Source organism: Squalius cephalus, assembly GCF_949319135.1.
Source record: "Squalius cephalus genome assembly, chromosome: 16".
Lineage (NCBI taxonomy): Eukaryota > Metazoa > Chordata > Actinopteri > Cypriniformes > Leuciscidae > Squalius > Squalius cephalus.
The window spans coordinates 22,691,336-22,979,693 of NC_137137.1; the positions used below are offsets into that span (position 1 = coordinate 22,691,336).

At 36.9% G+C, this 288,358-nt stretch overlaps 5 protein-coding genes, 6 long non-coding RNA genes and 1 pseudogene across 15 annotated transcripts; 3 read left to right on the plus strand and 9 right to left on the minus strand.

Moving 5' to 3' along the window:
- Positions 1–14,765: 14,765 nt before the first annotated feature.
- LOC307173587 (H-2 class II histocompatibility antigen, E-S beta chain-like) lies at positions 14,766–151,346 on the minus strand. Of its 3 annotated transcripts, none has more exons than XM_079896810.1 (6): positions 17,243–17,420; positions 16,700–16,975; positions 16,129–16,410; positions 15,853–15,966; positions 15,723–15,750; positions 14,766–15,641 (listed from the first exon to the last, which is right to left on the minus strand). In XM_079896810.1, exons 1-5 carry the CDS (start codon positions 17,310–17,312, stop codon positions 15,725–15,727), a joined length of 768 nt encoding a protein of 255 aa, XP_079752936.1. In that variant the 5' UTR covers positions 17,313–17,420; the 3' UTR covers positions 14,766–15,641; positions 15,723–15,724. The 3 variants fall into 3 exon arrangements, with proteins under 3 accessions (XP_079752936.1, XP_079752937.1, XP_079752938.1); XM_079896811.1 differs by lacking the exons at positions 15,853–15,966; positions 16,129–16,410; positions 16,700–16,975; positions 17,243–17,420 and adding exons at positions 149,558–149,671; positions 149,842–150,123; positions 150,585–150,860; positions 151,212–151,314 and having other exon boundaries at positions 14,772–15,641; XM_079896812.1 differs by lacking the exons at positions 14,766–15,641; positions 15,723–15,750; positions 15,853–15,966; ... (1 more) ...; positions 16,700–16,975; positions 17,243–17,420 and adding exons at positions 148,568–149,266; positions 149,558–149,671; positions 149,842–150,123; positions 150,585–150,860; positions 151,212–151,346.
- LOC307173591 (HLA class II histocompatibility antigen, DP alpha 1 chain-like) lies at positions 28,340–47,493 on the minus strand. The gene is made up of 4 exons (XM_079896816.1): positions 47,380–47,493; positions 30,116–30,361; positions 29,206–29,490; positions 28,340–29,070 (listed from the first exon to the last, which is right to left on the minus strand). Exons 1-4 carry the CDS (start codon positions 47,435–47,437, stop codon positions 28,949–28,951), a joined length of 711 nt encoding a protein of 236 aa, XP_079752942.1. The 5' UTR covers positions 47,438–47,493; the 3' UTR covers positions 28,340–28,948.
- LOC307173599 lies at positions 30,883–31,829 on the minus strand. The gene is made up of 2 exons (XR_013823885.1): positions 31,420–31,829; positions 30,883–31,184 (listed from the first exon to the last, which is right to left on the minus strand). It is a non-coding gene; the product is annotated as an uncharacterized lncRNA (long non-coding RNA).
- On the plus strand, positions 41,648–45,747 carry LOC307173596. The gene is made up of 4 exons (XR_013823882.1): positions 41,648–41,896; positions 42,200–42,258; positions 42,505–42,614; positions 44,156–45,747. It is a non-coding gene; the product is annotated as an uncharacterized lncRNA (long non-coding RNA).
- Positions 86,867–87,706, minus strand: LOC307173597. Its single transcript, XR_013823883.1, has 3 exons — positions 87,660–87,706; positions 87,299–87,403; positions 86,867–86,948 (listed from the first exon to the last, which is right to left on the minus strand). It is a non-coding gene; the product is annotated as an uncharacterized lncRNA (long non-coding RNA).
- On the minus strand, positions 105,866–108,957 carry LOC307173595. Its single transcript, XR_013823881.1, has 3 exons — positions 108,844–108,957; positions 107,672–107,832; positions 105,866–105,942 (listed from the first exon to the last, which is right to left on the minus strand). It is a non-coding gene; the product is annotated as an uncharacterized lncRNA (long non-coding RNA).
- LOC307173585 (uncharacterized protein) lies at positions 111,691–132,895 on the minus strand. 2 transcript variants are annotated; one of them, XM_079896805.1, is made up of 6 exons: positions 132,757–132,895; positions 131,850–131,957; positions 118,004–118,085; positions 117,786–117,860; positions 115,662–116,536; positions 112,314–112,506 (listed from the first exon to the last, which is right to left on the minus strand). In XM_079896805.1, exons 2-5 carry the CDS (start codon positions 131,853–131,855, stop codon positions 115,665–115,667), a joined length of 1,035 nt encoding a protein of 344 aa, XP_079752931.1. In that variant the 5' UTR covers positions 131,856–131,957; positions 132,757–132,895; the 3' UTR covers positions 112,314–112,506; positions 115,662–115,664. The 2 variants fall into 2 exon arrangements, with proteins under 2 accessions (XP_079752930.1, XP_079752931.1); XM_079896804.1 differs by having other exon boundaries at positions 111,691–116,536.
- Positions 151,347–153,782: 2,436 nt separating the features above from the next.
- On the minus strand, positions 153,783–156,891 carry LOC307173593 (rano class II histocompatibility antigen, B alpha chain). The gene is made up of 4 exons (XM_079896818.1): positions 156,607–156,891; positions 155,531–155,776; positions 155,030–155,311; positions 153,783–154,706 (listed from the first exon to the last, which is right to left on the minus strand). The coding sequence occupies exons 1-4, from the start codon at positions 156,662–156,664 to the stop codon at positions 154,585–154,587; spliced, it is 708 nt and encodes a 235-aa protein (XP_079752944.1). The 5' UTR covers positions 156,665–156,891; the 3' UTR covers positions 153,783–154,584.
- A 19,064-nt stretch (positions 156,892–175,955) lies between these two features.
- LOC307174338 (cationic amino acid transporter 4-like) lies at positions 175,956–186,273 on the plus strand (annotated as a pseudogene). The gene is made up of 6 exons: positions 175,956–176,776; positions 177,157–177,188; positions 177,996–178,735; positions 184,182–184,598; positions 184,707–184,763; positions 186,193–186,273. The product of its transcript is annotated as a cationic amino acid transporter 4-like (transcript).
- A 28,953-nt stretch (positions 186,274–215,226) lies between these two features.
- LOC307173598 lies at positions 215,227–218,290 on the plus strand. The gene is made up of 4 exons (XR_013823884.1): positions 215,227–215,303; positions 215,453–215,616; positions 217,182–217,295; positions 218,115–218,290. It is a non-coding gene; the product is annotated as an uncharacterized lncRNA (long non-coding RNA).
- Positions 218,291–235,153: 16,863 nt separating this feature from the next.
- On the minus strand, positions 235,154–239,633 carry LOC307174207. The gene is made up of 4 exons (XR_013823961.1): positions 236,958–239,633; positions 236,714–236,851; positions 236,140–236,279; positions 235,154–235,306 (listed from the first exon to the last, which is right to left on the minus strand). It is a non-coding gene; the product is annotated as an uncharacterized lncRNA (long non-coding RNA).
- Positions 239,634–256,063: 16,430 nt separating this feature from the next.
- Positions 256,064–275,339, minus strand: LOC307173589 (H-2 class II histocompatibility antigen, E-S beta chain-like). The gene is made up of 5 exons (XM_079896814.1): positions 275,249–275,339; positions 266,786–267,061; positions 259,421–259,702; positions 259,123–259,236; positions 256,064–258,670 (listed from the first exon to the last, which is right to left on the minus strand). Exons 1-5 carry the CDS (start codon positions 275,310–275,312, stop codon positions 258,648–258,650), a joined length of 759 nt encoding a protein of 252 aa, XP_079752940.1. The 5' UTR covers positions 275,313–275,339; the 3' UTR covers positions 256,064–258,647.
- Positions 275,340–288,358: the final 13,019 nt, after the last annotated feature.

The following is a 288,358-nucleotide window of genomic DNA, read 5'->3' on the forward strand; positions in this document are numbered from 1 at the left end:
GTCATTTTTGACCGAAGAGCACAAGTGTGACTATTTTTTTTATGACCACTTAGCACTTTTTGCCAACATACCAAATGCCATAAAAGTCACCAAGTTTCGGAACATTCCGATGAAGCTGTGATTTTTAACAATTCAAAACAGAAAATTTTCCGGTCAGAAATGACCGAAGAGCACCTGAATATATAGTCAAGTTACTCACAACAAATGTAAAGTTCATTCACAAATAAGAAAATGTATTATGTTCAAAATAAAATAACTTTAATTTACCTAATAAGATGATATATATAATGTTCTATTGAACCCTATGGACTTGATTTTGAACCTTAAAGATATGAAAATGTTTGTGCATAACCAATACCAGTTACAAAAAGGGTACTGTTTATGTAGAGCTATTAAAAGTATGTTATGGTGAATAATAAAATAATAAATACAATGGCTTTGAGGGCAAACTAACCAACTTTCATTTACAGGTTGCTTCTTTAGTTTCACTTTCATTGGTAGCATTGTTCATGTGAAACTTCAACCACAAACCAGTTTGGAGAAGTTTCCTCATTCACTGATCTACCAATTATAGAAAAGATATATATAATGCCACCTGTTTCTAGGTAGATTCAAGTTGTTGAAGGCTAGAAACATTTTTATAAAGTTTCCTTCAAAGAGCCTTTACAGTTTTTCTCGATTGCTTAAACACATTTCTTGAAACTATGCCTCATATTCTCAAAACAGTAAACACAAATCCATAACGTCTCACCCAATTCCCCAAACATCCTATTTTCAGGTCAAAATGAAACTCTAGACTCAAAACCATTCACTCTTGCTGAAAAACCAACCTTTGCCCTCACACTGGACACACAAGCCCTCAAAATCACACACACTACAACATAGTCTAACACACTGGTGCAATAAATTCAAAACAACATTTCCAAAACTGGTAAGTTATGTTACTTGTGGTTCCCCGCCTCACAAACCTTTTCACATGATGAACACAAAAGACACAACCAATGGATACACTGGCACATTTTTATTCATTCATGTACTACACAGTACAACACACACACACACAAAAAATTATATATTTTTTTTACTCTCTCCTCTCATTTTTTTTTACAGTATTTACTTACTTACAGTAAGATGTGTGTGACCATCATATGACAGTAAAAGAGCACACACAAAACCTTATCCTAATATGGAATTGTATTGGAATGGTAAAGAGTGTTAGTAGGTGACAGGAGGGCCTCCACTCAAGGAGACAATATGATGAACATGTCTAAGAATGTTTCACATATGGTTGAAATACCATCATTTGCCTAGAAAGATAACATTCTGGAGTCAAGACTATAAAGGATGAAGGATGGCCAACCTTCACTGTTACACTCTGTGCCACTCTGTGACCCTGTACGACTGCTGGCCTTTTCTTGCAAGAAAATAAACCTCATCAAAGACTATTGGAAATGTTTGTCTCTTATTCAGTGATAGAATTTTTTTTGCCACCACTCCTCCCTGGAGGCTCTCGAGGCGACGGTGAAGCGACTCAAATTTGGCCTTACTCGTAGCCGAGCCTCCCTCACAGTCATACCATTGACAAAGACGTGCAACTAGAGTGGCTTGAATTTCATCTGAGACTGCTTGTCTTCTTGCCCTTCGTCCTCCTCCTCCTTATCCCTCCTCGATCTCTTCCTTCATGTCTTTCTGGATCCATTGTTCCAAAACTCAATAAACTGATTTGGGCCCTTTTATCTATCTACTGAAGGATCTGATTGATGTGTGTTAAATTTTGACTCTTAGTGTTTCCACCTGGGTAATTGTGTGCTAACTGAGCTGAAGCTGTGCTGACTTGAGTGAACAATATTGAATGCTAGTGCTTTCTAAATGACAACATGGTCTAGGCAATGAGAAATGAAGGGATTTGTGTGTAGAGTTTTGCAGTGACAGTTCAACAATTCTGACTCATGTGTCAAAACAGGGAATAGTGTTTATAGTTTAGGGAAATGGGTGTGCTTTTTGATAAATGGCATTATGGTTTTGAAATTTTAGTTCAAAAGCCTGGTTATAGTGTTTAAGCAATCGAGAAAAACTGTAATAGAAAATGGCAATAAAATACCTTTGTGTCGAATAATGTAGATGAAATAGAAAATATCAGTGATATCTACAGTGCTTAGCATAAGTGAATACACTTATGCTAAAGTTGACTAAAAAAAAAGAATAAAAAATCATCTTTTGGAAATTGATCTTAATGGCTTAATTAAAAAAATGAGGAAAACTCCAACCTTTAAGGACACCAATTTTCTTTGTGAATGAATAATGTATTGTAAATAGATAAATGTTCTTCCGGGTGCATAGGTCAAGACACCCCTATGTTAAATTCCCATAGAGGCAGGCAGATTTTTACTTTTAAAGGCCAGTTACTTCATGGATCCAGGATACTATGCATCCTGATTAAGTTCCCTTGGCCTTTGGAATTAAAATAGCCCCACGTTATCACATACCCTTCACCATACCTAGAGGTATGGATGCATAGTCAGGATGCATAGTATCCTGGATCCATGAAATAACTGGCCTTTAAAAGTAAAAATCTGGCTGCCTCTATGAGAATTTAACATAGGGGTGTCCAGACTTATGCACCCTGTATTTTAAGAAGAACATTTATTTATTTACGATACATTATTCATTCACAAAGAAAATTGGTGTCCTGAAAGGTTGGAGTTTTCCTAATTTTTTTTTAATTAAGACATTAGATTTCCAAAAGATAATTTTTTTATTCCTCTTTTTAGTCAACTTTAACATGGGTGTGTTAACTTATGCTAAGAACTGTATAGTACAGATTTATGTAATTTAAAATCAGTTACACAATAACTTTACCTTTATTTACTTCTGTACACATGTAGTTGGTTGTGGATGTAATTGTGTTGATTGATGTGATTGATGTTGTTGATTGTTTCTCAACAAAAAGAAAAAGAAAAAAAAAGAACATGGAAAGAATGTTTCTTAAACTCTAGAAATGCATTCATCATACCAACCATAATAACCGTAACCATACACATTTATGTGCATTAGAACAGTGGCTCTCAAACCTATGGAATTAAAATAATGACAAATGTATTTGAAATAAAAAAGCTTGTTGAATTGCACTAATTGAAAAAATATATGTATTGCCTTACCTGTGCTTGCATTTTAATGAATTGCATTTTTAGGGCTTGCATTTTTATGGGCTGAAATTCAAAATGGTTAAATATTTAAGCTGTGAATATTTCAATTCAAAACATTTCAGACAGATTTGCATCATTAAAAATTCAATAATCCATATTCACCTTTCAGATTTTACTTCCAAAATGTTAATTCTGTTTATAAATACAACCTATAATATTCGACAGGCAACTGTCAGTCCATTTTATTTCACTTTACAATTCGCTTCAACAATTTCAGTGGCTCAAATTAGACACCAAATTCAACATAGCACATCCAGGAACTACAGGACTATCAATAGATTACCGATTCATAATCTCCATCTGCTGTTAGTCTATCTCGCCAGCAGGGGGTGCAAGCGGCTGTTGACAAAGACTAGAGCAACGGGTGAGAGAGTCATTCATTCATAAAAACTGATTTACAGAAATGGAGCAAGCATTAAGTGATGATAATATGGAAGTATGATATGGTTATATATGGAAAAGCTGATAAAGACTCAAAAGCTGTGTGTACATTTAAGTCTTCGCGGTAACTTTTGTACATAAGCAGCTTTCACCGTGAACGAGATTATAGTGTTATTCCCCGATGCTGATGTTCAGATAAAACATTAAATCTGAGGTAGTAGACATTTCTCTCGGGTTCCCTCGGGATTCCCTCTGCAGTTGGGATGGATTAGTTCAGTGATATAAGAGACCAAACTCGCACCTTATTGGGAATGTAGGCTATACTAAGAACAGTGGCGTAGCAAGTCAGTCCCGGGCGCGATATTTTTTTTCACAGGATGGTAGGGGAAGACTCATGAATATTCATTAGGGAAGTCATCCCTGATTGGTCTTAACCCCAGTGACGGGTAGGTTTAGGGCGGGGTTAGGGGTAGGTCAGCAGACCCCCAGTGGCGGGTAGGTTTAGGGGTGGGGTTAGGGGTAGGTCATCAGACCAATCAGGGATGACTTCCCTAATGAATATTCATGAGTCTTCCCCTACCATCCTGTGAAAAAAAATATCGCGTCCCGGGCCCATATGCAAAATAAATTGTACGGGCCCCCCCTAACCCCGCCCCCCCCCCAACCCCGCAGTACATCGAAGAGACATTTATAGACGTTCACTGTGGTGTATCCAGAAAATACCATAACAAACAATACCATAAAAACGCACTCTACCCAACAATTTTTTTCACAACCAGAACGGAACAAAAACAAGTCTAAAACAAACAAGGCTCAGCCAATGTCAATAATAAACTACTGATCTTGGCACGGCGGCCCAAAATGTAAAAACATAAAACTACTCACTCATTTTAGTTGCATTCTCCGGGCCTTTCTTTCGGCAAATTCATCCACAATGTCATTGGTGTTTACAGTTTTTTTCAGTCGCTAACAAGCGTTTGTCCAATCAGTGTTCACATTTTCAAAACTCTAAACACAATTAGCACAGCATCGGTCTTTTGTGGCCATACCATTCACACATTTCTTGTCGTTTTCACACAATATGCAGTCAGTGAACACATTTCCACAATGCTTACATTGTCTTAACAGACAAGCTATACCTCCCAACAAAATGATGGATTGTTTTTGTAGTATTTACAAATGTTAACACACAACATCCCACAATAGCAAAAACAATATTCCAAACCTTAGATACAGTATGGACTGCATTTATTTATTTACCATTTACATGAAACTTTTACCATTTTTGTAAATTTCATGATTTTAGCAAAATGTGATTTTGATTGCTAGCAAAATGTGTTGCTTTTGAACAATGTCATGAAGAAACAAGCTTTTCTTTCTGGAGTAATGATGCTGAAAATTCAGCTTTTCATCACAGGAATAAATAACATTTTACACAATTTATTACATGACATACATATTTTTAAACAGAAATCAGTTATTTCAAATTGTACTACAGTAATATTTCACAATATGAAAGTTTATAAAATCCTCTGCTTCTGCAATGATATCAGTTCAAAAACAATATATCAGTGAGAGTCAAGGAGCTACAACGACAATATGTCCAGGTATAGTGTAGTATATTCAATTCAATGTCCAGTTCTATAAGCTTTGCACTTTGCAAGTAGGTAACCTACACAGCAATAGGTTACAGTACAGTATAGTATACAGTAAATGACATGATTTACATAGACTTTGTTTTGAGAATTATGGAATTGGAGGCCAACAGGCCCCTCATGAATTCATATACATAGATGAGGCAGGATTCAATCTGGCCAAAAGGCGTCGACCTGGACAAAATGTAATGTGGAGGTGGAAGGTTTATGACCATCAGCCACATGAGCAGATGTCCCTCCTTGAAGTCATGGATGCTGGCTCCAAGGGTGGATCCGACATACCAAGCAGTTTTATCCCAGGTGCATCGCCTTGGATGATATCAGATGTGATCTTGATGAAAACATGTGGCCTAACCCTGAAGATCGCAGAGATTAGATACAGTAATTTTATGTTTTTTTTTTGCTGTTGTTTTTTTGTTCAGAATGCTCTTGTGTGTTTCATGGATATTTTGTTCACTCTAAGCAATACTGTAAAACTTTTTCTGTTCTATCAAACCGTGTTTCTACTGTACCTCCTGTAGTAAACAGTAAAGGAATAAAAACTGATTTGCTTTTTACTGGAATGCTTATGAATGTGAAAGTACTGTACATGTGGACAGTTCCCAACCAAGAATTTAGTGTAAAACGGTGGATTGCACGTTTTGCATGCAAATACCTGTAAAACTGAAACATAAAAGTCTATGCAGTTTTAGTAATGTCAACAATAGCCAGGATTTTGAAACCTGGTGTACTTTGATTGAGTGCTTGTACCTTGTGAAGTGAAAACAAGTGTTATTCTTTGACAGAAAAATTTAATTTTGAGTCAGATTTCCAGTGTTTTGGTAAAGTTAGTGTGTGCGCAGAGAAACATGTTTTCTGTTTTGAAATGAAGAGTTAGTATATATTTAACAAAATGTGTTTTTGAGAAGACAATTAACCATTTGGCCAATTGTGTTTTGTAGGTGTGAGTCTGTGTTAAGAGTTTAGAAAAAGTATCTTAAGTATGGGTAAGCGCTTGTTAGCGATTGAAAAAAACTGTAATTCACGGCTTCGTGTGTTCTCGATGGAAAGAATTGCCAGTCCCGAAAGTCTGTTTTGCGACATGGTGCTCCGCAAATAATTTTTTATTAGCTTCAGTTTTGAAAATGAGCGCTCCGCTGAAGCAACAGTAACAGGGATGGTAAGAAAGAGAACTAAAACGGTGGAGATGTCGCTGAAGCTAGATGTGATAGAGTTGTTCTCAACAATCAAAAAACTGGCCAGATCTTGAACTGTTGTCATCTCAGAGATTTGTCTTTTAAAGGCTGCACGGAATGCGATCAATTGTTGTGGAAGAGCTGGAGACAAGTCGTTGTTGTATTTCTCCACTAACCTCAGTGCCCCTTGGTATATCGCGTTCTTCTCCTCAGTTGCAAGTATGTGTGGCTGGACCACTCTGAACAAATCGGCAACTGATCGCAAAGCTGAAAATCGCCGACTCAGCTGGGAAATTATTATGTCTAGGCAAGCGTTAAAAACATTTACCTTAAAGTAACTTTCAGCATCAGCCAAACGCTCATCCTGACAGAATTCATCAAAATGGCGCTTTGCCCTTCTAATTCTTTCCTTTTCAAAGGTTTGTTTCACTCCCCACTTCTCAGCCATGGATTGTGCGGTTGTTTTTGCCTCCTCAAAACTTTCCCTGAACCTTGTCAACTCAGTGATGGCAGTGTCAAGTAATTCTGTAGCTTTAAGAAGATCAGCATTCTTCGCCTGTAGCATTTTTGAAATGACACTGATCTGTTCCAAGACTTCACTTTGAAGAACTATAATAAAAACAAAGTCAAATCTTTCCATCAGCTTCATCAAAGCCATGGACTCGTTGCGCTCATCTGTCTTTTTACTCGTAAGTGAAATTTTGGTCAGGGCCTTCAACACGTCAACATATCTGTATCTGATTGCAGACACGGCATCATTGCGCGATGCCCACCTAGTAGCGGACAGTTTTTTCAGCGTGACACCCGGATTGGGCTTTTCAGTAATCTCAACTAATACATTCCACCTCTTTATACTGTGCGCAAAAAACACGTACAATTTTTCCATGGTGTTGTAAAACTTTGTTAGCTCTGTTATTAACTTAACTGAATCATTGAGGACCAGATTTAAGTTATGGGCAGCACAGTGTACATATGTAGCATTTGGTTGTCTCTCCTGTATTCTTGCCTGAACTCCCGTGTATATGCCACTCATGTTCGCAGCCCCATCAAATCCTTGGCCACGGCATTGTGAAATATTGAGACCTTTTTCCTCAACCGAACGTATAATTTCATTGGCTATTGTGCCAGCGGATGAGTCAGGCATTTCCTGGAATCCCAGAAAAGACTCGTTGATTTTCACAGCCCTTGCAGCACCCTGGCTATCTCTCTCTATGGTCACATACCGAAAGATTTGACTCATCTGATCCACTTTAGATATATCGTTGAGTCGTATCCATGATCACTGAGAAAAACGGTGCGGCTTTAATTTCACTGATAATTTCTTTCTGGACAGACTCAGAGAGTATACCAATCAGTTCATATTGGATTTCTGGGCTGAGATACTTAACGGATCCAGCAGGGCGACTGAGCAGCTCCTTTAAATATGGATCATACTTGGCCAGAAGGTCGATGATGGAGAGAAAATTACCTTTGTTGACACTTTCAGTGTCTTCGAAGTGTCCCCGAAATGCAAGGTTGTTTGATGCCAGAGTTAAAGTGACATTAATGATCCGGTCTAGAACCTGCCTCCAAAAATTAACTTGTTGACGGATTTGCTGTTCTGATGCCTCGTCGATAGTGCCATGCAGACGCCACTGATCATAAACACTGCAAGCTGCTACATGGTACTCTGCGACCTCATGCTTGGAAATTTTATTTGACAGGGTCTGCCATGTTCTTATCCCTTGTGTCCATGCCATGTTGTAGCTTTTGTGACTGCGGTCAGCAAATAACCAGCATGGTTCACAATATGCAGCGTCAAGCTTAGGCGAGTAACACAGCCAAGATCTTGGTAGCTGAATACCAGCTTTTGTTGTGGTGGAGTAAAAACTCGCTGAAAAGCACCTATCTCCTTGCAATGGATCTCGAGGAAAGGGACCGGGGGGTTTGCATGAACCTTGCGACACAATAAAATGCTTTACTTGCCCATCCGTTAGTAGTGTGTCTGGATAGTTTCCTTTATCTGTTGGGTAACCCGCTGACATATTTCCCGCCGAATATCCAGCTTTTGGCTCGTCTGCGACTGCTTCTTCGCTCCCTGACACTTGGCACTGTATGCTGTCAGCAACTGCATTGTTGTTCTCATCCGAAGATGTGCAACTGCTAATATTCGCTAACAAAACTTCTCTCTCATCTTCGACATTGTTGTCATTCGCACTAACGTTAGGTCGGCACAAAAAACTGTCTATTTTGGGTAGTTTTTGCGTCGCGAACTTCTCCACCCTCACTTTTCTCTTTAAGGCCCCACTTTTAGGTTTGTATTTGTCCATAATTTAATCAGCTAGCTGTAACCTCTCACACTGTGTTTTCTTTTTTTAATTTGTCGCGGCGATGTAGCGTCATATAAAAAATGACACCGTAGTTCTACGGCAGCCGCGGGGTGCAAAAAATAATAAACGGCAAACGCACACAAGAAATTACGGAAAAATTACTTTATAACCAAGTAAAAAATTACTACACATGACATGCATACAAAAATATTTTTATTGTGGCCACAAATTTATTATGAATTTTCTCCTTTTAATTATAAGTTCTTCATGGGCGGCCGCGCGGGCCCCCTATTGGCCCAGGCCCATTTGCACATGCATACCCTGCATGCCCAGACGCTACGCCACTGACTAAGAACAGACAAGCGGACTGAGAATATGAACGTACCTGTAACGCGCAATGTTTCATGCTAAGCATTTCCCAGTGAAATACTGGCATAAAGTTGGCTTGACATTGAACGTTTGATATTTACAAGTTTAGGGACCGTCTAAAGTTACACACGACATTGGTATTTACAGTTTTTTACGATTGCTATGACAGATTTTTCAATACTTTTAACAACTTTCCAAAACTCTTAACACAGTTAGCACTACATCCGCCTGTGTAAGCTATACTATTAACACAGTTCTTGTTGCTTTAACACAAAATGCATACAATTAACGCAAATTTAAAATGCTTGAACTTATTTTACACACAAGCTCAAACAAGACCAAAACAATGAATTTTTACTGCCAAATTTACCAATGCTTTAACACTGTATGTCAGAACAGATAACACCATGTTCTAAACCTAACCTTACAGGCTAAAGTCAAGGTAAACAGCTGCTTATATTGTGAATTGAAACACAAATATATCCCCTGTATTTTATTCTATTCTTACTGAGAAACAGCTGATTGAATTATGCAAATAATTAGAAGATCTTTTTATTTTTTTTTTATTTTTTTATTCTTCTGGTGCTTTTTCTGTTCGTATTATTTTGTATTTTCACATTATTCCATTGCTAGTGAGAAACAGCTGATTAAAGTTATGCAAATATGGGACAATGTGGCATTCCACCATTCCCGTCTATAGTCACAGCCTGGTTTGACGGCCATCAGAGGATGATGTCCATTTTCCTTGCCCCTTACTTCCATTTCCTCAAACCCATTGAGGAGTTTTCTCAGCCTGGAGATGAAAGGTTTTTGACCATAGTCCACAGGACCAAATGTCCCTCCTGTATTCAAAAGATGCTGCATACCAAGACATCACAGCTGAACACTGCCAGGGGTGGATAAGGCATGTTACTGTAAAAGATTCTTCCCAAGATGCCTTGCCAGGGAAGATATCGTGTGTGATGTGGATGAGAACATGTGGACAAATGCAGAAGACCGGGCAGATTAGAAGATGGCCTTTTCTGTTTGTATATTTTGTATTTTCACATACAGTAATACTGTAAATGGCAGCTATATTGCATATTTTTGTTATCTTGCAGAAATGTCCTGTTGCAAATAAAGCCGTTACAGCAGTAATTCTGTCTCTGTCTTCTTTTTTTCATAAACCATACATTCCATAAAGCTACTCTAAGAAGGGTCATTTATTTTGTTGTATTGAATTTCTGCTGCAAAAAAACAACAACAAAATGCATTTACATTACAAACAAAACCAAAATGTAGAGAGACTTCAAAAGAAACTGCAGTGCAAAACACAATCTATGATCAATACAATATCTATAGATATAATAGATATAGTATAATATATCTATAGAATAATATGTCTGTTGTATAAGGGCAGACCTGACACATATAAAATAATGCAGTTTCTGTAATTCCATCGGATGTTAGTGTTTTTTATGACATTGTGCTATGATTGACTAAATGTTCCTGGTGTAAGAGAACATGTGTTAATGTTTTGGTAGACATGGTGTATTGTGTTAGTGTATTATTGTATTTTGAAAATTAGTTTTGCAGTTTAGTTTATAATGTGTGATTTTGAGCATGAAATTAACCGTTTTGCCAATTGTGTGTTTTAGGTGTGTTGGTGCGTTAAGAGTTTAGGAAACTTGTTAAATGTATTGAAAAATCTGTCATAGCGATTGTAAAAAACTGTAAAGGTTTTTATCTTCAATAGCATTTTGAAGAGAATGTCTTACACTCATAAAACCACCTGTAAAGTGTCCATGTAGGTGTCATTTATGATGCACACCTTAGATTGTTGCTATTCAAATCATGTGTAATTGATATTTTTACCGCATGAGCTCATATTTAATTTAATATCAATTAGTGCAATTCAACAAGCTTTTTTTGTTTAAAAAACATTTTACTTCCATACAAACGTGTCCTCACCACTGCACTCTTTTGTACGTGGATTGTTTTATGATCCTATATCACAACATAATGCAGACTTTCCAGAGGCAGAGGCTGTTGTTAAAAATTATATTAGACACAACAGAAAACTTGCAGCCAAACTATAAACACCAGATTTATTAAAGACAGCAGGAAAAAATCTGAGTGGAAAAAAAGTTAATTTTACTTTATTTTAATTGTAAGTGGCTGACAACAAATTTGTATTAGCTTCATACAAAATATATTTTAAAAAACTGCATTTAATATGGCAAGAAACCCCACCCCATTAAACCACCAGCCTCAGACAGTTAGATAAATATTACAGAAATACAAACCAGTTTCAAGAAAGTGGAGAATCACTTCAACCAGCCACTGAGTAAGAAAAATGTGTCATCAGTTTCTAGGTAAATTGAAGTTGGTAATTTAGAAAAGAGAGGGGAAATAAACACTTGATTATTTGAAAGATAAGCATGTGTGAAATCAAGTCTAACTAAACAGTTGAAACCATTTGGAAAAGTCCTTAGTTTTCCAGTTTAAAAAAAGTCATACAAAAATCTACAAAAATCATTATATAATTATAACATAACAATTATGAAATTATTTATAATTATAAAACATAATAATTATAAAATGACTCTTGTGTTGATAATGACCTTTACTACTGTATTTTCCAAAAATGTAATAAAAAAATGATAAAAAAAATATGCAGAGTAGCTAACCAATTGATGTTTGTTACATAAAATATATTATACCATTGATATTTACTGGCTATAGATGTTTAAACAATGTACAAATGTTACATTAAATATGAGAATGCACATGGAGATACTTTACAAATCAATTTGGCACATCAGAACCCCTAATAATGCTTGCTCATAGGTCACTGGTGTTAATAAGGCAGACTAGTCAGGAATATTTAAACAATGTCTTGTTGTGTGCCCAAACCCTGGGTGGAAGGTAAAGTACCCACATCTCAATGCATCATACACATTCAAACCTGCGTACCATATTTAGATATGTGATATTTCCTATTTCCTCAAATGACAGTGAACATGCCAACCAAATTTCCTTAATCATGTGGAAGAAATTCTCATTTTGGTTTGGCATGCCTTCATAATATATTCTAAAAATTGTTACAGCAACAAACAACGCAGTAAATAAATATAAATTTAGTATTAACTTCATAGATAAATCTTCACTTCAATATCTAAGAACTAACTTAATCATATGAGCCAATTTAGAAAACTATCCAGCTTTTCCCACAAAGCATTGTCATAGTGTTGTCCATTTACAGTTTTTTTTCAATCGCTAACAAGCGCTTACCCATACTTCAGATACTTTTTCTAAACTCTTAACACAGACTCACACCTACAAAACACAATTGGCCAAATGGTTAATTGTCTTCTCAAAAACACATTTTGTTAAATATATACTAACTCTTCATTTCAAAACAGACCACATGTTTCTCTGCACACACTAACTTTACCAAAACACTGGAAATCTGACTCAAAATGAAATTTTTCTGTCAAAGAATAACACTTGTTTTCACTTCACAAGGTACAAGTACTCAATCAAAGTACACCAGGTTTCAAAATACTGGCTATTGTTGACATTACTAAAACTGCATAGACTTTTATGTTTCAGTTTTACAGGTATTTGCATGCAAAACGTGCAATCCACCGTTTTACACTAAATTCTTGGTTGGGAACTGTATGTCCACATGTACAGTACTGTTCACATTCATAAGCATTCCAGTAAAAAGCAAATCAGTTTTTATTCCTTTACTGTTTTATACAGGAGGTAAAGTAGAAACACGGTTTGATAGAACAGAAAAAGTTTTACAGTATTGCTTACAGTGAACAAAATATCCATTAAACACACAAGAGCATTCTGAACAAAAAAACAACAGCAAAAAAAAAACATAAAATTACTGTATCTAATCTCTGCGATCTTCAGGGTTAGGCCACATGTTTTCATCAAGATCACATCTGATATCATCCAAGGCGATGCACCTGGGATAAAACTGCTTGGTATGTCGGATCCACCCTTGGAGCCAGCATCCATGGCTTCAAGGAGGGACATCTGCTCATGTGGCTGATGGTCATAAACCTTCCACCTCCACATTACATTTTGTCCAGGTCGACGCCTTTTGGCCAGATTGAATCCTGCCTCATCTATGTATATGAATTCATGAGGGGCCTGTTGGCCTCCAATTCCATAATTCTCAAAACAAAGTTTATGTAAATCATGTCATTTACTGTATACTATACTGTACTGTAACCTATTGCTGTGTAGGTTACCTACTTGCAAAGTGCAAAGCTTATAGAACTGGACATTGAATTGAATATACAGTACACTATACCTGGACATATTGTCGTTGTAGCTCCTTGACTCTCACTGATATATTGTTTTTGAACTGATATCATTGCAGAAGCAGAGGTTTTTATAAACTTTCATATTGTGAAATATTAGTACAATTTGAAATAACTGATTTCTGTTTAAAAATATGTATGTCATGTAATAAATTGTGTAAAATGTAATTTATTCCTGTGATGAAAAGCTGAATTTTCAGCATCATTACTCCAGGAAGATGCATATGGACTCGGAAAGCTTGTTTCTTCATGACATTGTTCAAAAGCAACACATTTTGCTAGCAATCAAAATCACATTTTGCTAAAATCATGAAATTTACAAAAATGGTAAAAGTTAATGTAAATGGTAAATAAATAAATGCAGTCCATACTGTAGCCTATCTAAGGTTTGGAATATTGTTTTTGCTATTGTGGGATGTTGTGTGTTAACATTTGTAAATACTACAAAAACAATCCATCATTTTGTTGGGAGGTATAGCTTGTCTGTTAAGAAAATGTAAGCATTGTGGAAATGTGTTCACTGACTGCATATTGTGTGAAAACGACAAGAAATGTGTGAATGGTATGGCCACAAAAGACCGATGCTGTGCTAATTGTGTTTAGAGTTTTGAAAATGTGAACACTGATTGGACAAACGCTTGTTAGCGACTGAAAAAAACTGTAATGAACATTGGCCATACTTTAGATTTTTCTCAGGCTGGATTTTGTTTTGAACAGACATGTTAGCTTGTACCTTGACATCAAATTAGCATGCTCTTTATACAACATACATGTTTCTATAGAAAGTGCTAAAAAAGGAGAGGGAGGAAAGGCACGTTGAACTGGAAATTTTTTATTAAAAAAAATATCTAAATGACTAAATTAATAATTAATTAATAAAAAATTTTTTTTACATTTAAATAAATATTTGTTTCATCATGCTGTGAAATTGAGTTCCTCAACATTTGGAGCCTGTTTTAATGTCTGTGAGTGCTTGAATTTTGAGAAATGTAGCCTATTAGCTGACAAAAATTGTAAATGGGTTTTTCATTTTGAAGAAATATTTCCAGCATGTTTACCTTAAAATGACTTAGTGAATAACTTTTTCAGTGTCAGGACCTACATGACATTTGTTTATAAAAAAGATTACTCTTCTAACCTTTTTAAACCACTGCATGTTGAGAAAAAAAAAGAGATAATGAGTGACTTTAATCTTAGTTATATGGAAGAAATTTTGAAGTAAAGATGGAAGAAAAGATAGCATTTGCCGCCTAAAATGATTTCTCATTTAAAAAAATCTATTAAAAAAATGTTTGTTTATAATGAGAAATTATTACATAACTCTTTACTGTTTTTTTCTTTTTCTTTTATGTATTATCAGATGTTTATTTATATATATTTTTTTGCAATATCAGAACTAATAGTTCTGTCAGGTAGTAACGATCAGGACTAATGTTAAACCTGCTTCTTAATAACAAACCAATTATGGAAAATAACACTATGAACCAACAAAATCATAAATAGACCTCTACTGGAATTAATGATGGTTTAATGAACTTAATGATGCACTCAGAAACATTTCTAAATAATAATCTCACCTTTTAAATTCTACCCATTAATCATAGCACTTTTTTTTTTCTTTTTTTTTTCTATTTTTGAAGAAACATTTATTTATGGCAGAAATGTTAATGAAAATCAAGACAATGTTCTTCTCAACATTTTGAGAAATAAAAGCAGAAATGAAGAGCCACATATAGTTTTCTCAATATGCCATTCCTTTAAAGATCAATTGCATGTACGTTTATACATTTACTTCTAATCAATTAGATACAGAAAGAGGAGTAAAATGCTCATCAGATGGTTTATCTGTTTGTACAGATATAATTTATTCAGTAACAAGAAAGACTTAGACCTTATGAGTTTCCATTTCAACATTATCAAATATTTGCTTCTATGTACATTACTGTGAACATGAGATAAACTTAAAAAATTATCTTTATTATCTCTATATTTCACACATCATTTTCAATCACCGCCAACATTGCATGGTGTAAGATGCTCAAAAATTTACTTCATGTAAAGCTCACTGAAAAATAAGTATCAGATTTGATGCTGTATTTATGTCATTGTTATTTTAAACGTTTAGAAATGAAACATTGAGGATTTTTAAAATCAGGATTGTGTATGATAGTTACATAAAGGGTGAATGCTCCATTATTAGTCCACTTGAAGTCAGTATGAGGATCTGAAATTTGAATAATTATTAATCATGTGACTGAGTTTGATAACTGAGTCTGAGTTATCAAATACACAATGAGAAACCTACCATCATTCATTAGGTACAAGGATCCTCCCTGTCAAAGCAAAAAGAAATACATCTTAAAAAATAAATATGCATGTACAGGAATGATGTGCACACACTAATATCAATCTGAATGATTTAAATCTAAACTGACCTGATAATTTCTTCTTGTAGTAAATGAGTCCAGCAGCTGCTAATACGATTCCCAGCACCAGACCAGAGGATCCAATAGCGATTTTATTCCTCTCAGACTCAGGAAGAGAGGGTTCTGTACACACATCACTTTACATTATTACAATATTTACAAATATAAGTGTTTTAACGTAATAAGAGGACTACTGTATTTCATATTTTCTATTTGATCCTACATTGGCATGTCCAAATATACCATTCACAAATGTAATACTAATATGAGAGTATCTCCTCTTACCCCAGTCATAAATCATGGGTTTATTGAAGCTGGCGTGCTCCACCACACAGGAGATCTTCTCTCCAGATTTAGGAGTGTATTCCAGCTCAGAGTGAATCTGGTAGTACCAGTCTCCATCAGCCATCTCCATTGTTGAGGTCACATCTGAGGTCACCTCTTTTCCATCTCTCAGCCAGGACACTTTGATGTGTTGAGGATAAAATTCATATGCGCTGCACATCAGTACAGCTGGATGTCTGCCTCCAGCCCGCGTCACTGAACTGAGCTTAACATTTGGTTTCACTGAATCAAGAAGAGTAACATCCTAAACACAGTTTCCAATGCATGTATCACATATGTGTGTGGGGGAGGAGGGGGAGGGAGATTTAACAAAAGAAGCACTTACTAAAGAAGATTTTTACTTAAAATGCATCTTTCAGATTAAAATTAAATTTCAAAATGACATGCTGATATTAAAACATTTTTCATATTTAATATTAGCATATATGCTTCTGTAAAAATAACAGCAATGTTAAAAGCAAGAGTTATACGTGTGAGAGTAAAGATCAGAGAAGAGTCTTGTGCCACTTACCTGCTTTCTCACGGACAGCCGAGTCCCAGATTTGAGCATTATGTTTGCAGTATGTATCAAGAGCAGCAATGTATTCTTGGAGAAAGTTGGTGTCATTGTTCCAGAACTCTGCATTTCTCATTCCATACTCATTAAACCCCACAAACTTCTTAAGAGTGCTGTTGAACTGTGCAAATAGATATTTATTAAAATACTGACTATCAATATACACCATGTCACTGAGATCAGAGGAGCTGTAGATGCATCTTGACCAACGTGTTCTGTAATATTCATTAGCTGAAAAAGAATGCAGAAGCAGAACATTTGGTTTTGTCAAATAATGATGTAATCAATATAGAAACTGAAGAACTTTGATACAGTACATCAGCCTTTTCAAAAAGTACTTTTCAAGTAATATCTACTTTAGATAGAGTCCAACGAGTCACCCTTTTTAAGGATATGTTGCAATATAATGTAAATAATTTGACTTTTACTACTTCTAAAATTAATGAAATTATTGTTGATATTTAATTCTATCATTTCAATACCTTTTATTTTACTTACCACTTTCTGCTAGAGTGAACACAGACAGTGTGAATATGAGATGACAACTGAAGAGCTTTAGCAGAGACATTTTCACTCACACTGAACTCCAGCTGAATGCTGCCAGTGCTTTGTGTTCATGTTCATGCGGTGGATGTCTAAGATGACTGGCCAATCAGTCACTGCATGTGTAAGTGTCAAGTGTTGCTAGGTAGTATCCTACTTTCATTTTAAAACACAAACACTGTTTAGTTATCGGTCTGAACAATTGTTACATTATTTAATGGCATTATTTAAGGACTAAATTAAACAAAAGATGTAGTGTGCAAAAACTCATATATTCCTTACTAGACAAGCCTATATATTTTTCATCAGTAATAGCACACTAAGATTATACACCGTGACAATACAACTGCTACCTTTAAACAAATCTTTTTCCAAAACAAGTCATGTTTTCTATTTTATTTATGAGCTGTTTCGTCAGAGCCTGTTCCCTATAGGGGAAGCCTCCACTGTTCGCAGAACAAAATGTAATGCGGTGGTAAACTGGTAAGAAGACAAGATCCCTTTTTGAATGGATGTCAATGGAAATGTTTCAGTATAACTGAAGAAAACAGATCAATAGATCATAAATTGACTGCTAATCCTCAGTATGTTTGCATGCCATATTCATTTTGGACTTTTGGACTTTTACATGGGGTCAGCATCAAATAGATCACTGCCTTATAAGAGAAGTTACCGACAATTTAGCGAACAGTTATTTTTCATTTTGCAACATGATCATTTCAGTGGTATCCACAAACTGTGATTGACTATTGTAAAACTCTGTAAGTGATTCAGTGACATCAAAGCTATAATGTGATTGATTTATGATTTATTTTTCATACACCAACATGATCCAAGTTGGCCATATACTTTCTGCAGTTATAGAGTCATGAAGAAATGTATGTTCTCATAAATAAGATGATCTCTGGCACTCCTACACACTTATAAAGAACAACTTTGCTTTGACCATTCTGGGAAATACCTGTTGCAGTGTAAAAAGTAGTACATTTAAGTACTGAGTTTGAGTAATAAAAATAAACTGTACTTACTATAGGGTTAGGATTAGGGTTTTGGTTATGGTTAGTCGCATGCAATTATGCATAATTTATAGCTATGTAAAATGTGTAACAAGGACACTGTAAAAAGTGTTACCCAAATAAGTAATGCTACATTAACACTGAGATCACCAACTAATAAAGAAGATGTGCTTACTAATAGTATTTGATTATTGTGGTAAGTAACAGTTAGCTAATCAATAACTACATTTCGTTGGGCCTCCTGAAGAACTACAAACTGTTAATTAATACAGGTTCAGGAAAAATAACAATGAATAAACTACACATTACAGTTTTTTTCAATCGCTAACAAGCGCTTACCCATACTTCAGATACTTTTTCTAAACTCTTAACACAGACTCACACCTACAAAACACAATTGGCCAAATGGTTAATTGTCTTCTCAAAAACACATTTTGTTAAATATATACTAACTCTTCATTTCAAAACAGACCACATGTTTCTCTGCACACACTAACTTTACCAAAACACTGGAAATCTGACTCAAAATGAAATTTTTCTGTCAAAGAATAACACTTGTTTTCACTTCACAAGGTACATGCACTCAATCAAAGTACACCAGGTTTCAAAATACTGGCTATTGTTGACATTACTAAAACTGCATAGACTTTTATGTTTCAGTTTTACAGGTATTTGCATGCAAAACGTGCAATCCACCATTTTACACTAAATTTCTTGGTTGGGAACTGTATGTCCACATGTACAGTACTGTTCACATTCATAAGCATTCCAGTAAAAAGCAAATCAGTTTTTATTCCTTTACTGTTTTATACAGGAGGTAAAGTAGAAACACGGTTTGATAGAACAGAAAAAGTTTTACAGTATTGCTTACAGTGAACAAAATATCCATTAAACACACAAGAGCATTCTGAACAAAAAAACAACAGCAAAAAAAAAACATAAAATTACTGTATCTAATCTCTGCGATCTTTAGGGTTAGGCCACATGTTTTCATCAAGATCACATCTGATATCATCCAAGGCGATGCACCTGGGATAAAACTGCTTGGTATGTCGGATCCACCCTTGGAGCCAGCATCCATGGCTTCAAGGAGGGACATCTGGTCATGTGGCTGATGGTCATAAACCTTCCACCTCCACATTACATTTTGTCCAGGTCGACGCCTTTTGGCCAGATTGAATCCTGCCTCATCTATGTATATGAATTCATGAGGGGCATGGCTGGCCTCCAATTCCATAACTCTCAAAACAAAGTTTATGTAAATCATGTCATTACTGTATACTATACTGTAACCTATTACTGTGTAGGTTACCTACTTGCAAAGTGCAAAGCTTATAGAACTGGACATTGAATTGAATATACAGTACACTATACCTGGACATATTGTCGTTGTAGCTCCTTGACTCTCTCACTGATATATTGTTTTTGAACTGATATCATTGCAGAAGCAGAGGTTTTTATAAACTTTCATATTGTGAAATATTAGTACAATTTGAAATAACTGATTTCTGTTTAAAAATATGTATGTCATGTAATAAATTGTGTAAAATGTAATTAATTCCTGTGATGAAAAGCTGAATTTTCAGCATCATTACTCCAGGAAGATGCATATGGACTCGGAAAGCTTGTTTCTTCATGACATTGTTCAAAAGCAACACATTTTGCTAGCAATCAAAATCACATTTTGCTAAAATCATGAAATTTACAAAAATGGTAAAAGTTAATGTAAATGGTAAATAAATAAATGCAGTCCATACTGTAGCCTATCTAAGGTTTGGAATATTGTTTTTGCTATTGTGGGATGTTGTGTGTTAACATTTGTAAATACTACAAAAACAATCCATCATTTTGTTGGGAGGTATAGCTTGTCTGTTAAGAAAATGTAAGCATTGTGGAAATGTGTTCACTGACTGCATATTGTGTGAAAACGACAAGAAATGTGTGAATGGTATGGCCACAAAAGACCGATGCTGTGCTAATTGTGTTTAGAGTTTTGAAAATGTGAACACTGATTGGACAAACGCTTGTTAGCGACTGAAAAAAAATGAAAGCTTAGCGTAAAGTTCTGTCAGGAAGACTCAATTGTTGCGTCACTTACTACCTTCTCATCTATCCAATCACGTTCTAATACTAGAAGTATAAAAGACCCGTACTTACACTTGTCTGAGTTCGCAGATGCTGACGCTTTCACTCGGTTTGCAGAAACCGATGCCGGCGTTCACTCACCCGCGTCTTGATTTCAGTTAGCAGCTACAACTCAAAATCATATCGTTGATTTTACCAACTCTGACGGCGCGCGAGTGCGAGACCCGCGTAGGAACCAGGCAGCGCGTGGCGGCTTTAAAATACTAATCTCATGAGAGATGATTGATGATTTCAAGTTCAAGTTCAAATTTCACTTTCAAGGCTTTCAAGTCGGCTTTCACGTTTGGTAGGCTTCCAGCAGCCACGTTAACATCCTCTCTCATGATCAAACATTCAAACTTCAGTCAGGTAACGTAAGTAGGCTATTTTCATTTGGCTACTCTGCTGCTCCCTTCACCAGCAATTCATTCGCGACTGTGGTGACGCGGTAGTTTTCTTAACTGCTGATACAGATTGCAATCTGCAAGGCAGCATACTGTAAAGCTATACAGTAGGGCCGGATTGCTCGTTTGAATGGTTGTAGCATATGTTAGCAATATTCACGTAACCGATATCCCACAGGCAGCGCAGTGTTAGTGTATTTTCAGCGTCGTCGATCCCACACACACATGAGCAGTTTGCAAATACTCCACGAACAACTGCGTTACTGATTCGAAATAAACCAGCATGAGTAACAAAAATATTAACCGGCTTTCACTTATGCTATATTCACAGATCGCGCTCTCATACCGTCTGCCCACTCACCAGAGAGTGCGTTCCACTTAAAGGAGCAATACCTAATTCAACTCGTTATTTGCTTTCTCTTAATTCATCATCGCATTTACACAGATGTCCGGCTATTTTTACATGTTAATACATGACTACCATATATAAAGGAAAAAGCTGAGCTTAAGAGAACAGTTGGTTATTATGTTATGCAAATGCAGTAGTAAATGTGGCTATGTTGGGTATGTGTATACATAGTAGGAGTATATTATACAAAGACAGTAAATTATACATTTACAAGTGCTGGAAATTCTCTAACAACCGTTTTACACTATTTTGTAATTCATAACTTGTAATAATTAAGTCCTACAATAACAGAAACATGGTACAATCTTTGTAACACTAATTTTCTTGGCGACTACTTTAATCCACTGATGTGTGTCATAAAAATATTTATGTTTTAGGTATCAATATCAATTACAGAGAAAGCAGTCTAAGGATGCTCAGGTCAAGGTCAACGTGCTTAACACAGTAGAACTAACAGTTATATGTTAGATTATATCATTCAAACAAATCACAGTCAAGAGACTCATCTGTATGATCTGTATCAATTTAAGGCCAGACAAGTAGTTTAAGGCTTGGTTTGTTGGGAGTTACAAACCTGCGTACATATATTCACATGCGCATAACATAGAATTAATTCTTAATTAATGCGCACGTGAGCGCCATCAGCATTCTCACAGGTCGCGTTTAAAGGCTGTGTAGAGAGATCGATGTTGTCTTATTTAAAGGTGCATTGCGCAACTTTTCATGTTAAAAATACCCGTTTTCTAACCCATACATGCTTAAACAATTGCCTGATGGGCTGAATGAGCCCTTCTCTGATCACTGCGATTGCCTCTATAATCCTGTACAGTAAAATAAATGAGAGGGATTCGGGTCGGAATCTGAGACTGGGCGTGACGTCATGCGCGTTCACGGCACGCTCATATGTCTGGCAGGTTTGTGTATGCGCCGACGCCGCCATTCTCCGTAGAAAATGGATTCTAAGAGACCGGCTTGTAGTTCATTTCAAACACCAACGCAAACTCCACGTCAGATAAAAAAAAGAGAACTTTTGTCTAGTGCAACCAAAAGGTCCAAATTGGAGTCAGACAGGCGTCGGGGTAAGACGAGAGTAAACATAGGGAAGGCTTTCAACAAATGGAGAGATCTCCGGTCTGCTCTAGGGCTCAAACGGGATCCTCAGTTGGCTTTTTTCTTGATAAAAAAGGTAAGATATATCCCATTCTCTAATGTCTGATACGGCCAATAATGACAATAAATGACGATCCATAAAATGTGTAATGCTTTAGCGTAAGCTAGATAAATGTACAATCGGAATAGGTTTTACTAACTTACCATTGTCAGTGATCAGGTTCAGAATGATTGTGATATAAAATGCTGATATATAAGTTAGATACTTAGACACAAATTTTGAGCAAATTACTGCTTAATTACGATGTATTGCTATTGGAATATGCTACTTAGCTGATCAATAAAACAGGCTAAACCCCCGCAAATCTTCGGCGGATTAAGTTAGCCTATTTGGCTTTTATGGTAACGTCATAGTGCCACTTGATTGTTTATTACCTTGAGACATTTGGGTGTACTTTGTTGACCGACTGTGTATGGTATGGTATCATGATTACTATTTTGAGCTTTTACAAAGTAATAACTTATATTGTTCATGAACGTGTTTCCATAATAATAGTCATAAGTGGATACAGTAAACACATAACACAGTTCAACATGGAGATAGATGGGAATAAAAAACGAAGTTTTCTACTACCCCCATTTTTTCCCTCACACATAAGTGTGTTATTTACTCAATTGCCTTTCCTTTCACATATTTTAAATTACTTGCAGATTTAAAACTTTATTACCTCTGAAGACATTATGATTGTAAACAAAAAATTTGTGCGGCTGATGCTCCTTGGGTTATGACCAGCTCGTGCTCGTGCAAGCGTGCGTGTGCGTGTGGTCCGTGAGCGTGCACACCTCTGGTTGCAGTTTCGCTTGCCGCCAGAGGGGGCGTAGTTCTGCGAAAACTCAGACTTTTGCGCAATGCACCTTTAATAACTAATAATCCGTGCAACGGAAGTGAATCAATTAAAACTAACTTCAGCTGGAAAATATCTTCATTCAAGAGCAGCTATAAAGCCAAAACAATCTGTTACCTTAAATTATCCGTTCATTACTGTAAAGACTCTTTAAACAGTTTACGTTACATCGTTAAAAGCGCTATATAAATGAAGATGACTTGACTTGACTATGATTAAATGTTCATGTATTTTTCTATCCAAGGGACTCACTTGGTTGTCATGGACAGCGATCTCCCGGTCACGTATAAGACTTAATCCCTACAAGAGCAACTCGAGAGTAATGTCAGGTACATGCTGCACAGCTGAGAAATTGCTTCCACGCTTAAGTCAACAATAGAATATCAAGTGTATCGAGGTAGTATCTTATCGGTATACCGTCACCTTACTTCAGGTAAGTATCGTACTAAGATTAAGATTTAGTGGATAAAAATAAATATAAAAATAAAAAGTATTTGTATTTAAGTAGTATATGATTCTCTGCTCGGTCATCAAAATTCACTATGAGTATCTCTCTTCAAAGCAGGGCAATTATCTTGTCTGTTAACGCTGGCCCACTCAGTGGCTAATTAAGCGACCCGATCCAGCTAGTTAGGTGAAGGGTGCATGTCAAATCCCAGATTTGGACATCCGGCACAGCAAAGGTCAGACGTATTACCAAGCCTGCTCAGGCTTTGTCATCCACACTTCACTGAATTATCCTATAGCGGCTGCTACGTCCTTTTGGGTCAAAGTGGTGGCAAAACTTGTGTTGTATGTGCTAACGAAGCTCGGTTGCATCACTAAGGCAGATCTTCTCGTCAGACGGTCATGCTATTTCCAAACGTTATCTGGTAATCCGTAGTCTCTAATTTCATGATTAAGGTTGCGCACATTCCTAACCTTTCCTATTTTCTATGCGGGTTTGGCTCGGAAAGCCCCACAGATATTTCCGTATAGTATGCCGGAATTGTCATTTGAGGGTGAGTAAAGCGCATAGTTCTTGTCTATCCCTTGGATGCAGTCGGCTACTGCTCCCGGCACAGGGGGTGGAGATTCAACAGCTCATATTACAGCTTCGCTTGCCTCTCACAGACAAATTCCAAAACTTTCGCTCGAGTCAGTTAAAGTTGGAGAGACCCAAGATCACGTAGACCTCATTTCCGGACGGTTAGTTGATGTTTATGCAGCTAATGCGTAGTTCTCTTCGTCATTGATTAGCTCATTCTGTCTTGATATCCTTTAATCTTATTCCAGGGGCTGGATTTATGTAATTTTACGGTTGTGATGCCTCTAACCTGGGAGGAATGCCGCGCAGTCCCTCTTAGCGTTTGGCGTAGTCCTTAAAGCAATCTCTTTGAATGAAAATCTTCCATGATTGAACTTTGAGTGTTGTAACTTTGCAGAATGTACTCTAGAATGACTCAAGTTCTGGTATCACATAAACAATTTCTTAAATTTGCAATAAATTCTGTTCCTTCTCATCTATGATTAAATTCCTAAAAATCTGCCCTAGATTCTCAGATCACTCCCCCCTATTTATCCTACCTAACGAAGCACCTCTCTCTAAAGCCTGGATCAGGAGACTCTAGTTTCTGTCCTCAAGCTGCAGTTATCTCCCTCCCAGTATACTGGTCATTCCTTCAGGATCGGGGCAGCCACTACAGCAGCCACACGGCATTTCTACTTCAGCCATCAAGATCCTGGGCAGATGGTCTTCCTCTGCATCCGAGTCTTATATACTGTAAGACCTGATTCAAAAACAATCCTTGAAGCTCAGCAAGCTCTCCAGCAATGTCAGGTAAATTATTATGCAACTACTGGTGGTGGTGTCATGCTCTATCTATCTGTAGATAGTCTTGGGCGTTACTCGTCTGTGTGGCCAACATGTCACCTTTACGTGGCTTAGTTGCCATCGTCTATGTGTGGCTCAGCGTGGCCTCGTCTATGTGTGGCTCAGCGCGGCCTCGTCTATGTGTGGCTCAGCGTGGCCTCGTCTATGCGTGGCTCAGCGTGGCCTCGTCTATGCGTGGCTCAGCGTGGCCTCGTCTATGCGTGGCTCAGCGTGGCCTCGTCTATGCGTGGCTCAGCGTGGCCTCGTCTATGCGTGGCTCAGCGTGGCCTAGTCTATGTGTGGCTCAGCGTAGCCTCGTCTATGTGTGGCTCAGCGTGGCCTCGTCTATGTGTGGCTCAGCGTGGCCTCGTCTATGCGTGGCTCAGCGTGGCCTCGTCTATGCGTGGCTCAGCGTGGCCTCGTCTATGCGTGGCTCAACGTGGCCTCGTCTATGCGTGGCTCAGCGTGGCCTCGTCTATGCGTGGCTCAGCGTGGCCTCGTCTATGCGTGGCTCAGCGCGGCCTCGTCTATGCGTGGCTCAGCGCGGCCTCGTCTATGCGTGGCTCAGCGCGGCCTCGTCTATGCGTGGCTCAGCGCGGCCTCGTCTATGCGTGGCTCAGCGTGGCCTCGTCTATGCGTGGCTCAGCGTGGCCTCGTCTATGCGTGGCTCAGCGTGGCCTCGTCTATGCGTGGCTCAGCGTGGCCTCGTCTATGCGTGGCTCAGCGTGGCCTCGTCTATGCGTGGCTCAGCGTGGCCTAGTCTATGTGTGGCTCAGCGTAGCCTCGTCTATGTGTGGCTCAGCGTGGCCTCGTCTATGTGTGGCTCAGCGTGGCCTCGTCTATGCGTGGCTCAGCGTGGCCTCGTCTATGCGTGGCTCAGCGTGGCCTCGTCTATGCGTGGCTCAGCGTGGCCTCGTCTATGCGTGGCTCAACGTGGCCTCGTCTATGCGTGGCTCAGCGTGGCCTCGTCTATGCGTGGCTCAGCGTGGCCTCGTCTATGCGTGGCTCAGCGCGGCCTCGTCTATGCGTGGCTCAGCGCGGCCTCGTCTATGCGTGGCTCAGCGCGGCCTCGTCTATGCGTGGCTCAGCGCGGCCTCGTCTATGCGTGGCTCAGCGCGGCCTCGTCTATGCGTGGCTCAGCGCGGCCTCGTCTATGTGTGGCTCAGCGCGGCCTCGACTCACATTTTACATTATTACTGTCCCCTCGATGATAAATGGAACTCTATATTAAGCTACCGGCCTATGAGAATTGTTGCATTCCATGTCTATCTTGCTTGCTCGCTAAGTTTATTTTTCTTTCTATACTTTAGGAACTTCACGATATATGGCTGGTGGGTATACTTTTCTTCCGTTCTTTGGGGGTGGGCCCCGTCCCAGTGGAATTACTCTTCCACCTATTTTTGGGGGTCGGCTGCGCCCCTGCCTTATTCTTCAGGCAGGAAATGCTGAATCCGTACCCTCGGATTGCGAGTTACGGACGGGGCCTACGCCAAAGAACTTAATTGCATACATTGCTTGCTGGGCTGTCAATAAATGCATAACTGTTACAAGTATTTATTCTCCCGAGTCTTTCTGGCAGAAATGAAAGCTTAGCGTAAAGTTCTGTCAGGAAGACTCAATTGTTGCGTCACTTACTACCTTCTCATCTATCCAATCACGTTCTAATACTAGAAGTATAAAAGACCCGTACTTACACTTGTCTGAGTTCGCAGATGCTGACGCTTTCACTCGCCACCATCCACCCCACCACCACCAAGATGGTTCTGCCCTCCACCAAGACGGGTTCTTCCCTCTAATCTCCTCATCACCTATGATGGTCCCTTCCCCATCAACCTCCCCACCACCACCAGGATGGTCCCTTCCAATACCTCACAGGGGGTCGGCTGCGCCCCTGCCTTATTCTTCAGGCAGGAAATGCTGAATCCGTACCCTCGGATTGCGAGTTACGGACGGGGCCTACGCCAAAGAACTTAATTGCATACATTGCTTGCTGGGCTGTCAATAAATGCATAACTGTTACAAGTATTTATTCTCCCGAGTCTTTCTGGCAGAACTGTAATAATCCTACACAAAAAGATACTGAGCAAGACTTTGTCATTTCTTCCTCATCTGCTTCTTCTGATAATGATGATGATGATCATGATCATGATGCAACTTGCAATTGGTGGATTTACTACAGTCCAAAGATGTAGCCTTTTTCTCCAAAAGGGATCATCATCATTAGCCAACATTGTTACTTTATTTTAGCCATTACAATTGGTTAGTGGTTTCAGTCATTCTGTGTTGGAGTTTTGATCTTAAAACACTTCCAAAATATAATTCTTCCAGATTTGTGTATTAATGGTATTAATTACTAATGGGTTACCATTTTTTTTCACTTTAGAATACTGTATCAGATTGTTATACTTATTTCTTCAGATTTGTGTAAATGCTTTATTAATTGTTTTCACTAAGAATGCTGTTCCACATTATAATTCCTCCAGATTCCTCCAGACAGCCAGCAGCCAGATCACCCTGTAGCTGAAGGTTGCCCACTGAAGCTAAGCAGGGTTGAGTCTGGTCAGTACCTGGATGGGAGACTAAAAAAATCTCATGGAACTTCTCATAAAGAGTAGGGGTGTAACCCTGGTGTCCTGGCCACATTCCCTCAAATGGCCCTTAATCATAGCCTCTTAATAATCCCCATCCACTAAATTGTCTCTATTGTCTCTCTCTCTCCTCTCCACCTGTAGCGGGTGTGTGGTGAGCGCACTGGCGCTGTTGTACTGTGGCTACTGTCGTATCATCCAAGTGGATGCTGCACACTGGTGGTGGTTGAGGAGAGATCCCCTGATATGACTGTAAAGCACTTTGTGTACAGCAGTACATATGAAAGCACTATATAAATGCCTCATTCATTCGTTCAGATTTGTGTTAAAACAACCTTATTAATTATGGCTTACCAATATTTTCACTTTATAATACTGTTCCAGATTATGAATAACTTCTCTAGAATTGTATTGTAATAATACATGAACTTTTCTGCTAAAACTCAGGCACATCACACTATCCAATAAAGGCACTAACACCCAAAAAATACATTTTAGATGAAAAAAAAAATTTAGATGGTCTTTACATGGGTTAAAGTTAGGTTTAGGGGTAGGTTTAGGGTTAGTAATTACCCAGGTATTATTATTACTATAATAAGTACATAGTATGTACAGGACTGTAAAATAAAGTGCTACCACGTTTTATAAAAATTAGGGACCCAATTACACAGACGTATCATAGTCCTTAATGTAAAGTGTTTAATGAGGTTTTGCATACCATGAAATAAGCCTGATTTTACAGACACATATAAAATAATATAAGATATCTATTAGATTATTTTTATCAACAGAACACAGGAAAATACAAACAGCTCTAATTCTACTTTATTTGATGCCATAAAAGGTCAATATTTACTTATAGTAATGAGTACAAAAGTTACATAATAAAGTCTACCTCATTTTCAAATGTATGTTTAATTTATATATGTTTTAATTTTACATGAAAGACTTAAATTCACCCAGAAAGAAACTACATCTAGTAGGAAATAAAACATTGAGAAAGTGTTTTTAAAATACTTATTATACAAATTGCAAAGTGATCTGTAAATGTAATATCCACTAACTTTTTTTTTTCTTTTTATTTCAATTAAAGTCTTTTAAACCTTCCAAATTTTTGCATTTATCAATCTTTAACATTACCAATAGTTTTCTGCCATGAGTGACACACAAGTGCACAATTGCATTGTTTTTAAATTGCTTCGCTGCAAATCAATTAAGAGACCTTTGCATAGTTTTCTTCCATGACTCCATAGTCAGTTGCAGTTGTTTCCTTTAACGAGGAAGAAGGTTCCCGCTGCGACTCCCAGCAGCCCCAGAGTCAGACCTACTCCACAGAACACAGCTGGACCAACACCTGGGAGGGCCACATCAACATCTAGAAAATGCATGAAGAGGATATTTGAAGATGCATCAACATGATAACAGCTGAACAGATTATTTTAACAGAATGAAGATCTGAAAGAGTACTGAAATGCAGTGTTCATGCATTCAATCTGAAACTCACACTCACCCCATGTTTTGGTCTGAGGTTGACCCTGGAGGGCTCTGTGGTTCACAGTGCAGCTGTAAATGTCTCCTTCTGCAGGTGTAAACTTAAGAGTGGAAAAGATGTTAAAAGTACCACCATTCCTCGGACGGTACTGACTTAAACTAATGTCCTCTGTCACATTAACATTATTCTTAGTCCATAAGATGCTGACAGATGGAGGATAGAAGCCGGTCACATGACAGATAAGAGTGTTTTTAAAACCCAGCTGTACATCATCCTTTGGATAGATAGAAGTCTCGGGTGCATCTAGAATCACAGATAACTATTAATTAATTCATTAGTTCATTCAAATAAATGTAGATATTGTAACTTTATTTCAATTATATAAACTTTATCTTGATTTTATCTAAACTATAAAACTTGATGACACTAGATTCATGTTATATCCAGCAGCTAATTTCATTTATTTTTCCAGACAGATTAAGTGTTCACATCATCATAAAACTTTACATTTATGTTCCTTTTGGGTTCATTAATCACTAAAGAAAAGTGAGTTTATGCAATACAGTAAAGAATATAAACACAACACCTATCAATCTTAATAATTATAAGATTCTATTTTTGCTGGATCATGGCATAAATCAGTTGGTTTTGATTAAAATAACCATGAATAAGCATCTTTATTAAGCTTTTATAACAAATTTAAAATGGCTCACAGATATTGTGTAAAAGTTGACTTTTGTATTTATGTTATTAGATCAGCCTATCAATGATTTATGCATTTGTGAATATATTTTAGTCATTAATAAAGCACTTAATAAATCTTCATCAAAGTGAACATAAATGTAAGGTTTTACTCATATCATTTGTTTATGTAGTGTTGATATTCATTCAAAAATGTAAAATTTCATAGCACATTCTCATGTCTTACCCATTTCTGGCGGTGGACTCTTGAAACCTTTAATTCCCTTGGCTAAATTACTTCTGCACAATGTCGTTTCTCCAACACTGAATTCATAAAATCCGGGAAATGATAAAGGATCTCCAAAATCAGGTAATGTTTCTACTCCTTTCTTCTGATTAAAGTCAGCATGCCACAACTCCTCATTATCAAATCCATACATTTTTTCAGCTTCCGTATCAGAGCATATTCCAATTGAGAAATCTTCATGAACAACTGAAAAAGATTGAGTATCATAAAACTTAATTCTCTGGGATGACAATTTTGTTACATTGAATAGATGAGAAAAAAATGCATATTTGATTATATTGTTCATAAACTGGAAGGGCACGTTATGTAGGCCTATACTGCAGATATACACCCAGAGGAGTGCTACATTGGGATCCCGCGGTTTTACCTTTGCACACGATTTGCCACACTGTAAAAAGTTTAACTATTATTTACTCAATTTTATTGGTGAAACATTTTTACACTCAAAAAAATTGAGTAAATTTTAAAGCTGTGAAATCAATGAAATATACTGTATGAATTGAGTAAATGCAAGTACAAAAATTAAGTAAATCTGAGTAACTGCATCTGGTACATTAACAAATAAAATCGAGTAGAAATAATTTAACATTTAAACATTTAAAAAACAATATTTATGAGTAATATTAACTGTTTTTATTAATGAGTAATATTAATTTTTTTATTTTCTCTAAACCTTTGTAAAATAGTACTCCAGACAACCAGCAGTATACATGACATTGGCCTTTATTTTCAATGAGTACAGCAATACAGCACATTTTAGACTGTTTTTAATATGTATACAATATTGCCTGCATTTAAACTTATTTAACAAGTAAAAATGAAATATTTAAACATTCAGGTAGCCTAATTCAAGTGTAATCAACCAGTCTGTTATCCAATATCCACCGAATCTGCGCTGGTCCTCGCGCCGGAGACGGACTCGCCTCTGCGGGTGAACTTCGAACTTCATACCGCCGTCCTGCGTTTCACTCAGTCACAGCCGAAAGATACTGCGAGCGACTGACACAACCTGCCAATAAACAAACAGTGACAGTTCTGAGGACATTTTATCATCAAAATGATAATAATTATATTCATCATCATTAGGAATGAAGTCGTGTGTTTATGCAAAGCGTTTCAATCACGCAAAAAGACAGGCGCGACTCTCCTTTAGGTGTCAAATTACGCCTCTGTATGTTGTTTTGCATTAAATATGATTTAAAGCACAGTAAAGATTTTATAGATAAAATAAAACATACACCAACCTGAATTTCACAGAGGAAATGCACCAAATCTGCGACGCTGAGAAGAGAGCTGTTGTCTGGAGACTGGAGAGTTCAAACCATAGATATCATATATAAAGGCTAGATGTCTCGTCCGCGCTGCTGGCCAATGGAGGTCGACGTCCGCACACGGCGGCCATCTTACGACAGGGTGCTCGCTCACTCGTAACATGGTGCATGTACTTTTAAATAACCATAACTTGCTCAATTTTCTACCGATTTTCAAACGGTTTGGTTTGTTATAAACGTCAGAGATGTAGCTATGAAACTGCATACATATGAAAAATTATACAAATTGACTTCCATATGAAAGAATTATAGCCACGGTAATGACGTTTGTAAGAAACCAAACCGTTTGTAAATCCGTCAAGATTTCAGCGAGATAAGAGGATTTGTGTGCGTGCTGATCATTCACCTTAATGCACAGAGCACTGTCACAAGATGGCCGAACGATGATGCCGGAAGTGACTGCGCCATAAGACATCTAGCGTTTATATATGATATCTATGGTTCTATGGAGGTAGATTTGTGTCTTTATTATTCAATCAAAAAAAAGGTTGCTTCAATCAAAAAATATATTTTCAATCAAAAAAACCCGTTTCAATCAAAGAAAAAAAGTGTTTGAATGCAAAAATATATTTGAGACTCAAAAAAATGCATTTGAACACTATTTTTTTTTGCTTGAACATGTTTTTTTTGATAGAAGTGAAGGTTTTTTTGTTTGAAGCAACTTTTTTGATTGAAGTATTGTTGTTTTGTGTTTGGGCCATATTATGGGTAGGACATTTGTGTCTTTATAATTCAATCAAAAAAGAAGTTGCTTCAAACAAACAAAACATATTTTCAATAAAAAAATCACTTCAATCAAAAAATAAACCTTTTCAATCATAGAAAAAATGTTTTTGAATGCAAAAAAATATTTGAGATTCAAAAAATTGCACTTGAACACTTTTTTTTTGATTGAAAATGTTTTCTTTGATTGAAGTAATCTTTTTTGTGTTTGGACCATGTTATGGGTAGGACATTTGTGTCTTAATTATTCAATCCCAAAAAAGTTGCTTCAATCAAAAAAAAAACATTTTCAATCAAAAAAAAATAATTTCAATCAAAGAAAAAACTGTTTAAATGCAAAAAAAAAAAAAATCATTTGAAGTGTTTTTTTTTTATTGAACTTTCTTTTTTTTTGAATGAAGTGAAAAAAGTTTTGAAGTCGTTTTTTTTTTAAATCATTTTGACACAAACGTACCGCAGTGGGGGCGGGTGCTTCTCCATTGGTCAGACATGCTTGAGTGACAAGTGTCTACACCAACGACGTCTTTCTGACAAGCAAGTCATGGTCGCCACTCGCCAGCGAGCCAGGAAGCAGTGGTGGAGTTGTTGGTAAGTAGATAAAACCGTATTAAAATGATTGGTGTCACGTTATTAGCCTACTCTGTTTGATATTTCGATTAAACATACAGCTTGCTAACTTAAATAAGGATCATTATTGGCACAATACTTTAAGCTAGTAACTACTTGTACACTATGTCAGACAATAAGCATCACTTCATTGAACTGCCAGTTTTCCATGTGGAGTTGTGCAGGACATTAGGCTACTTATAAATAATGCCTGACACAGCTAGTTTGCGCACCGAGCAACGGAATATATATTCATGTTACCGGTGGTATGCAACATTATTTTCCGTACGGGACGGCATATGTAAGCCCCGCTCTCAAAATAACAGCATCTGCCTCTGTGTCTGCGAGCATTTGACTGTGATGGTGGGGAGACCACTACCCGTGAGCGAGAGAGAGAGCGGGACGGTCAAATAGCTGTAATCCTGTGGGCTGTGTGAGAAGATAGACTCAGGCTCTGCATGACCTGTTGCTGCTAAACAGGCAGCGCTGTGGGCAACAGTTGGCCTGTGGACTGTTGTTTGACCACTAATGACGTTACGTATTATAACACAATATAGCACAAGCACATAGCAAGCCTCTGTAACGTTACTTAAGTGAAATAAACAATTCAATTAGCCGTTAGCGCACCCTGCTAGCCTGCCTGACAATATGAGGCGTCAGATATCTAACACCATCACACAAATTAGTCAACGTGAGCTAAGTTAGCAAGCTGTATGTTTAATCGAAATATCAAACAGAGTAGGCTAATAACGTGACACCAATCATTTTAATACGGTTTTATCTACTTACCAACAACTCCACCACTGCTTCCTGGCTCGCTGGCGAGTGGCGACCATGACTTGCTTGTCAGAAAGACGTCGTTGGTGTAGACACTTGTCACTCAAGCATGTCTGACCAATGGGGAAGCACCCGCCCCCACTGCGGTACGTTTGTGTCAAAATGATTTAAAAAAAAAACGACTTCAAAACTTTTTTCACTTCATTCAAAAAAAAAGAAAGTTCAATAAAAAAAAAACACTTCAAATGATTTTTTTTTTTTTTGCATTTAAACAGTTTTTTCTTTGATTGAAATTATTTTTTTTTGATTGAAAATGTTTTTTTTTTGATTGAAGCAACTTTTTTGGGATTGAATAATTAAGACACAAATGTCCTACCCATAACATGGTCCAAACACAAAAAAGATTACTTCAATCAAAGAAAACATTTTCAATCAAAAAAAAAGTGTTCAAGTGCAATTTTTTGAATCTCAAATATTTTTTTGCATTCAAAAACATTTTTTCTATGATTGAAAAGGTTTATTTTTTGATTGAAGTGATTTTTTTATTGAAAATATGTTTTGTTTGTTTGAAGCAACTTCTTTTTTGATTGAATTATAAAGACACAAATGTCCTACCCATAATATGGCCCAAACACAAAACAACAATACTTCAATCAAAAAAGTTGCTTCAAACAAAAAAACCTTCACTTCTATCAAAAAAAACATTTTCAAGCAAAAAAAAATAGTGTTCAAATGCATTTTTTTGAGTCTCAAATATATTTTTGCATTCAAACACTTTTTTTCTTTGATTGAAACGGGTTTTTTTGATTGAAAATATATTTTTTGATTGAAGCAACCTTTTTTTTGATTGAATAATAAAGACACAAATCTACCTCCATACGGTTCAAACAGCCCGCGCTCACTCAACCAACCGCTGAGCTGTCGTCACGTCAGAGGGTGGGGGAGGGGTGCGTTGTTTTAATTGAGTAAACTTACTCAATTTTAAGAGTGTGTTAAATATATTAATAATATTGATTTGAATTAAGTAATTTTTTTGTTTCTTGAAACAGATCAGTTTAATTCAACATTCTCGAATATTTTGATAGAAATTTCACAAATATATTAAGTATATTATAAAGAAATAATTGGTTAGTCAAATACTAAATCATTTTATTGAAAAAAACTTAAATATATCTGTAAATTTGAGATAAAATTAACTGTTGGATTTTTACTCAATTATTTTGGTATGTTTAACTCAAACAATCAAATAAACGATATTCAGAGATTTTATTAAGTTAATAAAGTTAAAAATTTCTTTAATATTTACTAAGCCACAGAATTATTTTTTACAGTGCATATAACAAGAAAGGAGTCAACAAATTAAGTTCACCGCAGTCGATCAGTAACATTCTCTTCCTCCATAGCAAGCTAGGCCAAGTGATTCATTACTTTAATTAATTCGTTAAGTATATTTAATGGTTTTTAGTATTGTGTACTTTCTTTTTGCTATATGTTAATTACAGCCCAGGGTGATTACAGAAAAACCTATCTGTGACCACATTTTTGCAAAAAGCAAAATACATTTCGCGACAGTTTCAATGTGAAATGTCCAGTGAGTGACGCTAAAGGTGTGTTTAGTTTTTTTCTGGAATAGATGTACATGAATATGGCAACGTTTTATTATGTTGGTTTTTGTACTTATCACCGTAGTTCTGAATTGAAATGTCTGGTGAGTGGCACTAAAATAACACAACGCCTACAATAAACCCTTAACCTACCCAACAGTGTTAAGTGATACAAACTCCAAAATGTATTTGTTTACAAATCATTCACTATGGTAAAAAGTGTTTTGAGGTCATAATATAATATTGTGCAAGGAGCTGCGTGAAAACAAGTCTTTAATCAATAATCTGCCTTGGTCATATTTTGAGTTTCTTTCTCATTCTTGTTCTGTTCAAGTATATGTTTCTTTGTTAAACTTCTAGTGTGTTAATTAGTTCCATTCTTCTTCATTCTCTCCGTTTTTACAGACTGATTTGATTCCTCAGTTCAGGTGTGTTTGTTAAGCATCTCGTCAGCTCCTTTGTTTGCCCTTCTACTTAAGCCTTCACTTTCTGTTAGTCCCTCCCTGGTCTTGCATTGTTTTGAATTTGTCAATTAACGATTATTTCATTAGCTACATCATCTTGTGCTTTCATCTCAGCCACTTACCAGTGACTGCCTTGTAATTATAATCTTGCTATTTTACTGCCTCCAGTGTTAATTTCTCTTGGAAACTGCAGTGATATGTATGTATTGCTACGTATTTTGCGATGTGCAAAAATATTGCCACAGGTACATTTTTCCATTGAGTCTGTGTTTATAAATTACTGTATCATAACATCGGTGAGGTTTTTATTTCCTATTTATTTTTATATTGTTTTGTATTTAATGTGAGAGAGAGAGAGAGAGAGAGAGAGAGAGAGAGAGAGAGAGAGAGAGAGAGAGAGAGAGAGAGAGATAGAGAGAGAGAGAGAGAGATATAGAGAGAGAGAGATATATAGAGAGAGAGATATATATAGAGAGAGATATATATAGAGAGAGATTTATAAGGCTAATAAAAAGCTGGCCGATTATGTTTTACATTTGTGGTGCTAGCATAACTTATGGTCAGTTTAATTAAACACAATGTTTAGCATAGCCCTAATGTTGGTGTATTTTATTTTATTTTTCACAATTTCAACCAAGCAACCAATTGCAATCACTGAAAATGACCCCGCTTCGTTAACACATTCATAATGCAGACCAGTTGTTTGTTAGTGAGAAGCACAGTGTCACGAGATGTGGCTGTATTAAAGTGCATGATGAAGGAGATATCTTCAGGAGACTTATAATAGAACAATAGAAACATACCACATACCCATGAAGTTAACTAAAGCTTGACCAAGAACAGACAGAAGAGGGCTCATATACATGGAAAACAAGGGGAGTTAACAAGACAGATTAACAAAACACACCTGAACTAATAAACTGATTAGAAGATATCAAACTCAGACATAAACAGAACAGGGAAACATATCAAAAACCAAACTAAACAAACATAACCCTGACACACAGAGCTGAATTTGGGATGTTGTTTTTTTTTTTGTCTTTTTATAGTGGAGTATGGGTATTGTATGTTTGATGATGTAACATTTGTGTTACATGATACACATTTGTGTGAATGATAATTAACATTTGTTATATGGTAATCATAAATTGTATTATTATTATTATTATTTTTATTTATTTTTATGGATGATGCATGATTGCCGATTACTGTTATTGAGAATGTTAGTGGCCTAGTGGGAATTCCTAAGAGACAACTTCAATGTTAAATTGTGTTTGGTGTACTGAAGTGTTGGGTGATTGAATTGATTGTGATATTGTTTTCTTTGGTCTCTTTTTCTTTCTTTTTTTTTCCAGCCAAAATGACAACAGGGTTCCATTCATCTTATGTGTGGTTTAATATCGTAAGGTTGGGGCATAACTGATGGTTTAATTTAGTCTCACTTTGCTTTAGGATTTGAAGTAAGAGTTAGTTTCTTTGTGTGATTGAGGGTGTGCACCTCTTAGCAGAGCCATTGCCAGTATGCAGGATAAGGGAACCTTAAGGTCTGTTATGTTGCTTGTTTCCTTTTCATCTTCAACCACTTCAGTAATGTTATTGTATTTTAATATTGCCAATAAACCTTGTTACATTTGCAAAAAAAGACTGTTGATGTCATCATTGTTGTCAGTGAGTCTGACCAATAGTGAAACAGCTGTGTAGTCATCACACCTCATGCGACTGCTCTGGAGAAACTGTACCGACTGAACCAGCCTTCTGCTCTCAAATCGCTCTCGAATCACTCTTGCAGTACTTTGATGCCATACTATTTAGCCAGATTTTGTTCAAAATTGTCACACAAGTAAGTTATTTGATTTCACTTGAAGTTAATTGCGACCTTTACGGCAGTGCTCACTAATGTGCTTCACCAATTAAATTAATAAATTCAATATCAACAATTCAGTAACTTTCTTCTTGTGAATATATTTGAGTGATGTGACCTTATTTTAAAGTGGACGGAATTAGCATGGACACAAAAAACACCCTCCTCTCAACACCATACTACCATAAAACCATACTACAGCCTTGTAGACTTTGGGTGTGTGATGTGTTTTCTTTGAAAGTGAATCAATTGTTGTTTGTCGATTTCATTAATTCGCTTGTAAATACGTTGTATGTAAATATGCCAAATTTTGTAATTCTGATAGTCTCCTGTTTATGTTTTGATAAGGAGTTGAGGAAGTTTTAGGTTTCTTATTTTCAGACTTGTAACTCTAAGGTCGCCATGAACAGCACTCTCTTCCACTCTCCTTCTCCACAACTGAGGTGCCATTGAGTAAGGCACCAAACCCCCAGGAAAAACGGCTGCCCACTGCTTCAGGGGTGTGTTCACGGTGTGGGTGTGTGTGTGTGTGTGTGTGTGTGTTTGTGTGGCTGCAACGTGATCTCATGAGAATACGTGTGTATTTTTACGTAAAGTGTAATTCTACCATACGTACATTTACTTACATTTTATACACACAGAAACGTATAATACTGACGTATTTGGGTGGTTGACATATTTGGCTAAAAAAAAGTTTAAAAAAAAAACTCAAATGTAAGTCATGGAACTCATTGGGTTATATTCTACCAACACTTATATTTCCAAATATATATGTGGTCTTGTAGATTTTGTCCTGAAATGTACATTTATTCACTAGTTTACTGTCTTAGTGACTAAAAATGTCATATGGTGTGACATGAATGTTATTGTGTATTAAATTAAAAAGGGGTATAATGTGGTTAATGTAAGTCAATTTATCCAGATTCTTTATGATTACTATATAAAAGTATAGCATTTCTTATGTGCAAATATGTTACATTTTGCATTATTTTACTTTATCATCACTCATAGACAGACGTTTACTTGTAATCTTTCAATATACTTCAAATTAATTTGGGAATACCTTGTTATAAAAGTACCAAAATGCTTGTTACCTTTGCTGGCACTATTCCCCATCTGTCACATTGATGATTTTATGATTAATAACCAAAAAGCCTTAATATCTTTCAAAATTCTGAATGTCACACCAAATGACATGGTGTCACGCCATATGATGTCACACCACACAACAATCCGTATGCAAAAATCTGTATTAGCTGCATTTAACAAACAACCCAACTTAGTTTGACAAGTGAATCATTGTTTCAGTTACAGCAAAAATCACAAAATTGTTTAAAACAGTGAGTTCTACTCAAAGTAGCAAAGAATCATATGTTTATGACACATTCATTAATCCACTTACTGTATTCATTTGATGTTGCACTTTTTATTTTAATCTGCTGAATATTAACTACATGAATTCTAATAATCTTTATAGTAAATCATTGAACATTTTTTTTTAATTTAATGCATAAATTAATTTCAAAATGATGATGAGTAAAACAATGACCGAACAGCAAGCTAATGTATCATTTCCTTGTTCTTTCTGTATTCACCATATCTCGCCATCTACTGAAATCTACCTCAAACTGAAAAAATAAATAAATAAATAAATAAAGGGAAACATTTGAGTGACAAAATGCTGTAGTTTAATATGGATTCAGCTTGAAAATGGGATAGTAGGGATTCACCAAATTGAGTTGGTGTATAGATATTAAATGTGTTCATAATATAGTATCAAAATGTGTTAAAAGGACAAAATATTCAATAAACTTAACTATTAGTTACAAAATATGTATCTAAGAGCATTATTTACGTATTTAAATGCAATTCATATCATATAGTGTGACAAAATAATCATATGGTGTGACAAGAAAACCCCGTCACACCTTATGATTTTGTGTCACACTATATGAGGTTTCATGTACTTAGCATGACATTAAGCAATGTGCTTTTATGCTAACATGCTAGAACCATGCTAACTACAATATGACAATATAGTTTTAAAGGTAATTTTGACTGAAAAGTAATTTCATTTGGGCATTTTTGTGTAAAATGAGTCACACCAAAAGACAGCGCAAAAGGGAACTGAAGCAGGAGTGCCGGATATACTTGATTTTTTTTAAAACATGAAGAGAGAAAACTCACATTGTAACTTTCAGTGTCCTTCTGAGGTGCTGTTCTTCCTCCTGAAAGAAGGAGGACCCCCACACCCCAAAGGTCTCCAAACAATTGCCCGTTTAAAAAAAGGAATATGGCGTCACACCTTATGATATCCATTTTCGGGACAACATGTTTTAGTTAAGGGCTGCTTCAAAATATTATGCCTGAACTTTTAGTCAAGCAGACTCACAAGTAGACATCTGGGATATCAATATATGATTGAATAAACAGAAAATGAATTCATTTTCTTGTTTTTATTCAAAATCTAAATTTGTGAAATGTGCTTGGGACAGTCACGCCATATGAGCTTATTCTGGTTTGGCTGAAAATTGTGAAAAAATGGAAGATTAAACCCATGAATGCTCTGTATGTCCATATAAAACAGCACTTTCTGAACAATATCACCACAGTTTTTGATATATTTTTCTATAATTTACTTAACATTGACACATTGGACCACTAGCGGCGCCAGGATTTTGATTGTAGGTGGGCCTCCAGAAAACTGGATGGGCCAGTTAAAATAAGCCAAAAAAAAAAAAAAAAAGGTTCCCCTTCATCTCCGTTTCAGCGCTTTTCTGCGGCACTGAGGACCGCTACTCACTAGCCTACCTGAATTTAATGCGTAATTAGCATAGGTTTAAAAAAAAAAAAACGGAATTTTTTTGCTGCTTTTTTAAAAACAATTACAATTTAATTTAATTTAAATTACGTTTCGTTATGTTAGGATGAGATGCGCTCCTGTTCACGAGCAATGCAAGTGAGCGCGCGGGCGCCTCCATGATTTTATTGTCTGCTATCGTTTCTTCTTATTTATTAAATCCAATTGGAAATTGGTTGATAAAAAAAATTATTAAAATTAAGATACAATTTATACAAAACGAAAAGTGGTCAAAATCATGTCTGACCCACATCTCTCGATATATTGCGCATCCTATCTTACTCGTGCCGTGCGTTCACTTTTCATAATCAACATAGATGAAAAAATAACATTATAATATTTTAACAAATATTAAACTAAATGAGCTTATTTAATGGCTACAACACATATTGTAGGCCTACAGACTCTCTATTTGTACAAATTGCTGCACATTCATTTTATTCTGAATTTTGCACGCATAAGTTGAAAGGCATTTGTTTGCATGCATAGTAAAACATATCTGCAACATTTATCAAGTTCACTGATAATTATGCGTTATTAATTATTATCTTAATGAATAATGTAACAAGGACGAAGCATGTAAACTGCGTTGTTTGTTTAGAATGGAATGGATCGCAAATAGATCCGAATGAAGAAACGTACAAAACCATAGTACACAGCAAAATCTCCAGTGTTGAAATCCTGGTGTTAAGCACTTTTAGAGTAAAGAGTTAATTTTCTGGTGTTGAATTTCAAGGGATTAACACTGCTAGTGTAAACCGCACACTCTGGCTGGTGAAAATATGTAGAGTTAAATTTGGTTACATCTAAAGAACACTGAGAGAGTGTAATTAGTTACATCCGGGACATTTACGCGCTGGGCGCAACGAAACGACCTGGAACTTTTTTCACAGACGCCATTTTCTTTGACTCGCGATGCAAGGCATACGAGGAGGGAAAACGCAGATATTACGTGTTTTATCGCATTTATATATGCATTTTTATAACATTTTATTACATTATATTGTTTTATTACAATATTTATGTGCTGTGTGAACGGCTAAACCGTTCTCAGAAAGGCATTTTCATTGACGCGCGATGCAGACCAGACCAGACCAGACCAGACCAGGATGAGGTTGCTTTTAAACAGAGAAACTACCAAAGTAAGTGTTTTATCTAATTTACAATATGTATTTTATAACATATTGATTTATAGCAATATTTAAATGCTCTGCGCGCTTAAACGAGCCGAAACCTTTCTCAAAGGTGACATCTTGGACTCAATACGCAGCTGACGACGAGAAGGTTTGCTTGTAACGTTAACAGGAAAAACACCGAAAGTAAGTGTTTTTAACCTAATTTACAACATGGCATTATATTGTTTTATAACGATATTTATGTGATGTGCGCGCCTAAACCTTTCTCACAGACTAACGTTATGCCCTGCATCTTCGACTCGAGTTGTGACGCAGTGCAGACACGGAGTTTGCACGGAGTTTAACGGTGAAAACACTAAGTAAGTGTTTTAACTCATTTACAATACGTATTTTATAATGTTATTTTGTTTTATGACAATATTTGTGATGTGCAAATATCATAATGTATTTATCCTCAAACTATCTTTTACTCTCGTTTGCCAGCACACCTAACATATCTTAACTGAAACCTAACGTTAACTGAAAAACTATTTTTCTTAGAATGTGTAAGTAATTCTTTAAGATTAATGTTAATGAAATTTATTTTTCAGATTCAATTTTGGTTGATGTTTGGATATGCTTTCATGTTTAAATGTATTGTTTTTGCTATTTGTGTTTTCTAGGAGCATTTCCATGCTGCACCAAGTGGCTGGTCTTTAAAGACTGTACAGACTAGAACCTGGTGAGGGTCAGATTTTACAGATAACATTATGAGATAATCATGTGTATAAACATAAAAAAATAATCATAGCTTTGTTGCTATTTGGTAACTAGATTTTTTGTGTTTCATAACACTCATTTTGAATTTGTCCTGTCAAATTACTTTACAAAAGTAATTTTCCCCCCCTTTTCCTTAAATAAAATTAGTTTTCAAACCAATTGTTTTCATGATTTGACAGGTAGATGTTTTCTTGCTTTTTAATTTTAGACTCAACTGACTGGGAAATCTCTGCCCATCACCTGCCTCCAACATCACAAAGCCACAAGAAGGGAACAAAGATTCTTCCATCAGCTGACTATTTAGTGAGATTTCTTAAGGTGCGTGTCTAAATTTATTCCTAAAGGGTTAGTTTACCTACAAATGGAAATTATGTCATTACTTACCCTCATCTCGTTCCAAACATGTAAGACCTTATTTCATCTTCACAACACAAATGAGGATATTTTTAATGAAATCTGAGAGCTTCCTGTCCCTCCATTGACAGTCCACGCAAATACCACGTTCAAGCCCCAGAAAGGTGTAAAGGTACATCATTAAAGTACTCCATGCGACTCCAGTGGTTTAACATACATTTTATTAAACTACACAAGTGCTGTGTTTGCAGCAACAAAACATTTACTACTTAATTTATAAAATATTAATTTCCAACATGCGTTGTTAAGTGAGCGTGCATCGAAGATTAATAATTTGTAAATAAAGTTGAGTTTTTTTGTTGTTGTTTTTTCGTGCAAACAAAGCACTCTTGTTGCTTCATAAAAATTTTTGAAGTTAAACCACTTGAGTCACATGGATTACTTATGATTTCCTTTATACCTTTCCGTGGCTTTGGAAGTGATAGTTGAATAGGCTGTCGATGAAGGGACAGAAATCTCTTAGATTTTATAAAAAATATCTTAAAGGGATAGTTCGGCAAAAATTATATTTAACCCATGATTTACTCGCCCTCAAGCCGTTTGAGATTCACATGTCAATCTTTTATCAGACGAACACATTTTCAGTTATTTTAGAAAATGTCTTAGATCTTTCAGTGGTTATAATGTGAAGTAATGGGGTCCACCTCCTTCAAGTCCCAAAATGTGCATGCATCCTTCACAAAAGTAATCCATCCGGCTCCAGGGGGATAAACGAAGGCCTTCTGAGGGTAATCCGTGCGGTTTTGTCATAAAAATATACATATTTACTGGCTGCGCTGTCACGTTCGTTCTACGTCACGACGCTTTCTACGCTACGTCCTACGTCATACGCCAGCATCCATCTCCGTGAACGCGCGTCGACCGCTACCGGAAGCAAGTTATTTTCGTTTATAAAGTTTTAAATATGTATATTTTTACGACAAAACCGCACAGATTACCCTCAGAAGGCCTTCGTTTATCCCCCTGGAGCCGGATGGATTACTTTTGTGAAGGATGCATGCACATTTTGGGACTTGAAGGAGGTGGACCCCATTACTTCACATTATAACCACTGAAAGATCTAAGACATTTTCTAAAATAGCTGAAAATGTGTTCGTCTGAAAAAAGATTGACATGCATCTCAAACGGCTTGAGGGCGAGTAAATCATGGGTTTAATATCATTTTTAGCCGAATTATCCCTTTAAGTGTTTCGAAGATGAGCAAAACTCTTACTGGTTTGGAACAACATAAGGGTGAATAATGACAGAATTGACATTTTTGGATGAATTAAGTCTTTAATTTACTTGGAAATAAGTCAATTCAATCTAACCTTAATCTAACCAAAATTGTTTATTGTTTGAGTCACGAAAGTCCAAGATGATTGAACTTTTTCCACCATAAATTTGATGTATTTATAAAACACAAATAGTATTAATTGTAAATGGTCTGGTTTTGTGTTGTCTAGGGAACCAGCACTCCAGGATTTTGAGAAAGTTGGATCTGCACAGCCTTTCCTGCTCTGTGAAACAACTATGCACTGAACTTTACTTTTAGCAACTGGACACAACTGATCCACTCATATCCTGCAACTGTTTTTCATCTGTTGAATGTTGTTGTGGTACTAAAGTCGAAGGTATTGACTCAACTTCACTGACACAGGACTTACATTCACTGACATGTACAGGACTTTAAGTATTAGATCATTTGATGAGCAGCTTTCACATAATTCTGATGACAGAAATGGCTATATTTTGCCTTCATTTATTTTAAAAGTTAACCTATGATGTAAAGGGACTTGTTCGTTAATAAAAACTAGTTTGTTAAAACAACTGTTTGCATTTTGCCTTTATTTTTAATTTTACAATGAACAGAATTCTACTATGATCCCAGACTGAGGTTACAATTTAACTTTCTGGATTGTTTTGATGTGCATTCAATGTTATCAATAGGTTAAATGCTTTGCTTTTATTTCTGAAAAGATTCCTTTTGTCAAAAAGCACATCTCATAAATACAAACTCAATTTGAGTCAAATTTAACACTCCTGAAATGTATAAATTGATTCCTAATAGTATTACAAATCAATACAGGTCAATTCTACAAGAGTTGCATTTTATGTTAAACTTTACATCTTATGTAGTGTTAATATGGCAACAACTCGGTAGTGTTGAAAGAAAAACACACATTTGGTGTTAAATTTTGACACTACGCACTGGTGTTGGGTAAATTCAACACTAACCAGTGTTGACTAGTGTTAAATGTTAACTATTTAGAGAGTTGCTGCAACTCTTAAATATTTAACACTTTGAAAAGTGTAGTTTTAACTCGATCTAGTGTGGACCAATATAGACACTTTTAAAGTGTTGAATTTAACTCTATAGGTGTTGAATTAGCACTGCTGATTTTGCTGTGTAGAAAATGGATGGGCCCGGACCTAAAATGGGTGGGCCCAGGCCCACCCGGGCCCAATGGTAGCGCCGCGGCTGCATTGGACCAAAAAAAGGCCACGTCATGTCAACCACCCATTTACAGCTCTAAAACGTAAAATATTTACGTATTAACAGCACAAAAACGTAAATTATTTACGTATGAACAACTCTACCGACGTACATATTTGTACGTATTCTTATTTATGCATATTAAAATCGTGGCATTAATGTTTTGACTCTATTGCATTCAAATGTCTTATCAATTACGTTTTCAGTCGCATTTATTATTATTAAATGCAGTTTACTCAAGAAATAGGCTAATAACCATTCGCTCTGTTCGTGCCTTCTGCTGCAAACTCGTTTCGAAGGATTAGCCTACATGCAGTTACACAAGAATACACTTTAAAACCTTAAAAATACCTTATTTAATCGTTTAACCATTTTGTAATATTTAGTTTATTTACAGTGAGACACAAAATGCGTTTTCTCCAATAGAACAATAATACACCAAAACCCAACATAAATTCACAAAAGACATCAATTTTATTAGCTTGATAATCCAAATCTTTAGAATCCATACGTTTGCAAGAAAGAGATCCAAATTCAGCCCTTTATCCAGTGAGTGATCTTCATCTCCATTTCACAGGCTTTCAGCAGCGCAGTCTGTAACCGTCAAATTCCGCGCTCGTGATGGATTCAAATTCAAAAATTGCGCCCTCAAGAAGCGTTACAACATGTTTTACGGCAGTGATATCAAACGCTCATTGGCTCTCGCCACAGATTGCGACATGCCGTATTTCAGTCGGTAAACTACATTTGAAATGGAGAAGCGCGCGCGCCTTCACACAGAGCGAAGCCGGATTAACATTTTCTTGGATTAATAACTTAAATTCTGCTCTGTACCTCATTCAAAACTATTATACTGAAAGAGAGGACTGTGACTGCAACACATCGTCATGTGAACGACTTTTGATACCGGTTTTGACATGTTCGCAATAAATAAATTATTGTGATTACACGTATGTTGTAATTTTTCTTCATAATTGTAGCCTATGTAGTTTTAAGAAATTGTTATGGGTAGGTTTAGGGGTAGGAGTAGGATTAGCTGCTAAAAAAATCTTTTAATGTTATATTGTTAATAAAATTGCCATTTCCCACACATCTCTGTACGTTTTGTCCTTTTTATATTCTGTATAAAATGGGTAGCTGCTAACTTTATGTTTAGGTTTGGGAGTGGGGTTAAGGGATCTTCCATTTATCTATAAAACGTACGTTTTCTATCTTTGAAAATTACGTATTAACAATGAGACCAGGCTGTCATGCATTTATGGATATACGTTGAATCTATACGTATTTTAAGTTGTAATACGTAAATATAGATACGTATCGAACCTGAAATAACGTCCATATGATACGTAAAAGTCACTATAATACGTAAATATATATATACGAATTGGATCGTTTTTATTTACGTCTAAATATGTAGGCTACGTTTCGTGTGTGAGATCAGGCTGGTGTGTGTGTGTGTGTGTGTGTGTGTGTGTGTGTGTGTGTGTGTGTGTGTGTGTTCAATACTCACTGCTGTGTGTGTGCACTTGGATGGGTGAAATGCAGAGCACAAATTCCTTTCACTTTTAGTTATTTAAATATTTCCTGCATTACTATTTACATTTTTGTTTGTTGTTTTGGCTGTGCTTTTCCCCTGAAGTTATTGATCTCTTTTATTTCCTCTTTGTTCAGTTAAATGTGCATTTGTTTTGCATTTATCCGGTTGTGCTGTTGATTTTTGGGGCAAAATATCGGTATATCCTGTTCCTCTCCATTGATTGTTAATTTTCCATTAATAATTTTTATTTTGTTACTTGCTCCCAATCCTAGACGGGGAGTAATGCAACATGCATCTTGCATTTTATTGCATTACTATTTAATTAATTAAATTGTTAATTCATTGTTGAAATTACTATTTACAATTTATGGAAGATTATTCACGTCATGGCATTTAAAGTTTTGTACAGAGAGTTTCGGAATTGTTTTAACTTATTTGTGGAAAATAGTACCAAAGTGAGTAAAACATTAATAAACCAAATATTCCGATCATATGACAATTATCTGATGTCGGTAGTGTGAAAGGAAACATTTACAACCCTAATAAATGCACAAGCAGGTTTTGAATGAACAGTTAGCATTATTACAAGTGATCAGTTTCAAGTTGATCACTAATCAAAACAGTACCAAAATGACAACAAAAGAAAATTAACTTACATTCAGCATCAGTTGAGAAAACAACGGTAAGGGCAAGAATGATTATGTACAGCTCCATCTTGATAGAGAGTCAAACAAACATCAGACAGATATTTAACTTGAGGTGAAAGAAAGAAAGTCTTACTCCCTCCTTCAGGGCTTTTGCATCATCCACTCAAAGTTTGACTCACACTGTGACATTGCTGTATCTAGGTAGAATGAAAGTTTCAGTCCAGTCACTCTATCCTTATCTAATGTTACTCTGTAAAAGACATGCTGGGTTTATTATTTCACCGTAACTTTTATTGTAAAATGCAAATGCAATGTTGTTGTTTTTGTTATAATAGGAGCTGCTGGTTTTAAATGTTTGTTGAAGAGTTTACAGCAAGGTCATGTGAAAACATGACTTATGCAATGGCCAAACCTGAAAAAAAAAAAAAAAAAAAACTTGCTGGGGCAGTGTGCTGTGAACAAGTCAGTTCTTTATCCTGTCTTAAAAACCTAAAGCATGAGTTCAAAGTTTACTAACCAAGGTTTAATTTGTATTGTGTAATGCACATTTATAGATTCAGTTTTAATTTAAATGTATTTGTAACAAATTTTTTTTTACTGCAAATTTTTTTTTTTTATATATATATATAGTTTGTAAGTAATAATTCAGCCAGCAGCATCCAAAGAGTCAACGTTTTGCTGGTTAGCATGATCCAGGTAGCACCTCCTGGTAGATGCTGTAACTACACCATTATAGATGCAAAGAGCATTTTTCTCTTTTGACATCCATTTAGAATTGGCCATGAATTTTGGCTAAATATTTTCTTGCAAGCAACACATAAATTATATTTAATATTATAGTAAATGTTTTGCAGTGACCAACTGTTTTAATTGTTGTTGTTGAGCTCTTTAGTGCCATGAAACAGCCACTTTTGGCAATAAATGTACAGCTGTGGTAAAAAGATTACATACACCTTGCAGAATATCAAAATGTTATGTTACCAATTTTAACAAAGAATTTTATCAAAGATTTTATCAAAGAAGTTTCACAAAAATTGTGTTTTATTTACTGGCCTGTTTATTTATTTTATTTATTTGAGCATCTGAGTTCCACGAGGTTCTACATAAGAGCAGAGTTCAGCACAGTAAGCAAAGCTAAATAAAGATACATTTGTACATTTGAGCAGTTGATACATTCATTTACTATAATCAAGAAGACATATGACACATAGTTATTATGTATGACACATAGATATTTTGTCCTATTCCAGTGACTATACAATCAGCAATATTAACCTCACAACCATTCTGCTGATCCCAGGACAAGGAAAGAAAACTCTTTAACCTTATCTTCAATAATTACAAATACCCATCACTGCCAATAATAATAACTTAAACTATGAAGCTGGTTTAAACCTAAACCAACTATGAAGCTGGTTTAGGTGGCTAGCCAGGTTTGTTTCAGTTTAGTTAGCGGCTTACGCCAACCCTGGTTTTTAGGCACCATGAAAGTGGCTCTGCTTTTAGCGGTGTTCATCAACATAACTTACGCTCCACACCTGCTCTGGGGCAGGTTATGTCAAAATATAATTATATTTCTATTGCTGTGATTGATATCTCATAGGAGGGTCATTTTAACATTCATGCACAAGAAAGCTCAATATTTCTGGAAATTTACTTTATTTGCTGAGATGTTAGCTCTCATTTACTTCAAATTATATTACTAACATATTTTTATCATACTTAACAAAAAATTTAAACAGCAGTATATATATACGCTATATATATATATATATATATATATATATATATATATATATATATATATATATATATATATATATAACATTTATTACAAATATTTTCTCCTAATATTATTTTAACTTAAATAAATAAATTATAAAAACTTTGCACTGAACTGACAACCTTGCAGTGATGCAATCCCTGAATACATTTGCACACTATTCTATTTCTTGCCAGACACCTGCAAGCGCTTCTGCTCACATAACTGAGGCACGTTTACCCTGGTGGAGGTCACAGCTGAAACCCTGAGTACAGCTTCAAGATGGGCATCACCAAGCATGAACATGTAATTGCATTAATTGAAGTTCATAGTTAAGAAAAGTTAGCTGTGCTTCCATTACCTGATTAAACACTTGGAAAATTTCTGGGAAGCATGGAGGTAATTCTATCAGAAACACATTCCCACACCCAACTTGTCACACATTGATTCTTGGTCAGGACCCATCAGTGTCACTTTTTAACACACAGCATATTTTTTGCTCAGCACACCCCTTTAGCATATTTTTTCGACGAGCAGGGTACCCCATTTTTTTCCAGTTGTTTGCCTTATATGTCAGATCAAGACTGCTGTAGTATTGCGAGAACCACTGATAGTTCACACAACATGGTGGAGTGGGAATCATAATTCTCACAAGAAATTACATATTATTTTCAGTGCCAATTATATTTTTCCAGGGAAGGGAAACGTAACAATAGTTAATGCTCTGACTGTGACATAACATGAACAAGTCAAAAACAGGTGTATTGTTATTAACAAATACAGTAACAAATGTGTTCCTCATGGTCAGTTCATGTTAGTTACATGAATAATAAACAAATGAACCTTATTGTAAAGTGTTACTATGAAATCAAAGATATAAATTCCTTACAATTTAGAGTAACGTTAGATGGACTTAAGATTTCATTTCAATATTTCCCCAAGCCAACAACACTTTTGCCTCAGATAAAAACGATGACATTGTCAGACTCAGAATGCGGCTGAAATCGAGTTATACATTTATTATAGTTAAGCATAACTCATATGCTGCCGCAACTTTTACAGTAGCATGGTAGGATTTCCATATTTGCTTAACGTTACCTGATGCTCGTGTAGTTTGAAGACACATAGCGCTGCAAAGAAAACCCCGCCTACCACTTCACCTCCGCCAAATGCTTCTGCCAAAAAAGTTTTTTTTGTATATTTTTTGCATTATTATTGTTAGTGGCAATAGTGTATAAGTGTATTGTTATCTATTATAATATTTATAATAATAATCATTATTATTTACAATTATCAGAGAGGGGCACAATACATTTTGAGACAAAAGGGGCCCCCCTCCTGTGCACGCCACTGCCTGAAAGAACCATTTACCATATCATCAAGAGCTTAAAGGAGAAAGATTCGGCTGCAGTGAAGAAAGCTTTAGGACGTCCCAGAGTGTCCTGAGGAATCAGCTAGACAATGATGTCACCACCAGTGTAGAACTGCAAAATATTGGCAGACATGGCCAGATTATCCACAGATGGGATTGGGGCACCAGCCAATGGGGCTCCAAGTGAATAACATAATGACCAGAAAATATTTTTCATGTTTTGTATATATATTATTTTGCTGGAAGAGATGTCGAATTTCAAAGAATGTGGACAGTTTTTGCTCAAGAGGCAGAGGGATGCTGAGGGAAAATATTGAAAGGAGGTCTTGAGGCGCATTGTGGCTGTAATTAAATTCTTGAGAGGTTTAGCATTCTGAGGCAATGATGAACTTTTGTGCTCATCAAGTAATGGCAATTACCTCGGATTGCTGGAAATCATTGCTCAGTTTGATACATTTTTAAGAGAACACAGAAAAGTATGGTCAAAAGGGACAATGGACAACATCTTCCCTTTCATTTACTCTGTGTGAGGAGTTCATTTGCTTAATGCGTGAGAAAGTAAAGAAAACAATTGCAGATAATATACAGCATGCTAAGTATTTCTCAGTCATCGTAGATTCAACCCCTGATATGTCTCACGTTGACCAGTTACATTTACATTTATGCATTTGGCTGACGCTTTTATCCAAAGCAACTTATATTGCATTGCAAAGTACACATTTTTACATCAGTTCTTGCTTTCCTGGGAATCAAACCCATGACCTTGGCGTTGCAAGCACCAACGCTCTACTGTTTGAGCTACAGGAGAGCAGCTGATATTTGCTTTTAGACTTGTCAGTGAGGAAGGGATAGTGGTGGAGAGATTAATTGATTTCGAGCCTATTCACAGCCACACTGGAGCAAGTCTTGCTGAATGCGTAATAAAATTGGTTCATGATCTGGTCTTAGACTTGTCAAATTGCCGGGGACAAAGTAACAACAACGCCAGTGACATAGCTGGTATATATAATGGTCTTCAGGTACATCTGAAAAAAGTAAACCCTCTGATTCATAATGTGCATTGTGCTGGACATTCATTTAATCTTGTTGGTGTAAACAGCATTGACAACAGATGGAGTCGGATATTTAATAACAAGGATGTGAAGATCAGCTGTACTCTTAAACCACTGTCAAATACTAGATGGAGTTGTAGAGCTGACTCCACCAAAGCTTTGAGAGAAAACTACAGTACAATAAGAGAGGCCTTAGGACGGTTTGCCACAGATGCAGAGGAGAAGAATGACGCAAAGCGCAGACTGCAATAATGGCGAATCTATGGGATACTGTGCTGAGTAGGTTCAAAGCCGCGAGTGACACGTTGCAGAAGCGTGACATAAACTTAGATACTGCACAGCGATTGCTTGAATCTCTGCGTTTGTTTGTGGCAACACTCAGAGATCAATTTTCTCAGTTTGAAAAGACATTTCGGGACATGAAGTGTCTCATTTTGATCAACACGAGACACACACAGCGGGTGAGAAAAAGAAAAATATTTGCAGATGAGTCCACGGAGAATGACGAGACCCTAAATGAAAGTCAGCGATTTAAGGTAGAAATATATAATGTGATAACTGGCAGGTTGCTGTCTTGTCTTGCTAAACGCATTGATGCATACAGGGACTTGAATGGACTATTTGGTTGTTGTTGTTTTATACCCATACAGACTGTGATGGTGTACATAAACGTGCTGCTGCGCTCTCATCCAAATATCCAGATGACCTGGACAAAGACTTTGGAGATGAACTCCTTCAGTTCAAGAATTTCATGCGAGAAGAGAAAAATCGTTCACTAGAGGATATGCTGCAAAATCTACAAAAATGGGCTAGAGACTTTCTTCCCAAGTGTATTCGTTGCACTCAGACTGTTCTTTAACCTGCCCGTTACCAACTGCGAGGGCGAGAGATCCTTCTCTCAACTTGAAAGAGTGAAGAATGAACTCAGGACAACCATGAGACAGAAGCGGCTGTCTGCACTCTCGCTGCTCGCTATTAAACCCGAACTAGTAAAGGGAATGGACTTTGAGAATTTAATTAACAATTTTGCATGCACAAAGTCTAGAAAAAAAAGATGTTCTGCTAAAGATAAGGCTTATTTACCATTATTTCTGGGCAAGTATGTGACACTGTTCTAAATTTGAAATTTATGGAATGTTCATTTAGAGATTCTTGTAAAGTTCAGTGTGTGTTTTGCTGCTGTCCGTCTCAGTGGTGCTGAATTCAGCTTGGTATATGTTTGCAATGTTTTTTTATAACATATGGTTTTGCATGTAGTCCTCATACATGCCATTTATGATGGAAATAAAGATATTTAGTAGGCTATGTCATGTTCATGCCGCACTCCTGAGATCATCCATGGGAGTGTCAAATTGACCCCAAATTTCATTTATAACAGAAATTGTATAATATAATATATTTATATATATATATATAAATATATATATTTCAATTTAATGTCAATTAGTGAGATTTTATGGTGCAATAGGTATTCTGTATTATTCTGGGGAGGGGTTGGGGGGTTTGGGGTTTTTATTTAAACGGCTATTTAAGCAGTTAACAAAGAAACATTCTATAGGGGTTTAAACTGCTGGGGTCAAATTGACTCCAGTGGGGAGTAAATTTTTTTGTAAATTTGAGGGTAACAGGAGTATTAATTGATGTTGCATTCGAAGTCTTCTAAAGCCATAATATAATCTTTATGTGAAGAACAGAGTGGATCCTTATGTTTAAATCGCTGAAATGATCATGCCGCTCCGTGAATGCACGCAGTCACGTCTCATTAAAAAGATACACACACGACTCTTTAGCAAACAATCACGAGACACAGGAGAGCCAATGCCATTTCACAATCAGAGCTGATGTAATGACGCAAATGGTCATGAGACATACGAGAGCCAATGCAATTTCACTATTAAAACTGACGGAATGTGTATTTGGGCGGCAATTTTTTAATGTGTGCATGGCATTGCATGATCTACGGCAGATGGAGACGGTGATCACTTTTGGGTCTTTTCTTCACACAAATCAGTCGTTCGGCCTCAGTCAGAACACTTGCAATTTTTGTACTTTTTGAAATTGTGCCTGTAGTCATATCTGCCTGTTATATCCTGTGCTTTAAATTATATAATATTCAAATGGGTAGGTTTAGGGGTTGCACGTTCAAACGTGTCTAAATAGCGTAAACATTTTTTATTTATTTTTTGTAAATAAAACATTCACACTCCAACATGTCATAATGGCAAAATTATAACCCAATATATAATTTCATTATGACGAACATTCCCATATCTAACGCGTGTGTGCAGGTTTCTTAATCAATTTGTTGAAATATTAGTGTTAATTTCTCTGAGTGTGTTCCGTCTAGGTGAGAGGGGAAAAGATGTTTAAAAGGATAGGCCATCCCTGACAGGAGGGGTCCCTCCATCCCTGACAATGTTGCTGGTGCAAGAGCAGACAGTCTTTTGACCGTGCACAGGGAGGCAGGTTGGCATGGTGCAACAAACCTGCAAGCGGCCTAAAAGTTGTTTGGTTTATTTTATGCATCTTTATTTTTGATTTAATAAACTTCAGTTATTTGTTTGGAACATCAACAGGCCTCTCTGGATCTATTTATGGCGCTTTGCACGCATCAGGATCATAGCATCAACATCTCCAACAGTGGACAAGAAACAAGGATTAAAAATCACAAACTTGTTTTAACCGCTACATCATCACCTTGGAATTATAAGGTTCTATTTGACATTTTTGTCAAAGATTAGTAATTCACATTCTCATTCTGTGACAACTTATTTACATTATGTGATGTTTTTTTTTAAGATGTGTACATTTTAGGACTTTTCATTTAGAAAATGAAAAGGTTCAATCTACAAAGTTGAACTTGATACAATAAGGTTATGTTTGCGAGCCAATCAGCACTTCAAATGCACACAGAAGCCCATTAAGCTTTCTTTCTTTCAAAGTTCAGGAGGGTTGTGGAGTTGAGGCGGTCTTGGGAGAGGGATGGAGAACGGGGAACGGGACCAGGACATGACATTAACTCAAAACATAAACAAAAGCATGGCTGTGACACTTACCAAAGAGTGGTTACACAAACAATACTTGACAAGGAACAAGGCAAACATGAGGGTTTAAAAACACGAGGACTAATGACAAGACAAGGGACACCAGTGAACAATGAAACAATGAACCAATGACAACATGACAACACACAGAACACATGGCTGGATCTCATGACTAGAACAGGGGATCACATGACAGACATGAAACAGGAACATGAAACAAAACCAAATCGTGACAAATTTACATAAACTCCACATTTTTTGCTTTAATCATAATTGATAAAATACCTACTATATGAGATCAGGCCTAGATATAACAATTGGACTGTCCCACTACCAGTATCAAAAAATTTACCTTTTTAATTTAATTATTACCGAGTATTTGCCTGGAATTGATTTTAACAGGCATTTCAGGGTATTATGAACATTATTATTTTCTAACCATTCAAAAATATTGCATGACATCCAATTATGTCAAATAATTCAAACTCATATTAAGGAAGATTAATATACCCCCTTTCCCTCTTGGCTGAATATGGAGAAATCTAAGATAAAAGAAGAATGTCCTGCCAATATTTTATATACAAACTGATCAAAACAAGAACTAATAATCCCATGATTATTCAATCAGTTCAGACTTGGTTTAAACTGTAGTCTCTGTTGGGACAGGGTCATTTTCTTTCCCCTAAAACACCTTTATGGGGGAACAGATTGCTACCACTGTGTCATCAAAACAATTTTTTTAAGATATGGGCAGATAAAGGAATTCGAATATTGGAGTATTAATATGAATTATATTATTCATATATGAGTATAATTATTCATATATATGAATATTAATTCACTGTTGGAGCATTGTATTATTTTAATATTATTTTAATGTTTTATTATTTTATTGTCATTTGAACAGTTAAAAAATAGATACAATTTGAGTAATAAAGAATTCTTTAGTTATCTGCAATTACGAGATTGTTTCAGAGTCAAAGCAAAAACTTATCCTAAGATATGATTTGATATTTATTGAGCAACTCTGTTATTCTGATAAACCACTATATAAAACAATCTCTAGAATATATGAAGCTCTGATCTCAAATCAGCCTTTAGATGACCCAGATAAATCCAGAAGGAGATGGGAGCAGGATTTGGGGGCAAGAATAGATGGGGACCTGTGGGGTCAATTTGCCTGTAAAGATGGGGTCACCTCAAACTTGAATTCTAGGTATAGATTTATTCAGTATATTTTTTTACACCAGCTTTACTACACACCATTTAGATTACATAAATTTAACAACAGTATTTCACCCCTTTGCTTCAGATGTGGTACAGAAGAAGGAACATTTTTGCATTCCACCTGGTTGTGTTCTAAAGTTAAGGTGTTTTGTTTGCAAGTATGTGATTGTATATCACATATTCATGGAAGTGATTTTCCAATGGATCCAGAGGTGTGTTTATTAGGCAATTTTACCTACTCCGACCTCCAAAACAAGCTATTAAGCTTACTGAAATGTTGTTAATAATAGCTAAAAAAAAATTGCTCTGAAATGGAAAGCAGACACTGATGTGCCAATTGGATTGTGGTTGTTGGATATTTGCTGCTGTGTACCCTTAGAGAAGATCACATATTCAATGAGAGGCAGGGGTGAATTATTTTAGAAAATCTGGAAACCCTTTCTGAATTATATAATATTATATAAATATAGGACTTGATTTGATAAAGGTGATTTTCTAACTGTTTTATTGTATCTCCCTTTTCATTTTTTTTTTTTTTGTGTGTGTGTCTTATCTGATGTTTGTTATTGTTATAGTATTTGAAAAAAGCTAAATTAAATTAAAAAGGAAAATTAATATAATGTAAAATATTAAAGGTCAGACTGCAGATTAAAAACTAAGGAATTTACTTTGCTTAATACTTTTTTTTATTTATTTCAGGAGTACCCTAGCTTCATAGTGTACAACAGACAAATTAAATTAAGCAGAACTTTTTATAAATTCGGTTGACTGTATTTTATTTTGATAATGAACAGGCTACAATGTCAAATTAGCAGTGCTAGAAGTGACATATTGTGCGCACGCAAGGAGCCGGCCCAATTACTTGGATTTTTTCCTCAGCAGTGGAAGCAAATTAATACTCTTATTTATGGTCATACAGATAATAGTACATCATTCAAAACGGTAAAGTGTCTATTTTCTATTTGTGTATACATGACTACAAAATGTCATGCCTTTGAAAAATAAAGAAAACAGAATGTGGGTTCTGCCGTCTCTGTCTCCATGTGCCCCCAAATCAACCAAAACACAGCGAATACTTGAGGCACAGACATAAGAAATATTGATAGATTATCTATCTATAGAAACCTTTAAGTGCCTATTTTTTTGATTATTTGAAGTTAAATGTATTATATAAGTCACTTTTGAATAAATAGCAGATTTCAGATGATAAAGAAAACACAACTTATAGTCCGGGAAAACCGGTAGACTGTTATAAATTATTTTGAGGACCCCCTGGCTATAGTTCAAGGACCTGTGCTGCAGGAAACGTAAAACATCTTGCCTGGTCGATATGTATGCGTCACCATTTTAGAGCATAAAGACGCCTGGTAGAAGGCGCACAAGAAGGCAGGGCGCCTAGCTTCTCTAAGATCCCTGAAGCAGCCACACATGAAGACTCCACTGCTCTGGGCTAGGGTTCCATATAGCACTGTTTGCTAGCCTAGTCGCTCTCTGCGCAGAGCAGGGCATGGACAAGGAGCATGAGCTTGAAGGTGGCTGGAATGCACGCTGGGGCATTAGATGACTCATCGTCTTTGCGTGCTTTTGAGCTTCAGAGCTGCAGTCGACAACTGACTCCACGGCATCACCAAAGAGGCCAGTAGGGGTAATTGGCGCTTAGAAGAGCGTCTCGGTGTCCTTCAGGTCAGCTAGAGTTAGCCATAGGTGCCTGTAATGGACCACCATAAAGCCCATGAATCTGCTAATGGCTTGGGCCAAGTGCTTAGTAGCCATCAGCGTGAAGTCTATCACCGCGCCGCCGCGCGCATGTCTTTCATCGTGTCCGCGGTGACGCTGCTGGCTGTCCATGCAGGAGCTTAACCCTGGAATACCTGCAGCACCGCCATCGTGTGCAGCGTGGATCCCGCTTCGAAAAGGATTTTCACCTTCGTCCAGAGGGAATGGAGGGCCCACTGGTAGCTCGCCTGCTGCAGTGGGCCTCGTCCCGGTAACGCCACAAGAAATATTCCCTTGAGTCCTCAGGACACAAACCGACAGGTCCGTGCAGTGGACACAGTCAGACTTGGAAAAGGCAGCCTCAGCGTGAGCCAGCTTTTGAGCCAGTGCTTGCGGGGGTCCAGTGGGTCGATAGGGCCCACGCAGATTCTGCAGAATTTCTTCAGCAAATGCCATCGGATGCTATGAAGAGTAGAAGTTTCTTCTGTTGCATCTTCGACGATGGAAGCAGAGTGAAAGAGAAGATTCTGACGCAATTGTCGCTGCACCGCATTGTATACTGCCAGTGAGCCTGTCAGTATTTATATGAGATTCACATAATTTGTGACAATTGGCCAGTTATTTTAACTGGTGTTAGCCTGTATAATTTCAGAAATTCTTTTTTTTTTTTTTTAAACCACAAACACCTCGATTAAAAGGCAAAGGAAATAAATAAACCAAATTGCAAAATTACCTTTTTGACCCTTTTTCATAGTTTGAACTGGCTCATTTGTCAAGTAGCCAATACACACACACACACACACACATATATATATATATATATATATATATATATATATATGTGACCCTGGATCACAAAACCAGTCTTATGTTGCACGGGTATATTTGTGGCAATAGCCAACAAAACATTGTATGGGTCAAAATTATAGATTTTTCTTTTATGCCAAAAATTATTAGGATATTAAGTAAAGATCATGTTCCATGAAGATATTTTGTAAATTTCCCACCTTAAATATATAAAACATTTATTTTTGTGAATGGATGCAGCACTATCACCAATAGAAATGGACAACTTTAAAGGCGATTTTCTCAATGTTTCGATTTTTCTGTACCCTCAGATTCCAAATTTTCAATAGTTGTATCTCGGCCAAATATTGTCCTATCCTAACAAACCATACATCAATGGAAAGATTATGTATTCAGCTTTCAGATGATGTATAAATCTCAATTTTAAAAAATTACACATAAGACTGGTTTTGTGGTCCAGGGTCACATATATACATTTAAAAAATAATAATTATTAACTTAATATATAAGCTATATATTTGATACTCTGTCTGTGGTGTTGTGTATCTGGTTTGGCACTCATCAGAAAGTAAACACACGCTAACATTTCCCACAGAATGCTGACAAAAACTCCCTATGGTTTCGCTTCAGAAGCGTGGCGTTTGACAAACAAAACCACAACCATGAACTGGTTATAGCATGTTCTTCCTAAACCATTTTCCAAAACCATTCAATTACAAGAGAGACATTTCATTACATATTTAGTATCTAGGCAGATTGAAATTTAAATATTATTCAATTATATCTAAACAATATGTCATATTAAAAACAGAAGCACCCTTTCAAAGATTGTAAATACTCAAGTTGCTCACCACAAATGTAAAGTCCCTTCACAAATAAGAAAATATTGTATGTTTAAAATAAGGCCTTTACTTTACTTTGATCTAGGGCCTACTCAAATCAAGTCAAGTCATCTTCATTTATATAGCGCTTTTAACAATGTAGATTGTTCCAAAGCGGCTTTACAGAGATACAAGGATAGTTTAAAGTAACAGAGATTGTTTTTAGTTTTATAGCAGTTCTTGAATAAAGTTATTTTCCAGCTAAAGTTAATTTGATTGATTCACTTCGGTCGCAACGATCATTAGTTATTAACTTAGGGGCCGCTAACACAACACCGTTTTAACAGGAAACTCTACACAGAATTTAAACGCGAAACTTGTGAGAATGCTGATGGCGTACACATGCGTATTACGAGTTCAGTCTATTGGTATGCACGTTTGAATATATGTGCGCAGGTTTGTAATTCCCGACAAACCAAGCCTTAAAAAACTACTTGTCTGGCCTTAACATTTTGATACAGAATTGTATCACTTCGGGGTAGATACGCGAACCGAATTTTCCCGACTACGCTTTATCTGTAGAGTGGTAAAGGGATCCTCCAATAAGGAGAGACTAGTTGGCACTTCAGCACCCCGCTATGACATCAGGTCCAGGCAAAGGTCCTTCATCAGATCTGGATATGGCCTGGATCCGGCAGGCTGTGGGAAAACCTTGGGGTAAACAAAAACACAAAAATTAGCGTAGATACCATTCTTCTTATGGTGTAACGAGTACATCAGGATTTATGGGAAGTGTTCCCGGTTCCGGCTGACCTAATCTATGCAGCCTAACATTGAATTATAGAAGTCTATAATGTGTTATGTGTATGCTAGGTCAAAGAGATGTGTTTTTAGTCTAGCTTTGAACTGACAGAGTGTGTTTGCTTCCCAGACAATGGTAGGAAGACTGTTCCAAAGTGTTGGTGCTAAATAGGAGAAGGATCTACCGCCAGCAGTCGATTTTGATATTCTAGGTATTATTAACTGTCCGGAATTTTGAGATTGCAATAGACGTGAAGGACTATAATGCATTAAGAGCTCGCTCAAGTACTGCGGAGCTAAACCATTTAGTGCTTTGTAAGTAATCTAATGAAATATATAATGAACTTCAACCTTATCAACAACAATATAACTATCCACTTTTTACTGAACAACTTATGTGGCGCTTTTAAAAGTACTCTCAAACTGGGATTCCATTCAATGAAAAATAAAATAATAAAATAAAATAAAATAAAATAAAAAAAGCTTTAAGGGGAAACTAACAAACTGTTCTACAGCTTTCTGTTTGATTGGTAGCATTGTTCATGTGAAACATCAGCCACAAACCAGTTTGAAGAAGTTTCCTCTGCCAATGATCTACCAATGAGAGGATGGAATTTAGATGTCATCATCAGTATCTAGGTAGATTTAAGTTGGTGAAGACTGGAAGCCTTTTTTAAAGACAAGACTCTTTGAAAGGGCCTTCATGGAAAATGATAGTCGAATAGTGTCTAATAGTGTAGGTTACACAAAAAATCAATGATATCTATAAATAGATCCATTACACAATCTATGAAACAAGTTATGCCAGATTTGTCTGAAATTAAAGCATGTATAACAAACATCAATGAAGTCAAATGGATGAAATATGCTACATCAAAAATATATCAGAGGCTGTTTATGGAAATTAAATCTTCTGTGTAAACAGACCACTGACCTAATATAAACTAAATATATACAACAATCACAAATTTAGGAAAGAGCGGAAAGATGGACTGTTTTATGATCTTTTCACAATATAATTGAGACTTCGCAAAGATGCTGTTATTGAAGAGTGGACTCACAATTATATTGGACATGGCAGAAAATGTACAGTCTGTAAACACCAGATCACATTTACATTATTCAAAATATTAAACCAAAACTGGAAGGTTGTAAGATATTTCCCCAATGCATTAAACCACCCAGTAACACACACACACACATATATTTTATATATATATATATACAAAAACGCAAACTGGTAATAGCTCTTGAAGCGCACCCAGTCTACAGCTGTCTCTTTAATGCCTCACGGCTAAACACTTAGTTGTCAGCTGTCTATCCTTACCTTCTTGAAGTTACTGTAAACAAAAGCAGCTACGACTGTGCACAATCTGGAAAAAGAGCTATCTGTAGATCTGTATGGGAGTAAAAAATGACACCAATTAATTAATCTAAAATTTTGCCACAGATTATTCTGGACACCCAAGAAGCGGGGAAGGGGAAGGGAACAAGCAGTCTTGGATGAAATTCGTGTCACTAGTTGACCATGTCCTTGTCCATGGTATGACAATGAGGGAGGTTGGGCAACGAGTACAGCCTAACTTGAGTCGCTTCACCGTCGCCTCAATCATACGAACCTTTAGGGAGGAAAACAGGTAGGTGTACTTTATACAGCTCTCTGTAACTGTTGAATGCTGAACTGTGTTCTGTTACAACACATACATTTACTGTAGCTGTTGTACTGTTTTCTCGATTGCTAACACCCAACTGGTTCAGTTGGCCCAATTTCCCAAACCATTCATTCAGTTCTAGAAACAAAGACACATTTCTTAAAACATTTAACACATTCCACCTGTTTTCACACACGTTCCAATTTTCTCCATGTTTTCTGCAAAACACTACACAAAAATGCACTCATTTTGCAAAACACATAATATAATTAACTCAAGTGTCACACTGTGAACTCAAATATCACACATTTATCCATGTGTAAACATTTAGTAGGAAAACGCCTCGGTTACGACTGTAACCTCGGTTCCCTGAAGAGGGAACGAGCATTGCGTCGAGATTGACACAACGGGAACGCTTTGCGTGATGACGTCTTGAAGCACATGTGAAATCAGTCCAATGGTGTGGCGGAACGTCAGAGGCGGGTGACGTCATAAACCAGGAAACTATAAAGCCTGCTCGAAAACAGCAGCATAATAGATCGGCCACATTAGTGGGGACCTTTGGAACATAACCTGGTCTAGGATGAAGCAACGCTTTAACCATGCCAGGTTAAAATTTCAAGGACGAGGGAGCAACCGACAGTGCTTGCAAATCTCCTATCCTTTTACAGTTTTTCTCGATTGCTTAAACACATTTCTTGAAACTATGCCTCGTATTCTCAAAACTATAAACACAAATCCATAACGTCTCACCCAATTCCCCAAACATCCTATTTTCAGGTCAAAATGAAGCTCTACACTCAAAACCATTCACTCTTGCTGGTCCAATAAATGATGGTCCAATAAATTCAAAACAACATTTCCAAAACTGGTAAGTTATGTTGCTTGTGGTTCCCCGCCTCACAAACCTTTTCACATGATGAACACAAAAGACACAACCAATGGATACATTGGCACATTTTTATTCATTCATGTGCTACACAGTACAACACACAGACACAATTCTTTTTTTTTTCTGTTTTACTCTTTTTTTTTCTTTTTTTTTTCTTTACTCTCTCCTCTAAATTTGTTTTTATATTTACTTACAGTAAGATGTGTGTGACCATCATATGACAGTAAAAGAGCACACACAAACCATATTCTAATATGGAATTGTATTGGAATGGTAAAGAGTGTTGTTACGTGACAGGAGGGCCTCCACTCAAGGAGACAATATGATGAACATGTCTAAGAATGTTCCACATATGGTTGAAATACTATCATTGGCCTAGAAAGATAACATTCTGGGAGTCAAGACTATAAAGGATGAAGGATGCCCTCCTTCACTGTCACACTCTGCAACCACTCTGTGTGACTGTATGACTGCTGACCTTTTCTTGCAAGAAAATACACCTCATCAAAGACTATTGGAAATGTTTGTCTCTTATTCAGTGATAGAATTTTGTTTGCCACCACACCTTCCTGAAGGTTCTCGAGGTACTCAAATTTGGCCTTACTCGTAGCTTCCCTCATAGTCATACCATTGACAAAGACACGGGCAACTAGAATGACTTGAATTTCATCTGAGACTGCTTGTCTTCTTGCCCTTGCCCTTGCCCTTCCTCCTCCTCATTCTTATCCCTCTTCCTTCATGTCTTTCTGGATCCATTGTTCCAAAACTCAGTAAACTGATTTGGGCCCTTTTATATATCTATTGAAGGTTCTGATTGATGTGTGTTAAATTTTGACTCTTAGTGTTTCCACCTGGGTAATTGTGTGCTAACTGAGCTGAAGCTGTGCTGACTTGAGTGAACAATATTGAATGCTAGTGCTTTATACATGACAACATGGTCTAGGCAATGAGAAATGAAGGGATTTGTGTGTAGAGTTTTGCAGTGACAGTTCAACAAATCTGACTCATGTGTCAAAACAGGGAATAGTGTTTATAGTTTAGGGAAATGGGTGTGCTTTTTGATAAATGGCATTATGGTTTTGTAATTTTAGTTCAAAAGCCTGGTTATAGTGTTTAAGCAATCGAGAAAAACTGTAAGAGGAGAGGGGGAAAAGGGGGCGGGGTCAACGGACATTTGTTCCTGATGAAATACAAAGCACTATAGTTGACCATGTTCTTGTGCAGGTATGGCCATGAGGGAAGTTGGCCAACAGGATCATCTACAGTGTTTTTATACTGCATACACATACAGTATAATTACACTACACAGTAGCAGTACTTTAGATGAGAAAACTTTTACTATTCTACACTGTAATAAATTTTTTACACCCTCAAACTCATAAATGTCCTTTATGTCATACTTATACATGTCTCCTGGGGGGGAGAGAAGGTCTTTTGTCAGAAGACTAAGAAACTGTTATAGTAAGGCATATATGGTCATTACCAGTACAGTACTGCAGTTTGGCCGAAGATGCTGTATTAATTAAATTATTTTTACTGTACTGTAATTGACAGTATACTGTATTGTATTGCAATTCCAAGTTTATGGTCAATTCTTTGGTAGCCTATCTGGTAGCCAAGAAAATGAGGCATAGTTTCACATTAAACCTTTCACACATACGATCACACCAGTGTGATCAGTCTAGGCTGGTCCCTGGAGCGTACGAACGGTCAGTGCATCATGTGATCAACTGCTAAATTCAAATGTGCTTTTGTGGTTGGCTGGCTCTGAGCCAGAGATGGAGGCGCTCACGCTGTCATATATCACTTTTCAACTTTTCAGTGTTTTCAGACATAAATTACGAAACGAGTATTGCGTAGCCTGTCGTACTATTGCAATCTTTCAGAGTTTGTCGCTTCAGTCGATTTAAACCTGATATTATGGCGAAATAAATTATGGCTTTCTATAGGCATAAGCCATGCCCATTCTGATGTGGGGTCGCCTGGTTTGATCGCGCTTCAGAGGCGCCTCACCATAGGATGTGCAGTTGTCGCAGCACAGCTAATGAGCGAGCTAGACGCTCTGCTGTGTTCGCTGTGTAGCTGCACTGCGTTTTAAATACAGGCTTCAATATTTCTCGAGGAAAGGAGTTTCCCCACTGCGTATTAGCTACGCAATACTCATTCCCTACTCTCAGGGAAACGAGGTTACGTTAGTAACCGAGTACGTTTTTCAGCAAGATTTAATGGTTGAGTATATAGGCTATAGCTTCATTTTGACCTGAAAATAGGAAGATTGGGTAAGAAGTTATGGATTTGTGTTTAGAGTTTTGAGAAAAGAAGCCATCATTTCAAGAAATGCGTTTAAGCAATCAAGAAAAGTTCTAATGATGATTTAAATTTAGGTTTTACAGACAGGTTAATTTTATGTAATTTTTCTGGCTTCTTATTTTATTAATTTATAAATGTATTTATTTTTCTTTCTAAGATTTTATAGATGTGATAAAATAAGTAATTTGCTTTGATTGCAAATGTTTTAAGGATCAGTGGTGTGGACTAGGGGGGCCACTGAGGTGATGGAGGGTCTCCATGTGAAGAATCTGTGGGCAATCTGTAAGTGACATGCATCATATAAAACCAATAGAGAACAGTAATCACAAATAAATAAATAAACAGTTTGAAGAAGATGGAGAGCGTCTAGCCAATGAGAGTAGATTTTTTTTGTAATGTCATTGGTTTCTAGGTAAATTGGAGTTGGTCATTCCATGCAGACAAATAGCAGATCTGAATTGACCAATTGTTGTAATCTATTCAAGCAAAATTACAAGTTTAAAGCTGTAAGTCAATTCAAATGCTGTTATGGAGTCTACATTTGAATTTAGTTTTCATTGGTCATTCCTAACTTTAGAACCAATGTTGGATTATGAACTGAAATTACCAGGACAATTCACTGGATTGAAAGACACAAACAGTGTTTGAATGTGTGCCATAATTACTGCCACAGTGTGAAATCAACAAAAAATAAATGCCATCGGATCTTGGCCCATCATCATGACTGATAGTTTGATGTGTGATAATAGGTACATTGTTTCCAATGTTTTGTGATAACATTGTTTCCTATGCAAAGCTATGGTGTGTTTAGCCAATTTATTCAGAATGGTAGGTCTAATTTATTTATTGTATATGTGACTGTATATGTGTAGTTTATTTCTTGTATAAGTGATAGGGATGTATAAATACAAACACAACATTCTTTTGAGGATAAGCATGTGGTGAAGCAGGTCTAGCTAGGTAACAGTGAGGTTAAACCAGTTTGGAAAAGTCCCCAGAGTCACAAACAGATTAATCAAAGTCAGCAAGCGTTAGATCGCCTTCATATTTAAAAAGTAACAAACATCATTAGGTCTTTTGTAAAAGTTAGAAAATAACTCTTAAGTTACTGATAACATGCGTTTATTATATTTAACTATTCAACATAAAACATAAAAACTTATCAAGAATTATAACATCATGATACAGTGGTAAACAATCAGTTACTGTCTTGGTGTGAACTGGTGAGACCAAGCCTGTGGAAGTTAAACGAGTGTGTAAAATCCCCAAATCTCCATGGCAGTAATACACACAGACAAGCTGCATTACATATTTAGATATGTGATATTTCATATTTCCTCAAACAATAGTGAACATGCCGATGTTGAAACCAATGTTCCCTAATCGTGTGAAAGTAACTCTCATTTTGGTTTGACTTGTCTGCAAGTTTAGGGTCCAATTCTCACTATTAACTAGTTGCTTATTAGCATGCACATATTGGCTGTTTATTAGTACTTATATATTATATATTAATGCCGTATTCTGCATGACCTTATTCTACATCCCTTAATCCTGCCCAATACCTAAACTTAACAACTACCTTACTAACTATTAATAAGTAGTAATTAGTTTATTGAGGCAAAATTCATAATTAATAGTTATTTAATAGTGAGAATTAGACCCTAATCTAAAGTGTGACCAGAAAGCCTAATGTCTTTATTTATTTATTTATTTATTTTCTCTGTTATCTATAATATCAAGTAGTCATCAAAATCCTAATCGAAAAGAAAAACAATCAGGTGATATACAAGAGAATTAACATATGCCCTTATATAACATTGGGAGTTACAGTTTTTCACGATCGCAATGACAGTTTTTTCAATACTTTTAACAATTTTCCTAAACTTGTAACGCACCAACACACCTACAACACACAATTGGCAAAATGGTTAATTTCATGCTCAAAATCACACATTGCAAACTAAACTGCAACATTTCAAAATACAATAATACACTAACACAATACACTATGTCTACCAAAACACTAACACATGTGCTCTTCCAACAGGAACATTTAGTCAATCATAGCACAATGAAAAAAAAAAAAAAAAAAAAAAAAAGAAATACAGAACCTGCATTATTTTATATCAGGTCTGCCCTTATACAAAAGGCAGTATATTGTATTGATCATAGATTGTGTTTTGTACTGCAGTTTCTTTTGAAGCCTCTCTATAGTTTTGTTTTGTTTAGGTTTAGCAAATGTGTGCATTTTGTTTATTTTGCTGTAGAAACCCTTCTCAGAGTAGCTGTATAGAATGTGCGGTATATGAAAAAAAGAAGACAGACAGAATTGGTGCAGTAAAGGCTTTATTTGCAACAGGACATTTCTGCAAGATAACAAAAATCAATAGCTGCCATTTACAGTATTACTGTATGTGAAAATACAAAATATACAAACAGAAAAGGCCATATTCTAATCTGCCCTGTCTTCTCCATTTGGTCACATGTTCTCATCCACATCACACCTGATATCTTCCCTGGCAAGGCTTATTGGGAAGAATAATTTTGCGTTCCTTATCCACACCTGGCAGTGTTCAGCTGTGATGTCTTGGCATGCAGATCCATTGCATCCAGAAGGGACATTTGGTCCTGTGGACAATGGTCAAAAACCTTCCATCTCCAGGCTGAGAAATGGAAAGCGGAGTAATGGGCAAGGAAAAGGGACATCATCCTCTGATGGGATCAATCCAGGCTGTGACTGCACTGGAATTGTGAAATGCCACATTGTCCAATATTTGTAAACTTCAATCATCAGATGTCTCTCAGTAGCAATGGAATAAAATGCAGGGGATATATTTGTGTTTCAGTCAATATGAACAGCTGTTCAGTTTGACTTTAGCCTGTAAGGTTAGGTTTAGAACGTGATGTTATCTGATCTGACTTACAGTGTGAAAGCATTTGTATTTGGCAGTAAACATCCATTGTTTTGATCTTGGTTGAGCTTGTGTGTCAAAAGAAGTACAAGCATTTAAAATTTATTTTTTAATTGTATGCATTTTGTGTAAAAGCAACAAGAAATGTGACCCTGGATCACAAAACCAGTCACAAGTAGCAATATTTGTGGCAATAGCCAACATTCTATGGTTCAAAATTATAGATTTTTCTTTTATGCCAAAAATCATTAGGATATTATGTGAAGATCATGTTCCATGAAGATATTTTGTAAATTTCCTACCGTAAATATATAAAACTTTTATTTTTGTGAGTGAATGCAGCAAAATCACGAACATAAATGGAAAACTTTAAAGGCGATTTTCTCAATGTTTCGATTTTTTTGGCCCCTCAGATTCCAGATTTTCATATAGTTGTATCTCTGCCAAATATTGTTTTAAAAGATTGACCCATGTGACTGGTTTTGTGGTCCGGGGTCACAAATGTGTTACAGTTTTTCTCAATCGATTTGGTACATTTCTCCAAACTCAGGTAACAGCTCTCAAAACAGTTAACAGCAAACTAACACACTCTTATGTTGGCGAAACAGTTAAGTATTCACTGCACAATGAAACACAGCATTTTATTCTAGTAATGCATTCATTAAAATTCAATATTACCATCAAAACTAAACGTGTGTTCTCTGTTAATTTGATAACAAATTCAGCAGAAGATACACAAAGAAATAAATTAAAATACATGTTTTTCATTAAGTTCCTTAATGAGGAGTTCAGGTGTATAACAATGAGTTGTCACCCCACAAAAAAACAAACAAAAAAAAAAAAATATATATATATATATATATTATTCAAATAAGTACATGGGTAAATAAAAAATTGAATTAAAAAAATGTACTGCATTCATTGAATCAATTAATTTATTGATCATGCCTCTCAATTACATCTGACCAGAGAATTTCATCAACATCACAGCAAATATTTTCACGAGTCATGCATCATGGGAAAAAACGCCTTAGATGCTGTATCCATCCTTGACATGCTTGTGCCCCAATATCTCCACAGGCCTCTTCCATCGCTTGAAGAAGACTTACTTGGTTGTAAGGGCTGCGATCATGTACTTTCCATCTCCAAGAGGAGAAGAATTCCTCAATTTGATTCAGGAAAGGAGAATATGGGTGGAAGGAACACTATCCTGAAATGTGGGTGATTCTCAAACCACTCTCACACTAGTGCTGAATGGTGGAATTGGACATTGTCCCAAACAATTACAAAATTCCGCACCATTTGCTCTTGATCACCCTGCGGAAAGAGGATTTTATTGAGGTGGTTTAAAAAATGTAGGAGCCTTGCTGTGTTGTATGGTCCCAAGAAAGCATTGTGTGCCACAACACCAGTTGTAGAAATTGTGGCACAGAGAGTGATGTTGCCTCCTCGTTGTCCAGGGACATTGACTGTAGCACGATGGCCGATCACATTTCTCCCTCTTCTCCTTTTTTGTGAAGATTGAAGCCTGCTTCATCAATATACAGGTACTCATAATGAGTTGCACTGCTATCCACTCCAAGATTCTCTAGAGTAAAAAGAACACAAGGTACAATACAGTACATAAGTTAGTGTTTTACAGTAATGGCATTGATTGCAGTCAATACTACTGTGAAACTGTTGCTGAAGTTTGAGTTCCCACTTTGAAGCAGCAGTATACATGAATATGCCTAAATATTTTCACTTACAGTAGCATGGAATATTTTATGAACACTTATGGATACTTAATTCAGGAAAAATATATCTTTGTGTTGACAGCAAAAGTGCAGTAATTGGGTTGCACATACTTGAACAAACTGGAAACGCAACTCCTTCACTCTTACAGAGTTCCTCTCAAAGGGCACTTTGAATACTTGCTTCAGCCGGATTGCATTTCTTCTTAGAACATGATCAATTGTGGAGAGACTGCATTTGTGGATATTGAGGAACAGTTGATTGTCTTGTGTTATTCTTTGCTGAATTTCTTTGAGGCGGAGGGTGTTGTTCTGGTCCACTATCTATCCATCTCTTCTCCCTCTACTCCTCTATACCGGTATTCTCCTCTTCCTACATCCTCAGTTCTTCTTTCTCTTTCTCCTACATCCTCAGCGCTTCTTTCTCTTTCTCCTACATCCTCAGCTCTTCTTGCTCCTTCTACATCTTCAGCTCTTCTTGCTCCTTCTCCTACATCTTCAGCTCTTCTCCATCTCCATTTCCTCTTCCTCTTCCTCTTCCCCTTCCCCTTCCCCTTCCCCCTTAAAATTGTTAAAAGTATTGAAAAAATTGTAAAAAAAAAAAAAAAAAGAATAAAGAAGCTATATAAGAAATATATATTGTATAAAGAAATTTCTCTAGATTCGTAAATGGATTGTTGAGGAAAAAAAGACCATACATGTTTTCTTATATTATTAAGTTAGAAAATAAATTCTGAAAGTAAAATTTTTGTAAAATAGCCCCTGTGCAAAGTTATCCAGTTTTTGATTTTGCATCACAGTTTTTTAATTGCTGACATCCTTTTGTCCAATCTGTAGTCACATTTTCAAAACTCTGAACACAATCAGCACAACATCCATCTGTTGTGACCATACTATTAACACAATTCATGTTGTTTTCACACAATATACAATCAATTATCACGTTTCTAAAATATTTAAACTTTTCACACAAGCTTAACCAATACTAAAATCATGGATATCTCTGGTCTTGTTTACAAATGCTTAAATACAGCATGACAGAAATTAAGACCTAATGTCCCAAACCTTAAATATTGTATAAATTAAAAATAAAAATATTGAAACAACTGATAAGCATTTGTGGGTAATTATGACTGAAATATTTAGAAATACACTGTAAGAAAAATCGGTAGAAATTACAGTATTACTGGCAGCTACTTGCCAGTAACTTACTGTAGATTTAAATTTATGTTATTTACTGGCAACAATTTGTTCAAAATTAAATGAACATTAAACATTAACAAGTCTTTATCTTTACAGAATAAAACTAAAATAACAGCCTCATGCAAAGCATTCTGGGAACCAAAATCTGAAGGAAAAAAAACAGAAAAAGGTTGATGAAGATTTCTGGTTCCCAGAATGCTTTGCATTAGATTTTTATTTTATAGTTTTATTCTGTAAAGACAAAGACTTGTTAATGTTTAATGTCCATTTAACTTTGAACAAACTGTTGCCAGTAAATAACATCAATTTAAATCTACAGTATCAAATCACATAGGCATAGTAAGGTGTTGAAGTTATTTCCATTATGTGGACATTCGCAGTAAAAAAAGGGACTCTTTGAATTGATTTTGTTCAATGTGGATGCAGAACAACTCAGAGAAGCAGAGAGAGAAAAAATCATATCTGGGTGAAGGAGAGGAATAGTTTTAGGAGGGAGAGGATTAGTTGATGGAGAGAAGAGTAGTTGATGGAAGGAGAGGAGTAGTTGATGGAGGGAGAGGAGTTGATGGAGGGAGAGGAGAAGTTGGATCAGGACAAGGGAGAAGAAGAGTTTGGGGAGAAGCGGAACAATGTGTGCTGGACTATGTTATGTCCCCCCTTTATGTCTTTATGTTTTTCTACTACATTCTAGCCAAAGTAAAGACTCATTCACTTTTAGACAGCATGTTTCCAAGAATGCACACATTCAACACTCAACGAAAAATTTAGAATGGCTTACAGTAAAAGGAAAATTAATTATATAAAAACAATGGATTTCATAATGTCTGCAGGTAGAACTGAAACTTGACAAGTAATGCAGTTTTCATAATGTCACCAACTGTTAGTATTTTGGCAGTCATTGCATTATGATTGGCTATATGTTCATGTTGGATAGAAAATTCTAGTGATAATGTTTTGACAGAATTATTCAATTTTGATTCAGGTTTGCTGTGTTTTGATAAGAGTTAGTATGTAGAAAAAGGTCTTTAGCATTTTGAAATGTAGACTTTTTATTTATTTACAGTTTTTGCCCGTTGCTTGAACACATTTTGCAAAACTTCGCTCATTGTGCCAAAACTCTACACACAAGTAAACATGACACAACACTGGGAAATATACCATTCACATCTGTGTCAAATTGAAACTCTACTATCAAAACCTAACATTCCTTTGTCAAAATGTAACTCTGATGACAAAATGACACATACTTGCATCATATGCATACACTTTCAGATCAGGGGGAACACACTAGTCTACTTTATATAAAACACTGCAGTCTTTGATTTTCACTGTTTATTTTCAGGAGGCACATTTTCAAACAACCAAAAAAGCAAATAGGCCTACTAAATATACATTGCAGTAACATGAATTCAGATAAAGCAAAAAAAAAAAAATAATAATAATATAAAAAACACTATACTGTAAACACAGAAAATCATGGCAATTGTGCATACGTGGGCTCATGGATCCCGCCGTCTGTTGGGGTCTGGCCACAGGACCTCATCGACATCGCAAGCAATGTCTTCTCCCGCTAGGCACCAGGGAAAATATCCCCTTGCATGTCGAAACCATCCATGGATTGCTGTCACCTGAATGTCGCCGCAGGCCTGTTCCATTGCCTGCAGAAGAGGCATGCGGGCATGCGGGCATCTCCAAGCCGAAAAGAATTCCTCTATAGGGTTTAAAAATGGTGAGTAAGGGGGCAAGTATACCACTTCAAATTGATTGTGGTTGGTGAACCAGGCCTGGACCAGAGCAGCCTGATGGAAACTGACATTATCCCATACCACCACAAACCTGGGCTGATCTGGTCTGTTCTGTACAACTATATTATGGAGAGCATCTAGAAATGTGAGTATATGTTGGCTATTGTATGGACCTAGTTTTGCATGATGATGCAGAAGCCCTCGAAGGCTTATGGCGGCACACAATGTGATATTTCCCCCGTGCTGCCCCGGGACGTGCAAAATGGCTCTTTGGCCAATTACATTACGACCCCGTCGTCTTGTTTTGCTCAGGTCGAATCCAGCTTCATCAATGAAAATGAATTCATGAGGCTGTGCAGCTCCATCCATGGCCAAGATTCTCTAAAAAAAAAAAAAAAAACACATATTACTGTACTACAGTGCTACACATACACTTACTCGTACATATTCAGCTCGAAGTCCTTTGACCCTGACACTGTTCCTCTCAAATGGGACCCTGTAGAGCTGCTTCATGGTGATGTTGTGTTTTCCCAAGATGCGTCTGGTGGTGGTGATGCTCACATGGTTTATGTTGTTGAACACTTGCCTGTCTGCAAGTATTTTCTGTCGTAGCTGGTGGAGACGGATGGCATTGTCTGCCCTCACTAGGTCCACAACGGCAAGTTCCTGCTGTTGTGTGAACAGGCATTGGCGTCCACCCCCAGAAGGTCTTCTAGTCATTCTAGAGAAATACAACCACAAATTGTCAACGGTTTGCTTCTTTTTCTTACAGTACTTTACTATACTGTATCATCCACTGTACTGAAACATCTCAATATAAGTAATCATGGTATGTTTCACAAAAATTACCACTTTGGCTGCAAAAGGAGCATTAGCACCCTGCAATACCCTGTACACGTGATGTGGTAATGTGATATACTGTAGTACAGTGCTGTAAATACCATCTGAGTAGAGTAGAAGGTAGAGAGGTGAAGACATACCTGTTTTCTAGTCTGTTTTCTAGTTTTCTGTTCTTACAGTTTTTCACGATTGCTATGACAGATTTTTCAATACATTTAACAATTTTCCAAAACTCTTAACACAGTTAGCACTACATCCGTCTGTGAAAGCTATACTATTAACACATTTCTTGTTGCTTTAACACAAAATGCATACAATTAACACAAATTGAAAATGCTTGAACTTCTTTTACACACAAGCTCAAACAAGACCAAAACAATGGATTTTTACAGCCAAATTTACCAATGCTTTAACACTGTATGTCAGAACAGATAACACCATGTTCTAAACCTAACCTTACAGGCTAAAGTCAAGGTAAACAGCTGCTTATATTGTGAATTGAAACACAAATATATCCCCTTATATTCTTACTGAGAAACAGCTGATTGAATTATGCAAATAATTAGAAGATGACTCTTTTTTTCATTCTTCTGGTGCTTTTTCTGTTCATATATTTTGTATTTTCACATTATTCCATTGCTAGTGAGAAACAGCTGACTGAAGTTATGCAAATATGGGACAATGTGGCATTCCACCATTCCCGTCTAGCCACAGCCTGGTTTGACGGCCATCAGAGGATGATGTCCATTTTCCTTGCCCCTTACTTCCCTTTCCTCAACCCCATTGAGGAGTTTTCTCAGCCTGGAGATGAAAGGTTTTTGACCATAGTCCACAGGACCAAATGTCCCTCCTGTATGCAAAAGATGCTGCATACCAAGACATCACAGCTGAACACTACCAGGATAAGGCATGCCAAAAGATTCTTCCCAAGATGCCTTGCCAGGGAAGATATCAGGTGTGATGTGGATGAGAACGTGGACAAATGCAGAAGACCTGGCAGATTAGAAGATGGCCTTTTCTGTTTGTATATTTTGTATTTTCACATACAGTAATACTGTAAATGGCAGCTATATTGCATATTTTTGTTATATTGCAGAAATGTCCTGTTGCAAATAAAGCCGTTACTGCAGTAATTCTGTCTCTGTCTTCTTTTTTCATAAACCATACATTCTATAAAGCTACTCTAAGAAGGGTCATTTATTTTGTTGTATTGAATTTCTGCTGCAAAAAAAAATAAAAAAATAAAAATAAAAATGCATGCATTTACATTACAAACAAAACAAAAATGTAGAGAGACTTAAAAAGAAACTGCAGTGCAAAACACAATCTATGATCAATACAATATACTGTCTGTTGTATAAGGGCAGACCTGACACATATAAAATAATGCAGTTTCTGTAATTTCAGCTGATGATAGTGTTTTTTTGTCATTGTGTTATGATTGACTAAATGTTCCTGTTGGAAGACAACATGTGTTAGTGTTTTGAATAATTATTTGATTTTGAAACATGTTTGCAGTGTTTTGGTAGACATAGTGTATTGTGTTGTATTATTGTATTTTGAAAATTAGTTTTGGAGTTTAGTTTATAATGTGTGATTTTGAGCATGAAATTAACCATTTTGCCAATTGTGTGTTTTAGCTGTGTTGGTGCGTTAAGAGTTTAGGAAACTTGTTAAATGTATTGAAAAATCTGTCATAGCGATTGTAAAAAACTGTATTACAGATGCCACTGTGAAGCGGCTTAGATGTGGGTGGACTCTCTGCCCAGCTTCCCTCATAGTCAGGCCATGGTTGATGACATGGTCCATCAAAGTGGACAAAGTTGGACATGGTGGTCCTCCTCCTCCTCTTCCTCCTCCTCCTCCCAACAGTAAATAACAACAATAAACATCCCAACAGTAAATATCACAATTAAATCTTGGGTATCTGAAATATTAACAGCCACAAGATGGCAGTCTAAACTCTGTGATGTACTGACATCCATTCAGGAGATTTCCCTGACTTTAACCCAGTGGTTCTTAATCCTGGTCCTGGGGACCCACAGTTCTGCACAGTTTGTGTGTCTCCCTCATTTAACACACCTGATTCAGATCATCAGCTCGTTAGGAAAGAGCTCTAATGAACTGAACTGGGTGTGTCTGATAAAGGAGACATATAAAATGTGCCAATGTGATCTCATGAAAATACGTATCTATTTGTATGTTTTATTTGCACATTGCAAACATATGCAAATGACGTTTGAATAGACGACTAACAGAAATCAGAAATGAGAACAGGTATGCAACTATCTAATGACTATTTTAGCATTATAGTAATGTACTGTAAAATACGTATGACTGCATAGTATTGCATAAACATTTGTAACTCTTAGGCCGTGTGTCCACCAAAGCGTTTTTAGCCAGCTGAAAACGCTAGGCGCTCTGCTAAAAACGCTCAGCTGTGGGCGCTTGAGAGCGTTTTGGCAGCGCAGCGTTTTTTCAGTTGAGACGGTTGAGACCGAGACACTTTGCTTGTTATGATACGGAATATCCGCGAAAGTCTTACTAGTAGGCTATCTCATTTCACACATATTTTGTTTCTGTGTTGATTCTATATTAAAATGTCAATACAATGTAATGTATTTTATCTGGTTATTGATTTTGTTCCGTTATTATGCTTGTTGTTGTCATCTGTTGACGTTGTACAAGCAGAATCATGTGGCGGGCGGACGCGGTTGGTCGGTATGGTATTAGTCCCGCCCCTCCTCCACTGTGATTGGACGGTTGGGTAAAAAGTGACAGTGATGAGCGCTGCGTTTTACCAAAAGTTGAACATTCTTCAACTCTCGGCGACCAGTAAAAAACGCCGAACGCTCAGCGCTTCAGCGTGAAAAAGACGCTCAGCGCCTCGTTACGCTCATGGCGTTTTAAAAACGCGGCGCTCCCATTGAAAACAATTGAAAAAACACGCCAGCCGCGAGTAAAAACGCTTTGGTGGACACACGGCCTAAGCCATCCATTTACTGCACTGCATTGAATGAATGAGGTTGGTTATCATGCTGTACTACATTTTTTTTTTTTTTGAAAATGGTTTACAGTAGGGATGGGGAAATGAAGCCTCATGAATCACTGAGGCTTTCCCCTGACTGTTCCGGGAAAAGATTCAAAGCTTCGAGAGTGTCGAGAACAGCGCCGAGAACAGCGCCATCTGGTGCTTATTTAAAATAAAGCAGCCAGAAGCCTGTGTTAGAAGCTCTGGCAGATGAAGCAACCACAACACACTCCATAGTTTCAATGTTATGTGTACAAATAAAAGCCTTACATGTTTGTGTTTGATTTGTTCATTAAAAAAAATTACTTTTCCCATTAAAGTGTGACAATAAAATATAATAGCTTATACTTCAACTTCAACTTTTATTTATTTATATAGCACATTTAATAGCAACGTTGTTGCCCAAAGTGCTTCACAGTTAACTAAAACAGTAAGACATTCATATATAAAAACAAATATGAAAATAAGACCACACACTCTTGAACATATCCTCAAAAAAAAAAAAAATATATATATATATAAGCTTATATGATTCAATAAAATTTAATGTAGGCCTCTCTCTCTCTCTCTCTCTCTCTCTCTCTCTCTCTCTCTCTCTCTCTCTCTCTCTCTCTCTCTCTCTCTCTCTCTCTCTCTCTCTCTCTCTCTCTCTCTCTCTCTCTCTCTCTCTCTCTCTCTCTCTCTCTCTACACACACACACACACACACACACACACACACAATGAATAAGGACATTGTCTGATAGGATCATCTGTTATTAAATGTCAATATCAATAATTGAAAATATCAACCAGACTGAGGCAACAATGACTCGTTAAATACGATCTGAAGTTCGAGCCTTCTGACACCCGAAGCGAAACACGCACGTGACTGGACAGAAAGTGAGGCTTCGTTTGTCATCGATCACGTGACTCTAGTAAACCAATACACGCCTCGATACGGGGCTTCACTAGAAATTGTGTCGCTTATGTGATACGCGCATCGAAGCTTCAGTGTCATATGTAACATCACTAGTTTACAGTTCCTATGCTTAACACATACTGTGTTTGAATTCTGTACAGAGTGGAAAGGCAAAGACATCATCGAGGACGAGGACGCTTGTTTACAGATGTACAAGAGACTGCAATTATAAATATGGTTTTGGCCAACAATGCAATTAGGATTCGAGAGATAAGAGAGCATATCTTGAATAATGACACCATATTCAACAACATCAATGATGTAAGCCTGTCGACCATACAACGCATCCTCCAACGGCACCAAGTGACGATGAAACAACTTTACAAGGTGCCATTTGAGAGAAACTCTGACAGAGTCAAGAATCTGCGACATGACTTTGTAGAGGTATGAATGCAACACTATTTCCAGTACTTCAGACATACCATATTTACTCATCTGTATATAATTTTGTCTGTTACAGAGAGTATTGGAGATGGATGCCCATGTAATTCGCCACAAATTTATTTATGTGGATGAGGTTGGCTTCAACCTCACCAAAACCAGGCGTTGTGGACGAAATGTAATAGAACAGAGGGCAATTACCAATGTCCCTGGACAGCGTGGGGGTAATATTACCATGTGTGCTGCCATCACTCAAAACGGTGTCCTCCATCTCAATGCCACACTGGGTCCATCCAGATCAGGCGCCTGCTAGATTTGTGGTTATATGGGACAATGTTAGTTTTCACCGGGCTGTTCTGGTCCAAAACTGGTTTGCCACCCATCCACAATTTGTAGTTTTGTACCTACCCCCATATTCACCTTTTCTAAATCCCATAGAGGAATTCTTCTCAGCCTGGCGCTGGAAAGTGCATGATCGCCAACCCTTTGCCCGCATGCCGCTTCTCCAGGCAATGGAGGACGCATGTGGGGACATAGAGATTGCCTCTGTCCAAGGTTGGATACGCCATGCTAGGAGATACTTCCCTCGACGTTTGGCAAGAGAAAACGTATCTTGTGATGTGGACGAAGTATTGTGGCCAGACCCAGCTCGGAGAAGAGATGAAGCTTAGCACTGGGGACTGAACCCCCCCTCCCCCCCACACACACAATTTACTGTATTCTACTGTAAAGAATATACTTTTGGTTTACATGTTTATAGTTTTGTTGTATGCTAATGTATACAACAGTAATGTTTGGCCTAATAAATATTTTCTGTTTCTACATTGCATTGGCGTTTCCGGTGTACTTGTTACCCCTCTCAGCAGATTACTTTCACTGTAGAACATTGTATTGAAATGTAGATATAAGCCTATGAAAGACCAAAGAGCTTTAGATTTAGAACAGCAGTGTTTACATGGTATATCCAAAAATGTATTATTATGAAAGAAGTGTTTGCCATTTGATGCAAATGCTTCATTCTGACATGTGTTTATGGCATTTTGAATGCAGTGTTGCATTTTGAAGGAGATGTGAGGCATTTTGCATTTTGTGTGTGCAGTTTTGAGAATTGTGTGTAGCGTTTTGAAAAAAGGAGACTTAGTTTTGAAAACGTGTGTAAGCAATTGGTAAAAAACTGTAATATATTGATTCGTGACACGGGCACGTTTATTTCGTTATTTTCGTGATATCAGCACGTTTTTTAAAGTAATGTATTTCAATGGGAAACATCTTTCGTGATCACAGCTCTTTCTGCCTGTCGGGCTGCAGCAGAGAAGCTGTTTAATCAACATTTATTCACGAGATCTTATCATGGTTTATGTATTTTTTGTAATGTTATTATTTCGGTCTTATTGCAAGGGAAGCTGGATTGCTTTGCTGTTTATTGAAATTTAAAAATTATATTTTATCAGTAGGAAATCGCGCTGAAGAAGTCTCGTTCCGAACATCTGGGGCACGTTCAAGTTCAAAACGGTGCGCAACGTTTTGCTACGGTTTCCGGGTTGAACGTCATGTTTCCTGGAAACGGCGTGCACCGGTGTGCAACGGGGTTTGAGATACGTTTTCTCTTGTTTGGTGGGTGTGTCAGAACTGCAGTCCAATCAGCAGCAACATGTATATAAAGCACGCTGTATTAAAGTGAACTCGCACAATGGGTTCAAGGAAGGTAATTTACAAATGTGTTCGATGCAGCTCGGTATACGCAAAAACTGAGGATATTAGAAGACATGTTTGTCGTAAGTTTTATTGTAAAAATATAGGATATCAACATAATGATGTACTTGTTTATATTTTTAGCTTCATTGCAAGTGTATGACATTTGGTATAGAAATAAACAATGGTAATTAAGTGCTTTTCCTAAAAATGAGAAAGAAAATACAGGGTATTAAAACAGTATGAACTACAAATAAAGTCAGTAAGGCTAAATAGATGTGTTTTAGTCTGAATTTGGTAAGATGTGTGCTTCCATTTCAGTTTCCACAAATCCCTTCACACAATTGGGATGTTCTCTTTTGTTCTGGGCGGCAAGTGCAGTAACTGTAACATCGGGCTTATTTTGTAGTATTAAACACATATTTATACCGACTTTATCAGGCTAGGAAAATTCTTCACAAAGAACACAAAGAATGGCCTTCTCAGCTGCCATAGTTGCAACTCTTGCGTGTTCAATGCATCACCATTTCTGTTTAAAAAACGTTGTGCAACGTTTTGTCGGGGCTGAACGCAGCCCTGTTCCCCGATATCTGGCAGCATCAGTTCACGTGTGCCTGATGTCAGTAAGTAGTAAATACCCTGTCCTAATAATGTGTGATAATGTCTTTTCTGTTTGTCGAAATTAATCAGGTTAGCTCATGTTCAGTCACTGAATTATATCTGTCATCTCCACGGAGGCTTTGCGTTTCATTGCTTTGTAATTCAAAACAGGGTGATTAAACACTGTCTATAGGCCTAGACCACACTGTTAACGATTTTCTTGTATTTTTACAGTACAGTACTGGCAGCAAGGTTGCCAGCAAGTTACTGTATTTTGATTTACAGCAACTTTACTGTAATTTACTTTACAGTACACAAGATCAGTACTGTAAATTACAAAACAGTACTTTACTGTATTTTTACTGTATTTTTGTAATGTTTCTGTTTCTGCTGTAATTAATTATACAGTATTGTACTGTAATATCTATATTGATACATTATTGCTAAATTTTATAATTTTCAAATTATACTTTGAATACTAATAATGATAATATTATATTTATATAATATTGAGTTATTATAGTATATACATTTACAGGTAATAATATTATACTGCAACTTCAGAATAACTGCAAATCAATCAATCCAAACAATGTTATTGTCAAAAATATTTTTTATTAATCAATTACACTATTGTGTATTTGTGAAAAAAACATTTCATTTAGGAACACTACATGTCCATTACACCAACACTTTACAGGTAAACAGCTTTTAAAGGGATAGTTAAAGGAACAATCCGACTTTTTGGGACTTCAGGTTATTCACTGTATCCCCCAGAGTTAGATGAGTCCACACACACCCTTCTCATCTCTGTGCGTGCTGTAACTCTGTTTGACGCACCCACCGCTAGCCTACCTTAGCACAAAGACTGGTAAACTACGGTGGCCGAGAAGGGTCACAACACATACAAACGCCACAACAACTTCATATTCAGAAAACACCTCCAAATTCAGAAAACACATACACAAACGCCACAACAACTACATATTCAGAAAACAACTTTGTCGATTTTACATCACCTACGCTGCAAATATTCACAGCACGAGCAAATAGGGAAACGAACTGCAAACTGCAAAGACACAACGGAAATGTTTCCAGGGGGGCCATAATCAGTGACGGACCCGCATCCATCCGGTTGTCTTCTCGCTATCTGAATGTGCGCTTTTGTTGTCTATACAAGAGCAAGAGGTAAGTGTTCTATTTTATTATGACAGACTTGTAGACAACAAAAGCGCACATTCAGATAGCGAGAAGACAACCGGATGGATGCGGGTCCGTCACTGATTAAGGCCCCCCTGGAAACATTTCCGTTGTCTTTGCAGTTTGCAGTTCGTTTCCCTATTTGCTCGTGCTGTGAATATTTGCAGCGTACGTGATGTGAAATCGACGAAGTTGTTTTCTGAATAAGTAGTTGTTGTGGCGTTTGTATGTGTTTTCTGAATTTGGAGGTGTTTTCTGAATATGTAGTTGTTGTGGCGTTTGTATGTGTTGTGACCCTTCTCGGCCACGGAAGTAAACGGCTCCAGCTAGCATACTGCTCGCAATAAGTGACAAAATAACGCCAACATTTTCCTATTTACATATTGTGATTTGTAAAGTCACAGCGTGTACAAATAACAAGGACACATGAGACACAACCATCTTCTAACTGTACACATACTGGGAACTATATTCTCAGAAGGCAAAGCACTGCTACTTCTGCGGAGTGATTTACTCGCAGCACCTGTGGTGAGGAGCAGAGAGTTCGCTCAGAGTGTTGCGCTAATCACTCCGCCCAAGTAGTAGTCATTCGCCCATGAGAATATAGTTCCCAGTATGTGTACGGTTAGAAGATGGTTGTGTCTCATGTGACCTTGTTATTTGTACACGCTGTGACGACTATACAAATCACAACATGTAAATAGGAAAATGTTGGTGTTATTTTGTCACTTATTGGGAGCAGTACGCTAGCTGGAGCCGTTTACCTCCAGTCTTTGTGCTAAGCTAGGCTAGTGGTGGGTGCGTCAGACAGAGTTACAGCACGCACGGAGATGAAAAGGGTATGTATGGACTTCACTTATCTAACTCTGGGGGATACGGTGAACGAGCTGAAGTTCCAAAAAGTCGGCGTGAGAGGTTGAGAAACTGCATGACTTGCAGCTGTAGCTGGACATTCTTTAAAATTTGGTTGGGACTTTGAGGTGGGACTGGAACCTGGCAGTGACCAAAACTGAAAAAGACATGACACACAAAAACACGTATGACAAATCCTGTTATCCACAGCACCAATAAAAATGAGCAGACAGTGTAAGAGATCAATTGTAAAAGAAAATTTTGTAGAAATAACAAAAATAAAAAAAAACAGCCAATTAAGAAAAATAATAATAAAAATGTAACCTTTAGATTTTGAAACTTTAAGTTTAAAACATTGTATTAACATGGCTAATACTTACAGAAAACTCCTTCACAGGCTGCAAATAAAATTGTCCCACACTGTAGAGCTGTAAGAAATCAAAATACATATTATTCAGTTAACTGTTATGTTTCTTGTTGAGGACATAGCCTATATTTCATACATCTGCTTACAATACATCTAGGTTAACAAAAATAAGCTTCACTTTAAGCTTCACTTGACCTCTCTTAATATTCTAACTGGCTTTTTTGGCATGCATTTTACTTGTCTTTGTTGCCTAATAGATCATTATTAACTCTGATAGGTTTTTTTTTAACAATTTACACCTTTATTTATATTTTTAATTATTATAGTAATCATTATTTGTCATTACAAATCACAATGCTACAGAACTGGGTCTCCCGCCTAAATAGAAATGAAATAAATGGCTAAACTGGTACCAATAGCCAATCTCTCTTAGACCAAATCACCCATTTTGCGTTGCAAAGGAAAGTGCAGTATTTTTAACCCGTGTTTTTGTGTCTAAACGACTTAATAAATTTGGTCCAGTATTTATCAAAAAAGTTCGTAAAATCATAAAACCATCAAGTTCGCCATCCGAGAAACGGACTGCAAATATAGCATTTTGAGCAAAATAACATACGTTATGTCTATAATAAGTGCTTGTTTTTACCACTGACGGGCTCGGATGTTATGGAAAGGATCCTTACAGATAACAGTTAGACATTTTTGTTATCATAAGATCCTTCAAACGTAACGTTAACATGTCAAATGCAGTAATTTTATCTCGCAGACGATTGTATAACACATTTAAGGTTAATTAACCACCTCGATTTGTCCTTCCACCGTTCCAACAATCACCAAGTCTGTTTTGGTCGAAATAAACCGAAAGGTATTGTTTATTCAATGTTCAAATCTCGAGTTAGATTTGAAAATGTCGAGACAAGCAGCGGGGTGAAAGAGCAGATCTAACTAACGGTGTTTTTGCAACCGTCGCTGGCTAAACTTCCACTGTCATTTGTACACTATAGTGTAAAATCCTAAAACCTTATTATAAAATTCAGAATTAACTTACCAAATTTCCAGATATCCGCAGAGTGAGATCCATACATCCAGTGAGTGATCTGCACCTGCCTGCAGTTGTGCTCTGACGTCAGTCGGGCGGCGCGCGCGCTCTCTGTTTACAGCAACCCTGTATTATTGCTAGGCATATTACAGCCAGGTTACAGCAACACTAAAATTTGCTGTAAAATGTTCCCGCTCAAACAAAATTACCCACAATACAATGCAAATTACGGTACTTTACTGTAATATAGAAATGCAGTATTGTACTGTAGGTTATTACAGTACTGTGCTGCTAAATCTACAGCAACATTTAACAGTGCAGGGGCACGTTCAAATTCAAAACGGTGCGCAACGTTTTACGGTTTCCGGGTTGAACGTCATGTTTCCTGGAAACGGCGTGCACCGGTGTGCAACGGGGTTTGAGATACGTTTTCTCTTGTTTGGTGGGTGTGTCAGAACTGCAGTCCAATCAGCAGCAACATGTATATAAAACACGGGGTATTAAAGTGAACTCGCACAATGGGTTCAAGGAAAGTAATTTACAAATGTGTTTGATGCAGCTCGGTATAGGCCTACGCAACAACTGAGGCTATTAGAAGACATGTTTGTTGTATAAGTTTTATTGTAAAAATATAGGATATCAACATAATGATGTAGTTGTTTATATTTTTAGCTTCATTGCAAGTGTATGACATTTGGTATAGAAATAAACAATGGTAATTAAGTGCTTTTCCTAAAAATGAGAAAGAAAATACAGGGTATTAAAACAGTATGAACTACAAATAAAGTCAGTATGTGAGGCTAAATAGATGTGTTTTACTAGTCTGAATTAGGTAAGCTGTGTGCTTCCATTTCAGTTTCAGCAAACCCTTCACTCGATTGGGATGTTCTCTTTTGTTCTGGGTGGCAAGTGCAGTAACTGTAACATCGGGCATATTTTGTAGTATTAAACACATATTTATACCGACTTCACAAGGCTCCGAAAATTCTAAACAAAGAACACAAAGAATGGCCTTCTCAGCTGCCATAGTTGCAACTCTTGCGTCATCAGAACAGTGTGTTCAACGCATCACCGTTTCTGTTTAAAAAACGTTGTGCAACGTTTTGTCGGGGCTGAACGCAGCCCAGGGGTGTCCAAACTCGGTCCTGGAGGACCACTGTCGCTGCAGAGTTTAGCTCCAACCCCAATTAAACACACCTGAACCAGGGCTGCGTTCAAAAACACATCTATTTAGCCTCACATACTGACTTTATTTGTAGGTCATACTGTTTTAATACCCTGTATTTTCTTTCTCATTTTTAGGAAAAGCACTTACCATTGTTTATTTCTATACCAATACACTTGCAATGAAGCTAAAAATATAAACAACTACATCATTATGTTGATATCCTATACGACAAACATGTCTTCTAATATCAGCAACGCTGCTATTGGCTGTTCAGCGTGGCCAAAGAGCGGGCTCAGTTTTTCTCCTCAGCAGAGCAAGAACTATAAACTAATAGTCGAAGTTTATTCGGAATTTTAATGTTTAATCAAAACGCCAGGAACACCTCAAAGTCTGCAAAAGCCAGGAGAGAGGGCTCGCAAAAAGTAGCAGACAATTTAAATCCGTTAGAAGTGGCCATGTTAGATGTTTTTATCACTTATTAACCTATATTTTTGTATTTTAATAATTGCATAATTACTTTGTTCATTGTTCAGAGTCACCACACTAGAACATGGGAACAAATAAAAGTGAAGTACAAAAATATTCTACATAATGGTATTTTTTAGTTATATTATAGTCTCTTTTATAAAAAACACTGTTAAATAAATGGTTGTCTGTTTATAAAAGCAACCAAGAAAAAGGCTGAGAAAAAAAAAGAGAAAAGATCTTAGTAGACTACACTGTTAAAAAAAGTTCCGTTAAAAAACGGAAAAAGTGCTGGTAATTAATTACCAGCACTTTTTCCGTTATTGTACGGGCACTTCCGTAAACCTTAAAACGGATATTTCCGTAGATTTACCTGAGTTTTTCTGTACCATTGACGGACACTTCCGTCAAACCTAAAATGGAAAATTCTATATATTAACAGTACATTTTCCGTACTATTCACGGATAGTATACAGAAATTTCTATTTTTATAGAATTTTATGGCATATCTTTTGGTAGCAAATAATTCAAGAACAATATATACAAATTGAACGTGGTTTATTTTTTGTAAACATTTTCATGTAAACATTATTAAATGCATTCAATGGGTAAAGATATATATATATATATATATATATATATATATATATAGATTTTTTTTTTTTACATCAATTAAACAATGTGCAAAGCACCATTAAAAAGTACTTGTGTTGTGGAATACATTTTTAGACAAACAAACAAAGGAAAAAACATCAGCAGGTACGTGCACAATATTGGTGTTGCACCAAATAGCTCACAAAATTCTTTTAAAAAAAAATCAAACTGTGAAAGATTCAAAACATTTTCAAAAGCAAAACAATACAAATGCAGAAACAAACAAAACCAAATGGAATACAAAGACAGGGCTGCTGCTTTTTACATTAAAAATAGCTTTAGACTTATAGTTAATAGTAGAGGGAAATGTTACAGTGTTGATGCCATTTTTCTGTAAGAGAACACAATATTCCTTAAAGGGTTAGTTCACCCAAAAATGTAAATTCTGTCAGTAATTACTCACCCTCATGTTGTTCCAACCCCGTAAGACTTTAGTTCATCTTCGTAACACAAATTAAGATATTTTTTATTAAATCTGAGAACTGTCTCACTCCTCCATAGGCTTCTAAGATATTGAAACTTGCCGGCATACAAAGTTAGTAAAGACAATGTTTAAAATAGTCCAAGTGACAGTGGCTAAATCATAAGTTTATCAAGCGACGAGAATACTTTTTGTGCACAAAAAAATAAAATAACGACTTTATTCAACTATTCATGTTCTTCATGTGGGCCTCTGAGAGTTCACGTAGTGTAACAGCGCAGCGCTTCTGGATTGTACATCAGCACGTAGACTCACTATTGGCCAGCATCACACGCATGACCAACGTCGGCCAATAGTGAGTCTACGTTCTGACGTACAACCCAGAAGCGCTGCGCTGTTTACACTACGTGAACTCTCAGAGGCCCACATGAAGAACATGAATAGTTGAATAAAGTCGTTATTTTAGGGGGTTTTTTGTGCAGAAAAAGTATTCTCATGTTACTTTAATGATGTCTTTACTACCTTTCTGGAGCTTGAAAGTGGTAGTTGCTTAAGCTGTCAACAGAAGAAGAGAAAGCTCTCAGATTTCATTAAAAAGATCTTCATTTTTGTTCTGAAGATGAACAGAAGTCTTGCAGGAGTAATTAATGACATTATTTTAATTTTGGGGTTAACAACTTGCGTGAAAAACTTTCCTCCTTCGGTACGTTCAGTTAAAGGTCCATTTTGAGATTTGACAAAAGCTTAAACTTTACATGGATTTTCAAAGTTGTTCATACAGGAACTTCAGAAGTCTTTGAGGAATGTGTGGACGTTTGGTTTCCTTCATCTCAGCGTTTTCGACCTTCGTTCAGGATTTCTGCACAGGAAATGGATATATGAAGAAAAAAATGGATATGTTTTTAGCTAAACAAGAAATTAAACGAAGTAAACTGAACTACAAAGTATAATGCAGACCAGGTTGAGGTTGAAAAACAATTGTACAGTGTTTTACGTTCGTTAAATTATCAACTGCCATCCCTAATTCTTTCAAATTCAAACACTGTATAAAACGCTAAGACTTCTGTTTCCAGTGGACTCCAATTGCATGTTATGTTAGCTTGTCTGCTCAACTATACCTTATAATATGTTTCATTATTTTCAACTACATAAACAGTAACACAACAGCATGCTAGAGATAAATAATTAAATTAAAAATATGTTGCTTACCTTTATATGAACTCCAGGATAAGTGCCATGTAGCTCACTGCCTCAGTGGGGTAGGAGATGTGGTCAATAACTTCTTGAATGACAGCAATCTTGAATGCCCATCATCTTAAACAAATAAGTTATTACAAAATGAAAAACATCACACAATCACTTCAGAAAACCGCTCCAAAAATATTCCCTATACAATTTTTTTTTCTACTGACCATATAAGCATACAAATCTTTGAAGGGGGTGTTCAGCAACCAACTTTTTCTATAAACATTTAAATTTAGACTTTAAATTTAAATGTGTTTTGCCAATATTGAACACTCATAATGATTAATAAAAAAATTAAAAAATGCTAATAAAACAAAATACAAACCCATAAGGATGGTGGTGGTGCTTGGGATGCACAGTACAGCAGTAAAGTAGAGTTCTCAACGGGCCTGAAAATTACAACCCGACCCGACCCGGCCCGTGGCTTTTAAAGCCCGGACCCGATGTAACCCGACACAAAAACATGAATTATCTGCCCGAACCCGGCCCGCGGCCCGACGCCGCGTCGGATTTTTTTTTCTCTCATACACGTATTATCATGACCAGCAGATGGGAATTCAAATCAACCTTTAATGTTCATGCCTTTTAACAATACAAACAACTGAAACAATAAACTTTAAATATATAAATAGGCTGTAGTAGCGACGGTGAATTCACCTGCGGCAAGTTTACTTCTCACCAACTCCATCTTCTCCAGACTAAAGGCGTGCACGCAGCGGCGTCAGGTCTGCCGCCGCCCCTCTCCATGATGCACGTTACACGCAGCAGCAAGACTTTCTTTACGGTGAACAGCAGCGATGATTAATAAATGGGTTTTTTTTGTTGTTGTTGTTTTTTTTTACTGAGCGGAAAAGATTAAGCCCGAGGTCCGACCCGACCCGAGTCATTTGATTATATTTTCGACCCGAACCCGGCCCGAACCCGCGGGTCCCGTCGGGTTTGTCGGGCCGACCCGACCCGTTGAGAACTCTACAGTAAAGTCCTGTCAATAGATGAGAAAAAAACAGAAACACTATGAAACAAAGTAACAAACTAATGAGGAGGGAGCTGGTAAAGATATAAATAATAGCAGTCATGTTAAATGTAAATTAATATTTCAAGGTTATTATTTGGTCTTTAAAGTCAAGCATGTCGTCTAAAACAAAATCAAGACAATAAAAAGTCTAACATAAACATAACTTTAAGTTACCTCATTTGGCAGAAAAGGTGGAGGTGCTTTCCTTGATCCAGCTGAACTGCATCTTCACATACAGTCTCTCTTCACGTTGTACTGTATCATCATGCAACAACAGAAACACAAACAAACTAATGACTAACGTTACAGGCAGAAGTAGGTAATAATAGCAGTTATATACACATAGTATATGACTTTAAACCCAAAATAATGACATTGAAAGATTAATTTACACTTAACACGACTGCTATTAGGTGATAATAGCAGTCGTGTTAAGTGTAAATTAATCTTTCAATGTCATTATTTGGGGTTTAAAGTCATATAATATGTGTCCGTGTGTCGTCTAAAACAAGACAACAAAAAGTCTAACGTAGCCTAAACATAACATTAACGTTAACTTACCTCATCTGGCAGAAAAGGTGGTTTGTTTTCCTTGATCCAGCTGTAACGTTAACGTTACTGCATCTTCACGTATCATGATGTATCTTCAAGTTCATGCCTTTTAAATCAACTAACGTTAAGTCTTGAATGGCTTTTCCTTTTCTTGACGTTTCCTCTGGTAACGTTAGCTTTTGTATGAAGGCATTCAACTGCTTCAAAAACATAAGTTAACTTACTGCACGTCTTTATCATAACTGGTTAACGGATGCGCGCCGCACGGAAAAAAAACGCAGCACCGACAAATAAAAGTCAATAAACCAGTTACAACGAGGACACTATAACATACAATAAGGGAACTTCCACGAGTGTTAACTAAATCTTTCAATGTGTGACGACGATATGCATAAAATGATAAACGCGACGGCTCCGACATTCATTTGCCTAACAAGCCAGATTTCAACTAAATAACATTACGTAAACAGCTTATTTGACATATAGTTAAATATAATTTTCGGTTTTTACCACAGAAGTGTCAGAATGGCTTCCACACATCCGAAATCCGACTTTATAAAGAAACTTTGGCAGCTATCATCTGCGTGTGTAATGGCGCTTTGCATCTCAAACTTTTCGCGCCGATCAGGTTATGGTTCCCACAATGCAACTCGTAATTCAAAATACGGGTAAAAGACCTGTAAAAGACAAATACGGAAAATTCCTTCAAAATAATATGGTACATTGTACCGTATTTTTACGGATTTTTTTTACAGTGTACACTGTAAAATAATTTTTGCTGCATTAAATTAAGGCCGTATAGTCATTTCAGCTATTAAATCTTGAGTAATGATGAATTGCTTTGACTTGTGAAAGTGAAAACTGATAAAATTATGTTAATGTAAAAATATTTTGCCATGAGTTATTGATCACATTTTTCCCCAGTGTAGTTCATTGTAATGACATTGTGTTTTCCTCTTTTGTGCACTTTTACATAATACACCAACACTTGTATCTGTTCCCAAGAAAGTGGTGGCTGAAATATGTGCAGTAAGTGGACATTTTATAACTTTCCAAAGGAAAGAAAGGATAAGACTTTGTAATGTCCATTTGTTTCCATTGCACTGGACAGTGAATAAACCCTCTCAGATAACTGTCAAATGGAGGAACTAGCCTACCTGCAAGTGCATAAATAACTTCACTTAATTTATACTTGTATGCTTTATGGCTGCAATATAAGTTGCAGGATTCCACATCTACAGAAAGGCCTACAGAAGAGTCTGCACAGACAGAGGAGACAGGCCTACAGGTGGGCAGTGTATAGCCAACTTTTCCTTTTTATTTGTTACTTGAGGCATGTCTCTAATATCTCTTGTTGCAGGCACTTGACCACTGGCTTTTCTTTACAAAGAACAATTGAAATAAAACTCAAGGAACTAAGCATATTTGTCTTTTATTAAACATTTAATGAAAAGTTTTTTTTTTTTTTTTTTTTTTTTTTTTTTTTTTTTTGCAATGTTGTGTAATATGGCACATGCAACAATGTCACAGGCCCTGTCAGGTGTGCAACCCCTTAGACTTTTCAGACACTGAAATCTTCCCTTTAGCCAAAGTTCATTTCATTGTGTGCCCTTGTCCTGGCTAGAGCTGCATTGTAACTGGTTTGGGTCAGGAAATGGGGTCATAAAACACCTGTCTGCAGGCAGGAACATGTCATAATCACCTATGAAAAAATGCAGTTCTGTTAGGATCAGCATAAGTGTATGTAATACAGTGAGCTTGATATTTAATTGTGGAACTTTCCTTACCACTTTCAAATAATGTGCATAAATGTGAATCTCTGAAAATTCTTAAGTGGCCATTTTGCTTTCACATTTGTGATATGGAAGATTTTAGTCAAATGCCTTTTTTTATTTGATATAATCTGGAATATTAAGAATCACAATAGTAACTGGGCTGCACATTTACATTGTGAACCCCCTTTCTGTTCACATAATCCCCTTCATTGAGGCCTTGATGGCAGCCTATAGTCTATGGTACCAATCACGTTAGTTAAAGGGATACTCCACTTTAAAATGAAAATTCTGTCATCATATACTCACCCTCATGTTGTTTCAATCCTTTATGAATTTCTTTCTTCTGCTGAACAGAAAGGAAGATATTTAGAAGAATGTCAGTAACCAGACAGTTTCTGGTCTCATTGCCTTCCATAGTATATTTTTTTCCTACTATGGAAGTCAATGAGACCAGAAACTGTCTGGTTACTGACATTCTTCTAAATATCTTCCTTCCTGTTCAGCAGAAGAAAGAAATTCATACATGTTTGAAACAACATGAGGGTGAGTATATGATGACAGAATTTTCATTTTAAAGTGGAGTATCCCTTTAAGCCTGAGTGACATATAGGCTACTGTAATCGGCATGGTCATGATTGCATGATCCTCATAAAAAATTATGATAGCCTAAAAAAAAACTGCTTTAAAAAAACTGTTTTACAACATTGGGTCTTAAGTGGCTTGGAAATGCCACAAAAAAAATTAAAACTGTTTTTTAAACCTAAAAGCGCCAGGTAAACTCCGAATGACACGACAGACAGCACTTTCCATCAAGTTCTCCGCATCTCCAATAGTGTAAAGGAAAGAGCCACTCGCAAATAATCTTAGGGCAATGCAAACAGTTTGTGCTGTAGCTAAAGCCCGACTCCGACAAGTCGAAAATAAATGTGCGTTTCCAACAAATTAATAATGTAAACGACATTCTCACGAGTCACGAGAAAAAATATATATCTCAGAAAGTGCACTATCGCGCTGCACTGGACTTCCGTATCAGCTCCGCTTATGAGCCGCAGTCTAATCCTGTTTACATGAAATAAACCTGCTCCCGAGCAGGTTTAAGCTTACGGACCTGTTGCTATGACAGCAAGTCCAGGATGAGCTTCGAAGAACCAAACAATCCAAGATCATGCCAAATCGTCAACAATCAAATCCAGCTAACTGAGTTAGCGACGTACGAAGAACGGGCCCCAGGACTGGAGAACACCTGACAATGGGATGTTGAGACTTCTTCCTCTGGTTGAGAAAAAGCTACTCCACATCAGTGATCACATCTTCTGTTCATCTGTTGTACTGTAGGTTACAACTGAACAAACTGTTTAGACGAGGAAGAAGAACATGAACACGATAGAGACATGTACAGAGAAGAGCAAGAAACCAGTATAGCTGTGAAAATGAATCATTATTTTCCAACACAATATCAAATCTGTTTTCTGTAGGTGACTCAATAGGATTCTCTGGCACTCATTTTATGGCTTCAGCAGCTGTGAATGGATTCATATGATGTTAATGTATTTTTGAAGACACATTTTTATTTATCTTGAATCTCATTTGTCTTTATGCTACTTTATCAACTTTATTGATAAATAATAAAGTGTTGTTTAATAAAGTCCTCCAATAAAGTGTTGTTTAATAAAGTATGAATATTGTGTATTGAAAGTGGTGTTTGGTACAGTAAATAGAATTTTTAATTTGAGAAATTTAAATTTCTTATTCCTTTAGTTTAGTTCATAATTTAAAAACAACTACATAATTAATGACCATGATTATTTTATTTAGGACATAGAAATTTAGATCTGGTTAATGATATTTGGGACAACATAAGTTGCACATACTTGCATGTTATGTCAGTTTTCAGTGAAATAAAGGGAAACTGAATTACAAGAGGCTGCAGTGGGCTATCTTGCTATAAATACTTCAAGCATAATTGAAGATGATCCATGTTGATCATTCTAGTACATGTACTACTGCATTTCAAATGAAAGCATACATTACTGATGTCAGGCATATTAGCAGCAATCAGAGGGGGATGAAAAGGAAATTCTGGCACTGTTTTTTCGTTGTTTTACTGAATGGTGCATTATCCTTGTGTAATAGTGTGTGTAGATCTGTGTTAATTGTACTGCCCTTCCACCCCCAGGGGCCCAGCAACGGCCCCAGAAGAGCAAAAAAATGCACATTACAAATGGCTGTAACTCAAAGTCTCGTTTGTGTATCAAAGAGAAAATCGGCAGGACAATTGCTTATGCTATGTCTAATAAATAATGTTGGCCACAGTTTTCAGACATATATGGAAAGCTGGCATAAAGGCTATTTTTAAAATGCTCACAGTAAAATTTTAAATTTCAACCTGTCCCTCACCCTCACATATGTCATAAAGGTTTGCACAATGAAAAAATTTAGATATCCAGATGTCCATTAAAGATATTATTTATTTAACATTTATTGTTTCATTACTAAACTTTTTAAACTACATAACCCACATATCTCTGCCATTCTATCAATGGAACAGGAAACATTGTTCTGTAGTTCATTGAAATGTGCAGACATGCTTAGGGTTAGGGTTAGGATCTCGGTAAAGGAGTAATTTCTCACAACATAGAGACACTTTATAGTTAGCTTAATGTATAACTAACGTAATAATAACACCAAAACATACTTTGTAACATGAAGCGCCGTTTTTCATGGGTTAAATGATTGTCCAATCACAGCGAGCTCTGCGATAAAGTCACAGCAAATAACAACCCAGCTGAACACATGCGTCACACTTACATGCCCATTTATGGTAAATGATGACAGATCTCTTCTGGTTCTGGCTGCAGGGATAGATACCTTAAATATGTAACATTTAGGCCATTAAACATGTATTCCTTCTAATTAAATTAAAAAACTTATATTTAAAAACAAAAGACTCCTTTGTGTGGTTACCATCCAAAAACGATTTCACATGATCAATGACACAAATTTGCTTATTTGATTAGACTAATGCATAAATTTGAAAGAGAACTTTTTTCTAAGCGATGTCCTATGGCAGGGTAGTTTTGCAGTATTTTAATTAAAGATAATTACATGTACTAAAGTGATTCTAACATTTACAGTGTATGTATAGTATATTAAAGGTACATCAATTATATTCAAATAAATGTAACAAAAGCACAATGAATGCACACAATTTTGAAAGCATATTCCAATATTTAATGCCAAACTGTTTAAAGACTGATGTAGCACCAAAACTACTGCACAACAGTATAAAAATCAGTTAATTAAAAATATCCAGATACAGGGGCAATCTATTATAGTGACACATACAGTAACGTAAAAAAAATTGCTATGATGAACTTCTATTTTCACAAACCAAGAGATGAGATTCAACTTTGTTATGTGAAAATACATTTGTTTCTTCGCTTTAAAGAACAAATAGGCAAAAACGCAAGCACAACATTTTACATTCTCAACTTTCATTCTATATCCTTCTGATTATTGGTCACTTCTATTGTAACTATGCAATGTCTTTTAGCAAAACACCTGATGAGCATAGGGTGACCACCTCCAGTCAGACAAAATGTGGGACAAGTAGCATGGTAAAGTGGGACAATGTGGGACAGACGTAATAACTTTAAACTTAAGATGTTTATCTAATTTACCAAGAAACATTTTTTAAACCCACCGACTAAAAGATTAAGACACTACCTGACCCAAAATATCACCCAAAGTTTCTACAGCTTAAGGCATAGGCCTAGGCCTATAAAAGACAAAACACTAATTTTGCAACATCTCGTCTTTATTGGGACTATCAAATTAGTCAACTGTCCAAAGGACCAGGCATTACGAAACAAAAAAAATGCTCTCAGTGAATCAAATTCACCTTAAAATACAAGACACAAAAAAATATTAGGCCTAGCCTATTTAAGTTCAACAAAATATAAGGCATAGCCTATACAGTGCAAAATATTAAGGGCTTGCCTATAGAAAGTTTAACTATTTAAGGTAAACTAAAATCTTTTTTGATAAGAATGGCTATATGGGATAAAAAAAGAAAAAATTCTCCCATCAAGCAGACACATATTTTGCCTATGTGTCAACACAATCCAGATGGTAGCAGGCCAACAGCATTCCCCAGCACCATGGATAGCACTTTTCTGAAACAAATGGGTAGCAGCAAACCAACCAAATAAAAACCAACATAGTGTAGCAAGAGGACCACAAATATATAGCCTATTCTAAATTTTACACAACGAATGTTAATTTTACCTTAATTGTTATTCGTCTTGAATTTATACTTTTTGTCTGTCCGTACTGCATCCAGGAGAGTTTTCTCTTTCAATGCATAGCTGTAGAACTCTGTGCAGCTATATCCAAAGTTGCTCTTGACTTGAATCTCACCCTTGATAAGATCCACAGAGCACTGGTTTCGTTGGTCAGTCCATGCTGCAGTCATCAGTAAAAAAAACACTCTTTCCACATGTGCATTTGTCACAGGGATGCTAAAGAGAAAGGATCCAAGTACAGTCAAATTTGGTGTGTTTGTGCCTTGGAGCAAAGTTGACCACTTCTCCACAACAGAAACTGTTCTCTTTACAGCCTCCTGCTGGCGTGGCAAAATCACACAGTATTCTTCATAGAGTTCATCCATGTTTAGTTTAGGCCTGCAGGCCAGCTGACATGAAGCCTTGAGACAGCAGGCCATATACTTAGCCATCTTGTAGGTACATGCCTCAGTACAGCATGATAGTCTTGATCCACAAATTCAAACAATGATTTCAGTTCTTCAGTGCGCTTTGCAGATGATGAGAAGTGACTGTAAATCTTGTTAGTTGTACATTCGATGTCTATGTCTAGTTTGTCTCCAGCATATTTCGCACAATTATGCACGACATGAGCCATACAGTTAGCCTTGATAATGCCAGCATTATCTGCCTTCAGCTTCTGATAAACAGATTTGAACTTTCCATAATTCACACTAGCGTTATCAGCAGTGTACGCAGATATCATCTCCAGTCTTAGGCCATTCTCTTTCAGTTTGTTAGTAATCTGGCGGTGAATTGATTCTGACGTCTCTGCGCTATCCTCGTAAAAATCAACAACTCTATTCTTTAACCCAAGCTCTGGGGTCCAGTATCTCACTGCCAGGGGGAAAAGCTTGGTGCTGCCGTGGTTAGAAGCATCTGACGCCACTGAAAAAAACGGTGTGTGCGTTCCACCCGCAAGCATAGGTGATGTCAGTTCTTGAATACATTTTTCCACTGAGACCGGAGCAAGGACATCTGTTACAATAGATGTTGCTTTAGTGCGGCCACACGACATTTTCGTAGCTATTTCAGAATCCGGAAAAATTACTGGGGCTAACTTGTTACTACAGTCGGTAGAGCGATATGAATGTGTGTGATGTACGGCATGATAAATGCTCATCACTTCTGCTGCCGAAACTTTGTCAGCCTGTGGGTCATTTGGTTTATTGAAAAACGATTGCACTGATTTGCATGTTTCTTGATGATGTGCTTTTTTTCTGTGGTACTCACATGCACCATGTCGCTTCACATCATATTCTCCACCATGTCCCACAGAAAAACTGCTTTTGCATAAAATGCAAAAAGCTCTCTCTGCTTCGCCATCTACAGGTCTTAACCAAGAGTATGTTGCGGTCCATTCGCAATTAAAAGTGCATCTTCTCTTTTTCGTGGCCACACTGGCCATGGCTGCTTAACCTGACCGAACAGCGTGCTCTACAATTTGAGATTGTTGACAATGTTGAGGAGGCGTTCATGCACGGTGCACCAGTCAACAGTTTGATTGACGTACGACTCAGCCTATCGACTACCGCTTTTATTGCTCTCCTCTGAACTATTGGACACAAGTTAACAGTACGCCTATGGACGTATCCGTGTATTTATTAGGCAGGGTCGAATGAAAAAGCGGGACAGATGCTCAATTTGCGTGAGGCGGGACAAAGGGTAAAATTGCTGTACAGTACAACGTAAAGCGGGACAGGTGGTCACCGTAGATGAGCACTGACACTTTTTTGATAAAGGCATTAGGAAGAAATCAAATACAGTTTATGAAGCTGAAAGAGAAAACAAAATTCTTTAACAATATGGAAAAAGATAAATGACTATTTTCAATATTGGTTCTGCATATATCAAAGAGATCCTGAGTGGGACTCCACATGAAGACTTTCAGAAACTGTGACAGAGCAAAGGGTGCACCTCGCTGGACACATCCTACGAATTCCCAAACAACAACACCCAAACACAGTGATGAAGTGGACACCACCAGGAGGATGCAGGAACCAGGGAAGACCAAGGAAGACACGGAGATAGATGTTTCAAGAAGACCTGAAGAATGTCAGTGTCCCATGGGAAGATGTGAAGAACTTGGCCACGGATCGAATACGTTGGAGGACACTTGTTGCCCAATGTGCCAAGCACAGCACTTGATGTTGATGTTGTGAGTTTATCCATAACTGTGGGATATTTTTCTGTAAAGAGTGTTGCATAATTAAATGTTAAAAGCATTTTTATGTAATAAGTTCACTGATATGTGGGCATTTCTATGAATAAAAGTAGGTAGGTTATGAGGTGTGTAGAGACATCATGTATCATTGGAACATAAACAGACAGGGACCAATTTGTAATAATTTTAATGAATACAATACAATTAATATCAACTTTCTTGTGTGTGGGACATCCGACTACTTTCCAAGAAGGGGTGCAACTGATTTACAAATATCGCGATAAATATGTACAGGAATTGAGGCAGTAGCCAATGACAGCACTAGGAGTAAAAGCTGCAGGATTGTGTACAAGTATACAAATATGTACGAGTATCGTACGAATTTGACAACTTGTTAAATCCTGTGAATTATTAAGACTTTCAGTCTATGTTTGTACTGATTGGGCTTATGGGTTTTGTGAGAAAAGGTTTAAGAAACAACAAATGCTTGATAAAATGTTTGATTTAGGTTTAAAACCAACACATACATACCATTGCGAATATTTGCCTTTGTAGCTGTCCGTCTCTTCCGTTTACTTCTCCTCAAACAATGGGCTGACTGAGTCTGAAAGGTCCTTTTGGTCTTTTCAGCTGAAAAAAAGAGAAAAAAAATATCATTATGTATAATATATAGGATTATTTAAAGGGAAAAGTACTGATTTACCTTAAAAATATTGGATGTTACATTATAAAGCATTAAAAGCATGGCAAGTGTTGTGGTTAATAGGCATTTAAAACAAATATCACTTTAAAACTACCAATACTGATGTAAGCATGGTAAGTTTTCTGATTACTGTCCTTTACTACACCAATCACAGTAAAACTAAGGTTACTGTGGTTTAAAGCATGGTAAGCTTTGTGGTTACTGTCCTTTTACCACACCTATCATAGTAAAACTAGGGTTACTGTGGTAAAAGCATGGTAAGTGTTGTGGTTACTGTGCATTTACAATAAGGATCATTTTTAATTTTTTTTGTTTAGGCTACTTGATGTTTCAGCATTCCTTCTAAAGGCAACAGAGCCCGTTCCATTATGTTACCAGGTAAATCATGTTAAACTAGTTTTGGGAAGTCCCCAGAGCTCCTGTCACGAACACAGCCAAACCTAAACCAAGTATTTAGGTTTGTGATACTTCCTCATACAGAAGTCACATGGTTATAATGAAGTTCATTAATCATCTGAAAGTTATTGTCATTTTGATGAAGATTTCATAAGACGATTATGTTATTCATAAAAGTTAGTCATATTTAGTCACAGCCAGTGTTTTAACATTGATAATCAACAACTGCATTGAACACCTCCATTTTAATGTTTGATGGTCTTCAAAAAAGTTTTTAATTAATTAGGCAAATAATTTAAATTGGACATTTTAATTTCAATTTAAATTCTTTTTAATTGTTAACTTTAATATTGATATTCTGTCTGTGGTCTTGTGTATCTGGTTTGGCACTCATCAGAAAGTAAACAGACATTTCCCACAGAATGCTGACAACAAACTCCCTATGGTTTCGTTTCCGTTAAAAAATAATTTTGCAGGAGATGTGTTGCACACGTAGCCTACTGTGATGAGTATGGGCACTTTATTTTGTTACTTCTAAAATGTTATAATGTAAATCTTATTGTTGTTAATTATTATGGGTATAACTCTAGATCTGAGAATGATCAGCTATTATTTGTTTTGGAAGATAAGCTTACTTATTGGCAGTCAAAATTTCCAAATGCTTATTTAGTGATTGGTGGTGATTTTAACACTGTCCTAAATGAATCTCTTGATAGGTGGCCACCTGGTCGCCAATCAAACTCAAACACAGCTTTGAAAGCTTTTATGCATAGATTAGTGCTTGTAGATATCTGGAGGGTTAAAATATGACAGAGAATACAGGTGGAGCAATAAAAATTCATCTAGACTTTCACAAATTGATTTTGGTTAGTCTCTAGAAATTTGGATAAACATCATATTTCTGTTGATATTTCTACAACGCCATTAACAGATCATAAGGCTGTCTCTATTAAATTTGTTTTCTCCTGAAGCTAGATTTATCAAGGGCTCTTCTTATTGGAAAATGAATAGTTCGTTACTTAATCATAATGAGGTTAAGTCAGAGCTGGGAAAACTTATTGGCTTTTATTGGAGCAAAGCTAAACGAGAAAATTATTTTGGTTTAAACTGGGAATTGTTAAAATATGAAATTGGGAAATACCTCAGAAAGTTTAGTGGTAATTTGGCTAAATTAAAACGTCTCGAAGAAGTTAATATTGTTAGTGAAATCTCTTCTATTACCAAGATCTTGCCTGAAAATTTGTCCGATAGTCAAAGAATTTATTTAGTTGATTTACAAATTAAGTTGGATGATTTGATTAAATTAAGAGCAGAAGGTGCTTTTATTAGATCAAGGCAATGGTGGCTTGAACACGGAGAACAAATGTCTTCCTATTTTTTAAGCTTGAGAAAAATAGGGCTAAACACAATTCTATTTGTCAATTAAATATTGGAGGGGTTGTCTCAGAAAATCCTAAAGAAATTTCCCAATTTTGCTATAAATTTTACTCTAATTTGTATAAATCTAAATTTAATCTAGCCGATTTGGACACTTTCAGTAAACATCTTTGTAATGTTAAGACTATTAGTCATGATGATCAAATTTTATGAGACTCACCAATTTCTATCGATGAGGTTAAAGGAGAACTCCGGTCAATTTTAACATTGAGCTCATTTTTTTGTACATTTGGAGTGCTGTCAATATAGAGAACAACAACAAAAATCGGGGTTGCCTACACAGAGTTATTCTATTTTTAAAATTTGCACCCTGTTGACTTCAATGGGGCAAGTAGTAAACCTGCTTTTAGCCTCTTGACATCCTTGATGTGTCATTACAAGTGCACAGAAAATGTGAGTGATTCCTTCTGAGTGAACACGAGTAAATCTGACTGCAGTAGATGTGAAAGATATGTATAAAAATGATGTTATTTAAGCCAGCGCAAATACCTGTGTTTACATCCTGTTTTCGGTTGAAGTCCAAAGTAGTCGATTGCCGAGTTCACGCGCGTGATCATAGCAACTAAACCTATCTTTCACATCTACTGCAGTCAGATTCACTCGTGTTCACTCAGAAGGAATCACATTTTCTGTGCACTTGTAATGACACATCAAGGATGTCAAGAGGCTAAAAGCAGGTTTACTACTTTCCCCATTGAAGTCAACAGGGTGCAAATTTTAAAAATAGAATAACTCGGTGTAGGCAACACCGATTTTTGTTGTTGTTCTCTGTATTGACAGCACTCCAAATGTACAAAAAAAATTAGCTCAATGTTAAAATTGACCGGAGTTCTCCTTTAAGGATTCAATTTCACAGTTAAAAATTAACAAATCTCCTGTAGTGATGGGATAACGGCTGAATTTTATAAGTTATATTCTGAGCTGTTATCTCCGTTCCTCCTGCAAGTGTTTACAGAGAGTTTAAATTGCTCTGAGCTTTCTGTTAGTATGAAGCAAGGTGTCATTTGTTTAATACCTAAACCTAAAAAGGATATTCTTCTCTTAGACAATTGGAGACCTGTTAGCCTTCTTAATAATGATTATAAATTGTTTGCTCTTATTTTCTCTAAACGTTTTAAATTGGTTTTGAACTCCATTATTGATGAAAATCAGTCAGGTTTTATGAAAAATCGTCATATCTTTAATAATATCAGACTTGTTTTTGACCTCATTGATTACTCTGAACTTATTGAGGACGATAGTTTAATTCTGTTTTTGGACTTCTTCAAAGCTTTAGACACGATTGAGCATCTTTTAATTTTTTTCATTTTTTTTTTTTTTTGTTTAGAGCGTTTTGGTTTCAGGCCTTTTTTTGTAATGCAATGAAAACGTTGTATGCTGGGGGAAATAGCTCAGTGAAATTAGGACACAGCACTACACAGTACACAGAGATTTTTTTTAGAGAGAGGTGTTCGGCAAGGCTGTCCAGCATCCGTATACCTCTTTCTTATTGTAGCTCAAATCTTCTGTTATTTTATTTAGGATAGTAAGCTAGAAGGAATTCATATAGCTGGTAGAAGTATTTTAATTAGTCAATTAGCAGATGATACAGCCCTGTTTTTAAAAAATCCGACCGAGGTTCATCAGGCAATCAAAACTATTCAGTTGTTTTCTAATGCTTCAGGTTTGTACCTTAATATTAAAAAATGTGAAATTTTAGATTAAAAAAATCCTCCCTTTTATCTTTGGATGGTATTCCTGTTAAACAAGTAATAAAAACTCAGTGAGTGTTTTAGCGCAATTTTCTCACCTCATGGGATCACAACACTAAGAGATAGTAAATCTTTTCCTGGATTTTTTTTTGTGCGTTCCCGAGATTAGACCTTCCTTAACATAATGCCGAAAACCCGAAGTCTCTAGGTGGTCTGGTTGAGGAGTAGATAGAAGTGCAAGATTGGTGCGCACAGACAGAACAGAAATCATGAGTTAACAAGCGCAATTTTGTCCGGTGGAAAATTGCGCTAAAAAGATGTTAATTACTTAGGTGTTGTCATTTCGAAAAATGAACAAGATAGAGTTTCCCTGAATTTTAACCCTGCCTTTGAAAAGATTAAAAGAAAATTGTAATTGCTTCAACTATACATTTAGACAATAAATCTCTATACTATACTATACTATACTCTAATACTATTGATCAGCCCCATACAGAAGACACATATATTGAAATATATTAATAATAAATATATTTTCATATATTTAAATGTATTAAATCTAAATAGATTAAAATATATGTTATATTTATATGTAAATATATTTTGAAATATATATTAAAAATATATTTAAATATTTGATTTTGGCCCCTTTTTAATATTTTTCACATATATTAAATATGTGTAAATATATTTTGATTGGAAATATTTACATATATTTCTTTATTTTATATGTAAATACATTTAGATATCAATCTATGTAAATATATTCATTTGCAAAATATGTGCATATATTAATTTCTAATATATGTTAACATATTAGATTTCTTTATATGTAAATATATTGTAATTGGAAATATTTACATATATTAATTTCCATTATATGTAAATATATTAATTTGCAATATATGTGCATATATTAATTTCTAATATTTGTTAACATATTAGATTTCTTTATATGTAAATGTATTTTATTGGAAATATTTACATATATTAATTTCCTTTGTATGTAAATACATTTAGATGCTTATCTATGTAAATATATTAATTTGCAATATATGTGCATATATTAACGTCTAATATTTGTTAACATTAGATTTCTGTATACTGTATGTAAATCTATTCTGAAACATACTCAAATATTCAGTGCTTCTTTTAGTATACTTCATATATATGTAAATAAACCTAAACATGTTTTCATATAATATATTCACATTTACTCCCACTTGATGCAAATAGTCTCCATATATGTAAATATTTACATTGCATTCAGGAACACACTACTACACAAAATTATGTTTTTATTGATGCTGACAAACAGGGTAAAGTAAGTACATATACAGTGCTATGCATAAGTTTAGACACCCATACTAAAGTTGACTAAAAAGAGGAATAAAAAATCATCTTTTGGAAACTGAACTTAATGCCTTAATTTAAAAAATTAGGAAAAATCCAACCTTTAAGGACACCAACTTTCTTTGTGAATGAATAATGTATCGTAAATAAATAAATGTTCTTCCTTAAAATACAGGGTGCATAAGTTTGGACACCCCTATGTTAAATTCCCATAGAGGCAGGCTGATTTTTATTTTTAAAGGCCAGTTACTTCATGGATCCAGGATACTATGCATCCTGATAAAGTTCCCTTGGCCTTTGGAATTAAAATAGCCCCACATCATCACATAGCCTTCACCATACCTAGAGATTGGCATGGTTTTATTTCAGTTAGCCTAATAGCTAGTTTGATTTGCATTGAGAGATGATCTTATGGAAAGTACCCCATGCCAATCTCTAGGTATGGTGAAGGCTATGTGATGATGTGGGGCTATTTTAATTCCAAAGACCCAGGGAACTTTATCAGGATGCATAGTATCCTAAAAAAAAAAAAAAAAAAAAAAAAAACTTAAAAATAAAAATCTGCCAGCCTCTATGCGAATTTAACATAGGGGTGTCCAAACTTATGCACCCTGTATTTTAAGGAAGAACATTTATTTATATACGATACATTATTCATTCACAAAGAAAATTGGTGTCCTTAAAGGTTGGATTTTTCCTAATTTTTTAAATTAAGGCATTAAGTTCAATTTCCAAAAGATGATTTTTTATTCCTCTTTTTAGTCAACTTTAGCATGGGTGTCTAAACTTATGCATAGCACTGTAATATTAACTGCACTTAAAACATCAATCATGAATTGATTCAAACATGAATCAAGCTAAATAAAGCCTGTGGTAAACAACTTGAGGATACTTTGAGTTATGTTCTACAACCTAAATTGCACACAACTATACTGAAAACACGAATTTAGTTGAAGTTATGTTAACTTTTGAAATCATAAGTTTTTAATAAGTATCTAGATGTTTGGGTGTGAATGTGTGCAGTGTACGTTGTAGAACAAAACATTTATAATAAAAAAAAGTTATTATAAAACTGTTTCTTTCTTCTTGTTTTGGAACCTCAGTTCTGCCAACTTGGAATTAATGGCCTGGCCCAACTGTCCAACAGTTGCCTTTTCGTGACATTTTATGACAGCATCTGCAAAACAATACAAGATGTCAGTGGTTATGGTTAAAGGGTTAGTTTACCTACAAATACAAATTCTGTCATTATTTAGTCATCCTCATGTCATTCCAAATCTGTAAGACATTCCGTTCACACAAATCAAGATCTTTTTAAAGAAATCTGAGAGCTATCTCTCCCTCCATTGACATTCTACGCAACTACCACTTTCAAGCACCAGAAAGTTAGTAAAGACAAGTCGAGTATTTTGTTTGTGAAAAAAAAAATGATTACCACTTTATTTACAAAATATTCATCTCCACTAGAGCAGCAAGGGCAGACGTTGTGTGAACGTGCGTTTGTTATGAGGTTGAAGGATGAACCCAATAGCAGACAGTTTGCAGGACACACTAGGTTTATTATATACAAATAAAAGGGAAAACAAAACCCACGAGGGGGCAAAACAAGACTAGACAGGACAACGTGTGACTAAACTGGACTATGACTTTGACAATTAACTAGACAATAAACAAACAGCAAATACAAGATCAGAACTACACTAGACAATCCACTTGACAGGAATACTCACAGAGTGATCACACAATGTTTGACAATGTTTGACAATGTTTGACAAAGTTTGACATTGAATGACAATGAAGCGACACAAGACAGCAGACATGAGGGGATTAAATAGGGAACAAATAATGAGGGCAACAGGTGATAATGGGGAAACAATAATGACTAAACAAGGATAACAAGGAGAGCGGGGCTAGATGATGAGACAACACAAGCACATGGCCCAGAAAAAGGAAATGTGTGTCCACATAAAACATGGGTCTGTCATGATCCTGCCTCAAGAATTAAAGAACCTCAAGGACTAGATGGCAGGATCATGACAGCGTTGGAGATTATATGTAAATAAAGTGCCAAATTATGTTTTTATCACAAAGCACTGATGTCTTTACTACCTTTTTGGGGCTTGAAGGTGAGTAATTAATGACAGAACAGGGTTTCAGCAGGTATCTTCAAATTAAATCTAATGCTTTTTAATGCCATTTTTGACATTTTTGACCAAATCAAGCTCAAATGGAGTTACAAGTTTTTCCACCAGTCAGAGATATGTGTTTTGTTGGTCATCAGAAATGGTTTAAACATGATGCGAGTTCTGCCATCTCTGTCAGTGAAGTCCATTCTAAAACGTGTCTGAAAATAAACTGTACTCAGCGAATATTAGCCACACTTTCATGAGAGATGTCTTTATAAAGCTTGGAATGTCTACTTTTAAATTAAGTAATTCATATCAAAAACAAATATTCTCATTTTATGTAATCCGTTTGAAACCATGGAGATGTACAGTTTTTTCGTTCTCCTTTCATCTCTAATGAGCTGAGGCCGCCATACCCCAGGTGCTATTCACATGGTAAATAGTTTACACTGTAAAAAATTTATTGTCAAATTAACAGTAACTTACTGGCAACAATTATCCAGTAGATGCTGTATTTCATTCAACAGTAAAATTACTGTAACACTAAATACAGTACTGTTAAGCATACTGTAAAATTAAATACATTATTTTACTGTAATTTTTTACCACGTTAAAACACAGTATTACACCGTTGATTTTTAGTAATACTGTATAGTATTATACAGTTATGAAATGTTATTTTATTTACTTTTATAGGGCTACTGTGTTACCTGTAGAATATGTAGAAAATCTGTAGGAATATTATTTTAACTGTTAATGGGAAATAGAAAAAAGAACAATTGAAGCTTTAACTGCACAACAAGGTTTATTGTGTATTTTTAAACAATACATTAGTAATAATAATAATGTAATATAATACAACAATAACAATCTCTTTAAAAGAAGACTAATGAACAATATATATTTAATAATTAAGATCAGTGAAGAATTCATGTATTTCAATTCATGCAAAAATGATCCTGAACAGGTAAAAAAGAAACTTAGAAAGAAAGCAAGACAGGTGAGGATGAAGGCCAGGTGAGGAGGGTAGTGATGGTGTCAAGTGGTAGAAGAGCGACAACACTTCTGATAATCCTGCAAGGAATGATAAGCACAAATCAATCAGAGGCAAAAAATACAACTAATAATAGAAAAAACCTAACTCACATTATCAACACCTTTTTAGGAGAGTTTGTTTTTCTTATGGTATCCACCTTATTTTTCACGGAAGAGTGGCACGGCCATTTATAAATGAAATGTGTCTGGCTTCCGGTATCATCCGCTTATAGTTATTTCTAGCTGTACAAAAAAGCTTGTTGTTATGCTTCTTGATATTTTGATGTATTGAATTTGTCATAATTGTAAACACTAGTTTGTAGCACAGAAAATAGCTTAGGTAGGCTACTTTAGTTTTTACATATAAGAAACACGTTCAACATGGACACGCAAGCGGTTTTATGTGGTAACGAACAAATACTCTATAAAAGAGAATGAACATGTCCTGTATCAGAAGCTAAAGTAATAAATATTGAGAAGGCAATGGCCCGTATTCTATGGGTGTTTCTCAATATGCGTTCTTCAGCGATCTTGCGTCCTTGTGTTCTCGTTTTACGTCATCATTAACCGTCGAAGTTCAGACCCAATTCTCAAGAACGCAAGTACAGAGGACGCATGAAAGAACCCGGATGTGTTCTTGATACCGAGGATGCATCGAATGCAGACTTGAGCTAGTACTCGCCTGGTGTCCCAGAAGTCATTGCGGCCGGTTCCGAGTTCGTTCTTCCAAGGAAGCTTGGCAAGACCGGTCTCCACGAGAACACAAGTCCGTTCTCTGCGTTCTTGGAATTGAGAAACAGCCTCTATCTCTGACTCCAAACAATCGGCCACTGACCAGGGCTGCGTTTCCCCAAAGTATTGTAACCTTAAATTGATTATAGAGCAATTACCACCAATGGTCTCTACGATCAATTAGGCTTACAATGCTTACGATAGTCAGTTCCTTTCATATATGTCTGTCGACTTGATGCTTACTAATTTTAATGATGAAAAAGACGTGCGTGAGCTCACGCCGTGAGAGGCGAATGTGAACGCTGAGCGGCAGCGGGTTAGATTAAATTAACGCAGATATGAGGTGTGTATAATTTAAACTAAATAACAGCTGCTGATCATTTCTCTTCTGTTCAATTCTCGATTTTGAATTAAATTTCATTTAGATATATGCATAGATTTGATTTTAGATTTGATCAGAGATTTTAAATCGATTCTATGCATATATCAAATTGAAATTTGATTCAAAAGAGAATTCCCAATTTCAAAAGTACCGCCTCTTTTGAAACAAATCGTGACCCAAAGAATCGATTTGAATCCAATCATTGAATCAAAAGATTCCCACCCCTATTACATTTCATTATATTTTAACTTTACCTGTTGTCTTCATTATTTAATGTATGTTTGAGAACATTTAAAACTTAAAATAAATAAATATTTGACATTGATTGTGATAATTATCAATACAGACTGATATGAAACATTTTATCAAGATGATTTTTGACCATATCACTCAACCCTATTTTTTACCATTTCATGTTTTAATTAAAACTTATTTAAAGAGATGTTACAATTATAATATAAAAATACAAATTATTTGACTTATACAAGGCATATTTGTTAAATGTAAACTGTGAAGGGAACATAATTACATTTTAAAGTCTTTTTTACAGTTTAAGTCATTTCCACCCTTTTTGGATTTTTCTAAATACAGATTCAGACACAAATCATTTCTACAGATATGGGCTCCGCTGCACATCCCTAATATTACTCTTACCTTAATGATTTTGCCAATCATATTCTGCAAAGTCCCTGATGTAAGATGCAACGTGTGGATTAAAGGCCATGGTCTTTCTCCGAACAACCTTCCCACTCTTTCTGCTCACCTGGAACTGTGATGTTCATTTAGAATTTTCAGGATTTATCCTGACAAAAAACCTGTAAATACACAGAAAAAAAAAAAAAAAAAAAATATATATATATATTCCAACTGAATCAAGAGTGATCACAATATCATCTGTAATAAGTCACATCACAATAGGATAAGCTCTAAACCATCACTTGTGCAAAATAAAAAGCCATTGGTGTTACTAATAGAAATCAATTTGTAACAAAAGTGTATGAATGAACATAGACTGAGGTAACTGCACAAGGTCCTGGCAGATCGCCAGGTCAGGTCCTCACAGACGTGTAAAAGAAAATTCTGATTTAGACAAAAATAATCGCGAATAAATCAATAAGAGGAATCGAAAATTAAATTTTATAACAAGAATCCGAATCCTAACCTTGGGTATCCGATTTCAGGATACATTTATCGATTTTCAATTCCCAACCGTATGATATAAAATAATGAACGCGCAGGCGCTTCCACCGACTTAAAATGGTAAATAACACAATTATTAGATCATTCTGACCTTATAAGAGGCTACATATGCAATCTATGTTTATAAAATTGCATTTATTAATCAAGTAGGCTAGCTATCAACATGAAGGAAATCCGCGTTACAGGCGTTATAGAACATAAGCCGCGGGCAGTTCTTCTAAACTAACATTAACCTGCTACTATTTAGTTTGCATAAAACAAATATAAAGATTCATCACTAACCAGATATTTATGGCGAAAACTTGGCCGACAGACACAGCGACAATGCAAAGGCCTGCGCTCTCAACGTTACTCAGGGAACTGAAGAGTTATTCATAAAACGGCAGCTTGTGGTTATTTTTCGCGGTCATTTCACGCGTACTACTGTATTTAAATTGACAGTAACATGTCCTAATGTCCCAAACTACATTGAAACCTAGAGTAGCCTATCATATTGTACACAGCTTATAGTAAAATGTTGAGAATCAATTAAATTAAATATCTAAATCCTGGTCAGCTACTCTCTAAATAATTTTAAAGTTATTAGCTAGAATCCATGCATACAAATATTAAGATTTATTACTTACCATATGACGAAGTTCCAGGTCGGCAGAAACGACAGGTCTACACGATGCACTGACACAACAGAAAAACTCATTCTGCGCTCTCATGCACCCCCCACTGACAGAAATTAAGGCTGTTACTGGTCACCCAGTCCTGAAAATGTTTTATGTAAGGATAACGTTAGGCTTAGGCTAGCAATTTGACTTGTGGAATTGTGTGTGGTGTTTTTCGCGGTCAATTTGCACTGCTGTATTTAGATTTACAGTAACTAATAATTTCCCAGAATGCATTGAAAATCTACAGTAACATACTGTCAACTGTGTGCACAGTACATAACTGTTGAAAATACACAACAATACTGTGAAAGCAACAAAATCTACAGTAACATACTGTACATAGGTTATACAGCAAGAAACTGTTGAGAAAAACAGTATAATGCTGTGAAAACAACAGAAATCATTTACAGTGTAGGTGATCTATATGCATCACACATGCCCCTGATCAATGATACAAAAACACGAAGTTCCTTCATCAGATTCACTGATAGTTCATCGCGTTTTGAGTATGGCACGCTACTCCGGTAAAGACGCCCTTCAGAGGATTCTGGACAGCGAGGAAGAATTCACCTTTTCCTCAGAGCAAGATTGAAACTCAAGATGACGAACAGTTGTATTTTGAAGAGAGTTGATCCTGCCAAGGATACGGAGTAAGTTGTTTGGTGTTATATAATTCTTCTTCTGATAATATAGTTCTTGTATAAATTTCAGACTATATTGTGCCTAGTTTTGGCTAGCTTTTGACATCTTATGGGAAATATTGCCTAACAGTGTCCCTTACTTTCTTGTAAACTATGCTCAGGTGTAAACATTTGTAATGTGATAAGTTACTAAACATATTAATATACACAATATATTTAGCTCAGTTTTGTTTAGCTTCTGACACTGATTATCATGTTAAAATACTGCCTTATGCCTAATTTAGCTTTGCGGATATCTATGTAAATATAACCTATGTGATTTGGTCCAAATATATTTTAGCTTCAGTTAAAATGTGATACTGTTTAAATACTAGACAATATATTTTTATGTATAAAATGTTAGATTTTGGTTAGCCTATGGCCCAGCTTATCATGGTAAAATACTGCCTTATGCACAGAAGTTTGTGAATACAGGTGTACATGTTTGAAATGCTCTAAATGCGTGCGGTCTATAGCCTATGGCCCATCAACAGATACTCGCGGTCTGACGCGGTCTATGGCCCATCAACAGATATATACATACATTATGCGTCCATAACCATTAATCAGTTTATTTTGGACAATGCGTGTTTTTTTTTTTTTTTTTTAGGAATGTGGCTGCATCAAGCTCTCCTTCTCCAGCACCTCGCAGAGGGGAACGCAGGTGTCGTTCAGTTCTCAGTGTGATCAAGAATCATACTGAGTAAACAGACGTTATATTTTACTGATGAAATGCAATTGTTTACATCGTCATAATACAAAAGTACATGTTCTTGTATGAAATTACAACAACTGTTGTCTTTTTTAATCCATGGCCATTAGTGATTGATAATGATAATAATACCTACAGTTTATTTGATGTGTTTTTGATGTGTATGTGTTATGAGCATGCTCAAGTGTTTTGTTTTTTGTTTGTTTTTACAGATGTGACAATGAACATTTCCAAGCACCTGTTCCGAAGAAAACAAAGATAAACAAGCAACAGGCAGTTGACATGGTTCCACAAACTCTGAGATTCATGCCCGCACGGACCGCAACTGAGTTGTCAACTCTGTGCCAAAACACCAATGCTCAGTTAATTAAAATTAAGTTTAAAATAGCCTAACTGTTTGACTATTTGAATATAGTGTAACATTTTTAAATTTACTTATTTCCTGTGATCAAAGCTGAATTTGCATCATTACTTCAGTCTTGAGTGTCACATGATCCTTCAGTAATCATTAGTGCAGCACAATTAATCATATCGCAATCGCGATGTCAAGGCTATGTGATTTTGTACAAAATGCTGAGATTATGGAATAAATACATTTGGGCTGTCAATGTTAACACGTTAAATTGATTAAATATTGATAAAATAATTAACGCATCAACACAGCATCCGTTCATTTTTGTCATCCTTTGGCTAGTGTTACTTTATATCAGGGGTTCCCAAACTTTTCCATGACAAGGCCCCCCAAATACCAAGGCCAAGGCCACTAGGTTCTGGCCAAACCTATAAAACTATATAGTTTTACCCAAACTGAATAATTAAGACAAGTTTAAATGGGTACATTTTCTAGAAATATTTTTGAGTCTTCATTTTCTTTTCTGACATCAAACACTTCTGTTAAAACTTAACACACTAGACATGCAAATTATGTGCAGTTTAGGCAGTTTTTGTGTGCTTTCATTTTAATTGAGCGTGAGCTGCACAGCAAAAATAGACTCAGCGCCGAAACCGCTTCACTGCTGCTCACACGACGCTCCTGCTCGCAGTGTAAATGCACTCATTGATTAACATGGATGCTGAAAAAATATGCACCGTTCACGCTTGCGGTGTGAAACGGCTGTAATTCACAAGGTTTCCTACATGTGTGTTCCGTGTGCACGTGTGATGCTGATGTTGCGCGATGTTAATCATGCGGCGCCACATTGCATTTCACCCCTTTCAATCCGATCGAAATTTCATTCGGATCGAGCTCAATCGGATCGATTAAGGTGTTTACATGAAGGTTTGAGCAGCATGAACCTGCTTAAGTTTTATCGATTAAATGAATTATCATCAATTAATCGATTAATCGTTAACATCCCTAGTAACAACTTACATTGTGAGAAAAGTTGTCTATTTTGAATAAATGCTGTTCTTTTTAACTTTTTATTCATTAATGAATCCTGAAAAAAGTATCACAGGTTATAAAAGAAAATATTAAGAAGCACAACCATTTCCAACATTGAAAAATACCAAAGTATTTAGTAGAGTATCAAATCAGGATATTAGAATGATTTCTGAAGGATGTGACACTGAAGACTGGAGTAATGATGCTGAAAATTCAGCTTTGATCATAGGAATAAATTATATTTGAAAGTATATTAAAATATAAAATAACTAAATATACAGTACCAGTCAAAAGTTTGGAAACATGACTATTTTTAATGTTTTTGAAAGAAGTCTCTTATGCTCATCAAGCCTGCAGTTAAAAAACAAAAAAACAAAACAAAAAAACAGTAATATTATGAAATATTATTACAATTTAAAATAATGGTTCTCTTTTTTAATATACTTTAAAATGTAATTTATTTTTGTGATGCAAAGCTGAATTGTCATCAGCAAGTACTCCAGTCTTTGGTGTCTTATGATCCTTCAGAAATCATTCTAATATTCAATTCAATTTCAATTCAAATTTATTTGTATAGCGCTTTTCACAATACATATTGTTTCAAAGCAGCTTTACAGAAAGTGCATTTCAGAAATGTACATAGAGAAATACAGTTAGTTAATCATGTATTGATTTAGGGCATAAACATCGCCAGCGTCGAGTCGTCTCTTCACGGGCGTCGAGTCGTCTCTTTACGGGCGTCGAGTCGTCTCTTCACAGGCGCCGAGTCGTCTCTGCACGGGTGTTGGAGAATCTGTAGTTTCCATGAGAGGCTGGATACAAACTGGAGCTGACGATCTGTATTTACCTCGGGACTAGCGTCCCGAGATAACAACAGAAAAGCATATGGGAAATAATTAGCGTAGCTGCTGTTCGCAATATTAATGCATTCAATCTGATTCAACTGTAGTATAAAATGTAAGTATTATGTGAATGCCTGGCTGAAGAGATGCGTCTTTAATCTAGTTTTAAACTGGGACAGCGAGTCTGAGCCTCGAACAATATCAGGAAGGCCATTCCACAGTTTAGGAGCTAAATGTGAAAAAGCTCTCCCTCCTTTAGTGGACTTAGATATCCTAGGAATGACCAGAAGCCTCGAATTTAGTGATCTTAAAGAGTGCGATGGATTGTAGGGCGATAGAAGTTCCGTTAAATACACGGGAGCTAAACCATTTAGGGCTTTATAGGTCAGTAGCAATACTTTGTAATTGATACGGAACTTTATAGGTAACCAATGTAGAGACGACAGAATTGGTGTTATATGATCGTATTTTCTTGATCTAGTAAGAACTCTAGCGGCGGCATTTTGGACTAACTGTAGCTTGTTTATTGAGGATGCAGGACAACCAGCTAATAAAGCATTACAGTAATCTAGTCTCGAGGTCATGAATGCATGAACTAACTTTTCTGCATCAGAAACAGATAGCATGTTACGTAGCTTAGCAATGTTTCTAAGGTGGAAAAAGGCTGTTCTTGTAACATATGAAATATGATTTTCAAAAGACAAGTTGCGGTCTAATATAACACCCAGGTCTTTTACTGTAGAGGATAAAGTAACAGGACACCCTTCTAAATTAAAGTTGTATTGTAAGAGGTTTTGTGGGCAGTTTTTTGGACTAATAAGTAATACCTCCGTTTTATCTGAATTTAATAGCAGAAAATTACATGTCATCCAGTATTTTATATCTTTAACACACTCTGTTAATTTAGATAATTTAGCGTTTTCATCTGGTCGTGATGAAATATATAATTGAGTGTCATCAGCATAACAGTGGAAATTAATTCCATGTTTTCTTATAATATTACCAAGTGGCAGCATATATATTGAGAATAGCAGAGGGCCTAACACAGATCCTTGCGGTACACCGTAGTTTACTGACGTTATCTTCGATTTTTCCCCATTTACGCAGACAAAATGGTAACGGTCTGATAAGTACGATCTAAACCAGTTTAATGCCTGTCCCTGAACACCAGTGTAGTTTTGTAGTCGGTCTAAGAGTATTGTGTGATCTATAGTATCGAACGCAGCACTAAGATCAAGTAAAACTAGTATTGAGATACAGCCTTGGTCAGAAGCTAAAAGTAAATCATTTGTGATTTTAACGAGCGCAGTTTCTGTGCTATGGTGCGGTCTGAATCCTGACTGAAACTTTTCATAGATATCATTTTCTTGCAAGAAAGAGCACAGTTGAGCGGACACAACTTTTTCTAGTATTTTAGACATAAATGGAAGATTTGAAATGGGTCTGTAATTTGCTAGATTATTATGATCTAATTGTGGTTTCTTAATAAGAGGTTTTATAACTGCCAACTTGAATATTCTTGGAACATGACCTAAGGATAAAGACGAGTTAATAATATTGAGAAGAGGCTCTTCCACTACAGGTAACACTTGTTTCAGTAGTTTAGTTGGTATTGGATCTAATAAACACGTTGTTGGTTTAGATGCAATGATAAGTTTATTTAACTCTTCCTGTCCTATAGTTGCAAAGCGCTGTAATTGTTCTTGCGGGGTGATAATTGAGGCTGAATCATAAGACACCATTAAAGATTGTACATTTACAATTGTGTTTCTGATGCTTTCTATTTTCTCAGTGAAGAAATTCATAAAATCATTACTACTAAACTGTGACAGAATATTTTGCTCCGGTAACGTCTGTTTATTTGTTAGTCTAGCGACGGTGTTAAATAAAAACCTTGGATTGTTTTGGTTGTTTTCTATTAGTTTGCGGAGATGCTCAGCCCTGGCTGCTTTTAGGGCCTTTTTATAACGTGACATACTGTCTTTCCATGCGATTCTAAAGACCTCTAGATTAGTTTGTTTCCATTTACGCTCTAAGTTACGAGTTTCTCTCTTTAGAACATGCGTAACACTGTTGTACCATGGTGCTTTAGTTTTCTCTCTAACCTTTTTTAATCTAATTGGTGCAACGATGTCTAATGTACTAGAGAAAATGGTGCTCATAGTGCTAGTCATTTCCTCTAGTTCATCTGTTTGTTTGGGTTCACTGAGCAGCTGAGACAGATCAGGTAAGCTATTTGAGAAATGATCTGTAGTTGTTGGAAGGATTGTTCTGCCTGGTCGATAACGCGGCGCAACATGACAAATTTCAGCGGTACGTAGTATGCAAGTGACCATGTAATGGTCAGTGACTTCATCACTTTGCGGTATAATATCTATATCGGTTGGATCGGCTCCATGTGATATAATTAAATCTAGCGTATGATTAAGACGATGAGTGGGACCAGTTACGTTTTGCTTGACCCCAAAGGAGTTTAATAAATCTGTAAACGCAGCCCCTAAAGCATCATTTGAATTATCTACGTGTATGTTAAAATCTCCAACAATTAATGCTTTATCGACATTGACCAAAAGATCTGAGAGAAAGTCTGCAAACTCTTTTAGGAAATCAGCGTAAGGCCCTGGCGGTCTATATACGGTAGCCAAGGCTAGAGATAATATGGATTTCTTTCTTACATCTAAGAGAGTAACATTTAGCACAAGTACTTCAAACGAATTAAACCTGTGACCTGTTTTCTGAGTAACAGTAAGAATATCTTTATAGATTATAGCAACACCACCGCCACGACCAATCAGACGGGGCTCATGCTTGTAACAGTATCCAGGAGGAGTAGACTCATTAAGACCGAAATAATCATTTGGTTTAAGCCAGGTTTCAGTAAGGCAAAGTACATCGAAACTATTATCTGTGACCATTTCATTTACAATAACCGCCTTAGGTGTAAGCGATCTGATGTTTAAAAGACCTAGCTTTATAAATTGTTTTTGTTCACTAATATTGAGATTTTCTGGTTTAATCACAATTAGATTTTTCTTAGATCCTGCAGTAGATTTATTATTTGATCTCACTAAACGAGGAATAGACACAGTTTCAATATAATGTTCTACATTGGTACTTATATCAATTAAGTTTGGACAGCAAAGAGTGTGATTTGGACTTTGACTTACTAGTCATATGGTGTGTAGCGTCTTGGAGATGTTGTCCGACAGAAGAGCCGCTCCGATTCTGCTGGGGTGAAGGCCATCAGCACGGAAGAGCCTAGGTCGCTCCCAGAAAAGATTCCAATTATTTACAAAGAGCAGTCTCTGTTCATTACACCATGACATTAACCATTCATTTAGAGCAAATAATCTACTGAACCTTTCGTGTCCTAGTCGGTAGGTGGGAAGCGGTCCAGACACGATGATCGTTGTTTCAGGCGATGTGCTGCGTACCGTCTCGATCAGGCTCCTGTAGTCCTTCTTCAGAACCTCCGACTGCCGTAGCCTGATGTCGTTCGTTCCCGCGTGCAGCACGACAGCTCCGACGGGCTCGTCACCGTTCAGAATCCCGGGAACCTGTGCAGCGACATCGAGAACACGAGCACCAGGAAAGCAGTGAGTGCGAACCTTACCTTTACCTATGGTAGCACGGACATGCCGGACGATGGAACTGCCGATGATCACAGCGTCGCATTCCGTCTCGCGTAGAGGGGAGAAGCGGTTCCGGGTGGAGATCTCGAAGGCCGGGAGGGGCGGAGAGGTCCTAGCTCTGGTCCTGGCCCGCGTCTTCCGCTGTGGAATCATCCAGGGTCCATGTTGTTGTGTCGGTGCCGGAGTGAATGAAACCAGGGATGATTGCATCCTGGGCAGAGAAACACATGGAGTAGACGAGGTCGGAGTCAAAAGGTTACTAACCACTGACTTTTGAGCATCGGCGCGTGATGTTTCAAGCGCGAAACGTCGATCTCGTAGCTCGGCCTGTCTCTCTAGTAGGTCGCGGATCTGCTTCTCCACGGATTCCAGCTCTAACTGCACAGAATGCAGCTCGAAGGTGTCCTCACCTGCACTCAAAGGTAACGTTAGACACACATCCGTTATATTCGCCATTATAGCAGATGTGCTATAATGGCGAATTATAGCTTTCAGTGATACGGGTGTAAATAAGTCGATCGATAGGCGCGACCACGCGTGTAATGCTAGCGGGCTAAGGCTAGTAGCGGAAGTTCGAAAGGTTGGATATATGTAGCGATATCAGAGCAATCCGATTGTTTTTTTTAAGGAGAATAGTATTCCAGATATGTTCACACGCTATAAAAATGAAAAAGTTCGTTTGTAAAAGAGTGTAAAGAAGAAAAACAAGGTTTCTGAATTAATTCGACGGAGCTCCAAACACAACAACGCACTCAGTCGCGACGCATGCGCAAAAAGGTATATAATATGATGATTTGATACTCAGTTATTATCAATGATGGAAACAGTTGTGCTGTTTAATATATTTTTTTGGAATACTTTTTTCAGGATTCATTGAGTAAAACGTTAACAGCATTTATTCAAAAAAACAGCATTTATTAAAAATAAAAACATTTCTAACAATATAAATCGTTACCATCACCTTTTATCAATTTAACGCATCCTTGTTGAATTAAAGTACTAATTTCTTTAAAAAATAGTTATTGTTCCCAAACTTTTGAACGGTAGTGTATATTGTTACAAAAGATTCCTATTCTAAATAAATACAGTTCTTTTAAACTTTTTACTCATCAAATAATCCTGAAAAAAGTATCTCAGGTTATAAAAAAAATATTAAGCAGCACAACTGTTTCCAACATTGATCATAAATCAGCATATTAGAATGATTTCTGAAGGATCATAAGACACCAAAGACTGGAGTACTTGCTGATGAAAATTCAGCTTTGCATCACAAAATTACATTTTATTAAAAAAGAGAACAATTATTAATAATATTTAATAATATTACTGTTGATGTATATTACTGTACTTGATGAGCATAAGAGACTTCTTTCAAAAACATTAAAAATAGTCATGTTTCCAAACTTTTGACTGGTACTGTAAACATAACCTATTACATTTTTTCCCCCGTTTTTAACCCCCGGTCGGAATGCAAAAAAAATTCTCGGGGGAGGACAAAATATTTGCGAGAGAAAGCAAAAACCATGTAATTTTTCACTAATTTTTCCCGTCAAAATGTCTCTTTCAGGGCTGTTTATGACAGGCTCAAATACAGGAGGTTTCTATATTTGCAGTCTATGGTTCAGTCATACGTTTAAACAGACCAATTAATAAACTTACTCATAATTGCCTTGACCTTCCCTGGATCCAGGCCATCTCTTGCCTCTTCACCGCATGCGGTCTTGGATTTTCCACCTAAATACCGGAAACAGTGATACTTGTAGGAAGAAACATTTAAAGTATAATGGTATATTACTATTAGTACTTGTAAATGTACCTCTAAGGTTGCTTCGGAGAAGAGTCTCCATGTCAAAAACACTACAGAGGGGACACCTTACCATAGAAGTGGACGTATTGGCATGATGCTGCCCTCCATGCACTTCTGGACACAAACACTTCTGATCCAGGATAGATTTCAACCTAAGGATACAACAACAAAAATGACCAGATAACGTTTTATTTTATCTTTGTTATTAAAAATAAGAAGTAGTGATGGGCATTTTTCAAAAATAATGCATTCGAATATTCAGGCTCATAAAAATCAAATGGTGTTTGGTGTCATAACCTTATTTTTTTTATAATACAATAAAGATGCACAATTCTGGATAATTTGAGAATCACAATTTTTTTAAATGAAAATTATTAAATCGAACCAAAAATTGAAATCTTGCTAATCGGAATCAAATTGAATCTGGACATCTGTATCGATCCCCAGCACTAGTGTGTCTGTATATTGTAAAAACACTCACTGGGGTTAGGCTTATTCTTAAAGGAGTGATCACCTACAATCTTCACTTTTCCACGAGAATCAATGTATGTTATGATTGCCTAACGATTATACACTGGCCGGGAAGCCGATATTTAAAAGTGAAGCGTTTGTTTACCTCAGGGTTTGTAAAATAGCCCACGTGCACGCGCACTCAAATACGAGATTTTGGCCGTTTCTCAATATGCGTTCTTGTCTGTACTTGCGTTCTTGTGGACTTGTGAAACGTCATCAGTCGCTGCCCAAGTACCGTCCCAATACACAAGTTTGCATTTTGGCAAGAACGGTTAAAAATCCCGGAAGTGTTCTTGACACGCCCATTTTACCGAGGATGCATTGGTTGGTAACTTGTGTGAACTTGACGGCAGAAATATCCCAGCATTCATTTCGGCATTCGAGGAACGAGAGGTCAATACAGCAAGTCGTTTTTCTACAATTTCATCGCTAAATTCACTTCTGAGAACATTTGATGCGAGAAATCAACTGTGTAGATTTCAAATATTGGCATTTTTCGAAAATGCGCTCAAACGTTTTCGGAAGTGAGAATCTTCAGCGTAGGTAGCTTTATTGTTATGAATATACATTACATAGTGTACAGTTGTAGAGTAATCCCTTGAGCTGAGGGGTAGGCTTGGGCGATAAAGCCTGGCTGTTACCGTCAATAATTCTCGTTATGTTTGGGCACTGCAGACGGCGTCTGTGCGGGGGTGTTATTGCGCAATACCAGCAAGAACACATCGTCTCAAACTGTCAGCGGCGTTCTGTGTGCTCGTCACCTTGTGAGTTCATTCTTCCAAGAACAACTAGCAAGAGCGTTCTCCCCAAGAACACAAGTCCGTTCTTTGCATTCTTGGTTTTGAGAAACACCCATAGACTGTAAAAAATATGGACAAAGCGTCTGTGACGTCATCCATAGACTTTCTGAAGAACGGGTTTGAAGCCGTTTATGGGGGGTATGGGCGGCGCCATCTTGGAAAATCTTGGGAAATCCTAACCCCGCCCACCTTCTAACGCAGCGCGCGTCACTCAGCTCGCTCTGCTACTCCGGTTATCTCTGTGTATATTTTAGGCAACGAAATATGTTATAAAACACCATACTAACTCTTTTCGTTTTCATTTAAAGAAATCTTAAACATTATAGCCACACAAATGTGGTTCAGGCAACGCATATTGATTATATTCAACTGCACATAACGTTTGCCTATTTATGAAAAAACAAAATATAAAACACAAACCTGCCTCTTTTCATTTTAAATATAATATAAAAATATTACACATTTTATGGTCCAGGCAATATGTGCATTTGTACTAAACAACAGATTTTGCAGTAAACAACATTACAGATCATCTTCGTTGTATTAAAATTTAAAATGACAAAACTCAACCCAGTCTCTTTTTGTTAAATTTCAGTTTTATCAATATTAGCCATTATAAAAGTATACGTAAAAGGTATAAGAAGCTATACAAATAAAGCAAACAATTCAGTCAAACATACAAAGTCAGCGCTCTATAGTCTATACATCGGTAAAGTTAAATAGCTTATAAAGTTATGAAACTTCCCCTCAGCCAAAACGATTGCCCAGGGAAAAAAATTTAGATTCACGAGACCAAAAATCGCCCATTAGATATACACAAGACGATATAGATATACACAATATCTCATGTTTAACCACTAAAGAGACGCCAGAGTCCGCGGCATTGGCGGCAAACCTCATAACGTCAAGCCGAGGAAAGGTTGCTCCAGGTGGGGTACATGAACGCCGAGCGCCCGGTCATCGCTGGATCAACTGGATAAAATTTTCATAAATCTTTAAATAAACCACAGATTTGAGCTTTAAACAACTACATTCTCGCCTGAAAAACTCTTAAAACTACATTTCATGATACATAAACAGTAGTATTATATGTCAACTGTATTAAAAAATGGCGCTTCTTGTTGTCATTCTCCGTGGCGCTGCCTTGTCAGCTGTCAATCAAGCTGTCACTCAAAGTTAACCACGCCCTTATTGTCATATATTTTATATCTAAATACGATCTAAACTAACAAGTTAGAAAAAAATTCACCCCCCTCACAGTTGTCAGGCACTCGGAAGCTATCGAAAAATACAATAAAAGTCCATGGGACCAACTTGTAAAAACATGAATTTATGCTGTGAAAACGGACATTTTAACATGGGGGCTATGGACATTTGCTCCCTTTTGGGACCTCCCTCTAGCGGATTTTCGATGTATTGCAGTTTTTCGCACTTCCGGGTAGGCTTCATTTTTCAGATCAGAATGTTGCCGCCATAGACTGTAAAAAATATGGACAAAGCGTCTGTGACGTCACCCATAGACTTTCTGAAGAACGGGTTTGAAGCCGTTTATGGGGGGTATGGGCGGCGCCATCTTGGAAAATCTTGGGAAATCCTAACCCCGCCCACCTTCTAACGCAGCGTACGTCACTCAGCTCGCTCTGCTACTCCGGTTATCTCTGTGTATATTTCAGGCAACGAAATATGTTATAAAACACCATACTAACTCTTTTCGTTTTCATTTAAAGAAATCTTAAACATTATAGCCACACAAATGTGGTTCAGGCAACGCATACTGATTATATTCAACTGCACATAACGTTTGCCTATTTATGAAAAAAAAAATATATATATATATAAAACACAAACCTGCCTCTTTTCATTTTAAATATAATATAAAAATATTAAACATTTTATGGTCCAGGCAATATGTGCATTTGTACTAAACAACAGATTTTGCAGTAAACAACATTACATATCATCTTGTATTAAAATTTAAAATGACAAAAACTCAACCCAGTCTCTTTTTGTTAAATTTCAGTTTTATCAATGTTAGCCATTATAAAAGTATAAGTACAAGGTATAAGAAGCTATACAAATAAAGCAAACAATTCAGTCAAACATACAAAGTCAGCGCGAGTCTAACCATACATCGGTAAAGTTAAATAGCTTATAAAGTTCTGAAACTTCCCCTCAGCCAAAACGATTGCCCAGGGGAAAAAAATATAGATTCACGAGACCAAAAATCGCCCGTTAGATATACACAAGACGAATTATATCTCATGTTTAACCACTACAGAGACGCCAGAGTCCGCGGCATTGGCGGCAAACCTCAGAACGTCAAGCCGATGAAAGACTGCTCCAGGCGGGGTACATCGCGCCGAGCGCCCGGTCATCGCTGGATCAACTGGATAAAATTTTCATAAATCTTTAAATAAACCACAGATTTGAGCTTTAAACAACTACATTCTCGCCTGAAAAACTCTTAAAACTACATTTCATGATACAGAAACAGTAGTATTATATGTCAACTGTATTAAAAAATGGCGCTTCTTATGTTGTCATTCTCCGTGGCGCTGCCTTGTCAGCTGTCAATCAAGCTGTCAATCAAAGTTAACCACGCCCTTATTGTCATATATTTTATAACTAAATATGATCTAAACTAACGAGTTAGAAAAAAATTCACCCCCCTCACAGTTGTCAGGCACTCGGAACCTATCGAAAAATACAATAAAAGTCCATGGGACCAACCTGTAAAAACATGAATTTATGCTGTGAAAACGGACATTTTAACATGGGGGCTATGGACATTTGCTCCCTTTTGGGACCTGCCCCTAGCGGATTTTCGATGTATTGCAGTTTTTCGCACTTCCGGGTAGGCTTCATTTTTCAGATCAGAATGTTGCCGCTTGGTTGCCGCTTGGAAACACCCTTTGATTTCTTCTCTGTCTTGACGTCACGACGGGGGAGGATATGCCATATATGGACAGCGCAGCAGGAAGCTCGCCCTTACCCTCTCCCCTCTCCCCCTCATATTCAGTCGCGAAAGATGCAGAAACGAAGTGCACACATGAGTTGCTCTGTGGTTGACTGCCAGAATCAACATGTAAATGTGTTTTCTCTACCAAGAACGGACCTAGCTATCAGGGACCAGTGGATTAAATAAATTTTTAATGACGCGGTTCCTTCAACCCTTCCCACTGGCTTATCGTTACGTGTTTGTGCTAAACATTGTACGCCGAAATCCTTCACAAATTTGGGGCAATATCAGGCGAAGTTGGCATCGAAGCTCGGGAAAAGCGCCATTCCAACAAAATTGCCTGCAATTGAAACGGTGAGACTGTGTTTTTATTGCTCTACTGTGTGTAACAAACAGCATCTAGGTGGGTTTTCGCCTGGAAGGCTTTATAGAAATCTGGCATCCTACTGAACGAAGTTAAACTGAGAGAGCGTGGCGTTCACAGACACCAGAATGAACGAGTTCACAGTAACGTTCATCAGGCAGTAATGCGGTACGTTCAGTTCACTTTCGCCCAAAATATGAACGAGTTGATGAACTATCGTTCAATGAACGCGTTCAGGCACAACACTGGCGGGAGTATTAGCTTCGAGGTATGGGGAATGGCTGCTAACGTACTTTGCAAAAAACAAATGACTGAGATCATCATAATTCGGTTATTGTTTATTTATTGCCTAACGCTTATATATGAGGCGCCGTCTAGTTTGTGTGTGTGTGTGTGCTCACGTCTTATATTTGTGTGTGTGTGCTGTGCTCGTGTCTCATATGAGTAACTTTATGTGCGTGAGGGTTCATATACATGTATGTGTGACTACTTATTATATATGCAAGCGTGTTTCATATATGTGTGCGTGAATGAAGTTTGATTTAAGCCCTAAACGGAGCCTCATACTTATGCACTGGCCGGGAAGCCGGTCGCATTCATTCACAACTTGCGCCATGATGTCAGTTTGTAATGATATGCTAAAGCGTTACATGCGGTGTCAACCCCCCTCCTTCCTGCAACCAATCAACGCGCCCCTCATTTGCATTATTATAATGACCGTCCATGACAGCCAAAATATCGCATCAGATCTCGCGAGACAATAATGCCTACAGAAATAAGGGTCTGAGGAGCTCTGTTTATTTATTTTCCACTTTTCTTTTTTAGAAGGGCCTGAAAGACTATAATACAGCAGGTATCCAAGGTAATACTAGGGTATGACTCCTTTAAAAAACTTGAAAAGTATTAGAACAGTTAGAATAATCAAAAACAAGGAAGTTATTTTTTGGTCAAAGAAAACTACATATCAAAAGAAAGAATTTAAGTGATTTGGTGTCTGAGAAACTTACACTAGTGTTGGCTGCATTGTCTGATGGTACTGGGTACTGTCCAGGTGCTGTTATCATGTTTTTAAGCTCCGCAATAGACTGTTGAATAACACGAAGTGACTCTTCCATGTTTCCCATTTCTTAAATGCAAAATCAACAAGATACTTCACATTGAGGGTACGAAGGAATTTGCAAAAGAAATATAAAATATTCCTAAAATGTTAGATAGTGTGGGGAATTGTGTTATTTTAGGAACGGTTCATATAGATTTTTGCAACTGGTGTTTTTTTACTTGCTAGGACCCCACTGAATACAAAACAACCTGTTTCCAATTTTTTTCTTCATTTTTAGTGCCAAAATTCAAGATGGCAGACAATATATGCAGAAAAATCACAGAAAATAAAATATATAATCTTGTCACTTCTATGAAGGCTTTAAAATGGTAAACTTTTTGATGAATGTATTCCTAATAAGGCAGACAAGTGAGACCCAGACTATTTTAAAAATATTAATTGTATTGTTTGCCAAAAAATTGGGCAAAAAAAATAAAAATAAAAATAAAAATAAATAAATAATCTGAAAAAAATGAAGAAAAAAATAATCTGCATTTTGTTTCATTATTGAAGAGTTCAACAAAACAGTCAGTCATTGTCACTCAAGTATTTATCCTCATCACTCTCACTGTCACTGTCACTGTCTGACTTTTCAATAATGGTGCATGTCTTCTCAGTATGGCAAGCTGTTTTAACTTTTATTTATTTCCAGGATATGAATTCTTGATATCAACAATTCAATTTTCACTAGTTAAAACGATAGTTATTGATATCAGAAATTAGATTTCTACTAGTAACAATGGCAATTTTTGATATCAGGAATTACATTTAGTAACAATGCTAATTCTTCATATCAGCATTTACATTTTCACTAGTTAATAACCCCTCTGGGCTTCTTCGGTCAAAAACGGACGAAAACTTATACATTTTTAATTTTTTTTTTTTTTTTGCTTCATCGGAATGGGATGACACTTGGTAACTTTTGTTGTATTAGCTATGCGAACACACAAAAAAATCATGGACATGATCCAGATATGTTAAAGGGTCGTAAAAAAAATAGTCACACTTAGCTTCCTGCCGGTCAAAAATGACCGACATAGGAAATGAATGGGAAATACGAAAAAATACGAAAACTCAGAGAAACTTTTGGTGGTACAAACTACAAATCAGCCACTGTGCAGAAAAAAAGTGCATAGCAATAAAGGGGTGACACTCTAAAACAACAAGAGTGCAAATATGACACCCCCCCACACACACACCCACTCCCACACACACAAACAAATTATGCTCCAAACTATATAAAAACTATATAATCATAACTCCAAAACCGTTGCAAGGAGAGTCAAAAGGTAGGTATCATTTGAAAGAACTCTTTTTAAATTTTTCTAAAATATAAATTAGATTACATTTGGACATTGTCCTGCCGAGAAACGGCTGATAAAAGACAAAAATATATATATAATTTTTATTATGATTTTGCATATCTTTCTTATTTGTCATGGAATAACTCATAAAGGAAATAAGGTAGGAGGAAAATTCGTTTTTAGTGAAGTCCCTCTAGATGTTAGCTGCATCTGGATAAAAAATAAAAAAAATTGGATAAAGGAATCAAAAGTTACAGCATTTGGAAAAGAGATAGCCTTTTTGTACAGTCTTTGACACCCCCTCATGGGCAATTTTTTCTCCATGAAGAATATCTTGTCATAAAAGCAATAGATTATGTTAATTTTGGGCTCATTTTAATTGTAATAATATGCTGTAAAAAATAAAGTGGCATTTTCAATTATCTGTGAATGCTTCATGAGCTGTATGATGTTTTTGACACATTGCAGTACATTATTTTATAGATTATGAAAAAAAGAAATTCTATTTATCAGCAAATAACTCAGCAATACTTAAGAGTTTTTCAAAGTGGATACATTCACTGTTCAGACTCTAAGCTTTCAAATGACATCAACTTTGTGTTAATCAAGGCAAGATTTTTGAAAAATATGGTGATGAATATTTTCGCAGCTAGGTGGCTCCTGCTGGCGGTACACTCGGTTTTAGAGGGATTACTCAGCACTCGTTAGGAGTTAATACATGTAATTAGATGCATTAAAAAGCTGAGATCCTAAGCTTTAAAGTGATATATAATTTGTGAATTTATGAATTTATGAATATAATAGAAATATAATTTTTGATATCAATAATTACATCGTTACTAGTAAAAATGGCAATAATTACTGATATCAATAATTAAATTGTCACTAGTTGAAATGTCTATTCTTGATATCAACAATTGAATTGCTACTAGTAAAAAATTTCATTTTTGATATCTGAAAATGTATTTCTGATATCAATATAATTTCAGATATATAAAATGGCTTTCTTACTAGTAACAATCACATTCATGATGTCAGAAATGAACATTGTCACTAGTGAAAATGGAATTATTGATATCAAAAATGAACATTGTTACTAGTAGCAATTCAAATGTTGATATCAAGAATAGACATTTCAACTAGTGACAATTGAATTCTTGATATCAAAAATAAGTAAGAATTGTATTTCTGATATGTGAAACTGGAATTTCAACAAGTAAGAAATCAATTCTTGATATCAACAATTGATTTTGAATGGCAGCCTATGGTGACATTTCACTAGTGAAAATACAATTACAGATATCAAGAATTATAGTTTTTACTAGTTGAAATTCAATTGTTGATATCAAGAATTATAATTTTAACTAGTGGAAATGTAATTCCTGATATCAAAAATTGCCATTGTTACTAGTAGAAACATTATTCCTGATATCAAGAATTATAATTTTAACTAGTTAAAATTGACTTGTTGATATCAACCGGGCTGGACTGGGACAGAAAATCGGCCCTGGCATTTTGGCCCAGACTGGCCCACTACATATGACCATAAACACCACCCATCTTTGCACGCCCTTGAATATGTTTTTGTTCAACTCCTATTCATTAAAGCCACTAATGCCATGTAATGAGTGAGTAGGAACGAGTTAACAGGTGAAATAAGTACAAAATTGTAATTTATTAATACAATTGAACTATACTCCACAGTGATGCATCCAAAAAACAAGCTATAAGCTGCATTGGCATAGCAAAACCAGTGTTTCCCACAGGATCTTGGGATCCCCCCCCCGCCAATGGGTTCCTACACTCATAGCCAAAGTGTTTTGAAAGTAGTTCTGCTTACCGCGGACTCTACACTTTTTCATCTCTCTCCTGATCCTCCTCATCAGCCACTGGAGCTGATGAAGGTCCTGCTGCTGCAGAAAACATATATATTTTGACACATTTTACAGCGTCTGCTTGAAGGGCCTGTATCTATTTTTCACGCTATTTCTCTGCACATTCCTTGCGTTTCTTCTCCATCTCTCAGACTATTTTGACAGATACACTGCACGCTCACTCAAAGCCCAAAAGGGGGAGGTGTTTAAAGATGTGATTGGGCCAGCCCACTGTCAATCAAGAAAACAACCAATGGGCCGCTGATCTACGGGTTTTCACGGGTTTCAAAAAAACTAAAGCTTACTTTTTTTTTTTGACCAATGCATTACACCGGCACTAACCCAGCGCCGTCAATTAAACAAAACAAAACGAATGGGCTGCCGATGTACGAGTTTTATGGGCCATTAAAAAAAAAAGTATTAGATGTATCGGCCCAAAAAGCACGTCGGCCCACCGGGCATTTACCCGGTATGCCAGATTACCAGTCCAGCCCTGGATATCAAGGATTCATATCCTGGAAATTAATTCCAATTAATTCTATCCTGGAAGTTAAAACAGCTTGCCATACCTCAGAGACTCTGAGGAGACATGCACCAATATTGAAAAGTCAGACAGTGACAGTGACAGTGAGAGTGATGAGGATAAATACTTGAGTGACAATGGCTGACTGTTTTGTTGAACTCTTCAATAATGAAACAAAATGCAGATTTTTTTTTTTTTTCATTTTTTCCAATGTTTCTATTTTTTTCACCCAATTTTTTGGCAAATGATCCAATAAATATTTTGAAAATAGTCTGGGTCTCACTTGTCTGCCTTATTAGGAATACATTCATCAAAAGTTTACCATTTTAAAGCCTTTATAGAAGGGAAAAGATTATAAATTTAATTTTATGTGATTTGTCTGCATATTGTCTGCCATCTTGAATTTTGGCACTAAAAATGAAGAAAAAAAATTGGAAACAGGTTGTTTTGTATTCAGTGGGGTCCTAGCAAGTAAATAAAACACCAGTTGCCCAGGCTGGAAAAATAATTTCCCTCTTCCTGCAAAAGCTCAAAAGTTTCATTTTGTTTATCGTTTCCTAGTAACAAAGGCTGGCTATCTTTCCCATCTTTCCATTGGCTTCATGTAATCCATTCTCCCCAATAATTTTCCATGTCATCTGATTGTTAACAGAATTATTGTGGTGAGCGCAGAACATTATTTTAATTAAAATGATTATTAGGTTATATGAAGGAAACTTTTAGCCTAATCAGTCAATGCGTTTTTCCGGGTATGCCAATAAATAGCATAATGGTGGTTACACCCATCATTGGTTGATAATCATGATAATTCATGTTACCCATGGTCATATTTATTACCCAAGTCAATCAGTTAATTAGAAAATGTATGTATATAATGATATACCTAACATATATCCAATTGAAATGTTTAAAATGGCGATTATTTGCAATTTTTGGTGATATGTCCGCCATCTTGGATTTTGGGCCTGTGCAGCCCGGGAAAAAATCGGAAACAGGTAGTTTTGCAAACTATAGGGTCTGAAGAAGTCAAAAAACATCATTTGCAAAAATCTATATGAAATGTTCCAAACACTTTATTTTGCTACATATGGCCCTGCACTCTTAAGAGACGTAAATAATAAGGCACATATTGTGCAGATCTTACTCTCTACAACAAATTCTCAAAGGTCTGATATGTCCTCCCGTATGTCCTTGTATGGTTGTGGCAAGTCTTTTTTCTGGATCTTCTCCATAAGTGCTCTCTGCTGTGAGACTTTCATTGTCTTCATCTTGGTGTAAACAATAAATAAATGTCTGAATAACATGCACCTCACAAAGAAAAAATAAATAAAATGAAATGAAATGGCCTCTGCACGGACAATAAGGAAATCTAACGTTACATGTTTTCATGTTTAACTGAACGAGCAGAGAGAGAGACCCGGTTGCGCGCGCACACACTCTCTTCGGAGCAGGCGAAAGTGTAAACAAGACTTCACCGTCTACAAACTAAGCGCTGTCTTGCTCTCTCTCCCTCGCACATTTTAATCAAAATAAATCGACACGGTGGTAAAAGGTCGGAAGACCAAAGTTTCATGTGGAGCATTCGGAGATTTTTTTTTTCCTGAATTACCGCTGGGTGAATTGTGCTAAATAAGTTGTTGCCTTATCTTCTCTGAAAAGCATTCCGGACATTCAGCTGACATAAAACAACACTTTAATTAAACGAAAAAAACTATCCAATGATGAAATGTTTTCTGTATTGACACAAATCTTGGATGTCCATGTCCTAACCGCTGGGATAATCACACAACGCGCACGACACGTCCAATTCGTGAACTAATGACTCCTTTGAACCGATTCATTTTAATGAATGGTTAAAACAACTGATCTTTCCAACACTGAACTCAGGAGACGTCTGAATCAATGTATAACTAATCAGTAACACTTTACAATAAGGTTCTATTGATTACATAAATTACATAAAAAGTACAGTTTGCTTACTCAAGCTTAAGCTTTAAAATAAATAAAACCACTTGTTTTTTTGAAAAGCATATGACAACATTTTTCCTCACAGTGCTATCAAGAATCGATAAGAGAATCGTTAAAGAATCGGATCGATAATCAGAATTGTCAGTGGCATTGATATTGATAAAATCCCCATCCCTATGTAAAGACAGTAAATTTATAATCAAACTTTAAAGAACATACATGTTTTTTAATAGTTTTTTTGAGAGTTAAAAGATGAAAACATTTTGCTAACATGAGGTCTTGTGTCACTGTCAAGTCTTTTTACATCAGTGCAAAACTAGGGTATGCAGATTAAGACCACTATTCATCAGCATGCATTGATTAATCCCATGGCATGTAGCAAAAAAACAAACAAAAAAGAAGGTGCGACCAAATCATATGCAGGTGCGACCAACTGAGAAAGTTGGTGGCAGCAGTGCAACCAGTGGAAAAGTTAGTCTGGAGCCCTGCTTCAGAGTGAAAACGGGTGAATCTGACTGCAGTAGATGTGAAAGATATGGATAAAAATCATACCTGCAAACTCCACACACTAAAAAAGGTGACAGTGTCGGGGGGGCAGGGGTGCAGACTAACTTTATTTTTTTTATACATGCCATGGGATTAATCAATGCATGCTGATGAATGATGTATAATAATAATAATAATTATTTTGCATACCCTAGTTTTGCACTGATGTAACAAGACTGACAGTGACACACAATAAGAGCATGTTAGCAAAATGTTTTAATCTTTTAAATCTTAAAAAAAACTATTAAAAAACATGCATGTTCTTTAATGTTTAATTATAATTTTACTGTCTTCACATAGGGATGGGATTTGATAACATTTTATCAATAATAATGCCACTGACGATTCTGATTATCGATCCGATTCTTTTTTCTCTCTTTTTTCTCGATTCTTGATAGCACTGTGTGGAAAAATGTTTTACTTTTTTTTTTAAAAGTGGTTTTATTTATTTTAAAGTTTAAGCTTGAGTTAGCAAACTGTACTTTTTATGTAATTTATGTAATAAATAGAACCTTATTATAAAGTGTTACTGATTAGTTATACACCGATTCAGACGTCTCCTGAGTTCACTGTTGGAAAGATCAGTTGTTTTAACCATTCATTAAAATTAATCGGTTCAAAGGAGTCATTAGTTCGCGAATTGGACGTGTCGTGTGCGTTGTGTGATTTCCGCCTAAATGAATTATAAATAAACATAAACAACTAGTAGGCTATTTGCAGTATATTAAATCATTTTTGACAATTATTTTGCACTGAAATGAGTCTGACACTCGAGTCTGTCAGCTCTGACAGCGCTGCATCACGTGCACCTGCGCAATATCATAGCTTATGATTTCCGAAAATAGTACTGTTGTCAACTAGTGATATCATCACAAGAACTGTTGAGGAATATGCAACATAATTTAGACAATTATTTTTGTCATATAGTTATAATAATAAGTTATAACTGTCAGACACTATCATTTCACCGTGCATGCCCTCGCAGGCTCGCACCGAGCGAGGCTGAACATGACCTCAGCTTCGCAGCTGAGACACGAATAGACTCTTAACCTAAAAGGGGGGGGAGGGGGGGGGGGTTTACAATGGTGTTTCATGTATTCAGAGTTGTTTACAGTGTTAAAGAGATGGATTCTCATGCTAAACATGGCCAAAGTTTAAAAAAAATATTTTAGACGAATAACAGAGAATTTTCTGTGCCGAAAATCTTACTTCCGGGTTGGTACAAGTTTCGGCTGATTTTTTTCGATCATGGATCTAATGACGTAGACCAGAGAGGAACTCCTTATATGAGCATTTCTCACGGAAAAGCTCGCCCGCGCACACGTCGACCAGAGGAGAGCGAGACCGCGCACATCAACAGGAAATCATCGGCAGCGCTGCATAGGATTTGTTCAAGAATGTCTCTTCAAAGTGTGTTTTTGGATGTGAGGGAAAGCTTACCGTGTTTAGCTTCCCAAAGAACCCAGCGTTAGGAACAGTGGATGGAGTTTGTTTTTCCGGGGCAAAAATGGAGATGTGCAAGACTGTTTGTTCCCTGCATTTCGACAATGATTGTTTTATAAACAAAGCCCAGATCGATGGATTTGCAGATCGTCTAATGCTTAAGGATCGAGCAGTCGAAATGATAAAGGTTCGCGGTCGCAGGCGGTGAGTAAAACTGCTTCAAATGTCTCTGTGTGTTGTTAGCAATCATAGTCTATGTTAGCAATCGACGCGTTAGCAGCACAGCTTTAACACGGCCCGCCTCCAGACGCTCGCTTTTTTCCGGAAAGACTCGGTACAGCCTATCTTTCTTTTATAAATATAAAACTAAAGACTTTTTGGAGATATGAAAGTTGCAATACTACTCTATAGTAGTGTTGTCAAAAATATTGATATTTCGATAAATATCGATACTGAAATATCTGAACGGTAGTTAAAGTAGTTAGTTCACCCAAAAACGAAAATTATGTCATTATTTACTCACCCTCATGTCGTTCCAATCCAAGACGTTCGTTTAATCTTTTTGATGAAATCTGAGATCTTTTTATCACTCCACTGACAGTCTACACAACTTGCACAATGACATGCATTTCTGAAGAAAAGCAGAAAGACACAATCATTTTTAAATACTGTGAGTGCGTCTGTTTCACCCATTATCTTCTGTTGGATTAGCCTACATTTTTAAATCTTCTGTTTTTAGTTGTTACCAGAGCATTTTCCTGAAAATAGCAATCACACAATAAGAAGTATTTAAAAAAAAAAAATCTTTTTCTGCACATTAATGTCAATTAACTATTGAACATAATTGCTTGTATTTTTTATGTATATCCAGTAGTGTCTGATATTCCAAAGAAATTTAACGGTAAAACTTTACAATATAAGGTTCGTTAGTTAACTACATTAGTTAACATGACCTAATAAAGAATTGCACCTATACAGCATTTATTAATCTTTAATTTCAACATTTACTAATGTTTTATTAAAACCTTGTAAACATTAGCCTAGTTAAAGCACTGTGAACTAACATGAACTAACAATGAACAGCTGTATTTTTATTAACCTTAAAGTTACAAACTTACAAATACTGTAACAAATGTATTGCTCATAGTTAGTTCTTGTTATAAAGTGATACCAATTTAGGCTAACATAAAACAAAGATGAGTACAATTATCATTATCATTAATAAACTGAATTTTGTGTAAGTTACAGTGATTAAAAACATGAAATAGGCCTAATGCTGCAAACAGAACACAAAACAGTGTAAAACTAACACAGTAAGCGCGTTTCCTCTTGCTCACACCGGTTTGAATAACATATAACCAGTGCTTTAAGTGGGCCGGTACGCGCCGGTACTCAGTACCGCCACTTCCAAATATAGCTCTTGAGCGTACCGCCACCTGTCCGTGCGCCCAGAACGTGCTTTTAGCGTACCGGTACGCTCGTTTGCACATCTGTTTTAATCCTTTGTCTGCGCTGCCGCTTTACTTCACAATGCACGCTTCCTCCTTGTTTATACTTTCGCCTGGCTCCGCAGCGCGAGTCTCCGCAGACTGCGCGCGCAATCCGCGCACCTCCCCAAATGGACGAGGTGTTTATACTTGACGCGCTCGCCGTTGTACTACTAACGATAGGGGCGACTCGAGTAATTGTCCTCTAAACCATCAGGAATCAGCGGTGAGAAGATGAAAGCTATACACACGTGACAATGTTTATTTTAGTACACCACCACCAATAACACACTACAAACAGAATCGTGTAAAACCCAGTAAACCCTGAGATTATTACTCGTGACAATAAAACAAAATATATGGATATGAGACTGTGTATACAAAATAAATTAACAATATCTTATATTTTCTAATTTCACTAAATATTTCATTAAGTTTCGTGAAGATTTTTACTAAACATGGACCTTTATGTTCATTAAAAATACTTTTAATGCTATTGTATGCTCATTTTTTAAATGTAAGCAACTAATTTAGACTTGCAAACTGGGTGCCGGTGTGGTGAGAAGTTCGAGCTCGTTATTTATGTTCAGTAGCTCTTTCTACAGTAGCTCTTTCTAAGGGTATTTTTTCAATACCATTTTGCACATTTTATTTATGTTCAGTAGCTCTTTCTAGCTCAAACAAATCCACAAACTAATAAAAGGATTTATTATTTTTTATAAGGTCGTCTGTTGACTGCTGTATATAAAACCCCTTCCGTTGTTGTTACCTCAGGGGAGGAGGGGAGTCAGCAAAAAAAAATAATAATAATAATTAATAGAGTACCGGCACCTCTTTTGGGCCACTTAAAGCACTGCATATAACGTTACTTAAAGTCTTTTTACATATCTCTAAAATTAAAATAAACAGATTTGAGGGCATTAGCACGTTATACTCACCGCTAAACTGAATGAGTTGACAAGGCCAACCTCGCTTATTGAACTTCTTTTCTTCCAGAAAACGCCTCTCTTCCGTTCCACTTGTGAATGACCACGGGTTGTATTTCTGTCATGTCTTTGTGTTTTAATTGTGATAGTCCACAAATATGAACGTATATGAATGATGTCGTCAGTGAATAATCAACCAAACCGTATTTTATGGAGCAGACACTACGGGAAAATACGCTGACTGACCCCTAACCCGTAATGAGCATCAGCTGATCTCGAGACTCATTGTGAGGACAACGACCGCGCGGCGCGCGAAGGAAGAAGATCTGGTCACGTGCGGGCAATTTATGCGGGCGGTGAAAAAGTTCGTCTTACAAAACAGCATAACTGCAGTACAAACGGTAGACCTATGAAGACTTCATATGCAAAAACCAAAAAGTCCATCTGAAGGTTTTTTATTTATTTAAATAAGCTTTTTTTTTTTATTTTTTTTTTATTTTTTTTTTATAAAGCTCCTTTATTAGTTTCAATAATTTCACTTTAATGACAACTAAAATGACCTCATTGCCATTAAAGTGAAATTACTAAACCTAAACATAGGAGCCTGATTAAAAAAAAAAAGTCAGATGAGGTTTTTGCATTTAAAGTCTTCACATGCATATCAGTGCATCAGTGTTATTGTTTCAATCTGGTTTCAATATACTTCATTATACAGCAGATCTACAGTTGTACTGCAGTTATACTTCACTATAATGAAGTTGTACTTTTTGTACTGCAGTTTTACTGCTGTTGAACTTCAATGTACTGCAGTTATATTGTATCTATACTTCGTTATACTGCAGTGCAAATCTACAGATGCACTTCATTGTACTGCAATTATACTGCTTTGAACTGCAGTTTTACTGCAGTTGTACTTCATTGTACTGCAGTTATTTTTTGTAAGGGGTTTTTCATTGTTGTGTACAAGAGTTAAAAACTATAAATACTGTTCGTTTTCTCACACAAACCGCTCGTTTCGTGTCTTAGGCCATCAATGTGTACTTACGATGGGGAATTGTTTCATTTAGACGATGGGGAATTTTTTAATTTGGACTTTGTGCATGCTCTTTGAGACAGTGACCATATACCTGTGAACAAAACAATGAACCAATGAGAACAAGACACATGAACAGGGGAGTACATGGCAGGTTCACAAGAAATGACAAACCAGGGAAGCACATGACAAGAAACTGAAACATAACCCAACACCATCTGTGACAATGTGACACTATTCATGCCTCATGTATTTTCATATGACATGAGGCATGAAATATATTGTCACATACATGTACACATATACATGCAACATGTAGATCAACTGTTATGCTTGAATTTTTATGCATGTTGAAAATATATTTTCAAAATATATTTCAATATATTTAACAGTGTCTCACATATATGTGAATATATTACATTTCTGTATGGGAGACTTTATTTAATTTTTTATGGAAGAATCGTGTACACTATATTCGTAAATCTGTTGTCGTGAATTCTCTTAAAAACGGTGGACTTAACTTTTTGGATTTTTCTACTTTAAATAACACTCTCAAAATTAATTGGTTAAAATTTTGTCTGAATAAACCTTCTTGGTGGAATTTTATCCCTAATTTTATTTTTGACCAACTCAGGGGTCTTTCTTTTCTACTAATGTGTGATTATAAGATTGAGAAATTGCCAGTAAAACTATCTGCCTTTCATGATCAAGCCTTGTTAGCTTGGAAATTGAAGCACAATTTCTCTCCGCAGCGTTATTTTATTTGGAACAATCGTTGCATTCTGTATAAGAACAAAAGTTTTTTTTTGAAAAGCTGGTTGGATAAGGGTATTGTTTTAGTATCTCATTTGTTTAACACTCAAAGGTATCTTATGATTTATTTTTATGATTAGTTTCTTGTACACTTTAATTTTCCTGTGACTCCCAAGGAATTCTCTCTTGTTCTCTCTGCGATTAATTCTGGTATTGTTTCCTTATTTATAGATGTGGTATTGGTTGACGTGCCCATAGTCAATCTAACTGATACAATATGTGGTAGAATTTGTTTTTCACAGACTAAAAATAACAAATCTATTCGCGATCTGTTTTTAAAGGAGGTTACTACCAAGCCTTGCTCTATTGCAGGGGTGGGCAAACTACGGCCCGCGGGCCACATACGGCCCGTTAGGCTGTTTAATCCGGCCCGTCGAGTTTTTAAAAAATTGTCTAAAGATCGCATTCATTTTGCCTTTTTCTTGCAATACTTTGCGTTATATATATTGTGTTGCATATATTTGACAATCGGAATATCAGATATTTCATGCCATAGCTAGCAAATGTAAAAAAGGAAAAATGACATAAAAGCAGATCATCATTCATTCAGCGCTGTTGTGGCTGCGGTGTGTCACGTAACAAGCTAGACGCGTCACCATGGAAACCAAACAGACAGCAACTTGAGCGCATAGACTTGGTGCACGTTAATGTTTATTTCTTTTTTTGAAAACTCACAGAGAAAAAAATGTTCGGTAACCGCTTGCACACGTTTAGTTTTTCCTTTGATTTGTCCGCTATTTAGTTTTGCTAACATTACTCTGGATTTGTGGATGTATCCTCCTTTATCGCCCGGCTTTCGACTAACGTTACGCTCCCCTGTCTGCCATGTACAGAACCCGGTTTTGTTCATTAAATGTTCTGATCTGCCTTTGCTTTTTATGTTTTATTTTATTATACTTAAAATAAATTTGTATAATCGTTTATTTCGTTTTTTTTCCCCACAAATGTATGACTTTTGGAAGTGCAAATTGATTGCCATGCAGTTTTAATAAAGTTGAATTAACGTAACCTTCTGTCATTTTTACTCTTCTAAGTGTACACTTAGGTGTTTTGTTTCTAATTTACGGTTAGGCCCATTAAATAATAATAAGGATAAAAAAATATTTAAAAAGTATAGGCTATAATTATCAAACATCTGACTAATTAAAAATTAACCTCAAAACATAACATATGCTAAATGGGGATATCTAGCATAAAAAAAATGTATTGTCAGAATGTCGTCTCTCAGTTGTTGAATTTCGCGCAGACGTTGCCACAACGTAAATGTGTTTGCTCAGCCCGATCTCATGAAAGTTCGAATACCACGAATTGTATTTGTAGTTCTTATGAAACGCAGTTTTCGCGTGCATATGATACGCACTTAAAGGGATAGTTCGCCCAAAAATTAAAATACGGTCATCATTTACTCACCCTCAAGTTGTTTCAAACCTGTATGAATTTCTTTATTCTGCTGAACACAAAAGAATATATTTTGAAAAATGTCGGTAACCAAACAGTTGATGGACCCCATTGACTTCCATAGTATTTTTTTTTTCCTACTATGGAAGTAAATGGGCTCCATCAACTGTTTGGTTACTGACATTTTTCAAAATATCTTTAAAATTATTTCAAATATTTTTAAAAAATTGCACTCCGCACCCCTAATCCTAACTAATGGGTTTACAGTGCGCAGCATATGCACGCAAAAAATATATATTTTTTGGCGTATAAATGGTACGAGAAATTTAATTTGTGGTATATAGCACTTTCATGAGATCGTGTTTCATAATCTGCTACTGGGCCGGCCCTCTGTCAAATTTTAAAACCCAGTGTGGCCCTTGAGCCAAAAAGTTTGCCCACCCCTGCTCTATTGCTTATTGGGCTAAATTTGTTAGATACTCTAAGTGGGAAAGTGTTTGGTTATTGCCTCATAAGTTTTTTGTTACAAACAAGGTAAAATAAATTTCTTTCAAAATTATTAATCAATTTTATCCTGTTAAACATTTTCTTAGTAAGTTTAAGAAGGATATTGATGTTATCTGCTCTTTTTGCTCTTTGCACTTGGAAACTGTATACCACGTCTTTTGGCACTGTAGTTTTGTTAAAAAGTTTTGGTATGACGTCTCTGTGTTCATCACAGAAAAGGTCCTCTCTAATTTTATTTTGCTTTTTGAAAATGTAGTTTTTGGATATTTTATTCAGGATAATGTGAATAACGAAGCTTTTGTTATTAATCTGTTTATTCTATTAGTTAAGTTTCACATCCAGAAGTGTACATTTTCTAACAGAAAACCCTGTTTTACAGTGTTTTTTAAAGAATTGGAAAGCTATTTTTGTACTATTCAAAGTAGCACTAATAGAAAGGCTATTCCGTTTATGTTCTGTCTTCAAAATATTTGAGTATGTAAAGGTCTTGCATGGTTTTGAGTGTATTTTTTTTTTTTTTCTGGCTTTATATTGTCTGTTGTATTGTTCTGTACATGTTGTTTAAGGGATAATAAAAAAAAAAAAAAAAAATTTAAAAACTGTTTCTACAGGGCCATAAAGTACGGAGCCCCTAAAGGGACATGGTGGTGGAATTTTTTTTAGGATGGGAGATTTTTTTTACTTTTTTTAAATCTTTTGCGTTCCCTCGCAAAACTTTTGCGTTCCCCCGAGAAACTTTGCGTTCTCACCATAGACTGTAAAAAAATAGGTTCCCACGCAAAACTTTTGCGTTCTCTCGCAAAGTTATTTGCGTTCCCACGCAAAACTTCTGCATTCCCTCGCAAAGATATTTGCGTTCCCTCGCAAAACCTGTTTTGAGCTCGGACAGACACTTCCTGTTTAATGTACCGCTGCCGTGTTTCAGAGCTCCGTACGTTAATGGATTGTTTCATACTGATTTGAACTTGGACTCAAAAAGAAATGCGGTCAGTGCTTAACTCAAGGAGTTCAGTAAAGTTGGCAATATTCACATAGGCTATTCGAACTTCCCTATTCTTGAGCTAAACGTTGTAACACAAACAACACCGTAACCTAGACAACGAGCTACAACCCAATTCTCATCAAAACAAGTTTTTATAATAATATAGGCTAAATGAATCTCTATTAGCAGCATAGACAGTAAAAGAAATGGACACAGCGACCCCATTGGAACTCAATTGAGACAAGTGAAGCCCATTTTTAGCGATTTCTTAGCACTTCCTTTCCTGACGCGCAGACTCAAACCGAGCAAAGCGTTACACGGACCACGTGAGCAACCCGTCTGTCTTCTAGTAGCTGTGCCAAGAGAAATCTGAATCATTCCCTTCCGAATCTTGCAGAGACGGAGAGTGTGAGTAGGAATTGTCCATGAGCATGGAGCAGGATCAACTTTTGCTAGGTATTCTGATTAATTATATTGTCATTTTGCCTCTACGTCCCCCCGATTGCCAGCGAGCTTCTCCTCCTGTCCATACGGTAATCTCTCTAATGTGCGACAAAGAGTCGCTTGGTTATGACGCAATCGTTAGCCTACTTTTACAAAAACTGCTTCTACGGGGCCATAACATAAGCTACAAGGTAATGGAGCATTTTATACATTGTCGTGTTTCTTTAGAAATAAAAAATGGACAAATGGAGTCTTCAAACGCCTCAGATGTAAAGTTATTCGCTGTCAAAGTGACGCCAAAATGAATGGAAGTCAATGGGATTGCTAACGCAAGTGAAGTTCCGCTCAAGATGGCGGCACCCGGCCGACTTCAACTTCCGGTCGACTTCCTTCCCGCTTGATTAGCAGGCGGCCGAGAGACAAGTTCAAAGGGACCGTCTGCAAAGTGCAATATAACCCAAAAACGACTACAGCATCAACTCAGTCACAAATACAAAAATATTCATTAACTTCAATGTAGTGCCACCCAATTCAGTTTACACATCAATGGTGACCCACTGGTCATACTACACTGCTTTTGCACATTTTATATTATGAAAAATATTAAATAAAAATCTAGTTCACATCACTGCTCTAATGTTGGTTATAGGCCTACAACACTTAATTTGGGAAGTAGGCCTAATTGCACATAAAAAATAAGTAGGCATATTCTTTACACAAATTATATTGGTAGCCTACTGTACGCAGCTTTTTTATTATTTGCTTACTGAATTTGATGGCAGTTATATAATATTTTTTCTAAAAAGGGTGAAGTTATTGATTTTATTTCATAATAATTAATCATAAAAATGATGCATTTCAAACTAAGTAATGTAGTATAACCAGCAGGAGAGCAGTGATGTGTGAACTGAATTTGGTGACAGTACAGTGTGTCACAGTGAAATATTAAATATGTTTAATAATATAAAATGTGCAGAAAGGTTTTGGGATTTGCACTTTAGACGGCCCCTTATTTGGACTTGCCTCTCATTCGTCTGGTTAGAGACAAATTATTATTATAAAGCTCGTTTTGATGAGAATTGGGTTGTGGCTCATTGTTCTTTCGTTATTTGCTGTTTTTACAGTTTCTTGTTGTTCTTTTAAAATAGTTCGGATAAATATTTTTGTTTTAAATAAACTTGTTTTGGGTTAAATTAAGGTCACTATGCTTTTAAATGTGTATTTTATTTCTTTGTTGATAACTTTGGTTGAAGTTAGGTTTATCTGCACCATACTTTAATATTAAACTTACCCTAGAACTATACAAAACAAGGGTGTAACAAGTGTCACTTAATTTACAGCCCGCAGATGTTGTAACTACTCTGTAACTACGTGAAACAAGGGGGTAACAAGTTTGACTTAACACTGTAACAACACAAAACAATGGTATATTTACACAGTAACTGTGAAAATAGTTCTAGTTTTGCTTGCCTTGTTTTCACCACAGTTGCCTTGCCTAATTTTAATTTTGCTTGATGACCCAACAAAATCCTGTACTCCTGTTTTTATTTCTTAAGGTAAGCAACCTATATTGAAAATTCTAAATAAAACCATAATAGAAACTCATTAACTCATTCCCCTGAATTTCAAGTTTTCTTGTTTAGTAATCTCCATCATGCATCATGAAATGATAGAATATGTACCCCGTGGTTAAAAAAATACCTAGGCCTATAAATATATTTTAATACCTATGTATTTTTCCAAAAAGATATGGTGTATGATTATGATTGAATGAAGACCCAGCGCACTTTACAACCACTTTTCAGAGGTCTCTTCTGAATCACCACAGTTTGCAGAATCCACTTGGGTGATGCGACGGCAGCCATGGTACTACGACGCCAGTGCGATCACCACACACCAGCTATATGTGGAGAGGAGTGTGACCGAGCCAATTCAGTGAATGTGTGTTCTCGCTAAATTGCTCTCAAACATAAGATTGTTGTTTTGCATGTAGCTTATAGGCCATATCATGCAATATTTGAATAGTTAGCCCAAAGTTATGAATTACTGTATAAATCATTTTTAGCATATAGGTCATACATACCATGTAATATTAAATAGTTAGCACTTAGTTGTGAAATACTGCATATTATTTGTATTTTTCCTGGTTGTTACCCCTTTATTCCCCAAATATGTTCCCTTATAATTACACATATAGGCTACGTAGGCTACTTTATAAGTACACTATAATTACCGAAAGGTAGGCTACACTGTAAATTCGGTGTACTTACGCAGTACTTTTCCTGGTTGTTACCCCTTTATTCCCCTAATATTATAAATTGTTCCCTTATAATTACACGTACGTACTTTATAAGCACACTATAATTACCGAAAGGTAGGCTACGCTGTAATGTCGGCGTAATTATGCAGTACTTTCCGGGCTGTAATCTGAAGCGTTACCTTTCATAAACTAAAAAATGTACTAGCCTACTTGTATTAAAATAGTAAACTACTAGTATAATTATTATTCACTTGTAGTACAGATGCATTACAAATGAGAAACCTAGTTGTCTACTTAAAGTTTACTCTTACACTTACACTTAAACGTATACTTTTATATACTAAGAGTGGGCCAATTAAGTCCCAAGCAGTATTGAAATAGTACACTTACAAGTTTAACAAGTAGCCTACACATTGATATTAGTATACTTACTACAGAAAGTATACTTAAAAATATACTTGAACATTACTTTAGTATACTTCATAAAATGAACTTGAAGTATACTTCTTTTTCATAAGGGATAGAAAATAGTGATACTGTTTTGACAGAATGATTTCATTTTGAGTCGGGTTTGCTGTGTTTTGAGTTAGTATATGTAGAAAAAGGTCTTTAGCATTTTGAAATGTAGAGTTTTTATTAATTTAACAAAATGTGTTAAAGAAATGTGTTAAAAAATTATAACGGAAATTTACTTTTTTGGCTAAATGTTGTAGGTGTGTTGCTGTGTTAAGAGTTTAGAAAAAGTACTTTAAGTATTGATAAATGCTTGTCTAAAAGTATGTATATTCTAGAAACGTGTTAATTGACTGCATATTGTGTGAAAACAACATGAATTGTGTTAATGGTATGGTCACAACAGACGGATGTTGAGCCAATTGTGTTCAAAATGTAGTCAAAATGTGACTACAGATTGGTCAAAAGGAAAAAACTGTAATGTGTTCGAGACAAGAGCCTGTAATTTCTTTTATAACCTTGGTGACAGTATTATCCCAACAGAAAATATCACAATAATAAATCTTGTGATCTTGGGTATGTGAATATTAACAACCACAAGATGGCAGTCTAAACTCTGTGATGTACTGACATCCATTCAGGAGATTTCACTGATCTGAGATACTGAGATATTCTCCAACATGCGGACCCCACAACTTACAAGCAGTCTAGACTAGAGAATGGATAGATGGAAGATTGCAGTCTAGCAACTATTGAAGTAATTCTGTTTTTATAGATGGTATTTAAATTAAAGGTTTGTGGCACAATTGTTCGTCAAAACAATATAAAAATTATTGTTGAACAGTATTATGAAATTAAACTATTTGGGGGGAATTTTTTGGTTAGATTGGCAAATCATCATTGTTTACTTGATGCTTTAGCATTCCTGCTAAAGGCAACAGAGCCTGTTTCATTATGTAACCAGTACAATCATGTTAAACCAGTTTTGGGAAGTCCCCAGAGCTCCTGTCATCAAACCTTAACCAAGTATTTAGGTTTGTGATACTTCCTCATACAGAAGTCACGTGGTTATAAGGAAGTTCATTAATCATGTGAAAGTTATTGTCATTTTGATGAAGATTTACCTTATTAGGTTATTCATAATATTTAGTCACAGCCCAGTGTTTTAACATTGATAATCAACAACTGCATTAAACACCTCCATTTTAATGTTTGATGGTCTTCAAAAAAAAAAAAAAAAGTATTAATCAGGCAAATAATTTAAATGGGACATTTTAATTCCAATTTAATTTATTTTTAAGTATTAACTTTAATATTGATATTCTGTCTGTGGTGTTGTATCTGGTTTGGCACTCATCAGAAAGTAAACACACGCTAACATTTCCCACAGAATGCTGACAATAAACTCCCTATGGTTTCGCTTCAGAAGCGTGGCGTTCGACAAACAACACCACAACCATGAACTGGATATAGCATGTTCTTCCTAAACCAAAACCATCCAATTACAAGAGAGACATTTCATTACATATTTAGTCTCTAGGCATATTGAAATCTAAACATTATCCAGTTATTTCTAAATAATATGTCATATTAAAAACAGAAGCACTTTTTCACAGATTGTAAACAGTCAAGTTGCTCAAAACAAATAAGTAAATGTTTTAGGTTCAAAATAAGATCTTTAAACATATATTGACACGTATCATCAAATTGATATTCTGTTAAACCCTATTAACCTTAACCTTCTTCAAATGCTGATTGTGAACTGTATAATATTACAATAACATTATCCACATTTTAGTGAGATAATGAGATTTACTGTCAAACCACGATTCCATTCAATTCAAAAAATAAAAATTAAATAATAATAAAATAATAAAAGAAAACAAAATTAAATAATAAAAATTTTAATAAAAATAAAATAAAACTTTAAGGAAACTGTTGTACATTTTTCAGTTTCTGTTTGATTGGTAGCATTGTTCATGTGAAACATCTGACAGAAACCATTTTGAAGAAGTTTCCTCTGCCACTGATCTACCAATGAGAGGAGGGAATTTAGATGTCATCAGTATCTAGGTAGATTTAAGTTGGTGAAGACTGGAAGCCTTTTTTAAAGACAAGACTCTTTGAAAGGGCCTTCATGGAAAATGATAGTAAGTGTGTCTAATAGTGTCAAAACATCAATGACATATAAAAAACAGTGAAGATTTGTACCACTTCAAATCCATTACACAATCTATTAAACTATTTATGCCAGATTTGTCTGTCAGTCTGCTGAACTTAAAGCACATAACAAACACCAATAAGTTAAAGAGGCTCTTATTAAAGGGTGGGGGACTTACAATTATATTGGATATGACAGAAAACTTACAGTCTGTAAACACCAGATCACATTTACAGTAAAAAAAGAAAAGAAAACAGCCTGTTTAAGGGCTGCAGAGTGGACAAAATGGTCATTAAAAACTAAAATACTCTACTATTACTATAAGTGGACCTCAAAATCTAAAACCAAAACTGCATTCAATGTGCAAGATATTTCCTCAATCCATTAAACCACCATCAGCATCCAGTAACATTACAAAAACACAAACCAGTAACAGCTCTTGAGGAACATCCAGTCTACAGCTCTTTAATCCCTCACAACCAAGTGTAGTGTCAAGTCTATCCTTAAACAAAAGTGACTACCACTGTGTACAGTCTGGAGAAAGAAGATATCTAGATCTGTATGGAGTAATATTTTCTGTGCATCAAAACATCTGAAACATCAATTTATTTATTTTATATTTTGCCACAGTTATGCTGGACACAAAGGAATAATTTCCTCATTAAAATATATCTCCAAATCCCCACTGCAGTTTTTGTCCTTACCAACAAGTGGAAAGATTTATGCATATGGTGTGGGAATGTGAAAAGGTTTATGAGTTTTGGGAGAAGATTTCATATTGTCTGATATGATAGGGAAAAAATCCCAATGCAGCCAGCTGCTCTCTACCTCTTAATGATGATTCAAATTTAGATTTTATGTAACCTTTCCAGCTTCTTATTTAATTCATTTAATTCGTTTATTTTTCTTTTAAAGATTTTATAGATGTGATAAAATAAGTCATTTGCTTTGATTGCAAATGTTTTAAGGATCAGTGGTGTGGAATCTGGGCGATCTGTAAGTGACCGTCTTCATATAAAAGAAATAGGGAACAGTTGATCACAAATAAAAATAAATAAATAAATAAATACAAACGTTTGGAGAAGATGGAGAGCTTCTAGCCAATGAGAGTAGTTCTTTTTTCTTATGTCATTGGTTTCCAGGTAAATGGGAGTTGTTCATTCATAAACCGGAAAATAGAAGATCTGAACTGACCAGTGTTTAAATCTATTCAAGCAAACTACAAAATTAAAGTGGTTAAAGCTGAAAGTCCAGTCAAATGCTGTTATGGAGTCTACAGTTCTCAGTGGTCATTCTTAACTTTAGAACCAATGTTGGATTATGAACTGATTTGGCCAGGAAACAATTCACCGCATTGAAAAAGACAAGACTAACAGTGTTTGAATGCGTGCCTGTAATTACTGCCACAGTGTGAAATAAAACAAACAGATGAATTACAGTCAACAAGCGTTAGATCGCCTTCATTTTTAAAAAGTAACAAACATTATTAGGGGATTTTGCAATAATAAGAAAATAACTTTTAAGTTGCTGATAACATGCTTTTATTATATTCAACTATTCAAAACATACATAAAACGTATTAACCCTTATAACATAATGCTATGGATTAACAATCAGTGTTGTTGTCTTGGTGTGAACTGGTGAGACCAAGCCTGTGGAAGTTAAACGAGTGTGTAAAATCCCCAAATCTCCATGGCAGTAATACACACTGACAAGCTGCATTACTTAGATCTGTGATTTTTCATATTTCCTCAAACAATAGTGAACATGCCGATGTTGAAACCAAAGTTCCCTAATTGTGTAAAATTAAAGGGATACTTCAGGATTTAGCATTAAGCTTTGTATTAGAAAACCTCTAGGATTTTTGAATTACCGTGCTTTCCGCCCTCATATCCCCCTGAGACGAGAGATTTATGTATTTTTTGTCTGGAAAAAATCCTAATTTTGTGTCATCGGAGGATTTTTTGGACATAGGCTAAAGAGAACAGCCAGTAGGAGGGGCTGTCCCGCATGTTTTCAACCCGCCCATAGAGGGTGGGATCTCACTCACAGAATGTAGACATAGTGTCAGCCATCTTCTTTTGGAAGCTAAGCTAGCAGGCTCTTGTTCTGTGGAGAACGCTGAGTAGTAGGGGTTGCATCCTCTTTTTCCCGGACATGTCCGGCCGTCCTACACTGTGAATCATCAGATCCTTCTGTCCACCCTCTCATCACTGGGCATCACAGGTACTCCTCTTCACTGGTTTGAGTCCTGCCTCACATAGATCCTTCAAGGTCGCATGGAGAGACGAGGTATCCAAAGTCAACTGACCACAGGGGTTCCTCAGGGTTCAGTTCTTGGACCCCTCCTCTTCTCCATCTACACCACATCACTGGGACACATCATACAGGCACATGGTTTCTCTTACCATTGCTATGCTGATGACACACAGCTCTTCCTCTCATTTCAACCAGATGATCCCACAGTAGCTGCACATATCTCAAGCTGTCTGGCGGACATCTCAGCATGGATGAAGGAACATCACCTGCAGCTCAACCTGGCAAAGACTGAGCTTCTCTGCCTCCCTGCCAATCCGTCTCTACAGCACGACTTCACCATCCAAACACTAAAATACAAAAACACATGCATAATGTAAACAAAAAACACAGTACTTCATCTTCATTACAAGCAATGTTGTCCCTGACTAAACAGTGGGGAAATAATCTTCTGGAGTGACGTATCCATCCACCGAAGGCCTGCACATCAACTTCACCATACGCATCTTTAGTGTCTGGAGAAGAGGCATGGAATGGGGAATATGTTGGAAGGAATATAACTTTCTTCGCCCTCTTATCCTCCTCTTACTCTCACTCCTTTACCTCTAACTCTTGCTTCACCATCGACTTCCATTTTCCTCCAAAATAGGAAAGCTCATCCAAGTAAACAATGCTGAAACTGTTTACAGCGGAGAGTGTGTTGCTAATTGGTGTAAAGAGCTCAGCACTGTGAATAGTGTTGCTTTTCAACGGGACTAAAGAGATCATTTAGATCATTTTGAATTATTTGCCCTGAAGTAGAGATCTATGTGTAGAGTTTTCCAAACAGTGTGATATACAATTTATAAACTGAGTGTTAAGCTGGAACTGTGCTTGCAATTTTGAAGACTTGGTTTTGTGATTTTCAAAAAAAGAGATTTGTACCCAAAAAACATACTGAGGAATTTATTTGATAGTACCTAATACTCACTATACTGTAATGTATGTGGATTACAGTAGTATTTTCTTGCAAATTTAAGAATGTAGGTTTGTAAAATAATTTTTTTTAGTTTTTTTAAGAATACATTTTTAAGAATGTAGGTTTGTAAAAAAAATTATAAAAAAAAAAAAAAAAAACGGTCAATAAAGTAATAGGCCATGGTCAATTTTTTAAAATAAAACTGTAATGTGTAAAGTGTAATTGTGTGTGTGTGATGACATTGTGCGCAATTTGAAGCGAAAGTTAAAAAAAAATGGTTGACTTGTCTTTAAAGTGTGAGGATTGTACAAGTGAGTTTATAGTTTTGATTTTGTGCTTTTATAATTATTTTAGCCTTGTCCAATACATAAATTTGTATGGATTTGTGTGTGTAATTCAGATCACTGTGACCGAAGAGCTTGTTATATATTACAGCCAGGCCCCTGAGAACAATATTGATCATCACAGAGATAGGTTTATGGTTTATTGTTTGATTTGATTGTTGTAGTTACCCTTATGGGTGTTTATTTAATATTTTTTTAACTAAACACAAAATATTTTTGTGTGTTCAGTAGTTACAGACAATGTAAACATTTGAAGCTTTTAATTTTTTTTGCCTTTCCCTCTTGTATGCCTGTTTCATTATGGTTGTTATCATTATCTTTAACGCTGGAGCCATACAGTCCATAACGTCAAATATTATACAGGTACAGACATTTTCTCAAGATTTGATTAGATTACAGCAGCTGAATTCATCCAATTTGCATCGGCTTCAATGAGTCAGTGATCCCACTTCATATTTTGACATAAATCAAACATGAATCAAATAACTCAATAACTGATCGTATGGATATGCATGTTCTCAAATGTCATCTTTATTTCTGTTTATATATTATTTGACCCAGTCATCTTTCCTTTGGTTCAGATAAACCTTTTGCTGAAAAACATCCCCATGCAGCTGTGTGCCGGAATATTTCACTTCTGGGTTATTAGCCCTTTTACTTTATTTACATTTACACATTTTGCATGCACATTTTATTCATACTTGACAAACATTGCATTCAATGTATACATTTTATTAGTTAATTTATTTCCTCGGAATCGAACCCATGACCTTTATACGCCTTTATAGACTTATTTATGCAGTTAATTTAATACATTGTTGTAAAGCACTTAATGTGAAGAAAAATGTTGGGAAATATGGTCTTTGAATAAGCTAAAAGAAGAAACTTTTAACTATAACAGGTTTTGTAAAGAAATATTTATTTAGAAATCAAATGTACAGATTCCACACACACACACACACACACACACAAAAAAAAACATTCCTCCATATGATTTAGCAAATTTTATGGATGTTTTTCTGCTAGAAACAGTAGTATTAGTAAGATTATTTAAACAAAGAAATCACACTGAAAACTATATGCACAATTAACAATAATGACAGTAGGGGGCGGTAAAGTTCCATGAATAAATGTTTCTGTCTGTGAATGTTGCCTCTCTGACCTTAAATCAAAGCTTTGATTGGTTTCATAATAGGTTTAACTGGTATGAAAATATTGATTGAAAACCTTTATAACATCCTCATTCACACTGCTTCTATCCACATACAATCAGCTCTAGAGAGTTCAAGCAAAATACACATAATAAAATGCACATTATTTTATCACTACCAATATTACATAGATATGCTCAAATACAAGTCATGTAAGTATGTTTGATGCAATTTCATTATTACTTTAATTATTACAGTTAAAAAAAATAAAAACTTGAGTATAAGGAGACTTTAAAGTCTGCGTGAACCGGAAGTTGCAAACGACTTTTCTCCAGTGCTGTGACGTATTTCCCAGTGAAAAGGAATATTGAACAGAGGGCAGGGTTTTACTCTAGTGCTCCTCCTCTCCATCTCTCGCTCATTACAGACTAACGATTTGAGGGGAGTGGTTAAGCGTTTCTCAACCCAAGCCGTCAAGCATACGTCATCAGGGAAGGTCCTCCAATGCAGAGAGGAGGGGCATTTTCAGATTTTGATTAAAGATTACGAAGCCAAAACATTTTTTTTCCATGTTTTAACTTGCACGGATTAATTGTTCACCACAAGACTAGTAATATGCGCTAACAAAGTAAATAGGGTCCATTTTGATTTCAGTTGGACTTTAAGAAAGATGGGACAAAGAGAATACATCAGTGATCCAAGGAGGTCCTCTTTCAGTCGGCATCAACATTAGACTTACTGGAGTCAGTTTGGTACCAGGATCCTCCCTGACAAAGTAAAAATAACAATTTATTGACAAGCTAGATGAATGTAAAGACATGCTATTATCAGGAACTCTCAACTCTGGCCCTCAAGGTCCTGCAGTGTTTGGTTTGATCAAACCTTGATCACCTTGATCAAATTCACCTATAACTTCTAGAAATCTTTAAGACCTTTATTAGCTTGTTGAGGTTTGTTTGTTTAGGGTTGGAGCTAAACTGGAAAGTTGAGATCCAGAGTTGAGAACCACTGATGGATATGGATGAGTATCAGCATGATTTGCTCTCATCTCCACTGACCTGATGATTTCTTCTTGTAGTAAATGAGTCCAGCAGCTGCAATGATGATTCCCAGCACCAGACCAGAGGATCCAATAGCGATTTTATTCCTCTCAGACTCTGGCATAGATGGATCTGTGAGGAACGGAAATCATGCTCTGTTAGTGAATGATATTAGTATCCTCAATATTTACATGTTTAATATTTGTTTAGTTGTGCAAGTGTAATAACAAAATAATTTCCATATTTTCTATTTGCTCCCATAAATGGATAGGAAAGAGGACTGTAAAGTAATTTCGTCTTACTCCAGTCTTTAACAATAGGTTGAGATGAGCTGGCGTGCTCCACCACACAGGAGATCTTCTCTCCAGATTTAGGAGTGTATTCCAGCTCAGAGTGAATCTGGTAGTACCAGTCTCCATCAGCCATCTCCATTGTTGAGGTCACTTCAGAGGTCATCAGTTTACCGTCTCTCAGCCAGGACACTTTGATTTTTTTAGGGTAAAATTCATATGCGCTGCACATCAGTACAGCTGGATGTCTGCCTTCAGCCTGCTTCACTGAACTGAGCTTAACCTTCGGTTTTACTTAACCAGGAAAACAAAATATTTACTCAAACATTAGCTTACAGTATTCTAATATATAACACCAAAAAATAAAAATACAGTAGGCTACAAGTAGCTATAATACTTGAATGAATTAAACTATATGAACAACATGAATTATATGAACCATAAAGTAATTTCTTTAGATTTGGAAATGGATTATTGAGAAAAAAAGACCATACATGTTTCCTTATATTATTCAATTTGAAAAATAAACTTAACCTGCGTAAAGTTATTTAGTTGTAATATATATTTTATTGATTTTGTATTAAAAACAATCATAAATCACTGAAGACAATTGTCCACATTGTGCAGACACAACACCACCAAAACAACAGACTTCTTTTAAAATGCATTTTGAGTGTTTCTTCTGCACCAGTGGACACACATGGTGAGATCTTTATAATGCAGTAAAGATGAGACAAGAGTCTTGTAGAACTCACCTGCTTTATCACGGACAGATGAGTCCAAGACCTGAGCATTAGATCTGCAGGATGTGTCCCCATCAGCTTTCAGCTGCTGCAGAAGGGCCTGATTTTTGTTAAAGTTCTCTGCCTGCTTCACTCCATCCTCAGTGAACCCCACAAACTTCCCCAGAGAACTGTTGTACTGTAATTCCACAACTTTATTGAAGGACAATGACACAAGATACACCATATCACTGTAATCACTGGTGCTGTAGACACATTCAGCCATTGTGTATTCATAATATCCATCAGCTGAAACATAAAAACAGAGTGTTAGATCTTCAGTTTTTGTAAAATTGCATGTCAGTTATAAAAACAAAAGTACCTATATTCATCTGCTATTTGCTATTACTTTGTTTTGGTGTAGTTACTGTGTGTTATAGATACAATCCCATTAGAGAGACACCACAACTACCCGCTCATCTCAATCATATATTCTGGTATATTCATGATCATGTTTTATATATGCAAGGCAATTTAATTAACAGCAATGACAAAAACCATGAAACCAATATCAAAGATAAAAACTCATTAAAATGTTTAAATCACAAGTTTACTGATGAATTAAGGAATTACATTTGCTCAATGTTTCATTGTACTTGCCTGTTCCAATAAATGCAGACAGCATCAATATGGGATGAAAAATCAAGAATTTTCGCAGAGACATATTTTCAGTCTATGAATACACCAAATGGAGAACTTTCTCTCAGTGCTTGTTCTTGTGGTAGATGTCTGAATAATCTGGCAAATCAAATGCTACTCACATAAATGTCAAGTGTTGCTAGGTGGAAAACTGCTTTCATTTTCCTCTTTTCATTGGACAATTACTGTGTGTGCATAAAATATACGTGTATATAGCCATAACAATGTACTTAAAAAATGTACAAATAAATTATATTTATTTTGTGTAAAAAAAGGAATTTTACTTTATCTTTATTTGTTTGACCTTCATTGCAAAAGTTTGGTTTCAGTAGGTTCTGCTCCTGGAGGACTATAGGTCTCAGAAAATATATAACATTATACCACAAATATATGAGTTATATATTGTAATGTATCATTTAATTTATTTGTGCCTGGTTTACAAAACAATCTGCAGTGAAACGCTCCAAACAAACATTTAATTCTCTTTGAGAACCCTTAAAAATAAACAATCTTCTTCTTGCTGCTGGAGTCCTTCACATGTTTGACAGTAAACACAATCTTAGTTAATAACTACAAAAACTGTCTCCTTGAAGTGTCCAAATGGTTGTCCAAGTGTCCAGGTATACCACTCTCTCTTCATGGACAGTGTATGTTTTCAGATGTTGTAAATGGCCTTATTTCTTAAGTTGTTTACATTTTTAATCACGTTTGCTTTTTGCAGTTCACTAACAGTGTTTCTCAAATATATATATATTTTTTTTCAAATTATTGCCAATGCTCATGAAAAAATAAATAACATTATAAATTATAAAAACACTGTGCAACAAAATTTATCAAATGTTTTTACAATAGTAATACGGTCCAACCAATAACCACCTGCAGTGATCAGTGATGCTTGTGATAGACAGGGGGACAGGGATGACACTGACATTTGGAAACTGGCATTTTTCCAGAATCAAAGTCCAGTGTGAGTGGAAAGAACAAGAGATGCTATCTGCATTTATCCTCTTCTGCTTCCTAATCTAGTAATCTAATAAACATGCTATTGTATTACGAATATTAACAAAGCCATACATTTTCTTTTAATGTTTTGTTTTGTTACTTTGGAGTTGGATGGCTGCACAAGACATTACAAATACATAAATACATTTATATTTATGAAGCTGGCTCCAAAAACAAAGAGGAAGAAGAAGAAGAAGAAGAAGAAGAAGAAGAAGAAGAAGAAGAAGAAGAAGAAGAAGAAGAAGAAGAAGAAGAAGAAGAAGAAGAAGAAGAAGAAGAAGAGAGCCATACACACAGAAAGACTCATATATTTTTAAACTTCTAAATGAAACCCTAATTCCACAGGATGATCAGGATTAAATTTGGTGAATCTGCATCAGTGGTTTGCATCAAATGTTTCATCGGCTTTTTAATTGTTTTGAGAACCATTGTTTGAAGAAATGTATGAAATCGATCAAGAAAAACTAAATAGTCCTGCAGTGTGGCAAATGTTTTTTTTTTTTTTTTTTTTTAAGGCTACACATATTAAGTCTCTGAAACAATATGAGCTCATAAAACTATTGCATAGATTTAAGGTTTCTTAATTGCCATGGTTTTATTTTCTCAAAGGAGTACATTTTGTCTTCAAAAGAAAATCTGTGTGGCAGTGGCTCAGTGATTCATGTAGGTTGTCTACAAACCGGAAGGTTGGTGGTTAAATCCCTGGTTCCACCTGACCAAGTGTCGAGGTGTCCATGAGCAAGACACCTAACCCCAGCTGCTCCCGACGAGCTGTAAGGCGCCTTACATGGCTGACACCGCCGTCGGTGTATGAAAGAGTGAGTGAATGGGTGAATGTGAGGCTTTATGTAAAGCGATATGGTGGCCATAGGTCTGTGAAAGCGTTATATACTGTAAATGCAGTCCATTTACCAAAAACTGACCACACACAGCAAATCATTAATTTAAAACATGCAAAATATACATTTGTTTGTTTGTTTTCCTTTCACACACACAATTTGTTTGTTTGTTTTCCTTTAACTCCACTTTAAAATGAAAATTATGTCATCATATACTCACCCTCATGTTGTTTCAAACCTGTATAAATTTCTTTCTTCTGCTGAACAGAAAGGAAGATATTTAGAAGAATATCAGTAACCAGACAGTTTCTGATCCCATTGACTTCCTACTATGGAAGTCAACGGGACCAGAAACTGTCTGGTTACTGATATTCTTCTAAATATCTTCCTTCCTGAATTTTTCATGTGTGTGTGTGTGTGTGTACAGGTTTCTCTATACTAGTGAGTGTCCTCACTAACATAATGCAATGTCATAGAAATGTTTTACATTTGATGTGTCCTCACTAAAAAGGCCAAGCAATGGTCCAGATGATGTTATTCTTTAAATCTAATGATGTGCATAGGTTTTTGTGAGGGTTAACTTTAGATATATCATTAACCTGATATAAAAGCAATGGCAGACTATACAATGTCCTCAGTAATATAGTTTATATGGTATGTGTGTGTGTGTGTCTTAGGATTTTTGGGGGTATTTTCTGTATTTTGTTTTTTCAAAACTATCATTATCATTATCAGAGAGTCACTGTGACATATAGCACAGCAATGCTTTGGGCAACCTGAGTTCAAAGACCTCTTGTGATCTCATTCTCCTCCCATTATGTCCTGTCTCTTCAGCTGTTCTGTCCAATAAAGGCAAAAATTATCAACTATTATCTATAATCATCATCTTTTACAAATAATTTGGCAAACACACTTCCCGTAAACGTTTAAGACGAATACATGTATAGAATGTGAGCTAATGTTATATATAAACAAATGTTCTAGGTAAATGTGCAGTAAATGAATTTTGTTTGTCCAGAATATTGTTTGTTACAGTGTTTATTTTGTTAAATGTCAGAGCCATGTGTCTGTGGAAATTAACTTGTACTGTAAAACATCTGTTCTGCAGAACTGTATAGAACATTGACTCTAACTTTATGAAAACCATAAACTGAAGGATGAATGATTTTTCATTATTATCAGGTGAATGTGAGGCGAATTTCTAATGCACCTCAAAAACTTGCATGGCATGTTTGTCTTGATTTTTAATAGAAAAATTAAATCTGGATCACATAAATATTTTAACAAATAGAAGAAAATCATGCTGTGTCAAATCAATAATTCAACTAGGACACTAGCCAAATTTGATCATGTACAATGGCACACAAAATTATTGTTTTTAGTTCTAAAACCTTAATTTACAAATAATTTTATTTGGAGGGAAATGTTAATTAGAAGTTCAAAAAAAGTCTGAATTACAAAATAAGAATGTGTTCATTTTTATATCAGAGCTGTCAGTTGCAGTTGTTTCCTTTAATGAGGAAGAAAGTTCCAGTAGCGACTCCCAGCAGTCCCAGAGTCAGACCCACTCCACAGAACACAGCTGGACCAATACTGGGCACAGCAACGTCCACTTCTGAAATACACAAACACATGATGATGCATATGCCACAGAATGTAAAAACATATTTCATGTTTACTGTAAAGTGAAATTTTTAGAGTTGTACTTTTGAAATTTTCTTCCAAATTTTTATTAGAGATGGGCAATTAACTGTATTTATGACACTATGTTTCTGATTCATGTCTCCATAAGTCTTTTTTTTTTAGGATATGTCATGTCTGTCCTCCTAAATTGTTTTAAGATGATTAATATATCAGTTGATCTAAAGCAAAGAATTAGGGAACAATTAGAATTAATAACAATCGTACATCCACTGAATCTATGAAGCAGTGCCTCACCCCATGTTTTGGTTTGATGGCCTGGAATGGATTTGTGGTTCACAGTGCAGCTGTAAATGTCTCCCTCTTCAGGCGTGAACTTCAGAGTGGAGAAAATGTTGAAGGTGCCATCATCTTTTCTGCGGTACTGGCTTATACTCGTGTCTTCTGTCACAATCTGATTGTTTTTAGTCCATGACACATTGACAGGTGGAGGGAAGAATCCAGTCACATGACAGATGAGGGTGTTCGCAACATCCTGCACCACGTCATCTTCTGAATAGATGGAAGTATCTGGTAGGTCTGTGCACACACAGAAATAGATGCTGATTTGTACATGGGACCTCTGTGTACATTTTATCTTGGACCAGAAGAAAAATCTTGCAAACCAAAATCTTGATTATATTGGTTATGATTTCTGCAGCTGATTTCTTTGCATCTCCAAAAAAGTAAACTTTGTATTATTATATATCTATTATTATTAATATTATATAATAATTATATGCATTGTGTATGTCTTACCTAGTCGCTCAACTGGGGATTTGTAAATCTGAATGTGTGTTTGTAAGTTTTGTTTGCAGACCTCTATAAAACCAACACTATTCTCATAAAATCCAGTAAAGCTGATAGAATCTGCAAAGTCAGGCAGTGTCGGTACTCCTTCTTTTCTAATGAAGTCTGAATGGTACAGTTCCTCTCCATCAAATCCAACCAAATATTCTTTCTCTGTATCAGAACATCCCATAAATTGAAGATCCCTGTGCTCAACTGAAACAGATAAAGTGTCATGATATTATCCTTAATGGATAAACAGTATGGATGAATAACAAAGGATGATCTTTATCTGATGTACAATCAGTACAGTGATAGTATTTAGTAACAAACAATTTAAAACAACATTGTTTCTCAACCCTAAAAAAGTGCTATTGAATAGATAATATATTATATTGAAGGATCTAAGGATTCTCAATAGCAACCTTTGTGAATAGTTTTAAGAGAGCCACCATACATTTGTGTGGTTTTATTTTCTTTCTTTTTTTAATATCCATTAATTTCATTGCCATTTAATTATTCCATTTAATTATATACTCATTTATTATAAATTTTTAATCCATTGTCCATTTTTTACTCTTTTCACTGATTTATTCATTGATCAGTCATTTCATAATATTTTTCTGTTTCACCCTATGTTGCGTACTGTGTTGTCTTCACAAACAAGTTAGAGATAAGAGAATGTCTCTATTTCAATGTTTTAATGCCACATGATGTTGTGAAGAATTTTTCATTGCTTTGGAATAACAACACTTAAATTTGTTCTGGTCAGACAATGTTTGACTGAGCATTGAAACAGACTGCTTTCTGCTCTTCACTGGCTTCCTGATAGAAGGCTGTTAATACAATATCAGACGAAATACAGTGTAGTTATTGATTTTGGGTATCAGACAAGATTCTGCTGACAGGTTTTGGGTACCAGACAAAAATCTTTAAACATCTTTTGGGGAATTAAATTTTCCTCATAATCACACTTGCTTATCTACTTTAACTTAATAATAAATCAGGCAGCAGATATAATTGTATTAAACAGTTTTCTGACTTACCTTGAGTCTCAGTTCTCACAATAACAGTGAGCATAAGCAGGACACCATACATCTCCATTGTTTATTCAGAAGTGAGTAGAGCAAACACCATATCAAACAGTCCTGGAGTGAATAACAGGCAGAGCTGCTGATCCCTGGTAATGTAGAAGCCTCCCAATCACAACATCCAATCAGAAACTTAGCCCTACTCTGACAACACTGTATCTAGTTAAAATGATGTTCTGTTTCAGACTTGTTTGGTTGTTAAGAAGTTTATCTACTCCATCTGTATTGCATTCTGCTTTCTATTTTATCTGTTTTTCAAAAATCTATGAATAATATTTATGTATATGTATAAAATAATTTGTGTGTGTGTGTGCGTTTGATTTATATTACATTGTGGGAACCAAATGTCCACACAAGGATAGTTAAACCTGAGATCACCTCCATTGTGGGGACCAGCCAGCGGTCCCCATGAGGGAAATGGGTTAATAAACATACAAAAAAATATTTTTTTGCAAATGTAAAAAAAAATTGTACAGTATAAAAACCATTAAGTCTATGGAGAGTCCCCACAAAGATAGTGAACCAGACGTGCGTGCGTGTGTGTGTGTGTGTGTGTGTGTGTGTGTGTGTGTTAAATTATTTTTAGTGACAATGTTCCATTATTTATTCATAATATTATTCACAGTGCTGAAAATATGTTAATTATCTGTAATCATGTCTGGATCATTTCGGAGACCACAATGGACCAGGAGCTGTGCAAATTGGAATGCGGCTACTCGCCCAAGACCAAACAATCCCAATCTTATCTGCTTTCGGCCCCCCTCAACCAGCACTGGGCTTGGCCGAGGCTGCTGTTGGAACAACAACTCCCCCGGAAGAGAGCACTGCAGTGAGACGCTCTTGCGTTCCTTCCCCCAACTCCCCGAATCAGACCGAATTTCAGACCGAATTTCAGACCGAATTTCATTGTACTAATGACAATAAAGTCGAAAGTCGAAAAAAGTAAAAGAGAAAAATATAATAATAATAATAATAATTATACATATTTATATATATATATATATATATATATATATATATATATATATTGAAACCATCATATTTACAAATATGATATTAATCATATAATATAATAAAATATCACATTTATTTGCTACTACTGTAAAGCTATATTAAATTGTTTTGGGATCTCCTTCAGTGCTAGAATCTACATTTTTTAAATAATTTTGTTCCTGTCTTTTTAAAATAAATATTTTAATGACAGTATATTTATTGAACAAAAATTAATGATTTAATTTATCAAAAAAAAAAAAAAAAAAAAACGAAAATAATTTTGCTAAAGTGATTGTTTTGAACAAGTATTACCTTAGATATTATTACAAATAAATTATTTTAGCTAAAGTATCTGTATCAATACTGTTTGCCTTTTGTCCCATGCTGGTTTTACTCAGTGGGATAAAAGTCCCACCTTGCCACCTCATACATTTATAAGATTTTTATAAACAAATCACTTTTTATGATTTATTTTCACACAAACTCTGTTGCTCTGGCAATGTTTAATACAAGCATTTTTTTTCTGCAATCATACACTATGGGAGTATTGAAAAGCAAATATTTATGCATTTTGCCCCGTTGTATGCTCATATAGTACATTTATACTATATTACCTTTTTAATTACTGTTTGTATACTGTTAATATGTTCTTAATAAAATATTATGATGTATGTTATAGATATCAGTATCAACTAGGACAATTGATTACGGCTAAATATGTGATGATTTACCCGCTGACATGCTGGATCTCTGAATCCACGTTTGCAACCTTAAACAGGCTTTAGCATCCTCTGTTTGCTCTTCCTCACTGTCTTCTTTTCTGTGAAGGTAATGTCTTTTGTTAACAAAGTGTGCTGACAACAGCAAACTTAGTGTTATTTATATCGGATCAGGTACAATAATTTGATTAGACAAGAATTCTTATCTTCCTAGAAAGTGGGTATTTTCCACAAGTTGTTAGCATTAGAAGACCAGGAGCAAAAGGAGCAGGCGATGAGGGCAGAGGGGCAGTGGCTCTTGCCATCGGGACAACCTGTACACGGTCCTGGTCCGAGGAGAGATTCACTGACCACTGCCTGCATCTCTACCAGTGGTTTTAGTATGGGCTTCAAAAGCCATAACTAAATCCCTACAATTCTCTTGCTTATTAAAGGGACAGTTCAACCACAAATTAAAATTCCGTCATCATTTACTCAACCTAATGTTGTTCCAAACCTTTATGACTTCCTTTCTTCTGTGGAATACAGAAAAAGATGTTTTGAAAAATGTCAACAGTTTGTTTCCCATGAAACTCAGAGCAACATCGGACCCCATTGACTTCCATTGTATGGACAAAACACACTCACACACATTTTTCAAAATATCTTTTGTGTTCCACAGAATATATAAAGTCATACAGGTTTGGAGTGATATGAGGGGGAGTAAATGATGATTTCCAGATCTGTCAAATTGCAAGGGCATTTCCTGTGCACGGTCCTAGGACCCAAACAGTTTTTCTGGATTCATCTTTCTTTCCTGAAGCCATTCTTTTGTTGATTTTGATGTGAGTTTCGGATCATTGTCTTGCTGAAAAGGGAAAGTTCTCTTAATTGCAAGTTTTCTAGCAGATGTCAAAAGATTCTGTGCCAAAATCGACTGGTACTTCAAGCTATTCATGATCCTCCACCTTAAAGGTGGGGTATGTAATCTGCAAAACGGCCGTCAGATTTTGAAAATACACAACTCAAATGGTCCTACCTTCTTTCCTCCGACGCTGGCCCTGATTCGCGCGAGGGGGAGGGGGGTATGGTACGACCGTTTGATTGACGCACTTACTGTCCAATGATTCTAGGTGGTCTTGGAAATGATTGGCTGGAGTTTTTCGAGTCCTGCTCGTTCCACAGATGATTAAATTACTTAATTTTCATTTCAGTGCTTCTAACTCAGTGGCTGTAAGTGGGTTAGGAATAGGATTTCAAGTGATTTTGAAAAAATGGTCAAAAAAGAAAATTACATACCCCATAAGCCCTAGTTCCAGCTAAAGAAAAGCTAGCACCATGCTTCATCATGGGCGTTCTCTGATGAGTTGTGTTGTTTTTGCACTAAGCATACCTCTTACAATTTTGGCCAAAAACTTAAATCTTGGTCTCATTAGACTATTTTTCCACATGGCTTTGTCAGGATGGGTATATATTTATTCATTTTTTGTTGTGTTTTTTCAAAGTGTAGCCGGGTTTGGAATTTTCGTATGTTTTTTATTTTTGCTTTTGTCAGAAAAGGGTTGCGTCTTGTCACCCTGCCCCATAGCCTAGACAGATGGAGAATACAAGATATAGTTATCACATGTAGGGAGCAACCAGTACTTGGCTGTTTTGTCAGTCCTACTTTCTTCACTTGTTGCTGACTGTCTTCACTGTGTTCCACACAATATCTAATGCCTTGGAATTTTTTTTATAGCTCTGAGATCCTGTTGATCCTTCATAAGCTCTTTGTGGCCCATGGATCTTGTACTAGCATGCACAAAATCAGTCACTGTTTAAATTTAGCTGAAAGTGCAAAAGCTTATCCATCAGAATCAGTTCCTTTAATTTTCATTTTAAAGTTCCAAAACAGGATCTGTCACCAAGACTTGGAGCGATGTGAAAGAGTGCATCACAAGTCTACAAACCACTCGTGTGGTTTAATGAGAACACAGACCATATGTTAAAGTAATCTGCTGAACTATGTAAAATAATACTGTTAATGCAAGTTGACTTTATCAGTATGCATTTCATGCTGCAAGCGGTCTTGTTGTCTTTTTTTATTATTATAGTATATCACAACATCAAGCCTGTTTTATTTTAGCCAGAACAGGTCTAAGAAATCCCCTCAAAAATCCCCATGAAAAGCACCAATCATTTTGGTTCATTTCAGCTTCCACTGTAATATCATCTGTTGCTAGAGAAGAATGATTTTTGAATTGCCTTGTTCACTGGCCCTGAAAAACTGTTCACTGCTGCCACCCTCTGTCTGCAAGAGCTTCTCCATTTCTACATGCTTCAAAAACAACTCTAAAGCACCACCTAGAGGATTTCCCTAAGTTATCCCTAAAGTTATCCATAAGTTATCCCTAAAATCAAAGGGAAAGGAAAGATGAATAACATTGATGTAGAAGCATCTAACCCTTGTAAGCCTAAACATGAAATAAACTGTAAACTTGTCCCTCAAATCTGATTGGTTGATTGGAATGTTGTTCCTGGATCAACAAAGATGTTTTTGGTGAAATTACGTCACTGACATGAAACATATACCTTCAAACACGTTTTATTTCCTTTTGTGACGTCTGCCTTGACATGCACATGAACTTTAATGATTATCCCATTCTTAATCCGTATGGTTTAATATGGAGTTGACCCACCCTTTGCAGCTACAACTGCTTCAACTCTTCTGGGAAGCCTTTCCACAAGGTTTAGGGTTTATGGGGATTTTTGACCATTCTTTTAGAAGCGCATTTATGAGGTCAGGCACTGATGTTGGACGAGAAGTCCTGGTTCGCAGTCTCTTTTCTCCTGGCAACTGCCAAACCCAGACTCATCCATTGGATTGCCAGACAGAGAAGTGTGATTCGTCACTCCAGAGAACATGTTGCCACTGCTCTAGTGGCGTGCTTTACACCACTGCATCCGACACTTTGCATTGCACTTGGTGATGTAAAGCTTGGATGCAGCTGCTCGGCCATGGAAACCCATTCCATGAAGCTCTCTACGCACTGTTCTTGAGATAATCTGAAGGCCACAAGAAGTTATGAGGTCTGTAGCTATTGACTCTGCAGGAAGTTGGTGACTTCTGCGCACTGCGCGCCTCAGCATGCGCTGACCCCGCTCTGTGATTTAACGTGGCCTACCACTTCGTGGCTGAGTTGCTGTTGTTGCTGTTGTGACCGTGGAAACTTAGTAGTGAGGAAATTTCAAGAATGGACTTATTGCACAGGCTAACTCCCAGTTTTCTGTTAACTTGCATAATTTTTTATTGACAAAATCCAAAAATAAATATATTAAAAAATGAATTAAAATAACTAGCTTCCGGAAGACGGCCGTACACTTCGATTTACGGTGAAAGAGTGACCCTTGACCTTGACGCACAGCGTAATGGCGAACGCAGAAGCGCAGAGTATAGAGCAAAACAAAACACCATCACCATCAAGTCTAAAACGAATTTTTTTAAAGAGAAATGTCGGAGGAGCTTGAGTTTGTTGCCCAGCCCTGTTTGTTTGAACTGCGAGAGGTTTCAAAGCTTACGCTACTTCTACATCCTACGTCATACATCGTCAAGTGTTACTCTTTTGGAGTGAGTCGACTTGCGTAGGCCATCTGCCGGAAGCTAGCTAGTTATTTTAGTCAATAAAGTTTTAAATAAGGATATTTTTCTTACAGAAACGCATGGCTTCACTTCAAAAGGCCTTTATTAACCCCCCCAGAGCCGTGTGGATCACTTTTATCATGGATGGATGCACTTTGATGGACTTCAAAACAAAAACCGTCCAGTCACTGGCATTATAAAGCTTGGAAGAGCCAGGACATTTTTTTTTTATATAACTCCAACTGTATTCATCTGAAAAAAGAATGTCATACACACATAGGATGAGTTGAGGGTGAGTAAATCATGGGCTAATTTTCATTTGTGGGTGAACTATCCCTTTAAGCCCCTCCTAAAGAAACGGATAACTACAAATTTCTGAACTCAGTAAGCTGCTATTTGAAATTTTTCCAATCTGGTTTATGACTACATCATAGCAATAATACAGTAATGGTTTGAATCTCAGTCATGTAGTTTTTTGGAGGTATAGTGTATATGCTGAAAAATTCAGATTTGAGTAAACAATAATGATGACCAGTATTTTACAGTTATTTTGTTTGTGGTTGACATTCAATAGCTTATGCAAATAAGGTCTAGAACAGTAATCCTAAGCAAACCCTCCTCAAAATGATCAATATCATACTGCATCTGGGAATTTTAGTGTTGTTGTTTTTGTCAATTCCATTATTAGGTGATTTGTCATTATTGTAATACAGTACTATTCCAGATGTGCTTAACCCTTGTGCGTCAATTAAAAACGTTACACATAGGTCAACATAGTGGACAAAAATGTCTGTCAAAAAAACTGTCATTCAAATTTTGGTCATTGGTAGGTTTGGTCTCATTTTAAAGAAGACCCGTGGCAGATTGTTGCTGATGTAAAAAAAAGTTTAAAAAGAGAAACCACAAAAAAGTTATAGAGGTTTAAGTTTATGAAAATGATTTATGAATATTATTTCATATGATATATATATATATATATATATATATATATTTTTTTTTTTTTTTTTTTTTTTTTTTTATGAAACATGTTGAACTCAAAAACTGCTAGAAAAAGCCATAAATCGGAACAAGTTTTGTTCCAAATTTGAGGTTGATAAAAAAAAAAGAAAAAAAAAAGCTTTCATTACGATTTTGTTTGGGCGCAGTACCTTTCACCATTAGATGCCAGCAAAACTCCACTGGTGCACAGCTGCACACATTGGATTTGTGATTTGTTGTAGAGTTTTTCTCTCTCAAATATTACAAGCATGCACACACACACAATTATTTTTATTGCATACATAAAAAACACAATCTGACATCCATACCAACACACCCACAATTACAGCTGCATAATTGATCCAATTTTCTTTATAATATGCAGAAGCAGAAAACAGGAATAAAGAATTTTATAGTGAGTATTTGCTTTATTGGCCAAATGGCAAAATCTTATACAAATTTGTTTTTGTTTTTTTTAATTTTGAAGCTTTGCCAACATAATGAAAGCTTATTAACAAAGATTGCATAATATTAGTTAAATGCCGCTGTGGTTAATAATTGCAGTTTTGATGGGTTTCAATGGGGATATTTTTTGTCAATCTCAAGGTCCTGAGTGGAACTATTTTGTGTATAGTGCAAAATAGATTTATTAAAGGAAATTGGGGTAACATTAAAATTCCAATATAAATACACACCAGTGCAAAAATGTATGCAGTTGGCATTAACACAGGCAAAATTATCAAATAAAATAAAAATGGGGAAAAAAAGGTGTCCATAAGGTCACACAAGGGTTAAACTGCACTGTAAAAAAAATAAGTTGCTGCCATAATTTTTTGAAAATGTATGAATTAAAAAAAAAAATTAAGTACAAACGACTTGGATGTTTAAGTAATTTCAACTTAAATTATATTTAAATGACTTTAAAAAATGAGTTCAATCTTGAAAGTTAAAAACAAGTGGCAAAATGCTTAACTTATTTTGATGCGTTAAAGCAATGTTAAAACATATGTTGTCATAACTTTTAATATTTTTTTCAGTGTGGATAACCACTAGAGGGCCTCAGCAAACTTCCAAGGGAGACCTAATTAGCCTTATGAGTGTTTAAAATTATTTATATTAACATAATCTTAATTAATATTCTAAAATAAAACACACACACAAAAAAAAAAACATTAAACTAACATCATGTATTAGGCTATTTTATTTATTAGTACCAGAGGTTTGGTATTGTACTGGATATTGTATAGAAGGCCTATTGAATGGCTGTATGTTTTAAGCCATTGCATGTCAATCATAAACACTGTGAAATACTGTTCATTATTATTTGTTATGCTTATATTAAATTAGGCTTTACCTCAGATTTCTATAGCTCTAACTCTGTAACCAGTAAAATCTCAAACTCAATTTCTTTAACAAGAATGCTCCCACAGAGGACTTATATCTTGGAAAATTTCAGCTTCCTATATCTGATCCCACAGCGGAGATATTCAACCTGAAAGTGAGAAGTATTTTAAATTGCACTTTCTTGCACTCATGAAAAAAAAAAAAAATTAGAGTCTGAAACCTGAAATGTTCTGCATGTGTAGGTACTCGGAAAAAAATTATCTAGGACTAATAATCGAAACCTTCCTATAATAAATTGAAATTAAAAGTGGATCCTTGAGTGATCTTGATCATTACATTTGGACATAAATTCTAAGTCAAAGGAACAAGGAGGGTGGTCCGTGTACTTTTTGATCATTTCATTTCCTGTTTGGAATGGAATAACGAGAAATGAAAACCAGCTCGTTTATTCGTTTTTTAGTTTAGTTTAAAAAACGAAAAATGAGATTTTGGCTCGATTTTTCATTTTTCGTTTGTGGTTTACAAATCGGTTTATGGGTTCGATATAGAGCATCACAGTCCCGCCCACAGCCGGTGCCGGAAGTAAAAATTCAATACAATTTCTCCATTGACAGTTGGGGTATAAGCCATAAAAACGTAACCATACATGGTAGACTTAAAACCAGCTACGGCTGTACTAAGTGATTGTATATGCTCATATAACCGCCAAAAGTTCATGGGGCACTAACCTTGTTTTGAGATAAATGCCTTTTATTCGCGATGTCTTGGAGAAGTACTTCATTACCCACAATCCTAAACAATCCCACAATCCCACAGTGATGCATCTGATTGGTGGAGCTCGTGTAAACCCCGCGAAAGTTCGTGAAGACTCAACATAAATAGAAAAAAGAAAAAAAAACTGTTGCGTTTTTTTGCACGATATCACTGATGTGACATTTGAACCGAGGAGTCTTCATATATGGTATGAGTCATATCAAGCATTTTATGATGCCACTGTCAAAACAATATTTACCTTAGGCATACCCAGAGCCATAGAGAGCTCTTCATGCATTTACTGAACATTTGTGTAATAATTCATGGCAAGTTAATAAACTGAATATGATGCACTTTCTGGTTTGCTGACCTTCACTTTTTAATTTTCACTTGTTGTTATTAAGAAAATACATTAAATGTGATTAAAATTAAGGATGAACTATAACTTCATGAATAAAATGAGCATGGACCACTGTTGAGGCATTTGTCAGCAACCTTGCCCGTGGGCCGCTGAAACTGATGAGCAGAACACCGCGCGGACCGCCAGATCTGCACCCGTGAGCCGCGGACCGCCAGCCATGCTTTCCAGTCTATTTACACAATTACTACTGAAAGAACTGCTATAAACGGCACAAGAAAAAGTTCGCGTGGCTGTCGTCAGTTTTTAAAGTCGCTCTAAAGGCTCTTTCGCGGTTGTGGCTTCAGTCGACTTCAGTGAGGCGCGGTGGTTTATGGGATGAGTAGTTCCTTCGCTCGGAAATGAAAATATGTACACAGTCTTGTACCTTTGACTTTTTTTGGATTTTCTCGCCGTTTTTTCACTCGAAATGATATGTTGTATGCCTATGAGTTCAGCCGTAGCTGGTTATCCTCAGACATGCTCTAAAACTCTTTAGATACGGATTTTCGAAAACGTCAATGGGAGAAATGAATGGGAAATTTACTTCCGGCACCGAAGCGCTCTCGGGCTGTGGGCGGGACTGTGATGCTCTATTTCATTTGCACACGTGGGCGGCGCTGAAACGCCCCTTTCATCTGATTGGTCAAAACGCTCCGCCTTCAGTAAGCTACGAGCTTTTCTTTCTGTCAGGCAGAATAAGAGTCAGTACGAGTGCGGTACGAATGCGCTTCAATGAAATAATGTCTGAAACCACCACTCACTGTTAACTACGCACAATATTTGAAGCAGAAATATGTTGCTGGTCACGTAATTTAGCATGATGTATTTCCCATTGATAAATACAGTGCAAATATTTCCGTCTCTTTGGATAAAAGTGGAAATAAAAATAATAGGGTGAACTGTACCATGATAATATGTCCATAACATGTACCACTCTCGTCTTTTTATTTACATCAAAAGGCAGGTAGGCGTGTGTGACATATGTAGGCTATAAATAAATGTTAAAATTTAATAGAAATAAAGTTTATATTTAAGAATGTAAGCATGTGTAGCCTCACATGAAAAGAAAGAGACAGAAAAGAGAGAAGCTAGAATCAGTGAACGTACATTAATACTGACAAAATTACCAGGTTTGGGATTAATTAAATCATGTCGGTTGAAGAGCACGGCATACCTTTAAAATGTTATTAGTTTTATTATAAAACTAATAAAATTTTATTACATACTGAATTGGTCGATGTTTCTCTGAGTTTTCTTTATTATGTTGGCTTAAGAAAGCCATCATATTTGAACATTAATATTATTTATAATTATTATTATGAGAAATTGACTCGCCTAGAACTTTAATGCTTCACCAAACTCAGCTCAGACCTTAAGACTGGTCTGACTCGCTTATATTTTTTCTAACTGGTCAGACTAACTTTCCCAAAAAATCCATTGACTTTATCTGAGCAATGAAGGCCGTAATACTTAATGCTGTCCACTAGAGGGGGCGACAGGATAATAAGTCTTTTCTACTCTCTTTCCCTGTTTGCATCAGCTTAAATGACAAATAAATGCATGAATTTCATTCATAAATAGGCCATATCTGTGTATCCACTCTCTAGTTTATTTTAAGATAGTGTTATTCACACTGTTTTTTGCATTTAATGTTTGTCCATCTGGAACTTTTATTTGTCATGAGCTCTATATTTTAAGATGTAGCCTACTAGAAAAAAAAATTATGATTCAACAACACAAACTCTATTTTTACTCGCCAATCTATTTTTACTCTATCAATTTATCTATCTATCTATCTATCTATCTATCTATCTATCTATCTGACTGACTGAGCTTCCTTTGAGAAAAAGAGCAGACCACGTTTTTTAAACTGTTATTTAAAACGGTGGTCTGCTTCACAAAGGAAGCCCATTTGTGCGGTCGGTGGCGTTATACGAGAAGGACATTTTGAATATTAGCCTATAAAATTAACTGGCTTAAAAATGCGGATTGATCAGTGCAGTTATTCCAGACGCCTCACGGTGCTGTTCGTATTGTAATTGTGTAATCACAGATTATGAACAGATGTTTTCAGAGGTGGACAAAGTACACAACTTCCTTACTTGAGTGAAAGTACAGATACTACTGATCAAATATTACTTCGTTACAAGTAAAAGTTGTAAAGACCGATTTTTACTTAAGTAAAAGTACAGAAGTACTCGTTTTTAAAAGTACGTAAGTATCAAAAGTAAATGTCGATGCATTGTTTTATTATTGTTGCATTGTTGTGTGTAATACTTACAGTACCTTATGCGTCTGAATCTATGCCTGCCTTCCTACCCTCATATCAATATCAAATTTATTTCTATAGGCTAACACAGTTCCAGTAGTGAGATTGAATGTGCAGTGCACTCAATAACGTCCACAGTGGTTTCTTTCACCCAAATGTCTGTTCCCGCAAATAGTGCCATATTTAAAGTTTTTTGGCTTTTACTATGAATAGCCTTACTGTTATCTATAAGCTAGTGTGCACCAAAACAATGACAAAATTCGCATTTAGAAGACCAAACCCAACGTTGAAAATGAAAATCAGTTTCAAGTAGGCCTACAGTAAAATCAAGCAAAGATTACAGATACTCAAAAAGTGTACTTAAGTAGGGTGAATAGTGGTAAAGTGGGACACTTTCTGATAATTTACCTTCTGCATAATGTTTTATTATGATCCAAATGTCTTAGCCCCTCATATGATACAATTCTAAATAGCTTAAGTGCTCTACTCTACTATACAGAATAAAAAATAAAGAAACATTAAACACAGGATGGATGACTCTTACTCAAACACACATGGACCCCAAACCACATTTTTCCAGGTGCTACTGTCAAACTGGGACACCTTTATTGGCAAACTGGGACACTTCAAACACATTAAATTGTTATTCAAATGTAGACCCATGGTGCAGCAACATTTAGCGTGTATTTCATTTAATTTAATAAGTAAAGTGAGTTGTAAATTCACTGTAGGCCTACAATGGAGATTTTTTTTTCTTTTTTTTTTTTTTTTAATTAAGTTTTAGTATAGATTACAAAAATTTGTCAGATACTTGCGAACACAACAGAATAAAAAAAAAATAGCCTACATTTCTCACATCACAAAAATGTAAATATAAAAAATATATAAATTATATATACATAACAACCCACATAAACATATATATACATATACAATTCATAGAGAGAAAAAAAAATACAGATAAAAATATTTAACCACAAAATACATAAATAGTAAATTCATCTTACACAAACAATATATAAAGGGTAAATTAATAGCCACAATATCAAGGAAGCTTACCAAATATATTTTTATAAGATTCTATAAATCTATTACTTTTCTTATTATCTATCAGGGTAAGAGAATTGAAAAGTGATTTAAATTCCACTAAAAATAGAGAAAATGATGGTTGAGACCCTAAGAATTTCTGTTTATGGATGAAAAATTTCCCCAGTAAAATAAAAAAGTTGACCACAAGGATTAGAGACTGATCCTTACTATTATCATAGTAACATATTACATCCTTGAGAGAGAAGTTATAAATTATCATGGGGGGATGGAATATGAAAGACTTTAAATCAGACCAGAACTTCTTTGTAGAATCACAATGAAAGAAAAGATGAATAAAAGTTTCATCAGCGCGTCCACAGAAGGAACAGGAGCTATCAACATCCACATATTTGGATATTATAGAATTTACAGGATAAATTTTATGTAAGATTTTAAAATGAATTTCTTTTACCTTGTTGGCAATGCAAAATTTATGCGGTAAAAGCCATGCTTTTTTCCAATTTATATCATCTAGCTGTGAATTCCAGAAACATTTTCCTCTTGGAACAATCTTGTTTTTACTTTGCAAAATTTGACGAATATATTTATTGTTACATTTTTTATCAAGTAATTTAATGCCGTTCAAAGACAATGTAGGTTGAGCATATGAGGTATTTACTTTATTAAAAAGAATATGACTTCTAATTAGAAGGATCAAACCAGAAGGGATGGCTTTAGTGACCGCGTTGTATTCCTTAAAAAGAATGGGAAAACTGTGCTTTATCATGAAGTTCTCATATGACAGTATGGAGCCATGTTCATCAAACAACGACAAGATATTTACGATATTTCTTTGGAACCACTTTGGATAGAAGAGAGAGGAATTTCTAATAGTTATATCAATATTATTCCATAAGAAAGTTCTGTGAGGAGAAAAATTGTGGACAAAACATAGTTTCCATGCAAGAAGTGACTGCTGATGAAACTTAGATAATGCAACAGGAAGTTTGTTTGGATAGTAATTACATATTAAGACAAAAGAGAGGCCACCAATTTTTTCAAAAATGTAGTTAGGGATAAAAACCCATATAGAATTAGGGTTTGCCAGGCATCTTTTAAGCCAGTTAATTTTAAAAGTATTAACAGTGTCAATGAAATTTAAAACTTCAAGACCTCCTTCCGCTCTGCTATTAGATAGCACAGCTTTTTTAAGTTTGTGAGTTTTGTTTCTCCAAATAAAATCAAGGAATAACTTATTAATGTCATTGGCCATGGAATCATTAACAAAAAGAGAAAGTGAAGGGTAAACAAAACGAGACAGACCCTCGGCTTTTGATAAAAGCACTCTACCATATATCGTTAAGTCTCTTTGAAGCCAGAGGTTAAATATATTCTTAGTTTTTTTAATCCTCTCATTAAAGTTCAAATGTTGTCTGGCTGAAAGATTCCTGGATATATAAATACCTAAATATTTCACTACATTCTTTACAGGAACACTTCCTATCGAGGTATCTTCACAATCATGCACAGGCAATAATTCACATTTAGATATATTAAGCTTTAAACCTGAGGCTGCAGCAAACTGTTCGACTAGTTCAATAGCTTTTGGTAGCTGATCTTTATCTTTAAGGAAAAGTGTTGTGTCATTCGATCCGCCAGTAGTGAAATTTTAATTTCCCTATCAAATATGGAGATGCCTTTAAAATCAGAATTGCATACAATGTTCCTGGATAACAACTCAACAACTAAAATAAACAGAAAGGGCGAAATAGGGCAACCTTGTCTAACACCCCGCTTTATATCAAATCTAGGAGATGTGTTGAAATGTACTATTACAGAGCTATTAATTCCTTTATAAAACATATCAATCATCTCTACAAATGCCGTTCCAAAACCAAACAACTTGAGACATTTTATAAGAAAACCATGTTCAATGGTATCGAAGGCTTTATAAAAGTCTAAAAAAAGGATGAAAGCTTTAGAGTATATTGAGTCTGCATAGTCCAATAGATCTACTACAAGTCTAATATTGTTACTAATATGCCGTCCCATAATAAAACCTGACTGGGTTTCAGCAACAATATTATCAAGTCCGGTCTTTAATCTGCTTGCAAAAACTAAAGCCAAGATTTTATAATCAATAGTCAATAAAGTAATGGGCCGCCAATTATCTATTAGTAAAACATCTTTATCAGGTTTTGGTATTAAGGAGATAACCCCCTGTTTCATCGTTGTGCTCATTTCTCTCTGACTGATGCATTCTTTATACATGTAAAATAAATTATTTTGAATAAGGTCCCAAAAATGAATATAAAATTCAACTGAAAGGCCATCAATACCGGGTGCTTTCCCTTTTTTCATTGAAAAAAGTGCTGTTTTAATTTCATCCAAAGTAATCTCTGAGTCACAAAGTGTTTTAAAGTCATCCTTAATAGCAGGCACATCCTTCATTAATTTAGAAATGAAATTTTCACATTTGCAATCATCAAATTTGGAAGTGTAAAGGGCACTGTAAAATGAAGAGACAAATTTGGAAATCTCTGTTGTATCTGAACAGTGAGTTCCATTAATATCAAGAACATCCAGTGATTTCCTCCTTCCATTTCTTTTTTCCAGAGCAAAAAAGTAACTGGAGTTGGTTTCTCCCTCTTCCAGCCATTTAGCTCTAGATCTTATAAATGCGCCTTTAGCTAAATCTCTATACATTTGATCTATTTTTAGTTGTATCTCCTTTAACTCCATTTCTTCCTCAGAAGATAAAGTACTTTTAGTTAAAAGGATGTTAATTCTATTAAATAATTCTGATTCTTTTTGATTTCTAAGGAATTTAAGTTCTTTACTTCTCTTAATAGCAACACATCTAGCCATATATTTAAAGTATTCCCATTTTTGCTTGAATTTGCAATTTGTATTATCATTAAATATTTCTTCAATAATTTTTTTAATACTACCATTGAAGTTGACGTCCTGGAGAAGAGAGTTATTGAATTTCCAGTAACCTCTTAAGTTTGCAGTTTCCTGTGAATCACCCAATTTTAGAATAATTTGTTTATGATCTGATAAAGGGGCAGAAGAATGAGACACATTTTTAAGAAGATGAAGAGCATTTGTTGAAATTAAAAAAAGATCAATTCTAGATTTACACGACAAACTTCTGTTAGACCAAGTAAAATTCAACATATCAGGATTTAAAAAGCGCCATGCATCAGTCAGAGACAAGTCACAACACAAATTTAAAATCAGATTATTACTTTGTGAAGGTTGGCAAATTTTGGGAGGATACCTGTCTTTTGCATCATCAGCACATTCATTAAAGTCACCACCTAAAATTAAAAGGGAATTTGAATACTTCTGCAAGAGTTCATTTAATTTTGAGACTATGTGGGAGAAAAGCCCTTTGTTCCGAGAGCGTGAGTTGTGACCATAAACATTGCACACAATAAGGATTGCATTATCCTGCCGAATAACAATAGTTAACCTGCCATCATCAGAAGATACCACCTCTAGAATATCCCCTCTAAATCTATGTAGAAAGATAGAGACCCCCGCTGAGTGATTAGTGCCATGACTACAGTAAATTCCATTTCCCCATTGCCCTTTCCAAAACTTAATATCCGATTCACTGGAATGTGTTTCTTGAAGTAGAATCAAGTCAGCCTCACTTCTTTTACAAAATAAAAAAACAGCTTTCCTTTTAACCAAGTCCCGTATACCCCTGACATTCAATGACATCACAGTAAGAGAATTTAACTTAACATCCATCAAATAAATTAGAAAAAGAAACAGAAAAAAAGACACAAACTAAAACAAACTCTCAACTAACAAGTAACAAGAAATGTAAGAAGTGTTTAAGTTACCGTAGAAGAAGGATTGAAACACAACCATTAACATTATGGTGAACAAATAGCGACTAAGTAAATGTAGGCTAAGGCACCATATGTTTGATTTGGTATAATAAGAAACAAAATTATAAATTGCCTTTAACATAGCCATGTATATACTACTTATATCAACTTAGTTTCGTTATAGGCTACATATAAACTTAAGGTATTACTTTTAAATGTACTAACTCCTTTAGGAGAACATATTGTATAAGGTTCATTAGAGAATTTTAGAACCAAACATTAGGACCAAAAAAATCACAAAAAAAAAAAAAAAAACCATATTGGCCACTAGCCCATATTTGGGTGAGAACCTTTAATTCGTCTCAGGACAAAAACAAAATACTAATTTCCTTTCCTTATGTTAATTTCTATCCTTTTTTTTTTTTTTTTTTTTTTTTTTTACATACCGACGTTAATGTTTCTTGAACCGAAGGAAGACCCATCATTAGTTCTACCGGTCTGCAGCTCCGAAGACAGTAAGACCGTTAGATTCACTCTGGGATCACAGGGGATGAGAAGTCATCATACAGATTTCCGTCCATCAAATGTCAGTTCAGAAAGTAGTTAATCAATGTCTGCGTAGTTGATCTTTTTCCCATCAATTAGAGCGAGTGGGCCAAGGAAAGAAGCTTTTTTCCCCTCCTCTCTTGCTTTTTTAACCAGGGGCCAGAGCTTCTCTCTGGCAATTCTGTCCTCTGGAGACAAAGCCTCAGTAAGCCGCAGATTTTTGTCACGTAGGAACCTGCTCCCTTTAGCGCTCTTCCAAACAGCATCACGGATGCGGCGGAGTGCAAACAGAATAATGACAGATCTGTGGGGACCATCCTGTTTTTTAGGGCCAACACGATGGGCAATGTCGATCCCCTCCTCCAGGTATTCCTGTAGCCCAGGAGCAACCTTTCCAATTACAGTAATCACCACCCTTCTCACATCCTCGTTGGCCTCCTCTTTTAGCCCGTGCAGCTTTAGCGCCCATCTCCAGCTATAACGCTTGCAGTCGGCAACTCCTTCTCTCAGGATTCGGTTTTCTTTTTTCAGATTTTCAATCTCTTGCTTCGTGTTTTTCAGTATTTCTTTATGTTGCTCAACGTCCACCACAAGTTGTTGAACAGTACATGAGAGTTTCTCGATTTGCTTTGAGGTTTCAGTTGTTGTCAGTTCGATGACCGAAATTTTATGGAATGAGTTGTCAATTTTTTTCCCTAGTTCACCACAACTTTTTGCTAAATCTTGAATAGCAGCCAAAATGTCCGCATGGCCATTCTCTTCGCTGTCACCGTTACCATTACTGTGCTCGCGCTTCTTCTTCTTTGTGACAGGTTTCTTAGAGATATGAGGTGAGGTGGAAAGAGTGTCACCTGGGTTAACGTCGAGTTTATTCGATACATCTTCTTTACCTGAGTCTTCCATAGAAACTTCTGTGGTACTGACGTTAAAGTTGTCTTCCATTGTTTTCACCCTCTGGCGTGCGTTCCTGTGTTGACAAAACTTTAGACTAGCTTACCGCCAGTTGTGACTTTTCCCTTTTGCTGGTTCTTTTTTTTTTTGTTTTTTTTTTTATGTAGGCTATATGGTGAGCATATTTTCTCAACAGTGCTGCCCCGTAGCACCAAAAATGGTTTCACCTTACTTTCAAGCCATCATTACACCAGTTTCAAGTCAAAGTAATTAGGTTGTGTTGTCAAAAACCTCCAGTTTTCTGACAGAAGAGTTCAAAACAGCCTCCTCAGACCAGCGCCATCTTGGCCCGCCTCGTACGTGTCTGTACAATGGAGATGTTCAGATGAGGTGTATGACGTCATCCAGGGCTCGCTCCAGTGCTGCGTTCCAGTCCAAAACTGTCATGCCCTTCACTCGCAAACTTCCCTCCGTCTCGTTCACTCGGATGTACGTCATTGCGAGTGCCCACTACTGGCGGAAACTGCAATGGGCTGAACTGGAACGTCCTAAGCCCTTGATCACTTGGAATCAGCTGTGGAGTTGATTTATTATTTACATTTTTTTTTCCTTTAAGAATTTGTTTAATGCAGCATCCAAATGTTTATGTGTGTTTGGGTTGTTTTAAACAAAAAATATATATAATTAATATATCATAGAGTTGTCTGTTGTGGTGGTGATTAGATGAGATATGTGGTGACGTCACAATCGTACTGCATTGTGGGACATATAGGTGCCTGAAGTGTACATTTGAAGCAGACTCGCTCCCTCGGTCAAAATCGAGGGAACGAGGGTCTGTCCATATAAACTTCCCTCGTCCACTTCACGAAGTGGAACGCACTTCAAAATGGCGGCAGGGATTCCCCCAAGGGGAAGTGCTTAGGGAAGTTCGCAAGTGCGTGTCTAAAAGTGGACTGGAACGCAGCACAGCAGTGAGTCTAGAGAAGCAGCGGATATGATGTGTGATGTGAACGGGAATCACCATCTGTCATCCGCAGCATCATCTGTGTAAACTGTGGCCTGGTTACATCTCCACATAACTGCTTATTATGATGCATTCATTTAATCAAAATTAAGACATTTTATTAAGGATTAAACACTAATAAACGTTTATGTTGCATATTCCAAATATATTATGTCAGGTTATATGATTGATAGCTGAAATTAATAATTCAGTTCAGACTTTTTAGGAATTCTTTCTGTACCATATACTATAGCTGCCGTTTTGGCTACCTGCAAAATGTATTCTCACTAACTTGATACGTAGGGTCTATTATATACATTTATGGCATAAAAACTAATATTACAGCTTAATTTGTCTACTGCAGGTCCTCGTATCGTCTACTTATTGAGACCAGGGGAAAGGAAGCCCACCCATTATAATTATGTACCATGATTTTTAGTGATGGCCCTGTGAATGTGTGTAAATAATGCATAACATTTCATAACACAATAAATGCATGTTGAATAATTGACTGGTTTCAATGTTATGTTACTTAGCTCTCCGCTGTGTACTATCATAGTAGATTTGTATGTAATAAAATTTACTGGAAGTTGCTGGATGTAAATTCTTCATATTCAATCAATGTTTTCAGAGCTGCATTCAGTTTTTCTTTTGTTCATCTACTGTACAACCACTTAACATTAGACATACGTTAACAACTGAGACAGTCATTACATGGACATTTCTGATAACTACAGGTCAATACAAAGGGACTAAACCCATCACTAGTCACTAGACAGGCCTAGAATAGAATGTTATGAAATATATAAAATGTCCAATAAAAAAAAAAAAAAAATTTCACCACACTTTAAATATATATATTTGGCCTAAACAATCATTAATTTCTGACCTCAGTTTTCAGTATATTATATTTATTCTATGTTTGTTTTCATTTCAGGTTTATAAGGCCTGTTTGACTCTGAAAACTATGGACCAGGTGTGACCTTGGTGTATTTCATATCATCTCTTTTACCAACTCTTCGTTCTCTATCAAGATGGCATCATGTGTTTCTGGATGCTCTTCAGTGATGAGGTTCTGTCAGAAGCTGAACAGGCTAAAGACGCTGGAGGATGACGTAATGGCAACATCATTGAAACGTTGTCTGTCCACAGTGGACCTCGCTCTGCTTGGTGTTGGTGGAATGGTGGGTTCAGGCCTGTATGTTCTCACAGGAAACGTTGCTAAAGACACTGCAGGACCAGCTGTCGTGGTGTCGTTCCTCATAGCAGGAGTAGCGTCTCTCATGGCAGCGCTGTGCTATGCTGAGTTTGGTGCCCGTGTACCAAAGACAGGCTCCGCCTACATGTTTACTTATGTTTCTGTTGGGGAAATCTGGGCGTTCCTGATTGGTTGGAATGTCATTTTGGAGTATATGATTGGAGGAGCTGCGGTAGCTCGTGCGTGGAGTGGCTATCTGGACTCTATTTTCAATCACCGCATCCAGAACTTCACTGAAAGTCACGTGATGCGTTGGGACGTGCCCTTCATTACTCATTACCCAGACCTCTTAGCGGCCTCCATCCTCCTAGTGGCTTCATTTTTTCATCTCATTTGGTGTTCGTGTCTCATCTTGGCTCAACCACATCTTTTCGGCCATTAGTATGGCAGTCATTGCCTTTATCTTGGTCTTTGGGTTTGTACTGGCCGACCCAGTCAACTGGAGCGCTCGGGAGGGAGGCTTTGCCCCGTTTGGATTTTCGGGTATTATGTACAAGAGGTAAAAACGATATAAATACTGTTCATTTTCTCACACAGACTGCTCGTTTCGTGTCTTAGGCCATCAATATGTACTTACGATGGGGAATTGTTTAATTTGGACTTCTCTGTGCATGCTCTTTGAGGTGGTGACCATAGACCTGCATTATATGACTGACAGACAAGAACGGTTTGACCTAAAAATATCAAAATTGAAACTACTGCGGAAACAAAGACACCTACATCTTGGATGCCCTTGAGGTAAGCTAAAACATACCAAAATTTAATTTCAAAGTGAACTATCCCTTTAAATGACAACAAAAGATGTACAAAATGTTTCATTTAATAACCACTTATTTAACGCTATAACTATTCATTCACAATTTTTTGGGGGGATAATAGTGACCAATCATATGAGCAAATTATTCATCCTGGTTTGTTTACATGTCACCTTACCCATTGAAAAAGTAAATATTACCTCCAGTGAACGTCTTTTAAAAATGTAGTTTATATTATGGCCATATATATAAAAAATTGATACTTTTATAGCTAGGATGCATTAAATTAATCAAAAATAACCCTAACCTAACCCTTTATAATGTTACCAAAAACGTCTAATTCAAGTAAATGCTTTTCTTTTGAACTTTCTATTCATCATGCCATCAAAGTATAACAACAATATTAAGCAGCACAACTGTTTTCAACATTGATAATTATAATAAATGATTCTCGAGCACCAAATAAGCATATATATTAGATTTCTGAAGGATCATGTGACTGAAGACTGGAGTAATGGTGCTGAAAATTCAGCTTTGAACTGCAGTCAATATTCAGTCTTGCAGTTTATAATATACTGACTTAGAAAACTTGTAATAATAACTTGTAAAACTTAAATTGTAATCATTTTTCACAATATTAAGGTTTTTACTGTATTTTTGTTCAAATAAATGCAGCCTTGGTGAGCAGAAGAGACTTTCAAAAACAAACAAAAAAATCTTTCTGACCTCGAAAGGCCTTTATGCCTTAGAGATCCATAGTGTCTGTAGAGATCCATACCGATGTTCATATGGTCACATAGACGTAAAATAAAATATTTTTTCTTTTTAATTTTTTTTTCTTGGAAGACATGATTGAACTTTACAGCAGTCTCTATAATTGTTACGTTGATGTAGATGAAGAAATATGGAGTTATACTGTTTCCTTTCTTGTCTAATTATAACTGTCTAATCTCTTTCATCTAGCCATGAACACTGTGTTGCTCAGCAACCTCTTCTCTCTCCCGCGGATTGTGTATGCCATGGCGGAGGATGGCCTCTTCTTCTCTGTCTTTTCTCGTGTCAACCCTGTAACCAAAGTCCCGGTGATCGCCATTCTTGTTTTTGGCAGCCTTATGGCATTTCTTGCCCTCATCTTTGATCTAGAAGCACTAGTCCAGTTCCTCTCTATTGGCACTCTGCTTGCTTACACTTTTGTAGCGGCCAGCATCATAGTGCTCCGCTACCAACAGGATAAATGTACTGGTAGCTCAGGAGGAATCAAGACCGATGCTTCATCCACACATTCACTGAACCAGTCAGGGCAGCAGGTGGATCCGTCTGCGGCAGTGAACGAGACCCAGACCTTTGCACAGGACAGCGGAGAGCCGAAGGAGTATGAGTCATTCTCTGATAAACTTCAGCTGGTGGAGAGGCAGAAGGCAGTGAAGGAGAGACGCGCTGCTGGGACGCTGAAGGCTCGCTGGGAACCGTATCTGGGCCGTATACTGGGGGACTGTGAGCCGGGGGAGGTGGTGGCGTTCTCTGTGCTGGCTCTGATGGTCAGTGCAGTCTCTTTTAGTGCTGTGTTGGTGTTTGGGACTAACCAGCTGCATCTGCCTGTGTGGAGCTTCACCCTGCTGCTGGTCATCTTCAGTCTGGTCTTCCTGCTCAGTCTGGCTCTCATCTGGGTCCATGAACAGCAGCCCAATAACAAGACCTTTCAGGTTAGTTACATATACTGCAGTAATGAGGTGAATAGACATCTGCTAAGACAAAACCACAGATATACAGTTAAAGGGTTAGTTTACCAAAAAATGAAAATTATGTCATCAGTTACTCACTGGCATGTCATTCAAAAACCATAAGATTTTCAGTTCATTTTTAGGACACAAATGAAGTATTTTTTAATAAATTTAGAGTGATTTCAGGTCCTCCATTGAATCTATTCTTCTGTTGTTAAACAAGTTCATAAAGAGATAGTAAAAGAAGAAGTCCATATGAATTAATGTTGGATTTTATTTACATATTGATCAGCGAACATACACAGAGCACTCTCTTTATGAACAATGTTTTGGGGGATTAGAGTTTTCATGGAGGGACATACATTTCTCAGATTTCATTAAAAATGTCTTCATTTATGTTTAAATGTTTAATATGTTATGTTTAAATGTTTAATATGTTTAATATAAGTCTTATGGGTTTGAATGAAATGAGAGTGAGTAATTCATTATATAATTTTATTTGGTTGGTGGAGAGTTCCTGCCTCAAGTGGAGGAGTTCAAGTATCTTAGGGTCTTGTTCATGAGTGAGGGAAGGATGGAACGGGAGATTGACAGACCGCAGTAATGCGAAGTTCTCGATTTACCGGTCAATCTTCGTTCCTACTCTCACCTATGGTCATGAGCTGTGGGTCATGACCAAAAGGACGAGATCCCGGATACAGGCGGCCGAAATGAGCTTTCTCCGCAGGGTGGCCGGGCGATCCCTTAGAGATAGGGTGAGAAGCTCGGTCACTCGGGAGGAGCTCAGAGTAGAGCCGCTGCTTCTCCACATCGAGAGGGGTCAGCTGAGGTGGCTCGGGCATCTTTTCCGGATGCCTCCTGTCCTGGACGCCTTCCCGGGAAGGTGTTCCGGGCATGTCCCACCGGGAGGAGACGCTGGAGGGACTATGTCTCCCGGCTGGCCTGGGAACGCTTCGGTGTCCCCCCGGAAGAGCTGGAGGAAGTGTCTAGGGAGAGGGAAGTCTGGGCATCCCTTAGACTGCATCTTAGACTGCTGCCCCCGCAACCCGGCCCCGGATAAGCGGAAGAAGATGGATGGATGGATGGATATCATTTTTAAAAACAGTGGGAATGAATGTATTGTACACGTAGCCTAATTAGTTGAATTTAGATTATTACTGAAGCACATATGTTTTTATGCACACAAATATTCGTCTAATATTTGTTCTGTGCAACATTTAAGGATATGTCTAATGAATGGCGTCAGCGCTGGTCAATACAATGAATCAATGCCATTGATCATGAAGTGACGCATCAGCCTCAGCGTTGCCCATGCGCCGCATTGCTGCTCAGCTGTCAAGCCTTGTAAAGTGGTGCTCTAAGTTCAAATTAAATATTAAAATAATTAACAGCTTGTTTCATTACATCTCTCTTTGAATGAATCCGTTTAAAAAAAAAAAAAATTATTTCCATTGAATGAACAGTTTAACCCTTTATGGGGCAAGTAACTATATTTAGTCACTTCCGCACACATTCAAAATGCCCCCCCGCCTCCGTTTGGAGTGCTAGAGTCATGTAGTTTGCTCTCAGCCAATCAGGGGAGATCAAGCTATCTGACAGATATTGACATCAAGGAATCTGACCAATCAGCAGTGGCCTGGCGCACCTCAAACACAGCCATCTTGCAGAAATCAAAAATATTGCTTTTTTGAACCTGGCTTCTCCCACAGTTATAGTAATAACATCATAACTAAACATGGTAAGTTGATGTAACTCACAAATTATTTGGTTGAATAGTTGTGTTAAAGATTAGGATTGCTGTTATTTGCATAGCATTTGTAAAAATTAGCTTAATGATTGGCTGAAAACTAAATGCACCATATTTGATCATATGCCCCGTTTACCTAAGTCGAGGAAGTGTCCATTTTTAGACATATGCCTTATGAATGTTTTTGTTTTTTTTTAATTATAGTTAAATGGCATACACGGGTGCTTATTGTTCGTGTGAGGCCTAGTACTGTGTGAATTGATTTTAATTACTGAATATTGGTTTGTGATAAAACGCAATTATGAGCAAATATAAGCTCATGGCCATAGGTGAGAGTAGGAACGGAAAATAGACCGGAAAATCGAGAGCTTTGCCTGGCAGCTCCTTCTTCACCACGACAGACCGGTACATAAACTGCATTACTGCAGAAGCTGCACCAATCCGTCTTCAATCTCCCGTTCAGGCCTTCCCTCACTCGTGAACAAGACCCCAAGATACTTGAACTCCTCCACTTGAGGCAGGAGCTCTCCACCAACCTGAAGTGAGCAAGCCACCCTTTTCCGACTGAGGACCATGGCCTCGGATTTGGAGGTGCTAATTCTCATCCCAGCCGCTTCACACTCGGCTTCAAACCATCCCAGTGCATGCTGAAGGTCCTGGCCTGATGAGGCCAGCACGACAACATCATCCACAAAGAGCAGAGATGAAATTGTATGGTCCCCAAACCTGAAACCCTCCGGCCCCTGGCTGTGCCTAGAAATTCTGTCCATAAAAATTATTAACAGAACCGGCGACAAAGGGCAGCCCTGTCGGAGTCCAACATGCACCGGGAACAAGTCTGACTTACTGCCGGCAATGCGAACCAAGCTTCTGCTCCTACAGGGACCGGATAGCCCTTAGGAAAGGGCCCCGGACCCCATACTCCCGGAGCACCCTCCACAAGATGCCCGTATCAGTACCTAAAGACAGAGATGTCTCTAAATAAATGTTCCTTGCAGTTTGTGCCTATAATAAATAAATGTTCCTTGCAGTTTGTGTGTGTTTGTGTCATATATTTTTTTAATTCACTCTCTGTAATTTATTTTACCCTAGACAGGCAAGTGCTCATATATGGTAACTTCATTGACCTTGATTTGCAATGCAAAGATGAAAAAAATTGAGAACATTTTTTTTTGTTTAAATGTCCTTTAACATCCCCCATTAGGTTTCTGAGGTTAAAAATTTGAATTTCCAAATATTTCAATGAGTGCCCTATAAAGGGTTAATGACTCACTCAAAGACTGTCCCTTCCCACCACCTGGTGGCGTAACAATGTAACTGGACTGAGTGACAGCCTGTCTAGCATGCGCAGAGACTTTCAATGCCAATACTGGTGAAATATCAGCAGAAAGCCTCTCGTAAAGTGAGATTCAAGGAACTAACTGTTATATATAACAATGGCCTAGAAAGCTCATTTTCAGGTTTATGTTGTGTTTATTATATTATGTGGACCCGACCCTTATTTTGACATTGTATCTTCATTTTACTCCACTTTGTTTTAACGCACTTTTTAGTTTTGGTTTCATTACTGAACATGTACTCGTCTTCGTGCCTGCTGACCACAGCGTAACACTTATTTATTTAGCAATAAATAAATGGAGATAAAAACTCATATCACGCTGTTGGGTCACTCAAATTTATTTAAAATACTTTTTTAAAGTCACTGAGTTTTACTTTTACACTTACATTTACAAATTGCCCTCTAAATGTATAAAATCTGAACTGCCTGTAGCATGATTTCTTTTAAAATCTCTGTGTCTATGATTTTTAACTGAAACATTGTGCTTTACTATAAATAGCTTATTAGTATAATGACACAGGCACAGATAGCAGCTTTTAGCTGACTGAGTAAGGAAGTTGTGTACTTTGTCCACCTCTGCATCTCGAGGATAGGTGGAAGAATGGCGTCATTCAAGGGAAGACCGTGGTGACGGTCTGAGTGAGGTCGAAAAAGATCTGCAGTGAACCAAAGACAGTCTCAAAAACGCGGTTTGAAATCGCTGGTGTTTCTGACGTCACAAACTACCTTAAAGGAACACTTCGACTTTTTGGGACTTTGGCTTATTCACCATATCCCCCATAGTTAGATAACTCCATACATACCTTTTTCATCTCCGTGCGTGCCGTAACTCTGTCTGACGCACCCACCGCTAGCCTAGCTTAGCACAAAGACTGGAGGTAAACGGCTCCAGCTAGCATACTGCTCCCAATAAGTGACAAAATAACACCAACGTTTTCCTATTTACATGTTGTGATTTGTATAGTCACAGCGTGTACGAATAGCAAGGTCACATGAGACACAACCATCTTCTAACTGTATACATACTGGGAACTATATTCTCAGAAGATGAAGCACTGTTACTTCTGCGGAGTGATTTACTCCAATTCTGAGCGAACTCTGCTCCTCACCACGGGGGTTCTCAGGCGCTGCGAGCAAATCACTCCGCCCAAGTTAGCAGTGCTTTGCCTTCTGAGAATATGTGACCATGTTATTTGTACACGCTGTGACTATACAAATCACAACATGTAAATAGGAAAATGTTGGCGTTATTTTGTCACTTATTGGGAGCAGTCGGGTCAATTATTTTATTTTTTTACAGATCAGCCTCGGGTCGAACTCGGGCTCATTTAGCTTTTCTCCTTTCATCGTGCCCATAATATACGAGCAGAGCGCAGGCTACTGTATGGAATATTGTTATATTGATCGGCTAATATTATAAATATGCAACGCAATATGCGATCACGCGCGTGCAATGCATTATAGGTGACAGTTGACCATGCAGAGCATCAGGGAGAAGTTGGAGCGTAAGGGGTCACTAAAAGTTCCCAATACTTCAGGAAAAGCTGCATTTTGAAAGAGTTTGGATTTGATTACCGAGCCTGAAGCCTTCAACAGTGGATGCTATTCTTTTTCTTCACAACGATCACAAATAAACAGTGAATGAACCTACTCAGTTCAACGGATTTTTTTTCTTTATTATATTTTTATTATTATTTAACGTTAGCCAGTTGGCGAAGAGTTCTTTGAAACGTTGTTCTTCAGTAAAGTTACTTGACATCAAAAAAAGGTAGGCCATAAATCTTTATTTACTGCTGGATCACATTTGGCTATATAATATTCTCTACTGCATGCTTATGCTTCTCTGTAATGGACAGTCTGTATTAATATTTGTGGGCATAATTGTCGGTGGTGGTAGTTATGTTTGAGGCCTATAATAAAATTTTACCTAGTAGCGTGTGTGTATGTGTGTGCGTCTAGCAGAGACAGCGCGCATCAGAGAGCGCGCGTCAGAGAGAGCTCAAAGTGATATTGATGTTGGTCTCGGGTTGGGTTCGGGCTGAAAAATTGCAGACGTTTTTGGGCTGGGGCCGGATTAGGGCTTGAACACCACGGGCCAGGTCTCGGTTAGGGCTGGATGTTTTGCCCCGTGCAGGGCTCTAGGCAGTGTGCTAGCTGTAGCCGTTTACCTCCAGTCTTTGTGCTTAGCTAGGCTAGGTGGGTGCGTCAGACAGAGTTACGGCACGCACGGAGATGAAAAAGGTATGTATGGACTTATCTAACTATGGGGGATATGGTGAATAAGCCAAAGTCCCAAAAAGTCGAAGTGTTCCTTTAAAGACATATCTTACGATGTCGGAAAGATCCGGGAGGCCCTCCCGGAGAGATACCGTAAATACCTGATCTTTGTGATACCTGATACCATTGATGTGTTCAATGACATCAGAGCCAAGAAAGAAAAGAAAAGTGGCATCATCAAAGCTGGCTGCGAACTGTTCAAGCTCACATTCTGCGGAAATCCACCTGAAGATTTGGAAGACTTAAGATTTTATATCTTCAGCAAGCGGGCCACAGCCGGGAGCATCAAGCCTGAGAAACTGCCTCCGACTACAGGAGCTGCAGCACAGCACTCTCTGCCGGCATATCTCCAGACCAGAGATCGGCTACTGCTACAAAGTCCATCACTGGATGTCCTTGAGTATGGATGGAATCAAGGAAAACAAGGTTATGCACCAGTCCCTACAACAGATCCTATTGCACCAGGCTACCTTCTGAAGTTTGTCAGGTGCAACTGTGCAGGGGACTGTTACACTCTCAGGTGCTGCTGTAAAAAGCAAAGCTTCTAGCGTATTTCTGTTTGTGGGAACTGTCATGGTAACTCTTTGCAGAACATCAACCAGCCAGATGATAACAGGAGTGAGGGAGATATAGGGGAGTTGGATGAGGTTTGTTAAATTTTAAACTGATTTAGTAAGTTTTGTTTTGTAATTGTTCAATAAAACCTTTTTTTTTTGTGTGTGTGGTTTTTGTATGGGCTTGGAGTCATTTTTTACTCAAAACTAATGGCTGGGATAGATTCAGCACCCCTAAAAACCCCTAGTTAGACATCTCAAAAGGTAATATTGGTTAAAAAAAAAACAACATTATTTTTACCCAGGCCGTCTGGCCACCCCAACTTTGATTGCCTCTCCAGGCATTTCCCCTAGGATTTGGCCATGGATAAATTGGTAGGTGTTTCTAGACACCTATAGGAACACATGGTAAAAAAAAGATTTTTTTGCAGATTGGCGGGAAAAAAAAAAAGCCTAACTTTCCCTAACTAACACTGTATTTCATAAACTTCTATCATCAGACTTTATCTACTATTTTTTTACTCTAGCCCAACTTAAGACATCTTTTCCAGAAATGACATGCGTTTTCAAATAAACATTTTTATATATTTTTGCAACTCAGATTTGTTGGAGTCATTGTCTGTAATTTCACATCAGCCTGTATTTATCCATTCACTATAAAACATTTTTTATTATAGATCTTTCCTTCAAAAGGATTTCCTTAAGACTTCAATCTTTTGACCTTATTTTTATATCTTGTTCTTTCTACTTTAATATTTTATAATATAAAACTTTTGTCACATTAAACACTGATCTACTTTCAAACCCACAATTTCAGAATTTTACAGTTATGGGCTAAATGACCCTGCTGACCACTGACAGATGACACTCGCTGTCATCTGGTGGATTTGTATCAGCCTCAACTACAGCAACAGACACCTTGCCTACATTTTGATCATTGTGAGCTTGCAAACGTCTCCAACTTATTGCGCACTATTGAAGCAGTGTGTCCCAATCAGGAATGTAAACAGAGCCACTGATAAGCAGTTCTCTGTATTCTTTTGACAGTCCACCAGTGGCAGATTCAATCACAATAGCCAAATCATAATCTTCATCATCATTGGCAGCACATTCATTTTCATAAGCTGCACGGAAACGCTCAACATATTCTAAGGGGTTTTCACAAAGTTTCTGTTTAACTTTAGACACACTTTAAGGAAATGAAATGTCCAAGGAAATGATCCCCAACCCATAATTAATCATCGTAAGTGTGACATACTAAAATATGTAAATTTTTGGGTTCTGGGTGAAATCATTTATTTTCTTTAATTTGCTCATTTTAATAGAGCATTATTTGGGTCTGTGAGATCGGGACTTTTATTTTAAAAAAAAGTTAAACAAGGACTGGGACTTTTATTCTAAAAAGTGAATTGAGGACTGGGATGGAAGAGCTGTATCGCGCCAGCGCCCTCACAGTTGCTGGAGATTATGTGCGACGCATACACGTTTGCTTCTGTCTCTTCAATTTTTCCTGTTTTCACAGGACTTTCTAATCTGTAAACAAGGCTTTCTGCACGGGGCCTGTAACAGATTTGTGGGGGCTCGTCCTTGGATTGACTCCTGATGCCCAGAGAAGTCGATCCATAAAAACTGATCCTGAGGACCAACATAACGTGGACGCTGATGCGGTGATCCAAAAGACAAGGGGACGTCAGTGAGAAGAGGGGTCCCGAGAGCTGGATACTGTGAGAGTGGCTTGAGGGGCTGTGGAAAAGAGGTCATCATGGCTGATCGGGTACGCAAGAGCCTGGTGTGGGACATCAGGAAAAGGCTGCTCAACCTGTCAGCTGTTGAACTGTTTCAAGTTGCCAAAAGCATCGGTCCAGTACCAGAAAGGGACTTATCTGAACTTGACGCGGAAGATCAAGAGGGCTCTCTTGAATACATCAATGCTTTCATGTACAGCACCAACCTGTTAGAATCGGAGGACAGAGGTATGACTGAACTTTTGGTTTTGCAAGGGACTGTGGAGGCTGTTATACAAGAGCATAGTGCTCCAGTGTTCTATCATCATGGTGAAGTTGAGAGTAATGTTAAAGTTGATGTTAATGTAAACCCTGCACCCACTCTATATACACGCACCTCTACAGGCCACATGATCACTGCAGACACTGTACATTTAGAATCACCTAACACTGCAACTGACCTGGGGGGAGCTGGAGGGTTAGATACAGGCCCTAGCACCAATCCTCCTGTCATGCATTCAGATTTCGAAGAGCTGAGCAGGAAACTCCTTCAGTATCTTACACCACATACACAGCATTCCACTCCCAACCCACCCGTGATATACAGTGACACACCTTTGGCTAGTAATAATGTTGAACGTACCTCACAGGGTTTCACTGAGAAGATGGTCTCTTTACGAGATCTCTCCTGCCTGCAACGTCGTGAATTTAAGATACAAGGGGGACAAATTGGTGATTACGCATCTGATATCACATATTCCAGTCTGTGCCGACAAATCGACGATGGAGTCAAAGAGAATGTCAGCGAAGCTGAACTGGTCAGGGGAATATTGCGTGTAATTAAACCAGGTAACTTCAAAGAAATGATTATGAATAAGGAAGATATGACAGTGGAAGAGCTTAAGGGGTTTCTTCAGTCACACCTAGGGGACAAAAGTAGCACAGCGTTATTTCAGGAACTAATGTGTGCAAAACAGATGGAGACTGAAACTCCACAACAGTTTCTGTACAGGGTAATAGGCCTTAAGCAGAAAATACTCTTTGCTATCAAACAGTCTAACACGGATGTGAGGTACAGCCCAGCCACGATCCAAGACGTGTTCCTCCATACTGTATATCAGGGCCTGGGGCACAAGCATAAAGATGTTAGGAGTGAGCTCAAACCCCTGCTGGCTGATCACAGTATCACAGATGAGGCAATCGTGAGAAATGTGATGAAAATCACTAATGATGAAAACGAGCGAGCACGAAGATTGGGACCGATAACTCGGCCTAAGCAAAACACTGCAAGCTGTGCCCAACTCGAAAGTGATCCAAACAAAGGGGTAAAAGAGACACCTGGTCAGAAAAGTAGGAGTGATCCAATTATGGAACTTACTGCTCGTATTGACGCACTTACCAGTATGGTAGACTCCATGCGACAGTCAACACTGAGGCCACAACCTGAACACACCTGTCAATGTTTTGCAAGAGGTCATCCTCCACAGCAAAGGGCGAGACTCCGTGGTTGCCCCAGATGTGACGAAGCCGGACAACAGAGCTGCGTTCATTGTTTTCTCTGTGGCGAAGAGGGGCACCAGGCTCGAGGATGTCCTGGGAAGCAAAGACTGCAGGGAAACGGGAAACGGTCACTGCCAAGGGACGACCAGTGACCAAACTCCCTATGTCCCAAAGCACTGAGGACCCCATTTCAGGAATTGAACCTCACTTTGTAAAGTGTAAACCCACAAGAATCTCTCCCGGTTGTAAGAATCAAACCCTCAGTGCCAAAGGAATGTATCAGGGTGTGGATGGTCCATTGCCATCCGGAACTAAGAAAGAAACTATTATCAAGTTGATAGGAAAAAAGGCGCTGGCCCAGTGTAATCTCAATGGCCTCGCGGTGACTGCTTTGCTTGATACCGGGGCTCAAGTAAGCATGATTGATCGAACCTGGAAGGACAAATACTTACCCACTGTAGAAGTAAGGCCTCTTGTGGAGCTCATGGGAATGACAGAGAAGTTGGAAGTGTATGCTGTCAATGGAGATCTAATACCCTTTGATGGGTGGGCTGTCATAACTGTCAACTTACAAGGGAACGACAACCCTGACCTCTCAATAAATGTTCCTTTTCTGGTGAGCCACATCCCAATTGAGAGGCCGCTACTCGGCTTTAATGTGGTGGAAGAACTAATTCAGGGCCAACCAGAGCGTCTGGTTCCTACTTTAGTTTCATTGCTCTCCAGTGCAATAGCAGTATCAAGTGAGCAAGCCCAGACCCTGGTTAGTTTTGTACAGACGCCCGAACACAGCGGACAGTGGGGGCGGTTGAGAATAAATCGAGATGGCGTTTTGATACCAGCAGGTCAGGTAGCCTGGGTAAAGTGCAGAGTGCCACCCACAATGGACCAGTCTGGCACAGCAGCCTTGTTTGAGCCAGATGAGGACAATGTGCAGTTGGAGCAGTTGGACCTAGGTGAAGGTCTTTTGGAAGTCAAGAGCTCAGGAAGCCCATACTTCACAGTCCCTATCGGTAACCATTCTACATGCGACATTACCTTACCTCGCAACACAATCCTAGGGTACGTCCATCCTGTTGAAACGGTATTGGAAGCGGACAGATCCACTGAGACAAAGGCAAGTGGGACGAGTCATGAGGCATTGGTGGCAGCGGTGGATGAAAGCTCAGCATTGTGGCACCCACCTGTTGATATTAGCCATCTGAATGAGGATCAGCAAGCAGTGGTTAGGCAAATGCTGAACGAGGAGTCCTCATCCTTTGCCAGGGATGGAAATGATGTTGGCTGCATCCCGAGTCTCCAAATGTCCATCAACCTCAAAGATGACATACCAGTACAACGTGCCTACTCCTCAATACCCAAGCCTTTGTTCAAAGAAGTCAAGGACTATATCCAAGACCTCCTGGCAAAAGGGTGGATTGTAAAATCTAATTCCCCTTACTCCGCCCCTGTAGTCTGTGTTCGAAAAAAGGATGGCTCACTGCGCTTGTGTGTAGACTATCGCCTCCTCAATAAGAAGACGGTACCGGACAGGCACCCTTTGCCGAGGATTCAAGACCTGATTGACACCCTGGGAGGGTATTCTTGGTTTAGCATCCTTGACCAAGGAAAAGCGTACCACCAGGGCTTCATAGCCGAGGGTTCTAGACACATGACAGCCTTCATCACTCCATGGGGCCTATATGAGTGGTTGAGAATCCCATTCGGCCTGTCCAATGCACCTGCGGCATTCCAGCGCAGTATGGAGGGGATGCTGGACGATCTCAGAGATGAGTGCTGTGCCCCATACCTTGATGACGTGTTGTGTTATGCCCGGTCATTTGAGGAACATGTAGGAGTAATCCGAAAAGTTCTTCAGACTCTTAGGCGCCACGGAGTAAAACTTAGACCTGAGAAGTGTGAACTCTTCCGTCATGAAGTCCGGTACGTGGGTCGCCTTGTGTCCGCCGAAGGAGTGAGGATAGATCCTCGCGATCTTGAAGCAGTGACCTCACTCAAGAGTAACAAACCTCAGACAGTAGGAGAGGTGAGGAGACTCCTCGGATTCCTCGGATACTATCGGCCATTCCTACAAGACTTTTCACGTGTGGCCAAACCAATTTACGAATTGCTCCAGACTCAGCCGGGGGCAACTATGCATCAGTACAGTCAAGGGAAGAGAAAGTGTCCCCAGATGCCCTCTCGAACACCAGTGGAATGGACCGGTCAGCACCAGAAAACACTCGATCTGCTCATTGACATGCTGGTAAACCCCCCAGTCTTGGCTTACCCGGACTTTGACCTCCCATTCGTGCTACACACTGACGCATCAGAAAGGGGACTCGGGGCTATCCTTTATCAGCACCAGGATGGAGGGCTGCGGGTCATCGCCTACGGTTCTAGGACCCTGTCCCCAGCTGAAAAGAACTACAGACTGCATAGTGGGAAGCTGGAGTTTCTTGCATTAAAGTGGGCGGTATGCGAGAAGTTCAGGGACTATTTGTTTTACGCCCCTCACTTTATCATTTACACAGACAATAATCCCTTAACCTATGTTATGAGCACTGCAAAACTAAATGCAGTAGGCCATCGTTGGGTGGGAGAACTGTCAGATTTTCGCTTTGAAATCAAACATCGACCTGGCAAAGCGAACATTGACGCTGACACGCTATCACGTCTCCCTCTTGACATGGAGAAATATGTCACGGAGTGCACGGAGGACCTGTCGGCAGAGGTGATACGAGCGGTCTGGGATGGAACTCATGCTGCTAGGAAGAAGGATGTGGCTTGGATTGCAGCACTCAGTATGGCTCACGAAGGCATGGACCAATTATCCCCTGCCCCCTCATTGCCACCTATAAGCAAGGTCGAACTCGCCAAAGCTCAAAGGGATGATCCAGTGGTCTCTAGAATAATAGAGATGAAAGAGGCAGATGAGGTGCCGGATGAAGACAGGAGGAGAAGTGTGACTGGTCCAGCCAGGAAACTCTTACGAGAATGGAGCAAGCTGTTTTTGCAGGACGGATGCCTGTATAGGCATGTGGCTGGAAGGAAACAGCTCGTCCTGCCGACCAAGTATAGACAACTTGCCCTGGAGTACCTGCATGATAGGATGGGACACCTCGGCCAAGAAAGAGTAATCCACTTAATGAGAGAGAGATTCTACTGGCCCCATTTGAAGAGAGAAGTGGAGGAGTACATCACCAAAAGGTGTCCATGCATCAAAGCAAAAAAAACAGTCACTCATGTCCGAGCACCCATGGGATGTATAACTTCCAGCTCGCCATTGGAACTTGTCTGCATCGACTATCTGCACCTGGAGCAGAGTAGGGGAGGATATGAGTACATACTAGTGGTCGTAGATCATTTCACACGATTCGCTCAAGCTTACCCAACGAGAAACAAGTCCGGACGGACAGCGGCTGAACGGTTGTTTAATGACTACATCCCTCGGTTTGGCTATCCAGGGAAGCTACATCATGACCAGGGCAGAGAGTTCGAAAATGAGCTGTTCAGAAATCTCCGACAACTGGCTGGAGTGCGTCATTCAAGAACATCTCCATATCACCCTCAAGGGAACCCAGCCGAGAGATTTAACCGGACGCTCCTGCAGATGCTCCGAACAATGGCTGAGGAAGAAAAAACAAAGTGGAAAGATCACCTACCGCAGATTGTACATGCCTACAATTGCACTCGGCATGAGTCAACTGGGTATTCCCCATTCTACCTGCTGTATGGACGACATCCTCGACTTCCTATTGACTTGATCTTCGGGCTGGTTGAAGAAGACGAGGGGCAAACGCCCAGAGGTTTTGCCGAACAGTGGGCTAGAAAAATGGGTGAGGCATACCATATAGCGAGCGAGAGCAGCAAGCAGGCAAGTGCACGAGGCAAAGCTCAGTACGACCTGAAAGTCAAAGGTGCAGTACTAAGACCTGGAGACAGGGTATTAGTCAGGAACCTCAGTGAGCGTGGAGGCCCGGGAAAACTCAGACCATACTGGGAGAAAACTATCTATGTGGTCAAAGAGCAAGTGGCTGAGAACCCAGTGTATAAGGTGACCCCTGAGAATGGATATAAGAAGGGAGAACGCACTTTACATCGAAACCTGCTGTTGTTGGTAAACGATTTACCTGTGGAAACTCCTTCAGATCTTAGGAAACCTGTGAAGCAGAAGCAAAATGGACAAAAGGACAGAGAAAGACAGAGCAAGGAGCTTACTTACCACGGGGGAGAGGAGACGGACGAGGACGAGGACGACACTGGAGAGTATTGGTTGAGGATTCCTTCAAGTTGGGCCGAGCCTAGAAGGGAAAATACTTACCGTCCAAGTCCAGAACCAAGTCAGGAGAATCCACTGGTGGAAGTGGAGCCACCAGCGTCTGCAAATGGAGAGCAAGATCAAAAACAAGTGCCACTACAAGAAGGATATACTCAAAACAGTAGTCGTTCATTGGATGAACCTGCTCACTGCTCCATACCCTCACAAAGGAGTGAAGAAGATGGTGAAATCGAGAGTCTTTGGATAAATGATACAAGGGACTATCCAGCAGAAGAAGATCCGGTTATACTGAGACGATCTGCACGAGAGAGAAAACCAAAGAACAGGTTCACATATGAGACACTGGGTCAACCCTCGATACAAACTCAGCCTGCAATCCACAGTATAGCAGCTTATACACTACCATACTTACCTGGGTGGACAACACCTTATCCCCTACCACATCCCTTTCAGAGTACACCTTACACTGAAATAAACACATTTACACCTTTCACCTATACAGTGCCAGTATATTGAGCAAAATAAGTGGTATTTTGAACAAAATTTATTGTATTGAATTGTGTGAGTTTCGTAACTGGAGCCTCTTTCATTTTGTCGGGGAGGATGTGACATACTAAAATATGTAAATTTTTGGGTTCTGGGTGAAATCATTTATTTTCTTTAATTTGCTCATTTTAATAGAGCATTATTTGGGTCTGTGAGATCGGGACTTTTATTTTAAAAAAAAGTTAAACAAGGACTGGGACTTTTATTCTAAAAAGTGAATTGAGGACTGGGATGGAAGAGCTGTATCGCGCCAGCGCCCTCACAGTTGCTGGAGATTATGTGCGACGCATACACGTTTGCTTCTGTCTCTTCAATTTTTCCTGTTTTCACAGGACTTTCTAATCTGTAAACAAGGCTTTCTGCACGGGGCCTGTAACATAAGCAATGAGACAAAAATTAAAACATTTTAGGTTCTTTCTTTGTTTGTAGCTAGTCAAGTTGTTGTTTAACTTGCCAATTGGAATCAAAACCCTGACAACCCATTTTCTTAATTTCTGCAAATTTCTTTGAAGTGAGGACTTCAGAGCAGAGCTGCTTACAGCATATCTTAGTCACGGGTTAAAACTCACCTCGCCTCATTTCTAACTCACCATAGAAATCACCTTCCCTGGCCACAGAGCAATTTATACCATTGAACAGGCCTTTAATGGAATTGCAGGCAAGTCTACAACAATTGTATGACTTGGAAATATTTTTGAGTGTTAATGTTCGAGGTGACAGATTTAGGCTAAACCCTTTTACTTCTGTAGCTTTCCCAAACATTATTGAGGCTCTGAACTGCACCCATGTGCGTATAAAGCGGCTGGTCAATGAAGCAACCTTTGTTAACAGGAAATCAGTGCACAGTATAAATGTTATACACTGAAATGTGCACTGAAATGGTTATTTTCAGGGTTATGTTCTGTTCAATACAAATTACACTGATCTAAAAAATGTCTTCAAATACCCTATTCTAAGGACTGATTTAACATTTTTATGCAGAGTTTAAATGAAGTTACCCACATACCTCTTTATAGACATGTTTTGTTATGCCTATATTGCATTGTAGTGACCTACATTTTTTTTTTTTTTTTTACCCCAGATGGTCTGTGATGCAGACTGTGTCATCTGGCAAAATGGCCTGGCTCAACCGATGACTCCAGAATATTTCGAGCCTCTTCTCTTTCCCAGCAACTGGCACAACGTAGGTTATTCATGCAAAAAGTACAGCTTTAAAAACACATTCACCAATTTCTAATTACAAACAAATTTTACAATTGTACATGTCATGAATATGCATGAACTGTGTTGCATTTTTGCAATGCATAATTTTGTTCCTTTTCGCAGCACAATCATGAACATAAATGGACAACTTTAAAGGCGATTTTCTCAATGTTTTGATTTTTTTGCTGCCTCAGATTCCAGATTTACATATAGTTGTATCTCGGCCAAATATTGCCCTATCCTAACAAACCATACATCAATGGAAAGCTTATTTATTCAGCTTTCATATGATCTATAAAAAATTACCCATAAGACTGGTTTTGTGGTCACATATATTTTCTGGATTCATAGTTCTTTCCTGAAGCCGTTCTTATGTTGATTTTGTTGTGAGTTATGGATCATTGTCTTGCTAAAAAATTAAAGTTCTCTTAATTGTTAGCTTTCTAGCAGACGTCAGAAGATTCTGTGCCAAAATCGACTGGTACTTCAAGCTATTGGTGATTCCCTCCACCTTAACTAAAGCCCTAGTTCCAGCTAAAGAAAAGCCAGCACCATGCAATATGGTTTTACTACATTTTATTTTTATGCTGTTGACACTGTCAACAATAATAATCCTAAACATATAATCCAATAGTGGGATGGGTTTTAACAACAGCACTCTTCATATTTGACATTAATTTCAATTTAACTAGTACCTTTATAAACTAAAATTACTGCGCTAAAGACATTTAAACAAACTGTTACATGTCATGAATATGCAACTGTGTTGCATTTTTGCAATGCATAATTTTGTTCCTTCTCGTTCTTTTCTATAGCCTACTTTTTTTTTTAAAATGTATACTTTTTATATAAAGGAAAGAAAATGTAGGCATATAAAGTTCTGTATCTTTAGAATTATTTTTTTATTTTTATTATGTCTACATACGCACTTAATTACCATTATGATTGTTATGATGAGGCAGGAATGAAGCGGAGAGAGAATCCACATGCAAGCACTATTTTAATAAAGTAAACAGGTTACAAGCAACAACGACCAATAAACAACAACTGAAGCACAGAGGTTTCACAGGCAGACAAGCTAAACAAGATAACAAGGGGGCGGGGCTAATTAGAAACACCTGGAGAGACTAATAAACTAGAAAAACTACAAAGGACTACAAAACATGGAACAGAACAGGAACTAACAAAAGTCCACACAAGACAAGGAGAACACAAGACAGGAATCATGACAATGATAGTACCTATATATATAAACTTTGCCATTTATTTTGGTTGTTAAATACTATACAGTAACAGTACCAAGATTTATATTTTATTTGTTTTATTCTGAATATTTATCGTAATGCTGAAACTCTTTCAGTTTAATGAAAAGATAGCCTAACACTGTCATCATTTGTTTAAATATTTTTTTTCCTTTAAATTCACTTCATGAAGAAAAAACTGGTTTCTCCAGAAGAGATTGAAGATTGAAGAAGTCTCCTAAAAGATATTATGAAATGTTTTTGATTAAACCTGTGGTCTACTTGTTTTAAAAAAATACACAGCTAATTGAATTGAAGCGTTAAATCATGAAATTATAGGCCTATATATGATTTTTTTACCTTTTGGGAGAAAAAAATATCGTTTTGCACAAAAAAAAGAGGTTTGAATGAATGGTAATTAGAATTACAACATCAAACTTGGAAATATATTATTTTAATAAAAATTGTTTAAATAAAAAAACTACAATAGGGACTTATGTGAAGCACCAATAGAATTCAACAGAATGAATCTGACTTCACTTACAATAGTAAGTGGCTCAATATTTCATTATCAGTAATAGCCAGGGGCGTCAGACTGGGGGTAAAACCAATACTGATTACCAGGGCCCCAAGGGGAGAGAGGACCCTTGAAAAGTCTGGAATATATTTAATTGTACCTGGATATTTTCATTTCCTAATAAAATTTGAGATCTAGATGAAATGTAAAGTTAGTTGATTGACTGAATAACTTGGTTGATTGACTGACTACATTTTGTATACAAAAAAGTAAAGACTATCTAAGGCAGGGCTATTCAATTAGCTTCATTCGAGGGCCAGATTATTAAATCGAAATGTTGAGGAGGGCCGGTGGGTTTAGCTTATTTATTGAAACATTATTTATTACTTACTTATTGAAACATAACAGTATCAATAAATAAGCTAAAGTAAACCTAAAAAAAGTATTGTATTTACTTGGAAATGTGGTACCCAACAGTATGCAGATTTATGAGTCTTTAATAAATAACTTATTTACAGCTATGTTTGGGGTGCCTTTTGGTCCAGATGGAGATAATTTGCGGGCCCGTATGTGGCCAGCGGGCCGCCAATTGAATAGCCCGGATCTAAGGTCTCACGGTCCCACCCCTTGCTAATGCGCCAAATGGTTTAGTCCACCTGCAAGCATTTTGTTTATGTTAGTTAGTGTATCTTGTGCTTATCCTGTGTTACGCCCCTGCTCACAAGACTATACTCTATAGGGTACACTTCAATGAACAATATTGATGAATCAGAAAAATAAAAAAAAATATATAGCCTATTTCTTATGTTTTATCATTTGCTTATGTTTTATCATGTAATCATCATATTTTAAGAAATCATTATTCTCATGTTGATGTGTTTCTCATTACTATCATTTTGATGTGTTTACCATTATTATCATTTGAAATGTATGTTTAATACTTTTCTTTTATTAATCTTTATGCCTTTGAGACAGATGCTGGATTCATCCTTGAAATTGTGTCTCAACTCCTTCACCAGCCTTTTTGATTGCTTGAAGAAGACTGACTTGGTTGTGAGGTTGCAATTTATATACTTTTTCTATCTCAAAGATATTTTGAAGAATGTCGGTAACCAAACCATAGTATTTTTTTTTTTTTTTTTTTTTTTCTCTCTCGATACTATGGAAGTCAATGGTGCCAATCAACGGTTTGGTTACAAACATTCTTCAAAATATCTTATTTTGTGTTCAACAGAAGAAAGAAATTCATACAGGTTTGAAGCAACCTGGGGGTGAGTAAATGATGACAGAATTTTCATTTTTGGGTGAACTATCCCTTTAATACCCTTTTTCTTCCCTCTTCAGCGCCTTTCACTTTTATTGTTGTAATTGAGATAAACAATTCATCCTAAAAACAATCCTAATTGTGTAAACAAAACAATGTGTTGTGTGTATCAGATTGCAGTTATCAATTTGGGACTAACTGAAAGCATACCATGTGCAACTGAGAATTTAACAAATAACAGAGTTTTGTTTGTTGTGTTTGGGAAAATGGTACAAAAATGTTTGTGATTTTTGTAAAACAACAAAAAAGTTTGTAAAACAACAAACTATATAAAATTACTTGAGAAAAACTGTGACAGTATTGTGAATAACACAAAATTGTTTGCACACCAATTAGAACCACAGATTATTGGTTTAGGGTTGAAACAATATAGAAAGCGCTCAAATAGGACAACTACAAGTACAAGAAGCTGGAGGAAGGCCAAGAAGAACATTTGTCTCTGATGAGATCTTGAGAATCAGGCGAAAGACAAGAGGTGACTAAGGAATAAATGTGACTTTATATTTTGTATGCAAAATGTTTTATTTACAGTTTTTTTCCCAATTAGTTGAACAGGTTTGCTGAATCGTTTGGCTCATTGTCCTAAAACAACAAACGCAAAATGCAAAACTCCATGAATCTAGTAGATACTGCATTCAAAACTGTTCCAAAATGTGTTTTTGCTGCAAAATGATATACACACATGAAGAGATCTATCTACCAACCAACAACACTGATGTGCTCAACACAAACATATGAAACCCCATCAGTAAGTGTATGCCTTACAGACACTGTAGATGGTTGTGAAAGATTGTTACACTAATGTATACCTACTCAAATATACATTAACACACAAATGAAATACAGAAACAAAAACTTTGTCATTTTCAGTATTTCCAAAATGCAGTATTATTTATGTAAAACTTGGGTTTTGAATGTAACATGTTCCACACCCAACAGGAGTAAACTAGGAAAAACATTCAGTAGGATAAAGAGAAAAATTAAAGTGGCAATGTTTTTCAGAAGCCTAAACACTAAAAGACAAAAACACATGCAAAATGTAAACAAAAAAGTACTTCATCTTCATTACAAGCAATGTTGTCCCTGGCTAAACAGTGGGGAAAGAATTTTCTGAAGTGACGGATCCATCCACCGAAGGCCTGCACATCAACTTCACCATACGCATCTTTAGTCTCTGGAGAAGAGGCATACTTGCATACTTGGGATGGCAGTCATACACCTTCCATCATCATGGCGAAAAAAAAAGGAATGGGGAATATGTTGGGAGGAATAGAACTTTCTTCGCCCTCTTATCCTCCTCTTACTCTCACTCCTTCACCTCTGACTCTTACTTCACCATCGACTTCCATAATCCTCAAAAATAGGAAAGCTCATCCAAGTAAACAATTCTGAAACTGTTTACAGTGTGAGTGTGTTGCCAACTGGTGTAAAGAGCTCAGCATTGTGAATAGTGTTGCTTTTCAACGGGACTAAAGAGATATTAATTTTAAATTATTTGCCTAAAGTGTGTATAGTTGTATAGTGTATATAGTTGTATAGTGTATAGTTTAGCAAACAGTGTGATATAGAATTTATAAATGTAAAGCTGGAACTGTGCTTGCAATTTTAAAGACTTGGTTTAGTGATTTGTTACATGAGTTTCAGGTTTTGGTGATTGTGTTTCAAGTTTTTGATTTTAGTGTGTGAACAATTGGAAAATAAACATACTTTTTTTTCCATTTTTCTTATACTGTAGTTGAATATTTTATTAATATGTTTTACAGTATTACAATTTTAAAATGCTTTGCAAATTTCATTTAATGTGATTTATTGTGTACATTCAAGGGAAAAAACATTTAATGCTGTGCTTATTCATCCAAACATAATTGTGTTTCTTTTCAAATAAAGATATTTTTCCCTCAAAAAAAACATATGGAGGAATTTATTTGATTGTACCTAATACTCTCTAAACTGTAATTTATGTAGATTACAGTAGTATTATGTTGCAAATGTCAAAATGTAGGTTTGTGTACAAAAAAAAAATCAATCTATAAAGTAGCTAATAGGCCATGATCATTTAATTGTAAATAACTTTGTATGGATTTGTGTGTGAAATTCAGATCATGGTGACCGAAGAGCTTGTTATATATTACAGCCAGGCCAATGAGAACAATGTTGCTCATCACAGAGATAGGTTTATTGTTTGATTTGATTGTTGTAGTGTTACCCTTATGGTTTTTTTTATTTTATTTTTTTTATTTTTTTACTAAACACACAAAAAAATTGTGTGTTCATTAGTTACAGACAATGTAAAAAATGTAAGCTTTTTTTTTTTTTGGCTTTGGCTTTGGCTTTGGCTTTCCTTCTTGCATGCCCGTCTCATTATAGTTGTTATCATAATCTTTCAAACTGGAGCCATACAGTCCATAATGTCAAATATTATATTCTATAGGTATTTTCTCAATATTTGATTTGATTACAGCTGCTGAATTCATCCAATTAACATCTGTTTTAATGAGTCAGTGATCCCACTTCATATTTTGACATTAATCAAACATGAATCAAATAACTCAATAATTGATCGCATGGATATGCATGTTCTTGTCATCTTTTATTCCTGTTTATATATTATTTGACCCAGTCATCTTTCCTTTGGTTCAGATAAACCTTCAAACCTGTTTTAGAAACACATCCCCATGCTGCCGCTGTGCCAGAATATTTCACTTCGGGGTTGTATTAGCCCTTTTCCTTTATATGTATGCATTTTGGATGCCAATTTTATTCATACTTGACAAACATTGCATTCAGTGTATACATTTTATTAGTTCATTTATTTCCTGGGAATCAAACCCATGACCTTTATACGCCTTTATAGACTTATTTAGGCAGTTAATTTAATACATTGTTGTAAAGCACTTAATGTAAAGAAAAATGTTGGAAAATATGAGGGGAAAGGTCTTTAAATAAGCACAAGAAAAAACGTGTAATGGTTTTGTAAAGACATTTATTCAGATAAAAAAAAAAAACATTCCTCCATATGATTTTGAATATTTTATGTTTTTTTCTGCTAGTAACAGTAGTATAAGTAAGATTATTTAAACAAAGCAATCACACTGGAAACTATATGGACAATTAACAATAATGACAGTAGGGGGCGGTAAAGTTCCATGAATAAATGTTTCTGTCTGTGAATGCTGCCTCTCTGACCTTAAATCAAACCTTTGACTGGTTTCATAATAGTTCTAACTGGTATGAAAATATTGACTGAAAACTTTGATAACATCATTTGTATACGCTAATCCTTTTTATAACTTTTCTTTAGCCCCTTGAGGTTAGCGGAGGAATCTCTCCCGATACACATAGGCCTAAAGCATTCACAGAGTGCAGTCGTAGGCTAACACAAAAAGCTGTTGTTTATTGATCACGATCTCCGTTCTACTTTTCAAACAAAATTCAATTTAAACTTCCAAGAAAACGAAATGTGAACAGCGATACCATAACATGCGACTGAAGAAAACAGTTGCTCTCTCACGCCATAGTGACGCGTCAGCAGGTGGAGCAAGTCAGTTCATATGAATAGGTTAGTCTAAGTATTAAACATAAAACATAACATTTATTTATATATCTAAATCATATTATTTGGACATAAACATTTAAATAAATCAATAAATTAAATTAAATCTCTTGAGGTTCATATTTCAAAATCTAAATATGGCTCATAATGGCCACTAATTGTTAATGCCAAGAGCAGAACAATTACCAAACACAAAATATTTAACAGAGCCAGAACACACAACTAGATACTGTCTTGCTAAATGTCCAGTATAACAAATCAAATGTTAATTCATATTGCATTTACCAAGTCAATCATATTACATTCATTAATGTCAGTAGGCTACATTGTCATATCTTACTTCCTATTTTCTTTTTAATAATCCCCATGAATCCCCCCAAAGTCCATGCAATGCATGTAGGCTATCTGATGTACACTACAAAGGGAAGGAGACAAAGAGTCCAGTGGGTGTAAACGTGGTGCGAAAAATGAGAAGTCCATTGTTACGATCTCTAGGGAATCATAACAAACAATAAGGGAGTCTCCACACGCCAGCAATAATTAATCGATGAATTTATTTGTAAGTCAAAAGATTAGGGATCAGTTTAAGTGAAAATCAGTGTGTTAGTAGTTGTGTGTAAAGTTCGTAAATGAAAGTCAATCATCCAACCATCTCATATGAGATAGATCAAAGGGCGGCAGAGGTCTCCCATGTTCCTCACAATCTCCAGAGTTCTCCAAGCCGACAAGAGTCCAAACCAAACGAACGGAACAGAACCAGCCCAAGGATTACACAAGCTCAATCCTCTCCCCTCCTTCCTCTCATCTCTGTCTCAGACTCTTATAGGAGGTAATAATTGCTTTCAGGTGTACAACCACTCACTCCGGCCAGTCACCTGTAACTCCGAGACAATGAGTTAATCACTGAGATCGTCACACACCCCCCTTTAAAAAAGATCCATTACAAATTGGATCGAAAATCAGAAAACAAAATACATAAAAAAAAACCCAGCACCATAAACTCAGAAATATTCAACACTCAATGGCATACCACCTCTGATCGCAGTACAACCATGATTTACACATTTCCTTCAATTCTCCCACACTGCCCCACCTTGCCGCCAGCAATCTGGATCCTGAAAGCAAATTAAGGTGACAAGGGAGCACGGAGAAACAGAAGTAACTGTAAAATCATTGTTTTTAATCGATCAGATCAGGAACACGGGACAACGCATCTGCCACTATACGTTATCCGCTCCTTTGATGTGTTTCACAGTTAAATTATAGGGCTGTAGAAAGAGAATCCACCGCATTAAGCGCTGACTTGGTGACTGTAAAGAATGCAAGAACGTTAAAGGATTGTGATCAGAAAACACTTCAACATGCATTCCTCCTCCCACATACACATCAAAGAACTGAAGAGCCCAGATTAAAGATAGAGCCTCTTGTTCGATCACAGAGTAATTTTTCTGATAAGTGTTAAACTTACGAGAAAAAAAACTAACGGGATAGTCCAACCCATTCTCCCCTGTCTGTAATAAGACAGCTCCAGCACCAACCTGGCTGGCATCCACCTGTAACTTAAAGGGTTTCTCCAGCCTCGGGGCAGCCAGAACAGGAGCAGTAGTCAATAACAGTTTGACATTCTCAAAGGCTCTCTGACAATTTTCTCTCCATTCAAATTTCACTGAATTCCTGAGCAAGTCAGTAAGCGGAGAAACCACGGTTGAAAAGTTAGAGCAGAACCCCCGGTAATAACCGACCATCCCCAAGAAACGCATAAGTTCTTTCTTGGTAGATGGAGAAGGAAACTGCTGAATGGCCAGAACTTTAGCCTGAACTGGACGTACTTTACCTTGACCAACTTCTTTCCCCAAGTATCTTACAGTAGCCTTGGCAAACTCACACTTTGCCAAGTTAACTGTCAGATGTGCCTCAGTCAGCCGAGCCAAAAGAGCTCGCAAACGAATCAAGTGTTGTTCCCAAGTCTCGCTGAAAACAATAACGTCATCTAAATACACTGCACACCCCTCCAGCCCGAATACCACTCGGTTCATCAGTCGCTGGAAAGTGGCAGGTGCATTTCGCAAGCCAAAACTCATAACAGAGTACGAGTATAATCCCGACGATGTTATAAACGAAGTTACCTCTCTAGCTCTAGGAGTTAATGGAACTTGCCAGTACCCTTTAAGAAGATCCAACTTACTCACAAAGTTAGCTGTACCCACCTGATCTACACAATCCTCCATTCGAGGAAGTGGAAAAACATCAGGCTTTGTGATGGCGTTTAACTTGCGGTAGTCTGTACAAAATCTAAAAGTTGAATCTGCTTTCCTCACTAGCAAGCAAGGTGAAGCCCAACTTGAGCACGACGGTACTGCTATTCCGTTCTCGAGCATATATTGGATCTCAGACTCCAATGCTTCTCTCTTACTAACTGGAACCCTATAAAACCGCTGATGAATAGGCTGTGCCTCTCCCACATCCACATCATGCTCAATCAGATGAGTACGAGTGGGTATATCTGAAAACAGACCAGAAAACTCCATTAACATCTGGGTTAGATCTTTATTTTGAACATCCGTTAAATGTACAAAAAGAGCATCTAAATTCTGAAGAGTCTCAGAATTCTTTAATCGAGGTAACAAAACACAATCTTCAGGAACAACTGTATCCTCCTCAACCATATCTTCTCCCCCCTCAACAAAAGATTGATATGACTCAAAAGAAGCAGTAACAACAGGAGCAACTAATTTAGTTGACTGAACCTCAGAATTTCGAGAACGATAAGATTTAAGCAAATTTACATGAAAACACTGTTTAGATTTACGCCTACAGTATCTGGAGTTGCGACTTGATAGTTTTCACCAGACAGCTTCCGAAGAACAGTATAGGGCCCAGTAAACTTAGCACATAAAGGAGACCCAGGAGATGGTAACAAAAGTAACACCTGGTCACCTGGTGTAAAGACACGCACTTCAGCCTGCTTATCAAAGTGATTCTTCATCTTCTCTTGCGCAATAGTCAGGTTCTTCTGTGCACTCAATCCGGCCAAAAACAAACGTCTACGAAAACCATTCATATACGCTACCAAATTTTGCGGAGGATCCTCCTCAACTAGTCCCTCACGCAAAACAGAAAGAGGTCCACGTACACTATGACCGAAGACTAAATCGTTTGGGCTAAATCCCAAACTCTCCTGCTGTACTTCCCTAGCAGCAAGTAAAAGCCAGGGTAAACCCTCCTCCCAATCACGATTTAGCTCTACACAATAAGCACGCAAGTGATTTCAAAGTCTGGTGAAATCGTTCAATCACACCCTGACTTTGAGGACGAAATATGCTTGATCGATTGTGTTTCACTTTAAGTACCTTCAGAACCTCAGCAAACATACGAGACGTAAAATTAGTACCGTTATCACTTTGAATAATTTTAGGTATCCCGAAAATAGATATGAACTGAGATAACGCCTTGACAACCGATTTAGTGGTAATGCTTCGGAGAGCATAAGCAGCTGGATAACGGGTTGCTTGACATAACTGTCAACAGATATATACTCCCCGATTTTGATGGAGGCAGTGGTCCCACACAATCAATTAATAAATGCTCAAACGGTTTGCTTGTAACAACGATGGGACTTAAAGGCACTGGTTTCAATAACTGGTTTGGCTTCCCAGTTACCTGGCACGTGTGACACGTTCGGATGAAGGATGATATATCCTTCTTTAACCGGGGCCAGTAAAACTGTCTTAAAATTTTGTCATAAGTCTTTTTTACTCCTAAATGTCCAGCCACTTCACCATGTGCTTGTTGTAATACTATGTCTCGAAATTGTTTTGGCACTACCACTTGAATTAAACACTCTTGGCTTACATCAATCTTTCTACTGGGAACATACTTCCTTAGAAGCACCTCATTCTGGATAAAACATCCACTAACAGCACTCCTTACCTCCTGAGGCGAAATTACAGCATCAAACAACTTCTGCAACTCAGGGTCCTCCTGCTGTGCTTCTACCAACTCCTTGTGAGAAATAGGTGAAAGGCTAGACAAACCAGGCACAACATATTTTGACACTTGTTTCTCAAACGCCATCTCACGACTCCTAGCACGAGTCACAACACAAGAAGTAAACACTTCAGGAAAAGTTTGATGCAAATTGTCAGAGTTCTCAATGACTGGAATAGGCACTACCTCAGGAGGTGGAATCACCTCGCACCATACTCTACCTCCAGCCAAATTGTTGCCCAGGATGACAGCAACCCCATCCACTGGTAAAGATGGACGAATTCCTAAAGATACTTCTCCACAAATCAGGTCAGAAGTCAAGTGTACTCTATGTAGAGGAACAGAAAGGGTGTTTAATCCAATTCCCCTAATCAGAACACTCCTATCTTCACTTGAAATCTGAGAAAAGGGCAGAACAGATTCAAGAATAAAAGACTCTGATGATCCTGTATCTCTCAAGATTTTAACTGGTATTTTATCCTCAGAGCCTGTCAAAGACACATAACCCTCCGTAATAAACGGTACAAAATTCTTTAAGGCTACTAATTTGGAGTCACATACTTCCTTTCCTATTTCTAATGAAGTACAATGGTCGCTGCTAGTTTCAGTAACATCAGTCACTAACACGGGACTAACATGCGATTTCTTTTTCCCCACATTCCACTTAGCAGCCAAAACTGGGCATTTGTTTTTCCAATGGCCCAGACTAAAACAATAGTTACACACCAAGTCTTTATCGGATTTCATCCGACCTCTGTTCTCTGAATTTGAAGGATACGTTTGTTCACATTTCTTTGCTCCAGCTCTATTTTCATTAAAGTTACAACTCTGCGGACTTGATCTCTCTTCTCTATATACCCTTCTATGCGTTAATACATAATCATCTGCCAAAACTGCAGCTTCCAATGCATCTTTTGTTTTTTTCTCATTTAAGTATGTAGCAATGTAATCGGGCACAATATTCTTGAGTTGTTCTAAAATGATTAAATCACGCAATTTTTCAAAGTTATCAACAGCGGACGCAACACACCAACGATCAAAATAAGAAACCAGATCTCTTACCACCTCACAGTGAGTCTGACGATCACCTTTTCTCCAGCTTCGAAATCGCTGGCGATAGGCTTCAGGAACTAGTTCGTAGGCCTTCAAAATAGCAACTTTTACCTTGTCATAATCCTTTCTGTCCTCCATTGGAAGTGCGGCAAACGCCTCCTGTGCTTTTCCCGTGATTACCGTTTGAAGCATGACAATTCGGATAGACCTCGGCCAATCTCTTTCTTCGGACATAGTCTCGAATAGAGAAAAGAAAATATCAGGGTCATGGTCATTAAATCTAGGAAGCAGTCTTAGATTACTTGACAAGTCAAACCCATCAGATAAACCTGAACCTCTCTCCCCGACATCTGACATTCTCCCTTCCTTTACTAATCTCAAACGCGCCACCTGCAGCTCATGATTACGTGTGGACTCCTCAGCGGCTATTCTCATTTGTTCAAACTCAAGTTCGTTTTGTCTACGCAGATTCTCATTTTTCAATCTTTCAATCTCTAACTCACACTGTTTAGTCTCTTTAATCAACTCTCTATCGTGAAGCTGCTGCATTTGTAAAATCTCTTTTTTTTCCTCAAAAGATAACCCCGAAAAAATATCTACAGCACCTTTCGGATCTGAACTGGTTTTTCTCTCTGGAGAAGCCACCATAAGGTTATTTTCACATAACCAATTTTTCACAACAGATCTTAGTTCCTTTTTCTTTGCTTTCTTATCGACCTCACTGATTTTGAAATGATCTACAAGTTCCCATAATTGTTGTTTTACAAAGAAACTTAATCTCTCCTCTGAAGGATTTTTTATAAATTCTCCTATAGACGTCATTCTGCTCTCAAAAAAATATTAGGCCTACTCCCAAAAATAAAAAGCAAGTGCATTTATTTCCCTTTCGGAACAAAACAAACAGGTGAAACACTCATTCACTCTCTCCCCTAAACTGCCTAACAACCCACTAAACTAACATAAGCCTAGTCTTCGTGCAGCTTCCAAGAACAAAGCGACTTTAAACACAAATACCGATGATTTAAAAATTGAACAAACAGCTCAATCAAAAACCACGGCGGTGTACTTCGCCCAGAAGCCTGCACAAAAATAAAAAAGGCAAAATAACAAAATCAACGCTAAGCGTTGCTAATTCCTACCCGGGAGAAAATGAACAATATACACCTGTAAGAAAGAAAAAATGCACTTACCTTTTACAACTACACAAACCCAGGAGACTGTTTAAACGCAATATCTGTATACAAGTGTCTCAAAACAACGCGCACTACCGAAAATTCAATATTGTATTTATTTTACTCTAATCGAAATCATACCAAATATCAAATAATTTCGTTTTTGGACGAGCCCCCATTTGTTACGATCTCTAGGGAATCATAACAAACAATAAGGGAGTCTCCACACGCCAGCAATAATTAATCGATGAATTTATTTGTAAGTCAAAAGATTAGGGATCAGTTTAAGTGAAAATCAGTGTGTTAGTAGTTGTGTGTAAAGTTCGTAAATGAAAGTCAATCATCCAACCATCTCATATGAGATGGATCAAAGGGCGGCAGAGGTCTCCCATGTTCCTCACAATCTCCAGAGTTCTCCAAGCCGACAAGAGTCCAAACCAAACGAACGGAACAGAACCAGCCCAAGGATTACACAAGCTCAATCCTCTCCCCTCCTTCCTCTCATCTCTGTCTCAGACTCTTATAGGAGGTAATAATTGCTTTCAGGTGTACAACCACTCACTCCGGCCAGTCACCTGTAACTCCGAGACAATGAGTTAATCACTGAGATCGTCACATCCATGTACAGTATGTACAGATTTTTGATGTGATGCGAAATTGAAAAGTCCATGTATGTAAAGATATGTAATGGTGTGTGTGAGCATGCACGCAATTGTATGTGTAGGTTTGTCAAGATATGTGAAAGCGTGCGTATCAAAAAACAAACAAAAAACTATAGAAGGCTGACATTGTCAGTCTCTCAAGTAGACTTTTCAGCTTCCAGAAGCAAGCAGAGTTTGGTGATTTGGTCTTTGTAGAACAGTGGTTCTAGTCTTCACCAAGACAAGACCTTTGGGCCCCGGCAGGGTCTTCATTACACTCATTTCATTTCATTTATTATGCAGGAAAATTTAAAAAGCAACAATTTAGTTACAATAAACGGGCCTGGCTCAGTTTAAAAACTGGTTTACAGCAGGTTCCTGTTCTGCAGCAACATAAAACAATGATCACAATTTCAGAACATTTGTACAGGACATTATTATTGACTAGACAAATACAAACAAATAAAACATTAAATACAAAAAAACAAGACTAAAAACAATACATGAACAATCAGTGCGTGCAAGTATGACTATCAAGAAGAAACCGTTTATATGACCTTTTGAAATATGTGATGGATGATAATGTTCGAATGTGATAGGGAATGTCATTCCAAATTTTTGTATAAATATAGAAAAAGGACCATAGTTGTTTTTGTATGGGGGAACCGGAATGAGTGCCTTTGAGACTGACGTAGTGAAACGTAGTGGTCTCACATTGTGTGTCGGCAAAAGAACTGTAAGTGCTGGTGAAGAGCTATTTTGAATCTGAAAATAAAATGCAATAGCATGACTGTTTACGTAGTTCTGGTAAGTCAAAGCATTTGTACGTGTGAGCGCACTGCAGTGATGAGACCACTTTGGAAGGTTACTGTGGATCTTAAGTGCTAGGTCATAGTCGGTCATGCTATCAGTTCAGTAATGTCTTTAGTGGTTAGCGACCAGATTGGAAGACAGTAGGAGATTGTTGAGAACACAATGGCATGTAGGTAGGTTTCAGAAACCAAGAAGGAAAGATAGATCTAATCTTGTTAAACACATAGAGTTTCTGATTCAGCTTTTTTGTTAATTTAGAAGTATGTTCCCCATATGTAAGGTGTGAATCAAGTAGCACACCAAGGTAATTGTAGGTCTTTGTGACGACAAGATCTTGATTTGCAAAAGTAATAAAATCAGTAAAAGAAAGACTTTTTCTGGGTGAATGAAAATACATAGTGAATTTATGACATTAGGATTTGCATCAGAGAGAAAAATCACAGTATCATCAGCATACAGTTAGCATTGTGAGTGTTTACACACTCGAGGGAAATCATTGATGTATAAAAGAAAAAGTAAGGAAGAATGCTGCCTTGTGGAACACCCATGTCACAAACTAAAGGTTGGGATATGGCATGATTAATTTTGACTGTCTGCAACCTGTTCGTCAAATAAGAAGAAAGCATTTCTATCATGGAGACAGTTCAAATGAGTGAAGTTTGTTTAGTAAGATCTGGTGGTTCACTGTGTCGAAGGCTTTACGGAAATCAATAAAAATAGCTCCAGTAATGTGACCTTTGTTAAGAGCGTCACGTAATTGTTCCGTGAAGAGTAATAACGCCGACATGGTTGATCTCTTAGCGCGAAAACCGTGTTGACAGTCACTGAGCCAGTTATTAGTTTCAAGGTAAAAACTTAGCTGGTTATGCAAGACTTTTTCCAGCAACTTAGACATTGCTGGAAAGTATTGCAATAGGTCTGTAATTTGAAACAAGGGTGTGATCATCAGATTTAAAAATTGGAGTAATTTGTGCTGTTTTCCAGTTAGTAGGAAAAATAGAAAGCCTAAAGTCTAAAAAGATTGGTTAAATGCAGAAAGAGAGGTATGAGGCTATCAGCATGAGTGTTTAAAAATAAGGTATTTAAACCATAAATAACACGGGCATGAGAATTTTTTAGCAGGTGCAATATTTGTATCACCTTGTTCTGTGAGATCTCAGAAAATGAGAACTGATGCGAGAACAGGTGAGGACAAAGAGGGAATGGCAAAGTGCATAGCCAATTCTTTAACAGATGATACAAAATAATCATTAAAAGCACTTGCAATCTTTCCCGAATATGAGATGAGTACCTCGTAGGGAAATTTGAATATTAACATTATTTTTCTTCTCATTTTCATTTTCACCCATGATGACCTTAAGGGTCTGCCATAATGTCTTTGGGTTGTTAGCAGATTGGGTAATCTTCTGTTGGAAATAGACCGCCTTAGCCTTACGCAGTTCCAAAGTACATTTATTTCTAATTTGTATAAAATTATTTTTACTTTCGGATGTTCGATTTAACCTATACAATTTAAGAAAAGAGGCCTTCAATTTAAGAAGTTGAAGTATTTCAGAATTTATCCAAGGTAATTTACTTTTTCGTGGTCGAATCTTGCTGGCAGTAGTATTTATTCTGTATTTTATGTAGTTTAGTATGAAATTGTGTTAGAATTTGTTCTGGATCTTCTAATGACAGCTCATCACTCCAATTAATAGCACTAAAATCAGCATTGAATTGTGGCAGTTTTGAAATTGGTATTTTTGGTACAGAGTTGGAGGCATGAGGTTTTTTTTATTTTAAGATTGTTCTAACTGCATAGATGAGCGAATGATCTGAAATAGCCACATCTATGACACCAGACATTGCATATTTTGAAGGCTGATTTGTAAGAAAAAGATCCAGAATGGAGCTGCGTGTTTTGCCAATTATGTTGGATTAGACAACCTAAGGGCCACGAGTTCCTTGATGCTGTATGGTACTGTCAAAACATATGCCTGAATTGTTTGCAATATATCCATAAGTGTACCGATTGTATATAACCCTACATGTTGACTTTTAAACAGTAGTCTAAATTCTGAAAAAACTACATTACGTCTGTAAGATTCTTTGAGGGATGAAAATTGTATCACGGTTAAACAAAAACAAATAAACATATAGCCAGAAACACTGAGATAATGTCGAGTAACACAAAAACAGAGGCAAAAACTCGATACATTACAATACCATTCTACAAATAGTGGTTCACTAACATTCCAATTTTTACAAAATTTTTAATTTTTTATAATTTTCTTATGCTGTATTTGTTCATTAAATACTATATAAACATGTCTGACAGCGCTCAAAGTGTAGTCTTCGTCTAAAAACTGTGCAAAGAAACAAGATGTAAACGGTGTCATCCGCTAGTGGGGGAAAATATATATAAATCACATTATTCCTCAAATGTGATTGCCTCACAATAATATGGTACAGGCACTCTAACAAATCTGACAGAATCTATTTACATATTGTAAATGTTTACTACAACTATGGGAGGATCTGGGTGTGTTTTGTTTATGACGACTTAATAAAACATAAAACCTTTGCATAAATGACTACTTATTGGATGTTTTAGCTTAATCTTTGGTTTTAAGGGAAATTAAATATTCTCGGGAATGGGATCCCCACTGACCCCTGAAGTTATGACTTCTGAAGACCTTAAGACAAGTACAATTAAATATCCACTCAAGACACCTATACTTATGCTGCATCATCGACCACAGAGGCATATGTGTGCTGATTTTCTAAAAGATACACTGTAAACCCTAACGCTCAAAATAATTAATTGGTTGAGTATGGGGCAACTTAAATTATACAAATGAGTTCAATTAAATTAACTTTTATGAGTATTTATAACTTTCTTTTCTTTTGAGTTCACAAAACTTACGCATTTTAATTATGTTGAATTGTTTAATTGTTTTGAGTTCTATGAACTTGTTTCTTTTAATTTAGACAAAATTAAATTTAACTGAAACTGGGGTGGGATCTCTATTCCCCAGCATGCTTTGCCATGACACTTAAAATGAGAGTAAATGCTAAAATTGTTTTGTACCAAATTAATGTTAAGTGGGAGATTTAGTAATGTTTAATGTTTTGTTTCGCTATAGTTTAGAAAAGTTTCTGGTATTTTGGTTTTTGTGTGTGTGTGTGTGTGTGTGTGTGTGTGTGTGTGTGGTGAGTTTGTAAATAGAATTTAAATAGACAAAAATAATAGAAACGTGAACAAATGTACAGATTTTATTTAGAAAAAATCTTTTTTTTTAAATCACGAACAAAAGAAACTAACGCTTTAAAGTGGAAAATCTAATTATAATGCATATAGCCTACAAGGATACATTTAGGATACTTTTTCATACACGCACGCATATACAAATAGACTCATAACATTACATACGCACGCCACGAATACATCATGCTGGTGTGTGTCGGTGGACAATATACTGTTTGAATATCTTTGGATAAATACGATTTAAGACGACTAAGCACAGTTTTGCTTTAAAATTGTAAAGTTTTGAACAGATGCTGTTATGTAAAATAATAGCTCGGGTAAAATTTGTGCAAAATCATTTCTGGGTCATTTTATGACAATGTCCATTTTCTGTCCCTAGCCTTTACAGAAATATCACACTTGAAATACACTTTAGGGTTACAATTTCTTCACATTTTAAAATAAAAAAATGTTATTTGAACAACTACGTCGTCTTGAGCCATCTATGTGACAATATTTGATTTTAATATTTGTAATGGTCCCCTGGAGTTGTGTCACTGGCGTTACCATTCAACAAAAATCTTAATATTTTAAAATAAAAATCATACTGATGACATCACTCGACTTCCTTCTTCCAAATTCATGAATATCTATGAAGAAAGGCCCATGGCCTATTTTCAGTTAACAAAAATCTGCTCATTTATCTCATGATTTCATATGAAGCTTTACCTCAGTGAGTTGAACTCACTGGTATGACCCACTATACTGTTAGGGGGATGTAAAAAAATCAAATAAAAATAAACTAGAATACTTATGGAATAAATAACTTAATTTAGTTAGTATACCATGCTTGACAAGATAAACTTTATTCGAAGCTATTCATTTAGATTGTATGCCAAATGTAACAATTTAGTCTCATCTACTTAATTATGGTTGAAGAATAATGATCTTTGGTCTTGTGTGTGTGTGTGTGTGTGTGTGTGTGTGTGTGTGTGTGTGTGTGTGTGTGTGTGTGTGTGTGTGTGTGTGTGTGTCATTGGTGATTCATTGTGTCATTGGTGTCACTGTCTTTTTCTGTCACGTTAAATAAAATGTCACATGATAATAATTTTACATCCAATTAATTCTGATGCACTCAAAGGTAAGATTTAAAGGATTGCATCATTACTTGATTTTAACAGGTTTTTCAAATATTTTCATTGTTATAGCAAATACATGGTATCGTAGATGAACCATCATCATTCAAGCATACTTTTAACAAACCTGATTAAAATGAATAAAACAATCTCCTTATTTGTTGCACTATTATTATTTTCTGTAACTCTGACTGCATGTGCTGAAAAATAGAAATAATATTTCATAAAAACCTTTAATATTGCCAAAGAAGTAAGGTAACACAAGCGTCAAAATGGTAGGCCTACATGCAGTCTTTAAGTAAATGCACAAAATATAAAAATCATTAAGCCATAATTTTTGTGTATTCATAAAGTCAAAGGGTGTTCTATAATGTGTTCTAAGTTTAAATGTTAGAAAAAGAAATCTGATCTTCAAAAGTTGTCAGAATTGAGGTGTCATTTTTGGGTTTCATCTTTCTTTCACGCGTTCTCCTAGAACAACAGGTTGGGGGATATGGAGCTTATAATATGACAAAATGATTTGAATTTGAATTGTTTAAATTTGAATTATTTGCAAGTGTAATCTAACAAAATTGAATTTTAGGTGGTAGTTTAAATAGTTCTGAATTTGATTTTTTTTAAACGAATATTGAACATTTTAAATTTAACAAATTGAAATGTTTTTATGGCTGAATTTTATAGACATGTATTTTCAAACAGCTAGTTTCTTTGTTCTGAATTCTTATACTGCAAATATTCAGTTTAAAAAAATACAGATTCAAGTTTTCAAGATGAAGAAATTCGGAACTTCAAATTCAGTTTTCTAAAATTCCATCTCTAAAATTCAAACTCAGAAATTCAGATCTTACAGAAAGTAGGTCACAGGTCATCCACAGGGAAGAGTAAAGGATCTCAGATAAGTCGAACAGAGCATTTTGGCTGCACTGCAGTAGTTTTCTGCCGCAAATGTGGTGGTGGTTCAAGAGAATGCGTGTATCTTTTGTTCAGTCGTTTTTTTTTTTAATATTAAGAGTAGAAAAATGAGAAAACAGCTTGAGTATTAGATTTCTAATATTCTAGTAATAATAGTCTGCTGCAGCAGTTGCACGGAGCTTACAAAACTTAACGCGTGTATTGCAACTATAGGCTACATTTAATTTTCTCATCAAACAACTAGACTAACGAATGGCTCGGTACAACAGAAGAGCCTAAGGGGCTTTTGCTCTGTGTAGACCAGCAGTTGGTCTGAATTTGCTATAACCTATAGCCTATTTTCCGGACTGTATTGCTAAGTCACGTTTTATCATGAAACACGCTGTGATTTATTCCAAAGTGACTCAGGCATATATAATGCATTTAACGTTAAGTAATCTAAATGTTGACTTTCAAAAGTAGGCGCGCCGAAAAGGCTATTCTCTGTATTTTGGTTCATTTTTGGTGAGCGCCAGAAAGATCTAAAGAGACCGAGACGCGCTAAAGCAGCGCATCATGTTGTTTTATTTATTTTTCATTGGCATGATATTTTGTAGTCATTTTGAATGTACACAAATAAAAATATACATTTTACTGTTTTGAATGATGTCATATTATCTCAGTAAAAAACGTTGGGTTATTTGTGTAACCCAACCGTTGGGTTACACATATTGGGTCAATATGTTGGGTTATTTTCCAAAAATATTGGGTCATTTTTAAAATCGTTGGGTAATTTCTAGAAATAACCCGACTGTTGGGTTAAATAGCCTACGGTTTCTGCAGCGACGGTTCAAATTTTAACGGTCCAGCAGTGACAGACAGTCAACGCAGGAGCTGCTGCTGCATCCTGATTATGAAAGGTAAGTCATATCGTTTTTATGTATATAACATTAAGTATTGTGTACTGAGACGTTGAATATAATTATTCTAAATATGAATTTTATATTTTTTAAAAACGAAGTTCCCTTTAGACCGTTTTAATGATCTCCGGGAAGTGAGATCGATTGGAAATTAATCCTAGCTATCGCCGTTAGGTCGCTAGCAGTAATAAAGTAATTAATTATAACATTATACTAGCGAAACCGTTTACTACCAGTTACCTACTACAATAAACTAAGTAGGCCTTAGTCTGAAATCACTAGCATTACGCCTGTTTTACGGATAGCAATTGTTTATTCGTGATAGCAAATGTCTTAAAGGGACTTTAAGCTGTCACAGCTGAAGCAGTGCTCCAGACTGGTAACGTACTTTTTTTGTACAGGTGCGACTACAATTGTCACTAAATGCGGAACGAAAGAGCTCTACTCATATGAACCGTAGTGCACGGACCATTTATCAGCTCGGCCCAGCGGCGCGAGCTCAGACATCGGTCACACGACACCACAACAGCGTTGTGAGGTGCAGTGAGAAGCGTTTGAATTCGCTGAAATCTCCCGAGATGAAAGAAAGATGAAAAAGTGCAGATATTCCCAACAACATTGAAATGGGAAACATTGTGCAACAAATAAACGATTAGTTCATGATTAGTTAAAGAAAGTTGATGTTCTCCAATACACAGATTACCTTGATTTACTGTAGTAACAAGTTTTTAAGGACTAAGTTAGTTTACTTTTCTGAAAATATTAATTTTTTTCTGCTTCATTCCAACACAGAAAGGAGTAAATGAAAGTATTATGCTGCTGGATGACAATGGTTCTCAACTTTGGTCCTGGACAGTGTACAGTACACATTTTGGATGTCTTCCTTATCTGGCACCGGTCTTGGAGTCCCTCTACTAACAAGTTGGTAAGTTGAATAATGATTAGAGATACGAAATGTGCAGTGCTGGGGCTACTACAGATCCAGGTACAGATAATTACTTATGTTTTATTTTATTTTATTTTTTTTAGCTGTCTTCCGTAATTTCAATACAGTATTTTTTTATTTCAATATAGTCTGAGCTGTTTGATGACTGACAATGATTGAGTGGCAAAAGAAAGCAAGAAGTCCTCACAGCCAAGTCGAGGAGTTCGTGAGACACACACCACCTCAACAAACTGCAAGAACTGCTGAAGAAATCATTAGAGAATATCCCAGACTTCACAGTTTTCTTGGAATGGTGAGTTTAATATGTATGCACGTGACGTAGTAGTGGGAAGTTCGGATCATTTTACTAACTTGGATCTTTGCATCTCATTCATAAAAATTAATAAATATTTTTTCAAGTCATTTCGTTAATTTCAGCAGAATGTATTTAAATGTTACATGTCAATAGCCAAATTCCCCAAACACATCAAATGTTGATCACATTTAGAATAAGAAAAAAAATGCAATGCAAGGAAGAGGCCAAATTATGAGAAACAGAAACGATTAATTTATTTATCTGGGTCTTCAGGCTATGCAGTCTGTTAGTTTACCCAATCTAAGCCGTTCGTTCATCCCGTGACATCCTCATAAACTGAGCTTTGCAGTCTGTAATACCGGATAGAGAATTGATTAGTTCACGTTTCGAGTCTATCGACTTCGGGTTCGAGTCATTTCTTTCAACACGTGACTACATAAGCTGAGCTATGCAATCGGTACCGGATACAGAATTGATTAGTTTATCTCTCGGGTTCGAGTCGTTTAGTTTTATGTCACGGAACTGTTGTTATTAGACTATATATATATATATATATAATATATATCTTTATCAAAGTGGTTTGCACCATCATAGATAAAGTTTAAAGCATTACCAACTCTTTAGTACCTCATCCATATGGAAAAGATCCATCATAACAGAAATTCTTAAATTATAAATTTAAAGAAATTAAAAAGCTATAATTTGAGACCAAAAATGTAGCATGTTACTGTTAAAAAATTAGTAACTCATTTATGTGTCCAGCGCTGTCATGTGACAAAAGAATGAAAGACTCAGAGAGAAGAATCAGACCCGAAGACTCGAGAGATGAACTAATCATTTCTCTTTCCGGTACTGACAGCATAGCCTCTATGGGACTGACAGGAAGAACAAAAGACTCGGACTCGAACCCGAAGACTCAAGAGATGAACTAATAATTTCTGTTTCCAGTACAGACTCAGTAGTCCCGAGTCATATTAAAGATTCGTTCAAAATAAACGAATCATTCATGACCGACCCATCACTACAGTACAGAGAAGCAAATGGAGCGCATAATTGGATGTTTTTAAATAAACATTGACAAAAAACTATAAAAGTTTTAGGGCTGGACGATATAATATATATAACATTGATAGAAGTGATCACCCGGACTTATATTGTCGGTATATAAAGCGTTCACAGGCAAATTTTTTTTTTTTTTTTTTTTTTTTTTTTTGGTGTCTAAATCAGGCTCATATAAATATCAGGAAACAGGATTCCTGGCTGCATGTCAATATCCACAGATCACTGGATCTTTGTTAAGTTGTAAGGAACACTATATCGAGTCCAACCTTTAGTTTAAACTGATAATCGTTTGTTTTACTCACGTTTTCGCAGTTTCCCCTATTAAATCCAGTCACGCAACAGCTCTTCGGTGGGAAAGTGACGTCAGTGCATACCCTCTACTGTATATGGAAGGGGTGTCTTATTTTGGAAAATTGTTTTGGCTGTGTCTAAGTGCATATGAAATTAGGTTCACACACGTGTGGTATAGTTGAAAACTGTTTTTTTCTTGTCTTTCAAAGATGATCCTGGAGAAATGGCCTGACATCCTTCCATCATCGCCATACCTCACAAATGGAAAAATGGTGTGTCCAACATATGCTGAAATGAAGCGCAGCTTAAATGACATTTGGCCTGTAAGTAAAAGCAACACTATCAAGTCAATTTTGATAAATTACACTGCTCTTCAGCTCATGTTCATCCAAAAAAGAAAATTCTGTCATGATTAACTCACCCTCATGTCGTTCCAAACCTGTAAGACTTTCGCTCATCTTCAGAACACAAAAGAAGATCTTTTAGATGAAATCTGAGAGATTTCTGTCCCTCCATTGACAGTATACACAACTACCACTTTCAAGCCCCAGAAAGGTAGTAAAGACTTCATTAAAGTCATCCATGTGACTCCAGTGGTTTAACCTCAATTTTATGAACCGACGCGAGTGCTTTGTGCAAAAATACATAATTGTTGCGTTCACGCTCTTGTCGTCTGCTCTCGCATTAACACAACATGTTAATGTCGAGGTGCTCTCGTGAACATGCGTTTGAGTTTAATATGTTGTAAATAAAGTGATAAATTATGGTTAAGGGATAGAATATACTCATGTCACTTCATAAAATTGAGGTTGAACCACTGGAGTAACATGTATTACCTTTATGATGTGTTTGCTACCTTTCTGGGGATTAAAAGTGATAGTTGTGTAGCTGTCAATGGAGGGACAGAAATCTGTAAGACTCATCAAAAAGATCTTTATTTGTGTTCCGAAGATGAACGAAAGTCTTACAGGTTTGGAAAGACATGAGGGCGAGTAATTATTGACCGATTTTACATTTTTGGGTGAACTAACCATTTAACAGCAGGTGTAATGACTAATTAGAGTGACCATAATTTAATTCAATACAGCTCTGCTTTGATATAACTTTTTCATGCCCAACTGAACATTATTTATTCTTTTAAGGTTGGAGACAAGTGAGAAACAGTGAGACAAGCCCGGATCCACATGACTTGATGTGTTTCAAAAATGTTTTACATCTATGACATAAACTATTTCAAGACCTCTGCACCCATTTTGGGAGTTTTTGTAGCATGCAAATTTTAATATATCTGGAGGAGGTCCTGCCTCATTAAGAACTTTGATCATCATCATCATTAGGTCCAGTAGTCAACATATATTTGTAGTTTTATTACTCAAGGTATGTTTACACTAACACATCAATGCATTCAGTGTACAGTGAAGACCTTTTAATAAAGTTGTGATTAGGATTTATTGTTATTAATTTGTGTATTCTGTCCATATTTGTATAGGTGATTGAATTAAATGTATAGGTTATTAATGTGTAGTTCTAAATTTAGTGTTCATTTAGAATTTTTGTGTGCTGTATGCTGTACAATTGTATGTATGCTATGTGCATTTTTGTGTAGGTTTTGAATGTGTACTGTTTGTACATATTTGCATAGGTTTTGAATTTATTATGTGTGTTGTATACACTTGTGCATTTTGAATTTATGTACACAATTATGTATATTTACATTAAATGCTAGACTCCCCAATATATAGTTTGTAATTGAAAAATATATTTGTTGAAACATATGTATTGTTTATACAAATAAACAATCTGTATTTGAAAACAATTTGTATTTTATTTATTAAAATAAGGTCATAAATAAAAATAAATATTTAACTCAACTGTTGGGTTATTTTAACCCAACTGGAGTTTAACCCAATGCATTGGGTTAAAATAACCCACAGTTGGGAAGGTGCTATACCAATCCACAGTTGGGTTATTCGTTGGGTTATTTTTAACCCAACATTTTTAAGTGAGTATGACTATAAATAACAGAGTATTAAGTTAACATAGTATCAGTTCTGGCGTTGCTTCATATCGCAGACTGCTCATTATCAAAATAAAACACAGTCAACCAAACATATAAAAAGTTATTCTGCCTAATTTAATTGGTCTGTTGTACAATATAAAGAGCAAGCTGAGTAGTATTAACATATACCATGTGTCACTTTTGATTGATTTATGACCCTCTTGTCACTCATGATTGACAGGTAATCCATGTGTCAAGAAAACAGTGTCTCTGATTTACAGTGCCAAACTGACTGGTCATTTGTTGAATCCTGGGTATCTGGCTCCTTCCAGTCTGTTGGGGGTAAACTGTTGCTGATTGTATTTTCCTTTTACATGGTGAATTTCTACACACGTCATTTTTTTATTTTATCTGCGGGGTTTGCCAGCCTCAATCTTAAATGAATGTGCAGCTCTCAGTGCAATAGTCAGATGTGATTCAGTTGTAACAGATTAAGTGTAAAACAGCATAACTTACTTTTTATGTTGATGCTTTGTGTAATCCGAAATCATAGATAGCTGTAAAGTTGCACTAAAAGAAATATCAATTTAGTCAAACACTCTCAAGCAGAAAGACTTTCACTTAAATTCTTAAAGGGACACTGTGGAGAAATTGTGTTTTTGTCAAACAGCGACTCTTGCACTGTCGTAAATACCCCTCCACCCCCGAAAGCTAGCTAGACATATGTGGAAATTATTGGACTGGTCTAATTATCAGCAATGGATGAATGAACAGCATGTAAAAAAATGACATACTACAAGCAAGCGCAACAACATACAACATAGAATGCAAACAAGTTTACAAATAAGAGATTTATTTACTGGCCACTTAGTGCGTTTTCTCAGATCAGATAGCTATCAGATTTATCAAAACGATTCTATTTACACCTGGTCACATAAATGTGTTTTTGCGAAACGGATTTAAATCCGATCTTCAATTCTCGCGCTATATGCAGATTTAATGGAGTGCACGTCACCGAAAGCAACAGATATGAGCTGCATTTTATTGATCATCAGCTAAAATTTCAAAATCAAAGACCGCAATAAGAGAGAGCAGCAGCAACAGCCCTGGTAAGATCATTTAGTTTCTTTACTTTTAATGATGATGATGATTGTGTGTTAAGCATCTGCGACTTACTTTCACTTTGATTTGCTATAGTTTGCACGTTGGCTTGATGAATAGATGCTCAGCTTCTCATCTGCGGTGATGCGTGTTCCAGCGCGTCGTCATATCTGGCAATAACATATAGTATGGCAAGCCGTTTTAGCTTAAATTGTACCCAGCGTTACTCGTCGTAATTGCATTTTTACTAGTAAGAATTCAATTAGAGAGCTCTACAAATCAATTCTTACTAGTAGCAATTACAATTAGAGAGCTCTCTAATCCAATTATTACTAGTAAAAATTACAATTAGAGCACTCTCTAATTCAATTATTACTAGTAAGAATTACAATTACAAAGCTCTCTAATTCCATTCTTACTGGTAACAATTCCAATTAGAGAGCTCTACAAATTAATTTTTACTAGTCATATGTCTCCATTGACTTCCATTCATTTTTAATTACGGAGCTCTACAATTGAATTGTTACTAGTAAGAATTACAATTAGAGAGCTCTCTATTTCAATTGTTACTAGTAAGAATACAATTGCAGAGCTCTTTAATTAAATTCGCTCCGTGCACAAAATGGCGACCGTTGACGTTTCGAACTTGAGTGTGTGGGCCAGGAAAACCGGAAAACTTCCGGTGATCTGACAGCGAGAGCGGGAGACAACAGCGACCGAGTTCCATTACCACAGCGATATTTTTCACATTGAGTGTTTTTAGGATTCAAGGAGGTGACTTGCCTTTCAGAGGGTGACAGCCTCAGCACTTCATTGTTGTGTGCCGTTATGTACAGTTTCGTCACGTTATAACAGAGAAGTCAGTTTTCATGCATTCCCCGTTGACGCTGCGGTACGGGCTGAGTGGATACAGAAGATCCGGAGGGAGGACTTCAACCCGACCAAATTTTTAAATGCATATCATTTTCAGTGTATTTCACCTGTGCGTTTCTATGCTTTCTATTACTGCATTTATTTTGTGCAAGTGAGATGAGTAAAGAAGACCATCTGTTTAATAAATAATTATCTGTCTGGTGTTTATATGCAGCACATACAGTATTGTACTACGTGTAAAATATACACAAACTTACCCATATTAAATTGTTTGTGGTACCTACAGTTAAAAATGTAAAATATGTGATAATAATATATTGATCGAGCAATTGATGTAAGTAAGTAAAAATATATGCGCAGAATTGAGAAAATAGTATTTATGGAGATAAATTGTAGGCAGCCTATCACAGGCAGTGACGTGCGGTCTGGGTAGGCAAACTAGGCACTGCCTACCCTGACAAAATTCAAAAATAAAATTGTTTATTAAATAATAAACTTGTATTTGTATTTTTACTGTTTATTCTTGTGATTTATATATGTGTTATTCCAATTATTTAGACGTTATGATGACAAATGTAGCAGTTACGCAAAATCAAATAAAAAACAATCGTAGAATAAGCAGTGCTTTTACTGTCCATTCATTGCAGACGGCAAGCGAAAAACCCATGTTGCGCATGCGCACTTCGATCTGTATTCTTTAACATGTACGTCAAAAAGCACAACTCTGCTGTGCCTTTGGACGTAAATATGGTATGCCCGTAACATCTCCGTAACATATTAGACATGGACCAATTAAAATCGAGATATCACTGGACATTTGCGCAGCTAACGTCATTAACGTTACACCACAGCTAGCCGACATGCCTAATCCCCGCGCCAAATTCAAAGCCAAAATGACAGCACCAGAGTTAAAAAGGCCGTCATCACAGAGTTAAATGTTTTAAATTGAGAGCCAGAAACTTTGCAATTGCAAACTGAAGGCCCGTAAAGACGAGTTTTACAAAGATGTGATCGACGTCTTCACGAGGAAAGGGCGGCGGATGAATTTTAGGCTACAAATAATCTACCGATTGGTGAGTCAAAAACTATTTTGGGCTTAAATATTTAATTGATAAATATGGTTGAATTAATGCAGGCCATTTGCCTTAATATTTAATTGAGCAGTGTGTGATTTTTACTTTTACTTTTGGCCGCTGTGCAACAATAAGGATTAAGAATGGTTGCATTCTAAATAATGCTGGAGTGGACATTAACTATAACTAACATTACTACCGTTGGTGTGTGCCTGTGCCGCGCTTGTGTGTGTGCGACGTGCGTGCGTGTATGTGTGTGTGTGTGAGAGAGAGAGAGAGAGAGAGAGAGAGAGAGAGAGAGAGAGAGAGAGAAAGAGAGAGAGAGAGAGAATACACGCGATACATCCTGATTTGTACATTTCTTGATATGCCGCGCTTGTGCGTAATGTTTAGGCCTACTGTTATTATGTATTATTAGCCTAAACAATAAATCAGGTAATCTGGCTTTCATAACTCAGTGCCTAGCCTCTCTAAGACATCACCGCACGTCACTGATCACAGGGCAAACATGTGAATGTTCACGGTGCATTTTATGCAAACAACTCTAATCGTAGTTATAACTCTATATTTGGGTCATTGACGAATAAGGTTTTTAAAAGTAAAAAAATAGAATGGAGATATAACTATATTTGAAACCATTTTTTAGTTTACTTAGTTTTTTTTAGTTTAAGATTTTGTGGTTTGTACAATCAATTAACAAAGTTTTTTGTCATTTTTTACAAGATGGAAAAAATGTCACCAAAAAAGTCGTTCGGTTTAACCACTGATTTGAAAGTTAAAAACTGATTTGACATTGATGTTGAGATAGTATATAGTGTGTACCACAGAAGAAATATTAAAACAAAATATCACTGATCTCATAAATGTAATCATTTATTGGACTACTCTAAACACTGCAACATATAGGAGAGGGGAAGGAGAAAGGGGGAAATGTAAAAAAAAGCCTTATCTGCTTAATATTTGTATTATTGTAGTTCCTTTAGTTATTAAAAGCAATATTATTCCATTTAAATATTTAATATATCGGTTTTACCGAATGACTTTTTGACACTTCAAAATCTTTAAAATACCTTTATATGTAGTTTAATATAATTAAAACCTTTTTGATTCAGTAAAAGAGATCAAGTTGTACTACCTTACATACTTTGGATGTTATATATTTGTTTTTTTTTTATTATTATTAAGGCCTTTGGACAAAAAAAATGACCCGTCACGTCATTGACCCATTTACAGTAGGCATAATTGTTATTGCGTATGCAGCATGAGTCAAATACAATCTTCTGTTCGTGAACAGTTGTATTTCGTTCATTAATCTGACTACTGTTTTTACTTACATCAATTGCTCGATCAATATATTATTATCACATATTTTACATTTTTAACTGTAGGTACCACAAACAATTTAATATGGGTAAGTTTGTGTATATTTTACACGTAGTACAATACTGTATGTGCTGCATATAAACACCAGACAGATAATTATTTATTAAACAGATGGTCTTCTTTACTCATCTCACTTGCACAAAATAAATGCAGTAATAGAAAGCATAGAAACGCACAGGTGAAATACACTGAAAATGATATGCATTTAAAAATTTGGTCGGGTTGAAGTCCTCCCTCCGGATCTTCTGTATCCACTCAGCCCGTACCGCAGCGTCAACGGGGAATGCATGAAAACTGACTTCTCTGTTATAACGTGACGAAACTGTACATAACGGCACACAACAATGAAGTGCTGAGGCTGTCACCCTCTGAAAGGCAAGTCACCTCTCTTGAATCCTAAAAACACTCAATGTGAAAAATATCGCTGTGGTAATGGAACTCGGTCGCTGTTGTCTCCCGCTCTCGCTGTCAGATCACCGGAAGTTTTCACCGGAAGTACTGGCCCACACACTCAAGTTCGAAACGTCAACGGTCGCCATTTTGTGCACGGAGCGAATTCTTACTAGTAACAGGGTTTCTGCAGGGTTTGGTCAGTCAAATTTAAGACTTTTTAAGACCTTTTTATGATCATTATGATTTAAATTTATGACCTACACGAATTATGAAAAATTCATTAAAATTCCTTTAAAACATTTTTTTTCTGCTTTCATTGAAAGTAACAAGATGTATTATTTAAATGCCTAAAGACAGTTCCAACGCCTTCTTACCCAGTATGCAATATGCTTGATACTGATTATTTGCAATGGGCCTGAGCCAACTACTAAACACACCATCTTTGAGCCATGGCTCGTTAAATGTAGGCCTACACTTTCCCATTGTGATAGACCGGGAGATTTCAGTTAGGGCTGGGCAATATGGCCAAAAACAATTATCATGATAATTGTTTTATATTAGTCAATATCGATAATTATCACGATAAATGTCAAATCTTTATTTCTTTCAAGTTTAAAGGCAGACTGTTGCTTCTAAGTGAAAGTTGTAGAAACCAGAGCGTTAATTGTGGTTTTAAACTAACTTTACTCTTTATTGTCAGAAAATATAATGACAAACACTTGCTAAAACAGGTGAACATTTCACAAATCTGAGGTCTAGGACATTCAAACATTTGTCGTTTGTCCTTAACAAAATAAATATCTTTATTGGGAAAATAATTACTTAGTTTCTGCATGTGCTAATAGGGGTCAAGTCTTGAAACAGGTTTGTGTTGCCTAACTTTGATGGCACGTATCTTCAGGAAATGTATGAAAAACAGTACGTTAGCCTAAATACATTAGGGGAGACCGGGGACGGTTGTAACACGGGGTTAGTTGTAACACTACCAATTCCACCAATCAGGGATAAGATAGGAGTTATGTGGCAGTTTCAGTTTCCTCAGGCTTCCTTTACGATCGCACACGGAGGTTTTCAAGTCTGTGTTGCAATCTCTCCTGAAGCTACAGCAGAAAATCACATTTTTAGGTAAAAAATTAAAAAAAAATTAAAAAACATAACAAAATAATATTTTGTTTAGTACTTCTACCATTGTAGATAATGTTGTATGAGTTATATCAGGTCAAATTGTAGTTTCTATAGTAAAGAATGGTGTATCAACCTGGTCTATCAACATGGTGTAGCACCATGCTAATACAGTTAAACAATAGTGACAGTGGCGGGGTAGGTTGTAACACGTGTTTTGAAAGTGACCTTAATTTTTATTGGACCTTTTATGCAAACTCAATTTAATTTGTAAATGATAAATAACATATTTAAAATCAGGTCAAAGTTAAATAAATACCAACACATACACTGCAAAAAAAAAATTTCTTACTTAGTATTTTTGTCTTGTTTCCAGTCCAAATATAAAAAAAATCTTAAATCAAGATGCAGTTTGCCTATCAACTTGCGGTGGAATTCAACATACAGCATCCAAAAACCTGGGATGAGAAGAACACACAAAATATGCACATACATTCCCCATATTCACACATATTTTATTGATTTAAAATAAAAATGTTGTTAATAAAAACCATTAGTTTTTGTGCATTTTGTCTGTTACAACTTACCCCAGTATGTGTAACAACCTACCCCAGTAGTGGGGTAGGTTGTAACAAAGGACCACCTTGTATTCATGATCATCTCACAAAGTCTGTGATATATTTGAAGAAATGTAAATTGTTGCCATTTGTAGTAGACAAATATGGGTACTTTGCCTAAAAGTTTCAGACGTGTAGCTAAAAAAAAAGGTCGTTTTAGGTGCTGAAGAAAAAAGTGTTACAACCGTCCCCGGTCTCCCCTATTAAATACTGTAAATATTCCATTAGTCCTTTAATACATTATCAGCACTAATAATATAATAAAATTCAATATGTATATCCCACATGGTGCAGTTAATATTACTAGGCTAACGTTACAGTAATCCATGATAAATGATGGGAGATTGTACACGGAAAAGCCTTCTGACTGTATCGTTCTGCAGAGTTTCTCCTGTTGGTCAGCGCGGTTTCATCTGCCTTTAAACTGGTTTAAATCACTGAGACAGTGTGTTCTTCGCTGAATTCAAGCACTTCTCACTGGATCTTGTGACCGAGACCGATCAAAGTAAACGCATCAGTTCTATTGAGCTCGCGCTGCGCTGCCGTTTGGACTTGGAGCCGAGCGGGTAAATGCCCAGCAAACACAAAAACGTTGCAAAAACGTTTTTTTCACGTCGTGAAAAAGTTGTCACAACGTTTTTATCCTACGTATTTAATACGACAGATGTCGGGTTTTTTAAACGTTATAAACACGTATTTTCACAACGTGGCTGAAACATTTTTTAAACGTTATAAACACGTATTTTCACAACGTGGCTGAAACTTTTTTTAACGTTATAAATACGTATTTTCACACCATTGATGAAATATTTTGTAAAAAAACGTTTTTTTTTAACGTTGCTTCGACGATATGCGTCATGTTCAACATTTTCAAAATGTCAAATATCACGTCTCATGTGGTACTTTTTTTCCTATTGGTTTTTACCACGTTCACCCGAAAAATTCACTGAAAGAACGTGTTAATCACTAAAACCTGTGATGTTTCCATCCTTGGATGTATAGCCTGTAAGTGTTTGCAACTGCTGCCACGTCCGTCTTCAAAGAATCCAGTGTGAAGAGTAATCGATCCAGTGGGCTATAAACACAATTCTTTCTGGGACCCGTTAAAAACATTGAAAAATCACTGGACACAAAACATAAAAGTTAATCAAATTCTTTAGAATTTATTGATTAATAACACAATATGATTGATATATGATTAATTTTAATTAATGAGTGCATTTCTGTAATGTATTACTAATTCTAGAATAAATAATGATACAATCTATTATATATATATATATATATATATATATATAACATTTATGATTATTATCAGTTGTACGGCTTCATATTTTTGTGGAAACTATGATACAGTTTTCAGTAAGAGCAACATTTATTTTAAACATAATTTTTTAAAAACAATTTAAAAGTTTTTACTGCAACTTTTGATCAAATTAATCTATCTTTTCTGTATAAACATTTTTTTTCAAAACAATAAATCTTTAAAATATTGAAAATGTTTATAAAACAGAACAATGGCCAATTATAACCACATTAGAAAACAGTAAAGGGATAGTTCACACAAAAATTTAAATTCTGTCATTAATTACCTACCCTCATGTCGCTCCAAACCCATAAGACTTTTGTGGAGAACACAAATGAAGATATTTTTAACAGATACCTTATGTGCGCATACAATTACATCTTTATTCACAAATTATGTATCTCCAACGCATGTTGCGCCATGAGATCGCTGGCTCTCTCGCCAACACAACACTGATGAATCGTGGTGCTCCGTGAACACGTGTCAGAGACGTATATTTTGTGAATAAAGATGCAATGGGTTTTTTTGCACACACACAGCATTTACTTCACTTCATAAAGTTGAGGTTAAACCACTGGAGTCATATTGATTATTGTTATAATGTCTTTACTACCTTTCTGAAGCTTGAAAGTTGTAGTTGCATAAACTGTGAAATGGAGGGCCAGAAAGCTCTGATTTCATTAAAAAGATCTACATTTGTGTTTCAAAGATGAACGAAAGTCTTACAGGTTTGCAACGACATGAAGGTGAGTGATGAAAATGTTTGGTTAAATTTGACGCATTAGGTGAATCAGTTCCTCAGGGGCACGAGTATCTCTTCCTGATCTCTGATCTGCTCCTTCCTTCCACCATCCCAATCCTGGATTATTGAGCCACAACAGAAGTTTCCACTTGGAATGCTTTAGCCTGGCTGTTTTTTCTCCAGCATCTAAAGTGAGAAAGAAAACAATAACCAAAATGTAAATGTAAAAAAACAATGGTTGTCCAAAATGTGAAGTATACACTTGAGTTTTCCCTCTACATACTTGTGGAAGATTTCAGTCATAAATAAATTGTAAATGTTTGCTTGATTAGACATTACCTGTCTAGAGATGTTATGTTTATGCTGAAATATAATATTGGTTTGTGTTTTAAAATCACCTATCACATGTCATTTTGTAGCGAACTGTCTCATGTGATAAAGTTTTGTGCTTCAGAATTTCCGATAACATAGTGAGTTTTTAGGGAGCGAATGTTTCAGTGCACTGTAAGGATTTTGTGATAAAGACGGCCACTGACTACTGAGATAGAGACCTGAGTGATATGCACCCAGAGTTATGCACCTTGATTAGCTTGTTCAGGTGTGCTGGACTAGGTTGGAGTAAAGCTCTGCATGTAAGTGGACCTTGAGAGACAATGTTGAGATCTCCTGCAATATGTTCTGAACTTACAACACTGGGACACCTGAACACTGGAACACTGAGACCAAAGTCCTGCAGAGTTTCTGGTGATCCTGGATCAGCTGCTCAGGTCTGCTTAATTGGGTTTGGAGAAAAACTCTGTGATCAGAACTAGATGGCAAACAATACTGTAAAGGGGAGAAGACAAACAATATTATTTTTGTTGTAAATAATTTGTTCTCTGTTCATCTGCTTACCTGTACAAAGTATGCATCATGAATAAGCGGTAGGCTACGTTAGCCTCATAGCACAATTGCCTAAGTCATTTTTTGTTTCTTCTGGTTTTCCAAAGACATTGAAATATGACTTAGGCAATTATGCTATGAGGCTAACGATATTTAATTTGATATTTTAATAACACTGTTTTACTACATTAATACTAACTACAAACCTGATAAAAATGACTGGGCAGTGGAGGAAAGCCTTAGTTTGCCCTCCAGGTGGGCGTAATGGTGCGACGTGACGTCACATGATAACTATGAATTAACCATACAGTGCATACTTTTATATAAATAAATTAGCTTATTCCCATTCATCCATTGACCAATTGTCAGCAAAACCTTTACAAAAATATCTCATCTACACATAAGTGATTAAAAGCCCAAACTTACAGCTCAAGTCTAGTCAACCTAACGTTACCTCTAACGTTAGCTAGCTAAAGTTAGTTAGATGCTAACGGACTTTTTCGAAGACACTAAACCATTTCTATTAAGTAAATATTCAACGAAAGCGAGTGATTTACATGAAAGAAAGTCTCAGAAACATTTGTATGTACTATTTGTGTAATTTTATGTACTAAACTTACCTTAAAGTTGTTAAAACAACAGTGATAGACGGAGTTTCGCTGATTGTCGGTTGAGCTGCTGCCTCGTTTCCATGGTAACGCCCTCCGCTCCAGTTCAAATGCGGCTTGAATGTTCAGCGCGCGCACCCATTAAAATACGTAAAAGTCACGCAGCATTTACGTTTAGATTGATGGAATGAATTATTTGATAATCAGCTAAAATATCATGAAACCTGATATATTATTAAGTGGATAGTAGGCCTGTGGCCATCGCAAACTGTAAATTGAATGAAAATATCCCATACACAAAATAAATATATTTTCAGTATTTTGGAATATATGCAAATATTTGAAATTGGCCCAATAAATATATTTCACACTTAACATCATATATTTTTGTTATATTTCAGAATATATTTCAATGTATTTTTTTCTGTATGGGTCCCCAAAAGTGTCAAAATATATGTGGCATATATTCCAAATACATTGAAATATATTCTGAAATATAACAAAAATATATGATGTTAAGTGTGAAATATATTTATTGGGCCAATTTCAAATATTTGCATATATTCCAAAATATATACTGAAAATATATTTCAAATATATTTCTTTTGTGTATGGGATGAAAGCATTAAAAATGTAAAACAATGTTTCAAATCATATATAATAGGCTACATTATAACATAATATATGTCTACCTTTAGAAATGGTAAACGAGGTAAACGAAAATAGCAAAAACTACATGATATAATTATGAACATATTTTCATAAAGTATGTCAATCATCATTAGAGCGTCACCCGCAGGCTGCATGAATGCAAGGACATTAACATTTTTCCAAAAGTTTATAGGCTATTAAATGAGAAGAGACGACTGAGAGTAAGCATTCACATCAGTAGCGTAGCCAGAAAAGAGACTCTGGGTGTGCATCTGAAAATCTGGGTGTGCCACATTTATTGTCAGATTCTGTGCAAAATGATTAACCATAACCATATAACCATGCATAAAATATAACTATATTACATGGCTTGGTTGAATTCTAATGTAGAATGTGGTGTGTTATTTCTTGATAACCCTGCTAAGTATAACACACCGTTGCCATGAAAAACAGAGCGTTGCTATGGACGCAGGATTCTAACCGTAGAGACGGAACGGACTATTTTCTTTAGCGGAAGCAATACAATCATTTTTAAGTCAATAAACTCCTTTTTAAATCAATATTTTGTGTCAAATTATTGATTTATTTGGTGGGAAGCCATGTAATAAGCGGGATAATGTAGAGCGAGGCGGTTTTTATAGCGAACACAACCCCTTCAGGCTGATTCAAGACCCCTCCGCTTCGCCTGTCGGGGTTGTATTCGCTATAACAACCGCCTCGCTCTACATTATCCTTAATACACATTACACTCAGGATCGCCAATAACATAGTCATAACATAGTGCCTGTTAGTTGCTTAAAGGGCGAGATGGCGTGGCCTGGCCTTGAAAGCCTCAAATATCATCCAGGTCCAGTGTCTCTTAGCCTGGTTAAAACCAGACCATTCTCAGTAGTAACTGAGTTATGGTCTGGCAAAGCTCCTTTAATAACTCATTTCCAAAGGGGCGTCACCAACGCTCAAATGCCTCTGGGCGCAATTGGATAGACCTAAAACTCCTCAAACCAATCAGAGCGATCGGCATCGTGTAAAGCCATATGCTGCGTCCCAATTCGCCTAAGTTACACTACGCCATAAAAGTATGTACTCTTTTTGTGAAGAAAATGTATTTACTTTTGAATGTGTAGCAAAAAAGTAGGCAAGCTTTGGGACATACTACTTCGTCATCTTTATCGGACGGATCTGTCACGTGCATCCTGTCACCCTGTCAATCACAGTTAAAATCCTCTATTAAATCTCATTTAATTTCCTACTGTTTCGGAGAGAAATGTAGTTAGCACGTTCATCTGCCAGTGGGTCTTTCATGGAGACTGTCCTCATGTTTTTGCAATTTGAATATAATAATGCATTTAAAAGTTGGTGCGCTTCACCAACGGACGTCGCTCAAATGCCTCTGGGCGCAATTGGATAGGCTAGACCTAAAACCAATCAGAGCGATCGTCATCTTGTAAAGCCCGCCTCAACGTTTCTGATTGGTGCCGCGATTTCGAGGCCATGGAAATGGGCTTGAATGAGCTCTTTGCCAGACTACTTGCAGAGCAAATCTAAATTTGCCGGAAGTTGTCTGGGGTTTCCCAGGCTAAGTGTCTCTGCGAGTTCTTGTTCAAATGTCAGCATGCAACGAGAGCTGCTGTCAGCTGCTGTTTGCTGATTGGTTGAGATGGTCCTCACTGCAGAACATGAAATCCACGGGGAGGAGTCGGATCCAGATCCAACTCCTCCCACCTTACATATACCTAAACCTACCCATCTCCACTCCCTGATCCCTAAACCTACCCATCTCCACCCCTTAATCCCTAAACCCACCCCTAAACCTACCAATCTCCACCCCTTATATCTGGATCCAACTCCGCCCCCCGGATCTCGTGTACTGCATTGAGGTGCTACTGGATTGGTTGGCAGTCCGAATGTCGGCAGAATCAGATATTTTTTTAACGAAAATCATTTAAAATGTAAATTACATTACAATTACGTTACGGCACAATATTGGATTCTTATTTCTGTGCCCCTGAGAGTATGATTTAGAATGTTCAGTGATGTTCAGAACTGCCAGATTCAAATTGCTTTCGCGCGCTGGCTGGCGCTGAGCCAGAGACGGCCGCGCTCATCATGTATCACAACTAATATGCAGTGTTTTCGACCACATAATGTTTATTTTATGTTTCAGACATTTAAATACACATAAGTACTAGTAAAACAATACATTTGTAGTTTGTAAAATACACACTGATGTCTATGGAAGCAGCAAAAACAATCTATTCAAAATGTAATTTGCCGACGTGTTTTATTCATATATCAGACACACATAGCGGAACTATAAAGTTTACTCTATTCTTCTCTCCCAGTTCAACAGCCACTTACTTTCATGTATTTCGGGAGAAAATGGGGAATTCAGGTGCTGTAAATCCGGCTGACAGGACTGAACTGCAGCGCTCATCTCGTTAAAGAATCAAGATAATTTATAAAGGTTTTTAAACAAAGAATCGGAATATCAGATAGTTAACATGGTAAGCAAGTTTGTGAATATTTTTAATAAAAAAGGAAAAACGAAATAAAACGAATAGCGATACATCTGTTAGTTATTGTGGCTGCGGTGTGTCACGTGACAATCATGACGCGTCGCCATGGAAACAAGGGGTCAGCTAAAATATTTTTAACTTTCGCGTGAAAGGGTTGATTTAAAAAAAATTATATATTCTACGTAAACAACAATAGCCCAAGTTTAGTAAAACATTTTTTATTGAGACTATAAAAAATACTTCTGCATCCATTTTTAGGTGTGCCAGCCATAGACATCATATAGGTAGACGCCCTATCGACCGCTACTGCCTATTGGCACGGACGAGCCGTGGGGCCGCCATCTTAAACCGGTCAACCGCTCCGCTCAGTGTAATCTGTTTGGCAGGTGTCAGCACATTTAATTAATCATATCTCACTGAATACCGAACCGATTTTCACGCGGGTTTTTTTGCTGCAAAGGTCATACATGTAGCTATGATACAGGACACATTGCATATTTTATTCACAAAATACAACCAATAGTACGGTAATGTTAAATGTTAAATCTAACTTGTGAAAAGTAATCCCCGAGCGATGTTCCGCCGATTTGAGCAGGAATATGCTGCACAGTGCTCTGGCGTCTACTGCTGCTATGCAACGCAAATAGGAGTATGACCGGTTTAAGATGGCGGCCGCATTTCTTGCGCCCAGCGGCCAATAGGGCGTCTAGCTATATATGATGTCTATGGTGCCAGCTGCCACTGTGGGTGGCACCGGCACACCCTGGCACACCCGTGGCTACGCCCCTGATTCACATATCACCTCTAAGTCCTTTTGATACTTGATATTCAGGCTGCCTACAGCGGTCTCGTCTGTTAGGCTACTCGATCAATGAAGAATCGCTTTAATGTTAAAATGTATTTTATACACAAACAGAACGTAGCCTACCATTGGAGATTTGGCATGGTTGTATTAATACTGTCGTGACGTTTCTTTTAAAACCTATTTCAACGTGCAGACTACGTTTTTTTAACACCTAAATAAAACGTCTCGCCAAAGTTGCATTTTGGTCTGGTTTTGTTTTCGTAGTAGACGAACGTGATATTTACGTTTTTTTGACTACCTAAAGAAAACATACCTGGTTGGTATTTTCACAACGTTTCTAAAACGTTTTATTTTGGTTACATTATTTTTTTTTATTTTAGGTGTGGTTTCTTAAACGTTTTTAAAACTGCAACATTACCTAATTGCAACCAAAAAACAACGTTGTGAAACGGTAAAAACGTTTTGTGTTTGCTGGGAGAACGCACCATTGGAGATTTGGCATGGTTGTATTAATACTGTCGTGGCGTTTCTTTTAAAACCTATTTCAACGTGCAGACTACGTTATTTTAACACCTAAATAAAACGTCTCGCCAAAGTTGCATTTTGGTCTGGTTTTGTTTTCGTAGTAGACAAACGTGATATTTACGTTTTTTTGACTACCTAAAGAAAACATACCTGGTTGGTATTTTCACAACGTTTCTAAAACGTTTTATTTTGGTTACATTCTTTTTTTTATTTTAGGTGTGGTTTCTTAAACGTTTTTAAAACGTTGCACTGCAACATTACCTAATTGCAACCTAAAAACAACGTTGTGAAACGTTGTAAAAACGTTTTGTGTTTGCTGGGTGGTCCGTGTGGCGCGCGGTTCAAATGAGCGTTCCGCTTTTGTCGCATTTAACCTGTGCATTTAACATTATGCGCCAGCGCATTTTCAGGGGGAAAAGGAAATGGTAGAACCAACGAATGAACGAGCATTAAGACGTGGCTAAATGAAATTTATGACCTTGTATGGAAAATCCGGACGTTTTTATGACTTTTTATGGCCTAAAATTCTTATTATTAAATTTAAGACGTTTTATGACTTTTTATGACTCCGCGGAAACCCTGTAGTAAGAATACCAATTAGAGAGCTCTCTAATCCAATTATTACTAGTAACAATTCCAATTAGGGAGCTCTCTAATTCAGTTGTTACTAGTAAGAATGCAATTGCAGAGCTCTTTAATTCAATTACAGAGCTCTGCAATTATACATATCTTTAATTCGTTTTTTTTACTAGTAAAAATTCAATTAGAGAGCTCTGTAATTGCATTCTTACTAGTAAGAATTTAATTAGAGAGCTCTCTAATTGTAATTGTTACTAGTAATAATTGAACTGTAGAGCTCTCTTATTGTTATTGTTACTAGTAATAATTCAATTGTAGAGCTCTCTAATTGTAATTGTTACTAGTAATAATTGAACTGTAGAGCTCTCTAATTGTTATTGTTACTAGTAACAATTCAATTGTAGAGCTCTGTAATTAAAAATGAATGGAAGTCAATGGAGACATATGACTAGTAATAATTCATTTGTACACTCTTAAAAATGATGGGTTAAAAATAACCCAACTTTAACCCAAACGCTGGATCAATATTGCACCAGACCAACAGTAGTTATTTTGACCCAGCAAGATGGGTTGGTCATATTTAACCCAACAGATGAGTTAAAAATTCTAACCAAATGCTGGGTCAAACTAATTACAATTATGGGTTGATTTAACTACATATTAGTTATATAGTGTACCCAAATGCTGGGTCAAATTAATTACAATTATGGGTTGATTTAACTACATATTAGTTATATAGTGTACCCAAATGCTGGGTCAAATTAATTACAATTATGGGTTGATTTAACTACATATTAGTTATATAGTGTACCCAAATTCTGGGTAAAATTAACCCAAATGCCAGATTAATTCTAACACATTACAGTACAATTTAAGAAAATAAACTGCAATAGACTACCCATAGCTATAAAACTGTTAAACTACAAACTTAGAACAGAATACATGCTAGATTCATGCATATATTATGCAATAAACACTTAAACAATACAAAAACAAAACAACAATGGAATCTCTGAATTTTTTTTTTTATTATAACATGAATTAATTGCAACAATATAGTGGAACTGGTGCAGTTCATATAAAAAATATAGTGGAACTGGTGCAGTGGAGATTTGCATGCCTTGGCCTCATGAAGGTACTCCACCATGTTTATTCCAGGCTAAAAAAGAAAGAATACAAGAGAGCAAGAGTTAGAGAGTGCAAGTGAGTAAGGACCAAATGTCTACCGACTACTATAGTATAATTAAAATATAGACATTGTGAGGACCATTTTCCTGGTCCTCACTAGAGAAATTGTTTTATGATAAAGTCTAGTTAGCTTTACAATTTGGAAAAGATTTGGTGCATTTATAATTAAAAAAGTTGAACTGTAATAGTCTACATCTCATTGCACATAACAACATTACAGAAAACAATAATAAAAAAAAAACGATTCAGACCTCAATTGACCTAAAAAGCCATAAATTGATTGATGATATATCATTACAATAAACATGCTCAGAAAACGAATGTGGCCCACCTATCTGACTATCCTTTCTGGCCGATGGGCAGCGGGGTTAGGTGGTCAGATAGATGGGCCGCGAATGCTTTGTAGATTTAGAAGACTTCTTTAGAGTCAATCTCATAGAGTCAGATCCAAATGGGTTAAAATACAAAAGTGTCAACTTTCTGATAATTATGTTAATTTCTGCACTCAATACTTTGTTGGTGCCTGTTTTAGAACAAATTACTGCATCAGTGTGGTGTGGTACAGAGGTTACCAGCCTGTGGCACTGCTGAGGTGTTCTAGAAGCCCAGGATGCTTTGATAGTGACCAACTTAAGCTTATAGAACAGCCATTTTCCGAATACTGTCAGGCTATATTTGATAACTGTCCCCAAAAGTATAGTTAAAAAAAACACCTGGATATGCATGTGTGCGTCACAGTCTTGAGCTCAGATATGTTGATAAAATGAATAAAGTTTCCCCCTTTAGATGTGCTTGAGGACTTACAGGCTTATGGTCAATGAAGGCCAAGCTGCATTCCTGAATGGTGTGGCAAACCACTTTCGCACCGCGGCCATGGCCAACTCTCCAAGTTGTAGGTGGAAGCAAGGCTGGCAGCTGCCTCAGGGCGAGTTCCCCAACACCATCTGTAAGACATAGGTGTCAATACAATGTGGAATGGCATACCTGTGATTTCACAATCCCCGCAATATCGTCGCATAAATATCCTGCATATTCCATCGCATTTTTTAAGAAAACGTGCCACATAATCAAGGATTTTTTCCCGCAACAATCACAAAAAAACTCTGCGTTTTTATGGAGGGACTGGTTAATGTTATTAGTTACACCGGTACCGCTGTGTTGACTCTGCTGTGAAAACTTGCCATTTTTTGTACCCAATTAGCATAAAGAGGCTGACGGATTTATTTAACTATTCCTATGATGATATCACTCACTATTCTCTATTCACCAAGTCACTATTCTGGCCAAAATTATGTGAAAAGTTTTTGGTCAAAAAACTTCAAAAATGTTGGAAAGAGGAATGCTAATATATTAATATATTATATTACCAATATATTACCTGGTGTTAATCCATCCAGGGGCAATGTCAGCTCTGTCTTGCCAGGTATCTTCTTATCTTCTCAGCATAGATGGGTAGCCATGTTTCAAACAACTTTGATGCAGCATCCCAATGCAGGACAAGAAAGTTCTGTGCAATCTATAAAATGGAAAACACATTTTTAAAACCAATTCAATGTAGCACACTAATAAAACGTTTTAAACAATGCATCCTCGTATTCAAGATCATATTTCCCTATACCTACCATGCCTTTGGTCATCGGGCGAGGGAACTCTTCGAGGATCTGATCGATGGTCCAATTGTTGTCCCTAATCCACTTGGCCCTGTAGACTGCTGTGTTCTGCATGTAGGTCTCTATCTGGCTGAGGGGCTGAGAATTGTTTCTCAACCATTATTTAAGCTGTGACGCACGTTCGTCTGATATGGTACATTTTGTAAAAAAGAACAAAGTTGTCAGTCACTGAAATATGATTGTTTTGCTTCGTCAAATAATTATTCTGTTTAATAATTACCTGGTATGAGAGCCCTTGCAAGAGCGCCATCAACTTAAGTTATACAAAATATAGAGAAAACAATCCTCCCTCTCAACAATTCATATGACAAATTGCATGCAAGTTACATGTAAATTGTCTCTGTTTTTACTGCACAATAATATTTGTGGCTACTCACTGCATAGGGCACAGAAATATATTATATATTTCTTAATGTTACAGGCCCCGCGCAGAAGGCCAAGTAACGTTAGAGAGACAGTTCTGCAAAATAAGTGCATCCGATCTTTATATGTATACATAACTTAAACCAAACACAAATAAAAGTAAACTCATAATGAACACTATAACCTTGTAACTGGAGTCAATTTGAATCGAATTAAACGCATTTCACAATAACCTCGTGTGTTACAGCGTTCACAAAATGGCGGACAGTCTCCATAGACCTATATTCAACATATTCACAACCCCGAACGTCATTAACGTTACCCGAAATATCTGCGGTATGAACATATACATTTACATTACAGATCTTGTGTGCATATTATCAAGTTGTTGTAACAATAGTACCTGCAAAATAACAGGACAAATTGATGAAACAGGAGACACCGCGTCACGTCGCACCAAATCCTCAGAAGATGTGAGGGGGCGCAGGCGCGCACAGAGTCCTCCTTTCAGTTTTCAAAATTGTCCCGGTTTCTCACCACAAAAGACTATTCTTACACTAATCCTGTAATGATTTACTTTCAAGTCACACATCTCCGCATGAATAAAAATAAACTTTTGCTTAATGTATAACACCTAACAAAAATGTAATTCGGACCAAATAAGCAGGCTATCCGTGCTGATAACGGCTAAATGGCTAACGTTATAGCTACGGCGTTAGCCAAACCAACCAACTAGCCTCGACATCGACAATTAATATACAGATAGTAATTTAATAGGTAACGCAACACAGACAATGTGAATTAGTGTACACATACCTTTTATTATTTGTTTGCCTCGCTGGATGATCAGTCAGGTTCTCTGCTGTGACGAGCGCCAAATTGTCTCTGCGAGCGCTGCTCAGTGTGTGTGGACTCTGGTGACGATATGATGACGTTCGAAGCACAAACAACCCACGTGCTGGGTCAAACGATATATTGTTGGGTTGATGGATTTTGACTCAACACATGAGTTGCACAAAATAACCCAACTTCCATATAAATAACCCATAATGGGTAAAACATTTCATAACCCAGCGGTTGGGTAGATAAAATAACCCAGCATTTTTTAGAGTGTAGAGCTCTCTAATTGGAATTGTTACTAGTAAGAATGGAATTAGAGAGCTCTGTAAGTGTAATTCTTACTAGTAATAACTGAATTAGAGAGCTCTCTAATTGTATTTTTAACTAGTAATAATTGGATTAGAGAGCTCTCTAATTGTAATTGTTACTAGTAAGAATTGAATTGTAGAGCTCTCTAATTGAATTCTTACTAGTAAAAATGCAATTACAACGAGTAACGCTGGGTACAATTTAAGCTAAAACGGCTTGCCATACATATAGCCTATAACACGCTCTCACACGTTTTTTTTTTTATTATTTATTTTTTAGCATTTTTGGGAGGAGTACAATTTACATATGTGGTTTCAACAACCAGATGCATTTACACTTGTCCAGTTTCGTCTGGAATGCGTCTCAGACCTCCTCCTGAAGTGGTTTGATACACTCGGGCGCCGCATGATTAACCTTTTGAGCGGTACAGTCTCATATGGGATTTTTATTTCTGTGCCCCGGAGCGTACGGTCACGGTGCCACATTAGAATGTTCAGTGACGTCGCATAACTGCCAGATTCAAACTGTGCTTTCGCGCGTTGGCTGGCGCTGAGCCAGAGTCGGACACGTTCAGCGTTGTATATAAGCACGTGTTTTCAACCTCATAATGTTTATTTTAGGTTTCAGATATTTAAATGCACATAAGCACGAGTAAAACAATACATTTGGAGTTTGTAAAATACACACTGATGTCTGTGGAAGCAGCAATAACAATCTATTCATATATAATTTGCCGACATGTGTTATTCCTATCAGACAAACATAGTGGAAGTAACGTTAACTATAAATTTTACTCTATTCTTCTCAGTTCACCGGACACTTTCTTGCATTTATTTCGGGAGAAACTGATAAATTCACGTGCTGTAAATCCGACTGACAGGACAACATTGTGGCGCCCATCTCATGTTATAGATCAAGATTATTTATAAAGGTTTTTAAATGACCAAACACACTCACTTACACGTATTTGAGAATTGGAATATCAGATAGGCTAGTTGATGACATAGTAAGCAAGTTTGTGAATATTTTGAATAAAAAAGGAAAAGCGAAATAAAAGCGACACATCTGTCATACAGTATTATTGTGGCTGCTGTGTATCGCGTGACGCGTCGCCATGGAAATATTAAAGGGAATGTTCGCCTTGAAAAAACTCACTCTGGGAGTGTGGGGTGGGGGTGTTAGTTCGAATATTTTAAACTTACACGTGGAAGGGTTAAAGAAAAGATCGAAAATAAATATTTGTGTGCTGTAAAGTGGTTAGAAAAAAATTAAATCGGAATCGGCTAAAATCGGTATCGGCAGGACAAACTCAATGAAAAATCGGAAATCGGAATCGGCCTAGAAAATTGTAATCGGTGCATCTCTATTATGAAGGTTGAAAAGTTACACGGTGTGGCTTTAATGTGCATTTATTCCTATAAACACTGTTGACAGTTCTCAAAGCAGTGTCCAACAAACAAAATAGTGCTATCTGAATAAGATGACTAACACTAGTGGAGTGATAAAAACATCACTTACAAAACAAAATTTACAAACTTTCACAATTGCTCACGAATGGATTTTGTGTATTTATTATAAATGTTACTTTTCAATGTATGCTGAGCCCTCTTTTCTTACTGATTTGGTCTTTTGAATTTTACAGGTATTTCGGACACACATATAGTAACCCTGTATAAAGATTATGTTTGAAAGTTATTCAAGAGTGTGAAACTTTGCATCACAGCAGTGTGACATACCCCTGACAAAATATGTTGGTGTGTAAAAATACACACAAAGAGTTTAGCACACACACACACACACAAATATCTAACTATATATTGTGTCGCTTTAAAAGAACCATAGAACCTTGATATTATCCAATTTTTTTTTTAAGCTCATCTCTTTAATTTTGTGCTGGATGTTGAAGTGCTAGGGACTTCCATGATATTTTCTAGCATGAAGCTTTGTCTGGATCACTCAACACAAAGTTTTGTGTTCTGGCCTCACAAAGATTTACCCTAAGATTAGATTTCTTGAATATTGCATGTTTGCACTGTACACTGAAACATGGAATCAACATGTATCCCTTGTGGTTGTTACACACCTCAGGATAATTTGAAATGTAGGTTTGTCAAAAGAAAAAAGGTTCAGTCATACATTTAAAAAGTTTTCTAAGTGAAAATTGTGTTTTACTCATGTGAGGAAACTGTTCGGCTACAGTTCTAATCTAAGTCTGTTTTAAAAAATAAAATATTTTATTTAAAAAATAGTTTTATTTAAATAAAAGAGACAACTTTCATTGCTTTTTGTGGCAAAAAAATTATAAATGTTTGAATGTTTAAAATCCCTATGCGTTTTATTTTACCCAGAAATTTGAAGTAAAAATATGTAATTTGTTGTTTTGCAACACACACACACACACACACACACTATGGGCTGGGTTAAAAACTAAAACATTTTCTGTAAAAAAATACTAAAATAACAAAAGTAACAAACAAATTTATATACAATAAAAAGATGTTTTTGTGTGCGAGCCCAGAGAATCACCAGAAAGCTTTTGATGAAGTGTCATTCTTTAAACATCTAGCCTAAGCAACTGTCGTAAAACCATTAACAAACCCATTTAGGATGCACTCTTCCCCCGCTAGTTCCACTCGTAAACACCTTCACTGTGAGTTGGATAAATGTTTTGATTCTTTGTCTTTTTAACACTGATCCTATTGGCGTCAGGAAACAGATACAGATGTTCTAGAAAAAAACAACAACTCCTTTCTTGTTGAGAAGAATATGGGGTGTGTGGGTATAGGACTCTTTGGCTTGATGAACGTGTCTGATTCTTTGTCTTAGGCATTAACATAAACCTATAGTTCAGGTACTACTGATCCTACTGAGGTGCTCACACACACACACACACACACACACACACACACACACACACACACACACAGAGTTGTTCTTAAAACATCTCCAGACATATTATTTTAATGAATATAGCCAGTGTTTTGAAATGGTATTCCTGAATGTCTTGACTCAAATATTTTGACTCAATTAAAATATAGGCTACCCTATTGATCAACCAGCAAAGATTTTGACACTCAGGGTGTCAACATTGCGTAATACTTGCTTGGGTGAATTTCACCCCCAACAATCAAAGGAAAATACAATCAGCAACAGTTTACCCCCAACAGACTGGAAGGAGCCAGATACCCAGGATTCAACAAATGACCAGTCAGTTTGGCACTGTAAATCAGAGACACTGTTTTCTTGACACATGGATTACCTGTCAATCATCAGTGACAAGGGGGTCATAAATCAATCAAAAGTGACACATTGTATATGTTAATACTACTCAGCTTGCTCTTTATATTGTACAACAGACCAATTAAATTAGGCAGAATAACTTTTTATATGTTTGGTTGACTGTGTTTTATTTTGATAATGAGCAGTCTGCGATATGAAGCAACGCCAGAACTGATACTATGTTGTGTGAGAGCGCGATGCACCTGCGCCATCACTTGGATTTGTTCCACTGCTGGGAAATAACTTAATACTCTGTTATTTATAGTCATACAGATAATATGACATCATTCAAAACAGTAAAATGTATATTTTTATTTGTGTACATTCAAAATGACTACAAAATATCATGCCAATGAAAAATAAATAAAACAACATGATGCGCTGCTTTAGCGCGTCTCGGTCTCTTTAGATCTTTCTGGCGCTCACCAAAAATGAACCAAAATACAGAGAATAGCCTTTTCGGCGCGCCTACTTTTGAAAGTCAACATTTAGATTATTTAACGTTAAAGGGACACTTCGCCCATTTGCATTAAGCTTTGCATTGTTAGAAACCCAGTCATACTATTGAATGGTCGTGCAACACTCTCTCATTTTCCCCTGAGACGGGAGAAATCCGTTATTTACCTTTTACACTTCCTCCTACAATGACGCAAAAATCGTCATTTTGCGTCATTGTAGGAGGAAGTGTAAGAAGGGGGGATTTCTGTTGAGACTACAAGCACTCGTTCCTCATCTTTCCCAGGGGGCGGGACCCGTTCACGCTACAGACCTATTACAGATCAGTGGGTGGGACTTTACTCTCTGAAACTGAAAGCAATATCCTCCATCTTGTTTGAAGCTAAGCTAACAGGCGCTGTGGAGACAGATGTAAAGTAATGACAATAGCGGAGGAGAGTGCTCAATATAAGAAGAGGATTTCGGAAGTCTGATGCTTGAATCAGGTGTTTGTGGCTACATTTACAAGCCGCATTATAGCGAAGAGCCGCCGAGGCAGAAGACCTGCCTGCCGCAGACGAGGAGCCCGGACTGGCTCCGGTTAGGGCGGACTGGTGGCGCCGGTGATCTCACTATGCAACCACGAACCGCTACGAACACAGAGATAGAGTCCGTCTGCGGCAAAGAATTTCAACGATGACAATTTCTCCTGGACGAAATCTCTGAATCAGACGAGGACACGGACGTTTGTGTTGAGAACTATCCTAGTTTCACACCGCATATGTTCTGACTGAACATCCAGGTACCATGCAATAATTCACCTTTTCGAAAGAAATACAAACGAGGAGTAATGCACTAATGAGTTCGCCAACTAACTAGACATTTTGTGTGAATGTGAAATGAATTTCAAGCTCTGGTGGTAGCTAGCCTTGTAGACGGAAGAGTGATTTCTCTTATAGGCAGATATGCGCTTTCTGGATTAGTGGGAGTGGCTTGCGGAGCTGTGCAATGTGGTGCATTGTGGGAGTTGTTGTCTTTCATACAAATGCGTCCTGAAGTTATTTTTTGTCTTTCCTCGGTCACAAAGGCACCAAATTCAAAATTTATTTTACATTTCGACTACATATATGACCCACTTTAAATAAAAAACAATATTGAAATGGGTGAAATGCACCTTTAAATGCATTATATATGCCTGAGTCACTTATAATAATAAATCACAGCGTGTTTCATGATAAAACGTGACTTAGCAATACAGTCCGGAAAATAGGCTATAGGTTATAGCAAATTCAGACCAACTGCTGGTCTACACAGAGAAAAAGCCCCTTCTAGGCTCTTCTGTTGTACCGAGCCATTCGTTAGTCTAGTTGTTTGATGAGAAAATTAAATGTAGCCTATAGTTGCAATACACGCGTTAAGTTTTGTAAGCTCCGTGCAACTGCTGCAGCAGACTATTATTACTAGAATATTAGAAATCTAATACTCAAGCTGTTTTCTCATTTTTCTACTCTTAATATTAAACAAAAAAAAACGACTGAACAAAAGATACACGGATTCTCTTGAACCACCACCACATTTGCGGCAGAAAACTACTGCAGTGCAGCCAAAATGCTCTGTTCGACTTATCTGAGATCCTTTACTCTTCCCTGTGGATGACCTGTGACCTACTTTCTGTAAGATCTGAATTTTTGAGTTTGAATTTTTGAGATTGAATTTTTGAGATTGAATTTTTGAGTTTGAATTTTTGAGATTGAATTTTAGAAAAGTGAATTTGAAGTTCCGAATTTCTTCATCTTGAAAACTTGAATCTGTATTTTTTAAACTGAATATTTGCAGTATAAGAATTCAGAACAAAACAACTAGCTGTTTGAAAATACATGTATATAAAATTCAGCCATAAAAACATTTCAATTTGTTAAATTTCAAATGTTCAATATTCGTTTAAAAAAAAATCTAATTCAGAACTATTTAAATTACCACCTAAAATTCAATTTTGTTAGATTACACTTGCAAATAATTCAAATTTACACAATTCAAATTCAAATCATTTTGTCATATTATAAGCTCCATAGGGAACAGCTCCCCCAGGAAGAGGACGATTTAACTTATCATAACAATCCCTTGATAAGAGTAGGCTATATATAATGTAACTTCCTGGCTCTTTTGTTTTGACCCCTGACTTTTCCTGAAGACACTGGTATACAACTAATTATACTGATCTTACAACCTGGTCCCTGTGTGTCAGAATGGGCACATTTTGGGGTCTCCCTTCCTGACAGGAATGCTTCAGATCAGGAGATTTTATGATAGGAGACTATGGCGTCTTTGGTTGTAAAACACCAGGTATTAGTTGCTTGATGTTTTCTGAAACAAACTGCATGCTAATATAGCCACTACGCATAGAGGAAGGGGAGGGCCTGTGCCCCTGCCATGATGAAAACAATCCTCATTTTGAATTTAGCAAATGGAGAGCAAACATCTCTTCTGCGCAAGGATTCTAAATTCAAGGATCTATGATTTTAACCAGAGACAAAAAGACCTCCTAATTTCACAGATGGTAATCACTTCAACACGTTTAAAACTACCTTTAAAATACTTGATAATTTAACATCTTATTTCAAACAAAACAAACTATTATACATTATTGTTTTATCAGTGTTTAGCTGTGTATTAGATTTAAATATTTATACTTAATAATTTAACATTTCAAATAATATGAACTTTATTCACTATTCATGTTTTATCTAAGTCAGTGTTTTGTTGTGTATTAGATTAAAATACTCATACTTGATAATTTAACATTTCAAATAATATGAACTAATATTCATTATTAAAATACTTATACTTGATCATTTAACATTTCAAATAATATGAACTAATATTCACTATTAAAATACTTATATTTGATAATTTAACCTTTTAAATAATATGAACTAATATTCACTATTTTATGTTTTAGGGTAGAGTGGGGGAAAACACCCCCCTTAAGGAAAATGTGACATTACAGTGAAACAAAACATAAATGTGACTAGAATTGCCATCCCGGTTTTGAGTGACTATGGCAGGAGTTATTCACCAAATTTAAAAATTGCTTAGCCTTCATAATTAATTAGCATTTTGACTGAAAAGATTTTCGTACAAAGGGGGCGTTTTGCCCCAGCGGTGGGGTAAAACGCCCCCCAAGGTGGGGTAAAATGCCCCCTTTCTTACAAACCAGTTTGCTTGATAGATCAACAGCAAAATTAACAGACAATAGTTTTTAATCTCTAAAAGTAAAAGGCAAGTAATGTATAAACATGTATATATATTAATATTTATTTCAGCAATGTCCAAAATAGCCAAATTTAACTACCTTCCATCAGTGAGCTAACTTTGCTAGCAAGCTAGCTAGTTAATGTTCACTTGAGGTAATTTTTTCATGTTTTGTTCAAATATTTTGATTTTACCACCTAGTTATACTGCATTAAGTGTAAAACAAAGGATTTGATAGACAGAAATATTTTATTATAGTAATTATGATAGAGAGAAACTATGCTCCCAGGGGGGCGTTTTACCCCTCAGCATAGGGGGCGTTTTACCCCACAAGCTATGACTTTTTTAAAAAATGTTTAATTTTTTTTATATAATTATATTCCTTATAAATAACATATGATCTCAAACTACAGACTTCACTATTCATCTATCATACATCACTGCGATATCCTGCAGAACAATATTCTCTTAAACACTTATTTACTAATATCTGAAAATTATAGCATTTACCATGTAATCCTCTTCTCTTCAAATATGTCGCTGGTGTCAGCTTCTCCATAGAGATTTGTATATCCCCGTTATCAACGTAGTGCATAGCAACAGTAAAAACCTATATTGACTACTTTTAGTGGTTATTTTGGGAAAAACAGGTGGGGGGCGTTTTACCCCAGGGGGGCGTTTTACCCCACTCTACCCTATCTATGTAAGTCAGTGTTTCGCTGTGTATTAGATTAAAATATTTATACTTGATAATTTAACATTTAAAATAATATGATCTATTATTCACTATTAAAGGTCCCGTTCTATGTGATCCCATGTCTCAAACTTTAGTTAGTGTGTAATGTTGTTGTTAGAGTATAAATAAATAATATCTGTAAAATTATAAAGCTCAAAGTTCAATGCCAAGCGAGATATTTTATTTAACAGAAGTTGACTACAAAAAACGGCTGGATTGGACTACACCCCTCTACATCCTGCTTTAATGATGTCACTAGAACCGTAACCTCCGCCCACAGGAACACAGGCGTATTGATGGCGAAATGTCAACAGACGTGGTTGATGTTTATCTATAATCGGATACCGCAAAAGTTTAATTCGAAGTTGTTAGTTTGCTCTGTCCATTTCACCACGGACTGTTTTTCTAACCTGGAATAATATCAGGCAGACTTCTCTCAGCGTTTCATACTGACGAAGGGGACAATTTCAACTATAGGCCTATTCCAGCAAGCGGTAAGTAGTGATTTAATATGGAAGTAGCGATCACTCTTCACATCGTTCGTTTCTCTTAGTAGGATGAAAATAATCTTACTTAAACTGTGATTAATATACAGAAAGCGATCAAAGAACAATCCCTTTCCAATCGCCCAAGCTATCAATCACACAGCGCAAGTTTATCTGGACACTTGCCAAAACTCGTTATGAAATCAATGACGCTGTTACACTGCTGTCAACGAAGCTCTTACTGTATTTATATGCCTCATGTTTGCATTGGTGAAATCATTAGTGATAGTGCAGAAACTGCGTTGCAATGATAAGATCTTTAACGCGATCAACAGACTGTCATCTGCTCAGTGCTCATCACTGCAACCTTTTATGTGATGGTAATAGATCTAAATACTTAAAAAACTTCTCATGATTCGTTAATCCAGATAGCTGTAAAAGTAAAAACGTATAATAGCTGTAATAGTAAAAGTTTTCCAGATAGTTCCACATGTAATGCCAGATATTTCATATGCAAGCATGTCAGCCAATCACAGCAGAGGGCGTTTACACTGAAGTCTCACAGCAGACACGCCCCTTCAAACAGAGTGTTCAAACCAGGGAATGAAATCAGGCTAGGAAATATGCCTTTTATTTCTAAATTATAAAAAATTTTGATCTAAAAAACATAGGCTACTAACATTATAAGGGCACCCCTGGAAACATTATAAAATAATAAAAATAATCCATGGAATGGGACCTTTAAAGTGCTTATACTTGATAATTTAACATTTCAAATAATATGAACTAATATTCACTATTAAAGTGCTTATACTTGATAATTTAACATTTCAAATAATATGATCTATTATTCACTATTTATGTTTTATCTATGTAAGTCAGTGTTTTGATGTGTATTAGATTAAAATACTCATACGTGATAATTTAACTTGTTTCATATAATCTGAATTGTTTTATTTATGGATGTGACTGTGTAATCTGAAAACAATTCACTCTAACATATTTTTTCGGTGCAGAAAAATTTCACGATCGGCTCTTTATACACTCCTGAGAGACTATCAGACAGACATTTGTATTCTTAACTCATATAATGTGGTGCTTAAAAGGTTAAAACTTACTTTTAGAAATAGTTAAATAAATGTCATCTTGTTTCACATGTTTAAAACTTTTAAATGCATATACTTAATAAAATTAACATCTTATTTCACATATCTGTTATTTTATATGTTTTTAATTTGTCGCCCCACAGACATTATGGAAGCTGCACCGACATCTGAAAAAACAAATCCATGACAGATTTCGTCACGTTCATAATTTCATCATTCTGTGGACTTTTATTATTAATTCCAACAATAATAAAAACGCCCCTGAAAAACATTCACTTCCATGTCACACCAAGCATTATTGCAGTCATAAAACACACTGCCATAAACCCCCCACCAGAACCACACAGGTCAAATTTCACATACCACCTTTTGCGCCCATATAAGGACTTCCTGCCATAAACATATGCCATAACCATAAATCAAAAGTGACACAACATCCCCATATCAACTACTGATTATATATATATATATATTTATATATATATATATATCTCTTCTGCCCTGGGTTGAGTGTGTGTCTACTCAGCCTATGCAGCGAGCTAAACATGCAGTAAAGAAGGTGGTTCCAGGAACGACAAGACACAGTTTTCCTCTTAAGTGTCTTTACTGAAGACCTCTCTCTTTTCTGACTTTTTTGTAAAACTGTGAACATACAAACAAATTGTATTTAAAATACATTATTTAACAAAATACATTATTTAACAAACAAAATGCATAGATGCTAATTGTAATACTGCAAGTGACGAGAATTCAAAATAAGAATCACAAAATTACAGTTTACAAATAATTCAGGTTGTATCGTATGCCACCATGTGGTAGCAGAATATACTGCAGCTAATTACAGTTTCAGAGCACACGTTTATAGGCAATGCAAAACTGTTCAACATATCTGTGATCCCAACATTTTTTACTGATAACTGTAGAATAAAGCTGTAGATTTATTTATCTTCTCACTATTCTGTAAAAGTATAACAGCTCTTACTCTTTAATTAACAAACTCAACAAGCCTTGGTTCAAAGCTACACTGAAACCCAAAACCTCTGATTTTACATTTATAACCTGTATGTACAACCTGACGATCTGGATAGTGAGAAAAAAGTGCTAACATAGGCTTATATATGATATTGTGCATCCACATACACCCACATGGAAGCTAGCAACATTAATTAGACTTAGATCACAAACAACTTTTGTTAGTAAGAACTAAAATAACCTCTTAAAGAATGAGAACAATATCGACAACTAATTACTTACAGATTATGGCATATCAACACCTCTGGACATTCTCACCGCGTGCGACAAACTTTTTTTGCCTGCCCCCTCAACACTGAGCGCCGTCTCGTGCACGCAATGTAAAACAGAAGAAGAACCCCAAAACTCTAAAAGAGATACTGACCCCTAGTGGGAAAATAAAGAAATGCACTAGATAATTAATACAATACTATTGAAACATAGAGGGACAGAACAATATATATATATAAATTATACAATATACAATTCAATAACATTAATTTGACACAATTAAGGAAATAATGTTAAAAAGAAAGAAAATAGGTTATTAATTTTACAGTACCATTTTTTCCCCCTCTTTCTCTGTATTGGCATGTAGAATACAGTGGGAGGGATGGTGGTAGTGACAGGAGTGCTCACAGTAGAATACAGGGCTCTCAAGTGTCACGCATTGAGCGTGACAGTCACTAATTTCGGTCTTTTGTCACGCACTCCCGCCACACATTGTATTTCTCACGCAGAAAAAAACTATTTATAATATATTTAATATGCCGCAGCGCCCAACATTTCTCTGGCCGCGCCGCTCTAGCTATGGAAGTTGGAACCGGCAGGAGGATTCAAGCGCGTCTCCCCTGGAATTCATTTGTCGAGCCTGCCACTTATCAGCCAATCAAAAAAATAAAGGGGCTACACAATAGCCAATCAGAAAATAGCACTATTGTATCTGGGTAAGATTTAACGCAACAACCAATGAAAAAAAACCATATCCTGGAATTGTTCACTTGATTCTGCTACAGCGTCGTCTTCCGAAGTTTCGTTCACAGAGGAAACAACTCCGAGCATCACTTTGAGCACAAAGTCATGATCTCCTGTTTTAATGTTAACTTACAACAAATTCACAACTTGTTTGACACAAACAGTGACAACTTGACTGCTGTTAGTGAATGTTTCCCAGATAATTTGTATCAGTTTTTCACAAGTGTCTGTAACTTAGCCAACAGTTTTACAGCCTGTTCACTGACAACACCTGCCCAGAACAAGTAGTCTAGGCCCAGTCATATTTTCGTTATCACACGATGACTGACATATTGTCACATTATAAACTTCTCTCTCTCCAAATAGGCTTAATACTTTTATTAGCACTAAATAAATGAAAGTGTATTGCATAGTCGATGTTATGTTATACAGGCCAAAAGTTTGGACACAGTACTATTTTTAATGTTTTTGAAAGAAGTTTCTTCTGCTCATCAAGCCTGCATTTATTTGATCAAAAATACAGAAAAAGAAATTAATATTGTGATATATTATTACAATTTTAAAATAATTGGTTTTCAATTTATTATACTTTAAATTATCATTTATTTCTTTGATGCAAAGCTGAATTTTCAGGATCATTACTCCAGTTTTCAGTGTCACATGACATTCATTCTATCACATGATCCTTTAGAAATCATTCTAATATTCTGATTTATTATGAGTGTTGGAAACAGTTCTGCTGCTTAATATATTTGATGAATAAAAGGTTAAAAAGAACTGCATTTATTCAAAATAAAAAAAATATTTTCTAATAATATAAATCTTCTTTACTATCACTTTTTATCAATTTAACACATCCTTGCTGAATAAAAGTATTGATTTATTTCAAAAAAAGAAAGAAAAAAAATTACTGACCCCAAATTACTGACCATAGCCTAGTGTATATTGTTGTTAAGATTTCTATTTTTAAAACATTTGCTTTTTTTTTTATTATTCATCAAAGTATCCTAAAAAAGTATCACAGGTTATGAAAGAATATTAAGCAGCAGAACTGTTTCCAACTTTGATAATGAATCATCATATTAGAATGATTTCTAAAGGATCATGTGATAGACTGGATGTCATGTGACACTGAAGACTGGAGTAATGATCCTGAAAATTCAGCTTTGCATCACAGAAATAAATGATAATGGTAATGGACTGCATTTATATAGCGCTTTTACAGACCCAATGGCCACCAAAGCGCTTTACAATATTGCCTCACATTCACCCATTCACTCACACACCGACGGCGGTGTCAGCCATGCAAGGCGATCCAGCTCGTCGGGAGCAGCTGGGGTTAGGTGTCTTGCTCAAGGACACCTCAACACTTGGTCAGGTGGAACCCGGGATTGAACCACCAACCTTCCGGTTTGTAGACAATCTACATGAACCACTGAGCCACTGCCGCCCAGGCTCTAAGCAAATCTTAGCGCAGGATTGAATCCTGCAAGTCAACCTCATTTCATATACACCTCATATACACCTCATTTCATGTATAATTTAAAGTATAATAAATTGAAAACCAATTATTTTAAATTGTAATAATATATCACAATATTACATTTTTTTTTCTGTATTTTTGATCAAATAAATGCAGGCTTGATGAGCAGAAGAAACTTCTTTCAAAAACATTAAAAATAGTATTGTGTCCCAACTTTTGGCCTGTAGTGTACTTTTGTCACTCTTGCCTGTCTTCAAAACTTGAGAGCCCTGAGAATAGGAGTGTTCACTGTAGAAGAGAAATTAATACAAGTAGACATGCTAAGAGTGGAAGTTAGCAGTAAGAGTATAGAAGGGCTGAGAGCAGATGTGCCACACAAGACAGAGAGAGATGTGGAAGCTTTTTGGAAGGGTTGGCTCTTAAAAGAGCCATTGGGTTTGATATTGTAGAGAGCTGATGGAGCAGGACTAAGTAATCTGTGACAAATCCTTCAAGAAAGGACGAAAGAAAATTTAATTAAATCACATGATGAACTATATGAAACATTGACAGCCAATCAGGATCTACTCGACTTTAAAAAGCTTAAGCACTTAAAATGTCAGACAACATAACCACACGCACTTATAATAAACAGAACTTTATCGTCCATTTGGTGTGGATGTTAAAATAGTTATCATTATAGTTATTGTTCTTGGTGTGACGAACGAACTTTAGGATCTGATTAGGACAAATTATTTGAAGATCTGATGCGTCACCAGACTTGTTAAACTAGCATTTCCAGACGCTTCTTAAACAGATGTGTTCAATAAAAATCAACATGAGGAAAGATATCATGTACTGTTGGAACGAGAAGAGACGGCGCCAATATGTAAAGGTTAATAAAGAATACAATGGACTTAATATAAACGTTATGATATAAACAGTCCAACTACTTACAGTGGGCACAATTTGCAAGAGAGCTGAGGCAATGGCCAATGACAGCAGCAGGAGTAAAAGTCATAGAATTTTGTACTAGGACACTTGTACAATATCATATGAATTTGCTGACTTGGTAAATTGTATGAATTATTACTACTTCGACATGACGCTTTATTAGGGGTTCTTACTGCTGGGGCTGTGTGGTATGTAAAACAAAGTTTAAGAGACATCAAATGCTGTGCAAAATGTAACTGCAGTAATGTTCAATCAAGGGTTAAGACCAACACAGACATTCCCATGGAAATGTTTGCCTTTGCAGCTTTTGGCTTCTCCGTAAACGCACAAGATGGCCGAATTCATCCCTCTCCACGAAGACAGGTTTAATCCTCTGAGGTCGGCAAACGCGCCGGCACGTTTTGCTGGATTTTCTTCACATTGTAGCACAATAAACTTAAATTACTCCGTCATTTATGGTCATACAGAAAAAAGAAATATGAAAAAAGAATCTGTGAGATGTCTACATTTGTATGTGTCCACTTACAATAAAATCAAAACATTGTGTTTTTGTAAAATAAAGAAAATAAACAGGGTGTGCGTTCTGCCTCTCCGTCTCGGTGAACTTTTTTTTCTTGAGCACGTCTATAAACTGAAACAAAACTCAGAGAATACTTGTCACACATTTATGAGCCATATATCTTTATAAACATTTAAGTGTGTACTTTTAAATGATCGGATTCAAACTGAAAACAAATAGTCTCTGTTTAAGTAATTTGTATAAAACCAACTAGATGTCCAGTTTCTCAAACCCTTGCTCATTATTTTTAATTTGACCACGCGCGCAAAAGAGATTCACATGCAAATCGTCCACATGGAACACGAACGCGCTCATTACCTCAAACACAAAGCGCCAAACTTCATAAGCGAAGAGGGTGACTTCTCAGACAGTCAAGATCCAAAACCATACCTCTATGAACCAGAGTTTTCAGAAGATGAGCTGCGTGCTTTGGAAATAGAACGACAGGAGGAGGAGGTTGCGATCGCTCAACAGCTTGAGGATGTGAGGATGAGAGCCAACACAAACTGGTGGTGTGAATGTGGGGGAATATGCTAATCTATGCCGACTGAAGAGTGTCTCTGCTGTGGCGAGTGGGACAAGTCGAATGGACCAAATGGACAGCTGTCCACAGAGTAAGTGATTATTTTAAACATGACGCATACATGCATATATACATGTATAGATCGACCCATATTATACCGGAAGTTGCGGGATTTCATGTGCTGCGTGATATCTCTGCGCCCAAGTAGCAGTGCTTCGCCTGTAGGGTTGCAAAATTCTGGGAATTTTCAAAGATGGAAACTTTCCATGGGAATTAATGGGAATTTAAGGGAATTAACAGGAATTTATGGGAATAAACGGGAATAAACTGGGAATTTTCAAAGTTGAAGGTTGGCTCTTCATAGGGAACTTAAATATAGTTGAGAAAAGTATATTTTAGCATAATCTTGACTAAAACAAACAGATGCCATTCAAATACACTTGAATATCCATGCCATTCCTCAATCACATGCACATAGCACACTGCTTACTGCTTGGCTATTGAGACCACACCCCCTACTGGCACTGTGCATGCCTCCATCACATGTACAGAAGCCCAAAGCACAAAACTATTGAAGGCACACATTTGAGCCTGTGGACTAAACAAAGTGAAAAAAGTTTTGATGATATTATGGGGAAATATATTTATTAAATGTTTAAATTGCAAATAATCACATACAAATGTATTCATCTCGTAGATAGCAAGCTGATAAGTTAGATGCTAAATAAGCTAGCATAACTTTATTTACCACATAAGGCAGATGCTAGCTACCTCATGTGGCTGTTTTTCTCTGCCTCCTGCAATATGTTTTGAAGATCATTCCAGTTGTTTAGCTAGCCTTACTATTTATATATCTGTTCATGCCATTGCATTAGTAATATTTCCAAAATTCCCCAGCTTAACTTCCCATGGAAATTTTAACTCTAGTCTTCCTCCAGGAAATTAGCTTATTAAACTCTGGACTAAACTAAATCTATGACTATTTAAAGCCTTGACCGAGAAAGCAGATTTCTGTTAATCTGGTTTAATGGGCAATTTTAGTCTAGGATTAGGCTTAATCTCTGTTCGGGAAACCGCCCCTAAAAGTTCAGAATAAGGAGTGTTATGAAATAGCAGTTCTCGACCGCATGTTCTCAGTGTACCGACCTCAAGCTTAACCTGCCTTATTCCTGTGCCATGAACAACAAGGTTCATCGGACTCAGTGAAATCTTGGTTGTAGATGGTTGGAAATTGAAATCCATGGCTTAGTGTGAATGTCAAAACCAAAATGGCATATTACTTAATTAGTTAATAGTCATGTGCATCAACAAGTAAAGTCATAACATACTGATACATTTACAAATCATTAGCTAATGATTAATTAAAGCAGACAACTGGAAGTTGAAGTACATGACTTCAACCCATTGTGGTAATTAATGCATTCATTTACACTATTAGTTAATAAAATATGTTATTAAGGAATTAATACATTATGACACATTTAATTAATAACAATTCATATATTACTTAATCTATTAATCATTTAGAATCTTTATTAGTTGCTTATGCAGTAATCATTAATTAATGGTTTAGTTCTTCATGAGTCATACATTAACACATGATTATCTGTGCATTAGTTAAGCATGAATTAATGCAGATTAGTGCACCCGTATTGTAAAGTGTTACCGGGTTAACTGATTAAGTACATCACAATAATAAAACTATGTTTCTAAAACTTCTGTCTATGTGCTTATATTCATCTCGTAGATAGCAAGCTGATAAGTTATTACTTAGGCAGATGCCAAACAAACAGATGCCATTCAAATACGATCTTTTAGGATCAGATTGATTGATCTTATACATTTACAGACCTTATTAAACAGCAGCTGGCAACAATTTCATCTTGTCATTACAACTTTAATAATTGGACCTACTGGAACTGTAAAAAATAGACATCATCCACAACAATTCTCCCCTCATATAGAATGATAGCTCTTGATAAGTCATGTCTTCAGTTAAAACAGGCCTACATCCGAATCAAAAACAGGTAAAGTGTTCATTTCTTCTTCACTGAAATACTATAAAATGCATGAACATATAAAAATAAACAATATATTTTATACTTTTTATTGGTCAGTTTTTGCAATAAATACCTGTGACTATGTTTTTATCTGCCCGTTTCGTGTTCTATATTCTTGAGAAATGGTTTGGTTTAGAGAAGAAGTGGGGTTAGGTTTTCAAAAATATCTATGAAGCTATAAACATATATCTAAGTCATTTCTACTAATAAATGCAAAGAATTAAATGTATCTTTATCTGACAGATAAGGCAAGCAGTTAAAAGCAACAGTTTCTAGTTTGTCAATATAGTGACTCCTAGGGTAGGAGTACGCCTTTATAGACTTATTTATGCAGTTAATTTAATACATTGTTGTAAAGCACTTAATGTGAAATAAACTTTGGAAAATATGAGCGAAAATGTCTTGAATAAGCTAAAGAAAAAAATAACTTTTAATGATAACAGATTTTGTAAAGAATTTGTAAAAAAAAAAAATATATAATATATATATATATATATATATGTGATTTTGCAAATTTTATGGATGTTTTTGTGCTAGTAACAGTAGTATTAGTATGATTATTCAAACGAAGCAATCACACTGAAAACTATATGCACAATTAACAATAATGACAGTAGGGGGCAGTAAAGTTCCATGAATAAATGTTTCTGTCCATGAACATTTGCTCTCTGACTCAAATCAAACCTTTGATTGGTTTCATAATAGATCCAACTGGTATGAAAATATTGATTGAAAACCTTTAAAACATCCTCATTCACATTGCTTCTATCCACATACGATCAGCTCAAGAGAGTTCAAGCAAAATACACATAATAAAATAAACTTTATTTTATCACTACCAACATTACATAGAGATGCTCAAATACAAGTCATGTAAGTATGTTTGATGCAATTTAAAAAATGTTCATTATTACTTTAATTATTAAAGTAAAAAAAATTCAAAAGTTCAGTACACTCTAAAAAGAGATGTGTTAAAAATGACACATGTTGTGTCAGTTTTAACACATGAGTGTGCTCAGGGACAACACGTTGTGTCAAATTTAACACAATAAATGTGTAAGTCATTTTAACACACAAATTGTGTCATTTAAAAAAATAAAGCGAAAGGGCCAGATGCAAAAATATTAACCATTTAATCAATAGTTGAGTACAGAATGCATGTGCACACAAAGTACAAGACAATGTTTCAAGCTCAATGACTGGACAGACTCACTGTACTGGACATTATTCAGTTATTCACGCTTCAACCCCTAATTGATAATGCTGCTTTTGACAAAAGTTCATGAAGAGATAACAGTTCACCGAGTTTACACTTTGAATTTAATTAAAATGTAGCAACTGACAAAATATTGTATATAAATAACTTGTATTTACACTGGCCTGTTTGTTTGAGAACATAGCAAACACTGCATATACCATTCACAGTGATGGTGAGTGTCGGCACGCTCTTATAAAATGATGAGTTGAAAACAACACAACCGCTAAAAAGAGATGTGTTAAAAATTACACATGTTGTGTAGATTTGAACACATGTAGTGTGTGTGCTCTGGGACAACACATGTTGTGTCAAATTTAACACACAACCTGTGTCGATTCTTAACACATCTCTGTGTTTATAAGGACTACACATTTTGTATTACCTTTAACACAACTAATTTGTTATTCCTCTTACACAGAAGTGTGTTGAAACCTTTTACACACTAATGTGTTATAGTTACACAACTTGTGTCAGATATGTGTCACATGTGACTGTAGTCGGTGTGTATTTGCCAGAGTTACTTCCTGTGTTTTTTTACAACTGAGTGTTTGGATGAAAACTGAAACGTATTGTTAACTTGTGTTTATGGAGTCCAGTGACGTTTAATAAAGAGTTTGTTTGAACATTTGGATGGTTTAGACATCATGAATCTACATAGACAAGCTCTTATTGAGAATTAACAGAGATTTAGATGTTGATGTTTCATTGAACGTTTTATTTGAAGTCACCAGAACTGTGATTAATGGCTCCTTTATTTGAGCTCTTGACCCTTTACTCTTCTTTTAGTTTTTCTCTGGCTGCTTTAACTGTAGGCTATTTTAATAAAATACATTTGTTATGGTGAGAGAAAATATGATCAGATGTTTCTTGATGATGTCATAATCAGCAAGTGCTGAAGTTTATGAGTATATGGATGGTGCGCATTTAATCTATTTATGTGCTGTTAGTTATAACAATCTTGTGAAACTACATCATGCTATCCAGCAGTGCAGATAAAAAAAAAAAAAAAATTTCTGAAAATTTTAATCTGCAGCAAAAAGTAGTCAAACACAGACCTCAAGAATCAGCGTATGAATCTCAACAATGGTGACAAACGAAAAGCTTCATGCCGCAATGCATGCGGCATGAAGCTTTTCGTTTGTCACCATTGTTGAGATTCATGTGCTGATTCTTGATGTCTGTTTGATACCATACTCTGTAAGGTTCTGTACGAACTGTGTATTTAAAAATTAATTTTAAGTTAATTGCAATATGCTAATCTTTTTAAAAATCATCTTTTATATATTACACTCTTCTTTAAAATATTAAACTTTTGCTGAGCTTAACATTCTTACATGTCCATGATGATAATATTATCATCTGAGCATATTTTTCTCATGATTATTTCTGCTGTTTCAAATGTGTTAAATTAATTACACATTTACAGCAATCAGAACAAACTAATGTTAAAAAGTCAAGGGTCAAGAGCCCAAATAAAGCTGACACTAATCACGATTCTGGTGACTTTAAATGAAACATTCAATGAATCGTCAACACCAAAACCTGTTAATTCTCAATAAGCGCTTCTGTAGACGTCTGACAGAAATAAAGTTAATCTGGTTATTAATAACAAGTGAAAGCAGCATTTGTAAAAGACATTGAAAAAGAGGCATGATGTGATTGGCTGCAAAAAAAAACACCTGTTAATCTTTAAGTTTTCATGAATTAAGATTTTATTTATTTATTTGAATGTATTGCTTTATTTATTTTATGGGATACCATATAAAATATACCTATAATTTTTTTCATAAACACAAACTGTCCTCCACCCAATGCTATTCTATCCAGAGTTACATTTTAACACACATTGTGTGTTAAAATCTACACAACATGTGTCAAAATGCTATCTACACAGTCCCATGTGTTGTTTTTTGACACATCTCTTTTTGCAGTGTAGGCTATAAGGACACTGTATGAAAGATGTGGCATAATGGGAATGCATCAGTGATCCAAGGAGGTCTTCTTTCAGTTGGCATCAGGTAACATTAGACTGGAGTCAGTTTGGTACCAGGATCCTCCCTGACAAAGTAAAAATAACAAATTATTGATGAGCCAGATGAATGTACATGATATGATCCCCATGAGATGACAAACCTTGATCACCTTGATCAAATTCACCTGCCTGAAGCTTCTAGAAATCTTTAAAGGGATAGTTCGCCCAAAAATGAAAATTCGGTCATCATTTACTCACCCTCAAGTTGTTTCAAACCTGTATGAATTTCTTTTTTCTGCTGAACACAAAAGAAGATATTTTGAAAAATGTCGGTAACCAAACAGTTGATGGACCCCATTGACTTCCATAATAGGAGCGAACTTCCATTTTTAGGCGAACTATCCCTTTAAGACCTTTATTAGCTTGTTGAGGTTTGTTTGTTTAGGGTTGGAGCTAAACTGGAAAGTGAGATCCAGAGTTGAGAACCACTGATGGATATGGATGAGTATCAGCATGATTTGCTCTCATCTAAACTGACCTGATGATTTCTTCTTGTAGTAAATGAGTCCAGCAGCTGCAATGATGATTCCCAGCACCAGACCAGAGGATCCAATAGTGATTTTATTCCTGTCAGACTCAGAGATTGAGGGATCTGTGGGGAATGGAAATCATGCTCGGTTAGCAAATGATAGTACATTCTCAATATTTACATGTTTAATATTTGTTAAGTTGTGCAAGTGTAATAACAAAATAATTTCCATATTTTTTATTTGCTCCCATAAATATGCCAAAACTATTAATAAAGGAAAGACTGTAAAGTAAATGTTTTGTCTTACTCCAGTCTTTAACAATAGGTTGAGATGAGCTGGCGTGCTCCACCACACAGGAGATCTTCTCTCCAGATTTAGGAGTGTATTCCAGTTCAGAGTGAATCTGGTAGTACCAGTCTCCATCAGCCATCTCCATTGTTGAGGTCACTTCAGAGGTCATCAGTTTACCGTCTCTCAGCCAGGACACTTTGATTTTTTTAGGGTAGAATTCATAAGCGCTGCACATCAACACAGCTGGATGTCTGCCTTCAGCCTGCTTCACTGAACTGAGTGTAACCGTCGGTTTTACTAAACGAGGAGAAACAGATACTCAAAAATGTGCTTACAGTATTCTAATGTACAACACAAAAAATTATAAATACATTAGGTGACAAATAGCTATAACACTTGAATGAATGAAACTATATGAACAACATGAATTATACGAACTATAAAGTAATTTCTTTAGATTTGGAAATGGATTGTCGAGAAAAAAAGACCATGTGTCTTTATATATATATATATTAGAGGTGGGCATTGCTCTCTCTCCCTCGCGCATATCAACATCAATTGACAGGGTTCGAAATGAGGGGGGTCTGGGGGGGTCCCGGACCCTCCATAAGTTATTAGGGACCCCCCATAAGAATTTATTTTTGGATTGTGGGGGGTCCCCGACAAATATATTTTAACATTAAAAATGATTGTGAAAATTATAGGTCTTTAGTGAGGTTTTATATTTATAACAGTAATTAATTTATTTCCTAGCGCGAGGCAGCAATCAGGGCAGCTATTAGCCTAGTGAGTTATACAGCGTCACAGATTGTTGTTGTGGTGCTCCCGCAGACACGTACTGTAGCTGAACGCGGCAAAACGAAACCTCACAAAGAGTGAAATCCTGAATGAAAATCCTGTAAGTGCTTCGATTATGTTTATATCTCCATAATTGCTTATAGTAAAATATTAGGAGTTCGAGTTCCTTTATCAAAAGTTGCTTTAACTAGATACCCAGTGTAGGCTATAATGATTAGAAGAGTACGTTTGTCAACGTTTCTTGCTAACTGTATGTGTATGAAGCCAAATGATCTGCCAGCTAACAGCAGACTATGGAAGCTTGTTTCCGCCACAGAGTGAAAAATAAAAAAGGTAATTGCGACTTTTTAATCTCACAATTCTGACTTCTTTTTTTCACAATTGCGAGTTTACATCTCACAATTCTGACTTTTTATCTCAGAATTACGTGATATAAAGTCGTAATTGCAGGTTATAAAGTCAGAAGTGCGTGATATAAAGTCGCAATTGTGTGTTATAAAGTCAGAATTATGAGATATAAACTCGCAATTGCGAGAAATATACTTGAAAATCTGACTTTTTTTCTCAGAATTGCATGGTTATATCTCGCAATTCTGACTTTATAATACGCAATTGGGAGATAAAGTCAGATTTGCATGATATAAAGTCGCAATTGTGTGTTATAAAGTCAGAATTGTGAGATATAAATTCTGAGGTAAAAAAAAGTCTTGTCTTTTTTTCCCTTAAAATTGGACTTTATATCTCACAAGAGTCACAATTGTTAGTTTATATCTCACAATTGTTAGTTTATATCTCACAATTCTGAGAAAAGATGTCAGAATTGCGAGATATAAACTCGCAATTGTGTTATGAAGTCAGAATTGCGTGATATAGTATATATAAGTTGCAATTGCGAGAAAAAAGTCAGAATTCTGACTTTATTTCACGCAATTCTGACTTTATATCTCGCAATTCTGACTTTATATCTCGCAATTCTGACTTTATAACACGCAATTGCCACTTTATTTCATGCAATTCTGACTTTATATCTCACAATTCTGAGAAATAAAGTCAGAATTGCGAGATGTAAACTCGCAATTGTGAGATAAAAAGTCGCAATTATCTTTTAAAATGTTTTATTCTGTGGCAGAAACAAGCTTAGCAGACCTAGCAGCTAGACTAGTTATTCAAAGCTAGCATAACAACCTACTTGTCCAGTCAGTGATTACGAAAGATAACCAGGACTTAATTCAAGTCTGTGAGTTGATTAAAGTGAATGTGATTTGAGCATGAATGAGTATATACATGAGAGCTTGGTAAGCTATCTAGGAAGCTAATATTATTTTTCTTAATTTAGAATCCTGCATCATGGAGAGAAAAATAAATTGTAACTTTGTTGCTCCAGTGTTAGAGGTTTACCTGTTAGATTATAGCCACTTCTCCAGACACCACTACAATACTATACAATACTATACTATACGAAATAGGCTTGGGCGGTATTCGAATTTTGAAACCGTCAAACCGCCTCCCTATTTTACCGGGGTATACGGTATTACCGTGACTAATTAAAAATTATGACATAATGGACTCAGACGGCGTCACCAAACTGTTGGTTTGTGCCTATACCGTTCAGAAACTGAATGCCAGATCGGGCAAAAAAACAACAACAAAAAAATCAAGCCCAACCCCTGCACGTTGTGTCTGAGTCAGGCTGACAGCATTAACTGTTATTATGAGCCCGAGCCCACCATTATTCAACATATCTGTGTGCGTGCAACAAGCAAGAAGTGCAATCCGGTGACGCGTGTCCATTGATTTTTATTAATAAAACTTTTCTGCAAAGATGGAAGTTGACGATCGCCATCTCTGTAGTGAGCGAACATATAGAGAGAAATGCACATCATTACACAATCAGAGAGTGGCCTTTTTCTTTTCGTTTTGAATTGTTTCGTTTAAAGAAATTGACGATCGGCATCTCCGTAGTGAACGCTAGAGAAATGCACATCATGGATTACAGAGAGTAGGCTAGTCTATTTATTTTCGTTTTGAATGGTTTCGTTTACTGAAATTGACGATCGCATCTCCGTATGAACGCGCCTAGAGAGAAATGCACATCATGGATTACAGAGAGTAGGCTAGTCTATTTATTTTCGTTTTGAATGGTTTCGTTTACTGAAATTGACGATCGCATCTCCGTATGAACGCGCCTAGAGAGAAATGCACATCGTGGATTACTTAGCCTAATCAGTGAGTAGCCTATTTCTTTCGTTTTGAATTGTTTCGTTTAAAGAAATTGACGATCGCCATCTCTGAACGCTATAGAGAGAAATGCACACCATTGATTAATCAGACTATATTTCTTTTCGTTTTGAATTGTTTCGTTTAATGAAATTAACGATCGCATCTCTGTATACGAGAGAAATGCACATCATGGATTAGGCTACTTAGCCTAATCAGTGAGTTGCCTAATTCTTTCGTTTTTAATTCTTTCGTTTAAAGAAATTTCAAGCTTTATTTATTTGTCTGTGAGGCATAGCCTTTTTTATGAGATTTCAATGCAAGTGACAGCGGCATGCCCATCATGTCATGATTATATTAAATCCAGGCATATTGGATGATGAAAATTGTATAAAAATTTAGATACAATTTATACAAAACGAAATTCGTTTTAAAGAGGCCTTTTACAAAACTAAATTTATTGAAATGGTCAAATCGTCTGACTCCCGATGCATCCCATCTTATTTGTGCTGTTCACTTTTCATAATCAACAAAGATGGAAAAAATAACATTATAATATTTTAACAAATACGAAACTTAATGCGCTTTTGTATCCTGGCAGCAGTGAGTGGGCGGTTGTTTCGGAGATGCAACGTTAGATGTGTTTACCGGTCACCTTTTTATTGCACAATTTACAAATTGCCTCGTCAGTATTTACCGCCTCTCCCTTCATATTCGGTTGGAACCAGAAATATTGCCAAACTGCAACCACACATAAGCATTTTTTAGGCAATAAATAAATTATATATATTATAGGCTATATAAGTGCCGGTAATGACGGTATTGAAACTGATACCGGTGCTATTTTAAGATCCCGCGGTATCCGATATTACCGTAATACCGCCCAAGCCTAATACGAAACCATGAAAAACATCCCAAGACCATTGTCCCACCTTCAACATTGGTCCATATAATTTTGCCTACAGTATATAGTGTAGCAAGGTAGTCTTCAGAATTTTTAATAATTTAATAATTCAATTTTAGGGGACCCCCCAAGAGTCCTAAGTCATTTCCAACCCTGATTGACACAATACAGTAAAAGGTCGGTAGACCGATTGTGTTTTATAGATTAGTAGTTTGTTCATATAAAGTGTTTGATTAGCAAGTACATGTTCAGGAAATGCATAATACAAATTGTATGGGTTAATGTAACGGTAAACGGACTCTGCACGAAGCTCTTTTGAAGCTGTCAAATGGTGTCGCTGTTGGACACTTGTGATTATTGCTGCTCTGAGGTTTCTTATAGGCTACTGATAACTGTTTTATCGTTGTTTTTTTGAAGAAGCGGCAGCTCTTGCCTCGGAGAAAACAACACGGGCATAGCGACAATTTTGCATATAAATTACTACTTATAGGGCTTGAATTACAACCTGTGGGCAGTTTTTCCTACATCCTTTTGTGAACGTCGTTTTACACTTGTATACTGCACAGCGGGTCATCTTAAAAGTGCCGTCGGAGCTACCAATCTCTGTATAACGGGCATTGGAGCCCTCTGCTGGTAGGGAATCGTAAGATGGCCGCTCGAACACTTCCGGTGGCTTCACTGCCTAGTGGCAGTTTAGAACATAGATATCATCATAGATATCATATAAAGGCTAGATGTCTTAAGGCGGAGTCACTTCCGGCATCACCGGCGGCCATCTTAGGACAGGGCTCTGTGAATTAAGGTGAGTGAGCAGCACGCACACAAATCCTCTTATCTCGCTGAAATCTGGACGGATTTACAAACGGTTTGGTTTCTTACAAACGTTATTAACGTGGCTATAATTCTGAATGCTTAAACATTTTGAACATAATTATTCATATGTATGCAGTATAATAGCTACATCTCTGACGTTTATAACAAACCAAACCGTTTGAAAATCGGTAGAAAATTGAGCAAGTTATGGTTATTTAAAAGTACATGCACCATGTTATGAGTGAGCGAGCACCCTGTCTTAAGATGGCCGCCGTGTGCGGATGTCGAGCTCCATTGGCCAGCAGCGCGGACGAGACATCTAGCCTTTATGATATCTATGGTTTAGAACGTCATGAGCTATCCAGTCATTATATCCACCTTATTTTCGAACGCGGAAGTAAACATGGGTCCAATATCCGGTTTTTGTGCGGCACTTCCGTTTCCTCGCTTCCCTGGGCTAAATAACATATCGATCGCGAAGGATTATGCAGAGTTGATAGAAAAATGTTACACATGCCGTAGCAGATGAATACTACAAAGAACTAAAGCCCCGCCTCACTCAGTTAGGGTACCGGACCTGGTTGAATACACTCATGCATCTAGCTGGCAGAGTGCCAAAACTTCACCGGCGCCTTCAGCCCCGCCCTAAACATAGTCGAGCCAACGCTGGACTAATATGGAGGTATTTTGTCATGTCAAATGTATTAATAATTCCATAAGAATGCAACCAAAGCATAGGATGGATAGCAATAAGTAGATGGCTATAAATAGTTGTAAATCATACAAAATAAATGCCATGATCATGCCATTATGCCATGATCACTAGATTTTATACAGGGGTTACTATAATGATTTTGTTTCTCCTTGGAGTTTTTATCATGGTTTTTATTGAGACTTCATAGCCCAGCCACTTTTCTGGTATCGGGTGGTCTTCTATAGGTGCTCACGAAATGAAAAGAACAAACATACGGTCGTTTCGATGGTTTCTTCAAATGTAAAGCTTTTAACCACAGGCGAAGGGATTCCTCAGGCCGGCGACACACTGGCTGCGTGTGTCCGTTTTTATTTCGGCTCCCATGTTAACAGGTTTGAACGTGCACACTGCCTGCGTGACATGCGCGTCTCACAGGCGCGGAAAACGCGTGCATGCTATAAATAGAATCGACGCCTATTTTTCACGCGACACGCAAGCGTTTTGGAAGCGTTTCCAGACAAAATAGAATAGGAAAAGATCTTTGTATTTAATTTTACATGAATACATATTAATAAATTACATTTTGATGTTTGAAATTTTAGGTTTTGACAAATGCAGATATAAATGCAATGAAAAAAAATCGATTTTCTAATATTGCACATACAGAACGAAATATTCTGTAGCCTGTTTTGCCGTCAATACTGCCGACGTTGTCTTTGCTGCTATATATATGTTTAACATTAAAGGCCTTCCACAACTCTCTCCCCATTATGTCGAATATAATCACCAATGAATCATATGTCACCTAGCAGTGCGCGTCAGACACGTTTCTGGTGTGCAAAGACATGTAAAACGCCACGCAACAGAAACGCCACGCAGCCAGTGTGTCTCTGGTCGTAGGGCGCCTGATTAAAATGTCAATGATTTCGATGATTAAAACACTCCTGCTCCAAGTATAACCTTTCTTTTGTATCAGTTTATGACAACCTCTAACTGCACAAACAATCCTGGTCTTCCCCGAAGCCATGACCATGAGTTAGTTGTTAGGAACACTTGTTTAATTAACCGATATGGTGAAAAGTGATCAGCGCGCCAGTGACCGGAAGTGCCTGACCGGAAGTCTCGCACAAAATACCGTCAACTGGCTGCGTCCGTATTTCCGTTAAAAATAAGGTGAATAGATCAGTGGCTACACACCACGAAATATTGGGAATAATACGCGCGCGCTGATTATCAGTGATATCATATGTTTCGTTTTGAATTTGAGGTGGTAGAAGGGATTAGTCGTGTGTTAACTTACCGAACTGTTAGGCTACCCCACACACTCTGTCTATGTAGTTTGCTGCTGCTCGTCGGACGGCTTAAATCCAAACCAAGTCCAAATAATGTATGTTGCACCGATTTTTTTCACCAGCTTTCACTTTCAGCCGTGTTTACTTAAGATGACGACGAATATGATGCGTTGCAGCCGGGTGTACCTCGCGGCCGCGAGTAGATTGCGTCATCATAGCTTGTGTAGTATAGAGCAAGCTCCCAACCCAACTTGGAGAATAGATTAACGGCGATATTTTTTTATCGCGCGATAAGAGTCTCGCGTTAACGCAGCACGTTAACGCCGATAACGGCCCACCACTAATATATATATATATATATATATATATATATATATATATATATATCAGTTCATATATATCCTTATATCAGTTTGAACAAAAAAAATCTTAAATTTAAAATTTTGTAAAATAGCCCAGTTATCCAGTTGTAATATACAGTATATATTATTGATTTTGTATTAAAAACAATCATAAATCACTGACGACGACCACATTGTGCAGACACAACACCAACAACAGACCCCCGTTTTAATGCATTTTGAGTATTTCTTCTGCACCAGTGGATACACATGGTAGAGATCTTTATTATGCAGTAAAGATGAGACAAGAGTCTTACTCACCTGTTTTATCACGGACAAGTGAGTCATAGTTATGAGCATTAGGTATGCAGACTTTGTCCACCTCAGCTTTCATTCGCTGCAGATAGGCCTTATCTTCGTTAAAGTTCTCTGCATACTTCACTCCAACCTCAGTGAACCCCACAAACTTCCCCACAGTGCTGTTAAACTGTGTATGCACAACTTTATTGAAGGAATATGACAGAAGATTCACCATATCACTGTAATCACTGGTGCTGTAGACACATTCATATATCGCGTATTCATAATATCCATCAGCTGAAACATAAAAACAGAGTGTTAGATCTTAGGTTTTTGTATAATTTCATGTCAGTTATAAAAACAAAAGTACCTGTATTCATCATTCATCTGCTATTTGCTTTTACTTTGTTTTGGTATAGTCTAGTTACTGTGTGTTATAGATACATTCCCATTAGAGAGACACGACAGCTACTGGCTCATCTCATTCAATTATTCTGGAATATTCATGACCATGTTTTATAAAGAAAGGAAATTTAATTAACAGCAATGACATTATCAACAAAAACCAAAAAAAAAAAATCAAAAAAAAAAATATATATATAAATTGTTAGTGAGGTAATCTATCAGGGCTAGTTCACCAAGGTTTTCAGCCAGTAAACAGGATGGTGTATCGGTCAGGATACAGGAATAACGACGAGGAGATGTAATTTCTTCTTTCAAATGTATTGAATTTTAGCAGTACTCATCAGAACATTCCAATATCCAATATTGTCATTATAGTCTGATAAAGAAACAAATAAATCACCATTAGGTACTTAAATTACTATGCAACGTAAATAATAAATCCACACAAATAATACAAATCAGGATCATCAAACATAAATATATCAATAAACATTGCTATGTCCCTTTAAACATAATCAACAATTACATGAGGATATTACTTCCTTCACATAATAGCTTCACCTCCTATATCACTGACCAGTTTACATTAAACTATATTAAAAAGGGGTTTACAGAAGGAGAAATGGTGACATCCTCTGGCGAGAAAAGGCAACTGCACAACAGCGTCTACACATGGTCTCCTGAGCACGATATTAACTCTTAATTAAATGTTATAAAAGTACTACGTAATTTAGAAATCAGAAAGCTCACATTAGTTAAATTATTATTTCCTACAGTGTTTTACAGCTTAAACATTGTACTATCGCTATAAATCTCACTCATCACGCTGGGCACGTTAATGCATTGTAATTCTACAGTATAGAAACACAAACACAACGAAGTGATAGTCACTTACTTTTCGTCATGAACTCAACACATGAATATTGGAAGCTGGATCATTCAGAACAGATTAAGGAAACTATACGACACAGGTACGTATGCTGCTGAACTTGAATACATTTCCGAACTCACTATAACCAAAACCAACACACTAGCTACACACTTCCTCTACCGTAACCACCGAAGAAGAGTCTTAAAGCGGCAGGCACCCAGAAAAGTCAGAGCCTTTTATACAGCCGCCCCCAAATGTGCAAGCACATTTGCTTCCATTAAAAGGCTCATCAGTCAGGCTGAGGGGGGGCTCACCGAGGCATCGTCCTCCCCTGACGGGAGAGCTGGCAACATCACCAACCGAGCTACCGGTCGGGTGTATACATGTCCTCTGATATCCACATCAGCGGATCTAATGCATCCATCATCGCTGCGGTGAATCTTGGTTACATGCCCAATGGGCCACAGGGCTCGAGGTAGCTGCGGGTCCACCAGCATGACAACAGCCTTATCCAGTAATTCAGGAGAAGTGGAGTGCCATTTCTGTCTGGTCTGCAGCCCAGGGAGATATTCTCTGATGAATCTGGACCAGAATTGGTCAGCGAGAACTTGTGAATGCCTCCAGCGTCTGCGACTCAGGAGCTCCGTCTCAGGATAGACCACTTGGGGAAGAGATCCATCAGGCCGCCCCATAAGCAGACTATTGGGTGTCACAGGGTCGATATCTGCAATGTCGGCAGATACATAACCCAACGGTTTAGAGTTGAGGATTGCCTCAACTTCCAGGAGAACGGTGAGAAGGACATCTTCATGAACAGGTTGTGCCCCCACACAGGTGTAAAGTGCAGACTTCACGGAGCGGACCTCTCTCTCCCACACTCCACCAAAGTGTGGAGCCGCTGGGGGGTTAAACTGAAACTTAATCCTCTGACGCGCGAGTCGTTCCCGCAAGGTTGGCTCCATACTGGCAAAAGCCTCTCTAAGTTCCCGTTCTCCTCCTCTGAAATTGGTCCCCTGGTCTGACAACAACTCTGCAGGTGTCCCCCTTCTGGCGATGAACCGTCTTAGGGCCATCAAGTAAGCATCCGCATCCATGTTTCTGAGGAGATCCAAGTGTACCGCCCTGGTTGTTAAACACTTAAATATTATCCCCCAGCGTTTCTCCTGGCGTCTGCCCATCTTCACAAACATGGGTCCAAAACAATCCACGCCAGTGGAATGGAAGGCGGGTTTGTGTAATCGGAGACGAGCAACGGGAAGGTCCGCCATTCGGGGAATGGAAGGCTGAGCTCTCCAGCGCTGACATTCGGCACAAGAACGCTGATGTCTGCGAATCGCCTCCCTTCCATGGATTATCCAGAATGACCGCCGCATCTCTGCAAAGACACGCTCTGGACCAGGATGGTGCAGGTTGCTATCGAACCTTTGGATAAGCAAGCGTGTAACTGGGTGTGAGGCATCCAGAACTACAGGGTGCAATGTCATGTCATCTTGACCTTCCAAACGTCGTAGCCGACCTCCTACTCGTATGAGGTCCGTGGATTTATCTAACTCCGGAGCCAAGGTGAGTAATCGACTCCCAGGTGAGACAGGTTTCCCAGCTGCAAGGAGTTTGTAGTCCTCTGGGAATGACTGTTGTTGGGCTCGCTGGAGAACAATCATCTCTGCCTGTTGGTACTCTTCAGCATTAGGTGGTGAGCTTGAAGGGTTTTGTCCTAGGATTTCTTGAGCAGTGGCATCTATGAGCTCCTGCCAGGTTTGGTACACCTTATCATCCCTGCTGATCGACATTGGTGAGGTAATCGTTACTCCACAGAAGGTGGTCTTCCGGAGTTCCACATTGTCCTCAAATGGCTCGGTGCTGGGTCTCTCTGGCCAGATGGCTGGGTTCTGGAGAAGGAAGGGGGGTCCTTGAGACCATCGGTTGGGATTTATTAGGGCCTCCAGGGTCTTCCCTCTCGTCAGATCATCAGCAGGATTATTAGCTGAGTCCACGTAGCGCCAAGTGCACTTCTCTGTTAACTCCTGTATCTCAGCTATTCTGGCGCCTACGAAGACCTTGTAGCGGCAAGACTGGGAGTGTAGCCAGGTTAGTACTGTAGTGGAGTCTGACCACAACACAGTTCGAGCCACTGTCAAGGTAAGTTCCCTCTCGAGGACATGAGCCAGCTGCGCTGCAACCAGAGCTCCACAAAGCTCCAGGCGTGGGATAGAATGCAGACGTCTTGGAGCTACTCGTGAACGAGCAAGGATGAAAGACAGATGGATCTGGCCTTCCATGTCCTCAGTTCTCATGTAGGCTACGGCTCCATAAGCCTGCTCAGACGCATCTGCGAAGATGTGCACCTCACGGGTGGCACCCTCAAGGTTGGCATCCGCCGGAACATATGCACGTGGAAATGTAAGGAGAGGTAAGGACTCAAGTTCAGCCTCCCAGCTGGACCAGGCTTGCAGGAGTTCGACGGGTAAGTTAGAGTCATCCCAACCTCGCTTCTTATCCCACAGCTGCCTGATGATGAGCTTCGCTCGGGTGGAGAAAGGTAACATATAACCCAAGGGATCATATTGAGTAGCTAAAACTCTGTAAATGTTCCTCAGAGTTGGTACCTCATAGGACACAGGCCTATGTTTGTAGCCCAAGGAGTCGGTTGCCCAATTCCAGCTGAGACCGAGTGTTGATTCCAGCGGGTTGGACTTATCCTGTGCCAGCCACAGGTCCAGGCTTTCAGATCTGGCCTCTTGAGGCAAATGACTCAGGACGCCTGGATTGTTGCAAGCCCATTGACGCAACTCAAAACCTGCAGAAATCAGAAGATCCCTGAGACGATCCACCAGCAGTTTAGCTTCACCCGGCGTACCCACACTCTGCAGGCAGTTATCTACGTAAAAGCAGTTCTCAACCGAGAATCTCAGGTCATCGTCCGGCTGGCAGTGGTCAACAACATGGCGCTGCAGGGCGTATGTCGCACAGCACGGGCTACAGGTTGTGCCGAAAGGCAAAACTTGCCACTCAAATGTTCTTGGGGGTTCTTCCACCTTCAGGTCCCGCCACAGGAACCTTAGAAGGCGGCGATCTTCAGGGATGAGGCGGACTTGATGGAACATCCCCTTGATGTCTCCACTAACCGCTATGGGATGTTCACGAAATCTCAGTAATACTCCCAGCAAGGGGGCGCCAAGGGTAGGGCCAGGTAGCAGGTACTGGTTCAGGGTCTGCCCAAGGTACTGGTGAGAGCAGTTAAAAACCAGGCGGTTCTTTCCGTTGTGGCTGACGAGATGATGTGAGATGTACCATCCTTCTTTGGTAGAGGTCTCCTCAGTGACTTCCCTCACAGCACCTGCTTCAATGAGCTTCTGCATTTCCATCTTGTATGCATCCGCTAGCTTGGAGTCCTTTAAAAGTCGCCTCTCAGTACTACGTAACATGGGCATAACTGACTCCTTTGGCGAGTGCAAAGGTGGCATGCTTGGATGGCGCAGCAATGGTGTGGCGTACCTAAGAATTCCATCTACATTAGTACGGACCGTCTTGGCTTCAAGCAATGCTACAGCCTGCTGATCCTGCTTTGATCGAGTCACCTCTCTTTCATGTCGGTAAGGTACAGTGTCTACTTGCCAGAGCCTCTCTACATGCTTGTAAAGCTCATCCATTGGTGGTGTGGATGAAGTAAACAGACACTGTGCAGGTTGGATTGGCCGCCCCATGAATGGGGTAGGGCCTTGAAGAGTCCACCCAAGCCTGGTGCGGACTGCGGCTGGGCCACCTGGTGGACCAAGTCTGACTGGTTCGACAGGTGTTATCAGCTGAGGGTTGTCAGAGCCTACAAGGAGTGTTGGCTGAGCATCTCTTAAGGCAGGTAGGGGAATGCCACTTAGGTATTTGTATTTCCTCTTCAGGCGATCAATAGGGTAAGTATGCTGTGCTAGGCTGAGGCGGCCAGCTGTGAAAGCACCATTGATCTTATAGCTGGTGTGAGGGTTTGCAGCTGGTGAGACACGGAAAGACACTGTGTGGCCATGGAGGATCTGGATGTCCTGTCGGACTGTACGCAAAGGAAGCGCTTCAGGAGTGCCCTTTACGCCAAGAAACTTAGCTGCTGCTGGCAACAACATGGTCCTCTCTGACCCATCATCGAGGATCGCAAAGGTGTCAAGTGTCCGGTCCTCATAATGTACAAGCACAGGGACGACCTTTAACATGACTCGATTCCCGGCTCCAGGTCTGTCCAGGTAGAGCGAGTCAGCCGCAGAGCTGGTTAAGCAGCTCTCTTCTTTAACAGCTACATCTTTATTGCCCCTCTCTGCTCTTGTATTTATCTCGTGAAGAGCCAGTAGATGTTTTCCTTGACAGATGTTGCAAGGTTTCTTCAATGTGCACTGAGCGGCTTGATGAGTTCGTGCACAGCGCCAGCACCGCTTGTTAACCCGTATCCACTCTCTAAGCTGGTCTTTGGAGAGTTTGGTGACCGCACTGCATTGACTAAGATAATGCTCAGTACTCTCACAGTAAGCACAGTAAGCTTTACTCTTGGCCCCTCTGCTGACTGAACTCTCTTTGTGGTACAAAGATGCGGTCTCCTTTGACTCACCAGCTCCATGTAGGACGGTCACCGTTTGTCTTCCAGGACGACCATCAGTCTTCACATTCTGCCTTTCCTTTATGCTGCGTCCAGTAGCCTGACTGTCGAAGCCCTGACACCATGATTCATAGCGGAGCCATTCTGCCAAATCATGTAGAGTGTGGGTCGCCCCTAACTGCTTGAACTGATGTCTACGGAAATCAGCTCGCTGTTCCGGAGGGAGCTTACCCAGCAGACGAGCAACATGTGAGCCACAGTTGAGTTCAATTTCCCCTTCAGGACCCAGAGTCCGCAACAAGCCCACTAAAGATTGTATCTGGAGAGAGAACTTCTGGAATGCCATCGTATCACCACGCCTTACTTCGGGGGTTTCTAGAACACTTGCTATCTTCTTTAAGGCAAGTTGATGAGGCTGACCAAATTTGTCATGGAGGGCTGACATAGTGTCACTGTAGGGGGTTGGCGAGTTTAGATAAGCATCAGCTATAAGCTTAGCTTCCTCCAGCTTTAAATGATCTACAAGTATTTGATACTTGAAGAGTTCTGTAGCATTAGATGGGAGTAGGTTTTCTAGAGCTATGCGAAGCCGTGCAAATTCACTGGGATCCGGGTGAATGAACTTTGGGATTGTGGGTTGGGGCCCTCGATACACTTGTTCATTCCCCGGCGGCTGCATAAACTGATTAGGTGGTGGCATGCCATGTACCGCTCCAGTGGCTGCTAAAGGATGGTAGGTTCGGGCAGGCGCTGATTGCATTACAGGTGCTTGAGCTGGGGCAGGGTGTGTGAGCAACTGAGAGGGTCGTGTAGAGGGGTATGGTGATATCCCTTTATCAGAAGTAGGAGCGGGATACTGAGGAGGCAGTGGAGGCTTACATACTCTAACCTCAGGGGAAAAGTCGTGATGTCTACTGTCTAGCCCTTGTTCCTCGACCCTGAGATTGCACATCCCTCTTGAAAGGTTCTCATCAGGTTCAGGCCAGGGTGGAGGATCAGGCCAGTCCTCCTGCTCCATTTCCTTCGAGTGTGCTGCAACAGCGAAACTCCTTGAGGCTACAGCATCGGCTTGCGGAGATGTGGGGTTACTATAGTTTGAGGCTGGGCTATTAACTTGGGCCAGGTCTGCTCTCAGGGAGCGGGCTACCTCCAGTATCTCCTTCATCTCGCGCCGTGCTTCATTGAGTTCCTTTATGCCCGTTTGGAAGGCCTGTTGTGTTTGGAGCAGTTTAGTATTCTCCTCTCGAATAGCTCTGATTTCCTCAGAGAAACGAGAATCCAGATATGGGCTCTGATGGAATGAGGGTGTTCGCGCAGGCTGGATAAGCCCATCCAAATCTCTCCTCTGGTTGTGGTCTGGGGCTAGCTGAGGAATCTCAGGGTGAGCAGCATTCCCAGGGAAGCCACTAGAGTGAGGGTGGGCCGTCTGGAAAGGGGTCATCTGATCTGGACCCTCCCGAGTGAGGAACGCCCTCCTATCCAAGGCAGGGGATGAGAGGCCCCATTGATGCTGATCTCGTTGACTATATCCCATATAGTCCACTTCGAAGTCCTGAAGTCTGACCGGTCGACGTATTTGACGTTTAGGTCTCACATCAGGATACATCTCTTCATCTGACTCCATCCTGAATACTGCTATCCGGCTCGAAGGACCAATGTTAGTGAGGTAATCTATCAGGGCTAGTTCACCAAGGTTTTCAGCCAGTAAACAGGATGGTGTATCGGTCAGGATACAGGAATAACGACGAGGAGATGTAATTTCTTCTTTCAAATGTATTGAATTTTAGCAGTACTCATCAGAACATTCCAATATCCAATATTGTCATTATAGTCTGATAAAGAAACAAATAAATCACCATTAGGTACTTAAATTACTATGCAACGTAAATAATAAATCCACACAAATAATACAAATCAGGATCATCAAACATAAATATATCAATAAACATTGCTATGTCCCTTTAAACATAATCAACAATTACATGAGGATATTACTTCCTTCACATAATAGCTTCACCTCCTATATCACTGACCAGTTTACATTAAACTATATTAAAAAGGGGTTTACAGAAGGAGAAATGGTGACATCCTCTGGCGAGAAAAGGCAACTGCACAACAGCGTCTACACATGGTCTCCTGAGCACGATATTAACTCTTAATTAAATGTTATAAAAGTACTACGTAATTTAGAAATCAGAAAGCTCACATTAGTTAAATTATTATTTCCTACAGTGTTTTACAGCTTAAACATTGTACTATCGCTATAAATCTCACTCATCACGCTGGGCACGTTAATGCATTGTAATTCTACAGTATAGAAACACAAACACAACGAAGTGATAGTCACTTACTTTTCGTCATGAACTCAACACATGAATATTGGAAGCTGGATCATTCAGAACAGATTAAGGAAACTATACGACACAGGTACGTATGCTGCTGAACTTGAATACATTTCCGAACTCACTATAACCAAAACCAACACACTAGCTACACACTTCCTCTACCGTAACCACCGAAGAAGAGTCTTAAAGCGGCAGGCACCCAGAAAAGTCAGAGCCTTTTATACATAAATCCTATGTTTACTGGTGAATTAAAGCATTACATTTGCTCAATGTTTCATTGTACTTGCCTGTTCCAATAAATGCAGACAGCATCAATATGGAATGAAAAATTAAGAGTTTTAGCAGTGACATCTTTACAGTCTATGAATATGCCAAATGGAGAACTTTCTCTTCATGTCTTGTTCTTGTGGTAGATGTCTAAATAATCTGGCAAATCAAATGCTACTCACATAAATGTCAAGTGTTGCTAGGTGGAAAACTGCTTTAATTTTCCTGTTTTCAGTGGACAGTTTGTGTGTGTGTGTGTGTGTGTGTGTGTGTGTGTGTGTGTGTGTGTGTGTGCATAAAATGAATGTGTATCTTTTATCTTTTATCTTTATTTGTTTGGCCTTTGCAAAAGTTGGAATTTTAGCTCTGCTCATGGTCCTAGAGGACTAGATAGGTCTTTGAAGATATACAACAGTTATACCACATACATTTTATATTTTAATGTATTATTTAATTTATTTGTGTCCGGTTTACAAGACAATCTGCAATGAAATGCTCCAAATAAGCATTTAATTATCTTTGAAAACCCTTAAAAATAAACCATCTACTTGTTCTTACTGCAGTAGTCCTTCGCATGTGTTGTGTTCTTCTGTGCATATTGGCCAGTAGGTGGCGGTAGAGGTTCGTGATATGGTATATTGAGAACAAAAAAATAAGAGTCTGAAGCGTTGTGCCAGCTGCTATCTGCGCTGTTCTATTTTGCTACTTCTATTGTTCATTAAAGAATTCCATATTTAAGAATGCCTTTCATTCCTTCTTACTTAGGATATAACAGCATGTTTGGAAGTATACAGAATCTAGTTACAATTTTTCTGAATTGCTAAAACACTAAACCCCATTCTCTAAAACAAATTCTCAAAACTATTTTGTTGAATAGCCTAAATCACTCTTTCTGTAAAACTTTAAACAAGCTCAGGCAATTAGACACTGTTTGCACTCTTCTCATGCACTCTTTTTACAAAACTCTAAACACATTCTCACTCACTAAAACACATTTTGCATGATGCACTTGTGTTTCAAAGGCAGACAGGCAAACGTTACAGTTATTTCTGAATGCTAAAACCCTAAACGTGATTATTATAACACAATTTCTAAAACTATTAAAACTTATAGCAAAACCACTCACTGAGTTTGCAAAACTAAAAGCACAAACACTGCTTTGCACTCAGTTTGCAATTTTGTAACACACACTTTGCAAAACTAGGTACAATCCACTGCACTGCACTGCACTCTTTTTGCAGAACTGTAAACACACAACTCTCTGCTTTACACTCAATTTCTATGGAGGCAGATTAGTCTCAAATATAATTCACGCAAAAAACATGATTCACAAATGCGTAGACAATTTCACATGCATGAAACCTAATTCACGTACACACAAAAAAAATCCACGTGTGTGAAAAAATATATATATTCACAAAAAGCAATTCACATGGGCAAAATATAATTATATACTTAAAAAATACATTTCACAAATGCAAAACACAATTCGTAGATATACAACTGTGCACAAAAACCTTTGAATGTTTAAAATGTACGAGTGTATCCTTGCATTTGAATGTGCAAATCGTCATTCACGTACGAATCGCCTTAGATATGTGTGTGTGTGTGTGTTTTTGAGACTTTCCTATGGAATGCCAAAGCTGCCAATATTAAAAATAAATAAATACATAAATAAATATACAAATAAATGTAAAAAAGAATAAATAAATAAATAAATATATAAATAAATATACATAGAAAAGCAAAAAAACGAAAATAAATAATTATTTATACATTTATTTCCTTATTTATGTATATATTTATTTTTTTCCATATTTATTTATTTATTATTTTATTTATTTATACATTTATTCATTTATACATTTATTTATTTATACATTTATTTATTTTTACATTTATTTATTTATACATTTATGTATTTCTACATTTATTTATTTCTTCATTTATTTCTTCCTACATTTCTTCCTGCGTAGGGTAATGAGGAGGGCGTGGTTTACCTCAGACATAGCAATCGAGCTCAGAGTAAGCGAAGGTGAAGGGTTGAGGCTTTGTATTCATGGTTACAAATGAAATGTTTAACCTTTTGAGCGCTATATGGGATTTTTATTTCAGTGCTGAGAGTACGGTCCCACATATGGGATTTAGAATGTTCAGTGACGACATAACTGCCAGATTCAAACTGTGCTTTCGCCATTATAGACAGTAAAGGCTTTCGCGCGTTGGCTGGCGCTGAGCCAGAGACGGACGCGTTCAGCGCTGTCATATATCACAACTATGCTGTGTTTTCAACCTCATAATGTTTATTTTAGGTTTCAGACATTTAAATACACTTAAGCACAAGTAAAACAATACATTTGGAGTTTGTAAAATACACACACTGATGTATGTGGAAGCAGCAATAACAATCTATTCAAATATAATTTGCCGACGTGTGTTATTCATATCAGACAAACACAGTGGAAGTAACTATAAAGTTTACTCTTCTCACAGTTCACCGACCACTTTCTTGCATTTATTTTTCGGGAGAAACTGATGACTCACAGCCACAGGATTCTCTGAACTGCGGCGCAAAGATCTCACGTTATAGAGCTGGTAAGTCCCGCCCCTTCCGTAAAACCCCGCTGGACCTCAAAGTTGAAAAACCGTCAATGCAAGTGAATGGGAGAAAATAATTATTTTCTGGTCCCGTCTGAATTGTGCCATGAATGTGAACATATGTTGTCTGTGAATTTTTTATATAATCTTTCATGTTACGAGTTTGACAGTATATGGTATGATTCTTCGGCTAGCAGTTGTGGAAGAGACATAACGAGAAAGACTACATGTCGCCTATGTGACGTCACCCCATAAAGTTGACTTACCCGTGGTTTTCGCCAACCTCGACGATTTTGTCCTCTCCCTGAAAGAAGGCGGTGAAGTGCACCAAAGACACAGCCATGTTTAGCGGGATCCGTGAGCTAGTGCCCGTGTGCTAGTGGTGGTGGCGTTTCAAACGCGTCGACAGCAGCGATGAGTTGTAGTCCACAAAGTGCTCTCACACAAAGTCTAACCGTATCAAACTTCTACCCGCTGAATTGTAGCATTCTTCACACGAAAGATTATATAAAAAATTCACAGACAACATATGTTCACATTCATGGCACAATTTAAACGGGACCAGAAAATAATTATTTTCTCCCGTTCACTTGCATTGACGGTTTTTCAACTTTGGGGTCCAGCGGGGTTAGCGGAGGGGGCGGGACTTACCAGCTCTATAGTAACGTTAACTGTTAGATCAAGATCAAGATTAGTTATAAAGGTTTTTAAATGATACATACACATTTTTGAGAATCGGAATATCAGATAGTTGATGACATGGTAAGCAAGTTTGTGAATATTTTGAATAAAAAAGGGAAAAGGAAATAAAAGCGATACATCAGAGTTATTGTGGCTGCGGTGTGTCACGTGACAAATATGACGCGTCGCCATGGAAACATTAAGGGGGAACGTTCTAAAATAACAGTCGCCTTGAAAAAACTCACTATGGGAGTCAGTTAGAATATTAAAATTAAGCGTGAAAGGGTTACTATATGCATAATAAATGACGCTGGCTTATCTTTTTTACTAAGCAAGTTATCAGTGTGTATTGTTCATTGATGGTATAAAGTTAAGCCCCCTTAACAATTTCACATGCCCCCTCAGTCATTTCATCCTGCAGCCGGACCTGCCCAGGACATTTTACAAATCCAGACAAACGATGTTCTACGGCCATGTCCGGAATAAAGAGTAGCCTATCCATGTCACACAGTAAGATTTAGGATTTATATACCTCGCAGTCACAGACCGCATCAACATCAGTGAGCTATACTTATTGTATTTCGCCACAGGGTGTCACTGTGGCCTCAACCCTTCGCCTTCGCTTACTCTGAGCTCGATTGCTATGTCTGAGGTAAACCACGCCCTCCTCATTACCCTACGCAGGAAGAAATGTAGGAAGAAATAAATGAAGAAATAAATAAATGTAGAAATACATAAATGTATAAATAAATAAATGTAAAAATAAATAAATGTATAAATAAATAAATGTATAAATGAATAAATGTATAAATAAATAAAAGAATAAATAAATAAATATGGAAAAAAATATATTTTCTTTTTTTTGCTTTTCTATGTATATTTATTTATATATTTATTTATTTATTTATTCTTTTTTACATTTATTTGTATATTTATTTATGTATTTATTTATTTTTAATATTGGCAGCTTTGGCATTCCATACTTTCCTGGCAGCATAACACTCGTAACACAGAGCAGTCGTACTCTTTAGCCAATCAGATTTAAGCTTATCAATCGACCAATCAGTATCACGTGAGGGCGGGCCTACCTACATGTTACGTCACCAGCTTTCGACCAGTTCATGGCTGAGCAGAGGTAAGTGCAGTTAATCGTTCATTTCTGTGTTTAGAAGTTAGAGATCATTTGAAGCAATAGTTTATTAACTGCTGTTTAGTCCACATGTGAATATAAACATTTACTTTTAGTATTGATGGATTTTCAAGTCCTGTCCACCACACATTCAACCTATGATAATGTATGTAATGACGTGCATATATAGGAGACATGTTTTGATCTGCATATATTATGTAGTTTTATTGTTCCAGATTTCCAAGACAGATGATGTATGAAGTTGCAGACAACCAGTACTGTGATCTTACCATTTCTACTGTAATTCTTTGAAAACAGTCATGTTGCAAGCCATCCATTTTGACAGTTGTTTCAACAAGTGGTTGAAAGTGATGCATTGTTACTGTATTAATTTGTCTACTGCGGACTATATGCATGTACACGCTTTAGGAATAAAGCCTTGCTATGCATGCATTATTAAATGTTCTTGTAAGAATTAAAAGATTCAGATATAGTTCAATTTGATGTACACGTTTTATTAATTTGAAAGTTTCTGAATCATTTGGGAATAAAATATATAAAATGACTTGATCATGATTAATGTTCCTGTTACATATGAAGATCATGAACTGACAGTCTAAACTGTGAAGCACAATATTCAGTACAGAGAAATATACGTCTCTTCAGGAGTTGTGAGATCCAGTCAGAGTCTACTTTGCTTTTAGAGTATATAAATATAAGTGCAATACATCAAATGAAAAGTTAAAAAATGAATTGTGTTCAGTCCGGTCATCAGTAGACCTCTCTGTTAGGACATATAAGATTTTGTCCTGATATTTAAAGTACTAAAACCCTATAGTACAAGAGTTGCAGACAGAGGACGTGGGAAATTAAGTGATGGTATTTGAATAGAGTTTACGGAGTAATCTTAGTCGCATAATCTTAATTGCCTCTCTATGATAAGTAGCTTTGTCTTATCAGCATACAATCAGATTTGCCTATTTTACTAGGCAAAGTAAAATTAATGCTTCACAATATTGTCCTGAGACCTTAAGATGACAATAAAAAACCTTATTTAAAAACCTTGAGATGACAATACAGCACAAAACATAAGGAAATGCATGTTGAATATATTGCTAACACTCTACAATAAGGTACAATAACTAAGTTAACGTATTAAATAACCATGAGCAATACATTTGTTGCTGTGTTTGTTAATCTTTATTAACGTTAGTTAAAAATACAGCTGTTCATTGTTAGTTTACAGTGCATTTACTAATGTTAACAAGATTTAAATGAAGTATTAGTAAATGTTAACAATAACAAAAATTAATAAAGGCTGTTCACGTGCAGTTCATTATTAGTTCATGTTAACTAATGAAACGTTTTAATAAAGTGTTACCAATTAAGACATAAATACAAAAAAAAAAGTATAAAAGAGAATTAAGAAACAACATGAATTAAGATGTTCGTGACTGCTATCCAGATGTCACACACCAAAGGTGAGTAATCCTGATAAAATGCAGGGAAACAAGTGTTAATAATAATTTAACATCATACACAAATGGCAAAAAAACACTGGGTGCTCATTAAAATAGGTCTATTCACTATTTAAAGAACAATCTCGATGGGTATTGACCACAGATGATTGTTTTGCACTCATTAGCGTGATTGTAGCTGTGAGAGCTGTCTGTACCTTCAGCTAAAATACAACAAAACAAGCATCATTCTTCTTCATTTTTGACACGATATGGGACATCTGATTACAACAACACTTGCTTACATCAGTTAATAGTTCATAAACTATTGCTTCAAATGATCTCTAACTTCTAAACACAGAAATGAACAATTAATTGCACTTACCTCTGCCAGAGCCCGTCTACGGAGAGCCTGTCCACTCCCTATTAAGCCCTATTGTACCGAATTTTGGTTGTAGTACCACCAGAGTTCCACTGGGGGCGCTCGCCATGAGTGCAAAATGAATGGGAGTCAATGGGGCTAGACGGCTAAATTTGTCTCCCTCACCCGATTGCCGTTGAGAAATCTCAGATCTGATTGTAGATTTTGCAAGTTCAACATGGGTTTTAGGTCGAAAGTTGAATGAACGAGTACTTATGTCGTTTTGATTTCTTACAGGTTGAGTTGTTGTTGCCCATAACACACTAGCATCATTCTGACGTCATTGACATTTTGAAAGACTTTGTTAAAGCAAATAAGTGACTCTAAAAAATCTAACACCCAGCAATGTGTAATTTCTTTGCATCTCCTTTCGAATACAACATTCAAATTACTAGACAAAAAATTATATCCTGAGAAAAGTGGATTTTGAGGGGTATACCGCCATTGACCTCCATTCATTCTGCACTCGTCCTGTGAGCGCCCTCATATGGAATCAGAGTGGAACTGCAACCAGTTCAGAAGCCGGAAGTGTAGTGAGAGTGAAACTTCTCGCCATATTAGACATTAGCCGTTTCTCAATACCAAGTACGCAAAGTTCGGACTTGAGTCCTTGGCAGTTCGGACTTGACAAGTTCGACTGATGGGCCTTTCACACAGGACGCGGTATGCACGGCGCTGCGCTATAAAACCCATTCATTTCAATGGCCTGCGCCGCGCAAGGACGTTTTGTTGCTGCGTCGACCAAAGCGCAAGCGCAACGGTGCGCATCATTGGCGTGCTCACGCGCACGCCGCGGTCAAAGTTCAAAATAGTTCAACTTTTGCCGCTGCGCTCTGTGACGATTACCAGCGCGGCCAGTAGAATCGGGGGATCCAAACAAGCACGGAAATCAAAATGGATGAACGGCTAGTAGTGTGTACATATATAATTTGTTTTTTAGTTTCAGGTTTAATGTTTGAATAAATGTTTTATTCTAAAAAAGAGCTGACTTCATGATTCTTGTTTTGATTCAGATATTAGAGTATATAAAATCGCGTTGTATGAAGGGCAACGCTGAACCCAGCGGCAAGCGCCGCGCGGGCATACTGCTTCCTGTGTGAAAGGCCCATTAGGAGAACGAACTCCCGAGGACGGGAGGACGCAAGTCCGATAATTCTGAAATGGAACAGCGGCGTACTTGATCGCGTCACTCAGCTCGCTCTGGCTACTCCGGTTATCTAGGCTACAAATAAAACAAAATATGTTATAAACCACCACTCTGCCTCTTTTCATTTTCATTTAAAAAAATCTAAAAACATAATGGCCAGTGGCCACACAAATGTGGTTCAGGCAACGCAATTGATTATCTTCACTGCATATTTATAACAACACGAAATATAAAGCACAACCCTGACTCTTGATGAATGATGAATAAAAAAAAATTATAATATTGATCATTAAAACTAACATTTAGCAAAAAGAGACAGGGTTGTGTCATTTTATTATATGTACATACAGTGAAGAGAATGTAGGCAACACATAGGCTATAATAAAATATTTTATATGTTTTAAATATATAAAATAAAATGACATAACCTTTTTTTGTTAAATGTCAGTTTTAACGATCAATAATAGCCATTATAAAAGTATAAGTAGCCTAAAAGGTATAAGAAGCTATACAATAGTAAAGCAAACGATTCAGTCAAACAAAAGTCAGCTCTCTAGGCTACAACATTAAAGTTAAATAGACTAAATAAAGCTATGAAACTTCACTTTGCCCTCAGCTTAACGTTTTGCCAGGGAACAATTATAGATTAATGAGACAAATAAAATAAATAAATCGCCCGTTAGATATACACAAGGCGATTTATATCTCACGTTAAACCACTAGACTAGAGACATCCGAGCCAGCGGCAAGTCAGCAGCACTAGCCGAGGAAAGGCTGTTCTCGGCGGGGTACGAGCACCGAGCGTCCGATTGCCTGGTTCTCACAACTCCGAAACCGTCAGATCAAATTTTCAAATAGGCGCTCTCTTTATAAATAAACCAAAGATTTGATCTTTAAACAACTACATTCTCGCCTGAAATACTCTTAAAACTACATTTCGTGACACAATTACAGCAGTATTTTTTTAATTACGCGGGGTTTCTCCTCTGCTATTGACGCTTGCTGGTTGGTGTGAGATGCATTCTGGGATACCTGGCTGTCTCAAGTTCGCACAAGTCACCTCTCGATGCATCCTCGGTAAAAGGGGCGGATCAAGAACACATCCGGGGATTTGAACTGGACTTGGCTAGATGTGAACTTTGAATTGGAACAGTACTTGGGCAGCGACTGATGACGTTTCACAAGTCCACAAGAACACAAGTACAGACAAGAACGCATATTGAGAAACGGCTATTCTCTGCCTCTGCTCAGCCATGAACTGGTCGAAAGCTGATGACGTAACATGTAGGTAGGCCCGCCCTCACGTGATACTGATTGGTCGATTGATAAGCTTAAATCTGATTGGCTAAAGAGTACGACTGCTCTGTGTTACGAGTGTTATACTGCCAGGAAAGTCTCAAAAACACACACACACATATCTAAGGCGATTCGTACGTGAATGACGATTTGCACATTCAAATGCAAGGATACACTCGTACATTTTAAACATTCAAAGGTTTTTGTGCACAGTTGTATATCTACGAATTGTGTTTTGCATTTGTGAAATGTATTTTATGAGAATATAATTTTATTTTGCGCATGTGAATTGCTTTTTGTGAATATATATTTTTTTTCACGCACGTGGATTTTTTTTGTGTGCACGTGAATTAGGTTTCATGCATGTGAAATTGTCTACGCATTTGTGAATCATGTTTTTTGCGTGAATTATATTTGAGACTAATCTGTTTCCATAAATTTCCAAATGATCAACACACTCCTAGCAAAACTATACACATGTATGGCTATTATTTACACTATTTTGCCAACTTTCTGGCTCACTGTCACATGTGAAAACTGTTTTAGATAATTAGTTCACTTTGCAATCAGCCTAAGCACTATAAATAAGCCACAGGTAAGCTGTCCGTGTGGAGTACAATGGAGGGAGTAGGGAGAGTGAGAATTAGAGGAGGCCGAGGAAGAGGACGTAGAGGTCGAGAAGTAGGAGGAAGAGGAGGAGGAAGAGGTGAAGAAGCGAGAGGGAGAGGACGACAAGGACAAGGAGGAGCAAGAGGAGGACGAGGAGGGGGAAGAGGAAGGGTAAGAAGAGTAAGAAATAGAATTACCTATGACATCAGAGCTACAATAGTGGACCATGTAATCAGCCATGAAATGACCCTGAGGGAAGCTGGCCAACGGGTTCAGCCTAACTTGAGCCGCTACACTGTAGCAAGCATCATAAGGACATTTCAAAATGAGAATCGGTTAGTACAGTCACTTTGCACTAAGTTTTGTAGCACTGCCATACTCTAATGAGAAACATAACAATACCATACATGTAAAAATACTGAAATTGTTACTTTACAGAATTGCTAGATGTCCAGATGCTGGGGGCAGAGGAAGAATGTTCACTGCAGAACAAGAGACAGACCCATATAGTCAATATGGTGATTGCAAATAATTCCATAAGGCTACGAGAAATACAGCAGCGCATAATTGAGGATGACACCACCTTCCAAAACATACACAATGTGAGCATTTCTGTATTATGTTGTGTACTTGCCCGCAACAGAATCCGAATGAAACAAATCTAAAGAGTCCTGTTTTAAAGAAACAGTAAAAGTGTAAAACAACAGTGATATGTGCAGGTAAGCTATAGTATCATTGGTACTGAATCTGGAAGTGCATACTGTAGTGCTGTGCATGGGCCTGCTGTGCTGCATTTGTTTTGTCTTGTCCAGAGAGTGATGGAGCTAGAGGCAGATGCCATGGGTCATGAGCTGCTTTTTGTGGATGAGGCAGGTTTTAACCTCACTAAAACAAGGAGACGTGGCAGGAACATTATTGACACTGTGCCATAATCAATGTCTCAGGACAACGTGGTGGTAACATAACTATGTGTGCAGCTATAAGTAAAAATGGTGTTGTTCACCATCATGCAACCCTAGGCCCATGTAACACTGCACACATTATTACATTCCTGGACACCTTACATGACATGCTCACTAATGTTCAGAGACCAGAGCAGACCAGATACGTCATCATATGGGACAATGTTAGTTTCCATAGGGCTGCTTTGGTCCGCAACTAGTTTACAGTTCACCCACTCTTCACTGTACTCAACCTCCCCCCATACTCTCCATTCTTGAATCCAACTGAAGAGTTATTTTCTGCCTGGCGCTGGAAAGTCTATGACCGTCATCCCCATCAACGCATAGCCCTTTTACAGGCAATGGAGGAGGCATGTGGGGATATTTACCAGGCATCATGTCAGGCCTGGATACGGCATTCCAGGAGATATTTTCCCCGGTAACTTGGACTAGAGGACATAGCATGTGATGTAGACAAAATTTTGTGGCCGGACCCAGAGAGACGACACGATGTAGACTGATTTTTATTTCTATTTTATTTTCAGTGAAATTACTATTTTGTGTTTTGACTTGGAAAAAAACACTTGTGTTTGTTTTGATGTGTGTAAATAAACACCAGTACTTGAAGTTTGGATCTCTGTATGTTTACAGAACTATGACAAAAGAATGACCTCAAAAAACACATCTGGCTTTTGCTTTCTCTGTGCACAAGGTAGGCTATACCTTGTGCACAGAGAAAGCAAAAGCCAGATGTGTTTTTTATTCATACCATCAGTGTGTAGTTGGCGCATTGTGTGCTTATTACAGTTTTTTTCAATTGCTAAGAAGCGTTTGCCAATTCTTAAAATACTTTTTCTAAAATCTTAACACAGCAACACACCTACATCAGGCACGGCGCCAGGATTTCAGTTTTGGATGGGCCAGACCAATTGTGGGTGGGCCTTAAATTACCGGTAAAAACGTTATCCAATCACTGTTTAACCTAATAAAAATTACTGACTAATATACTGTTAAATTATCTGTTCGTATAATATAGATTTTAATAGCTTGATGCTCTTTAAATATTTTGTTGCATTGTAAAAAGTATCGGTGCATAGGACGGACCTATCCGCGATCGCTCTCCATGGTTCTGACCAAAGAAGAGCGCTTTGTAATCTCCATTACGCATCAAACCTGGCGTTGTCTCGTAGTGCACTACGAAGACTCTTGAGTCTTGAGGTATAACTTAACTAAAGGTATACTACCACTAAAGGTACCATTGTCTTCAGGGCTATCATCCACTCGCGAGGCAGAGGCGCTGGCGCCATCCTAGCAACGGCGCTGGTCGCCGAGAAAGATATGATACATCATGAGATGCGCAAATATGTCTGGAGACATGACATGTAAGACATGATTTTGACCACTTCATTGAGTTTTGTTTAGTAGAAAGACTCTTTTTAAAAGATTTTCGTTTTGTATAAATTGTATCTTAATTTTGATCAATGTTTTACCAATCAATTGCCTGTATTTAATTAATAAGAAGAAAAATATATAGCAGACAATGTAATAAGGCGCCGGCATGATCACTTGCATTGCACGTGAACCGAAGGGCGCCGAAACTCAGCTTGTGCCTCACAGATTTCAGAAATATAGGCTATCTATTATAGAAAGCTTGAAATGTCTACTTTTAAACGAAAATATTAAAAACCAAAAGAAATAGGCTCTCTGATTATGAAATCCATATGAAATGTGCATTTTTCTCGCGTTCATGGCGAGTCAGCGTCGACAACTTCATCTTTGCAGCGACACATAAAACACCAGTTTATTAATAAATAATTAAATGTCTCCTTGCTATTTTAGACACATTCATAATCATGACTTTTACCAGTTCTTTGTGGCTAGCAAGCGTGCGGTCGTGCGCTTGACGTAAACTATCATTATCCTGTGTAGGCTATATAGCCTTTTTAAGTAGCATAATTAAAATAATATACAGGGGCGATTTGTCCACGAATGGCTTAAATGAACAACGACTAGTCCACTAAAAAATTTAAGTCGGAGGCAGCCCTATTCCACATATTTTCGAACCAGGCAACAGGACATCTGGGTTGAGCGAGCGACCCTGCAGAATGAGCGAGCAGAGCTGAATATTCAGAAATGCGCTCTCCACTCACGAGTTCTGATCGGAACAAACCCGAACCATGCACTGTCTGCTGAATTTGCGCAGAAACATCAAAATAGACATAACCAGCTTTTTAACATTTAGACTATTTTAGCACAAATTATTTGTATAGTTCTTGACAAAATTAGAATATATTAAACCTTTTTTTTTTAAGATGAAAAGTTTTGGGTGGGCCTGTTGAAAAGTGGGTGGGCCTAGGCCCGTCAGGCCCACCCATAACGCCGTGCCTGACCTACATCACACAATTAGCCAAATAGTTAATTTTCTGGGCAAAACCACATTTTCTTAAATAAATACAATTCAGAACTCTACATTTCAAAACACAAAAAAACTTTTTCAATATACACTAACTCTATCAAAACACTGCAAACCCGTTTCAAAATCAAATCATTCGGTCAAAACTTTAGCACTCGTTTTCAGTTGGTGGCATTACAAAAACTGCATTACTTGTTATGTTTCAGTTCTATCTGTATAGAACATACAGTATGAAATCCATTTTTTTTTTTTTTTATCTGTGTGTGTGTGACAGCATAATATCTAAATGTGAAGGAGTCATTAATACTTTATAGAACGTACAACTGAGAAAAAAACAGAAAAAAACAAAGTGACAGAATTGCTCCAGTAAAGGCTTTATTAGCAACAAAAATTCCTGTCAGTGATCAACAAAACGAAACAAAAAAGACAAACATACAT

What these genes read in the sequence shown, in the direction of transcription:
- LOC307173587 (XM_079896810.1), bottom strand. Translation starts at nt 17,312, where the DNA reads ATGTCTCTGCTAAAGCTCTTCAGTTGTCATCTCATATTCACACTGTCT. An exon ending in GGCTGTCCGTGAGAAAGCAG is followed by an intron (nt 16,411 to 16,699) that starts GTAAGTGGCACA and finishes TTCTTGATTCAG; the next exon opens with TGAAACCAAATGTTAAGCTC. An exon ending in CTACAAGAAGAAATTATCAG is followed by an intron (nt 15,751 to 15,852) that starts GTCAGTTTAGAT and finishes TTGCTTTGACAG; the next exon opens with GGAGGATCCTTGTACCTAAT.
- LOC307173591 (XM_079896816.1), bottom strand. Translation starts at nt 47,437, where the DNA reads ATGGAGCTGTACATAATCATTCTTGCCCTTACCGTTGTTTTCTCAACT. An exon ending in GAGTCCACCGCCAGAAATGG is followed by an intron (nt 29,491 to 30,115) that starts GTAAGACATGAG and finishes CTGTGATTCTAG; the next exon opens with ATGCACCCGAGACTTCTATC. An exon ending in ACCTCAGACCAAAACATGGG is followed by an intron (nt 29,071 to 29,205) that starts GTGAGTGTGAGT and finishes TGCATTTTCTAG; the next exon opens with ATGTTGATGTGGCCCTCCCA.
- LOC307173585 (XM_079896804.1), bottom strand. An exon ending in CCAATACGTCCACTTCTATG is followed by an intron (nt 117,861 to 118,003) that starts GTAAGGTGTCCC and finishes TCCGGTATTTAG; the next exon opens with GTGGAAAATCCAAGACCGCA. An exon ending in GAAGGTCAAGGCAATTATGA is followed by an intron (nt 116,537 to 117,785) that starts GTAAGTTTATTA and finishes CTTTGAGTGCAG; the next exon opens with GTGAGGACACCTTCGAGCTG.
- LOC307173593 (XM_079896818.1), bottom strand. Translation starts at nt 156,664, where the DNA reads ATGGAGATGTATGGTGTCCTGCTTATGCTCACTGTTATTGTGAGAACT. An exon ending in TGTGAGAACTGAGACTCAAG is followed by an intron (nt 155,777 to 156,606) that starts GTAAGTCAGAAA and finishes TATCTGTTTCAG; the next exon opens with TTGAGCACAGGGATCTTCAA. An exon ending in CCATCAAACCAAAACATGGG is followed by an intron (nt 154,707 to 155,029) that starts GTGAGGCACTGC and finishes TGTGTATTTCAG; the next exon opens with AAGTGGACGTTGCTGTGCCC.
- LOC307173589 (XM_079896814.1), bottom strand. Translation starts at nt 275,312, where the DNA reads ATGTCACTGCTAAAACTCTTAATTTTTCATTCCATATTGATGCTGTCT. An exon ending in ACTTGTCCGTGATAAAACAG is followed by an intron (nt 259,703 to 266,785) that starts GTGAGTAAGACT and finishes CTCCTCGTTTAG; the next exon opens with TAAAACCGACGGTTACACTC. An exon ending in CTACAAGAAGAAATCATCAG is followed by an intron (nt 258,671 to 259,122) that starts GTCAGTTTAGAT and finishes TTACTTTGTCAG; the next exon opens with GGAGGATCCTGGTACCAAAC.